At 38.3% G+C, this 217,755-nt stretch overlaps 4 protein-coding genes across 9 annotated transcripts; 2 read left to right on the forward strand and 2 right to left on the reverse strand.

Annotated features, from left to right (window-relative positions):
- Positions 1-23,980: 23,980 nt before the first annotated feature.
- HS2ST1 (heparan sulfate 2-O-sulfotransferase 1) lies at positions 23,981-131,445 on the reverse strand. Of its 2 annotated transcripts, none has more exons than XM_027719925.2 (7): positions 131,361-131,445; positions 43,371-43,609; positions 37,333-37,418; positions 33,617-33,755; positions 31,254-31,351; positions 30,035-30,192; positions 23,981-28,584 (listed from the first exon to the last, which is right to left on the reverse strand). In XM_027719925.2, the coding sequence occupies exons 1-7, from the start codon at positions 131,428-131,430 to the stop codon at positions 28,358-28,360; spliced, it is 1,017 nt and encodes a 338-aa protein (XP_027575726.1). In that variant the 5' UTR covers positions 131,431-131,445; the 3' UTR covers positions 23,981-28,357. The 2 variants fall into 2 exon arrangements, with proteins under 2 accessions (XP_027575726.1, XP_027575725.1); XM_027719924.2 differs by lacking the exon at positions 131,361-131,445 and adding an exon at positions 100,589-100,890.
- SELENOF (selenoprotein F) lies at positions 101,601-123,370 on the forward strand. Its single transcript, XM_027719926.2, has 5 exons — positions 101,601-101,705; positions 102,917-103,084; positions 112,781-112,844; positions 120,561-120,610; positions 122,312-123,370. The coding sequence occupies exons 1-5, from the start codon at positions 101,628-101,630 to the stop codon at positions 122,441-122,443; spliced, it is 492 nt and encodes a 163-aa protein (XP_027575727.1). The 5' UTR covers positions 101,601-101,627; the 3' UTR covers positions 122,444-123,370.
- A 6,532-nt stretch (positions 131,446-137,977) lies between the features above and the next one.
- SH3GLB1 (SH3 domain containing GRB2 like, endophilin B1) lies at positions 137,978-160,718 on the reverse strand. Of its 5 annotated transcripts, none has more exons than XM_027719922.2 (11): positions 160,471-160,718; positions 155,480-155,621; positions 152,757-152,885; positions 150,982-151,115; positions 150,506-150,598; positions 149,076-149,162; positions 147,667-147,690; positions 145,232-145,321; positions 144,693-144,793; positions 139,468-139,699; positions 137,978-138,450 (listed from the first exon to the last, which is right to left on the reverse strand). In XM_027719922.2, exons 1-11 carry the CDS (start codon positions 160,540-160,542, stop codon positions 138,343-138,345), a joined length of 1,212 nt encoding a protein of 403 aa, XP_027575723.1. In that variant the 5' UTR covers positions 160,543-160,718; the 3' UTR covers positions 137,978-138,342. The 5 variants fall into 5 exon arrangements, with proteins under 5 accessions (XP_027575723.1, XP_027575724.1, XP_039235248.1 ...); XM_027719923.2 differs by having other exon boundaries at positions 149,124-149,162; positions 160,471-160,717; XM_039379314.1 differs by lacking the exon at positions 160,471-160,718 and adding an exon at positions 159,992-160,195.
- Positions 160,719-168,127: 7,409 nt separating this feature from the next.
- Positions 168,128-195,354, forward strand: ODF2L (outer dense fiber of sperm tails 2 like). Its single transcript, XM_039379315.1, has 17 exons — positions 168,128-168,657; positions 171,548-171,610; positions 171,841-171,912; positions 173,180-173,296; positions 176,262-176,447; positions 176,954-177,063; positions 177,686-177,726; positions 179,006-179,163; positions 179,811-179,921; positions 181,100-181,204; positions 182,991-183,047; positions 184,523-184,608; positions 184,695-184,857; positions 185,513-185,638; positions 186,114-189,093; positions 193,278-193,411; positions 194,761-195,354. Exons 1-15 carry the CDS (start codon positions 168,550-168,552, stop codon positions 186,240-186,242), a joined length of 1,632 nt encoding a protein of 543 aa, XP_039235249.1. The 5' UTR covers positions 168,128-168,549; the 3' UTR covers positions 186,243-189,093; positions 193,278-193,411; positions 194,761-195,354.
- Positions 195,355-217,755: the final 22,401 nt, after the last annotated feature.

Consider the following 217,755-nt stretch of genomic DNA (forward strand, 5'->3'; position numbering starts at 1 on the left):
TGAAAATGAAGAGATTGTTGCATTATAAATTCATTTCCTCTGTTATTGCCCAGGCCATGCACAGTGCAGCTGTGAAAGCGCCGTAAGAGCCCCAGCAGTGTCCTCAAGCTCAACCTAGTCGGCCGAGTCTTTGTTTTTGCACAAAGAGGAGCTGGCCCTTTCCTACATCGTCAGCTACAAGTACTTCCTAAACAGCAAAGTCGACACTGCATGGCCATACCAAACAAAGAGAAGGTGTTTAATGACGGCGATGACTGTCCACAGGGAAGGTGGGCCAGGAGCCAACAGCTGTTTTCTTGCAGGACTTGAAAGAGGGGTTGAGCCCAGTGCCCACAGCCTCGCACCGAGCAGCTTCTGTAGCAGGTGTCACCTCCTAAGGAAGGGCTCAGTGGCAGCTGCCATCCACACCAGCAATTTTACAAACAAGCAAGTTTCTTATGTGTTCTTCATCACCTCCAGGCATTCATATTCTTTTTAAGTACAGGAACATTAATTAGATTTTGACCACAGACCCTGGATTTGACTTACCCTGACAGGGTTTCCATTAGTGTAATCTGCAGGGGAATTCGCTGTTTTAACATCTGTGTGCCTAAGGCCTATCTCACATTTACTGCTGCTGCCTGAAAAGCCTCCCTTGTACGGCTGTGTGTTTCTTCATGCTCCCAATTTCACAGAAGTCATTTCAGCACCAAACGGTAATTAGCAAAGGGATGGGCCTCGGCTGACATGAATGCAATTTATTGTTTTCCACAAGGCCCTGAACCGAGCAAACAAAGAACACAGTCTTGCTGTCTGGCATTTTATTAACTTGTATTGTGTGACATACCTTACTGAAGGGAGATCTCCCAGTAAATGTAGCAGCAAGTAACCAGTAACATTCGTGCTTTTGAAGAATATTAATTTTGGTTCAATTAGACAGGTTTTGTGGGACCTCAGCCTCTAAAATAGGACAGCCACTTTTATAATTATCTTCTGTAATAACTTTATCACCACCCGACTTTTTACATAAATGCAACCTTTCATCTTTAAAATGCCAACACTTCTTCAATTTTGGCAACCATACAGCATTGCTAATTATTTGCTCATTATGTGTGGTTAACTGATGAATCATTAATAAATGAATGAATGGCTAATATATTTTTATGGTAATTGGAGATATAACTGATTGCAGACTTCCTTTGCTTTTCAAAACTGCCCTGAATGAGCAGTAGCTGCTTAATTGTTTACAGATGATATTTATGCCACTGACAAGCTCTTCCCATTGCCATGGTTTATCAGAGGTGAGCCCTCCCTGTGCCCCATGGTGGGGCAACGCTCTCCCTTCCCCATGGTTGCAGCAGACAGGCAGGCACACACATTTCAGACAGGTTTCCCATCAGCTCCCCACAATGGCTGGGAGCAGGACTACCGACACCACCACATTGACTGTCGGCATTTCCAAGGAATACCATACTGTGACATGGAAATGATACCTTTCTGCAATGTTCTTCTGCAGTCTGGGTGTCTGCAGTGAACACCAGAGATAGGGCAGGGAAATCAGGCTCTGCTGACATTTTGTTTTAACTCCATACCACACATTACAGTAAATGGCTTATACAACCTCTCTCTGCTAGTGCAGAGTTAATGAATTCAGAGATAATTGCAGGGTTGATTTCTTTCTTTCTTTCCTTCTTTCTTTCCTTCCTTCTTTCTAATAATCTATCTTTCCATAAATCATTCTTAGGGTACACAGTTCCAAAACACAGCATTTAAATCTTCTTGACAATTCAAATCAAAAAGAAAAGATAGTAAGATGACCAAACAAGGCTCTTTTAGCTATGCACACACATTCTGAAGATCAAGTTAAAAATGCAAAGGAGATTACCAATTCTTAATTATAATTATTTAACCAGGTGGGTAGTTTCTCTAATGAACATTTCTATGAAAACAGAATAACTAATGACGGTCTTAAAGAAGTCTTTGTCTTCCCATGTACTAATGATCACATTTATAAATATGCAGGAAGGCCCCCCTGTACATTGCTAATGATAAGTAATTAAGCACCAGGCGTCAAAAGCTATAGAAAAGGGTCAGGGTAATGCAAGAGAAAATTAAAAATGCAATAAAATAAGTTGTGGAGCAAAATTGAATTTCTGGCTTCTGCAGGCCTGGCTATAAAGAAATCTTTTCCTCCTTCTGTATAAACCACGGCTGCTGTGGGGTATCCAAACAAAATCTTCTAAGTACTTTCATTAGATTTTACTTGCCTCTGTGCTTGTACTCATATTAAAAACAAGTGAACCACCAGCCATTTAAAACAGACGCTATATTCAGTAAAGCTGCAGTTTCTCTCAGTGTTTACGGGAAATCACTGTGGCTGAGGTTATGGCTATCACCAACCTCCTCAGAAGCATTTCAAAACTTCTGATGAAAGAAAACAGGGACGTGTTAGAAATGAAACCTGTTTTTGTGATTATTTTTTTAGTCCAGAGGTCAACACTCGAAGGGCCTGGATTTGATCCCTGGGAGGGTTACCACCAAAGAGACTCAGACCCAAGAAGCACAGAGGGCTGACTCAAGCCCACACCTTTACTTCAGCTGCTGAACCCACACCACAGACCATCGCAAAGCATTAGAGGCAGTTTCCAAATGAAATTAAATGGATTGTCTTTGGTAGCAAAGACATGTTTGTTTCTCTAAATGAAAAGCCATTAAATTAGGTAATGCTGACACTCTTTCTTGGAGGCTCAGCGCAGGGCTGCAGGAGCACAGAAGTCCCTGTGCTCCTGTTGGCTGCTGCAGTGCTCCTTGCTGGCTTCCCTCTGGCACCCCACATCCACGGACCCTCTCCATGGCTAACCCCCTGTGCCAAAATCCCATTTGCTGCTGCTGTAGTTCAGGGTTCAATAAGACGACAGTGCAGGTCTGAGGGAAATAACGTACTATTATTTTTTTTCACTGAAAGCAGGATTAAACTTGTTTGTAAAATTCATGGTGATGAAATTCGTGGTGAGTAAAGAGTAGAGGGAGGGAGTGACAGAGTAAGTGGGACACAGATAAGCACCATCCCTCTACCGAGCACCTCACAAAATGGTGTTTTAGTAGCTGCTGCAGCCCTGCTGCACCACAGGGCCACAGTCTCCCTCAGCACAGTCCCACATGGGCAGAAACTTCACAAGATTTCTTGGCCTGATCTCAAATTTAACCAACATGTTAGATTAAAACACATGATCTTTGTATTTAGAGCTTGTGGACACCATGGCATTAACTGCAAATAATGCTGTGGCATTTCTTTCAGGTGAAACCAGTGACTCTCCTATACTTCTAGCCTTTCAGGACTTCTTTTTGAAAATGATCTTAATATTCCAAACTGACCTTTCATTGCCTCACACTGGGTATTTCCACCACTGCCTTTAGCCCAGCCACGGCTCTGGCTCTCACACGAAGCACCCAGAGCGCACAAGCCCCAGCCGGGCCAGGCGACGCGCGCTGACAAGCCAGCGCGGTTTCCACTTTTATGGGCCATGCAGCCAGCCTGCCTGTTTGAGCTGTTTCATTTTGTCTGCAGCCGAAAATCAAATAACCTGAAATAAAGCCGTGATGGTGAGCCGCTGCCGTGCAAGCGAGTGCGCTTGGCCCTGAGAGCGGGGTGTGTGCTGCTGAGTCGCAGAGGGCGGTCAAGCCCCGCCTGGGGCTGAGGCCCAAATCCACCCTCCAGAGGTAATGGCTCCTGCAAAATAGCTGGGGGGACACCTCTGAAGGAGACAGTCTCCGTGAATTCACGACTGTTCCCTCGGATTTGTGAGCCCAGGGCCGTGCTCACTCTCTGGGTGCAGTGCGGCCCTACATGGCTCCCCATGTCCCCGCCAGGGACAGCCCACACCACCACAGTGCTGCTGCCACGGCTGGGGTCCGAGGGAGAGGAGACAAGTGTCTGTGTTGCTGCTTGCAACTGCTAAAATACAAGAGGGATAGGAAAAGCAGGTATTGAGTTACAGTTATCTTCAATTTAAAAAAGTTTATCTTTGAAAATGCGTATCTGTTACTGACAAGCTCTGAAAACCACCGCTCCAAGCCTGTCAGTAAAACCAAATGTTAAATGGAAAATATTTGCCAGGATTTAAAATTAGACCTACACATTACTTACAGATGTTTCAATGAAAAACACTTGAAACTCAACCACATAGAGTAATAAACCTCACAATGGTGTATTTTTTTTATCCTCCAAGTTAATTTTTATTATATAAGTAGCCATACGAAGAAGCCATTGCATACTGCTTAAATTAAATGTGGAGGAATGAAATCAGCAGTATCCCTTTACAGCATATGGTCCAGCAAATCAAATTATAAAGCTTTCCACATCTCATTAACTGCAATGAGTACAGTGAGATTTCTAATAAGTCACTTCTTTTTCATGTGAGAGGTGAGCAGTGACTTATTGTAACTATTCTCACAGGATGACCCTTGTGCTGAAATTAAGAACTAATCTAAAATGGGAAAGGTCATTTGGTCAAGTCTGATCATAACATTTCCTCGTTATTGTTTTAGTTGGCATTGAAGCACATGCTTTCCCAGTGCACCAGCTGAAAAATGCCTTTGATAATTTCACTGACAGCGAGTAACCCACACACTGCCATTTAATGAGTTTGGGCTGGATTAGCTGACAATAAAGAATACAGTATAAATGCTTTTATAGAATGAATTTTTCAGCGGGAAAATTTCGTACAGGCGTACATAACTAATTTATTTGCATTTACCACTGAGATATCTGGCAAAAACTTCTAGTCCCCATTTAGACAGCAGGCTCACCAATCTCAGCCTCCCCTTGGAAGGAACCTGCTCCAGGCTCCCCACTCATGGCCCACCTGTAGCCGTAGCTTCGGTTGCAAGGGGGCATGCCAAGGAGAGAACCGCATTCAAACCCTCACTTCCTCCTCCACACAGAAAATCAAATCATCATACAATTGCTCATCATGTGGCTTTGCTTTATGTGGATTCCTGATTTAGTGGCAGATCTGATTCAGGAACTGAAGCATTCCTGGCTCCCCGTCCCAGGCTCAAATCTCTAACCTGAATCCAATCTCTCTTCCGCCATCAGCCTGAAACTGTTTGCTAGAGGATATGTCGACCATAAAAATACAGCACAGTGCACAATGAGAGAAACATCTCAAGACAGTGGAAAAGAGAAAGCTCAGCCAGGCCAGCTGAAACACTTGGGAGGAAAATCAACAGGCTGTTTTTAGCAATTACAAAGTTGTTGGCTGATCTGATGTAGCTGGGCAGGAAATTCCATAGTTTTTGGAAACCATTGACAAAAATGTTCTGGCACTCCCATTCTCCATTTTGTACTTCAAGAAGAGTTAATGCACTGTGCCCAAGAAGTTCAGCATGCAAAGGAAAATGGGAGAAAGCTTTTCAAATAAATATGGAGATGCATTGTCTTCCACAGTAGAAGAAAAATACTGTGACTTACTTGAAACCTCTTGACATAGCACTCTAATGACTGGGCAGTAGTGCGAATGTGATCATTCCTGCCAGGACGTTTCGCTTGATTATTAACCTCATGGAAAATTCTGGAGGACTGTAAACCAATCCTCAAAGGATGGATTTCTTATTTGGTCTAAAAACACTACCTTACTTTTGCGCAGCCACTACTGAGAAGTCTGAAACCTAGCTACTGTTTAGATTAATTTAATTTCCCCTTAATGTTCATTAAATACTAAGTTGTTGGTTTAGGGCATCTCAAGATGAGTTGTTAGAGCTAATTTTTGGAAAAAGTAGTATGTGAGTGCAAAACCCAGTGTGAAGGGGATGTTTATGTCATTTCCTTAGAGCTATTTTAAGCATCTAGCATTGAATCAGTTCAGAAGCCCTGAGGTCCTCAGGCCCATGAGTGGGGACCAGCAGGCACCTGCACCTACCTCAGGCCTCAGGAAGAGGAGGACAAGGGCTCCAAGCACCTCCATCAGATGGCAGTCAGCCCTGGGCTTGCCGTGAGCAGAGGCGAAGCCTGGGATCAGTGGCAGCGAGGAGGAGAGGGAGGATGGGCACCATGAGGCTGTCGAGTCCCACTGCCCCACAGCCACACTGTGGGGCACCAGCTCCACTGTCAGCCTGTGCTTCCCACATCCCCTCTGCAATAGTCATGCCTGCTCTCACCCTGCTTTCCAAAACTTTTGGTGCGTTAGGTGGTGGTTCTTTCAGTTGCATATGAAAATTCAGGGAGTTAAAAACACAAGTTGGAATGGTGACACTCAGACTGCAGAATGCTTAAAATAACAATTTTTTTTGGCAAACATGGACAACTCTCACATCTCACTAGAATTAACTTTTGACCTCCGGACCTCAGAGAGTCAGAGTTTCAAAAAATGCAGCTTTGCACAATGTGCACTGAATTACCGCAGTTCTCATGTGCATACAATTGGGTAATTATGTATGCAAAAGTTTAAATTAAGGCCAGAACAGACAATATACTTTAAAACAATCTGAGTTGTTTTGCTGCAGTGAGTCAAGCTAAATGCAACAAAGGATTTACCAAATAAAAGCTCTGCCTCTTCCTTTGTGCAATGACTACCTTGTCCAAAGTACAGTCCTTCGGCACCCCAGTTATACATCAATGCCTTTAGCATCTGCTGAAGATGCACTGCAGGAGGACAGTGCATGATGGCACAGTTGCAGGGCCTTCAGTGAAAAAGGATCTCATTTAAGAAGGCATTTGCAACTCTCCACTGAATTCACCTGATGCTCTTGACTGTGCTTAGTTACTACATTTATCTAACCACATATTGACATTCTGGGTATATGGGAAAAAACTGGGAAAAGCCAAAGTGATGATACACTTCAGCACAGGACCCAGCAGCTGTTCCAGAGGGACTAATTTCCAAAACATGGGGTGAGCCCTTACTAAACTTGTAATTCCTACTTTGAGAGCTGGTCTGCATGAAGGTTCAGGGTATATGATGCAGACATGAGGTCACCCTGCCAGGCTCATTAGAGCCACAATTAAGCAAAGCTATCACTTTCCAAACACCAAATGTGGGCAATTGCTATCAGCATTTCCATGCATGTTTTACTTTAAATAGTTGCTAGTTGCTCATCCTTCCCGTAGCTGAAAATTACCTACATAGCTAAATGCATACACTTGTTATGTGCCTGCATATATTTATTTTAAAATAGTTTATGCATATATAACACAGAGACACAAAAGTTCTCCAATGCTTGCTCCTGGAGGGGTAATAACACAGAAATATTTAAGATGATTCAACAGTGGATGGCTCAGCAGATGTCTCCAGCATGGTGCAAGACATTAACGTCTGCTGACTCATCATCCGAGTTAATTCGTGCCTGGCTCATGTTCCCGTCATCTCAGCAGCAATTTAGTACTTGGTGAATTTTCTCTCATCAGGAGTAAATGTTATCACAGACTTGTGATTATGTGCTATTTGAAACTGGTAGAGCTAAAGCCATGTGTGATAATAAAAGGTAATTGTTTACCTTTGAAGTTGATATCTGTGGCCTTCGCTGCACTCCGCAGGAAATTGGGCCAGTCCATTACTGCTTGGGCAGGCAGGCTGTGTCTGACACCCCTCTCCAGGGCGTGAAAACGAGGAGGGTGCATGTGCAAAAGTTGAAACAAGCTAGTGGCACTTTTATAGACTTATTTTCCCCTACTGAGCAAAGCTGAACACAATAAAGAATTCAGTAAAGGAGAGGTTCCTCTTCTATTTAATGTAATGACATTGCTGGCCGAAGTGGAGTAAGCGAATTTTCTGCCAGTGGAAGAATGAGCAATGCAATACCATCTGCGTACTCACAAGCACACCTAGGCTCAGATATAAGTGTCACAGACACAAGGGTAGGTAGGGGACTGTGTCAGCATGGGGGTGCCCAGTGGCTTGAGCCCAGCCCTCAGCCTGCAGCACTGCCCTCCTCACAGGGCCCAGCCACACTTGATCTGCGAGCAACACCTGAACACCCAAGGCTGTGGTTTCCTATGTGTACAGCCACCACGTCCTGGGACACAGCACAGCCATCACCACCTCCTTGTCTGGGGCTGGAGGCACATCAGCCAAGGGATATCTCACAGGAGACAGTATTTTGGGTGCTTCAAGGTGAATTTTTCCTTCAGCAGGCAGAAGCTGTGGTGCAATTTCATGTCATCCTTAGGAAGAAGCACTATTAGTGCCCAAACCTGGCTCTCCAGAGACTGGTCTGGCTGCAGGCAGACACAAACTGCATCTACCATGAATTCCCTGATCTAAGGAACAGAGAAAAGTGTAAATCAGAAATACCAGTTGAAGGGATTTAGTGTTTGTAACATATGCTATTAACATGCTGTTAGCTTTCACAACTCATTTTCAGGAGATTATAACTATTCCTAGCCAAAATGGCCAGGGAGATGAAGAGGTCTCAATATCTTTGCCTGCTTTTCCTTATTTCGTCTTATCCTCCCAAACAATCCACATTGGAATTCATAAACAAAGACATATGCACATTTGGAGCATGTTCAGATCAATTATCCCACGTAATTTTTTTTGGAACTGGGAAGAAGGTATATTGCCTAAACGCTAATGCCTATGGATCTTTAATATTAATGTGATGCTCAAGAGATAATTACTTCTCATGAACCGGAATAAGTCTGGCCAAAAAGGTTGAACACATCCAAAATTCAGCTGATTTCAGTGCAGCTAATTCTAGTTGAGTTTTTTTTCTCCGCTGCTGGACACACTGCCAGATGTAATAGAAATAAACCCCATTGAAACTGGCTGAGGATACGTATCATATTCTGATTGGTAACAGATTTGCAGATTATTGGACAGGGGAGGAGAATTTACTAAAAAACAAAAGTCAGTTAAAATACCATCATGGTTCAAGCATAACCCCTCCATGAAGTACGAGTCTTTCTCAAGAGGAATCCTCAGATGGAAACATACCTTCTGCCCTGGCACAGGATCCCAGAAGGAAGCGAGAGGAAACCATTTACTGTAACCCTGCCCGTGGCTGAACACAAGAAAACTCTGGCGCCAGCAGGACTTCTGGAAAAAGAAGAAAAGATTAGGTTTGGACTGAACTAAAACCTAGGAGTTTCAGACCTGTGGTGGTATGCTTAGTGGGTAACCTATAGGGAAGAGCAAGGTTCAAAGCCAGAGTGGATAAAAGCTGCCTCCATCACTTTACAGAGGGAAAAGCACCTTGGTCTCTTGTGTCAAGCCATGGGAAGGGGACAGCCCTCATGCACCTGTCCTGCAAAGCAACACTGAGCCCAGCTGCCACAAGCATAGCAAGTTAATTCTGCAGCCAAGTGAACTGCTCCTCGCCATGGGACTGCCTTCCAGAAAGCTGCCCAAAACAGGGCTGGTGAGTGTGGAAAGCAGCTCTGCTCTGGCTCCTCCATCCTGCTGCAGATGAGTCATATAGAGAGCCGGAAAGGAAATAAATGCAAACACATGGCAGTCAAAATGGCTTTCACAGAAAAGAAAACATTGGGCTGGAGCTGCTGTGCGTGTGCAGCACGGAGCTGGTCCTTGTGGGATGGGCACCTCTCAGCGTGCAGCTTTGTGAAGCCGTTTGCCATGGCACAGGCAGCTACCAATGTTTCCTGACTTGCTAAAGCTGTTTGCCAAGGTCAGGCTAAATATATAATTTCTTCATAGTTGGGTTTTAAATGTTTAATTTCCATGGTTCTGTTTGACATAAAAAAAGCTAGAAGAGGGGAAAAAGGGGTGGTAGAGCAAAGGAAAAAAACAGCAACCCTGGATACAGCAGGTAACCAATCCCCACGATGGTAGCCAGTGCCCCACCAATGCCCCACCATCTCACTACTTCTAGTATTAAATGCAAATATACACTTAAACATACAGATTACACATTCAAATCTGGAAATATCATATATTTATCACATGCCACTTTTATTTCACTTCCTCATAAAAGGACTGTTTAGTGGTTTTTAATTGCACTATCATGTTCTCACCTTTCCATAGCACATCCCTGCAAAGCAAGGCGGTAGGCGGCAGATAAACTGTGGTGTAGCAGATCCCTGCTACAGGACCCCTTTCCTTTGCTTCGGAAGAAGGCTTTCAGCTGGGCTTGGTCTTGCTTCTCCTCAAGAACTACACCTGTTGCTGTTCTTGCTGAGCTTTCTGCTCTGACAGGAGTGTAAAAGCACCTATGGAACATTTCCATTAATTTTTATTTTGGTGGTCTGACAACATGTTTTCAATAAATTAAGGGGAAAAGACAACTACATTTTCAAGAAAATTTCTCAAAATTTTATGAGATAATGGAAAAAAAAAAGTACTCTCCTGGCAAATTTCCTCTACTCCTCCACCCAGAATGATGTGACTTTTTAGAAACCATGTGCCAGTACTGCAGCTTCCTAAAAAGTTTATCTCTAAGCAAGGTCAACATAATGATTTTTACCAGACACCCCTACCAACGCATCTGAACCTTGCCACGTGTTCTTGGGTATTGTTCCTTTTACCATCTGGGAAGACCTTTCCACAAAAAAAGACGATGCCCTGTTTTAATAACACAATGTGTCTCCAAAGTCAAAGAAAACATTCATCATTAAAGATGCTCACATAGCAGGGCCATGACTTTTTAAATGCCTAAGTGACAAAATAATTTAACCCATTAATATTAATACTTCAAAATTGAGAAGAATTCAGTACTTATTGTCAGAAATACTTTTCATATGTATATCATGGATATCAGCTTATTTTATTATCTTATTTTATGATGAATACACACATACATGTCAGGTGTGAAGGCATGAAGAGAACAGCCAGCCACGGTGTATTTTGTTAGCAGGAGGCAAGATGCTCCACTCAGCTTTTGCGTAACTATCTAGCCATGATTTTAAGTATTCAATTCTACTTGTATGACTTCTTAAAATTCCCTGCAATATAATTATACTGATGGGAATGCAGAAAGATAATTGCTTTTAGAGAAAAGTTTCTCTTTTGTTTCACATTCATCTGGCTTCCATAAATAGAACAGGAGACCTTGAACAGCAGCAATGTGCATCCATGTCTCTCTAGCTATTTATTTACAAAGCTAGACCTTGACAAATGTAATTTTTCAATAAAATTAAAAAGTATGCACAATGTTCATTTAGACAAAGAGGCTTGAAAAGGAACATCATCAGGAGTGTGTGTCATCGCTGGAAGTGATCAGCTGATTCCTGAAGAATTGGCAGGTGCTCTTCTTTTGGAAACCAGCAGTGAGGTAGTCCTTAGGAAAGGGAAAAAGTGAGCTAGGAATCAGAGCAGTTCTTTATTCAGACAATAATTATACAAATTAGATCCATGAAAGCCAGAGAATGACTGTGCCTTGAACCCTGTCTGTGTGCATAGAACAATGGAGAAATTAATAATTAAATCTATTACATATGCTCATAACTCAGCACAAAAGATACTTCACTAGCTCAAACAATTCTGCATTTTCATTTGAATAAAGCTTTCACACATTTTTTCTCATTATATATGTATTATATTTTAAATTTAACAGCTTATTTTGTTGCCTTTATGTCTTGAATTAATAAGGCCACACTTTAATGCACTAATGTTGAATAGCATTAGAATGCTTTACAGTCATTACTTGGGGGGGAAAAAAATCCCTAGTTTCCCAGTGGTGAAATCAATTTGCCCATAACTTCCTGTCTCTCATAACCTCTGCTAGCATAGCTTGAAACTTTGTGCTACTTTTCGTACCAAAAGACTTGTTTATATGTTCTGGCTGCGGCTGGGGCAGGATCTGAAGGTAACACTATTCTGTTAAGTTTGCACAAACAGTTCAGGAACAGACTGAAATCTTTTCAGCCAGTTAAAGCAATTAGCAGCCAGATACACCAACCTAATGCTATTTCCTTTGTAAGAAATAATTTAGCCTCAGAAACACAGATGGCTCAGTGAGTTCTGACCCAGAATTATTTTCCTGTGGCCGGGCGGGGGACGCAGACACCCGGGGGGCTGGTGGGGGCGCAGAGGAGGGCGGGGGCTGGAGCACCAGCCGACTTCGCCCCTTCCCAGCTGGGAAAAAGGACCGGCTGCAGCATTTGAATGCCGAGGGTGGAGGGAAGAGGAGATGGGGGAGAGAAACCACTGAGAGACTTCAGATGTAAAAATTACTGAGAGTTCCTCCAAAGTCCTCTTCCTAGATGGAGGCCAACTCTGGGCCCTCACTGCCTGCAGCCCACGCAGGCCCTCCGACGGCTGCCAAGTCAAATAACGCTAATTGCATTACAGATTGCAAGCAGAATTCGCTGTTCTTTTCAACTAAACCCAAGACTTTCTATTTTGTTTGGGGAATTCAAGAGGCATGCGTATTCCTACCGCCAGCCGGGATATGGGGTTAGGAAAGGGGTGGCAATCGCTCACTCAGAGACCAGAAGCAGACCTGTAAACGTGAGAAACCAGAGAGGATAACTGAAGGAGCAGGCCAGAGACTGAGAGCTGTGGATACAGCCGCCTGGGAGGGGCTGGCTGCCCCTCATACATGCTGGGCAGTGCAGCCCCATGGAGGTGGCTCAACCCTGGCCCAGCATCAGGACTGGAGATGCTTCTGTGGCTCACCACAGGTGCCTGCAAACCTCCTGCTCCCCAGCATGGGGCACCCACACCCATGCTCCCTGTCCCACTATGGGAGGCACCAAGGGGGGGGTCATCCTGTGGCAGACGCTGAGCCACAACACCTCCCAGCACACACGGGAGTGATTTTGAGCATCACAGCATAACATTTCCCCCCATTCCCCCATACCTTTTGGAGTAAATCTAAAAATGTTTAAAACTTCTGTAGGAAAACCAGATGCCATATTTAACTTATAAACTTTACATCATCCTATTATTTCCCCCTATAACACAGAAACACACATATGTGTCCTGTCTCTTTTTGCTTAGTTGCACATGTCACATTCAAAATCTCTAACACTACCCAGTCTTGAAGTATTTTGCAATTATTAGGATGGCTCCCGTTGTCTGGCAGCTCCAAGGAGAAATGAACTCCAATTTTTGGAGCGAACAGAAATTCTGACAAACCCTCCCATCAGTCATTTAATATGGGAAGACTCTAGTCCTCTTGAAAACCTCTGCAGGATTGCTCACCCCACTCCATCAGCTGCAATGTAATACGCATTTCGCACTGCAGCATCCCTTTCAGTGGCATTTCAGCTGAACAGAGATGTTAGACTGTCACGCTCATTTAAGCAGAAGGGTTATCACTGTTCCTTCATACAACACTATATAGCTCAAAGGTGCAATAAGAAGCCCAGAAATATGCCAAAAAGGTTTGCGAAAATAAACAACGTCAATTTTCTCCTTTAAGTATCATCATGACAAATTCACCAGGAGGCTGGAGAGATAAAATGCAGCACTTTAAATACCTAAACTAATCAATAGAGAGAGCCGAGCATGCAATCCATTTTCTGAGAAGGACAACCTTTTAAGGTTAATTTTTCATTCATATAAATACAATGCCAGGGTCATTATTTAACTTAAAGCAGCCCCTTCATTAAACTATAATAATTAGGCTCAATTTAGCACTAAAATTAGCCACCAAAAAAGCCACCTTACTGCAAATGAGGGCCAAGCCTGGGAAGGCAAAATGAGGGCCGTCCTGGGGGCGGCGGGAGCTGCCGCCGGTGCCCGCCGGGGCTGAGGGGCGGGAGCGGGGCTGAGGGGCGGCCTGGCCGCTCCTCGTGCGCCATCTCGTGGCGGCTCGGCCGCTCCGCAGGCGGTGCCGCCCCGGCCCCGGGCCCTCACGGCCCCGCCCGCCCCGCCGCGAAGTGCGCTCTGTGCAGGGCTAGAGCCGCTAAAGAAACGACCAACACTGGGCTGTTCGTTTCCTTAACGCTTCGGTCTGCCCTCAGGAGCGAAGGGTAGAGGGAAGGGTAGAAGGTAGCAGGGCAGGACACGGGCGCAGGGCAGGAGCAGGGAGGGTGTCCCTGCCGAGTCCCCCAGCCCCGTGGCTGCCTCTCGCCAGTGGTCCGTACAGTAACAGAATCTTCAAAGTTGGAAGACCTCTAAGATCATCCAACCAGTAGCCTAACACTGCCAGAGCCACCACTCAACCCTATCCTCAAGTGTCACATCTACACGTGCCACATAATGTTTCCAGGGATGGTGATTCCATCACTTCAGAGCCTGACCAAGGCTGAACTCTCCAGCTAATGGTTTATCTGTCCCCAGATCCAGCTCAGAACACCATCCAATTGAAGACGAGGCCCTTTTGTGACACAGTGATAAAAAGCACAAATGATCTTTCTGATTACCAGCCATGTCACTGCAACTGTGCAACTGCCACCTCCTAACAAGGGCAAGGGGACAGTGAGCAGCCCCCACGCAGCCCCAGTGCTGGCAGCACCTGGTGTCCACAGCCTCCGCTTCCCATACCTGCCGAGATCCCACAGCAGCTTGGCATGGGCAGAGGTCCTGCCACTGCCCTGGCCTTGGGCAGCCAGCTCTAATTCCCTGTTTGCAGAGCGGGGTTTGAGCAGGTGAGCCCAGGGCCTTGTCTCACTCAAGACACCATACTACAGGGCCCTCTGGCAGCAGAGGACTTCAGCCATTTGTTGGTCAGATCATTCCATATGTTAGTGCCAAGAAAAAAACTTCCAGTCTGACTTTGGGGAAGCCACTGGATCTTACCATGCCTCAGTTGTCTCCTTTATAAACCAGAGCTGAGTACTTTTTTTAACTGTATAATAGCACTGTAAAAATTCAGTGCTGTTTCCATTCTCTCATCTCTGAATATCCCTCCTTTTGTAACGCATTATCTAATTTCTGTCCCCTAATGGACTCAACTGCTACTCCATCACCCTTCTGTGGTGGTGCATGACACCTTCAAATATTGCTTAGAGAAGAAAACAAAGTGTCTGTGACTAAAGAAAGAAGCTTTTTGCAAACCCTTCCCTCAAACATTGTCCACTCTGTCCTAAGTGACACTGGGGAGCACCACCTTCACCCTCTGCTGAGGTAGAGCACCCAAATCGGTACAGATACAACCACCCCCCCAGTCCTGGGACAGACATTGCTCTGGCAGCCACTGGCCCGCCACTCTGTCGGTGTTCATGCACAGTCAACTTCACAAGAAGGAAAAGGATTAACAGCACTTCTGGTCAAAGCAAAGGAGATAGCACGAGTTCAAAATTACTTTCCCGCGGCCACACAGGAAATCTGCAGGGAGATGGAGGGTATGACCGGAGACTTGTGACCATGGCTCATGCTGGGCACAGCAAGGGGCCACCACATCAGCAGTGGTGGAAGGGCGCATGCACACGCTTCTGAGCTATGGAGTGAGCTTAATGCCTTTCCTTGGCATAACCCATCAGCAACATGGTTGGCACTGGCCTAAAATGTGAATTAAAAGTAAACTCTCTCTCAGCACTTACATTGGATTTCTTTGCTTTGGGCTTTGTTTCTCATAAGCAGAGCATTAATTAAATCTAGAAAATAAATTCTTATGTCTATTTATGTAAAAAATCTCCACCTTTTGAGGGTCTTTTGCCTTCCATAAGAGTCATCTGCAACATCCAGCCACAGAGGGTCTGTCGCCTGTGTGTGCTGAGAGTTGGTGGCAGCCAGGAGCAGTTCCAGGCAGGAACTGACTTCACTGGTTTCCTGAAGGTAAGTGTATTAGCACAGATCCCTGCCTGAGAAGATGGAGAAGTCAGGGCAAACACAGTAGACACATGACACCTACAACAAGGAGGCCAAAGGAGGTAGCAGAGCTGTGGGACTCTGCTGGGTTGGCGAGGATGGGATGGCTCGGAAGCGGGTGCAATGGCAGCGTGCTCCTGGTGAGCACCACAGATGTCACATGCCCTGGACATAAAGATTCTTCTATCCCCATAAAAAGGGAAAAACTTATTTTGAAGGTGAGGGGGAGGGGGGCAAAGAGATGTAGAAACAAACAGGTTCAAATAAAGTTTTATGAGGAGAGCTGGAGTGCACTCAGCCTGTAAAACAGCCCATGGTACTGTCAGGTCACCACTGGGCAAAGGTACCTCACAGTAGTGTATAATCAGGTTTTATGAGAGGGATACCACTGTCAACAAGTGATTGAATAGCTTTTTGCATGATGGACCTTGCCAGGGATCAGCAAAGGAAAGACAGAGATGGCCATTTACCTTGACATGCTTCTTCCACACAAGCCAAACTAATTGCACACGTCAAAAGGAAAAGGCAATGCATGGCTTTCATCCGTTCCTGATAACGATCAGATAGGGCTCTTCCTGTCTTCTCCAGCAGCCTTTCCTCCAGCATAGCATGCAGAGGAGGAAGAAAATACAGCTTTGAAGGTCAGGTAATGGCCTAATTAAAGCAGAATTCCAACTCGAATGCTGTGGCCCTGCCCTTTTAAAGCGCAGCACTGGGTCAGGCTGTCAGTTGTGGTTTAGTGCACTGGTGCTGTTAGCACACCCCTAGCAATATGCTCTTTGGCTTAACATGGGTCATTTGACAAGGGGGTTTCTAAATAATTGCAGCAAGTGCAAAGAGATGTGTTAATTTTAAAGCAGTTATTGCCCTGTGAAGGTTGCCTGCCCCCAGCCCTGCTGGAGATGGGGACGGTGTTCAGAGGTCGTGAGAGCAGGTCTCCCCTACAAAACCCAAAGCACAGAGTGGGTGGTCAGGGAGGGGAGAACAGTACAATGGCCTTTGCAGCAATGTTCAGTCAGAGTTTAAATCTGTTACTTGCCCAGAGTCCTGTGGGTACGGAAAGCCCTGGGAGCATCACTCTCTAAAGCAGATGTGATGTTACAGCCCTCAGCTTGCACAGGCATGTATTTATGGCCCAATAGTATTTGTTTGGAGAGTAGGGGAAGGGAATACTCCTTTAGACAGCATTACTGCATGGGAAGGGCACAGGTTCTCTTAGTTTTTAGTTATACACAGGCTTGAATGTATTGCAAAAAAATGAAGTTTTTTTGGCATAATCTCAGTCCAATATCCTCATGCTTTCATTTTGGATGACTAGTCCTTGTTAGGGCAGAGGAAGATGCTTGCTTTATTTTTCAAAATGAAGTAAAATAACCTTTTTTTACTCTGTTAAATATAATAGAGTTTGGGAAAGAGGGATGTTGGTTTGGGAACACAAGTGCACAAGTTCTAATACAATGCTTTCTGTGTCTCCTCAGTTCTTCCTACCAGCTGCATACGTCACCACAAGGCTATCTGAAGCATTCACTAGACAGGACTCTCAAACACCACTATTCCCAATAGTTACAGATGTCCAAAAGGATCAGATCACTTTCTCTGATCTTTTTCTCCTTGTTTTTCAAAGTGTTTAATATAGTGGACAAACAAAGAAGTAATTGTGGCATTTCTCTTCTCCAATCACACAAAACCTCAGAAGCAAGAATCAGACTTTGGGGGAGAAAAGCAGGCACAATTGCTGCACTGTAATCCCCTAACGCTGCCAGCACAGACAGCTGTTCCTGTTCCAACTCTTTTCCAAATGAGTCAAAGGAGTTAGTTTCAACTTTTAAAAAGTTGTTGTATGTTGCTTTATTTCCCACTTCAGGGGCTAGGATTCATTCTAGAGTCCCAGATAACATCATCTTGTTCCTTGATATGGGCAAAACCAACAAGTTTGAGGGACTCATAACTCATGACCAGTGCTACAAATACAGAGCTCCCCTCATACCAGCGCCTGTTCTTTGATCCCTTACAGTGCCTGAAACATGTACAAAAATTGAATTCCGTATTAAGTCATAAATTATTATTTTATTATACTAAAATGGTAGAAGGTAGTACACATTAGTGGGGAACGTTAGTCATGCCAAGGTAGAAAGTCATATGGGAAGCAGATTAGCAAAGAGATGTAGGAGGAGCCTGTGCAGGGCTCAGGAGGTCTCAGTTGAATTCCTGGCTCCTCCACAATATTCTTGCATAGCTGTAGGCAATTCACCTATACCAACACCCCTGCTATATTTGTAGGCACCATAGTCTTGGCTTAGGAATGTCATGAAAAGCCCAATCTTGCTGTTATCACAGCATGGATCAGTATCAAAACATCTCAGCAGGTAGACCCCACCAGGTCAAGGCCTTGTTTCTCGAAACCATTCCTGTTTGCAGTAGCTGACAGCTAGCAGCAGCATTCTCGCTGGCAGAAATGGGAATCCAGTGAGCCACTCCCTCCCGGGCACAGGGTAACCCTGCCGAAGCACCAGCCAGCCCACACTGTAGCTGGGCGAGGCGTGGGCCCGCACACAGGCAGCAGCAGGGATCAGAAGATGCAGTTTCTCAGGACAGATAAATCCCACCAGTGTTTCAGAGCCTTACTTCTGACACAGGACAACAGTACCAGATTTTCTAATAAAAATACCAGAAAGGATAAAGGAACTTAATACTATCCAGTAATAGTCAGGTATTATGGCAGCCACATGCCAATACTGCTTACCAACACAGGCTTCCGTTTGATCTGCAGCACTATTGGTTTATGTGCCAATAAAAATATTTATGTGTAATAATACTAACATAGCTCTTTCTCTAATTGATCTACAAAGAACAAGTATTTATACTGCTCCCAAAGAGGAAAAGAAAGCTCTTACCAGATGGAGAGACTTTTCTCTACTGGATAGATGATGATGACAACAGGTGCCCAGAGATGAGTAGAAAGGCGAGACGAGCAAGATGCAGCAATTCTCCTCTGGCATCTACATTTGTCTACTTGCTTTGCACGTGCAGGGTGAAACATCTGTCTCTGATGAATAACTGTGGGGAAGTTACTTAAACTTCTCAGTTATACTCTGTGTCATCTGAGAGACTGGAAAATCATCATTCCTAAAACCAGACACCAATATTCCACAACTAACCTTTCTCCTGCCTTTCAATAGGCAAGTCTTTGCCCAGCAGCCAGTTCTGCCCATTAACTGGATATTCTTCACAGAAATTTGAGACATGAACAAATACTGCTAATAAATCTCATTATTTGATGCATTTATAGAAAGCTGATGCATCAGCAGTTGAAGCCTAGAAAAGAATCTGCAGCAGCCAAAGAAACACTCCTATCTGAAGGGATGTTCAGAGAGCAGAATTCTATCAATTTTGAAGTGATGTGGATGAGGATGATTTGCCTCAGCTTTAGGCAGGGGGGAAATTTGGTTTTGTTTTAAATTTATATTGCCTAAACCTTGTTTCTCAAAAATCTGTTGCTGTCCTGTTTTTTGTGGCAGCAACATCACATGAAAACCAAATATTTATTCCTTGAGGGTTCCCTCTGCCCCCACCTGATTTGGGAAGAACAGCAGTATGGGGTTTTTTTTGATTTATATGGAAAGAGGAAACCACCCTGGGCTAAAAACTCTACAGTCAGCAGAAGCAGCACTTTGTCTTCAAAGACTTAGACACAAGGCTCCCAAATGATTAATGTTCCTAACTCACATTTTTCTTGCAGATGTGATTACAGAAGAGAATATGAAAAAGATTTTTAAAAAAGTTGTTAGAAATGTATATACATATTTTCATAAGAAGGAATGAAACAACAGAAAACAATTTTCTGGGTGGTTTTAAAAGAATAAAGTCAATAATTATAAACTCAGATGCCAAAATGTTGACTGATGTAATACCTTGGCACTAAAACTAAACATTCTGCTTTCCTAGAAAGTTATTGATATTTGCTCAACCTGAAAAAAAACCCCAACCCATGAACAATTTATTATGCAATTACATATTAACAAAAATATCTAAATTCAGGCTCCATATTTGACAAATTGACAAATACTGTCAAATAAATATCACAACAATTAGTTTGCATTGCTTTTAGCTATGGAATATCACATACTCTAAGAAACTTCAGAATATCCTGTATGGCTGTGATACCCAGGTCCCCATTTCCTAGTTTTCTGCAGTATCTTTGGAACTAGACAGTAAGATTTCCAGTCATCAATCATTATTTGAATTTGGATAAACAAACTGAGACTGGCATGGGGGACAGTCTACCAATGCAGCTACAGAGCTGCATTCTTTTGGATTTTGAACACCTTTTTTATGCATATGAGAAAGGACAAGAAAGGGTTTAAATCACCACATATAAGCTGAACATAAAATAATAAAACGAATTTGAACAACCATCTATGAACATCTATCATAAACCATGAACATCTTTGATAAACCATGAAGATACCAGGGTTTCTCCCTCCACTCTCAGTCACAAAGTACAAGACTGACTTGGGAAACACTGTTGTCAAAAGAGCAATAAGCTTTAGTATCAGGATCTTTCATTGCAGAAAGCTCTATTAAATTTGTTTCCAAGGTACCTGAACCAAGTACAGCCCCAATTGGACAGCTCAACAGATGCTGAGAGTCTGCTTCAGTACACAAAGAAGTTGGGTTTTGAAAGTGCATTCACACATCTGCCTGGGCATGCTTTACTCCCTCTGACTATGGACAGGGTTTTCAAACTTGTCTTCCAAAGCTGCCTTTGAATCTTTTTTGCCTTGTTTTCTCAGTATGATCAAGTGATGAGAACTATGACTCCATATGAGTAGACACACACACACACATATATGTAAGAGGATATTCCTGGATGGGTGAGTTGGGGAGGAGGGGTATGGGACCAAAGATACACATGAGCTGACTGCAAAGCTTTAGTTAATAAAACTTGTTGATTGCAGCCTGATTCTCATCTTACCAGACACTTTTCCTGCACAAAGAGTTAAAAAAAAAAATTCCCTGCCCCGGCCAAGTTAAATATCCTTAAATATCCCTTACATGGGGTAAATGTATCCAAACTGTTGTATGTACTGTCACCGGCAAGCAAAAGCTAATTCAGCACAATACATGAATGCTGCCTCCGATACACAGGACAGGGACCTCTGTTGCCACCAGGCTCTCAAAGGTGATCCTGAGTAAACACCAAGTTTGGTAAACTCCATACTGGAGCGTGATCTCATGTCCTACAACAATACCTGCAAGATAAGACTTGTCCTTTGGAAGGCTTGTGAAGGAACGAAAACTAGTACGCTATCTCACAGAGCCAGCTGAGAAAAAGGAGAGACTGAACACAGATGTCATACACTCATACACATTTTTCCATACACTTGAGGGAAAAAAATAAAAGGGCATGGACAAAGAATGTTTGCTGGGGTGGGGAGGGCACTGACGTGTTCCTGGTTTGCTCTTTTTAAAGGGAAAATTCACTGTTTGTCTTAAGAAGAAAACCAACCCAAAACCTGGTTGAAAAGTTTTGTGGAAAAACAATGTTTACAGCAATTTTTGCTAAAAGTAAAACTCAGATTTCCAATCATCTCTCCGAAGTAGCCTTTAGTATTAACAGATGTCTGGTTGGAATCTGCCTGAGCCAGTGAACTCATTCTGAATGGACACCAAAAAAGTGTACAATTTTTGTTCCACATAATCTGAGCATAAGATGCTTTCTCCCAGACTTTATGGACTTGACTTCTATCATGCAACTATTATTTTATCTTCAAGAAGCAAAGACCTCAAATGCAGAGCAGACAAGCCTCCCAGTCAATGTAATTTGCTTTTCCAGATCTATAGCTTAGCTATAAGTAGTACAGGAGCAAAGTGCTGGAAGTAGGTACTTGGTCTGGGGTTATAAATAGGAGACATTTCATTTGTTGGTGTACAGGCCTTGCTTATAATAGCAGCACTCTTGGTGGCTGCAACTTTGAGTTCATTAATTCAGTCAAGAGAAGGCACTGAAGATCCAAAGCAGATAATTAGGCCAGAGACAGCCATCATAGCTGTTAATTTAAGCAATTACTGCAATCTATAGTGGTTTATATTTCTGCCTGCACTTTCCTCTGTGCTCTTTACATACCATCTTCACAGATAAAAATACACTCTTTCCTACCACATCGACTGCTTTACATGTTTACCCATATATCCACTCACTGTTACACACTGCTGTGAGGCAGTTGTGACAAAGCCAGCCTGTAACTGCACAAGTCTCTAGCAGTTAAGCATTCCTTTTCCTCTTGCCAATTCTCCAAGTCACGCAACATTTTAAAAGTTATTAAATTCTAAATAAAGGAGATTAAGGATGCCAAATTCTATTCTGTGCTAAAAACGGCAATCAATATTTGTCAAGACAATAATAATGTTTTAGGGCCAGAAGACTGCTATTCTCTAGACTAGCTTTTTTCTTTTTTTGGTAAAGAGACAGTTCATAATATTTTCCAGTAACTGCTGCATCAAACTCAGAGTTCTGGTTGAGTTAGAGCATTTAAATTATCATACCAAATTAGGTATGTTTCTCTTTCAAAATACAACAGAGTTTTTCCTTATTAATACTGAAATTATGTTTGAAAAAACACATGCATATATACAGCAAGGCAGCAAACCGTTCCTTAAAGCATCAGAGGAATGCAATACCTATATACTTGAACTATAACCACAATGCCCATAAATCACCATTTTAACCTATTTTGTTCTGAGATTTTTTTTTTAACAGGAAGATTATTCTCTGTGCAATTATTTTGACAGTCATATTAATTATAAGTTAATATCTGTGTGCAGCAAATCTGAGAGTGGATTCGGGATCAGCCTTGTAAACGTGCAGAGAATGTTTATCACAGTATTTTCCATTTTTATGAGGATGCAGTTGGTTATTATGACAAGGTGAAAGGTCTCAAAGCCTTCATTTTTAGGCCACAGGTGTTCTTTGTAGAGGTTTTTTTTAATAAAGAGTATTATTAGTCCTTTAAATTAGCTCTTATTGAAAGTTACCACATCTGTGTTATGTGGTAATGAAGCCAGGGAGGAGGTCATAGCAGGGGACTTGTGCTTGAAGAAAACATCTGGACATTGCTTTGACATTCACTAGCAACTTCTTTTATTTTATTAAGAAGTAAGGAAATTATACTGAAATCAACTGCAAGATGCAAACAATAAATAAAATGAAAATACAGGATCTGAAAAAAAATAATAATCTAGGTTGGAACTAAAACCTCCTTTTCCTTCTCTCACTCCCTTCCCATGAATTCCAACCAACAAGGTTAATTAGCTGTGCAAATGGCAGCATCAGTTACAAAATGGTTCAAGTATTTAACACATACACTACAGTCACTCTGTCTTTCACGGGAGGAGCTACTGTCATTTTGAATAAAGCTTTTTCTTGTATGGCAACCTTTTTTGCCTGTCATTTTATTTACTACATCATTTCAGAGACAGGTACAGTGACCTTAGGAAGTCCTGTACCTTTATATAGGCATTTTTTTCCTTCACTTCCCCCCAGCTGATATAAGCAGAGAGACTTTGTTTCCTGTGCACAATCACATCTATCGCTTCCACTCATGGTAGTACAGAAAAGTCTATTTTCAACGAAAGGGGGATTGAAAAGCCATCAAAAACATCAAATGGAAGTTGCCAAGTAACTGCATGATAGTTCTTAATCATCAAGGCTGATAACTAAATATTTAGGAACTACCACATTAAGAAACTTGGCTGGGTCAGATGACAGTTCAGCTCTGTGGCACACACAGCTAGGGATGTTTATAGGGCAGTGGTTACAGTAGGCCTCAGAAATCCTAAACAGCAGCATACCCATGCTCACTGTATTTTCTTGTTTTAAGTGCTTGCTTACAAATGCAAATGACATTTCTAGTCCATTCAAGTTCTTATACCACTCTCAGCACAGCAGTAACTGAGGGTCTTCCCATACCAAGGCAATCAGTCGGGACATTTGTTCCCTCAGGCAGGGAAGCATGTATCAATTCACTGCTTTAATGCCAGTTTCCTGTTTTTACAAATCTTGGCTTTAATATTAGGAACTTTCCATTGACACTTTCAGCACAGTGTAGACTCTCTGCAAACTTATTACATATCTGCCTAGAAAGCCTAATGCAAATTCTAAAGGCCTATAAATATATTTGGTTATAGCTGTATGAAATTACTACAGACAAGCTACACTTCAGCTCACCCCTCCCCTCCAAAATCACAATAGCTGCCAACAAAGTTCACAATACTGCATAACAACATCTTCCAGAAAAAAAGCATTCAATGTGAATGTGACATGCAAATATTAAGACAGGACACCAGACTTCTTTTCTTTCCCCTTCCCACTGGGTGTTTTATTTTATAGCATTTGCATTAGGTAATCAACTGAAACACTTCAACAACAGAAAGCTGGCAGCATAGTGAGGAAAAATGGAGATTATTTCTCAAACAGCCGTGACAAAATGGTTTCAAGTTGGAATAGTATTGCACAAACAAATCCGTTTACGGAGGGTGAGTGGGAGCAAGCATCTTCAACATGGATTGTGAGGAAAAAAGGCACTATTTAGCTGTGTATGTGTTTAAAAAGAAAAAAAATCAAGGTGCACAATGCATGTTTTTCAAAATTACATTCAGTACTGCGTTAGAAATGCTCACAAACCTGTCTCTTTTACAGAAGGTATGGAAAGCTGCTGATGTAAGTATCAGACAGTATAAGTGTATGAACATTTATAATTATGCTCCAGAAAAGTCTCAGGAAGAGGGCTCTTTCTATAAATACTGCTGCAAAGGTTACACAGTTACATAGGCTTACAGTAAAGGAAGCACCCATCCAACTAAGCAGCCTTACACTTTTCTTAAGTTTAATCTTTAGTAGTCATAAAACATGCTCTAATTTTGAAGAGCTAAACTGGCAGTGCACTTGAATCAGGCTTTTGCACTGACTGCTTAAGCAGCACAGTTCAGACAGCATCATCCACACACCTTTCTGTCACATACACCTTTAGCAGGTAAGCTTAATGGAAAATTTAACAGAAGTATAACAGAAAATAACTGAATTTTCCCCAATTTAAAATAGAAGTGCTCTGAGACCATCAATAAGCAAAAGTTTGTTCCTGTAATGTAAAAATAGCTAGGTATCTTCAGAAAAACTAAATACCCAGAAAAGGCATTTCAAATGATCAGGATGGGTTGGTTCTTCGTCTCCTGTATTCTGTAACTATAAATTTTCATGCCTGTTTGAAAATTAAGCCATGATCAGCATAATAATAGAGAGCGTGCTTGAAAATCCACCCAGAGCAAACAGGAATGTGCACAGAGGACAACTTGCACCCTAGCCTTGAGTCTGCTTATAGATGCAGTAACTAAATAAGAGTGAAATTCTTGTTGCATGGCTGCAGAGTTATTATGGGAAGGAGCTAAAAACACCGTTTCTCTCCTGTCAACATTGTCCAGTGTATCACAAGTGCTCCAGACATGCTGTTGGGTATGTAGTCACCAGCACAGCTGGACCTTGTGCCACTGGGCTGACAGCAACAATTTCAACAGTTTTGCACAAAATCTGGGCAGTAATTTTGTACAGAAAGTACAGAACAGTGTAACAAAATCTACTCTCATCTACATATATATATATATATATATGAGCATTTCAGCACCTTTCAAATGAACTTGGCCTTGCAAAAAGCCAATCTCGCTCCTCTGCGGAGTACAGCGACTTCCATTAAAGATTCATGTTCAGGAGGCTGCACAGTAGTTTGCTGATCATACAACCTGCAAAACCAAAAATTCATCTATTGCTGCTTTCCACTATGAGTCATTAAGGGAAAATATATAAGATAAATTATACTTACATACTGTAAAATATTTTTAATGGCAACAACTTGGATTCTTTTCATTTCCAAACAGAAGATGAATAGAGCAGATTATTAAAAATCTGTAAAGCTCTTTTTCCTAAACTGCCTTTTAGGAAATCCAAGCTTGATAGTTCTGAATTCAAAGGATTCTAAAAAGTTCACAGTTGACTTTAATGGTTGCACTAGATAAAAAAGTAGAGTCTTGGTTTCTTCTGTGTTCTACACATGATCACATTTTCAGAGTACATCTAGAATGAATACCTCTCCAACTGTTGCTAGCATTTTTAAAAAACACTCCTTGTTTGTCTCAACCTTGTCAGTTCACAGCAAAGAACAGGAAGTGATATCTGATTTTAAAAAAAGTGGTCTCTTACATGAACTATGAAAAATATATTGCCTTTTTAAAAGTAAAAAAAAAAATTGCCTTGTTCTATTATTTTTGTTATTGAAGACTCATAATTAAGAAATTCTAAATCCTGGAAGGAAAAAAAGAAACACAACTTTTAAAATTGCTTACAGAATAGAAGAGGTTTCTGTAGACCCTACTGAAATCAGTAGAAGTTTTACCCATTGTTTTCTTGTCAACACAGAAGCATTTATCAACATACTTATTTCATTACTTGGATGATTTTTTTTATTTTCACTTAGTAAACTCTTCTGCTCTCTTAGAAGTCTCTTCTGAAAATTCTGAAGGATATGCAAGAAGGTAAACTGATCCAAATTATTCTGAGGGAAAACAAGATAGTCAAAATAAAATCTAACACAGAACTATCACCAAGTGGAAATCTTTCCTGGGATTATAAATATTCATTCTATTTCAAGAAAAATTACTGCTCTTAAACAAAAACTTTTAGATCTCCATTAGCTACTTTTTGTGTATGATTCCTCAGTTCCTTTCTTTAGCTAGGAAACATGTCTTCATGTGTGACCCTACACATCCTATATCCAAACACATTGGCATTATTATTGATGTCAACAGACAAGAACTAGAACAGGAAGTCTTATGCATGGTTCATGCTATATAAATGGTAAGCTATGAGAAGGAACTTCCCTGATTATTTGGAAAGAACAAAGAGAGATCTATTTTTAAAATTAGAAGGGAAAAATCTAAGAAAACAAAGAAACTGCAAGATGTACTTGATAGTCCCTCGTTATCCTCTCTGTAATTGGGCTGTTGCTTTTGGCTGCAGACATCCAGTTCACAGACCATTTTCTGTTTCCTTTGTTTTCCTTACAAGAACAAGCTGGTTAAAGAAACTCCACTCTGCAATTTTAAACTAAGCCTTCAGCACCATCCCTTAGGAATTTAAATCTTTACCACCATTCCTTACTTTGTCTCCTCAGTGCCTTCCCCCATCAAACCCTGTGAAAAGCACTTTAAGAAAAGGCAGGTGTAAGATGTGTAAATACTCAGATCTTTAAGAAAATTCAATAGGAAACAATTTCTTGCAGTTCTCCACTGCCATTTGCTATAATGCAGTGGCCCCAAACATCTGTTCTCAAATTTCAATTTACTTCATCTACCAGGTGTTTCACACTGTTAATAATGGCAACTCACAAATTTACAACAGTCACTAAGGCAGTTACATAAATACAATTATGTCAATCAAGTTCACTGCATCTTTCTCAACCAGACTACACGACATTTTTCTTCTTGTTCTCTTACCCTAATAAAAGGATGAAGACTACATTTCTGCAAAGAGAATCCCTGGACAACATTCTAGTATTGAAGTCAGAGAGGTCACTGAAGTGTGTTTCAGCAATGTCCAGCAGTTAACTCAACCAGGAAATAGATGTGATGTTTTTCACTTCACACATAACAGAACTGGTGCAAAATCCCACTTTAAACTAGATACTTTAAACCTTTTGGTCCAAATACATAAAATAAGCAGTATTTACAGCATTTTACTCCTTTTGTAAATGCAATGCTTTAAAACATGTTATAAAGCACCTCAGTAAAAATATTCTACAGATAAAAGTATTGAAGTAGTAGGAAAACCCTAGCCATACCACAGCTCACTAATAGAGTCATAATATGGATTCACCAATACCTCAGTTTACAATTATTACAAAGAATCCATGGAGAAACTTACTGAATTTATGATTTTTATACCACCGTGTAAGGATCAACTAGAACTGCAGACAATACCAAATTTCTTTGTAGTTTTCCCAACCTCAGTCAGTGGTGATGGACATAAAACAAAAAAACCCCACTGCTCTGATTCTTGAACTTTTTACAATATTAATGTGGAAATGACATTTTAACACTAATGAGTAGTTGTAATTTTTTAATAAAACCACATATATAAATATGGGCAATTCCAGCAGCAGCAGCATTTCTCAGCAGAAGATGATTAACCATCCCAATTAATATCATGTGACATGATTCACAAAAACAAAGCACAGATGTCAACCAGTTATTAAGACTACTCATACTGTATACAACCAAAATTTCCATGTTGAAAGCTGGGGAAAATGATTTCCTCTTCACAGAAGTATAAATGAAAATAAATTGCTCTGAAAATTAAAAAGAGCATCAACAGAGGCGTTTTGTGTTTATATTTTCGAATAGAACTGCTGTGTATTAATTGCTCCGAATTACAGTGTAGATTTCTTCAGGTTAAGGATATTGACTCCCACTGAAAGTATTAGTTAGATAAAAGAAATTAAGCTTTTGCTTCTGGATTACCAACACAGCCATATCCAAAGCCCTGGAGGTGATCCACAGCCCACTTTTCTCATATAAAGAAATGTCTTGGAGGTCTACAGGCAATCTAGTTTCCATGGCTGAGGACTAAGATGATGATGTGATCAAAGATTTAGGTCCATAAATCTAACAGTATAGCGTTCTTAGTTTGATTTAGGGTAAATCTTTTCATAGAAAAAGTTTTGAGCCAGAATATACAATTCTCCATCTTTTTCTCGAACTGCATGTGCTCTGACAAACTGAAATTGCTCCAGTGCAAATTCATAGAACTCATTCTCCATTTTCCAGATTTCAGACTGTTGTAGCTTGGCAATAGTTTCTTTAGTGGGAAGTTTTTTCTCAGTTGTTTTCCTAAGATGAGACTTCTTTCCTAAATGCAAAATGAAAGCAATAACTTCACTTTAAAGTTCACATGCTTAAAAAAATGTTTACAGTCCTTTTATTTACAGAGTTTTATACTCTCAGTGTGTTGATAAACTGCATCAGAAGTGACAGGTTTTAATCCAGAATGTATCAACATAACATGCAGGCTTGGAAAACTGCAGCCTCTCTCACTAAACGTTAATGAATTTTACATCTGTTCTTTCAATTTTTCCTCCTTACTCTAATAAACCCAAGGAATAAACATTCATTTAAGGAACAAGATTACTCCACATAATATACCTGGAGCAAGATTGGTCTTTCAAAAGTAATTATTTAGGTGTTAATCTGGTATCAAATGTTAAGAATTTTAGAAACTGCAGAACAAGAACTTCTTTCATAGAGTCACAGAAACATTTAGGTTGGAAAAGAAGTTTAAGGTCATAGAGTTCAGCCACAAACCTAACACTGCCAAGTCTCACTAAACCATGTCCCTGAGTGCCACATCTACACATCTTCTAAACACCTCCAGGGATGTTTATATTCAATTCAGACTACAAAAAAAAAAAAAAAGAAACAAAACAACCACTGCACTGGTGTAAGCCCTCTTTAGCTTTCCATGAAGGAGAAAAAAAATCCTGTTTTCATGTGATTTCAGCTGTCTATTTCTAATCAAAATATATAACCCCTACTAATGGCATTTAAAGCATTATTCTCCCATCTAAATAGGATACTACAGTCTTATCATAAATGATACATAAGCCACATCCCTGTTGCACAGAGTTCCTGAGACAAAGATGACTAATGATGACAAGATTTTCCCTAAAAAAGTGCTAACTGTTGTTTTGTAATAAACTTGTTAATACTACACATCTAGGCTCTATACATCAGACCCTTTTTCCCTCTATTTGTAGACAGAAGCTCTAAGAGGGACCTTTTCTTCATCAGAAGTTGCATGGCCAGCCCCTAGAAACTCAGCTACTGGCTATGTTATGTCTTATTAGGAGCCCTGGAAGATAAACATGTACTTGGGTCTGCATCCCTCAGGCCTTATTGCTCAGCCAGCCAGGCTGCACTGAGCACAGTTAATTTCAGCAGGGCTTCTGAGGAAATGGAAATCTGCCACATCAGCCACTTTACAAAACTGAAGCCACTGCAAGACCTTAAAAAATGTTCTGTTAAATTTTTTTACATGCAGTGTACCTACACAACTGTCTTTATCCCAAACTTAAATATTTACCATTTGCGTAAGGCAGGAAGATACTTGGGCTACCCTAAAAACAAATTACTGAGAATCTTTTAAAAGGAGTTTATGTCATTTGTAGGAGCATCAGCCAGCTGAGAGACAAAAGACTGGCACAGACTCAAAACTATTCATCGAACTCTAAAGAATTCACATTAAAAAGGCAATAAGAGGATGAAAAATCCATGGAATCCATGGATATCAACTATATAAATACCTGTCCGGTACAGTTCTGTGGCACCCCTGAAGAACCGGGGCAAAGCTGCCTCCAATAACATGATAAAGTCTTCAAGCTCTTCAGTAACTCCCACTAGGAAGTATTCATTAATCAGATTGTATTTGGCTTGTTCCAAAGCCCATCTGCTTCCCACATTCCTAAAATGACAGAGAACAATTACAGCAAGTTCTGATGGCAGCCAACAATCCTTGGTCCCTAGATAGAGATTACTTCACAACAGGACATTTGTATAGGAAAGGCAAGACTCATTCCAAGTTATAACCATTCCTAACTTCATTTCCCTTTCCAGTTTCTCTCGCCTGTGTTTTTATCTAAAAATGTGACTCTACTTAAAGAGGAGTCTCCACAAAAATACCCAATGTATGTATATGGTTAATGTCTCTACTAAGGCAATTTTTGGAGGATTTACATTTTCTCAGTGTTAATACTTGGACTCCACTTTCACATTAGAAATGAGAAATATGATAAGAACACACTTTCCCTTTTGCATCTTCTTCCTTTCTCTCCTTCTCTACCTGGCCACAGTGTAGATAGGTCTGACCAACAGGCACTGAAAGGGTAGCTCCCAAGTGGCCATTTACTTTGCTTATGTTTGAAAGAACAGTACCTTTGATGAATAACTGCCCCTGATATCACTCAGAATAGTTCCTTAAATCTATGTTCTTTTTTTTTGGTTGCTAAAGAGTTTTTTTAAGTACGTGCCATTGTTATAAAACATGCTGCATTGACAGATGGACACTATTTGCTTTTGTTTCAGTTTCTACTAAGTAGCATGGACTGCTGGATGCCTGATAAACATTTAAGAAGATAAAATTATCCTGATCTCAATTATTTTATTCTCCCCAGAAACTTCAGGAGCTTGGACTAAAATATCTCCATTTGGAAAGAAAGATACTGTAGTCCGATATTAAAAAAAAAGTCAAGACTCCAAATCTGCAAAAATAATTTTTAAAATTGAAAACATATGTTTTCCCTCATAGCACTGCTGATACGGTATTCCAACATATTGCTTGTTTAAAAAACTGCAACACTGTTTCAGTAATTGCATCTTCAAAAGAAAACGCATTACTGAAGTACCCGCTGCTTCACTCTGTCCAGTCCCTCACACTTTCCCCAACTGTGCTACATATTCAAATTCATTAAAGTTTATATTTCAGCAATGATGTACTTGACTAACAAGCTACATCTATCTCCCTACCAGCATTCAGAGCTGTGGCCACAGAAGAATGGAATTTGAAGCCAAAGTTTCTCTGGAGCACAGTCGGAACCTCCAGCTGCCACACATTCATCAAAGGTCTGGAACAAAGACAAAATTGAGCTGAGCTTTAAAATCTCATATACATATCAAACATCTCAAACTGGCTAGTTGCTAAATGTAGTGGGGACAGAAAAACACAAGATAGGAAAGAAAAAAAAAAGTAGCCTTGCTTTCACAGTATTATTAGGATGACCTGTTTGTCTAAATTAAAATAGTATTTGGACAGTCTTTTATGCTTACAACTAATGAACAGTTGATCTTACCTGATACACATTGATACACCTTTGATATAACCTTAGCAAAGGCTATTTGACAAAACTAGCACAGATAGTCAGTAAGTGTTGAGTATAATTGTTTTCCCTTATAAAATGAGTCACTAAAGATACAGCATGAAATGCCATCGGGAATTGTGTGATACTGGAACAGCTGGATCTTTACAACATAGAACACTGTGCATTTTGTGTTTTAAAGACTGTTCTATTATATTTTAAATATTATGACAAATAACTATCATTTCAGCGGCTAATTTGGTTTTGGCAACGAGAAGAACTAAAAGGAAGGTGTTCGCTGCATAACAGAATATTCCATACAATATTGCTCTCTACATGGATACACAGCTGTAGCAATACAGAGTTTCAACTGCAGTAGCACAGTTACAATAAGAACTCTGTTTGCATTGGAAACAATTTGTAAATTGTTATTGTGTCACCATAAAGTAAGTACTTATGATATTTCTAATCAAGATATAAGGCTTGTATCAAGGATAGATTAAAAAAATATTTAATAATAAGAGATCATATAGACAACTTTTTAGACTGTTTCTTCTGTATAATTACAAGTTTCTGTCCAAAACAGCCATGTAGAAATATGTTTGCATAATTATTTGGGGTTAAGAAAAAGGACAACATCATTTGCTTCTATTTTGTGGTGAAGTTTCTGAGATGATCTGATAAATGTCAAAGCGGGGAATAAATTGTGGTGCCTGGGTTCACAATGAACTTTGAGGTTAGAATACCTTGTATATGTCACACATCACAGATAAAAATGCAGCTTAACTAGGAAAACAAGACACTGGTATGCTTTTCCTAGCATAATTCTCTAGATAAATTCTGCACTGATCCATCATGAGTACTGGGTAACTCCAACGTTACCTTAGAACTACGCTGTTAAATGCACCTCCAAATTAATGAAATGCAGTAGCTGAAGATGGCGCTAAACCCTAAATTAACACAGGAGCAGTTGGTTACCAACTGAAAAGAAAAGAGAAACGGTCTGCTCCCAATATTAAAAATATTTAAAATATTTGGAAGGGGGGCAGCACACAAAATGATTGGTCACATTTATTAGTTGTTATGGTGTTTATAGACTAAGCTCTATTTAGTATGATTTTTGCTTATTTTTTCAATGTCTCTTGGTATTCACACAGTGCAACACTAAACTGTCAACATTACAGAGAAATTGCATCAGCTTAAGAAAATATCATCACTGAAATTGTAAAAAGTATTTGGCCCCATAAAGTACAAAATCTCACAACATTTTACAAAGGATTCCACACTGTTCTAACTATAGGTTGATAAACTATACTCATATAATTAATACCCTACTTTTCTTCCTGATTTAAAAACCCAAAGCAACATGCCCCAACAAATGCCTTACTGAAAACCATGACAGTGGATGTATAGATTCTTTCTGAAGTAAATATATTTTGGAGCCTACATGATGTTGCCATTCTAAAACTGTATTAGTAGTCAATGTTTGAATGTGCTAACCTGATCCTACAGCCACTTAAGGCAGACGGAGGAAGTATAGAAAAGTATGTATCACACTCCATAGTTTTCAGAAAGACTCCTTATAGAATTCCATTGCAATGTTTATGTTTTTAAAAAATAAAATAAATTGGGTTGATAATTCTAAGAAAATAAACAACAAAGCCAAAGCATCAGCAGTTCTACAGCTTTTGTTGAAAAAATGTGTCTCAGTCTTCAACAAGAAGGGATGTAGCCTTCTTACACAGGAGGATAAGCTTAACTTGATACTTACAACTCTGGATACCTAAAACATTTTTTAATTTTATTTAATTTTTTTAACAAATTGCAAGATTAAGTGAATTTATAAGGGTACAAAGAACATACTCAATGTCACGCTCTGCTCCATTATAGATGTGAAGAGGAGAACATAACTTCCAAATCCACCATTATCACCAAGGCTGATACAAGAATGATTCAGCTTTTATCAGGACATATTTTAAATTGTTTTCACACTAACTTTAGTAAGTACAACATGTATAATAAAGTGTACTTTACCTTTTTATCCCCTTGTTTTCGCCTCCGTAGCCCTGGTCTGTAATCATCTCCAAAGCGCAGAAAGTAATAATAAGAAACTAGTCGTTCTATAGGATCTCTTATGACATTTATGTAAATTGGTTTCTTTTTAACACCAAATCTAAAGTAAAAGAGGAAAAAAAAAAAAATCTTTCAAAGGACAAATCAAAGCTTCTCACCTAATACTTAAAAGCCTGCCTCTATTGACACAACTGAAATCTCTACACAAAACAAATGATACTGAGAGGAAGTTTAGTGATCACTTCTTTTCATCCTCATATCCAGTGCATTACATGGATGTGAAAGTCAGTTCAATTTCAGTTTGCCTAAGATTATGATTTTAGAAGTTTTTTCTTATTAAAGAAACAAACAAAACTTACATATTTTCACACAAATAGATACTAAAAATGTTTACACAACCATCCTGCCTCTAGAAATGCCCTAATTAGTTTAGCAGCCCCATATGTGTTTATAACAAGTATGAGGAAGTTTGATACTGAGTTCCTGCCCTTCTGAACTGGGCTTTGCAATGATGCAAGTGGTTTTCCTGGCAGGTCTCCAGTTGTCAGAAACATTAACAGCAGGAAGACAGAGCTCAGAGCCCATCAACCTGGGTTGAAGGTATATGGCTATGCTTATTAAATATAAGCATACAGACAGTATCTGTAACCATATTAATTTCTCTATCTAAAAATATTAAATTTATCCTTAGACATTTACCCTAAGCAAATTTTATCTACTGTAGTACAAACAGGAAGCCTGATGAAATCAGGTGGTAAGCTCATAGGACACATGACAAAGATTTAAAACACCAAAACTGTTTTGTGCAAATGCTACCTTTCAATGATCTATATTCAGGTCAGCTTTTACAAAATATTTCTCAGTTTTACTTTTTCTTCCATTTGAGACATCATTGTGGCAAATAATTATGGTATCCAAACATTAAAGAGTTTATATCACAATGGAAATTGCAGGTGTGTCAAGTACCCTGAAGTAAAGCTAGAAGTTGGAAAAAAAGTTCTGTTCCCATGCAAACTGGGAAAGTGTTCTGCATTGATAGAGGGCCATTCAAGCCTCCTAGCTTAGCTAAAACAGAGAGCACTCATAGTTTCAAGATGCAGTACCACTATTGTTAGAGGGGTACTCTCTAAACTTTACTACCAGATACGGCACATATGAGGAATCTTAAGTTTAAAAGCTGACAAACAGAAACAGAATAAGCAGCAGAAAGGAGAAAGTTAGAAAAAAAACCCAAATAACGGGCATTACTTTGGCAAAAGACCAGCACTAGAGACAGAGAAATTGTTAAAGGCTACAGAAAGAGCAATTGATTCTCCAATGTTGCCAGCAGAGTACCAATGAGTCAGACTGGAGCTTTCAAAGGCGGCATTGCTGACATCTGTCTGCATGCCAGCTCCTGCTTCCCAAAGTCTGCAAAATAGAGTGTGTGAACATTTCAACCATTTTGATGCAAAGTCCAGACTTTGAACTGCACCCTCTTTGAGGTCCACTGAAGTGCGCGAGAATGCCCGTGTGTCTCCTTCCACAGGCTACTGCAAATGCTGAGAAAGCTGTAACAGACCATTTGATGTAGCAGCAGCCTCAATCAATAAATAATATGTATCCATGAGTTAAATAAAGATGTTGAAGTCCTTAGAAATGCTTGTGCTGGACTGGACATTCATATGGATTTGCAGATGAGCTTGCAGAACTAGCTACAGTTACAGTAACATAAGCCACTTACTACTGCAACTTTATTAAGAATGATAATGAATTGGCAATTGCATTTTCAAAGAACCTTTTTTCCAACTACTTACCAAAGAAAATAGGAATAAGAGTGGATGAGAAATTAAAAAAAAAGGGGGGGGAATTTAAACTTTTGTTACTGTAATTTCTACGTGGATGGATTATGTTAACCTGTCCTCAACACTGCAAGTCATCCACGGAACCCAGTACTTTAAGATTCAGCATAATTTAAGAGGTACTTTTGATATTTGACAGAGGACCTAAGTCTGACGTTCATGTATAAGGAGACATTGACTTTTCTGAAATATTTTACACTTCTTAACTACAAGAATGTTCATTACAAGAACATACCTCACAGCCTTAAAGGTGTGGGCCTTGCCAAGCACAACCAGCGTATTCAAGATATTATTTTAATAATGAAAACCCAAAGTATGAGAAAGCAAGCTGTTGTGGGAAAAAAATAAATCACTTAGGTGAAAGGATAACAAACAACAAAGACAAGGATAACACAGTCCTGAAGGGAAGATGCAGATGAAAGAAATCTGTGAAATTGCTTAGATGCTTTCTAGATGTAAAATAATTATTTTAGTTTTAGAAATTCCAGTATCTGAAAATGTTTTCAGCTTTATGAAGTAAGTAACGAATAAAATAACATTCAGCTTTGCTGCTCCAGAAAGCTATTACTCAGTTCAAGCATTTATTAATGTTGAAGCATTAATAAGGCAGAAAGGAAACTAATGAAATTCAATATATTTTATTTGATTGATTGATTTGCAAGTAAGACTTTTTGCCTGTTACTTTTTGTAAACTCCAAGCTTTTACTTGGTGCCATTGGTCATTTTCAGCTACTACTGTAGCTTTTAGCATTTTCTATTCTATAATACACTGTATAGGGAATCTACGAAGGTCTCACTCCCCCATCTCATTCTTTGTAATAAAAAGCTCAAATTAAAAATCAGTGTACATGACAGAATGAATAATTAAAACGAATGACTAAACAAAAGGAATTACTACATACAAAAAAAGAATTTCATTAAATAATTAATATGCACAGAAACATAACACTGAGGACTGACCGTCGGCAAGAGGTAAAAGTAGTGGGTTACTATCGTTTGTGCAGTTGAATATAATGAGATCTGAAAATTCCACTTTCAATTTTAAACCATTTTCCACATGCTCCGAATTCAAGACGAAGCACTGCCTAGTAAGCATCTTAAGCAAAACTGACTTGTCAGTTCAAGGGGAGGTTTCATAAGACTGAGCTACGAAGGATCACTGCTTCAGATCCAGAAGCAAAAATAAGACAAGAAAAGAAACATATGAAAGTGGGAATACAGATACGATCCTGAACCTTTGAAGTCAGTGGGAGGATTTTCACCTCATTTTATTTTAAATTAATTTTAGAAGTAACAGGATTTAACTCCACAAGAATTATTTCAGTGCTTTTTTACAGGAAATCAATTATTATAAGCCAGAAAACTACTTTAAAGTATAACTTTTCAGATTCCGATAAAGTGTAAAGGGATACTATGGTAGAGAAGAACTACATAACTTAAGAGATAGGTGGTATTACCCTTTATTTACCCATAATTACCTATTATGAAACATTTTTGAGAATAGATATGTTAAACTTCCCCAAATGGGAAGACAATTCCAAGACAGAACTGCCAGCTTTCAGAGAAAAGCCATGATTTTCAGCACAACAAGCTTGCAATACAGACACGGAATACTAATCCCAGTATATAAATATTTCTTAAATGAGATTCGGCTACATTTTGTCATGCAAGAAGACAAGAGCAAACGGCGAAAATCAACCCCGAATATCGCCCATCATGGGAATGTCAGTGTGTGGATTTTTACCAAACTGCAGTTCCCAGGCTTTCACCACTAGAGGGCACTGAGAGCCCGGTCGGAGCCTACTCTGCTCCACGGAAACCTCCAAGGGAACGTACTTGGCAAAGTCCAGGTAAGATATATGGCCATGGTAAAATCCTGGCTTCATTTCCTTCCAGGAAGTCACATTCTTCACAAATCGGACCTGTAAAAGTAGACAGCAGAAAGTGTTTCTGCACTGCTGGAACACATTATGCTTTCCCATACAAGGTGTTTCCTGGTTTCTAAGTAAAATCTTATAATGCATTAGAAAAAAAAAGTTATTTTGAATATTACCAAAAAAAAAAAAAGTGCCAGCTGAAAGAGACTTTTCTGCAGCATACAGATGACTGATTTTAGATCATCACAATTTAATGATCAGAAACTAAACAAATGCAGAATAGAGCAATCAGAAGGGCAATTGAAGGAAAGGTATCACAAAAACATCCGCAAGACAAACATTTATATTTTTGTCAGTACATTTTATTTGTAATTTGAAAGGAATGCAGAATTCCTTCAGCAGAAATGCACATACGTCTTTGATAGAATTGTCTGATCCGTATTTAATCCTTCAAATAAAAGTGTACCAGATTTACAAGCATGTCTTTAGAGCTATTTCACTGGGACATAAGAAAAATCTGATGGTTCATTTGCTCCCCAACCCCACAATGCAACGCACAAGCAATCCAGACATTTTATAAATGCATGCGGTGTAAATAAGGTCTATACTTTACTATTTTGAATAGACACCTTAAACCTAACATTCCAGTGAAACTTTCATGTTAAATCATGAAGTAGCCCTTGCGCAAGGGCTGATAAAGCAGTTTTTGGCAAACGTCACAAAAATAGGAATAGCTTTACATTTCAAAGAACAAAGTAAGATACAAGCCCCAAAACAGAGAGTGTGATCAAATTAAGTGGGACATGCAAATCCTGATAGAGCTTGGCTTTATTAGATGAACAGAATATTTTAACATCAAAGCATTTAACTGGAAGTTGTTTCAAAACTAGTGAATTGGATAATAAAGAAAGGATGATAAATTTGTACTGCCTGAGCTGTCTGACAATGATACGCCATTTCTGAGGCTAAGAATTAGAAGATAGTGTTCCCTGCACATCTACAATATCTTTTCTGTTATACAGTGAAATAGATAACCATGGAGATACTGAGGTGAGACGAGAGTCAAAAAAGGAAAGGCTGAGAGCTCAAGACAACACACTAACATTCTGTAAGGTCAAATGGATTGAGAATGTCCTGAAGCACGATATTTATTATTTATAATAACCTACCAATTGCGGATTTTAAGAGGCGAGACTAGCCTGCTGCTGTTTCTTCAAAGGTGCAAAACTCACAGTATAGGATTTAAGAGGTCAATAACCTGTACTTATTTCCGCAAACACTGGCTCTTAGACTCTCAGGTAAAAGAAATGTATGTTACTTTTTAATAACAGGCAACATTAACCTTTCCACTGTTCAAATTTCACAGTCTGCAGCATTGCAAAATTTAAACCATGTATTGCACACGAAAATTGTGGCAAATCTACCTAAAAAGTACTGCACAATGTGATACAGTGGTGTTTCATAAACTGCACTGGCTTTCTGTCTGGTTTTGTGCACAGCACAAACTGATAATATGGGACTTTGAATCCAGTTGAACCAACTTTACTGCTACTGAAACAAACCACACTTTCACTGACTGTACCTTTCAAAGATTAATGACAAGATAGTTTCAGTGGAGAGCCTCAGATATGAATATCTGTTTACCTGGGAAAGAAGTTTCCTAAATGTGTCATCCTCCCTTCCTTCACCCACAAAGTCCAAAATGTCATGGTTGGTTGATACAACTCCACAAGTAAACCTATGGTGTCCAGTGCAGTGTGCATGTCAAAGCACACTTTTCAGTTACGTTTCCATGAACAAGCTTTCTGAAACTTAACACCATCCAGATTTCAGTTTCTAATGGACTACAACTAGACACAAAGAAATGCTAAGTACAAAATTGCAAGGTTTTTGTCTTAGATCCCCATGCCATCATCTGGCATCTGTTCCAGAAACAGTTAAAAAATCCTTTATTGTCTTTGTCTTACAATGTTGTTGTCTGCTAAGGAAATAAATTTTATGAATACAGGATGGATGGTCTAGCCTCTAACACCAGCTAAGAGAAGGCTAGGAAGGTTTTATATGGCAGCTGTGACATTTACATCTGCCTTAAGATGGACCAGCAACACACTGAGCCCCTGAGAACTAAAGCTTTTAACACCTATAACTAGCCTGCAGGCAAGAGATTTTTTTTCCTCCCACAGTTTGCAGCATTCCAAAAATCAGAATTGTTCCAGGTCACAGAGAGCCTAATGAGCCTGGATTCACACATTTTAGGTCAGAGACGAATATTGCTCACTGCTTCATACTGTTAAATATGATCAATTTTACCTTTTCAGGGCTTAGCAGATACTGGAGCTTTCAAGTGACAGAGCAAGCTTCTCCATCTGAACCCAACTGAATAAAATTTGAGGTGACTTTAAAAGTTCAGATAGATGTGAATGGAATTCCTGTGAAGTTGTTTCATGGTGCTTTTATATAATCAGCTATAAAGTTGCTTCACAGCCTTTACTAAGGGGGAAATCGGCTGAGCTTCACTGAATTAAAAAGCCAGATCAAATGCACTCTGTGGGCATAAGATGTCCAGAAAGGTAAGTTAAATACATTCAGTTTCTAGAACGGTAAGAATTTAAAACAAGTCCCAGAGAGTCAAAGGATAAAAAAAACAACCAGCATATTTGGCCTGAGAAAAATCTGTGCGAGCAAACTAAAGTGACATTATAAGCTCTTACCTCTGTCCACTAACTGTAGCTATCATTCCCTCTTCTCTACAGTTGACCACACACACCCCCCTTTTACCATGCCCAAAAGGTGGTCTGTCATTTCCCTGTGGTCTGGTATCATACGGGCTTTTTGGGGGCCAGGAATGCTGGAAACAGGCTAGCAGCATACCTTTGGCTGCATGCCATGAGCAACCACAAGCAAGCTCAAGTCAAGGGCAGTTGAGAATCAGTTCTGTGAGAATCAGTTCTGTGAGATGGTGTAAAGATTCAGCTCACCAGTTCAACCACAGTACAGCCAGGATACCCGCCTGGCACGTACAGCTCTGTCTCAGAAGGAAAAATACAACTGGCACACGTGCAGCACTCGTACTCACTAGACTACTCAACTCTCAAGAGAAAAATTCTTAAATGCTCAGGAGCACATGACAGTACTTCCACCTAACAGAGTTGCTGCAATCTTCAACTTGTTCCACTTCTGACAGCCATTGAAACCTTCATTAACAGAGGAAAGAAGTACCCCTAAAGTCAGTATGAGTGCACTGTCCTCTGAGAGGCCACTGTTTTAGAATACACTTGGAAGCAAGATGATATATTTTCAGGTTGCTCTTCTGAGAAAAATGGAGAGAGAAACTGGGGTAGAAAAAAAGAACAAGAAACAGAAAACAGCAAGCTGAGGGAGTGAAACACTGGGTAATTGTACCATTCGCAACAGCACGGAGAATGTTCTTATACCCACTTTTCTAATAATATATCAATAATACATGCTGCAATGCAGAACAATTATTTCATTTTAAATGTTTTGGGTGGCAATTTCACCATGTAACAAAAATGATAACGTTTGTGTGGCTGGTATGCCATCCTGATGGCCATAACACAGGCATACTTCTATGGACAGAAAGTATCAGTGCTAAAACATGCAAGCAACAAGTAAAATCCAACCAAACAACTACTCTGATTTAATGAAGAAAGCAAGTGCTTCTACAACAGACCACACAGGTCAGAAATGAAACACGGGCAACATGGCACTCAGCTTGCTGCAGAGAAAAGGCCCAACCTGGGGAAAGAGGGGTAGTTCCCAGGATCCTGCTGCCAGAGATGCTGCAAAAGAAAGGAGGGCTGCTGGGGCAAGTTCCATCTGAAACTAAAATGGGTCTTAGGACTCTTACCAGATTATCTTAAATCAGATACAGATTATATTTGGAGTGCATTCTCTGGCAGAGACCTTAAAATCTGTTACAGAATTACAGTAGTTCGGGAAAACTACAGCAGAAGTACTGCATAAAGGAAGGTTCACTATTCTACAAATTTCTGCCAGTCCCAAGGCAATCTTCACCTTGCTTACGGATATTTGCTTTAACAAATAGTATCACTAATAGAACAATTCTGTCTCTGTGATGTGTTCATGTATTTTACTACTGGTGCATATAGACGTAATGCACTCAAACAAGCTATACTGATGAAGGCAGCACGTGAATATGTCATGCAAATCCAAGCCTACACAGAGTAAACCTCATCTGCTAACACTCAGCATGCCTGCCATCTCCAGAATTATGCACTATGACTTACAATGGCAAGTTGCTATCTCAATATATTAAAGATGAATAATTATTTCTTCGTCTTTGAACAACTATGCAATATATGAAGTTTTTCATTGTCAGCATCTCCCAGTTAATGGCCATTGAAGAAGAGTAGTATCAACTGTATAATTAAACTACTTAATTTACTACCTAGTGTGAAATGAAGGTAGGACTGACAGTATTATATACATGCCCAGCACTGGTGGATTGTCATTTTTCAATTGATAATTATTAGAGGGAAGATGAAGAGGAGAGTTTCTCTTAGACAAAACTAAGCCAGTGAAAAACAAACTTTATTTCGATTAAGTCCAAACAGAAGTAGAAAATTAAGGTAAGGTAGCCTGTGTTTAACTTACACCATCAACGACTGGCTCTCCTATCCTTCAGGACAGACCACTACACTTCAAAGAGACACCTTGACAGAAGCAGAATTTGTGGTGGGAAGTACAGCACTATGACCGACCTGAGCATGATTTTTGCAGGCTTATTAAATCATTTGAAAAAAATCACTCTGCTCTTAGTACAGAGGTCTTTTGTATTTGTTCTATGCAGTGGACAGGACTATAGGGATGGCTACCAGATTTACTTTTGGTAATCTCTGCACTCATGTATAACAATATCATCTTCATATTTAAGAAACGATTTCACAACCGCAAATACTCAACAATAACACACCCCCTTTATCACAAAACAGATTCCAGTCCCACCCAAGTACACTATGTCCCTTGCACTGATATTCCTACCCCAATCTTTCTCCTACGTACAGAACTGGAAGTGAAGGGCTGTTAGCATCTGCTTCCCCTTGCCCCAGTCCAGGAGCTGTGCTGAGCCGCTTCTGCCTGTAGACATCCACCTAAAGGAGCTGGAAGGCTCAGTGCTGACATGCTGCAATGCAGAACAGCTCCTGCCTCTGCTGCATATCAGCTTAAGATAATCAGCATACAACTGGCAGTACAGACCCGAGAGTTTGGAAACATTTGTTTTACAGACAGGGATGACGACATAGCAACATTTCAGATCTCTGACCTGGGTTCCCTGCAAGCACACTCATGACAACAAAAAAAATATTAAAAAAAAATAAATCAAAAAACCTACTTCCTCACCCCACCCCAAGAAAAACAGGGCTTTGATCCTTCATCTTTTTTTAATATTCATCATCTGATGCAGTAGTAGCCATGATCCTTTCTAGCCTGGGACTATAGTGATTTTAGTGAAAGCTTTAAGTGGATGCAAAGTGACCCATCCCTTAGACTGCAAGCTACTTACAACCACTTTTTTCTACCTGTTTTTTAACACCTGGGAGACCTGACCAGATCCAGTACTAAAGACACAGCATGGCACAATGCCTGCACTACTCAGAGAGGAAATCACCTAAGACTGCATTCACTGCAGATGGAGATGACAGGCAAGTACTATTACACAGCCAAAACAGTTATAACAACAAAGGTCATTTCTGCCCCAGCTGTGTCCCTTTTTAGCTTTGTTTTTATCCAATAAACAGATACTTACCACCTCCAGTAGCCCTGAGAAAACCTAAACCTACTATTATGAAATAATATTAATTCTTTACAAAGAAAACACGAACACATTAGAATTCATTTATATGGGAAAACATGACATAAAAGCCAATTACAACACATCATCTAAGTCTGCAATAGCAAAGTTTTTTTTGTGCTTTCCCATTGTTTCATAAAGACATCTCGAATATAGCAGCTTACCTGATCTTGCAGAGACATAACAGGATTATTTTTGGTTGTATTAATATGTAGAACATGATATTTGTTCTTTGCACAAAGATCATAGGCAATATTTGTGAAGGATGTGCTGGCAGTCTTGGGTACTCTGTTGTAAATAATCACCACATCATCTTCTTCATCCAGTGTCGCATCCTGTCGGGGACCATCTACCGTATGACGTTGTTCTATTTCTCTGACTTCATGCCTTGCAATAGCTCTTTCTGTTAAGGATGAAAAATACAAAATTTCAATGTAAATATCACCAATTCTGAAGTTCAAACCTTAGAACAAAAATAATCTGGTGAAAAGCAGTAACTCCTCAGCAATGAAGGCAACACTTGCTGTCATGTATTTCTGACACATCTGAAGCAAAACTTAATCTATAAAAATCTATGAAAGACAAAAGGGGAGTTAGTCCAACACAGAACACAAAGACTAGAAAGCAATCTGCTTAGGGAACACATACCATATTCTATGACTCACACTGACGTTACAGAAAGCCATCGTCTCTAAAGAAAAACATCTATAATGCACTATCAAAATGGCAACATCCCCAAAATATCCCAAATCATTTCTACAATAAACCTATTTAAAAATTATAATAGAAGGAATAACTCAAGCAATTTGAAGAATATGAATCTTCTGGAAACAGTAGAAATACTAACACCAGAGATTTAGTCCTTAACTGCACTGTCTTTCAGATGAAACTTTTCTTTTGTTATTTCAATTGATACTCTTTACAAAATGTAAAGCATTACAATAAATGGGGTTGACTAAAATAAAAGCAAGAGGTGCTTATAAAACAGCTAACATTAAGGTGAAGAGTGATCTCCGAGTACTGAAATACTTAAATGCATCAAAAAGAAAGAAACATGGAAAAGCAAGCTATGAACAAGACATTTTGGCAAGGTGAGTACTTTGCAAATAAACCATCTTTCCTTTTATACAAAGGGCAATACTCTGAGTAATTGAACACTGCTTCAAGTGCTAAAAGCTTATTTGGAAAATAAAATTCACAGTATTACATTTTTTTTTTATGCTGCTGAATATCAAATATCTTGTGCTGATTCAAACAGAGCTTTGTTCTGTTCTAGCTAAGTATATACTACAATACGATTTGCAATACAGATGTCAAAGCATCTTTTCTCATTCATTTATGGTGATATTGCCTTTAATAACGTATTCAAAGAAATCTGCATTTGTCAACAGCACAAGCTGAAGTTGATAACACAAGAGTAACCTGTATTTTGTTCTAACGCAGGGTATAGCTCTTTCTGGATGACACACTTTTAACAGCAGCAGCTCTCGGCCTTTACTTCCCTTGCTTCCATAACCCAGCTCCTTCTATTCTTTTTCACCACATCTCTTTAATTATAACATAAAATCACTTTTAGAGCAGAATCATTAAGCTGTGAACACCACTAGCCTGTAATTCCACATAAATTGCCTTCAACCAGAAACTTCCATCTGTCTGAAATGTTTCAAAGCTTAAACTCACTCAGTCTCTCATATGCTCATATCTCACACCCCATAACTAAGTTACATCAGTATAAAAATGTTTGTAGAAAACGCTTATTGAGTATATCTCAATTTTCCACATGACATCTGTTGCTCCCCACTACATCAGTCACAGTTTTTGCTCCTTCCTTCTCATTTACTACCTCTCTCATCACTGCTGGCAAATGTCCTATTTTGGAAAGAGATGAGGCAGGCGACAGACTCAGGTTTCATGTATCTGAAGATGGTTACAACAAAATGGGGCTGGCAACTTTCTGCCAGTAACAGATTAGAGGAAGCATTTGGTAGGGGACATAACCATGTGGCTGCCCAAGGCTACATAGATATTGAATACCATCTAGAGAGGCTCAAATGAAACAAATTTAATTATTATTTTTCACTCCAGAGTAGCAGATCTAAGCTAGATTTGAATCATAGCTGCACAGAACCCCAGGGCTGATGAGGCTGGCTGGCACAGAGGGAAACTTCCCCTTCTACATGGAAGAAGGAAACATTCACAAGAAAGACATGATTTGCAAGAGGATTGATGAGAAGTCTTCCTCTAATGAGGTATTTTAAACCATGATGATTCAAGAATTAGTGTGATAAGTGCACTTTAAAGACCATGCATAAGATATAAAAGCTGTATGATTGGATGCAATTAGCAGAAAGGCTATTGCATCCTACCTCCTTCAACTTCCCATGGCCGGGGGGAAAGCAAGAACTCATGCAAGGAACACAACTTTCACAAGCATGAAGTACACAGACAGTCCTATGATAAAAGAATAAGGAGCCTTTAAATTTCAAACTAAAATCAAAACTAATCTTTATGATGAAGCACTGAAATTACCTTTCTGAAATAACTGCAATAGTTAAAGAACAAAAGCTGAGATGAAGTGAATGGCATAAACTGCTGAAGTGCAAGGGAAGCTAAAGTTACTTGAGAAAAGGATGAAATACCTGAAGTGTCTAACCTGGTCAGCCACCATGAAGGCCTATTTCGTTCTAGTCTATTAATAACAAAATAAAGAAAATTGCAAGTTCTGTACAATTTTTTTTTCCCAGTCACAAATAGTTTGCAGTTTTTCCTGTGAAGTCAGGAAGCTTTTTTGATACTTTCTGAGAAGTCAGTTTAACTCTTAAAATGACAAGTGACTTGATGAATATGGATTTTACTTATTTATTTGCTTATTTATTTATTTATTTGGGAAGAGGGAAGAGGTCCAATCATGGTAACATGCATCTGAGAATAGTCTTTGGGATAATTAGTTAATTAGGAGTTAGAGAACTTGAGGATTTGATAGGCATTTGTTTAACTACTTCATTTGCTCTTCTATAAAATTTAAATAATCTTGGAAGTGAAAGTCCTGTAATGGTTGAAAAATGAACATTGCTTATGTGTCTTTAGAAGTATGATAGAAATGAAATGTATGCTTTAATGATGTTTTACATGTAGAAGACAGGAAGAAAGAAGACACTAAGTATTTATTAAGTATATTTTTTTTACCAAACATCTTCTTAGATGACAGCCCTGCAAACTTAACTTTGCTTACAGAACCTGTCTACATAAGGTTGGACTGGTTTCACTGAAATCAATTAAAAAAATAAATCAGGATAAGTGATTTCTTTCCTATCAGAGATCCTGTGGACAAATGCTCTACAATCTCACTGCTTTCATTGCATTCTATTTAAACTTCATTTTGTAAGAAAAACATCTCTGCAAAATTATTACGAGCTAAATGCTTAAACAGGGTTAAGACCCTCCACACTAAATTTGACACTATATAACTACATCCATTTAAACAGATAAGCAGCATTTAAGCAAGTGATATTTTGAGTATGAGACAGATTTTCATACAGGATAATTTTAAGGCATAAAATATTGTCTCACACTTTTTTATTACTGCTGGTTTCAGTTCACTGTAATAAACAATATAATTACTATACAGTTGGAAAAAACTCTGTTCTGTCATCTGCAGTTGTCCTACAAGCAAACATTCATCAACGGCAAGGACAGTTTGCACACAGGCAGTACCACATAGGATCAGTGTAATAACAGTTGCTACACTGATTATTTACCAGCAGATGAATTACTTGCAGAAAGTCTTTAGCTGGCTGAAGTAGCTGCTTTGTAAACAGCAGAACAAGTTTTCCCACCTATTTGTCTATACGACCTGCTAAATCTTCCTTTATCCCATCTGTAACTTAGCATCTTCCTATGACCTACTTTTCTTGGGCCATCCTCTTGTAGCAATAAACCAGAAAATGTCATGGCTAGCAATAAAGTGGTTTGCCAGTCAGATACTACCGGAAAATAACATGTAATGGGCAAGTTATGTCTTCTCCTTCAACAGAAGCACTAATAGCAACATTCAATCTGTATACCACCACTTCGAGATTGCTGCCCTTTCAAGTCAAAGCAGCTTCTCGACAAGCTCAAAAGTTACTAAAAACACCTGGAAAGAAATGGACAGGCCAAGTTGGACCACTTAGTCCTATTTTGTTAGGATCTCAACTAGTAAAATCACCTGTGAAAATGCATTGGACCCAAACATACCTACAAAAATATTTGAAAACCTAACTGAATAATGTTTACATAATTACAGAAACAAATCTCCCAACTGAACAATATTTAAATAATTATAGAAACAAATGACTGTGATCATAAGATGTTATTAGTCTACATTCCTTGCACATTCAAACAGACGAATGTCTCAGGTAAAACAAGCTTATTAGCATTTACTTCAAATCCAAGTGTTAACTGCATACAAAATATATTCTTCCCAAAGAAAATAGTGTGACATGGATTTTAACAGCTTAAAGATTAACAAAACCAAACATTTCAAATTCCTCACATTTTTCACATAAGCATAAAAATCTCCAGGGATTTCTTAACAAAGAAATCTATCAAAATCAGAAACTCTTCTTTACCACTCTTGATGAAAGATATATTTTGAGGCTCGTTGGCTGTCAAAGCCAAGTTCACTGAGTAACTGGAAGAATACTTCAGAGCATACTGCTCTACTTCCCCAAACTATGCTCTTTGTCTTCTACATCTGTTTTCCTTCTGTATGTATCTAGAGATATTATTTAGGCTCTCTCTTCAACGTGTCTTATGTGCCTGCCATAATTCCTTGTGAAATCTCCCACTCGGATGAGGAAAGACTGAGTTTTTAAGTAAGTTTTATCTCAGCAGCCTTCAAATATTGCCCAACAAAAGAAGATGTGGACTCAAACTTCACTCACACTGACTTGATGTGAAGGAACTGGACAGCTCGTGTTGATAGCACCATCCCTGACCAAATAGTTGCTGTCCATCTACGACACTGGATGCCACTTTAACCTGATAAGCAGGTTTCTTCCAGTTGGGAACAACACTGAAGCCAGCTAACTTGGTGTCTCAGCTTTCTTTCCACTGTGCTCCCAGGCCAATTAGGCAAGCAGCTGGTAGCCTGAGGCAGTGAGCAGCTCTCAAGCTGTTTCCCTGCCCAAAAGCTGCATTAAACACATGACTGGCCTAAATACTGAACCCAGGCAGGACTGAAAACCTAGTCACTACTGACTCCATTCTCCTCTGATGAATGAAAACTGAACAGCAGCTTAAAACTGAACCATAATTATGCAGCAAAGTTAATGTTCTGAATCATTTTCAAATGATATACACCCACCATATACACACAGCCTTCATCCGTCACTGAAATGTGGCCTCCTCTGGGAGCTGTTTAGCAGCACGTGACTTACAAACCAGAGTGCTCCTGTATGTGGATATCAATACTTCAGGGATGGAGAGGAAAAGAGAAAGAATCAATGGTGCTATGACAATTTATGGCCATGGAGGATTTGTGTCACTATACTCCACTAAAACTGAAGGAAAAATATAGACTGAATTAATAAAAAGTTAAATTTGTGCAAGGTAACAGTATTAGTCTTAACATCCTAACTCTGATTTCAAAGACCTTTACAAATAATAACTCTATACTGCTCTAGTTTGAAGTCTTACTAACAGCAGAACTACCACTGGTTCTTTAGCAACTTCACTTAAAGACCAACACATATTTTTGGGCAAATATAAGAAAAGGATTTGTAAGAAATGAACCTGCAATTTCAGTTAATTTTTTTCAGGCATCAGTGAAACCTGATGGTAGCAAGAACACTTAGACAGAGGGTAGATGGTCCTATAGCATTCCCAACCCCTCCTCCAAACTACTCCAAATCACTTCACAGCTTCAAAAATTTTGGTTAAAAGATACTATTCAGGGAACCACACTTCTGGAAATCACTGCTAATGCCATATGCAATAGCCATAATTTATTCTGGTTAAAAGAATAACTTGGACATTTTGCTTTCTTCTTTTCTTAGATATTTATCTGTGTAGCTCAGAACAACTTACCTAAATAAAAATGTCTTAACACTTAAGGGATTTTAGCTATTTGCATTTCTGACAAAAAAGACTGCTGGTTTCATTTGCACATCTAGCTGTCTTTAATCAGTTATGATTAAATATCTGTCAAATGAAATATCTGCTAAAACCTTTAATTTAACATTGTCTTTAAAAAGTCCTCAAATTCCAGGACAGCCTTAGCACATACTTGCTCTGAGCCCAGTTCTGACCCACAGCAAGTGAAGATCCTGTACAAAGCCCACAAAAGGATGAAAATGGAGAAAAAACTTAAAATAATATCAGAAAAGTAATTTTAAGGTTTTCCAGTCAGGTCAAAAAAAACCATGTTTTTCTTCCCCTTCTAAGAATTCAGTTGCCTTAGTTGCAGGAAATTCTAATGACTAATTTTAGAAATTTTATTCCAGCTTGGTTTTTTTCCAGTAATGCATGAAAAGATACAGGTATAAAAGATCTTCTGTAATAAAGCCCAGTAGTTTTGTGACCAATTAAAAGGCACTAACATTGCCAAATCATTTTCTTTAATAGTGGTTAATGCACTTTCAGGACAGAAGAGAACTGTTTTCAAACTCCAAACTTTAAACTTCAACAAATGCTCATTGGAACTAGTTAAAAGGAAAAACAAGCCCGCCCTGCCCCCCCCCCCCCCCCCCCCCGACAATACAGACCACCAAGGAAGCACTGAGATCATTAACTGAAAACTAATGCAGCAGCTGCCTGAAAATTAGAATTAGCGACACTAAAAAACCTGCTACAGTTCCACTAGCATTTGATATTTGTCACTTTATTTCAAGGCAGCACTTTTGCCAGGGTTTTATTTTGAACATGTAAGTAGAAACGTACTGATTAGCGAGTAATATCGTTAAGGGTTTGAATATAAACTAAGACAAAAAGGGTTTACTGAACAGTGAAATCACTATCCCACATAGACCTTCAACCTGTTTTTAAAATTAGAGCCTGCATTTCTCTTATTTCTGCAAAGTTTTTAGTTGATCAACTGCATTTATGAAGAGAGTATTTAATGATTAGGCTCTGACCAAGTATTTGCTTTTTTAATCTTTTTTCTTTCTTTTTTTCTTTTTAGACTACAGTTAACATACAGCCTTACATATTTTTCTCCCAGCATACTATAAAGTCAATCTGTCTTTCAGTTACATAATATATAAGACAGATAAGGGTCTACATCTCAAGTTGTCCCATGAAGGGCAAAACTAAACAAAACAAAACCCCACGGAAAGTCACAGATCAGATGAATTGCATATATAGATCAAAGCTTAGCTACCCCAATAAGCATGGTTACTCCCAGAAATAATACGGTTTATAGCAGAAATTTTAGTATAACAACATCTAATAAAACAGGGGGGAAAAAAAAGGTTTTAATTCCACCAAATATGAAATTTTGAAAAAATTGTAAATGCTTGAAAATAAAAGGTGCATACTTAAATCTTCAGCTCCAACTACATTATCACTACTATGTCTCCTGAATACGCCACCTAATACTAATTATAAAGTTACATAAAAATTTACAAAAGCACTTTAAGCAACGTGGTGTAGTAGTACATTTAAAAATAAGCATATGTTGAACAGCTCCATAAACTCTCCAACTTTGAACTGTTTTGCTTGACCCAAGTGTTGACTTCAAGTTGATGATTTAGCATGAGGGCAAACACAACAGTCACCATTCATCTTTTTTTCCTCCCAATCACTTGCAATTGCATGTTTCTTTAGGACAAGTAAACTGGAATAACAGAAAGCTGTAAAGAGAAGGATGTAATCACACAAGGAAAAGGTTTGTGGCTTTTCAGAACCCCAAAACTGCCAGTAAACTGTTAAGAAGCACTGTGACTATGATAAACAATGAAAAATACTTGCAAATCAGGGATTTGCTTTCTAAATAATAAATCTCAGCTAAGTATACAACAGCAGGGTTTGCCTTTATTTATAGTGCCTTACAATCAGAATGCAGGTCTTCAGTGTTCGCAAGAAAAGTTAAAGGAACTGTTTTACACACAAATACAGTTGTCACAAGCATTCCACTACACAAATGTGCACGTCAGTCCTTCAAGCAAAATCCAATTCAAACAGTGAAAGAAAACAAGATCAATATAGAATGTCTGACTCCATTTAGTAAGGCACTCTGGAAACTGGTTTGTTATTTATATATATGTTATTTATACTATTATATAAGCTCTCTCCAGCCATACAATCACTTACATTTTTTAAAAGGGTACTGGCTAGCAAAACAGCAAAAAGTACCACTAAACTATTTGTTAAAATCATTGAAAGATCTGTATGTATGGCCAATGCTATATTACAGTAAGTCCCCGTCATGTTTAATAAAACTAATTGCTAAAATATACTGTTATTTGCAACATATTACACTTATACCCCCGCTTGTCTTCACACTTCTTGGCTAAACTAATCTAATGTGGAAAACAAGCTATTGCCATCTGGTCTAGTAGCCAAAAAAAGGAAGACAGCAAACAGCACTGCCTTCTGATCAGAACGGCAACCAACGTGGTTAAGGTAGAAGAGCTAAATACTTTACTAGGAATCTTAGGAAGTTAGAGTACCAAGAATAACCTCGTGAGAACTCTGTGTAGTACCAACAGATACAGAGTGGTATTTGCTTAATTAACATTGGCTATGTACACATTTAGCATTTACAGTGGTAAATATGATTTCTAACCCTCATGTAGCTACAGGAGTTTGTGTAAAGTCCTTTGAAAAAAATCAAAACAAGCCTGCATGCTAAATGAATCCCACTGTTGTTAAGTCATAACAGAATTAATTTTAATCACATTTTTGAAATACTGACTAGATAAGCTCCTGATTATATTTTTTGTTTTCTTTAAGAAAACTATTTATCTTGCTCTTAGCTTCATTTAAGAAGCATACCCTGGTTGCTTTAGGTATAAATCAAAGTATGTTTTATTCTTCCCTCAAATATGAGAATTGTTAATCAAGATATTTGCTAGTTCAGGTAGCTTAACTATCAACATACATTAAAAAATACCATTTTATCTTTTGTTCCAATCTAAGGCTTGCAGCCTAAAGATCTCATCTGAGATGGAGATGAAAAGATAGGCATGCATAAAGATAATCTCTAAAAACATACAGACTATTTAAAAATTACATTTCAGGAACATCAAAGCCATTTTAAGTAAATGAAAGTACAACCTGCCCCTCTTTCTTAACTAAATGCTACAACAAACACTAAATTAAATAGTTTGTAAACTACCTCTGGAAAACTCTTCTTGGTATACCCTTCACCTCTTCACACCTTGAGTCCAAGCTATTCTTAGGCAGAACTAGGAAAACAAATATAGGCATTATCAACCTGGTTCCTTTCTAAATAAAAGAATTATCTGCTTTAAAGGGAGCTCTTCCCCTCTCATTTTCAGAGGATTCAAAGGAGCAGTGGTCCAGTGGACTGAAAGAGTCCACAGAGGGAATATTACAATGGAAAGCCTGCAAGTCCTCTCAACACATACCCTCCTCCCACGCTCTACCCTGGAAGTTCAGCTGAGCTTTCATGAGAGAAGCCCAGATGAAATCCTCAGGATGAGTTTGAAATCATGCATCATTGTGACACAACTAGCAGCTAATACAAACCTTCTATCTTCTCCATGCTAAGGGACAATGGCAATCATACTCTCTTCAAATACTTGCATAGCAACAACACTACTATAAATCTCTTTGCAGCAGACATTGATTAGCAAAATCAAAATTATACAAGCAAAAGCTTGATCTAGTTTCATGTCAGTGTGATATGGAGCTCCTTGTGCTCGGTAAAACAAACAGTCCAGGGCTGGTGAGGTGTGCAGTGAGGTGGTTTGGCACAAAAAGATTCCCACTGGTAGGAGAGCCAGCTGCTCATTGAAAGCATCTTGGTGTTAATCCAGATTTACACTGGATTAATCTTTTTAATTAAAAAGAATTCCTTTCTTACATGCACGAGAAGTATTTTGGTCTTTCCACAAACCAGCACTTTTTTCAATAAGGACTATTTGATGAAAATTTGATGAGAATAAACAGGCAAACATTTCCCTCACTGCATCTTAGGTAGCTGCTGTAAAAAGGTAAGAACAATTCCAGCCCCTTGCTCAGAACTTTGTTCCCACAGTAGTAAGGGATACAACAGATCTGTATTCATCAATCTCTAACAATGCTTCCTGACTAAAAGACACCATAATTATTCATTATCAGAAGGTGTATCATCACTGAACTTTCTAAAAGTCAAAATTGTAGAATGGTATGCTGGGTAATGCAATGCCACTGAAATAAAAGTCAAAAAGAATTCCTACAGATTCCCCCCAGTAAGCCCAGAGAAAGAAAGGAATCAAGATTCTCTTTTAGTATTTCAAATTCATTAAAAATTATAAGAAAGTTAATTTTGTTTTACGTACTGTTTTATTAGCAGTTGGTGTAGAACTGCACAGTATATAAAGAGTTGACTGGTTTTGAAAAAAAAAACCAAAACAACAAAAGCAAACCACCCCAAATCAAACATTAGGAACACCCACATATTTGGTCAGATTATCTTTTAGAGACATTAAGACTTTAAATTGTCAGATTTTATTTTATACAAGCCAAGTAATCTGCTTCCAACAATAGTCAATAGCCTAAAATCTAGCATTAACCCATTTCTAATAAGGCTGAAACCAGTAGAGCTCTGTAAAGGAATAATCCTTTTGCTGCCATTCAGAGAAGTGTTTTCAACTGTCAATACTGAGCCAGTGATGATATTTTAACTTGATTTTAAACAGTATATTACATGGTCAGCACAGACATGAGTAGCCATGCTAAAACTATGTTTTGAAGATTTGTGGAAACCTCATAGCCCTCGTTTCCAAAGAAAGAAGGTATGTGATACTGAGAACTCTGTGCCCTCACCAGAGGTGCAGGTATTGGTCTGAACTCAGCTTTCTCCAGGGAAGCTGTACAGCTGTAACACTTCCTTTCTATGACAGTATTAAAACTACTGAATTAATCTAAAACAAATTTTTACTCTCTGTTCTTCACATCTCCATACATGAACCCAAATTCTCTTGAGCTGCATTTGGTTTAAATCTCCAGTGACCACAGATGGTTTCCATATATACAATTTAAATTTCCCTTGCTGTTGCATTAAGTCTCCATCCTCAAATTCCATTAGTCTCAATTACTATTTTTGTGTATACGAATAGTAAGGTTCAAAAGTTCATTTTTATGTTAACAAGCTGTAACCATGTAAGGTTATCTATTTTTTAATATCTGTTGGTAATTCAAATAAAGTATGCATGAAAAAACACATAAGTCTTTCTTTTTGCTATATGAAATGGAAGTTACTACTTTAGAATGTTAAGTCTGAAAGATATTTTAATCCAAGCCATTAATGGGGGGAGGGGCTACAACAACAACTCTATTATAAACTTCTGTGGGAGGACATAACGACTCATACAGCTTTTTATAAGAAATAGCTTATTTATCCTCATTCTATAAGAAATAGCTTATTTATCCTGGATACTTCAAAGCAAAAGATACCACTGGTGAATTCAGTTTCCAGGGAGATGACACATTACCTTCCAGAAACATGTCACACACTGAAGTTCCTCTTCAGAGTGAGTGAGCAGAGGAAACCATGTAAAGGACTTCTTTGTCATGAAACAGACTCTCTGGCAACATTGTTTCATAAGGAATAAAATAAAGTAAAATAAAAGAAACTTTGACTCATGATACTCAGCAAATTTATTTGCAGTGATTAGAGAGGGAACTACCCATGTACCAACATGGGTAGACTTGGAAGACAGCATATTTTGGCAGGAACAATTCAGATAAAGTTTGGGAACAAAGAAGGGAGGAAAGCCAAGAGGCAATAGTCCTTTATAGTATCACATGGTGCAAAGGAAGCTCCATGACAAGTAAACACTGAGAATGTGCATACTCTCACTCTTCATCTCCTCAGTCACTGCTCTAGATCCACTCCACCAATTTTTTTTTTTCTTTTTGAAGTCACGGTTTATCCTTCAAAAGACAGAAACACTTTAGCTCCAACTTTGGTAAGTTGTAAACACATATCTCCCTTGCTCATATTAAAATAACATCTGAAGTCTTATTACTTTTAAATTCCCAGATAAAAGTAACTTCTCTTAGTTTCTGAACAGCCACCTCAAAATATTTTCACACCTCTTCTGACACCTAGTTCATAACATGCTATCTTCTCAGGAAGGCAAGGATATCATGGGCTGACATCAATTTGCAGGATTAAAATTGACTAGGGTAAAAATTCTCACTATGTTTCAAACATCACACTATCAATGAGAAAATGGGTCACTTTTCATCAAAAGAAAATTCTGTATCGAAATCGTTGTAGATTAGGACTTCACATCTCTGAACGCTACTCGCCTATGGCCAACTGAGAAGATAAAGAGAACCCTCAAGCAAGATACAGAGCTGTACTTCAGTAGATACATACTGCTATTTTTTCAGGAAAATTGTGTTAGATTTATAAAAGGTTATTCTGTTCAAGTGGCCTACCCTCTGTCTTACCAAATGTGGATAAATTATCCTCATGATAATTTGGTTAAAATAATAGCCAGTTCTTCCAGAGGCTACAGAAGAGGCCCTCCTTTGTAGTCAATGTTGGAAGCCTGCAAACTCATCAGGTAGTACAAATTTCATCTGATTTTACATGTGGTGTTTAAAAAGTATATGGAACTTCAATAATTTTGTATGCCCCATAAACTATTTTAACCTGTTCTTCAGCTGAGGTATAATTTCTGTAAAATATTAACTTCTAAAAACTGTATTTATAATTGTATATAGTATGGTTTATTTCAAAATATAACATTTCCTGCTGAACAAAAAAGTGCTGAGCTGCCACAGCTCTATTCTGCTTTCGTGCCTTCCAACTGCTCAGAGAGGGGAAAAGGGCTGGTTTAGGTATTGTGGGGTTTTGTTTTCAAATCATGACTTTCAACATCTTTGAAGCAAAGGAGTTTCAGGCTGCTTCTCTCGGAGGAGGAAAAGATGACTGTGCACCAGAGCACAGCGACGTCTCTCCTGCCATCGGAGGGAAGCTGTCACGGGCGCTGTGATGTGACTGGCAATGGGGTAATTGACACAAGTTTAATGGCACTGTCTGGCCCAGCAGAGCCGTGGGAGTCAGACTAGCTGTCTCTGCACATCTGTTGTGGATATAAGCATTTGAGAACAATCCCTGCTTTCAGCCCAGATACTAACTCATCCAGTATATTCATCAAAAAAGCATCTGAATCCAATGGCTTTCATTTTCCAAAACGATAGATCCACGCTCCCTCGTGACTACATACATGACTAGTTAGAACTTCTGAACTTCAGATGGACTACTACCACCTCCTCTGCGAAGGGTCACCTGTGCAAAGCACACAGCCGTGGGGAACAAACCATGGCAAACTAGCTTATCTAGAGAGAGTGTTTTGGAATTGATAGCAACTGAGCTGCAAACCCCACAGAAGTTCACACTCATGACACTAAAACATCTGTAACAAACTGTCTTGGTGAAAGGAAATTCAATATGGATGTGAAATACATTTCGTTTTAGGAAGTGAGAGCCCTTGATAATAATTATTTAGGCTATTATAAAGCTAAATCTCACCAGGGGAGCACAGTTTTCCCTCTCAGAGGCACTTTCAGCCCAATTTGGAAGTCACAAGCAGCATTCTGGCTCATTTGACACACAATATAGTTGTCCTTAAATTAGTTCTAAACTGATAAATAGTAAAATGATTGTCATGTTAATTTTATTACTCAGATTATCATTATATGTGAAAGCAGGAAACTCTCAGGCAGTACAGATATTTAAAGGCAACTTGATTGCAAAGCTTATGAAGAAAAGCAATATTAATTTACCACTTATCATAGAATCATAAAATAGTTTGGTTTGGAAGGGGCCTTAAGGGTCACCTAGTCCAACTCCCCAGCAGTGATTTACAGTCAGTTGTGCAAAAATCAAGACTGACACGTGATGAAGAGCACGAATAACAGAGGTAAGTTTTTTTTATTTGGCTTCTTGTTTTCCCACCATACAGATACACCTGGTTCCCATTACCAAGTCTTTCTTCCCAGCTGGGAAAGATGGAAACCTTCATTGTAAAACATATGCTGACATACATCTTCCAAAAAGCTAGTGTTTTAACAGTTTTACCAATTACTCTAAATACTTGAGGAAATCGCCTGAGTTGTTAAAATTAAAATTATATCTGTTACCACAAATGCTCTTTAATTTAGTCCTCGTTAGCTGGGAACCACACTGGAGAGATCACAGAAGTTTGCTACTAAGAAACATTTCAGCAACAGTTTTCTGTTTTTCTGAATCTAAGGGTGAATTTTATTTTCTTATTTTACCATGGTAGTAAAACTATTCAAAACTTCCTTTTAAAAAACACTGGCAGTAGAAAAATGAGGCACTATCTTAGTTAATTAATGGGAATTTTTGCATCGAGGAAGCTGTCTTGAAAATGAGTTACATGTCTTCAAAATTAAATGAAGTACTCATTTAAAAAATAATTAGTATGTACAACAATCACTTGAAAGCCTATCTCCTGCTATAGGACATTTCTATTGGGCAGCAATCTGGACTGCATTATAAGACACTATTATACATGAACAGATGGAAATCATAAAATGATATTTAGCTACAGATTTCCTGTCAGAAACTTATATAAAAAGAAAAGGAGGAAATATGCTTAACATTTTCCATTAGCCAACATCAAATCACTGAAATAAATAGGCATCCATGTAATGCCTATGACACAGCAATCTATTTTTAATTCATAATTTTTTCAAGTCCCTTACATACAAGATAGGCATAAATAAGACTGTTTTCACCTTTAAGCACACAATGTTGGATCAAAATCAATAAACTACCCAGCAAAGAATACACATGTCTTTCAGTTACAGTTAAAAATCAAGACTTCCCAGGTTTGAATTCTTATTTTTGGCTGAATATCAGTGGAAGCCATTGAAGCTCTACCAAGCTTCACAGATTTGTAAGAAGAACTGATTATAGTATCACGGGCCAAAAATGTATTAAGCTTTCCCATTATAAGCTGTAATGAACTGTCTTGGCTAGAATAGCAAACACATTGCTTATTCCATTCAGATATGAAAGTTACTCGAGTTGCAAAGATCAAGGTGCATAACATCAGAATAGTATGAAAATAAACTGCTCCCTTAGTTTAAGGGCAAAGTAGTATCAGATGTTGCAACCAATATAACTAGTTTGAAACACACAGTATTGTCTTGGATTATACTTAATCAGAACCTTTTTCTTCATTGCTAGGACTTAAAAAGTGAATATTAATGCTATTAAAGCACAATACAGAGATCATTATAGAAAGTTCTAGGAAAAATCCAGTGTCAGATTACAGCTGCTGAACATACCATCCAAAAGGAATGGGGGGTAAGGGAGGTAAGGTACAGATGTCATCTGAGTCATAATAATGAAGGGCCTTACTATTAATTACTCCAAGCTACAACAGTTAGGGCTTCAAGTACAATCAAGACAACATTCTTAATACCCCAATCTATGTGGTGAATTCAGGAGGTCAAAGTACATTAAACACGGGGAGGAAGGAAAGGCATTGGAAAGAAGAAGTAATGTACAAGTTGGCTATCAATTAGAGTATGGTGTATTATTCCACACTCTACTAAAGAGCCAACATTGAATCCAGAATTCCTTATTCATACATACAGACGCATACAGTTGCAAAAAAAGGTCAAAAAGTCTATGTTATTTTGGTGAGAGCTGGGAATAGTCTACATAAAGTAAACCTGGCAGCTCACAGCTATCTTGAACTTACCCTTGGGAAGGGCATCGGAATTCTGCAATATATGTCTGGACACAGTTAATAAGGCTAGTCATTAAGAACTAACAACGTTCTACCTTTATTTTACATTATGCAGCTGAATAAGAACTTGCCTGTTAACCCAAACTGGAGAGAAGGAGTCTCAGGCTTTACTGAAAAGCACTATTAAAACACAACCATAATTCTAGCAAGTGAAGTTAAAATAAAAACAGCCAAAAAACCATTACAAAAAAAGTGGGAAACCATCTTAGGGACTAGAAAAATATATCCCTGTACAGCACAATGAAAGAACACCAGGCACTCTTGATGGTTAACCAGGTGCATCGGAGGTAAAGAAGTAGTGCTAGTTCCACAAAAAAACCCCAAAAACAAAACAAAAGAAAACAGCAGTTTCAGAAGCTTTTCAAGTTTTTTTAGGTAGCTTTTAATAGACTTGAATGAGAACACTCTGAGGCCAGAAAGCAGTGAGAGGCCTGAAGAACTCATCTTCCAACCATTAAGGCTTATGCAATCAACTCCCTCAGCTATTTTTTCTGTGGTTGCTTTATCAAAGAACAAATGCAAATGCTTATTTATAAAGCCTCGGGAATTTGAGGGGGAATGGACATTTGACTTTCTCTATGCAGAAGAATGACAGTCTTCATCTATCTTTTTATATGTAAGGCAGTTGAGATAACATTAGGTCTGTCTTAATGGATTTTGTTTTAGTATCTTCCAACTCAGGGGTAATATAAGGTGACATACAAAAGGCTCGTGAACAGGCTACAAACACCGGGGACATCACTTAAGCTTCCCTTAAACTCCCTCCAACCACAAACTTCTGCTCTACAGAACATACCTATTTCTATAAAAATAATCAAGATATTTCTTTGCCCATTTATTAGAGACTGAAAAAGGAACAAAGCATACAGAGCCACTGATCTATTCAGAGAAAGTAGACTAGCATGCAGTAATATATCCAAGTGAGGAACCAGAGGATCTTCAATACACTTGGTATTTGTGCTGGGGGATACAAATAACAGTAAATAAGTTTTTTGATTGCAGACCTGTAAACTAAAGGGGAGGAATATATCATCCAATGTCTTTATTTTCAAAGCTCTGCCACTGGGAATTTAGTTTACTTTGAGGGGCATTTACTTCTTTGAGGGGAAAAAAGATCTAGTACTCTATTATAGTATAACCTAAACCAAATCCCAAACAAAAAAATAACTCCCTGCCACCAACATCAAAAACTGCTGATCAGTATACAATTATGCCAAGTATTACAATTATGTAATAAAGTCCACAATTGTGAATTTTCTGCTACAATGGCCCTACCTGTGTTCTGTTCACAGCTATCAGTGTCTTCTCAAACACACAAACTCTCACTGGTGTCACTTTAAGGACCAAGACTTCAGTTGTTCAGCTTCCAATGTCAATTCTCCCCAGTATTCCCTAAATCCTATGAAGCTCCTCTGTCTTAAACTCACCTAAATGTTAAGACAACATACGAGTTGCTGTTGCCTAGTTTCCATTTACAACTAAAAATAAAGCAACAGGAATAAAGAAACTAAACACATATGGATAGAAACACTATTATTCTGAACTAAGAAAATCCACACAATCTATTGATGCAGGAGCAGTCCCCAGATAATGTCAGCTGCAAGACAGCTCCCCCAGGTCAAACATACCTACAGAAAATAAACAAAAATTATGGGGGTTTTTTTTCAGTTAAAAGAAGAGTTTTGTTCTACTTTGCATTTCACAAATTCTATCAACCTTAACCAACATTTGCTACCTCAATTTTAATTTAATAATGTTTCACTAGATATTAATCTTTGGCAATATATGGATGCTTCCTGAAAAGATTTCACCTTCATTCTGAAGAAGCTATGAACAATAGACAAACAAAAATCACTTGGAAATGTTTATTCCTAAACTCTTTTATATACATCAAGACCTGGATAATTACTACACTGTGACAAATGAAACTATTTGGTTTTTTTCAGTTGTGTTTGTTTTCTGCTCCATGCTATATTTTTAGAGCTTTATCTCCCAATCCAAGTTAGCCATATGCATTTTTATGCCTACATTTTGCTAAATAAAAAAAAAAAAAAAAACAAAAATTGTTACACAGAATTGATACAGCAAGCATGCTGATGACTAATATACAGACTAGATGCTTGAAACTGCTTCTACTTCAACCGTCATTTCCCTGTTCAACTATTATGTAAAATGAAACCAACCCTCGATTGACAAAAAATACAAAAATGTCAAATTAAAAAAATGTTTCAAGTTCCAGACATGTAATATTCTGCTACTTATATTGGTGGTCTATAATTATGCAACACAGATATAGCATACTTATGAAACTCATGCTAAGGGATCCATTTCTCTATCCTTGAAGTGCAGAGACCCAGTGAAATATCTAATGGTACAAAATCAGAACTTCCTGAGTGGAAAAAATTTGGCCGGTAAAAAAAATTAAGTAGTGCTCATGTGTATTTGAAAGAATGAGTTAAAGACACTAGAATTCTGATTTCAAAGTGAAAATACTCAATTGCTCTTCTGTCTCTCACAAGAAGAGCCCATTGTCAATATCTATTTTGGAAGCAGCTATTACACATCAGCTTGCAATGCTCTTCCCAGCACTGAATGAATGCAAAGGTTCACAACAATGAACTGTTAATTCATATCCTTTTGGAAGGAATCTGGACAACTAAAACATTGCAGTTCCTCCTCAAATCAAAATCTTCACATTACAGACCATTATATTCTCATTATACAATTTCAGCTACTACGTGCCTTCACAGGCCAGTCAAACTCTCTGTAAAATCAAAGGCACTAATTATCTTTACGAGGCTGGTCATTAAACTTGTGCTTTACTACCAGAGTCTCTTTTTCTATCAAAGTATTGTAGTGGAGGTGATAATGTCTCATGCTTTTGTTTAGTTTTCCTAAAATTCCAGATGCCGGTGCAATATTTGTCAGCTCCTTTGACCTCTCAATTATTGTACAGAAGAGCTCAGACAGATACAGCAGAGGCTGGGAAGTACCATTCCATAACAGGAACGAGGAATGGGCTATGTGTCTGCTCTCCTCAGCCCTACCTCCCGGCTTAGCCTCTTACCACAAACCTGTCTCCATCAGTACCTTAAGCCAGTATGGCAACCTACAAACAAGGGACATAACTTTCAATGAAGATACAGCGAAGAGCTGAAGGAAACCCAGGACATTTTCAACAGCTGTATCAAAAGACAATAAAATTCACCTATCAGGGCCAAAGAATGATTCTCAGTTTGATCCTCTTATGATTTTTCTTCATCTGGGAAGCAAAGCTAAGGGTGAAGAGGAGGTTCTGGGAGAAATGCATTTTGTCAAAACTGCCTGGTGCTATGGAAAGGTCGTAGTCACTCAAACTAAGAAAAAAAAGGTTGGGATGGTAAAGCCAGACCACTATTCGTTTTGCATAAAGGCAATCAAAAGAAAAAACGGTATTTTTCTCAGTAACTTCATGGTCTCTAATAAAACAATTCTCAGGAATAGTCACCATATACAAATCAATATTCTAAAGAGAAAGCAAGTCATCGTTGTTGTGCTATTACCAGTATTAGTTCCTCTTTTTTCCTGCTGTTTCTTACAGCTGTACACATAGATATGCTATTTTTCCAAAAGAAAACAAGTTGTGTAAATTTACCTCAGAGCAAAAGGGGCAGTCTGATGGTTTATGGTTTAACATTAATAATGGATGGTATATCTCAGTGAGAAGCTGACAAAAAACAGTGGTTTCTACCTGTATGAACCATGATCAGGGACAGAATTGCTTCATACAGTCTGCATATGATTTTTGTGACAATTAAACAATGGGAGAAGGCTAAGACTACTGCATTAGCTGATACCTCATTCTAGTTACACAGCAATGGCACTGAAATTTCAAAGCAGGCTCAGAAGTACCATTATGAGCACCGTTAGTGCTAAGGGATGAAAGATGCTGTCACAGAATCACTAACACTAGCCCTCATAATCTGATTCTTATGCCAGAAAGTATACAAGTTCCCTGTAGTCTTGCTCTGTTGGCCACTGAAAAATGAGAAAATCACATTTTAGCAGTTTGTGGAGCATGTTTGTGGAGGTGCACGCTACACTTCACTCCTCAAGCAAACAACAGTGCTGAAGAAAGTAAAGCAGCAAAGCAGCAAAGTGTTCCTTTCTTTTTTTTTTCAGTCTCACTTCTTTTTCCTATATTCTCACCCTTTACATTTTCCACCTTTCCATTCTACTTCCCCACCACATGATCTTCTGGCCAAAAGATTCCATTCTCACAATGGGACCCAATACACAGTTCTCTTACCTCAAAATCTCCCCCTGATTGCGGATAGGTGAACATTAACTTCTGAGTAGCCATTTACTAAAACAAGGAAATACATGATGCTTTTGGAATATGAATAAAAACCCAAACAAATCAACCAACCAACCCACCAACCAAAACAAATCAAAACAAACAAACAAACAAAAAAAAAACCACAAAAAATCCAACCCACCACAAAAAAATTACATAGCCAAAACAGGTTGTCTGTGACTGCCATTTTTTTTTCAATTAGAGTGTCACAAATTATTTTCTTATGCTTCCTTTCATCATTACTTTTAATAAAAAATACCATTACAAAGAACAAAGAACAGAAGCAGCAAGCAAATGAGATCCAGCATATCTTGTCTAAAATAACCTCTCTATATATTTCTCTGTTTAGATTTCCACTTTAACATTGGAGAAAGGAAGGAAAAAAAAAAAAAAAGACTATTTCCTTTACATTGCAAGACAAAGTCTTTAAAGATCTTTATAAGCACTTGTTACTTTCTTGTTCCAAAGAAGAAGTGGTACCAAACCAGCAGAAAAGAATTATCTGTCCATGAATAGCTAAAAATGGAAAGTGATCATCTAAATTAAAAAGGTTGAGAAAGAAAAGGGAAGGTTCAAAGAAGATTTATGTTTAGAGAGCTAGCAATAGGAATGAGTTATAAAATAACAATCTATAAAATATCTTAAAAGAACATTTAATATAGCTTGTAGTAGGGATAGTTAATATCAGTTTTCACTGTGACAGCAACTTGTAGTTTAAACTAGTTGCTAGATTTGTGTTAGAAACACAAAACACACTAAAAACTAAAGTCCTGCCCTTTTCCAAATGTTAAGAACAAGTGCTTGATTAACATTATGTAAATGTATTCCTATTTTGATCATGACCAAGCAGAAAATGTTCATTAAGATGCAAACACAATATGCTGAGAAAGTGTCAGTCCACCTCTTTTGCAAATTATTCATTAGGAGTTAGGCACTACATTAACACAATTTTCTATGACAATAAATACACATAGATCTGAAGCTTAATGTGGGATGAAATGATGGGAACACTCACATTTTGAGACCAACTTTAATATACTGCTACATAAAGTTTCATGACTAGTGATGGCCTGATTTACATTTTGTGAAACAGTATATTAGATAGAATTTTTGGCTGCTCCCCAGGAACACCATTAATTTAGCCAAAAGTTTGTAAAAAATTTTGATAAAACCTCCTGTATAACTACATTTTTATACAATAAACAATAAAACTACTACTGCTACAGTTAGAGTTTAGTCTGATGTTTACTCTGCATTGGAAAACAGAAATCAAAATTAGTAAATATGCTTATAAAGATTAAAGACAATGTGCTTTTTTCATAGCTTTAAAGGAACATTAAAAGAAGAGAATGCCAGTTGCAGAACAGGTATTTCAAAGTATCAGAAAAATAAGTACAGGTTCCAGTCTGAAGTTTGTTCTTGGAAAAATCTCCATAGATGTGATCACAGAAGCCATTTACCACATCAAAGGGATCTACAAATATGCTTTTTAAAGCAGCTCCATAAGGATGGCACTAAGTTTTCATGTTTCACCAACAAAGTGGTGATTCCTTCCCTGCTCCTTCCTCCAGCTACCCACCCAATTCCAGAACTGGGAGGAATGTACCAGAGGGAATGTATCTGGCTAGAACCTTACTCCTTGCAAAACAAATTCCCATTTGAGTTTCTGATGGCTCACAGTGCTTGATTAGGCCTTTGACCATCTTCATAGCCCTGCTTTGCACACTTTGTAAAACAAACATCCTTCTTTTATTGAGGCACCCAACTGTGTTACTAAAAATATCTCTCCAAATCTAGTGATTTTTTTCCCCCCTTTTGGAGCGCCACAAAAGGCTGGAATGCCACAAGAGAGCTGTTCTTTCCTCCGTAGAATCTGGTCTTGTTGCTTCTCTTTCACTTCTGTGGACTACACCACAGTGTAATTACCAAATGTAGAAATCAGTGTAACTACTTACTAAATGACTATTGGCCTCAAAGCTTGAATTCCTAGCAAGCAGAGTGTTTTTAATGTTGAAGAGGGATTGTTTCATAGAAGTAGCGAGAAAGAGTAACATTGCTGATATCAAGAAAGTCTCACTCATTTACCTGGAGCTATTGGATTCCAAGTTGGTACACTCCTAAAATGAAGTTATTTTCTGCATGAAAAGTTTTTAAAAGTAGAGAAAAAAAATTCTAAAAAGTACCTAACTAGTATACCGTGGTCCTCAATCTGACAACTGCAATGTTACCATCTTGGGAGTTTTAGTCCCCAGTGGCGCTTTCTCATATCTCCCGAGTTTCTGGAATTACCACAATGGCCACATCTGCCATGAAACCTGCATGCCTCCACGATTCACAGATTTAATGTATTTTTCCATTTTATAAACAAGGAAGCATAGCACAGAGAAGCCATTTGTGCATGCACGCACACATAGCCCCCAGCCCAGAACTTAAAGCTACCCTGAGTAAGTCCTGGGCTCAGACCTAACCGTAGTATCAGTTCGACTTGTCATAGTTCTCTGTAGCCCTGACTGATCCAAAAGACCAGCTGATATTTCAAGAAGGGTATCCTGAAATCTTATTCAAGTTTGTTTCTCAGAAGAAAGACTTCAGCTGCACACCAGAACACACATTTTATTTTCTACTTCTTCACCAGAATGTTCTATCAAATAGCTGGATAGGATTTATTTTGCTGCAGTATCACCTTATGCCCTACTTTGCAACTAATGCAGTTGTCTAATATGCATTAAATTACCTGTTTGGGTACTTGACACTGAAGTAGATGGATTAAAAGGACACACTGTGTAAGGTTTGAATCTTGCATACTGTAGAGAGTCAAGATAGCAAGGAAGCTGATACTCAGTGTAAATAATTCAATTATATTATTGCATGAAGTGCAATACCTTATCAAAATCTGTTAAGTCATAGGTGTCCTTTGAGGATGACAATAGACACACATCTATCAGGGGAAAAAAAAATCAGCCATGAAAAGTTTATCTTTCCTTCCTCATTTCTCTGGTGCATTTCAAAATACACAGAATTATATACTTGGGGGAAAAAAACAAGTGAGCAAGTGTTCAGTCCCTGAAGTATCAGGTCTGACAAGAAAAGACACTTTCCAAACTAATTACAGTTATAGAGAATTGTGCTTAGTTAAACTTAACTGTAGTAATTAGGTCCTTTGAGAAAAAAAGGGTAGCTGAATTTCAAGGAGTGTATTAGCATGGGACCAAGTTGCCAGTACCTGTATAAAGACACAGAAAGATTGTTGCATACCTGTTTGTGAAGGGTACTCTATCAAGTACCAAGTTTATTCAATTAAATTTAAAATTGTATTTATCAGATTTATCTTACCTAGATATCTTGTAGTTTGCCCTGAGAATAAGGCCCAAGACATCAGTGATACAGTACTACACTGCAATTAGGTGTTTATCCATCAATTATGCAAAAAATTGTCCTCATATTTTAATTCCACCAACACGGTTTCCATGTGGACAAATGGAGGATCAGACTTCATCAAATAACCAGTTGGAACTATACACACACCCAATTCATGTACTTCAATGTATTTTTCTGAGCGTCCCTTGAGACTTGCAAGCTCTGCAAGGTCTGGTACCATGTGATGTTTCTTGCTTCATCAGTAATGATTTAGTAAAGAGGGTGAAAGAAATTCTGGCAGATTCATTCAAGATATGCACTACCTCTTTCTCCAATACAAGCACTAATTATATAATGATTTTTTTTTAAGGTATTTTAATTAGGGAGTGTACGATTATTAGAGATGAATAGTCTTGTTTTTGATAGTAAATTTATTTAGCTTGTTAAAAGGAGGAGCTTTATTTCCCTGAAAAAAGTACTTGTTAAATGAAAGTCATGTCAAAATTGCAAAGGAAAATGTCAGCAGTGTTAGCCTCAAAAAAAGATGCAGTGCTACATAAGAACCTGGCTATATTCCTCAGTTTGCTTTGTGGATGGCAGCTAGTTTTGCAGAGGTAGGTTTGCTGGCCTTTGTAAGCATCCATTTTGTTAGACCAAGCTCAATAATGAGCTTTGTTTTTCCACTTTGATATTCAATGTTGAAATTGATCTTAAAAATACTGCAATCACTTCTTTGTGCTTTTGGAGATGAAAACAATTCTCTGCATCTTGCAGTTTCCATGACTGATAATATAATCTGTCCTTTCTATCACATATATATTGTGATTTTTCTTTTCAGTCACCCTCCACAGAATTAAAAGCCAAATTTAGAGCTTTAATAAAAATTTTAAAATGTCTAATACTGACCACAGTTTACTATCAATCAGTAGGTTTTGCTTGCTGGTTAGAATAAGAAACCAACAATCCATAATCTAATCTACCTAATGAATTATACAACATTAACTAGTCAGAGTTTTAAAAAATGAAATCACAGAAGTTTAAGGTTCTGGAAATACATGCTCTCCCTCAAACTATGTATTTTATTATTCAAGATACTCCAATGTCTGGTGATAGGAAGATAGCCCGTTCCTGTTCCCAACTTCCACATTTGCTATAATGCCTTAGGAGCTGTATAACCCTTACAGTTCCCTCAAACAATTACTTGATAATCTAAATCACTGTTTTGAAACTACATGCCCTAAAAGTGGATTTTTCTCCTAATATCATAATATTTAGAGGAATATAGAAGTTTATGACAGGTTTCCCCATTTTCAGGTTTTTCTGCAACCCTGATAGGAAACATTTACAGATAGGAATCAACAGTCCCACAGCAGACCCAATCAGTGAGATCAAGAACTATAATTTATCTACCTGAGAATCACCTTCCATACCTGGCAGTCTGCACATAATTATTCATTTGTTGTTTAAAACAAGTACAACCTTACTGGAATGAATGCCGTCAATCAGCAGGCAGCCTCTGCCTATGCAAATCAGCCCCACTTGACTTCTAAGTATTATAGACAAATTTTTTACATTGATTTTTTTATTAAGGATTTAATGGTATTTATAATGCACAAAACCAACAAATCAACACAACTAATACGGTTGGAAATATCTCTATAAACTGTACTGAATTTCTCTGGCAGCAAAAAGAAGCTGGGCTGATAATGCCAATGTAAAAACCAGGCCTTAATTCACGGCTATTCTCATAAGAAAATATTGTTATGGCTAGTCTACTGTACATTTTGAAGTAACAGAAAATACTCCAAGGAAAACAGCAAACATTTCAGTGCAGCCCTATTGATGCACTAAAGAGCCTGTCAATGTATTTTGGAATTTCATTAAAGTTTATAGTAAAACAAAAGGTCTCTCATCTTATTTTCCACAAAAAAGATAGCCACCTAATTTAACCTTATAATCCAAAACTCTACTAAGAATTTTAGTGTTGCTCCACAGAAAATAGGATCTGAATGTCCCTATTCATCTCTTCTTCCCTCATATTAATGGAAACAAGCGTATTTCTAGTTATATTCTATAATACATTTTTAAAACTTTTTCCCCCCACTTTTTCTGGGGAGATCAATTGTGAGTATGGCAGCAGGAAAATCTGACATTTCAGTCACAGAAAACAATGAGAGAAAGTTGCAATAGCAGTCAAGAGTAACAGGCCACTCATCTGTTGGCAGCAAATATGCAGAGTATCTCTTTTACAGATATGTTCAAACCCAATCACTTGGCACTGACCAAGCAGTTCCTTACCAGGGACTTCCTGTTCACCACCGCAATAAAACAGTATTTATAGCCATAAACTGGAGTTGCTTCTGTCTTCCTTATTTTCCATTATGTTTTGGGTTTTTTTCCCAGAAATAACTTCAGTGATTTCTTTCAAGAGTTGCTCTGTTTCCCTTGTGTCATGTTGTTCCTTACCAATAGATGCATCAGAGATATTTCTATTACAAGATCGGATGGGAGACTTTTTTCAAAATACTTTCTCTGGAGAGACTGAGGGAATCAGTTTGTATGATTTTAAAATCAACAGTCAGTTATGTGATATCTAAAGGAAATGCAAGGAAATAATGTTAAAAATGTAGCAACCTTCCTCCAAGGGAAGGTGAAGTATCCTGAGGTCAAGGACATTCCCATTACCAATATATTAAGAAGATTAAACCAAAAGCATTGTCCTGCAAATGCAGACACTATATGTATCAGGCTATTTCCAGAATTTTTGTATCATCATTCTTGTAACCAAATGTTGAGACCATTCTTTGCTATCATTATTCTATATCAGATGACAACCAAGCAACATTTGACTGAAAGCACAGAGCAAAACCTGACTTTAAGTAAAGTACCCATTAAAACATCCTCAGGATCACTAGTGCCAGTAATGAATAACAAAGTACATTTACAATCCAGATGAACATACAGCACTCAGCAGCACACTTTACAGGCCAATGGGTTTTCTATAGAGCCAGTGCAGAGGAATATTTCTAGAGTACCTTCTCAAATACACTTGTCTAAATCTATATGTTCAACTGCAAAAGTAAGCTGTCAGGCCATAAATAAAGCAGACTATTTGGCAAGCTATTTATTTATTTCCTCAGACACTGTTTATACTGTTGCATTTCCTTTTAAAGTGCTATAGCTGCATAGGTATTTCAGGTTATGTATATAAGTATCAACAGTTAAATTGGCTGTTTTCTGCTAATGGCAGTCACAGTACTCATAGACCTTACAAAGTTTTAAAGCCTGAAAAAAGACTGACACTTGGTTTGAGGGTCTTGGGAGTGGGGGCATGCATGTGGTGGTGAAAGCAAGTGCGCACAAAGAATCCATGAATATCATTTTAAGCAGATGCAATCAGAAGCAGATACAATTCCTATAACTCTTCAATTTTTACTGCTGTAAAAATGAAGACTTATTTATTAATAACTTCATAACTTCAAATATTTTCAGAGGCTTAAAAATAGTACAATTCTAATCCTAAGTAACTGCAAAAGATACTACCAGTCGCATGATGCAAAAAAACAAGATCTAAGGAAATTCTGTTCAAGCTAGAAAAATGTAAGCTGGAAGAAACCTCAACAAGCAAGGAAGCTAAAAAAATTATGAATTCACAGGGATAGCTCAGGTCAATCAAGACATATATAGTAAGATTTAGGTTTTTGTGAAAACCAGAATGGTCTTAATTGAGTAGGCTGGTAGTGTGCCCAGATATATTTCAATATATGCCCCTAAAGTCAGTCTTTGGGTACATGAAATGTCAGATAATCAAATACTAAGCAATTCCAAGAGTAAACTTGTAAATAATGCAAAATACAGAGCATGTTAGTCTAGCAAGCCCAATTACAAGCAGTTTCACTTGAAAATGCTGATTAGAGCAAAATGTCAGGCATAAAGTACGTAAAGGAAAAGTGTGCTATAGTAATCAAGTCTAAAGATGACAAAGATGGATGCCTGCAGTTTTGTTCAAATCCTCAAAGAAAAGCTGCAATCACTTGGCCAGCTGGAGACAAATATATTTTCCTGGGTACGCAGGCTATCAAAAGAACAAGCAGTAAATCTCTTACAGCCCAGACTGCAGTTCACCTTCACAACTGAAGGCCTTATGCCTCCAATTTACCACACCAACTAGTTTCTAAAACCACTGCACCTTCTGTCCAAAACCATCCCCGTCCTTAGTGAAGCTGAAGAGCATGTCAGCTAGCCTTCTGGCTCCCTGTCTTTTTTAGATATTGTGAAGAGAAAGAATGTTCATCGAATAGATGAATAAGAAAGTATTAGAAGAGCATCTCTGCTGACTTCCCACAGAACAGTTACCATGGGAGATGCAGGTATCTGTGATAACGCAGAGAAATGCACGATGAAACAGAGGCTATGGAATAACCAACATCTAATGTTGAAGTGAAAACATAGTAGATCAATTAAGACTCTTTTCTGCAATCTTACAACTTTTATGAGGTCCTCATTCCAGTGACTTACAACATGGCAACTTCAGACAACGGAAAACCAGAATTAAGCGTCATTTCTGTCCCCTTTACCTAGCATTATTTACTCTTCACCAGAGCTCATATACAATGGCATAAAACACCCCTTCCACCATGCTTTCATTAATAGTTTAATTATACATGGTGAGGAGGAGGAACCTGATTTTACAGAGAATACATACTTAAGTTACTTTCAACATGTATTTTTTCATCTTCCTGCTACCCTTACTGTGACACCAACTTCATAACTTCCTGTTCCAGTGTCTAGCAGCAACACTTCAGCAGCCAGTTTCTCTCTATGTCAAAGCATCTATTTTCAGAGAAATAAAGGAGTGAAACAGAAAAAAACACCACCAGGATACAGATATTTAAGCAATATCCACATTCTCCACTGCTCTTTTGGTGCTTACACTTCTATGTACCCTTTTGCTACATGGTTAAACAAGCCTCTGATTCAGTTTACCTTTGTATCCCTCAAAGATTATATGGAATTTGGAACATGCATGGAGGAAAGGAGGGGTGGGGTGTGCCTAAGTCAGCATTGCTGCCAGAAATAATGCATGTCAGAGTATATGCCTAAGACATCTAGAACACTGAGGAATGAATAAATAATATGGCTGGATTCTAGCCTGCTTTTCAGAAAAGCAACATTCTTTTCAAAGCCTCTTCTCCCTCACGGTAATATTAAATATAACTTACTGGATACCTGAAAACAGAATATAACAGTTAAGATGTCTTTAAAAAACTATTAAAAAAAGCCCAACCAAACTAACAAACAAACAAACAAAGAAACAACCCCAACCCCCCAAAAACACAACTGCCCCACCTCCCCCAAAAACATCAAACAAAAAATCATAAACATGATTTTCCAAAAAATTCTTGTGCATTTCTGTGTAATATGACTCAGCTTTCCAAAACCTAATGGCTACTTCATTACATAAGCAACAACCATGTTAATGGAAAAATAAGTAAATTTAATTTCTGTATTTCAAGATATTTGTAGCATTACTTCATAAATTAGAAACTCTAAACCAGTAACACATACCTGAAGGAATTTTGCCAGCTACACCTACTTATCCTAATGGAAAAAAGCTCTGCTCAATGTTCGAGAAAGGGAGGACAGCCCAGTTAGACAGCACATTCACCAACAATATGCCCCAGGAGTTTAATTGTTGGACCTCTGTATCTAAGAGAGATAAAGATCTAATCCTGTACTAGTTGGAGATACTGCTAATGGCTCAGTTTCCAGTTCAACAAGATAATTAAGTATGTGAGTATTTCCACTCACTTGCACAGGACTAGTCATATTTTAAATTATTTGTAATCAGAAATCTTACATTTCTGGGGCTTTCTTTTTCATTTTTTAGGGAGTATTATTTTTTTATTATTATTATTATTCTTGTATGATGGAGATATTCACATATCCTATGCCTCAAACAATGTTCATACTAACATGAAAAAAGTGTGTTAAGATATCTCTAGCTATACACTGTATCAAAGTCAAACAATTTGCTTCCAAAATCAGTATAATTTTGTCCATCACTAGCAAAGCAGAGACTGATGTTCAAAACAAACAAAACCATCAATTTCCTGTCATAAATACTGCTTATGCAAAAAGAAAGGCCAAAATTCATAAACACGGTCTGAAAAGTGCTATGCCTTTGATAAACAGGTCGGTCAGCACCTACTGACTCATTGAAGATAAAAAGGTTTCTAGACTTGAGAAATTATGTAACTTAATTCCTTTCTAATGAAGGAAATAATCAAGTTGTATCTGCCCAATTCTAATTTGCAGCCACTTATTTCCACAGAAATTTTACAGGTTGTTTTCCTCAGGTCCTGGACTCATATTGACCTAAAGCCCCCCACACCTAGAGTTCTTGGCTGCTGACCTCTATCAGCTGTTCCTCACTTCCTTTCCTCTGGAAAAATCATGCTTAAGGATTACATGAGCTCTCCTAAAAGAGGTTCAGGCAAGGTGAGTTAGCTTTTATCAGCCTTTATCACCTGTTTAAACTACCAGCCTAAAGCAGACGAGGAAGCATGTACATAATCTCTTTCTGTCCTAGCAAAAGTGAGGGCAGCAACCTCTAGCTGGGCAGCAGCATCTTCTATAAGCACAGCTAGATGCAGAGAGGGACCCCATCCCAGGCCTGGGGCATCTTCTCCATTAGCTACATAAGCATCCAAGACTGCTTGGTTTTATAGCACAAAAAGTCCTGGCTTGGAGTCTCAGACATATAAAACAGTCAAAGGGCATGAAGAGAAGCAATGTGTGTCCTTGCTTAAAGAAGACTGCATCTTTTCAGTACTCATCCATTCCTTCTGAGCATGGCTATTGATCCTATGTATTTAGCCTTTCTATAAGGGCAGAGCTTACATTCCACTTTTTCTAAGTCAGAGCTATAGAGCTATGACTGTCTGGTTATTTACTCCATGTTCCAGCAGACTTGGTATTCTACTTTCAACAGTAGAGCTCCTCAGCGACACCTACTGACATATACAAAGCCCTGGAATCTTCTTACCCTGTGTGAAAACAGTGAAAATTTAAAATAACAATATAGTTCAAAGTAAATACCATCTGGCTAAGTTATAAGGCACTTCTAAGGACCACATACCTACATATTTCCTATTACTTCCTCTCCTCTGCCTCCACATTACACCTCATTGAAATAGCAAAACCACTTTCATGACAGGGTTCTAGTTCTTTTGGCTAGTTGCCCAGATAAGAACATTATAGTAACTGCAACTAGAATATATGCTCTGTCCTATACAAACACACTATGAAATCCTAAATACAGTACAATGTGTATGAATCAATATTATAGCCAGTGATACTCCATATTTCTTACCACTGAGTCATATCATGTACAACTAAGAAAATTACACTAAGATTTAAACTAGACTTACAGAATCTACCTGACAAATGCCTTTTTGTTATACTAAAACTCCCAATATTTAAGCTATTTTCTTGCATTAAATAGGAAATAGTTTTTCCCACACACACTAAAAGTAACTTTCAGATCTCCTTTTGTCACCTTTCTTTGCTCAAAGACTTGCTACATCCTCTGCTACTGAAAAGAAATGTTATAAATGTTATATAATCAAAGTAATACTAATGGAAAAAAGAGTTTTACATTAAGGAGTTGTTTTTCATATTCTACTAGCTACTCTCACCTGTAGTAATCTCCCACTCCATGCAGTACTCCCTACCTGGAGTACTGGGTTCAGCTCTGGGGACCCCAGCACAGTAAGGACATTGACCTGTTTGAGCAAGTCCAGAGGAGGATCCCCAAGACGATTAGAGGGACAGAGCACCTCTCTTACAAGGAAAGTTGAGACAGTTGAGGTTGCTCAGCCTGTAAAAGAGAAGGCTCCAGTGTAACTTAATTGAAGCCTTCCAGCACTTGAAGGGAGCCTACAAGAAAGACGGAGAAGCGACTTCTTACAAGAGCGTGTAGTGATAGGATGAGGAGAAACAGATTTACACTGAAAGAGGGCAGGTTTAGATCAGACATTAGGAAAAAATTCTTTACTGAGAGGGTGGTGAGGCACTAGAACCGGTTGCCCAGAGATTCCCCATCCCCTCAAGTGTTCAAGGCCAGGCTGGATGGGGCTTTGAATGACCCAGTCTAATTGAACCCACGGCAGAACCCCCCATGGCAGGGTGTTGGAACTAGATGATCTTCAAAGTCCCTTCCAACCAAAACCATTCTGTGTTTCTGTGATCCTATAATTCTACGAAATCAAGACAATAAAGAATCTAGACACTTAAACCTTGAGAAACAGATCTAATCTTCATGAAAATACCCGCACAATCTGAAAAGGCCATTAGGAAAATACATTCTGAAGTGAATTAAGTTAAAAAGATATTTCTTACTATTTCTAAAGTCAAAAAGCCACCCAAAACTAACTGAACACATCACAGTAAGCAAGAAATTCTGTTTCATATTCATCCAAACTCCCATTTACTAAATTGCTTCAAGGGAGAAAATATAATCACAGTGAATTGATTATGCAATTATGATATGATTATGTTGCCTTTTCCCTCTTGGTACAATTTGGTAAATGTATGTTTATGCAAATGTTAAGCAAAACTCCACAGGTAATGCAAGTTACACATTTCTTATATTTTAGTGGGAGTATCACCAAAAAAGCAGGAGTCATGAGTGCACATTTAATGCCTTACTATAGAAGATTATTCCAAATGTACAAGACTGTGAGAAGGGAGGCACTGTCTAGATCATTACCATTACATCGCAATAAATTTGGTTGTTTTAATTTATGTGCATGGTACATATTTTAAAAAGCTGAAATTCACAAGTCTGCTGTAAACTTTATAGTCAGAAATGTAACAACAAAGGAAGACCACAAAAGTCGAAGTGAGAGGATGAGTTGGGTTTGGGGTTTGGTTTTTTCAGTAGTAAGAAACACACAAAATTTGTTTTATTAGTAAGTCTGTCTGGTATGCCGGAAGACTTAAATGTGTATTTTCCTCATCTCTTTGCTTCTAAAATCATAGATTTGTAAAGTCCTAAGATAGAAATATAAAAGATATATGATATCAAGTCAGACACCATAGAACAGTATGAAATACAGTACATTCAAAAATCTGAAAAGCACACTTCGCATTTTCAATTTCTGCTCTCAAAAGAAGGGGGAAGTAATCTGCCGGAGAGTTTTCAGGGTAACTATTTTGCACTATCCTCTTTTTCAAATACCATTTAATAAGTATTTGTTCTTTGCTCACACGCATTTCTTTCCTGCACTAATTAAAACCGCTTTCTAGACTAGTCAAGGAATGCTTAAACACTCTTCAGATGAACTGTGATCATCTTCACCCCTTTCTCCTGTTTTTTCCTTGGACAATCCTTATTTAAACTGATACAACATAATACCAGAGCTACAAAGCCTGTTTTTTACAAAGAGGATCCTATGTCATGGCACAATGTGTTCTTATGTGATCCCAACATTACATAGAGCCATCACTTTCAATGGTTTAACTCATATCATAGCATCACAGAATGCTTTGGGTTGGACGGGACCTCACAATCATTCAGGTACAACCCCCTGCCATGGACAGGGACAGCTTCCATTAGACACATTGCTCAAAGCTCCATCCAACCTGGCTTTGAAGCAGCAGCAGTTTGAGTCTTTGCCCAGAAAGCTGGAAGCTCCATTCAATGTCCTCTACCAGGACAAACTCAGACAGGATAAGGGTATGGCCAAGTAGCACATTATGTAGAAGGTGATCACCATTAAAAAACAACTCATAAAGCATAAAGTTGATCTTGATCGACCCAGATGACTGTTAAAAACCTCACAACCTGTCACTGCATTAAATGTTTCATTACTCAAGCTTAGCTAGAGGAAGCCCCAGGTTAATCTTGCCAAGATCGAATTGCTATTTAAAACTAGCATTAGATCATATAAGTATTCTAAGATATTTCAAAGTCTCTGTCCCATGCAGACATCCAAATTCCAAAATACAACTGGAAAGCTTATACTGATTATACAACGAAGCAGTTAACCTACATCTGTATAAAGGGTTCTATTCACTAAAAAGCCAAAGATTACATCCATTTATTTTTTCGGCCAACTTACATCAACATGTAGCATTCACTATTTAAATCTGTGTTTTATTAATTTATTTTTCAATTATTCACTTAACCTTTACTTACTTTAATGAATCAGGTTATCACCAGACTTCTGCTCAGGACAGAAGCTTGGTGGACTTTACTGGAAGACCTCTTCTAAACAAAAAGTCCCACATCATAAAGAAAATTTCTGTTCCTAGTAGTAAACTATCAAGTACTGCGATCCCACTGTACAATGTGCTCGTAGGCAGAACTACATCAATACCAGCAACTTGCTGTGTAAATATCAGTTCTAAACAAAATTTTAAGTTGCAACTACTTGGCTTACTGACAAGTATGTTTCTACTACAATTTAAGGCTACGGAAGAGAAAGCTTTTGTATTTCATTTATCTTTCAGTTTATAATGTGGAATACAAGTTTAGAATCCAGTTGTCGTGCACTTTTAAACCTCTAATGGGTAAAAATAAAGCTTGATTTTAAATATTTTGGCCAGACTTCACTAACACTGATTAAAAAGATACAGATTCTGAATTGGAAAATGATTCCTCATGTGTTTAGTAACACCCCGAATGAGGATGTGCAAGGTTTAAGAGCTGTTCTCATTTACATTCTCCCCCAGGCAAAAATCACTCTTTAGGAATGTCTGGAAGCAATTGTAATTGAACACTGGAGTTGTTAAACAATTGCATTTCCATAATTTAAAAAAGAAAAAACAATAGGAGGATATGGAAGTCTTAGAGGTACAAAGGGGCAAGGGATACATAAAGAAAACTTTTCTCAAGGGAAAAAATATGTCATGCCAGAGTAGTAGTTTGTATGTAAAGACCTCAGAAAAGGAAAAATGCTGCACATACAGAACCTCAGGTACAGAACGTTCAACACAATACAATAACTCAAGCCCATTTATGCTTTCAGTACTTTAATGTAACACTAACATTTTTGTCAATGGCAATAACTTCTCTCTTAGCAATCCCCCTCACTTGTGAATTAGGCTGGGTAAGATAAGATTTGTCTCTGGCTAATCAATGTTTAACCATTTAATGGAGACATTTCAATTCTATGTTTAAAGATTACTTTCAAAGGATGTTTATCAATTATATATACTTTGCTAAAAGAAAAGATCATAAGCTATTCTCAAAAGACTTTTGATCTATAAAATGGAGCCTGGGAAACCAGTTATGAAAAGTCCATTTTGAAACCCAGCAAAAATGAAAACAAAGAACAGAAAAAATGATGCTCTTCTATACAGGTATCTGCAGAATTGTGACAGGTGACAGAGCCTGCACAATCTAAAACCATACATTGCTCAGAAAATCTACCACTTTGGAGTCATGTGCTTTTATATACTTACAGAAATTAAGCAATTTCACCTGGGCTTGGAGGTAAAGAAAAATTGAAGTGAAAGGTCATATTTTCGAGTGTACTGATTCTAAAAACAGTATTTAAAAATTCAGCTTCGGTGACATTCATGTTCAATCTGTGATACATCTGTAGCACTTAAGGAACCAGAAGAAAAATGTTTAATTTGGGTGGCACTTTTTCCAAGAGTGCCATCTAAAAATTCAATTTCAAAACACGATGCATGAGCAAAGACTTCAATGACAAAAGTTAAAGTATATTTGGTTATTTCAAGTAATAACAAATATTTAACCATAAACTCATTTGTCAGGAAATACAGCTCCATTTCTAAATACATCCCCCAAAGCAATGCCACTTAAAACCTCAAAACTTCTATTGCAATCTTTATCTATGATATATTAAATGAAGAGGGTGCACTCACTGCTAACACAAAGCACTGACTTAAGAAGAACAGGAATAAGTGGCACTGTCCACAAACCTTTTCCAAGTTGTGGAAAGCAGAAAAAAATCTGTTGCTAGGCGTTTGCTAGTATTTTTTATGATTTCCCTGGTTTTTTTATTAATAGAGCTTTATTTACGAATTCATATTGTGTTTGGAAATTCCTGACCAGTGAATCTAGTCAGACACTTTACAAGCCCATGCCCTGACTGAGCAGTCCTTCCCTACCCCCACTCATAATCCTCTCAAATAAGCAGTCAGTGATGAAACTGCCTCAGCGTATCCAAGCATCCAATCCAAAGCCCAATGATCATGTACTGTGCTGTTTCCTCAGCCAAGAGACCCTGCTTTCAGTCTAGCCTTGAGTTCATGTCAAATCTTGAGGAATATCAGTGCAAATAGGTCCATGAGCTGGGGCAAAGCCCCTTCTACCATCTCAGTCAAAGAGCTCTACCTTTGGCAAATTGGAAGGTCAGGTCACTTAAAGCAAGATAGCAAAATCCATCTGGGAATATGATTCAGAGCTCTTTTATGAAGGAGGGGGCACCAGATTTCTAAACACTTAGCTTCTTTCTACTGTGCTAACATTGATTGCCAACCACCACCGGCTCAGCTCTCACATGGATTTATAACAGCACATTTGGAAAGGCTAAGTCGTATCACCAGGGGATTAAATTTTCTTGAATTAGTATTCCAGAAATATGATGATCAAACTAGATTACTGCCATTGAGATACATTAATATAGAGGAGCAAGAGCAGAAAAAAGGAACAGTTCTATAATTATACAGGCTGTCCCAGCAGAAAAGGTTTGAACTATTCAAATCAAAGTAATGCCAACCAGTTACAGTAATGGGGTTATTGAAAGTTCAATTACATTTTTAAGAGTTTTCATGAATTAAAAGTGTTACTTCTTAATGGGGGGAAGGGAAGAGGGCTGTGATACAGTATAGTAGTAGCATTATTATTTCCTCCCTTTTTAAGTAATAGGGGGTTTGTTCACCAAAATTAAAATGTCCAGCTTTAAATTATAAAAGGAGTAATCTAAAGATATTTAGATAAAATTGGAATCTAGCAAAAAAAAATTACTGGAAATATTTGCTTCAGTTGAGTAAAATAAAGCTTCTCTGTTGAGTAGCCTGGATGAAGGAAAATGACATAGACAGATTTGGTTAATCCAATCTTGATTTGTCTCTATCTCTGGATACTCAAAATAGGGTAAATAGTAACTAATCTCATAAAATTTCTGTTCTGGTATCAATCTAAAATCTGAATAAAACTGGAGTTAAGCACAATAAATACACCAATACAACCTTATGATTACACAGAACTGGCCATAGTTCCAATATTGGTTCATTCACTTCACTATCTTGACGGTCTGTGGCCAAGGTTCACTTTTCCTTTTTTGTGAAGACATGAACAATTAACATCACAGAGAAGAAAAACTGAATTTCCACTTGATATGAGCGAAAAATAGAGCTGAAAAGTTGAATAGGCTAATTTTTCCTGTAGTCAAGATCAGAGTCTTTGCACAGAAAGAGTCTGGTTATGGGTATTCAAATAAACAATTCAAATAAGGAAAAGCTGCAGATCAAAGCCCTCATCATCCCCTGCCCCCAAAATTACAGATAGAAATCCTCCCATTGTCCATTTAAATCTTCTCTTTGCCAAGGTGGTATTACTTCTTAGTTTGCTATCTGCAACATGTCAGACATCTCAATTAGATACCATAAAAACACTCTACTCCCTTCAGTGCGTTTTGTAGGCAGTATGTGGGAAGATGTGACACTCTTAAGTTACAAGTGGATACAAACATAAATAGCACCTCCCTGTAGATCTATATGTGGACCCCAAAGCATCCTAGGAGTCAGGTTCTCAGACTCTGAACTTTAGCTGTGCATGACTGCTGTCTTTATGAAAAGAACTCTTTGGCTCAGCTACAGTTGTCATGGAAACAGCAACTTTGATTTTTAGATCTTTAGTATACGTGATATTTCAGCCATATGTTGCATGCATTTAAGTTCTCAACGTATTCCTCCTCTTTAAAACTGAAAGAAGAGAAAAAATGATTTCAATAACGAAGTAAAATACACACCATGTACTTCTCAATGTGGAGAAACATGCTTGCAAGCCAGAATAACCACAAATTTGAGATACTATGGGCATACTTGATCCATGTTTTTTCCTCCATCCCAAACAGTTTCATTTGTGAAAAGACTTCACCTGAAAAATTACAGCTCTATTTTTCTGATAAAGCCAGGAGATGGGCTTAATTTTGCTTATTAACACAGCAAACTGTGCATTACTCCTGCGTTAACAATGTTTGAGAGAGGTTCCAATACCGATCACACAAAGGGTAGTGCTGGGCAGACACAAAGCTCTCCACTACCCCAACTGGTTTGCCTGCCTCTCTCCAAACTGGGACCAGCATGGTCCTTTACACAGCCTTAGGAGTAAATACAGTCTTGGCCTGACAGCACGGCGTAGCTATAGTAAACATCATATACATGTGCTCTTCTAAAAAACACCCCCAATGTCCAGTGACATAAAGGACTGAGCTATGGTCTGGATTCCAGAAAAACAAAACAAACAAAGATTGCAAAATACTGTTTAGCTTTTACAAAACGGTTAAGTAAATAAAGCAGTGCAACTGCTCTTGCACTTGGCATTACAACCATGATTGCTTATGTTTCCGTATTTTCAACTTCAAAAAAAATGAACAGTGCTATTATAAGGTGTTCTACTCCTCCATAATTCAACAAGTCTGCATAGGCAACCAGAGAGACAAAGAGTACCCATTCTTCTATCCCTCAGGGTGCTCAATACAGTCACAACTTCAGTCCAAGCGAAGTGCACTCTAACAATATTTCTTCATAAAATGGGAGAGCACTTTGTAACAAGTTGGCAGTTATTTTCTCAGTTGCATGCAAGTTCTTAATTTCAAAGCCTGGAACATTGATACCTGACCAAAAATTCTAAAATTTTACATCTGAAGCAAGAGTAATTAATTTAGGTGAATACTAATGGTTACGGGTAAGTATGGGTAAGATCCTTTGCGACAGTTGACTGCAGCAAACTCACAGCTTCCTAGATTACACACAAATCCCACCCTCACAACATATCTATTTGAACTTTAAAGAGATGTCCTTGTTTTATTTTGCACATATTCACTAATGAAGCTCAGTTCTCATTTATACTATTTAAATAACCAGACCCAGAGAACTCTGGTCTTTTCAACTCAAATGCTGTTAGGAAGCATTCAGCATACTCCTAAATGATTTTCACCCTACATATCTTCCTCCCACTCCTGGGCATAAGTAAGCAAAGGGATCAATCAATGGTAAAGAAAACGACAAGACAGTAACTTACTCTGCCATGGGAACAACTCTTAAAATTCAAAATAGATCACTTTCTCCTACATAAATATAAATGCAGTGTAAAGCAGCTGCTACAATGAATGACTTGTTTTCAACATAGAGATACTACCACCAGGGTTTCCAATCCCTAATGTGAGACAATACCAGCTATGGAACAGAAATACAAGCCACAAACCATTTTATCTCCAGCTTAAGCACATCACAAACAGAAATCAGAACACTGAGGCAGGAAAGTAACTGTTGCTCTCAAGAAGAAGAAATTACATTTCAAATATTTAAGGTAGTCAGCAGAACCATCACTTGTCAATTATACAATCAAAAAAGCCTAACTACTTTCTCAAGGAAAAAGTCAGGGAAACAGTTTTCCCTAAGGAAATACACAAAAGAACAAAACAACTCCGAAAGATTAAAGTGTGAGCTGTTTTCTGTCCCACTCTATTACTAGTGCAATATTACGAGTAATAAAGAAACATGTTATCTTAACATGTCATTTATTCCACCAGCACACTCAGAATGTAATCTGTCACTCATCATGAAACGTGTTCTCTCATATTTCATACTGTTGTAACACTGAAAACTATGCAATATTTTAAATATATACTAAATCCATACACATTTAAACACTCTCAAAATGCCACTTAGACCTTTAAAATTAGGGTCTGGGGTTTTTCATGATTTGCCTTCTACAAAGAAATTCTTCTAAATCTCTGAGTATCACGTGGATGAACTTGAAAACAGCTCAAAAATAAAAGCAGCACAGTTGCACGAATATGGCTCCATGCCAGTTAAACTATAGTGGTTTGGGACTGAAACTAGAAACTCCATATTACATATATTCACAGTATTTGATATATAGTAGATGCTAGATTTTCCTAACAGTAAAATAAATCACTAAAAACTGCAAGTATCAACTCTTCAAAAGAGTTTGGGGAAGTTTTAACTATACTATCACCTCCATACTATAAAAGCTCTGTATTTTTATTTACAAACTAAGTTGCTACTATCTAGCAAATAAATTTAAAGCAATTATTTGCTGGCATTTTTAGTTTGGAGATAATATGATAAATTCCCTGGTTTCAATTTCACATAGTGCTGCTGTTATCAAGAGTTCTAACTACTATTTGATTTCAGTAAAAATTGGGAAATGTCAGAACATGGCATCTTGTTAACACAACTAGCCACTTCAGCCATATCTGCAGCTGCATACTCAACCACAAAGGGTCAGGAAGGCAAAAGAGGGGAAAAACAATGGACTGCATAGCAGGGAGGAGCCTGCTACTGAAAGACTCCTTGCTGGTTTTGTCCACATTTTAAAGGGGTTGGTGGAAAACCATGAGGGTGCAGAAGTGCCATGAAAAGAGAAGTGGCCTGGTGCATACATTACCTAAGGGCTTTACTGGTTTAGACCAAAGTTCCAATATCCTGTTTCTGACAAAGGCCAAAAGACGTCTGGAGAAGACATAAAAACAAGTCAAGCAAACAGATATGTTCCTGATGTATTTAACATCATCCACGTACTTGCAATTTAGTAGATTAATGAATTTGCAGATCAATGAATTTTCCACCCCTAGTTTGTCTAAGCATTTCAATAATTGTTTCATGCTGTGGCATTGTGTTCTACAGTTTGTTTCAGTATTTCTGAGGCTATCTACCAAGAGTTTATTTTTGATTGTTTCCTACTACTTGTATAATAAGCATTCCTTGCTCACTTTATCCATACTACTTATGATTTTGCAGGCTCCTACTGTATTTCTTGATATGTTTTTCCCAAGTCTGGTGAGCCTTGGTCTACTTAATCATTCCCCATATGGGAGATGCTTTGTTTCTTTGATTATTCTCAGCAGTCATACATCTTTTCCAAGTCTGCTATAACCTCTTCCACAATGAAGGGCAAGAAAGAACAACACAGCAGAATTGCTGCATCCAATAGAAAACAAATATTCTCATGTTGTTCGCCATTTGTTTTTAATGGCTTCCAGTATGCTACATGCATTTTTGACCATTGTTGAGAATTGATCAGAAGTTTCCATAGAGCTGAATTCTGTAACTCCAAGAACTCCTGCCTCAGTGAAGACAGTCAATTCAGAATTTAACATATGTAAACCTGGGATTGTTTTTCCTCCAAATATATTTAGATATGACAAAATTGAGTTTCACCCGCCATCACCCAGTGACCTGGTATTAAGAGATTCTTCCCCTGAATAACTCATTATCATCAAACAATACACAATGATCTCTAAACAGAAAGTACATATCACAAGTTCAAACCATGAATTAATGCTCAGTAAAATATACAAGTTGAGAGCATACAGTTATTGTCAACAAAGAGGTAACACTATTCTCCCTCAAAGTGGTGTGAAACCATACAATAACAATTTCTCAAAGGATGAACACAGGAACAGGGGGGAATATCCAATCCTTTGTCTAGTTCCTATTTCATTTCAGTAAATCTGTGCTAACTTGCCTTTAGAATTTCTACACAGCAATATATCTGCTTCATGTTTTATATTCTCTTGATAATACCACTTTCTGTAAGAATTTATAATGTGTGAGAGTGCATCATCCTGAACCTATTTTGTTCCCAACCATTTGTGAAATTATTAACCAACTGTTTTTCCTGTGCACTGGATAAGAACAACTGCTTTGGACATTCAAAGTTTTCAAAATTTCAAACTGAGTTTTTTATAATGGGTTTTCTGTTTGTTTGTTTGTTTGTTTGACCAGAGGCCCATTTTCCTGGCATAAATTTCACCATAGTAGAGTTTAAAAACACAGTTCATGCAGACATGTATACAGTTAAATTATTTGTTGATTTAATGTTAAATTTATATTGTGAGGTTTCCAAAACAGAAGAATCTGTTCAGAAACTGTAAATTTAACAGGCTCCATTTAAGTTACTTAGGCCTAGTGGGTTCCTATTCTTCCCTAAAGCCAAGCTTGCACAAACTCTTGGCATCTTTCAGTTGTCTATCCTCACCCTGCAGATGGTTATATCTAAAAATACCATAATTGTATTACTGCATATACGGTGCCATAAGTTTGAATGGCCAGGCTAAATTAGCTTAAGATGATAATTGTTACTGAAACTTATTTCCACTGAGAGATTACAAACACACTGCCATGTTACAAAGCAACAGGTTTATGACAGTAAAAGGTAAAAGGATAAGTGAGGCTGTAAAGCATCAAAAATTCTACACTGTCATTCTGACCTTCTGTTCTTCATTTTCAGAACCAGACTTTGAAAAAAATCACCACAAGCCTTTGTGTGTTTTCATATGAAATTCTTCACCCCCTCTTTTTCAGAGAGAGAAAAAGTTCTCTCATTAATGGTAAGTCCTGACTTTATTAAACTTACATTTTTAGATTAACAGTAAGGTTTTGCAAAAACTCTAATGTATTTATCATGGGAAATAATTAATACGCAGCAGCTTTTAGAATTCATCATCTTGCAAAGGGGGTAGGAGAAAAGGAGAAATGGTCTCTTGCTCTGATGAAGACAATAAGTTTTCTCATACTTATCATTAATTGGGAAACCCAGAGTTGCACTAACAAGAAGTGTGTTCATTAGTTGGCCTGTGATAAGTGGAGCACCAGGTCAAAAAGAAACCAGAAAAATCTGAATTAATTCATACAAGGATTACTCAATATCTATTCTCACCCATCACTTCATTCTGGAGCAAGTTAGCTGTATGCTTCCACGAATCATGTCCAGAAAGGCCTGCTATCCATTCACACAGCCATCAGTGGCGTATTCCATCTGCAGTATCTCATAAGGGATTTTTAGCAAAGTCCCTCACGGACTGTTCCACAAATTCTAGTAACAGAAACACTGCAGCAAGTTTTCCATTTAAACAACAGGGCCATATATTGACATTAGAGAAGGAGCACTGTTAAAATATGACCAATTTCAATTCTGTGGTTTCAGATCAATATAGCAAGTCTTGAAGGAAGAAATAAGACTCCTTGAAAGACTACATTTCATACTTGCAGACAGGGGGGGATAAAAAAAATAAGGAAAAAAAATCAATATGAGAGGTTGTTTTCAAGAATGTTATGAAATGTTATCATCTTACAAGCAATTTTACATGCCTTTTTTGTTACCAGCATCATTTACAATATGCTGTTCTCCTTAGCTGATTTTATTTAACTTATCGCGCTGAGTAAGTGGTATTCAAGCTGCTCACAGGAAGAAGCCACAGAAATGTCAAAGTAGGTTAAATTTTTGAAATAGCCAGTGAGCTCCTAAGGCTGTCAGACTACTGCCTATCTAAGGAACAGAATAATAAGCATAACACAGTTGTCTATACACATATTAAACATTGGAAAGTCTTTAATAGCATGATTTTATTCAGAGGTACTGTGCAGAAATTATATCCTGTCCCCAAAACTGTCATCAGTCTTCTCAACATATGCTCTCTCCTCTGAAATGTTAGTTTAATGAGCTTACTTCCAACTAATATAAAAAGTACCTAACTCTATAAAGGTTTTATTTCAATGTGTACTGAACATAGTTTATTAAATAATTAACAATGCATATGGACTAATAACTAAAAATATTTAATTAAAATCCTTTAAGCCCAACTATAAAAATTCTCTCAGCACTAGGATGGCTGCAGGACTCCAAGTCAAGAAATTGCTCCATATTCTGTGTGATGTACAATGGAACAAATGGCATAGAAAGAAGACCTGCTACAAAACTTTTTGTAGTAACTTAAGGGCAACACACATCATGAACAAACTCAAGCTTAAATCTACATCACAAATGCAGCACTTCAGAAACATGCAAGTGAGCTGTGGAAGAAATATCTGGGCAGAAACAGGCTTAAAGAAGCCAAGTTCATATCTGCAAGAGAGGCTGCAGTAGCAGAATAAGCATACTGGCTCATTCAAACCTAATTCATGTAGCTTTAACAGGGTAACAGGGATTAAGCAGTTCTCTGGCACAAGGATACCAATACGGTTTTCTATCCATAGCAATATTTATCAAATTTTTGTGAAGAAATACCAAGTTTAAACTTGAGTATAAATACAAACAGTGGTTTTTTGTACACATACAAGTTTATAATGTCACATACCTGCAAGATATCTGTGAAAAACATGGATCAAACAGATTGTATCATTTCTGTATTAGGGTGGTCCCTATAGATATTTTAAAAATTCCTGTCCATCTGAAATACAAAGACTTTGTCATTCCCCCCTCCCCAAATACACACATAAGCCAATCAGCTACATCCTTGTGACAGGGGTAGAAGAGTTACAGAAGGTTTCCATGCTTGATGGCCTATAGTGACCCATAGCATTAGTACCAACCTTCTGCCATCATGTCATCTCTTGTATTGCTATGAATCATCACAAGGCCCTATAGCCGCAACCTTCCCCCTACTCCAAGTACAGACTCTTTAAAAGACGTGGGAAAATTACTTTGCCCAAAAGACTCTATTTTATATGATTGTGACTCCATGTTACAAGGCTGCCCTTTATAGTCTTGTTCTGTTCAGTCAGTGGTTCACAAATTAACCTGTAAAATGGCAAAAAGCTCAATAAAAAATGTTCTTCATTCTAGCATCACAGCCAAGGCTCAAAAAGCATAAAAAGGAAAATTTCCAAATAACACACAAACACAGAATGCCACGTGCACTTTGTTGATCCCATGGTTGTTAGACCATGCACGGTAAGAGATCTTAAATTTTCATTAGAAAATGCCACTCCAGCAGCTGGCATTAGTAAATGTTCTCCTTGGATGTTCACTTTAAAAAAATGGAAATAACATCCCTCACCCCTCCCCCCAAAAAAACCCACACCAACCAAACTCCAAACTCAACAGCCACTTCTACATCAACACAAAGTTTAGCTCTTTATCAACCAGTCAGGAAAGATAGTGTCACTGCACAGTTTTATTCCAATTATTATAAAATAAAAACCGCTAGTCACAAGACTTCCACCAGAATCAGTAATACATGTATTTACCACACAAAATTCTCAAGTACAAGTTACACTGACATTTTCTGATCAGTTGGCAAAGCTTTCTACTACCTGGGAGTTCTGCCTGTTATGTATTTGTAAGGACTAGTCTTTTTTCTATAGAGAAGCAAATTTAGGTCCCTATTTAATTTTGGAACCTGACACAGCAAAGGTTGAAGGATCAACAAAATTTCTAGAGTTTGTAGAAAAGCAATTCCATCAAGGCCAGAAAACTCATTCAAATCAATTCATGGATATTTGAGAGAATTTTCACATAGGTTTCTCTTGCATAGTAGTAATCTCTAGAGCACCAACTCATGTTTACTTTTACATGCACATACTTAATATATATTAAGTAAAAGAGATGTAGGAACAATCACTGTATTTCACGTTCCTGCTACTATATGAATACTTCACAGATTTTGTTGGTTAAGTGTCAAGTTGTCAGACATTTAGCAGGTTTTTTCATACTTAAAAAGCACATGATGTGTTATTTTTATTTCTATATTGTTTTAAGATGGTATAATGAGAGGAAGCAAGTCTAAAAAAACTTTACCATTTTCCAATATTCATTCTTGAAAACCATAATTTCAATCCCACTTAACATTTAAAACCTTTTCTCATAATTTCCAGCAAAACAACTACTTTGTATGAAAATTTTATAGCACCGGTTTAAGAAATTTATTACATCCCATTACTTAGCGAAAAACGATATGTGCGTTCAACTGCAACTTTGACTCAAGTTTCCACCCCCCAAAGTGTGCACATATTTAAAACTTACACATAATCACCACTAATGCTCCTTAGTCATTCAGTTTCTAAGGGCTTTTTATTATGGATTAGAACAAGAAAAAAAAACATCCCAAACGTCTTTCAATAACTTCATTCCTCCTTCAAGCATTTTTTTCTTTAAACTTGATATGTGAATAATTTATCATCCATTTCTCTTTCCTAATTCTCATATTAAGACGGCCTTGCCATCTGCACTATGCAATCACACTGAAGTAGGCACATAAAAATCAGCAGAAACAATGTTTTGGGTTGCTCCAACAACCACAAACATTTAGAAAGTGCCCCCACAAGTATGTCAGCAAGACAACGTTTTTCAGAGTATGGTTTGGAAAGCATAGACAGGAAAACCAGAAGAGGATACATTTAAATGTTTTGCTGTTTAATTTATCATTTCTTAGTGCTAAACCACCACCTCAGTTTTATGCTGCATTTTCACATCAGAAAGAAGATGAGGGCTTAATGGCATTTTAGAGGGCAAATAAAAAAGCAGTGGGAATCAGAAGCAAGTACATTTTCAGAGTGTTAAACTAGAGTGAAGCCAGCCTTGAAAATAAGCACGTTCCCCAACAGTTGCTGGCTTTTTGTTGGGATCAGACAGACCACATGCGGATAGCTCACAAACGCCACTGATCTTCTCATACACATCCTTCCTACTCATTTACAGTCTTTAGAAGTTTGTCTTTAATATTTTCCTCTATGCTTGACCACCATGCACTTACAAGATAAATTTGCCTTTAGGCCAAATGCGTTTAACATGCCTCAGGAATAAGTAAGAGTCCTGACAAATATCCTCTACCACTTTTTTTCTGCGTTGGATGAAGGGGTGGCTGCCCTTTCCTGTCCAGAAGCAAACATATGCCATCTCTGCAGCTCAAAGCCCAAAGCACTAAACTCAGCTGAAATCAAGAGTGCTTTAACTTCATGCTCCAAGCTCTGATCTGCTGGCAGAGGAGCTGGGTACAGCTCTGGTTGTCACCCTAGCCATCAGTGGAGTGATACTCTCCCACCAGAGTGCCAGACACACTGCTGGGAGAATAACATTTTATGCACCCTCTGCTAACTTCAACAGCTCATCTGCTGGGTCTTATGACTCTCCAGCCCTCTTATGCACCTCTATGACTGATAGCAATTTTACTTCATCAACCACTCCAAAATCTCTCCACAAAATGATGGAATAAAAGGAGCTCCAACTGAATTCTGTGCAGAAGGTTTTACATAACCCTAGCTGCTTTGGCCATGGAATAGTTCCAAAGATAAAATTCAAGACTGTACCAGACATGACAGGTTATGAATGCTACTATGTTTAAGTGTAAGCTTAGGCAGGTATTTCTAGTCATTTAGCCTTTGCTTCTGGCTCAGAATGCAAGTCTGAGAGGTAGTTCAAGGACTATAATAAATATTACTAGCCCACTAGAAAATAAGGCTTTCTGGTACTTCTCATAGCAGAAAACACCTAGACTACTGCTTGCACATTCAACACACAGACTATTGACAAGCCTTAATAGACAAGCGTAAATCAAGCAGCATGTCAGAAATTTTCTAGGGTATTTTTTATAGATTGATCAAAATATGAAGTACAGTCCTGTTGAAGAGAACATTAAACAAAAGAGGTCCTGCAAAAACAGCAGAGAAAGTTTTGTCTTCACTCAAACCAACAACAGTGGCACAATTAGCACAGTAGGATTAACAATGTATAGAGCAAAGGGAAGGACGCCCAGAAGTATTCAAAAATAAAATTTGTTTTGATAAAAGTAGAAGGATAGTAAAAATGCAAAATATTTCAATTCCATCTAAATATTCACACTTCAAAAGGTTGTTTTTTTGACAAGAACAGTCTTCAAAAAGCAAATATACATCTACTATTGAAATGCTATCTTTCTAAGTGAAATGGAGTTCAAAAATATACTCAGTCCAATCCCACTGCACACACTTTGAAGTCATTAAATTGGACAGCAAGATCTAATCATCGTAAAAGAGCAAACTATTTATCAGGTACTTATCGTCAAAAGCTTGCTTTGTTGGCAGCATCACCAAAGTTAAGACAAAATAGTTAATCTGCCTATTTAAACAGACTAAATTATTCTCAGATAAGGAGGAAGGCTTTGTAAGGGTCTTTTGTTTGGTAAAAAAAAAAATTAAAAAAAACCAGGGGCAAAACACCAGACATTTAGTATTCCCAAAGGTGCTAATTTGATTAAGGGAAAACATTTTAGTGCTATGATCATCTCAGTTCACAGGATTATGTATCAAAAAAACTATGCCATGATAGGTATTTTGCCAGGAAAATATCTGTTCACACTTCTAAGAGTGCACACATTGCTGAAGGTTTACTGACAAATGAGATGCTAAAAAATCTCAGCTCCGAAGTTGTCATTGGGAGTGCAGCTGAAATAGGATTCTACCTATGAAATGTTTCATTCAACTCTAGGATACAAAAAAACTGACTTTATTTCAAAAAATACAGATCCTCGCACAAGCTCTTTTGTGTGCCTGGTACAAAACCACATCTTCAGAAAGTGATTATATGCTTGTGCTCAAGAATGCTTTGGTCAATAGACAAGGTGTAGTATTTTTGTCCTTCAGCATGGGAATATGGCTTTGTGAGACACTACTTTTAGCACAGACAACGGAAGGATATGGCTGTACTCAGGTTTTCGTAAAAATGAATCCCCATTTCTTGAAAGAATAAAAACTTCTAAATTAGAACTTCCGAAAAAACATTTTTCCTCAATTTACATCTGTCATTCAAATACTAAAGGAGCCAAAATCTTAGACGGCTTTGTTTTGTCATGAAGACAATTTTTGGTCTATTTAATGTGTCCGAATAAGACTCTATCATTTCCACATTCCACAGTTTTTTGACTTCTACTCTAAATTTGCAAATCCCTCTTAGAATTAGAGAAATCCTTTGCCAGGAAAGAACGATCAAAATCAACTCCAATATAGTCAATTGTTGATTAATGTTTTGTATATTAAAAGCCATTGCAAATGCTACGTTTTGCAGAGACTTCTACTCCTCCACAGAATCATTGTAAAGAAATGCAAAGATTTCAAAGAAAATACAGATATGTTATTTATGCAATCATTCTAGATATGTTCAACAACAATAAATGCAGAAGATAACAGGTATTTAAAATGGAAAGATATGTGGGGAAAATTTAAGATGGAAAAAAACCTAAATTAACTGGATTTTCCTCTCCACTTTGCAGATTGTGAGAGGCACAAGCATAATCTTTGCTCAACTGCTCTCATACCTCCAAGTTTCTTCATGTTCTCAACAGCCTTTTCGCACCTTTTTCAAAGTGAAATGAAATGCCATTGCCTTTAAATCTGTTGTCCAAGATGAAGGTGAGGAATATAGACATATATATTATTTATATTTCATAGGATCATAGGCATCATAAATTTATATACTCCATACTCTCACCTATGTATCTTTAATATATATTTTTTAAAAAAAGAAGAACAAAATAAGATCTTCTGAGAGAAAAGCCACTACAGAAGTAAATGGAGAATACATGCATTTTAATTGAAGGAACCTAAGAACCCATCCCCACACTCTCTACAGTTTTACAGCAATTATGCACAAGGTTTGCATAAACACTTCAAAATCATCAAAAGCTGTTTTATCAAAACAGCACTTAAGTTTTACATATGTTTCAACACAAATTAGTATTCAGAATTAAACAGCAAGTTGATGACAAAAAAGGATGTCAGCTGTCATTTTAAACTCTAGCCAGATATAGAAAATGGACACAAAGAATGAAGACAAAGACTGGGCCAAAGTGACAGATAGCTTCTTTCCAAATACTTTTTTAAATTTAATTACCTTATTAATTCTTTCACTGCCCTAGACTCCTAGCAACTCATGATGAATTTTATCACTACCAGAAAGCTTCAATAATAGTAACTATTACAAAAGTACTGTTATTGGAACCATGATGACATAAGAATATTGCAAAGTAATGACAACAATAATATGTTCATACTGGAAACAATAAAAAGACATGTGGACATAGTTGGGTTTCCTGCAGACACATTTGCAAACAATACCTCTACAGTAAAAATATACTCTTAATTTAAAATAAAAAACTGAACTGTAGCAATGAATTCATTCCTTGATAACATACAGACACTCAATATCAGCCAGTCAACACTCTAGGGTACATCCTGCAATAACACTGATGTCCTGAGAGTCAGCATATTCCTGACGCAAAACCATACAAATCTGTGCAACATGTTTCTACAAGTATCAAGACTTGATATGTTTAGTGAAGTGCCTGGGCATACCAATTATAATCAGCACCAGCAGTTATTTGAATACAGGCAGTTACCGATAGGAATGCCAAATGGAGGGACTTGAGTTCTCCAAAACTTAAAAGGTCAAGTGGCAAGGAGCTGGGGGGTGAATAAAGAACCAGCTGAGTCAATTCCAGGAAGGAAGGAAGGTTTGCTTTTCTCTCCTGAGTGGAGACTTCTCTGAATGCCACCCTTCTCAAGGTGCTGGGCTTTGAACACAACAACTTCACAGGGCCACAGGTTTTTAGGGGAGTGGGCAAATCCAACAGAACTGATGGGCTTGAGCACCACATGAAGCAAAGGGTTTGAAAAAGATACCACCCGTCTCCCATCCAGACAGCGAGTAGGACAGATTGCAGCTAAAAGTCTGTACATATTTATGAAAGGCTGCAGCCAGCTGGCCAAATTTCAGATGTCTCTCTGTACACCGGAGTTCTTTCACTCAGTCTTTTAACTTTTATTTCCGGTTGAAAAAATAATGCAAATACATGTACTAGTTCAGCTATTCTTCTACAGCATGGAACTTTCATTATGCTTGCCAGGCTAGTATTTCAGATACATAAACAGATTTCAAGCAAAGCACTTACCACTATTTTAATACTGCTTTGACAAGGTTTAAATACACTTCAGATAAGTGACAAAAACTACAGATTGCACACAGTTACACAAAAAGGCTGTCTTTTGATCCATTGAAGTGATAATACATGGAGGATTCCATATGCAAAAGCCATCTAATTCCAAAAGAGGAACAAGAATTTGAGGGAAGGCACTCAGAAGACAAGTCTGGCCAGAATAAGTCTAGCAGTGAGTGACTCATGGTTGCCAGTCAGTAGATATGGAAATTACTTGTTCATGAACTGCTTAAATGTCCCTAACTTCAACAGCCAGGGGCAATACAAAGCTATGCAAAGAAAAAAGAATTCAGATGCAAATATGTCAGTTTTCTAAAATAAGGAAGAAAAAAGAATTCCTACAATTTATTTCACTTCCCATATAGGAAGAATCATAGAATGGCTTGGGTTGGAGATCATTTAGTTCCCACCCCCCTGCCGTGGGCAGGGGCACCTTCAACTAGACCAGGTTGCTTGAAGCCCCAACTAGCTTGGCCTTGAATACTTCCAGGGACGGGGCAGCCACAGCTTCCCTGGGAAACAATGATAAACTGCAAAGCAATGATTTAATCTGTTATGCTAACTCCAAAGTTCAGGTAGTTTAACAAGGGCTGTTCTGGGCAGGTTTTTTTTAATATATATGGATTTTATGTGTTTACATACATAAATACACAGAGATACATATATAAAATGCATGACTAGTCAATTTTAACTTGATGGAGTATTTGTGAGTTTCTGGTTTTGTTAGGGTTTTGCTGTTTTTTAGTCTTTTAAACCAGTTCCTTCAGTAACCTCCAGTGAGAGCTAAAAAAAAAAAAAAGACATAGGAACTTCCAATCATCACTCAGAAGCAGAAAGTAGACATAGAAAATACAAAGGGAGTACTGGCATGGCATTATGCCATGATGCCATTCTTTTGGGTGCTTCATCACAGAGTAAACAAAGGCATCAAAAGTATTTTTTTGTCATTTCCAGTAGTACTACCACTTTTCCCTTTAGACTGTTAAGCCAAAACTTGCTAGGTATTTCATTATTGAAGTAATCTCCCTTCCTATGTAGAAAAACAATAATACGGAAGAGCAGGATGTAGAACTCCTTTGAACACTTTCTTCTGAGATTTTCACCCTTGAACTAATTCCATACCTCATAGCTATCATTACCAATTTTGTAATATTGCCTTAATTCACAATAAAGAAGAGCACAGCACTCACATTTCTTTTGCTGTCCACAAAGGCTTTTCTGTCCTAAACAGGTGATTATAAATGTGGCTTTTCTCGAGGATTTCCCTGAAGGGTGATATTGTTGTTCTATGTACTCTTCAACTTAAATTTGTGCCTTACAGAGTAACATACGTAGATATGTACTGGCCCAAACCTCCTTTTTCAATGGAGAATCTAGAAAGATAAGAGTACTCACCTGGTGATTACCCCATCCACCACCGCCCAAGGCTGGAGGGACTGGAGGCTTTATCTGATTTCTCACGTCCTTCTCACCTCTCAGAAATGCCCTCAATATTATCTAACAAAAATATCCCTGTGCCAGATGACTCTTCAGCACAGCATCTGCTATTAGAAGTGAAGGCACAGCTCTCACATCACCAATTCTCAAAGCTATTTTACTAAAACCATGAGGCCTGAAAACTAGATACAAAACCTAAAGTTTCTTGTGTGTAGCCTTTCAGAAGAGGAAAGAAATTTTAAGAAGTTACACCTCTTATTTCCACTGTTAGAACCAGCTGTTGGGATGCCAGTGAAAAGAGATAAGATCAAGTCACAGAGCACATCAGCAAGTCTGAGATGTCTTGGTATGTGCTCGGCAATGTGCACAGTTTTGTACTAGTCAAAATTCAGAGATTACCAACTTCACAGAAAATACAAAAGCAGTAGCTGCAATATTTATTCCCAAAAAAGTTATAAATAAATATAAAACCACAAACAGCAATATAGTAATTTTTTAAAAAATTATACAATTGCTCTATATCACACTTTTCAATGGGAAGTACTTTAAAATTTAAAATAGTCTGGGAGTACTTTAAAATTTATTCTGAAATTCTTTAAAACTTATTCAGAGACATGGTCAAAGGAAATGGTAAAGGGGAACCAAGTGAAAAAGTATGATAGAACCAGCAAGACAAAGTGGAAGAAAGTTCCACTGGCTGGAGATATACTGAGGAAGCAGCATTACAACTCTTATTTCAGGAATCTCAGTATACAATAAAACAGCTTCTGAAAGAATGCCTTGGGCTACTCAGCAGCAAATAATAACTACTGGTCAACAGGGAGATATTTAAAAGAAATGCTGGAAATTATCTGCATAGCTGCGTGTGGCCAGAATTTCCAACAATCACAAACTCTTCTTTACAAATGAAGTTCAATTATAAATAACAATATACTAAGGAACCATGCATGCTATATTATAAGGGACAATTTACGAAGTTTTCTGAAGCATTTTTCCAAGCCCATGCAACTGACAGGCCTACTGACAGGAGATTTTTTTATTTCTAAAGGAAGGAAACATGAGATGCTATCATTTCAACATCCCCAAAAAGCAGAAAATCTTACATTTCTATAATGCATATAATTTAATCATTGGGAAGTTAAAGGTTTAACTTTAAAGCAACAGTGGTTTATTAGGGACTTGCACAGTGCTTTGAAAGACACTACCCCAACAAGGGCCAAAGGCACTAAGAAACTACCTCAAAAATTTTTTAAATCTGGCAATCAGTCATCACTTAATTTTTTTTTTTTTTGTGGGCTTAGGAGAAGAGCCTTAGCCTTTCAAATTATTTATGTATTTTTAAACAATAAAAAACCCTGAAAAAGTAAAATATTAAGAATTTTTTTCAAATGACAATTCTATCTGCTGAATTCAAGGTGCTGAATTAAGCAGACAGGAGCTCTAAGTTTGTTTATCACTTAGCAGGAGAAATACTCCCACATTACAGCTAAGAAGTGTTTCAACATGATCTGAAGCAGGTTCAATCCTTGCTTTCCCTATTACAGCACACTATGTTTCTCAGATATAGACTATTTCCAAAATGCACTATGTAAGCATCACTAAACTGCTATAAAGTAGTATTACTACTTCACTTAAACCCTATCAAAGAGTAATCCTTCCCCATCTACTGTCCTCACCTTTTATGATCAATCGTACAGACTCACATCCGTGAACGAGGCACTGTCTTCTCCCACTTCTCTGGCCAAACTTGAAGTGCTACTAGTATTGTAAATACAACTACTTCAGCAGAACTAGAACACATACAAACTTCTCTCTTGGTTCTCACCACCAATAAATTATACAATTTTGGGGAGGGAAGAGGAGATAGGGATGGGTTACTTCCAGTTGGATCATCTTTTTGATCCAACTCACCACAAATATTAATGGCAGTGCAGGACATGGCATGGTACATGTTTAACACTAGGTCAGTTTACACCAAAGGCAGAGCTGCAGCCACCAGGCTTCCAAAAACCAAAAGGGCCAGTCAGACATTATTTTGGTTCCAGGAATGATAGTGAAACCTCAACATCTGCCTCCCATGGGCAATATTCTCTATTAGGGCTGTCTATTCCTACAGCTAACACATGGGTACCTACACCAGGCTTAAATAAAAACATTAATGTTCTCACTGGCAATGAGGGACAGCTTAGTCTGGAGAGAATGCTAATTTAGCTGCCCTAACATGTAAACTTGAAAATAATACAATGAATTAATAGCTGTATGCACAAACTTCACCAAAAATGTACTTCAATCTGTTATCACTGGGCTCTGCTTGTGATCTCACCACTACAGAGTATTTGTAAGGAGTTGCAAAGAAGTTACAACGAATATTTTGATTTTATTTTTAATTAGAGTTATCTTTCATATGATGATAAAGCCCACAGGTTTACAAATACCTTTTAAAATTATATTAGGATCATCATAATCTCATCACAGAGACAAAGAGCAGCAGCAACATTTGTGATGGTCATTTGCTTTTATCTCCTATACTTCTCAACTTAAAAAAGTTTGCCAGGGTGACTAAGTTTTATCTACATAAATGGAAAAAAAGAGGTTCCCATTCTTTTTTCACACAGAAACATACTCCAATTTCACACTATAGGCAAGATACTAAGTTGTTGAACTGAAATTAAGCTCCTCAGCTGTTCAGTACAGAATCTGGAGTTGCTCATATGTGAAGAAATTGGATAAAGCCCTTTCTATCAGAAAGTATGGCTGAATATTATTAGAACTGCTGATAAGACTGCACAATTATTTTATTTGCTATCAAATCTCAAGTCATTTGGTTTTCCTAGTCAACGTCTAGCTCTTACAAGTACTTTCCAACATGACAGTTTATCATATGATAAGGACAAGAGGACACAATCTTAAGCTCTGCCAGGAGAGGTTCAGGTTGGATAGTAGGAAGAAATTTTTTATGGAGAGAATAATCAGGCATTGGAATGGGCTGCCCAGGGAGGCGGTGGATTCACCATCCCTGAAAGTTTTTAGGATGAGACTGGATGTGGCACTCAGTGCCATGGTTTGGTAACCACGGCAGTGTTGGATCAAGGGTCGGACTTGATGATCTCGGAGGTCTTTTCCAACCCGGCTGATTCTATGATTCTAAGTCAATTCAAACATGTGGCACAGCTCAAAACCCAGTACCCAAATGATGTGGAACAAGACTTCTGCCATAAAGCACCCACTGAAACACAACTGAAAGACCAAAAGAGCTACTTTGTCATTACCATGAAATCATAGTTCTACTGCCTCTTCACAGGCACACACACAGACATACACACCCCTCAATCTTTTAGTGGGCAAGGAAAAAGATTGGAATTCAAGTGCATTAGGCCAACTAATTACTTTGATTTGGAGAAAACCATTCTCCATACTACAGATCAGTAAAAATATTACCAACCATGATGGTAAAAAAACCAGTCGTAATGAAACCTTAACATTTACTACTCATAAAGTACACGCCAAACATGTAAAAAGGGAGACATTCAGAAAGCTAGAAGCTTTTAAAGAAAGTATACTAAAGAAACACTAAAAGAAACAGAACCTGAGTTCAAAGGTGCTGCAGAAAGTGCTTTTTCCCCTCCTTCCACAGGTTTTAGACAATCACTAGTAAGCTTCTCACAAAACAAATCTTTCCATTTTACTTTTAATAAACCATACAATAGTTTTCCCTTGTCCTTAGGAAATAAAATCAGCGAAAAATAGTAATTAGATTCTTGTCCCAAAGCAGTATAAGCTGTAGGAGTATTTTAATCCTTTAAATATGTAGCTTAAACATGCCCATTGCATATATATTAAGGAGGAAGCGGAAGTTTTACCAGTAAAATCCTTTATACTCACAGGCATTATGTTATTCTTTTCATGCCAGGAGGTAGATTTCCCTAAAGTTACACACACTGCCAGCAACAGAGGCACTGAAGCCATGGGTATCAAACCCTTAAAAGCAGACGGATACAGAATTCCACTAAACCTTGAGCGTTATGTTAACACTTGCTTGAATTATCTTCCAATTTCATTCATTTTCTTCTTCAAATGTTTGTTTACAGTTATTAAGACCCTGCAAAAATTATGCCTTGATTATAAATGGTAAAATCTTTCCGTTGAAAAATATGCAGAATAAGGGCATCCCTCAACTCAAGCAGTCAACCACTGCAATTTCCCGGGTCCTAATCTCTAATATCCAGATCAGAGAGAGCAAAGTGGAAAAGAAATGCTGTGAAGTAAAATCCCAATGGCATTCATACAGCTCAACATTAAGTTATGCTGACTCTGGCTCTCTTAAAAGCTCATTGTTAAACTTCCCATGTCACTCAAAGTCCATTTCTAGTTTTAACACCAAAAGGAACATGATGTGCGCTTTTCTTCCTAGAAGCTTAAAGTGTTCATAGTCTAAATATCTTAGTACAGTCAAATAATATGAGAAACCAAATCAACAGTGTCTGCAAACCAGCACCTGCTCTTGTATACACCAGAAGTCTCAGTGCTCTGTTTTTGCAACTGCTAGGCACCATAAACTAGGTACAGAATGGTGTTTTTTCACATTCTTGAGACCCTTAATTATGTAAAATATTTACAAGTCCTGCAGCCTTGTGTACAACAGACAAAGTCGTAAGATGTTACCCGCCAGGCAGATATTACTCTAAAAAGATCTATTTAATGCAGGAAAAGTAAAAGAAATCTTACACAGGAGGTTTCAAGTTCATCACAATTCTGTTTAACTACAGCTCAGTCTAGATCACTAACTACGCTCAGTAAATGCAGAAAACAGCATCTTACATTCAATAAAACAAATTTGCCATTTGTCATTAAGAGCAATGTGTTTAGCTTTCTTTTTTTTTTACCCCGTGCTTTCCATTACAATGTCAAGCGTCAGTAAAACATCTGAAGTAGTAATTAGATGTGAAGAAGACGGTAATTCGCTGCAGCAGCAGAACTAGGCTGTTTCGGCACCACGGCGGCTTCTCCTCTCCCTTCCCGGTGCCTGTCAGGAGGCACTCGCAGGCCGGGCGCTGCTCCCAAGGGCTCTGAACCGCTGCTCTTCTAACAAACCCCATCGACACACGCCACAGAAACATTTACCTTTCCAGCACCGACCCCTGCCAGGTCTCCTGACCTCGCAGAGCACACCCACATGAACTCAGGCCAAGGCTGCTGCAGCCACAGCCGGCTGTGCGGAGCGCCGGGGCCGTGCCGCGGGGGCTCGGCACACACGGACCCGCCGGGGCTTCCCGGGCCCGGCCCGGCTCCCCCCGCGCCTCGTCCCGGCCGCGCCCGCCGCTCACCCAGCTTGCCGCGGGACTCCTCCAGCTTCTGGATCTGGTTCTCCAGGAACAGCACGGCCACCCCGAACACCAGCACCGCCAGCAGCTGCAACTTGGGCGGCAGCATAATCCTGAGCAGCCCCATGAGCAGCAGCAGCAGCGCCGCCCGCCCGGGATCACGACATAACGCGGGACCCGGCCCGTGGGGGCCGGCGGGAGCCGCAGGGACGGCGCGGGCGAGGAGGGACGGAGGGAGCGCGGTCGGGGGCGCGGACAGGGCCCGGCGCCGCCGCTCTCACATCGCCGCGCTCACCCCGCCCGCAGAGCGCCTGCAGAGCGCCCGCCGCCCCCCGCGCCCGGCACCGCCCGCCCGGCCCAGCCCCGCCGCCCTCCCGCCCCTGCGCGCGCTGCTCAGCAACCGAACGCCCGGCCGCGCGCCCGCCCCCCGCCCCGCGCCGCCATCGCCGGTTGGCCCCGCCCCCCGCCACCATTGGCTGGTGCCGTCACCGCTCCGCCTCTCCCGCAACTCGATTGGTCTTGCGCACGCGATGCCCCGCCCCCAACGCCTTGGCCCCGCCTCCCCGGCTCTGAGCCGCCGGAGCGGGGCGATGTCCCGCCTACATGCGTCCCTTCCTGATTGGAGTGCACGCCTTGACGTCCCGCCCACCTGCCCACGCTCATTGGGCACAGGCACCACGGCGCTTAGGAAAATCACAATGGTATTGGTCAGATTGCCTGTCAGTCACCGGGGCCGGGGGCAGAAGTGCCGGATGGCAGCGATTCCCCAGAAAGGAGTAAGGGCCTTATTTGGGCCTGCGTCCGCAGTGCCCGACCAGGGCTGAGGAACGGCAGCTCCTCTAACCTCGCTGCGAAGCCCTGGTGTGAACATATATTTTCCGTAGAATTCCAGGTGATGTTCTGCGTTAGCTGTTCCTGCAGGCGGTGCCGGGGGTTGGGAGCGAGTCTGTGCTCTCCCGCATCAGGCAGTGTCCCGGTCAGCCGCGCTGGGCGGGGTTCTCGCGCGGCCCGGCGGCGCTGCGAAGGCCGCTCCAGCACCGCGATGGCGGCGGCCGAGCCGTGGGCGCGGCGCTGGCCCCGCTGGCCCTGCTGGCCCTTCTGGCTCCTGGGGCTGCAGGCGGTGAGAGCTGCGGCCAGCATGTGCGCGCGAGACCGAGAGCGACTGCGATTCCTGAAAGAGGGCGGGTGCGAGGGTGGGGTGGGGGGCGGAGTGAGACGTGTCCCGGGGCGGGCGGCGGCCGCTCTCTGCCTGTCCCGTTGCTCTCCTGCCTCCGCCACCGCTTCTGCTCTCCTTGTTGGAGGCTGGTTTCTGCTTCACAGTTTGTATCAGTGCTGCTTTTGCTTTAATGTATTAGATTATCTGGTGTGAAAGCAAAGCAATAGTGCAACGTGTATTTGTAGTCAAAGCTTTGAAGGAGAAAATGCCGCTGAAATGAGGCGCATCACTGGTATTGTGATGCTAAGTAACTGGTATTGTGATAACTAAATATTTTTATCTTGTTCTGTTGAGAATTCAGCTTCTGAAGTGTGAGGGTTCTTTTTATTTACACTTACTATTTCAGGATAATATAATAGTTAAGGTCCTAAAAATTGAGGGAAAATAAGGAGTTGCACCAGAGTAGGTTTTGTTTAGATATTAGGAATAATGTCTTCACTGAAAGGGTGGTCAGGCATTGGAATGGGCTGTCCAGGGAAGTGGTGGAATCGCCATCCCTGAAAGTGTTCAAAAGGTGTGTGGATGTGGCACTTGGGTTATGGTTTAGTGGTGGACACGGTGGTGCTGGATTAATGGTTGGACTCAATGATGACCTTAGGGGTCTTTCCCAACCTTTCCCTTTAACATTAATGCAAACATGAAGTTAAAATCCTATTTGTTTTCCTTGTTGAGCAGTTTGGTCTGTGTAGTCACTCCCTGGTTGTGTTTTTCCCATACTTACTTCAGAAGAGTGTTTTCAGTGATATGAAATTTACTGCAATTGTTTTGAAAGAGCAGGCTTTGGAAAGCTGTAGCCATGTGCATTTCAGCTGATTCATTATGTCTGGGTTTTTCTCTTAACTTGTGAATGGGAAAACAGTGGAGTTATCAGAAGTGTATATAAATTAATTTTAGCAGGTCTGATACCTCAAAATGTACGTATTATGACTGTCTGGAATTGACTCTTAGTTCAAGATTTCAAAATAAGGTGGTGTTTTGAACCTATGGGCTGACTGTTAGGCTTTACTGTAAAACAGTCACAAGAGACTTAGTTGTTCTTTCTCATCATTAAAGCATTTAAAGTCTTCTTTTAAAAAAAAAATTAATGCTAAAAATGTCATTGTCTTGACTTTCAGGTAAGTGTATATGGAGCACAGCTGTCATCAGAAGCTTGCAGAGAGCTGGGCTTCTCCAGTAACTTGCTGTGCAGTTCTTGCAATCTTCTTGGACAGTTCAATCTGAATCAGTTGGATCCATTCTGCAGGGAGTGCTGCCAAGAAGAAGCTCAGTTGGAAACTAGAAAGGTAAGTTTTGGACCAAATCCTTTGTGGAATAATTCAACATGTTATGTTTATGAAACTTTGCATTTTAAAAATATATGAGAGTCTGCATTATACTTTCAAGAGGAAAATGCAACATTTTATTCATAGCCCAATGTACATATATAGGATCCAGATTTGCAGACTTGCCATAGTGCTCTAAAATAATGTCCCTGTTTGAACAGGAGAATCTTTGGTTCTTTGGCAGCTCTTCTCTGGTGTGAAGTGACCATATTTAGGAACTATGTCCAGCTTTTCTGAAGGGGAAGATGTATGGAATTTGAAGAGGGCAAAAGAAGAGGATAAGGAGACTGGCGTTACTGATCACGGCCCTTGCTTGGTCATTGACCCATAATATCATGGCCAGGACAGCTTAGCTCAGTCCTGAGGAACAAAAGGCTGGTGCAGCTGCCAGGTCAGCTCCTGAAGTGGCACAAACCTGACAGAAGCAGGACTGCTCAGCTCCATTCTGCAGCAGTGAGAACAGCTAGATATTTTGGGAATGATCTTGCTCAGAGCCCATGCTGTGCTTTAGTCAGTTAAATTAAGGCAAAAGCTTTCTTTTATCTGTAGTAAATAAATATTTGTGTTCCTTAAGGTATGTCATCAAGGAAGAATTTTTAGAGTTCTTGAAAAGAATACATATTTTCTAATATGTGGTAATTTAAGATTATAACATCATTTTTAATATTCTTATGAATGCCGTTTAAGAAGGTGGAAATTTTTTTATACTGTTACTGCTTCTTAGAAATGCGTTTTTCAGATTTGGTGATTGTTTTGTGGTTTTAATTTTTTTTTTTAAGCTTGTAGTCAGTAACTTCTCTTGAAGTCTAGCCAGTGGAAAATTAGTGTTGGGAGAAATGACTGTTAATATTATCTTAACGTATTGTATTGAGAATCATCACAGTTTGGATTGACTTGTGTTTTAACATAGTGCTGTTTGTAACAGTTGCCTGTAATTGACCTTAAGATTTTACTATTACATAAAAATTAACAATGTAATTTATAGTAGCTTCTTAATTTTCATGATATGCATGCAGAATAGAAAAACTGAATGCTGCCTTTAGCTATAGTTTTTCCCATTCCCTCTTTTTTTTTTTCATGTTACCATAGAAATCTTCTTTCTAATGAAAATTTGATAGTAAAGAGTAAATGGATGTCAAAAGTCTTAAAAGGGTTTTTTTCATACCCTCTTGCTTGTAGAACTTTTAATCTTACTCTGAAAACCTGCATCTTGATGTAAGATGTTTGAATTGCTGATTTGCAGCCTTGTACGTTGCTGAGTTCCAGAGCAGTGATGCTCTGGGTTTTGCTAATTCTGTGACTATGTGCTTGAACATCCTCAAAGTACAGGAGCCTTTTTTTCTGAGCCATGATTCCCGTACATGATGGAGCTTGTTCGTTATATGAGCAGGTATTTGCTCCCATGGCGTGGGACAGCATGTTCATAGTCTGTGCTACAACCGGATTTGCAAACTAAAGAATTCCGGGGCCAGCCTCAGGATTTGAATTTAATTCTCTTTGCAAATGTGTGGCAAATATTCGAAACAGGGAAAGCAGGAGTTAATTTATGGCGTGACTTGTGCCTGAGTTCTAAATGAGAATGTAAAGTTTAAGGGGATAGCACATCTGTCTGAGAATTTTTATGTAATTGCTACTTTTCACAAATGATCTGTGAAATATCCTCAGGGCTAAAATACTTTGTGCTGCATGGTATCAGTGCAACCTCAAATGAGATGTTTACAGATTTGAACTGTTTCATAGCCTTGAAAGATGTTTATTAATCCTGGTTTTGTTATTGGTCCAGTGGTTTATGAATTGAGATTGTGGAAAATAGCTGTGAGGTACTCTTGTTACCCAAAATTTGTCTTGCTCCAAACTTCTGCTGACACCTGTCCAGTGAAATATTTTAATTACTTCAGAATTGGACTGTGGGTAAAATGAAGAACATGTTTTGGTTATTTTCTCTTCCTCTAGAGATTTTGTATGCAGTTTCACACTAATTCAGAAGCTAGCTTAAACAGTATTGCTTTAGACAGCTGCAAGTCTTAAGCCTCAGTCTGTCAGATGCAGAATACTGCTGGTGTGTAAAATGTAGAAGGATGAAATGGAGGTGAAGCTAACTGTGCATGAAATTGTAGTAGCAGGAGAGATTGTCCATATTTTGCAGTAGCTGAAAATAGCTGCACTCCATCTGCAGCTTCACTTAGTCTGTGTGATCATTTCAGACATAGCTATAAGCATATTCCATTAATTGTGTATTATAATCTTAGATTTATCTCAACAATATATGCGTGTCAAAATCCAAATTGATTTTAAAAATCAGCTCTGTGATAAAATGTGCAATACATTAAATTTCCCAGTTGCACTGTGCAGGATTGCTACAACCCGCACAAGTTATCAGTATGTCCAAATGGAGCTTTGAAATATAGTTTTGCTCACGGAGATGTGTTGAACTTCAGCATTTTAAATTTCTACTGTCAAGTACTTGTCATGTTGTAGTGTTATGGTGTTTGGTGACTTAGAAAACACAACATCAGGTGTAAGCAAAATTTGAGTAATGAAAATGGTTCAGATGGCAAGTTGTCATGGGTAACTTCACGCGTGTCTATCGTACGCTATTTCGAAATAGTTTATGGTTCTGCTGTGAAACAAGGCAAACAGTGATACAGAAGTCTATATGCATAATTCTGAAGTTCCATGGAGATGGAGACTGCTCTATTCCACAAGTTTAAGCAAAAAGTCTAAAAATCCTGAGATTTTTAGCAAGTTTCTTGCATGTATTCAGGGTTATCAAAATATGCTAAACTGTCAAAGCATGGTTTAATCATTTATTGAAATATCTAGCCTCTGCATTGCTAAGGTAATGAGAAGTTTAGGATTATTTCTCACCAAATTTGTAATAGATGTAACGATATAAGTAACTAAAATATTTCAGAAACTTGAAATGGATTATTGCGCTCTGAGAGGGGAGGAAGTTAATGCAATGCTATAGACACAACCCCACTAGCAGTAGACAAACAGAGTGGATGAGACTTAGAAAATTGTGATATTTAGAGACTTTAAATACTGTGTTTTCTCAACATCTTGAAAAATGCTGAAAAGGGAGAACCACCTGGGGAGAAAATCCTGCAAGTGCATACTATAACACTCTGGAAAATTGAGGGAAAAGTCGAATCACAACAGTGGAACGTTTCCTAGATTTTTGGTGTTGATTTCTGCTTACCATCTGGGTAGAGGTGTCTGCACTGCAGTTACATTGATCAGAAGGTGTGGCAGAGGCATATTTGCACGCCTGTTCCCTGGTGTCACATTGTAACGAGTGCTGTACTTAGTCAGGTACTTGGACATTTCTGCAGGAAGATGGTATCGTGTTTTCACTGCATCAGGCCATTCTTTTCCTTGAAAGTCCTTGGTACTTGAAATTGTGGGAAGTCGTTTTAAGGCATGAATGATTTGGCCTATTTCAGTGCTGCAAAAACACAGAACTTTTGATCTATCGAAAGTGCAGCCTGAACTCTGAACCCCTTTTTCATTATGATGAATATTACTTATGTTCTTATGATGTATTTTGGCCATAATTTAAAACCCTTTCTTTGCATAGAGTTAGCGTTGGATCCCTCTATGAAATGAAATAAATATTTGCTGTAATATTAGTAATAAACATGACCATTGTCATTATGACTATGTGCTACTTCTATGAAAAAAAATCAAATGGAAAGCTTTCTTAAAATTCTACCCTTTTACATGTACAGGCTTCTTAAGTGTGCTGTTATAAATTACAAGCAGAAATAAGGTGACATTCTTGTTGAGACTTACTTTTTAAAACTCAGAATAGTTTACAAAACTCACAGTAATTACTGGAAGTAGAATAACTTGAAGTGCTTTTAATGCTTCAGGCTACTCCTGTGTAACCCAATTTATGTTCATTTTTCAGGGTTTTTTTTTCTTTTCATTTCACTAATTAAAGTGCTACACTCAAATTACTGTTGGCTGCCTGCTTGTTCTGCCAGAGGCTCTTAATATGAATAGTTCCAGTGAAGCAATCTCATCTCCTAGTTTTCAACTCGATGGTTAAAAACAGAGAACTCCTTAGAATGCATTGACATCTCAGTGGGGTAATGTAACTGTAAGTCATATCAATGCTTGTGGAAACAAATTAGAATTTTAGTTTACTTCTAGCTGTTTCACAAAACCCACATCTTTTTCTGTCTTTTGATGTGTTTTGTAAAGTCTTTTGACTGCTTTGTAAAAAAACAAATTGTGCTTTTACATAACTGTACTCCTTATTTATAACATGGTACATAAAAATGGTTCACGTTCGTTGTTTTTTATCAAGTGTGACTTTAAAAATAGTGTAATTCAATGACAGCATATTTTATTTAACACTCGAGTAAATAATCAGAACTCTGTAATTACGTCTAATATGTCATATCATCTCCCTTCAAAGTTTACTTTTAACTAAGAAGTGTCCCATACAGGAATAATTTGATGGGAAGTATTGATAAGGAAATCAGGGGAACTGAGCTGACTGCGTTCCCTCTAATTGAGACAGTCTCTTACTTCTGCTTCAGAATATTATGCACAACCATTCCTTGTACTAAAAATGTGCTGCAGTGGATGTCCTTCTCAAGAAATGTACCATGTACAGTCTTTCCCTTCCTTCTGTACATGATGTTATCAGCAGTGAAAATTAATGTTGACAAACAGTAGTCCTAGATAAGGAAGGTGCAAACAGCTGGTCAGTGCCTACGACAGAAATTTACCATCTTTTTTTGGCTCAGATTCACCAAAGGTTCATCTCTGTCAGATAAACTGAGATAAAATACATTATCTGTCTGTAACAGGGCAAGCCTTACCTGTGGGAGACCTCTATCGAGTCTTATCAGTGAAAAAGAAAATGTTGGGAAAACTATAAATTTGAATTTGCTAAATATGAGTTTAAATTGTTGATGTGCATCTACGCTGGTGAATGGATTAGGTTTAGGTAATTAAGGCTGACCTTCATCTAGATAAAGTACTGGCATTTGACTCTACATTTGTTGAAAAAACTTCAAAAATTAAAGGTTTCAAAATTAATGAAATGTGTGAGGTCAAATGAATAGCTCATGAGATCTGTTCTCTTTTCAACTCTAAGGCCCTTTCTTTTTTAATAAAAGCATATATTCTGGAGAATAAAAGAGATGTTCAGGGATTATACTTCTAGAGGTAAGTAGATGCTTAGATAGAATCAGATGGTATATTCCAAAATTGAAACTTGAACTATTAACTTTCTACTTCTACTTTTTTGCTTGCCTAATTCTGCACATTAGGTCCAAGTGAAAGCCTGTACACAGGAGCCCGTTTTCTGCCATTCTTTTCTATTCCACCTCCACTGAAATTGGGTATTCACACCACCAAGTTCCAGAGGTCTAAAGTTGATGGTTGCTCAGCTTCTGCATTTTCTCTCTCACCCTTGTGCCATATCTCTTGCTCACATGACCTTACACCAAACCATTTCATACAGCAAAGTTAACAAAGACAGTCTGCCAGAAATGGAAGTTGTTCCAGAATTTTTCAGTAGTTATTGGATTTAAACAGCAAAACCACTTAAATAATCCTGCAAGGAGGATATTGTTAAACACAAAAATAAAACACTTAAATGGATGACGTTTCCTGTATTCTGGAGAATGTAACACTAATGCACCACTATGTTTTGTACGTACAGAATAAAAAAGTTGAGTCTACTGCTCAAAGCAGAACTCAAAGTTCTGAGGATCTCCAAGAATGCAGATTCTACAACCTTTCTTAGTAAATTGTTTCAGTGCTTAAACATCCTCGTTGTGACTTTTTTTTCCCCCTCATATTCAGTTGGAATTTCCTTCTCTGCAAATAAATGAGAGCTTAGTTCAGAGGAACTTGCCTGTAATACATACCACTGATCACAGGAATAGCACTGATTCACTTAAGTGGTTTTTGACTGTTAGACTCTGTTTCCAGACTCTTATTTGGAGTCAGGCATCACCCTTCACAGGATAATGAGTTGTCAATGGGAGAAGTTGCTTTGTTGCTAAATTTACTGATGACATCAGTTTGGAATGATGTGTGTGTAGTAATAACTTTACTGGCTTTCTGTATCACAGAGCAGTAATTCATAATGTTCCTGGCAGTGAGGCTTTCTTGACTGTTCTCTGTTAACTCACAGATTCTTACTCATGTTCTGCCTCCAGGAAAAAGAAAGACTAGAGTGATTTTTGAAAACTTTGAACTGTCCATATAAATACCATGCATTGTCTCCCATAGAAGAAAAAATATTTTATAGTTTAGATCTCAGTGTATATTTTTTAAAATAATTTAGTTTTCTACTAAAAGTCACAAATGAACTGGTAGTTAGAGGAGTTTAGGAAAACGCAGAAGAAACTTGCAACAAAATCTCTTTTTGTTATAACTTAATTTCTCAGAAGAAGAAATATTGATCAACATGTTGGTTTGCTTTCTGGGTGGATGGATGGAACTCAGTAAAAATTTGCACACTTTTCAAAAAAAGAGGTCATTCACCCTATTTTCCAACAGTACCGGTTTTTACATACCAAGCAACTTAGGCCATTAAGAATAATAATATCAATATTTTTCTGACATTTTTTGAAATAAAACAATAGTTTGAGTTGATAGGATATAAGGAGGTCTCTTCATCAGATCTGCTTGTAATATAATATGAAATCAAAATTACAGTGAATTTCATAAAAAAATTGTTTGCATTGGAAAGAGACTAGTTGTTGGTCAATATTTAGTGGAAGATTGTTTTGTACCTGAGGCAAGCAAAAATTCCAGAGTTTTAGCTGTAGTCATAAATTGTGCTTTACTGCTTATTCTCAGAGCTTGACTGTACTTTTTAAACAGTTTGATATTAGGAGAGAACAATACACAGATATCAAGGAGAATCCAGATACCATGAGGCAGCTATTGACCATCGTGTGGCTTTATCTTAACAGCCCCTTCCATTTGATTTCTTAAGACATGCTGATACTATGGTTTTTTCAGCTGATTGCAAACAACTGCACAAATCCAGTTTGAGTGACACTTTGTAATCTGTGTTAGGCAGGGTCAGGCTTAGTCATTAGTTAGAAGAAAGCAGTCTGCAAGACATTGGTGTCATAGAAGTAAAATTAGGTATAACTTTTTGTATTTTATGCAACTTTTTTGTCACCTTTGATCTAGCATAATTTTATTATGATCAAGGAGCATTCTGTGTTAAGTACCACTTTTTGCAGTTCAGTTTGATCTGAGTTCCTGTAAACAGTAATGGTTACGTAGCAGGAATGCAATTTTTCTTCTGCAGTGTTCACCATGAGAAACTGTGATAACAACACCATATCTGTGCATAAATGAGACACCATTGGAATTGTCTTACAGAAATTGCTTCAATTCCCTTCCTAAGAGCAGGTGAAATGTTTCCTTTCACCCAAGTTAAAGTTCCTTGGTTTTACTTACTGGAACAATTATTTTTACAATGCCTATTTTTATTTAGCACAATTCTTATGTAAATAGTGGTATTCTGCTGTAATTGCCACTTTCCTTCTTCATTAAAGCAAATATGACCCATAGTGTGGTTTTCCTCTTCTCAGTTGTGCAAAGCCATCTTGATTACATCAGTATGAACTGTAACAAGAGGTTCAGGTGCTTTACTAAAGCTTTTGAATGAAATTGAACTCAAGTTGATGCTTTGGAAAAGGTGAGGGAAGAGTTCAGATATTGTCACAATAGAAAGACAGAAAGCATGCTATGAGAATGTTGAAAAAAAAACTAAGTTCTTTTTATAGATACAGGCATGAATCGGCCTGGAAATCATAACAGCATTTGCTTTGGATGTTAGCATGGACACTAGTAATAGTTTAGAGGGTCTTTATTTCATTCTTTGTAGTACTAAACTTCACTTAAACAAGTGAAGCATTACTTTAAAATGAACCAACTGATGAGTTAAGCATTGTGTAATGGACTGACTCTAGATGTTTATATGCCTCCATACTGAGTGATACATGTCATTCTTAGTAATGCTTGAACACAGTGACTGCCTTCACAAGGAATTTTGGAGAACATCTGCTCTGGACGCAATGAGATGGTAGCAGCAGTAGATATTATTAACAAGTGTGCTTTTTGTAGCGGGCTAAGTGATGCAAATAAACCTGTGCTTCTTGCAAAAGACACCTTTGTTTAGAGTTATAAGTGAAGCCAATTGAATCTTCTTTTATTCTGGTCTAGCCATCAGAGAGCAGCTGTTTGTCCCAGCATGAATCTAAACTTTTCTTGTACCAGCACAGTTGGGTTTCAATTACGGCAGAGTTACAAGCTCAAAATTTGGACATCAATAATTGAGCTGTTTTCTTTGTTAAACTTCTATCAGATATTGGCCAGGAGTTACAAACTGGGAGTAGTGAGTAATTACAAAATGTCGTACATATTTTGGATTCTTACAGTGATTTTGTTCCATAAAAATCCTTGTTTGAAAGGAAGAAAATAAGAATTATGTGGAGTAATGAGAATTCAAAAATGCTCATTTGACCATTGTCCTAAATTTGAGTATGCTTACTTATACACTTGCATAAAATAGTTAATTAACTAGATAGAAGGCTATTTATTCCTTTGTCCACTTCCTTATACTGACTTCTTGATAGAAAAGTGCCGATAACGGTCAGTATGAGAGAACCGGTATAAATGTTCGTTGGATTAGTGAGTGTGCAAACTAATATCTAAATCTTGGATGGCTGATAGAATTGTTATTGAATGTTTTTTAAAGAATAACAAATACAGACAAGGTAAGTGAAGCTTATCACTGTTCTGTATTTCCTCCATGTTTGCAATTGCTTCGTGTTTTAATTCCAGAGGAACTTTAATTATGCAAGCTAATATCTGAGCTGTTTATCACTGCCTTTTTTAATTAAAACCTTTATTTGAGTGGTGAAAAAGCTTTTAAAAAATCTGGTATTTTTGATCTCTTGAGTATTATTTCATAGTACTTCAGGGTTTTAACGGTCAAATCCTAGGATTTTATCTTAAATCGCATGTCTAGTTGAAAATGTATCTGTAGTTGAACAAATTTCTGAGCTGCTGTTCTGAACAGATAATGCAGTGTAACATTTTCTGTTCAGTTTCCCATTTAAGTAATGATCATTGATTAGTTCACACCAAGGGAGAAGTTGTAATTTCCCTCCAAGTGATTAGAGTATTTCTTATGTTCTAATTCACAGTATTTAGGCAAATATTGAGTTGGACCTGAATTCAGAGTATTCATATTCTGAAATGAAGATGTATTTCTGAGACTTTGTTAATATCTTAGGGAAAGAAGAAACAGTTTTCCAGTTCCTAGCCCATAATTCCCATTGTAACATGTCTGATTGCATTTTTTTTTTAAATTAAGCTTTGCTTACAGCAACTGTGTATCTCAAATTATCTTTTTTTTTTCTGGTTTTACATTTTTAGTATAATGAATGAAAATTATCATGGTTCTTGAGTGAACAGTCAGTTGTTGCATAAATCAGAGACAGGTCTGGAATTGTGATTCTGTTTAGTATCTTATTTGTAATGGGCATCAAGGCAATAGCATATTGTCTCCTCAAAGAGAAATAGTTCAACAGATAACACACCATATATAAACTAATAATTTAGATTATTTTTGTCGTTAACAGCTTCTGTTTACTATTACAGCTTTATGCAGGAGCTGTCCTAGAGGTATGTGGATGAAAATTGGGAAGGTTCCCTCAAGTCCAAGGTAAGTAAAGCCACTGCTGTTCTTTCAAATATGAAATACTGTCACAGCTGAATGACAGAATGTACTTTTAAGTACTATTGCAAGTAGTCATAAATTTAGTGTATCAGTAAAGTTACATTGACCTGAGACTCATGGAACTGGTCTCCAATAATTGATAGATGAATTTATATTGTGCACTTGTGGAACTACTTTATTTTCACAGCTGTATAATTGTTTTATCAATGGATAATGACAGTCAACTAAAGGGAATGGAATACAGTAGTGTAAAAGGAAAATCAGTACCATCAGTGCGTGGTGGGAGGAAGCAGCAGGAAAAGAATCTGAGAAATTTCAAACTGGACTTTTCTTATAAATTGGGGAAGAGCTTAGGTGATAGCAGTATTTTGGTTATTTGGGGGGTTTTTCCTGTGATGAAGACCCTAATACTGTACTTTGGACATAGTTGGACGTAAAGACTAATCTAGCTTTAGAATTAAAAATTGCACAAACAGCGTGTTTCCATCTGCCATGGGCAGTATTAATTCCTGCCTGTTTAAAGGTTGGCTGACAAACAAGTAAAAAAAAAAAAAAAAAAAAAACAAAGAAAGGGGTTTAAAACAGTTTACAATTTTATGTAAGTTATGCAGCAGCCTGTCACATGTACCCACACATAGTTCAGTTGAATGACTGCAAGACCAGAGCAAAGTTATTTTCTCTTTTCCACTGTTTAAAATGTCAAAATGAGAATTGTTTAAATGACTTGTCCTTCTTCAGGGGTGTGAGGAGATTACCTTTGTAAGCACAGGAGTCCCTATTATCTCCCTGACCCTTCAAATTTAGCAAACATAAAAACATTCTCAACTGTTGCCCATTCACTCAGCTGCTTTATGGTTGTGAATTTGTAGCAGTTAAGTGCTCCTTTGAGCTATAGGTTTGAAGAAAAAGCTCAATCTGTTAGCCTGACCCCAGCCTGCAATATGTCCTCCATTATCTTCATGTGTAGGTCCTTAAAAGGGAACGTCCCTCACACTATGAAATGTGTTCCAAAGACTTGGAACGGTGCAAAAGGAAAAACTTGAAAATTTTGAATAGGTTTTTTTTTCCTTTCAATCCTTGGTTATCTGAACTTGCTCAAATATTTACAGTCCATTAATCATATAGCTTACTTTTTAAAAGTAAGTGGCTTTACCACAGCTGAATAAATTTCAGTGTTTCTTAAGTAGATATCTAGTTTGACTACCCCTTTTTCTTTGGTACAATAAGAATTAAAAAAGGACTGAGTAGTGCACTTAAATTTCTCTTTTGCCTTTTCATCACCGATTTCTGCAGTTTCTCAATCTAAGTTTTTCTTGACCAAATTTACTGCTAGGGTATTAGAACAGGTCAGAAGGTGGGATATATTTTAAGAGCATACTTAAAAATTTTAAAAAGCGGTAGAATATATTCTTCCAGCTAGTATTTGTCTTCACACTACTATTAGTCTCAGAATACTTTTACTTAGATTTTCTCTTTGATTTTGACTTCTCTCAGAAACAGTATCTAATGTCTCCATCTTAGGACATTAACATTCAAGAAGTGTTTCTTATTTCAACTTTTCACTTGGATGTTTGCTGCAGAAGTTAGGTTGCCTGCTGCTGCTTTTGAAGCATTGTCTTGGTAGGCTTCATTGAACTGTGTAGCCTGTCGTTGACGAGGTCTCATCACAAATAACTGATTTCTTTTCCATAGCTTCTGTGAGGATTTTTTTAAAGTTTGTTTGGGTGTGTTTGGGGTTTTTTCCAGAATATACACAAAATGATGCTGTTAATACACAGCAGGGCTGTGTATGTATTAGAATACATGGATTAGTGTATGTTACTCCTGTAACTGTGAAGTTAAGTACCTTTAAGTACCTGTGTAAATTGTTTTGTCACTTGGCATAGTCCCACAGACTTGATGTGTCTCAGACTACTTCTGGATTATATTTTATTTGACCAAAGAGTGAACAGTGTTATTTTGGTTTTGGTTTTGTTTGGTTTTTTTTTTTAATTATGAGATTCACATTTTAAAATAATTAGGGATTAAAATCAGCTGATTAATAAAGGTTTGTAAAAGTTACACAGTTGGGAAAAACTGTAGGTTGCTCGTGTTTACTAAATGCAATATTCTGTGGTCCTTCTGTATCAAGGCTTTTTTCAGAATTACTGGTTATATAATTTTTAGCTATAAACAGTTGCTGAATACACCTGTGTGCCTGAAATGTGAGAATCATTACATATGGAATATATTTGTAGATACTGGGAGAGCAAAGAAGTGAGAAGTGATGAAAAAATCTGGTCCTCAGCTAGAGGATGAAAAAGTCTAGTCTTCAGCAAGATTATCTCAGTCTTAAACTGGATATTATTCTTTGTAATGTCACAGCAAACTACTAAATGCTTTTGTGAATATGGCCAAGGATGTCTATTAGGGTTTTCAAATATAGCTTCTTGTGATAAGTCTGGTAATAAACCACATTTCTGTACGTCTGTTTTAAGTTCAGTACTGAACTATTTTTCCTGATAAATCTACCTTCAAAATAAATTGCTCTGTTATAAATGCTGTACTCTAATTCCTATATTACATATATTTTGAAGTTGTTCTCTGTAAAACTGTTCTTAAATATTTATTGTTTAAAAGCACTCCATCAAAGTGCTTTTGAAACATTGAAAACCTAAGTGACAAGTTTCACAGATGAAGCAATACCTTATTATACCAAGTAACACAAAATGTGACAGTTTTTGGCTGACACCCATAAAGCTAAGACTCTGGAATAGAATAGTAAATTATCAGGGTCAGTGATTAATCTAGCATATTTGTTTTAAGTTGAGTTTTCAGTGGCAACTGTGTTCTGTTCACAATGAGGTAGGAGATCAGTGTTTAGACTCTTACATTCTTTCTAGTTTGCTTGACAAAAACTGAATTGGGCTGGGTTTTTTCATTGAACATTTCATTTGTATTTCTCTGAATTCTTGTTTTACCAATAAAATAATTCTCACCTCTCCCTGTGTGACTCTAAGTTAAGAAATGGATGTGCTCCCAGCAAATCTGTTATGGAAACAGAGTCCTTAATCCTTAAACTCGTACAGTAGCCAGCTACATTAGACCTTCTGACTTCAGAGTCAGTAAGCACTATTATATTGCCAAAGTTCTGCAAGTGTGAGGGGAATTCTTTTAGCTACTAAAATGTAATTTCTTTTGGGACTGTATTGTATGAGGTAAGATCACTCATTTCCTAGTTATTTTAATCTGTAGTTCATAAATATTGATGAAAGAAAGTCAGAAAATTATATTAACCTTAAATCTTGCATTGATAGAAGCATTAGTAGAACACTTGCTAAGAAATGTGGATATTATAATGGGAGACATGCATCACTTTATCGTAATCTTTTGTAAACAGATGATACACAAATTAAAACAATACTTCTCTTCAGATTCAGAAAAGTCTCTTGCCCAACTGCTTATACAAAGTACCCTGTCTTTGGGGTTTTGTGAAGTTTGTTCTTCAGGCTTGATTGGAGCTCTGTCTTGGATTGGTTTCTGAAAGCATGTGGTGCTTTGTATAAAACCATGAACAGCTGCATTGTAACTTGATTAACAGACTGCAAATAGAAGTTATTGATGTGCCATATGAATTCTTAAGTTTAAATTTTTATCTCAAACTGAGGTCCCTGGAAGGTAAAGAGCTATAGTCATTAAAATGTAAATGAGTGCTTGATGTGTACTGTAGTTCAGTCTTTTTGAAAGGCTCTCATGGTATCTTTAGAAGCAGGCTCATGCCATCTTCAAAACTGCAGAGCATGTATTTGTCCCCAAAACAAATTTTTAAAGAGTCTGAGGAAAGACAATAATGCTTTTGGTCTGCCTGTACTGCCAGTGATTCACATATTCACATTTTGAGCAAATATTGCTAGTTGTCTTAGCAATGCTTAGCTATTGGTGACATTATTAAATGTTGGGATTTCCTGTCTTCATAAAATATGCCTCTATTGCTCTTCCTTTTGTTTTGGTTGCATTTCTTTTTCATAGATTTAACACTCGATAATTGGCAATGTCTCAATAAACCCCTTTTTTAATTCAAGTTCATTTCAGGTACAAAACGGTCAAGTTCTTTGTGCCTTTTCTATGTACAGTTCTGTGACATTATGCACAAACTTGTGTTTCCAGTAAAATTTTTTACTTTCAAACAGCTCGTGGCAATAATTCAGCACCAGATAAGCAGATTACCCTTTGTTTCAATAGCTTATCTGAAGTAATATTACATTTGCTTTCTGTTTATTGAAATTAACTCAGAACAACTCTTCGTTGTGCCTGGGGAGATGTGGTGTCATGCCCATGTTGAGTCAGGCTCCTGCTGTACCTAAGAGGATAGTGCAGGTGTGTGTGTGTGCATATACATAGACTTGCTGTTTGGGCCACGGTTATGCTTAATGTCCTTAATAATCTCCACTTACCACTCCAGGCTTTAGTCCCAACAGAACTAGTTTTCACAGACTTTCTTAAAACAAAGAGGTGTTATATATCAAAACAAAGGGATGTTATAACAATAGCAGTGAGTTCTCCATTCTACTATGTTCATAGGTAGAGGCTGCTTTTAGGTCTTTAGAAGCACTGTTCAGTATTACCTCTGTCTGCAAAACAGTTTGGTGTGGGGCAGGCTTTAAAATGATCATAGAGACCTGATCCTTCTCTGACCTTTTAGTTGTAGTTGATTGTGTGGCAATACACTCTGCTCTGTAGGAACACCTCAGGAGTGCCTTCCAACAGAAGGTGTGTGCTTTGGTATTGCACATGTTTTAAAAGAGCATAAGGTAAAGTGATTTTGCAAAGCTGTCAGTAGAACAGCTCTTGTAGTCTGGTGTTTAATTCACCAGAACACTGTGTCATGGCACCAAGCTCAGAGTTCATCTTGCAGGAGTCAAATTGGAAAATACCTCCCGTGCTCACCCGTGGATGGATTAGAGAAATGCTTGTTTCTCTGTGATGTGTAATTTCTGAAGCTGCTCCAGAGAGAAGAAAATGGGGAAATAACTAGGATTTCAGTATTAGACATCAAAGTACTAAATGATGGTGTAAAGATGACGTGCAAGTACCCTTTAGACATAGGAAGCAACAACGTTGATGTCAGGGCATAGAGGAGAAACTGTTGGGGCAGGGCTGAAGGTGGAGCATATATACCACATCCCATGATGAGCAAGCACTTGTGTGTCCCAGACACACAGTGTGCACTCTAGCTGTATCTGACTTCCTGACCTCACCAATTCATTTCAAAGGCTGTTAATTCAACTCAAGGACTGATTTGGTTGAAAGGAAAAAAAAGTATTTGATGGGATAATCTGTATTTTTAATGCATATCAGTATTTTAGTTTCCCATTTTAGCTTCTAAAATTCAGAATATACAAATTATTTGTACAGTGAGTGTTTTTCATTGTTGCATTGCAAATTCAAGTGACTGATGCAGAAAGTCACTATGATCAGCATTAAAAATAAATATGCCATAACAGAAACTAATTTCGTTCCAGCCGTCTCAAATTTCAGGAAAAAGGTTCTGTAGCGCTTCAGCTTTCAGAAGATTTAGACATTTGACATTGATACAAGTGTGTAATAGCTACTTTTAACATGACAGAATGTAATGCTGCCTATAGAATACTTTCTTCTTCCACCTAATTCTGTTTCCATTTTATGTGAGCTTGTTCAGTCCAACACTGCAGCCAGAGAACAGCCGCTCATGTCCAAATGAGCTTTCATCTGTTGCTCAAGTAACAAATTCTCACACCTGTTACAAGCTTAAAGTGCTGTAACCTGAGGTAACTCCCAAAGGCTATTCTTTAATGCAACTGAGTTCTAGAGTTCAGAGTTGCTTTGGAAACTTTATCCATTTTACTATGCTCTCTTACCATTTTTAAGTTTTGCAATTAAAGTTATTCACTATGCTGAGTGCTTCTTACCACTTCCTATTCATATAAAGCCCTAGAGACTGACTTCAGCTTTAGATTTAAATTGAAGAAAAATGTGGAAAAATTCCTCCAGAAATAATTCAGTGTTCTGTGGACTTAACAAAACATAAGAAGTATCTTTGTCACTTTTTATGCATGTTCCTGTTGATGACAGCCAAGATGACAGGTCACAAGGACATGGGGAACACTGTAGTTGCAAATATGTCTTTGAGTTTAAATCAGACAGTATGTGAGTAAGTACCGGTTATTTAGTGCTATTTGAAATTGTTATACAGTACAAGTTACAATGTGGCATTAGTGTGCAGTCCTGCAGAAAGAACAAGAACAAGTTTTATTTTCTTCAGGGGCCTGGCAGCAACTTGGGCCATTGGTATTTTTTTACCTTGTTTATACTGTGTAGTGGTTGGTGCAGCAGGCAGAGTATATGATTTTGATCTGTACTTGGAGCACAGTGGAAAAGGGAAGAAAATAAGTGCCACTCTGTATAACCATGTTAGAAAGTGTTAAGGTAACTGCAGTAATATAAAGATAGGTATAAAGATGCCAGGAGACATCTCTGCAATTACTGAGGAAAGCACTGCACTTTGTGAGGCAGTATGAAACATTAGTCCTGAGGTTGAACTCATCTCCATGGACCAGTTGGATGCAGTGCCATTTGTGAGAGATTCATTGTGGTCTAACCTTGAAAAAGCAGCTTGAACATGCAGCCAGCATCTTTGTAAGAGTCAATCCATACTGACAGGGTTCATCCTTGGGGAGATGCTACTGACGTACTACAGGAGTGTCCTGAATCCACTTAATGTCAATACAGATACTAAACTCAGCCTTTAGCACAGCCTGACTGCAAAAGGGAGTAATGAGGACTGTATTTTCTAAATAAATTTTAAATACTTCTAGAACTCAGGCATTCATTAGAGTAAAGTATTGGAAAGAGGGGATTATACTCACAATTTATCCTGAAATAATTTATATTGTCTTTTCAAAGTTAAGGTTAAAGCCTGGGCTGTGCTGTAGGGATACAGAGACTGTGCTGCTGTTAATACCCACTGTTTGCTTCAAGTGAGGAGTTGTGCAGCAGCAGCCCCACCTCAGATGGGAACTTCTCCCCATGTAGCTGCCTGACAGGCCATGGAGTCCGTCTTAAAGCTGATTTGCCTTTAGGAGTGTCAAGAGAAGAGGAGATACCAGCTTCTCCTCTTGTTTTCTGGTCTTGTTTTCTTGCTGGTTTTCAACACGTAATCTCAGAGATCTCTGCAAGACAAGATTGTCTGTCTTGTTTGCAAGAATAACACCTCTACCCACAGTTTCCTCTGTGCCCTTTCCCCCGCACTGCTGCAGTGTGTGTGGAGTGTGCTGATGAGATGGGTGTCATACTCAGCCTCCCTCACAAAGCTTATCTGCAGCCAGATTTTGATCGCTCTAACGCTTCTCCTCACATTTGCGTATCACAGCAGCATATGGGCCAGTCTGCTGAAGGCTGTCAGTTGTACGTGCAGATAAACTGACTTACACAGTTGCACTAGAGTTCGAGGAAAATCCAAGCAGATCTGAATCTTGTTCAGATTACCAACAAAAATAGGTGTTCCTCTGGTGTAATAAGTTTAGCATTATTAATTTTGTGAAGATATTAAGGTTTTTAACATTAAAATATCTTCTAAAGCATCATTCTAAAAGAAATAATTTGTTGAATACTAAGTTAATGTAAATCTACTTAATGCAAGTGGAGAAGAGTTTGATTTTCTTTCTTTCTTTTCTCCAACCATAGCTTTTGTCAGGAGTGATAAGCCAAAGCTCTTCAGGGGACTGCAAATCAAGGTGAGTAGTAGCCTAACGTTTTTGCAGGATGTTAGGAAGAATTAAGTTTGGTGGAGATAGTCCTCCTGTGGATTGTTATCTATTTGCTGATCAGGAAATCCTTTATTAGAGGACATATATTTGCACTGCTAGTGCAAATATATCTTCACAATATCTTCACAAGTTTCTGCTAGTTATATTAGTTTGTTTATTGCTAAGTAACCAGTACCAGTTCTTTGGTGGTGGTGGTGTTTTGGTTTATTTTATTGTTGTTTGGTTTTAAGCCAAGAAAAAATTATACTGTAACCCGTAATAGCAGATGGGAAAAGAATGTAAGGAATGCTTACATTCTGTCCTTACTTTGTGGATATCTTGGATTTACTCAAGCTTATTCTGCCATAGTTTCCTTTTCTCCTGTTCTATTCTCCCCTCATTTTCTTATGGAGCAGCCATTTCCACACATTCAGTGATTCCTATATTTTTCTCCTCCTCTCAGAATTTTCTTGCTGTGTTCTATTGTGCTGTTTTTATTTTATAGACTTCAAACATCCAGCTTTATAGAAATGCATATACTGAATGCTGTTTCTTATGACTTGCATATATGCAAAGCTGCATAAGCTGCACTGCCTTAAGTCCCAACAATTCTTTGGTTTCCAGATCTAGTGTAAGACTTCACCTTCCTCTTAAAATCCTATGTGAACTTTGAGTGTACTTCACAGATACACATCTTGATTCTTGCATCTTGTGCTCCCATCTCTATTCCCCAAATGGCACCATCTGGAATCACTTCATAGCTATGCATGGCTGCAATAAGTGATTTGTCTTCTCAGCAGCAGATTCCATCTAAAACAGATTTCCTCTGTCTGTCTCACACATTCATGTCTCCGTGTCCTCCAGTTTCTTTCAAAAGCTTTCTCTCCTTCTGCACGTCTGACTGTTTCTTTTTTTTTTTAAACTTTGTAGATTTATTGAACATCAAAGCAGTCTGGACTACGATTGGTATAGAGCAGTACCAGAAAAAAAATGTTGTGCCAATTAATCTGTATTTATTTTACAAGACTTTTGGAAAACTGATTAGAGGTGCCGCTAGCTTCATTAAGTAAAACCAACTATGTTAGCTCAGTCAAGCAAAGTGAAATACTCCTGGGGAAATCTTTCCATAAACTGAAATGGTCAGAGCTTTTTAATACTGTTAAAAGCCTTTATCTGCGTTACATATTTGTGACTTAGTGAGTTTGCAGCAGCATTAAAGAATTGTGTTACCAGCAAAGTGTAGTAGGCACAGATACAACATGGCAGGAAAGAATGTGATTACATTAGAAATTGATAGAACTTTGACATGTTAAAGTGGCCTGAAATTTCTAAAATGGTAAAAAGGCTATTGATCACATGAGAAAGATCATTCATCTGCTTGATTCAAAAATCCAGCTTTGGTAACTTAAAACAGTTGAAGTAAATACCATCTTTCAAAGCCAGGCTTATGGCATTGCCTCTCTGCACATGCATTAACTGGTGTGGTGCACCAAGGAGAACAAGTAGATGTTTCTGACACACACCCTCACTCCCCTTCATTTGACTTGTTCCTCCACTTTGCTCTCTTTGACATTAAATGCAAGTTCAGAAGTCTGAACTGCTTTAAATCACTAGAGAGCAGGGGAGGTGTTAATATGGAGAATGCATTTCCTGCCCAAGGTAGCTGACTCTTCTTTTTTTTCCCCACAGTATGTGCGTGGTTCTGACCCTGTACTAAAGCTGCTGGATGACAATGGGAACATTGCAGAAGAACTGAGCATCCTCAAGTGGAATACAGATAGTGTGGAAGAATTTCTAAGTGAAAAATTAGAACGTCTATAAATCATTGCTTTCCATCCTCTCTCTTTTTCATATTTTGTCATGGTAATCTTCTCAGATGAATTGTCCTGCAATTGAAAACACATTCCAGCTTCTGTATTTGTTTTAAAATATCTGTTGTGCTGTACTAAACATCTTGTAATTAGAAGGGAAGCTTCAGCACACATATCTGACAAGTTGACAAACAATAGCTTGTCTTAACGTTATTATTTCAACTCTTAATGCATTTGTCACTAACAAAATGCCTCGTTTTAAAGTTAATTATGCAAATATCAGTTTGTTATAATTGGACCTGTTTTTACAAATGCTCTTAAAATCGAAGAGCTTCAAATAATTGAAATGATTGCCATGCTTTTTGTCTGCTGCTTTTTCTAAGGAAGTCAGAACCAAATGCAATCTTCTATCTCCCAAAGAAACTTGGCTACTAATGCCCTCTTCTTTTTTTTTGTATTTGAACTGTCCTTTTATAGAAGCATTGTTTACAGTGAGTATCTAGTTCACAGTTTTTGAAGCTGATGAAGGAACTCATGCTCTGATACTGTGAAACATTTAGTAAGTACACTTTAGTGAAGACTACATAGAAAACCTCTGAGGTATATGGAAGTCAGATGTCAGGTGTGCTTTACATTAAGTGTTTTGCTTCAGAAAACATGAGCTATAAGTTTTGAAAACCTTTCCTTCTAACTTTCAGAAATTTATTGTAAGCCTGTTTATCAAATTAATTTAGAAGCTGTTCTTTTAAAATGTATATTTTTCTTTCTCACTTGAAATTTATGTGAACAGGGAATATAGACAGTACATGTGATAATGAGTCATATCCATTAAGACTTGTCAGGTTTTCCCAGTTAGAATCAATAAATATGGTAATCAAGAATAATGTGGGTTTTTTTCTGAAGCCTAATTAGTAAATAAATTTTCCCTTTAACTACTTATTGCTCACCAGTTTTTGGTTGGCTGGGTGTTATGCTATGACTTGAAGTGGTACTCAGGTTTTGTCTTCATATATAATTTTATATCTCAAGATCTGGGAATATATCTCAAGTAATTTATATCTCTATAATTTCAGATCTTATTCCCAGCTTTGGAGAAGAACTCATCAGCTTCATAGCAGAACAATAAACCTGGGACTTAAGACCACACTAAACTATCAGGAGCAATATTCAAAGGTGATTCTTTAGGCATAGCCTTCAGAGTTTTTATTCCTGAAATACTCTTTTAAACTCGTAGAAGGTTCGTGCAGCTGGGTCACATGATGTCTCACTCTCATGCTATGTCTTTCACTCCTGTCCTTGTGAAACATGCTCCTGGCCTCCCAGATGACTCAGTGTGAGACAGTTACAACAGTGGTCACCACTGTCTTGGAGAAACATAATCTGTACATAAAAAGCACAAATCTTTGCAGCTTGTGCTGACTTATTAGAGTCAAACATGGATTTGTTCCTGGGATATATGAAGTATTAGTCAGCAGAGGAGCTACAACCAAAGCATGTGGCATGATGACCAGTATTTTGGTAGCAAAAACATGCTGCCATCCACTGGTCTTTTAATATACTGACTGTATTCCATACTTCCCATTCCTGTGTTTGCCAGCAAGAGATTTCAGTTTCTGTATGGATGATTAAGTGTGCTGTTTTAGCAGAATATTTTAACCTCATCCTTCTCTTCAGCTTTAGGTCCTCTTTATCATGCAACAGAGAGATTGTTTTCTTCATTTGATATTTACTTAATATTTTTCTCTGTGATTCCTTCCTTCTCCTTAACATGACAGCCAGCGTTTCTGACCTTCAGTCTCCCTTTTCTTTCCATGTCTTCCTACTGCCAGCCCAGTACTTCCCTACACAGACTTTGTCTTCCCACACCAGGTCTTTCACTGCTGCTCTTGCTTGTCTGTTACAGAAGCAAGAAACTCACTCTTGTATACTAGGAGATAACCATGCCAGAGTGGAGGAGGATGACAGGCCAAAGAATTTCTCCTCCAGCATCACTGAGTTTTATGACTGCAGTCACAGTACTGTTTCTGCAACTTCTGACCTTTCCAAGTACTAGTTCTCACACGTTTCCTCCTTTAAGGAGACTGGAAATGAGCTTTTCTCCCAGTTTCTCTCCTAGGTTCCTGATTTGCTGATTCCTATTCCACATACTAATCTGGCCTTGTAATAGAGATACTTATTCTCTCAGTTTAAAAGCATGCACAAGGTACATTCCTGTATTTCCCTATATATAGGAACATGTTTAGAGTCTTCCCTGATTCTGTCCCTGGGATGCTGAGCCCTGATCCTACTCAATCTGTAGCTTCTAGCAAAAGCTTAATTACCTACACTTCCTGACCTGTTGGCTGTGCTCCATGCTGTTCTTGAAGCATTGAATTCATACTGTCCTGGCTTTATTCTTTCTCATTCTGTCCTTCAGATGATACTCAGGGTCTTGGCTCTAGCGACATGCACTAGGAACATTTAACATTCTGGCACAAATGAGTTGGGCTTTGTGCTAAAAGAGGCAATTAGAGTGGGGAATAATTTCTTTTGGAAATTCTTAAGTTTCTATTTATCAGTGTGAGGTTTTTTCTCCAGTCTGCAGCTGTGAAAATTCATAGAGCTCAAAAGGTTATTTTGGCTTGTGGCAATTAACCACACAGAATACAAGGTTGAAAGCTCCAGTTTAAAAAGGAAGTGATTCATTTTTACTTATAGCCATGATAAGCACCCAGTACTTCATGAAAGGCATTCACTCAGACTTATGTAAGAATTATTTAATCTTATATAATGCTCTTGTTGTGCCAAATCTTGAGAGAGTTAATGAAAGGACAAATAAAAGCAGCAGGCATGCATGACTGAGTTGGAACATGAACTGTCCATCTACTACTCCTGTCTTTTTAGAAGGAAAAAAGCAATCTTTTTGCAGAAAAGAGTATCTGTGTTTTTAAGAAAAAAATTGTGTTGGACAATTCATTTTACACACAGATGTGATGTGGAGGAACTTGAAGCATAGTGTACAAGCTACTTGGAAGGGTTTCCTGGGTACTTGCTCAGTCATAGATTCCTGCAATGTGAATCTGAATACCATGATCTTAGCAGGCAAAAATTTGTTTCAGAGCTAAGGGAAACCTTCCAGTAGACATTAAATTCATGGAAAGAAAGTATTCAACTCAGTATTTTGTTTTATTGTTCAGCCTTGAGATAGAACAAGAACAGATTGCCAACTTAATGAAGAGCACACATGAAAAAATTGTGTTCAGAAGCCCAAACACCTATTGAGAGCATCACTTTTTATTGAACTTGAGCTTTCAGAAGCAAAATAAATCTTATGTTCAGCCAGGGAGATTAGACATCTCACCCCCAAAGAAAGAGACAAAAAAATGCTTTATTGTCATTCTAATTTATCAGCATGGAAGGTGGATGGTAAGAGCTGCAGTAGAACTTCCTTACATTGTACCCATAAAGGGTCAAATCTAATGACATAGATTTCAAGAGTGTCGTGCAAGGAACACCATCATTTGCTGGTTCTTGCTGTGTGTAAGGAAGGTTGTTTTGCTAGGGATGCTTTGACCACTTAAAGTAGATGGACTTAGAAATTAGTCAAGTGTGCCTTAAGAAGGGTCCATTAAATGCTAAAATGCAGAGTATTTATCTCAAAAGCAGCTAAAGAAAACTTCTGAATTTGTGTGGTTTTCCTTAAATTATTAACTAACTGTTAAGGCCCAACCCAATTACTTTGAAACGAATTTGCTGTCATGTCTAAGAGGAAGAGCCTAAGAGGCTCTAAGAGGGAGAAAATACCCAAGGAGACACAGAACAGACAGGTCTCTGATATGTTATTGAACACTGTGGTTCAGAATGCCAGCTTCCCTCTCAAATGCACTGTCATAAGCAGAAGGTAGCTGGAAAATATTATCAGTAATTTTTTCCTTATCACTTGTCATGAAGGATGGGCAGAAGGAAATGCATTATGCAATTAGTCACTAGTGAGCTCAGACAGGAGACAAACTACAGAATTGATCAGAGTATTCTTGCATTTATTGATCTAAATTGGAACCATGGCACCAAGTGAGCAAAGACTGTCTCAAAGAGTACCTGATTATCTGTTTAGAAATAGGCCTCATTCATCATCAAGAATCCATCAGCTTTGTTGCTGTCCAAGAAAAAGGGTATCTAACTACTTGTTTCAGCTGCACCTTGTACACTGAAAGCCTCACATACAGCAGCCCTTGTGTCCACCAGTGTGGAAGTTAAAGTGTCTAAACACTGAGAAATGGAAGAGGACTCTCAGCACTTCCCACTACTGAGGCAACCATGATAAAAAGAGTTGACCATGATTTACCCTTGCATCAAGGAAGCACTTCTTTTGAGTCATAGTTCATTTTGTCTGCTGTCATAGTTTAACCCCAGCTGAAAGCTAAGTACCACATGGTTGCCTGCTCACTCCCCATTCTATGGTGGAAAGAGGAGGAGAATTGGAAAAGGTACTGAAAGATGTTCTCTTGGCAATGATCTTTAGAGGTTGGATTTAACTTGGTTAGCTAGGAGCCTTTCTGACTGCCCTTAAGATAAAAGCAAGACTTGTAGGAAAAGCACATCATTTAGTATTTGCTCTTGCATACTTGGTGCCAAACTGTGATTGGAAGGACAATCCTGTTTTGGTATAGACTGATCCCTTTTAACCCAGTATAATCTTCATGTAGTTATATCAGTGGAACAGTGGTTCAAACCATGGACTAATGCATTCCGTACCTTAAATATGGGCAGAGTAAAATTTCCACTGTTTTCTACTGTGGGATGTATGTAATTTCAAGGCAGAACGTCTATCAAACCTATCTCTAGGTTACAGTTCCTGTCTCGGCTAGAAATTCCATGGGCAAACATAGTGGAGGAGGATAAGCAGAGAATAAAATAGTTAAGACAATTTTTTTTGCTCTACCCCTTTCCCTGCATTCAATGGCCTCGTTTCTCAATGTTATTCTACATTTTAGGCCACCTGACCCAGTTTCTGGAAAGCTCGGATCTTTGCTAAGGAGAGGTCTTGAGAAAAGACACATCTTTAACCAGCAGGTTGAGGTGGCTCATGGTGAAACACCTCAGAGCCTCTGTACTCAGTGCAGCCAGGCTCCAACCCTCAGTTTCCAGTCAGACTCTATGACTCCTAATGCTGCCAGCTTGTCTTTTCCCCTCCTGGGTCTGACAGCAGAGCTGTAATAAGGTGACAAACCGCAGCTTCCCTCCACTCCCAGGGGTGCGGAAACACCCGCATCCATTCTCCAGCGTTAGTCAGGCATGCCCCAACCGAAGCAGCCGTGTCTCCAGAGTGGAGTCTTGCTAATACTTTTATTAGATTATCCACATCATTCACAGAATATCTGGTTTTATGACCTGTCACTTCCGAACTCCACCACCCCCCACGCCACACACATGCCTGGGAGCCTGGCCAGGCTTTCCCCATGCAGATGCCCGGCCTTGCTGTGGAGGGGTGCTGGAGGGGCCCCACACACAGCAAGGCCCTAAGGGCAACAGCCCCACCTTCAACCTTGCCAAAAGGTTGCTGAAGGGACTGTGACAAAGAGGATCCACAACCTGATTTTTCAGGTTGTGTGGAGTAGGCAGAGGTGTGTCACCAGCTCTGGGACAGCCTCCCTGTGACCTCCCAGGTTGGCCTGGACCTCTGCCTGCTGCAGCAGCAGCTCCCTCTATAGCTGGCACTGGCTCCCCAGTCCTGTCATGCCAGAGGCCACGGCCCATCAGAACAGCAAATCCAGAGAAACTAAATCAAAGCAGACCTTTTACTACTTGATCCTGGCAGCAAAGATTCAGGTCTCCTGAAGAAAAGCATGGCAGCTGTCACCGGCCCTCAAACAGATTTGCCAGGCCAAGAAATAAGCCTCACAGATCATTTCTGCATCACTAGAACAAAAGGCAGTTCCTTCCATCAGGCAGTGAAACAAACATTAGGGGACATCTGACACCCACCCGAAGAGGCGTGTGTGGGTGTGAAGGGAGAGAGTGACTGTTCTCCAAACCCCATAACAGCCTGTGTGCCCCCCAGGCTTCCCAGAGACATCGTGGCTGCCCCTGCTCCTGCCTCAGCACCAACCACCGCAACAGGGACTGCTCTCCAGTGCAGCTGAGAATGGGGATCAGTGACAGGCTGGCACTGATGCATTTTCCTAAGGGGATCTGAGACAGAATCATGTCAGGAAGTGCATACAAAAGTGGGCTTTTCTTTTTTTTTTTTAATTGAAAAAGGTAAGTCTGAAAGGACATTGAGTTTGCTTGTCCTCAGTTCAGAGTTGTGCACAGCTCCAGCTCTATCCAGCTGCAGCCTCCCCCGCTCACCCTTTTCCTAGTTTACTGACAGATTCTTCACCGTGAAACTCTTTCATTTATTGTCATTTATCATTGTAACAGCTGGGGATTGCTATAAATTATTACCGTGTAAGTGAAACAGCCCTTGGCCTAACATGAGCAATGCTGCTATTCACCATTCATGCAGGTACAAGCACTGGAAGGCCACAAAATTTAATAATACTAGGAGTATTTGTTCCCCCATTTCTCACCTTTTCTGGGACTGGGGCTCTGCTGGGGCTCTGCCCCTCACAGGTTTTGTGAGCCTTAACTGTGTTTAGTTTTAAGTTAAGATACACATAGTCATATCTCACCTCCTTTTTAGCAGATTATTATTCCTTTAAAATGTACTCAAAAGGAATACCACTTACATGCTGTGAATCTGTATTCAGTGAGAAATTATCCCCCAGTTTAATTTTGCATTTTTGGTTACAAGATCAGAAGGACAGCATCACTTCATCATCAATTCATCCCTTGTTAAGCATTAACAGTGTAAACCTGGGATAGAGAAAAGGGTCATATGGACCATGAAGATCACACATGCATGACAGACACCATGTCTGCACCAGAGCAGCATCATTACAGACGTCTCCCACGGGTTATTGTAATAACAGCATTGATGTATATAAACGATGGTACTAAACAGGCTACTGAAACAGCCACTGAAACACTCTGGATGGATTTCTGTGGCAGAGTCAAGAGTTTTCACGTGATCTAAAGTTCACCACCCAGGTAAGAATTGCTGTCATTAGCTGATAAATTGTACATGTAGAAAGGCACATAAATGAGTGGCTGTGCAGTGAAGTATCTGAGCAACAAGTTCCCTATTTCCAACCTCCTCGTGTTCAGGCACTGAGCAATACCCAGAAGTCTCACCTCTATGGACAGAGAGCCTTCCAAGGGTCTTCTGCTGGCGTGGAGCACAGTATGAAGATGCTGGAAACTTAAGTGGGTTTTAAAGTGTGTTACTTGTGGTAATTGTCTTCGAGAAGGGAGGCTTTTTACCTAGGTGTTCAAAGCCAATGCTTGTGAGACAAGCAGAATTTGTGATTTTGCTTAAAGCAGTATCACTTCAAGAATGACTTAAAGACTCAGGTAAAAACCTTCAGCCAAGTTCATAAAACTGTGAGACTTTCTGGAGTTTTCACTGCTTTGGTGTCACTGACCTGTCTACACTAGTACAGCACAGAGGGAGAGGTCTGCAGAGCAAAAGAGCCAGTGCTGAGAATTCAACATTACATGATAGAGCACTCCAGGTGTGCTCCAGGAAACATCTCCCACTTTCATTTCACAATACAGGAATCCAGACCACATATTCTAATCACATACCACAATGACATGAACCAAAGCACGCAAGCAAGGACAACTGGGAGGTTCACATCAAAAGCACACTCCCGTTGTGTACCAAAACACTAATAAAGGCAATCAAACTGTCCCTTCCCAACTCCACAGTCCATGTCTTTCCCTGAGCACAGCCATTTGACAAAGAATTGTGCCTGATCCCTGTAGATATGCATTTAAGGATGGACAAAATTGTTCAGGATCCTATTGTGAGACTTTAAAAATTACATTTAGCACATTTGCTACTGATATTTGCTGCAGAATTGATCAGATGACAACTACAGTAATTGCCATTGAGACAGAATCAGCATTTTGTGGCAGTGTCAGTGGGCTAAAATAATACACTGTTCTCCACTTTTTTTCCCCCAAATGGTTACCACTGCAAGGCAGCTGACATTTAATTCCACCTTACAAATATACATAATCTGACTACTAACCATCCCACTCACATAGGCACATGTAAAAGATCTGCTGGACTCAGACTCATAAGTATGCTGACCCTTGCAAGTGTGGAGAACAGAGATATCAGCACTTTTTTAAAGTAGAGCAAATAAAGGTTAGATTTGAAATAGCAAGATTTTGCATAAGCTGAGAGCAGTTCAGTGGAGCACACAAAGTAATGCCACTGGCTCTAGTCCACTGTGACTATTGCTGAGAAGCAATAGCCTACAGGGGCTGCTGGGCTAGAAAGTGTCTGGCAATGTGTGGTGTAGGAAGAGCTCTCATCTATGCAAGTCTCACACAGCAATCCAAGTCTCCATGAGAATTAAATGAAACTACCTGCACACCTACTGAATATCCATCTGGCACCAAAACCTAAATACCTCTTCAGTCAACCTCTAAAATGCTTTAAAAATATTAAGCTACCAATCTAGCCCACCACACCCTATCCAAGAACTTGCATTCAGACTCTCCTGATCTCTAAGCTTAAACAGTTTCTTGTTTAAGCCAAATTTAGCTGAACAATTTATCCTTAGGCATGTCTTTAAATTTAAAAAAAAAAATAATCATGTGATCTACAGACTTTTTTACAGGACTAACATAATTATTGAAAAGCTTTATGTCCCTCCCTTGTTATCAGAGATTTCTCCAAATCTCAGCATAGTAGTGAACACATGCTACCTAACAACCTCAGCTAGGATTGCAACTGGAACCACAGGGTTTCCGCTGCACACTGACAGCTGGAGTTTGGATTTTGGTTTTCTGTTCATTTACTTCCCACCATCCATAGCCCTAAACCCTCTTACCTTCTTGCTCACCAGTTACCACAGGGTTTGAGCCTGTCTGGGAAGCTGGAGGGAAGAACAATCTGTTCATCTAAGAAAACATCTCCTGCAACACAGTGGAGCAGGGCTGGTGGAGGCAGGACTCGCCCTTTGGTTCCCATCGTTCACAGCCACAAACTGGAGCCACCAGCTGTGTGAGCTCAGTCAAGTGTGACTGCAAAAGCCTTGGGGTAGCCATGGTAACTTGTACATCTTCACCTGATGCACTAGAGTCACTGTGTCCTGCTTCTGAGAGAAATACTCATCTCTAGAAGTATCTTAATATTGAAATCTACAGATCTGAAAAAGCTAGAAAGCTTTGAATTGACAAGAAAAAGAAAATCTTTATTAAGCTGACACAAGTAGTTATTCTATTAGCACAGGGCAAAAATATGTCTGTTCTGATCCAGGTTGGACCCCGTCTACTTCTGTATTCCCTGAGTGGCTGCCAGACCTTCTCACAACTGGTGCTGAACAAAAGCAACAGAGCAAAATAAAAGTTTGGGAAAATTATAAAGTAATATCAGGGTCTCCTTTCAGGACAACAAGTGAGAAATAATTCTATCTAAAGTAATTTTTTTCCTCTTGCTATCAATACAAAATGTGAACAGAGCCCTTGAGAGGCCATCTCTGAGCCAACCTTTAAGGTACAAATCACGAGGAAACAGTAGCCTCAGTCACCATATCACTCAGATGATGTGGATGAATCATCCCCCATTTCTGTGCTGCAGATTCTCACAGGTAAAACAGACAACGACACTCACCTCTGTAAAGGAAGTTTATGATCAGCGATATGGAGGCATTACACTGAAAATAATGAATAGTTGCTCTGCACAGGGAACAGGATTAGAAACCTAGAAATTCTCCTAGAGGCTTAATATTCTCAATGGAGAAACACCAGTGCTTTTCCCATTGGATACCATGTAAGGGTTGATGTGGGAAATGTGAAATTAAGCCTCAGTGATATTTGCTTTTTCTTTTTCCAAAGATACATAAAACATAACTCCCTAAAATGTCCACAAAGGGGATTTCAGCATTTTCAAAAATTATAACACACAAAACCTCCCTGTTTTTGTGAGACTTCCAATGTATACCAACATCACTGTCGAGTATCTAGAATTAAAAGCAATTTAACTCAGATAGTAAAATTGGAAGATTTTTGTTTCAAGTGTTTGTCCTTTTGAATAAGCAATTTCCTATCTCATTATTCCATTTCCAGTACTTTTGCTTCTGCCTATAACTGTGTGAAGACATTTTAAAGCTTTAATTCATTTTCCAATTCCAAATAGCTTTCCTTAATCACTCATGTCAAACACCTATTTCACATTTTTAAAAACAATTCTGTGCTGTCAGTAGGAAAAAATTCAAATTATTAATCGCATGCAAGCTCCCCATGCTAATGTGTTTCCTGTCGTTCGCTTCTGGCAAAACATTCATTCAGTAGTTCAGTGTTTGCATTCATGGTACATTTTCTTGCCACTTCATCAGCTAAGGTACAGAATTCATCAAGTTACCCAACTTGGAGGTGTTTCTCACCACCAGATGCCTCACTGAATGCTCCCTGTCACAGAACAATGATAAGGGCAGCAGCACAGAAGACAAGTGAGCCCGTGTCTGTCAGTTTGACTGATGTCTTTGCATCTCCACCAACACAATTCACATGGCTAAGTGAAACTAACAAGCTTGCAATGTACTGCCTTGTACTTCCATTAATAGCTGTGGGATTAACTGGTTACAGCCCATTATATTAGAACATACCAAGGTAGGAATTCTGCTTAGATGAAAATTAATCAAGACTGGGCTGCAGGTCAAGTTTAGCAAGGATTTTCAGAAATTCATAAATTTTTAAGGTGAATGAAATGGAATAAAAAAAACTAAACCAGTTTCAAGTAGTTCTGAGAGATGAGGATTCGACTCTAGTCTCACAGGACTCAGTAGACTATGACTATAAATATATACCTTGGCAGTCCATGGAAAAGAAGACAGCCTAATTCTGCAGTCCTTGTTTAGACAGCACTTGTAGCCCTAGTGCCAGAAAGGCAATGACTAACTTCCCATCACCTCTTCTACGGTACAAACTTTCACGAGAGTTCTTGTTAGACAAGATTCCAGGACTTAGTTCATTTATGGCTCACGGGGCATTGACAACCCTACTCCCTTTCCCAGATGTATTTATTTCAGACCAGATGACTACCTCACCCTCTAAAAGACCAGCTTTGAATTGGGATAGGAGAAGCCATGAACATAACTACTGATTAGGCATTTAAACATTAAATCCTTTTGCTCTAAGTTTAATGTGGAGTTGCATGGCTAGGTGGAGACCCTCCACAAATTCGGAAAGAGGGATTAAAAGGACAGAATCACACACATCTTCACTACCTTCCACTGGCACTTTCAGTCTCCAGTTCTGGGGAACTGAAAATCTGTTTCCTTTTATGCTCAAGTAGTTTGTACTGAATACAAATGGGAATATTTTTGCCTGTTCCTTCCATGTGGAAGCATAAAAATTACTACTGGGACTCCTGCCAGAAATTTGAGTCAGAGAAGTAATACGATGTCTTTTGAATAAAGAACATTTGTTTCATAAGCCTTTCATATTTGTGGATTGTCATGAGTGCCTTTCTGTGTACAACATTGAAATGGTGAATTCTTGGGCCTTCTAAAATGCAAATAAGAAGAAGCAGTCTGTTGCTGTTCTATGATTTTACAGGACTGCAGTACCTGGCTAAATCCCAGAGCCATGATGTATTTCACAATGACAGTTTTTAAGGTGGGATGAAGCGCAGTTCAGCTATTCCAATCAATACTGATGGTATTATGTGGACACCAGTACTAAAATACTTTACAGTGATTACTTTTAATTTTGAAATCCCAGACAAGGTGTGTGCACGGTACAGACATAGCCAGCACAAGTCCTAACAAGTTTTATATTTGTCCTTATGTTTTCTGAATTGCAATATATTCTTGGTATGTCCTAACATTCAGAAAGCCCTTGTCAGCTTCTTGTAAAATCTGAACCACCCCCATCTTTACTGTACAAAATACAGATGAGGCCAATCCTGACCAGTTTGCTTTCCTAAGTCATCGTGTATAAATCCCTGGCTATGATGTTACATGCAAGAGTAAACTCAGACTACCAGTAGGCTACCAGGCCTGCTCAAGCCTCACCAAAGCTGGCAAGAGTCCTTTAACATACAGCAAAGTCAGCCCGAAGTAGTTTCACTCCAGGTTTGACCTACAGATCTGTACACATATAGGGACTATATCCTGCACTAGAGGAACTTTTTGTACTATACACTATGAGGAAGAAATTCATCATTCACATATATCTCTGATTGGTGCATGTGCCCTCTGTAAAAAAATCCACAACAGGCTGTACTCAGGTTGTCTTCCAATACTGTCGTCTTTAGGAATTAGCAATTCCTGCCTTCTTGAGCTGCTTATTTCCTCCTAAATACCTGAGTTCATTTTTTGGGGGAAGTATTCTGAAAGCCTTGATGGCCAGTTTCATAGCAACAGTCAGCCCTGGGAGTAAGCTAAAAAAAGGAAGACAAACAAAACAAAATATAAATTCAAGGCATATCTATATTCAGTACCACCAGATATACAGAAAATCAGAATTATTTTAAGACAAGTGAGGTAGTGGGATCAAACCACTTCCTAGAAACCCAGACCTTGGGCACCACTAATCTAAAAGCATACCACTAATTTGGTTCTGTTCAATATATTATGTCTTAAGTATACCTTCCAGTGATTACTGGCATTATGCTACAAAGGTTCTATACAGAGTTCTTGCCATATTAAATTTTAAATTTTAGCATGGTATCTTAATATTGGAAGGTATAATGACTTCTGAAGAACAAGCAAAACCATTATGAAGCAACCCACATCCCCAGCAGATTTTGCTGGGGTACCTTTACAGTACCTTGTATTTCATAGCACTGGCTAATTATCAGTACTTGCTGGAGTCAGCATGAATTCTCAAATGCCTGTGCTTGAAAGGGAACATCATTATAAGTCTTTGTGGTGTTGTCAAATCAAAAACCCAGATGGACAGACTGCTGACAGCAGAAACTTGTTGCTGGAACCAAGCAACAATGACCATAATTTCCTGGCAAAAGTAGCTACATATGTTGTACTTCTGATGCTTATTCTGTGGCATGACTAATTGAGACAATAGTAAAAAGCATTCTCATGGGATATTAAAGTGATATCTGGTGTTAAAAGTGGCTCTCTGGATGCACTGGTGCGATTATTAAGGATGGACAAAAAACATTTGTCAAACTCCCAGACTGAACTTCGATGAAGCTGCCTGGTAGAAAGCATTCTTTTCAGAGGAGACTGGAAAGCCTCAATGTAATACACAAAAACCCACATTCTGCACTGATACACTGAAGTTGCCTATAGTATATTGAGCTTTTTAATTCCTAGTTATTTTGAAGCACTATAGAGGCAAATTAACTAATTTTCCATGTATTATCACACCTAGGCTCCTAGAATTCACCTCAGGTCATTCCTGCACAATTTTCCAAAAAGAACTGAGTTGAGATCCAAGAGGCCATTATTCAGTGATGATAATCAAATTAATTGATTTCTTTTAATCTCATTTAATCTCAGATTCTAACAATTTACAATTAATTCCCAGATTAAACTCTAAATGTATTATTGATAGCAGAACTAAACCAGTTTTAATGTTACCCTTTTCCCTGGGACAGATTTCAAAGTGGACTGCCAAGTGGACTGTTCTTCTACTAAGAACAATACAGCAAAATGCAATTACGAAGCTGCTTCCTCTGGCCAAAATTAGGGCTCAATTGTACAGAAAAAAAAAAAAAATCAAGCTACAACTACCATATGTAAGTATTTAATTTGAATCACTCTTATCATTTACTCAGCTAATGTTTTGTTCCAGAACACACCTACACATTTTCAGTGGTTACTTACTGCAAGCCACTTACTGTAAGCATATACATAAGCTCCAATTACTTGCATGGTTTTGTCAAAATATCTTCAGCTTTTACTTTTGGGCATTTCCTAATTTGCTTTTCTTCCCTCAAAACATCACAGCCATCTTTTGGTAGCTTCTGTTGGACATGGACTTGCTGGTCATTGCCTAAGAAACTTGTAAGCAATTCTCTCGAGTTCTATTTTAGCAGAGCACCCACAGACATTAAACTTCATATTTTTCAATCTTCATACTACCGGCTTTAATCTACTGCTACACCATGTGCATTGGAACAAGAAAGACACTCTCCCTACAGTGTTCCTTAAAGGTATGGGATATTCTGACAATTAGAATATAGTAGCTTAACTCTATTCTTTTTTTCTACTTCCATAGTGTTCAATAAATTGCACAATTATGGAGGTACCTGTGCTAGTGACACTGTAAGAATTGATACACCAGCACAGCAATTCCCATACTGTACATGAGAGCCAGAGATGTCAGCTCCAATCCCAGCAGCAGCAGAGCTGTACTAACACACTGCTGTTTGTGGGTTAATTATGCTTGCATTTCAGAAGACTAATTAGTTTGGGCTAAGTTTGGGCTAGTTTATGCTAAGTTCAATATCTTTGCACAGTCACAGACTTCACGGATATACTTCTTCCCTTCTTCCATCTTCCCACACACATTTGTTTGAATTAAGACACTACATACTGACGGTTTACCTATAGCCAAAATTTCCATATGGTAGAGAATTTTCTTCAAGATACAACACTACTCTAGAAAGAAACAGAAGTAACATAAAACTTATAAAAATCTCATGGTTAGCAAAAAGTCCAAATCAGGATTTCTGTTAAGAATCAGTAGGAATTAATTTTCAAGCTTTGCCTGACTAAGAAAGCATTAAAACCAACAGTTATGGCAGAAACTATTTAAAGCTAGTGTTTAGTTTTCTAAAGGCACTCATTTACTCGCACTAATGATGTCTTTTTACAACCTTAAAAATCTGCTGTTTATGAAACACTAAAAGGGTACAATGTTTAGGAAGTTATTTTATTTTCAAATAATACTACCTTCGATAAAGTCATTTTTAGATTCAAAACATATTTTCCTTCCCGCATTGAGAGGACATTCTCTTGCAAAGCAAAACGCATAACACTAATTGAATCCAATTAGAACCTGACAATGAACTGTTGCATAAGAATTGGGGATGCAGAATTTCATTACAACCTATAATCTGAAAAAACTGTATGCTCATCTATAGAACTACTTAAATGTAGGGAGACAGTGTGTATTTGTTCAGCAAAATGCAGCGCTTAATTTAACATAAAGGCTGATTTGCAGTTGAAAGAATCTGCATAATTACTAATCAAACTGAATTAGGCTCTTTTCTGGAAAGCAGTTAAAGGGAAAAAATACAAGGCAAGGTTCAAAACAAGTCAGAATATATGTCACTAGCTTGTGTCAATCCACCTAGGTGCAGTTTAAAATCTCAGCATGCTGGGAACTTGCCTTAAGTTTTCAAAGGTGACTAAATGCACAAGACACTCAGCAGACAACCATGAATGCCTCAGCACATTTGAACTTCAGAGAGAACCATATTGTTTATGTTTCACATTTGGTTTTAGTTATTCAAATAATGTGCATTACACCTGCATCAGTTCACAATAAGTTTATTTTATGTGAAGAAAAGCTTTGCCATTAATGAAAAATTTCAGTAGAAAACAGTACCTCCTGCTTTCAATCTAGATTACTCAAAAGTAAAAGCTTGTATTAGTGAAAACTTCAGTAGAAACAAATCTGTAGGAAACGTTCTTGGCACATGAAGTAAAAGCTTTAAACACATTAAGTTTGAATAGAGTATTGACCATGCAACCATGCTGGCAGAAAAGCCAGTTTTTAATGGCTGGTATTTGTCCCTCAAGACAATAACATGGAAGACACATAAACCTGCTTACATAACGTTAATTGTATATAAATATGGTGTTGCCATAATTGACAGTCTCTATTCAGGCCAACCATTTAGTTTAGCAGTTCTAAATAAGTAATAGGCACTTTGCCTTTCTGATTTCCCCTTTCACCCATCAGCCAGTCTGAATCCATGCCAGGGATACTGTACACTGTTATCACCTAAAAAAAAAAACAAACAGAAACACATTCTTATAAACTTTCTTTGCATGGAAAATAGTTACAGTCTATCTTCATGTGATTTCCAATGTCTTAGAACTGAGATTAACTAAGCTAAGCAATGCATTTAATATAAGCATCCATGGAACATAATCTAATGCTCATAAAAATTATTTCACTGGTCCATGGAAAAGAACAGGCAAAGTAGCATATTTTAAAGTCCCATTTTTCTGATGAAATTCTATTCATTACTACTCCTTTTCTATTATACTTTATCTATAAATCTTGTGTATCACCCTCAACTTTAACAGGCAATCTGAAAGAAAGTTCATTGGATCTCCAAGTGCGTGACAGAAAAACAGATAGTGTTGATGTGCTACCTCTTCACAGAAAATCTGAGGCCACAGCTTCTATCTAAGTCACTGTCTAGGTAAGAAAAAAGTCAAATAGAGATATTTAAGTAATGCACATTTAAAACCCCCAAAAGTCTGAAATTCTGGTTTTTGGATGCTCTTCTTCAGGGCTAAGCTACAGTTACATTACCAGGTGGAACTCTGTTCCAGCACTCTTCTTCACCATCTATCTCCACCTGCTTTGTATAGACTCTCTGACTTAAGAGTGCAATTGAATTGGAACAGGAATAAACACAACACAACCTCCACCATTAAAACAAGAAGTAGTTGGTTGTATTTTCGTATTCTTCCCAAATTACAATATTTAACATTTGAAAATCTAATCATATTGATAACGGTGTTAAAGGTGTGGTGACACGCAGACAGCAGAACAGCATCCTGATTGTCTAGCAAATGCTCTTGCAAGCTAACCTGGTGTAACTAATGTTAACTCTCACTATGGAATATTAGCATATATAGGTACAGGACAATGTTCCAAGAGTGCTGCTGAAGTTTAACTTTAAAAAAATCAACTACACAAATTTTTTGATGTAGCACATCTGAACTGGCTACTCATAAGCATTCCTATTTTACTTTCAAATGATCAAGGTACATAGAAAACTCTTACCTCATCTGCAAGTAGCGATAATTCACTGCTGTTTGCAGCATCATAATCATAGAGAACTCTTGCTTTCCTGCTGCCACTTGACGACTTCAGTTCACTGATGCCTGAAGTAACGACTGAGTTGCTTACTGAAGGCAATGAAGCAGAGGCTGAGGCCAAGACTGAGGGAGTAGAAAGACTCTGCACAGGAGTTGTGGAGGACTGATTGTTGTTAGAGAGGAAAGTAGATGGAAAGCTGTGAGAGAAAACAGAACAAAAAGAGTTCTGAGTGAATCTGTTTTACATAGGGCGCTACATGTGCCTCTGTGCCTAAATTAGCATTCTGATTTTTATCAGCAATAAACATAAGTGGACAGCAGTAATGGAATAGTACTGATATTTGTATAACCTAAATAAAGATATTTGTTCATGATCTGCAGTATAAATCAAACCAGTATAATTTAAAATAAATACTGCAACCTTAAAAAAACTTGATATTTGCCTCTTAAAAAAAAGGGTAAAACCAACAAAGCACTGTTGGTCAAACTTAATTCAGACTGTATTTTAATAAACATTTCTTTTGACAGCTCTGCCAGTAAAAGTAGCCTCCACCCCCTCCTGCTCATTCCTCAATTACATGGTTACACAAAAGATTGTGCTGACGAACCAGGGATCAGGGAAATATAATGCAAGTTAAAAGCACAGCCTCTCTCTGAAAGCAAGAAAAACCACACAACTATTTTTGTAATCTAAATCTGTTCATTGATCCAGCTAACTGCATGCTGTAAAACAAAAATATTCGTTACACTAAAGATGAACTTATATCGAGTTAAGCTCCTCCTTTCTAGGTCAGGCTGCTACTTGCTCAGTGCCAGCTGTAGTACTTGCCAGACCCTTCCATGAAGTCAATTAAACTCATTAACCTGACAGAAAAAAAAGGGGGAAAAATGTGTATAATCTTCTACTTAGTTAATGAGCTGAATCACAAAAAACTGTGATGAGTGCCAGAGTGGATACAAGTGACAGGACAGAATAACATGGCTGAAAAGTGGAAAGAGCAGAAAGGAGAGCGAGCAAAGCAGCAAGGCATTTCAGGGCAGTGGGGTAGGAAGAATGGAACAGCCTAGGAGGTATTGAAGAGCTCTGAGATTGTCTCATGTCACTCTGCCCTACATCCTGGGATGCAGTTCCATGGCAGACTAAACTTATTTATTTAGCAGCTGATACAGCAATTTCTTGTCCCTCTGCTGTCTTTGTTGTAACACTCATCTGATTCTACCTGAAGAGTAGGTCAATGAACGTTTTGAAGTTGGCAGAGCCAATGCAGTGAAAAAAGGTCAGCTACCAGGAGTTAGACTGAGTCATGATGACGTGGAACTGTAGCTGCATTTCTTTCCTTTCTTTTGCCCACTTAATTCCCACATGTAACTTCTCTTATGAGTCCTTCTACACAGATGCTTGGACATGGACATATTACATCCCCCCCTTTTTTTGCCTACACTTTTGATATAATGGAGACCTATCCACATCATGCATATATGAACCTGCCAGAAAGTCTCATCTCATCACTTCCCACCTATGCTCCCCAGTTAGGTGACTTCTGAAGATGCAGTTCAGTAGCAACTTTAATCATATAAATCCAGAGCAGTACATTCCCATAACCACATCTGCAGCATTACTGGTGCTCATATGCTCATAAGAGGAGCTGTTTTAGGGAGCCGATGCAGGTGAAAACTAAACCCATCAACAAACTGACTAATCTTTGGCAAGGCAGCTCAAATCTGTAACAGCTGCAGCAGTCCTGCACACACGGTTACAGATTCACCCTATACTTAACCTGGTAAATGCATACTGCCACCAAACAGGGTGGCCCCACTCCTCTATCCCATTTTAGCACAAATGTTCATTCTCTGTCATTAGAGTCAGATCTGTTGCTTTTGATTCAATTGGATCTAACCAAAAATCAAGAAGATTGCTAACTTTTCATCAGAACATCTTTTCAAACATGTTCGCCTTGCAGTCACGCAGTTATTTGTATGTGAGCAAAGGGAAAGAGCAGCGTATCATGAAGGACAGCACTAGCCCCTTTACAGTCAGGCTGAACTGCATATAAAAATTGGGAAGACTTCAGGAGACCATTCTGAGTTTAGTTAGCAGTTTACTACTGTGCAGAGAAGGAAGTACCACTTCCCTGTCTGGCTTACCTTGACCTCACTTGATCATAAAGACCTGGTTCAACTCACCAAAAGAGACTTCAACTCCACAAATTAATTTTTTTTTTCATTTGCTACATTAATTTTTCAAACTAGTTCACCAGGTTCCCTGACAAACCAAATAAGCAGAACAAAGGGAGGCAAAACTAGACCCCACATTTTTGTAAGTATAACTCAGCTGTACTTCATGATGTATTTATTACTTGATTAGTTGGCATTCAAACAAAGGGATTTAATTTTAAATGACAATCAGCTGTTTCTCAATATAGCTAAATGACTGCTTAATATACTGCTAAACCTGTTCTCTGTTAACACAGTAATTACTTGTAAGTCATTCTGCTCAGTTCAAAGGGTCACTGGTTTGCACAGTCAGTGGAAGAGAAAACCAAAACTTTATAACCACTCTGTCAATCAGTAAAGCATTAAGTCTCACTCTCTTTGCAAAACCATATGTAGGCATGTTACTGGAAAGCTTCAGCTATACAGAGGTTGTCTGGAATTTTTTTTTTTTTTGAATGCTTGAATAACACAAGTTTCACAGCTTGTAGAGTAGGGGACTAGTAATGGATAATCTGAAAAAATAATTATGCCAAAGGTTAGGTTTGTCTGTCAGGGAAGCTGAGAAACTTCAGAGCAAAAGCAGTTATCAGAAAGAAAAAAAGCAGTCAGAGTATCAGAATATTTGAAACAGATTTGTTTAGTTCATTCTGAGGAACTGAAAAAAAAAAAGGAGATTTGATTTAAAGAATCAATGCAGTCCCACAGGAGGGAGAGGCAGTACAGAGGTAAGCAGCTGGTTCCATTTCTAAGAGAAACATCCGTAGAAACATGTCTATTTACATAAAGAGAACTGAGCACAAGTTTTCTCCCCACCTTCCCTATAGCTGGCTCTGGAGACTACCATCAGTGCTCAGCTTTGGATCTTGAATAGTCTCAGTGTGAACTGGGACAGGGTTCATGCCCTGGATCCTGACCCAGGGAAAACATAATATGCATCAACTCTGAAAACCAGGTTTCTGTTTCAAGTAACAAACTATGTCGCTTAGAGGCTGAACACCTTTGGTCCATCAACCACCTCAAAACAAAGTTAAGTCCTTCACAGTTCTCGGCTTTCATATGAGAATATTGCACAATATCATTCTTAGATGTGTGAAAAGAACACGTGTAACTAAGCACTATGTGGCAATCACCAGAGTGCTGGCAAATATAACCAAAATGTAGCTGAGCTGCCTAAGCTGTTTATTTGGTACTGCATCTGCCTACACACAACACAGGAAAGGGAGTACAGTACACAAACCCTGTTCATCTGTTTATTTAATTCAATTGCTACGCACCACATACCTACAAATGGAGAAACTCTCCCAAAGCAAGGAGCACAACTTGAGACCCTGTCCCAGTGCTCTCTGTTACAGTTTAGTGGCACTCCCTTGCACAAGGAAGGAAAGACACACCCAAGATTTAATATCATAACTATTTTAATCCACATAGGTGGAGAAGCTTCATTTGACTGTTTGAGGTATTTAGAATTTTGCAAAGCTTCCATGCTTTTGGTCTTCTAGCAGTCATACTAATTTTATTAAAAATACTAATCAGATCACAGCCACAAAAAGACATTCTTCTGTTTTTCTAAAGGCAGTATTTTCTTCAGATACACTTTTTTATACCTGGTAGCAGCTTACACAAATTTTAAACAAAGACAGCTGTTCTGGGACAAGCTATACTAAAGCAGATTTTAAATAAGAATATGTTCTTTCTTAGAATAAGGATATTATGTTTAAGGCTTTCTGTTTAGTAAATACACTAGGATAAGAGTACGCATTTTAAAAATATCATCTCAAAATAGTTGTGTAAATATATTTCACTTAATTTCTAATTTAAGAGTTGTTTCTTCTTAATACAGTATATCTTTATTTTTAAGCTTTCAATTCTACAACCTGTTTTTGTGTGTTGCCACATTTTATAGTTCAATACTTCTTTCCACGGAATGTAACTTTAAAAATGTAGCTTTTTTTAAGATTAAAGTTTTAAAGACTAAAAGTTTTAAAGACTACAGTTTAGTAGTTTAAAGTCTTTTTCAAGGCTAAAAAAAAAGTCTTTAAACTACACATTCAAACAAACTGAGGAAAGGAAATCAAATGCCACAGGAAGTTGCAACTCAGGAAAAGGATAAGACTCAAGAACACTTTTGTTTTTACTTCCTTGTCGTGGAAAACATAAACAGCGATACCTTAGAGACAGTTATTTAGAACAAACACTACAGTAAACTTCTAAGCACAGACAATCCTTCAATGCATACACTCACCTAAATAACATGATCTGTATAACCCTAAGAAAGGCTGATTTGTGAAGAATTAGAATAGGAAAACTTTATGAAAAGCAAGTATGTAGATCTCCCTACATCCCCACCAATCACACAGAAAGGATTATAAGCACAAACTAACATCAGGTTCTTCTCTTACTTTAAAAATGCTAAACTCATGAAACAGTCAAACTAGACCAATTTGCTCATTCCCCTGTGAGTGCTCTGGATTATGGATATTGTGAACTACATTTCTCCCCAGATACAATATCTGTGCTGGCAACTCACAGTGGAGAACAGGGTTTCACTGAAAATCAGGTAGTGCCCCGTAGCAAATAAAGAGGCAACAGGAATTCATAGGCAGTATAAAAACTTTTCCCACGTTGCACAGCAGTTCAGTAGCATGAAGCATAAGACAACTGAATGATTACAAATAAATCTCTAGAAATTGCTTTTTGTGCCATTAAATGAGGTTACCAAGGACTCACCCTCCTCAATTACAAGATACACAAAATGTCAGTAAATCAACCCTCAAAAGGCATTAGTGCTGTGTGTATGCTTAGGGAAGTACTTGCACTTAGGTAATTACATATCCATTATCTGAGAACAGATATATTTCCTTTCAGTCCAGCATGCCTGTATGTTCACCACTGTTATATCAGTGTAAGTTTTCCTACTATTCATAACTTCAGGGAAAAAAACCATTTTTTTCTAAGTGCTTTATACAGTGCTACTACCTTCCAAGCTGTTTCTGGAGATCCAACATATATTGGTAACATTGTGCATAATAGGTCATCTGAGCTTCAACAAAGTCATTCAGACAGCGGAGATGATGTGCCTATAACACAGCAAAGAATTCAGGTTTTTAGTCTATAAGAGTACTATGCTGCATTAGAAAGAGTAGCCACCTACTGGCACTTAGGGATTAACACCAGATAGACATAGTGACTGGATTCACCAGGTAACCAGGATAAAATTCCACAAAAATTAACATATCTGAGCACATGTTTTTGTCATTTCAACACTCAATTGATCTGACGAATGGGAAGCTGAACATAAAGGATGAAAATGAAAGCTCCTGCATTCTGAAGATAAATGGGAAACTAAAGTTCAATTCAGTGGATGCTAAATTAGAATTCAAAAAAATAAAACACCCCACAGTTTAATGGTTTAATGCAATGAAGTGAAACCTCACAGCCCAAAGTTGCCAAGCAGTTCACTGTAGCTATTTTTAGGAAGTGCCCTGACACTGACTTTCCCCCTTTTGGGTACTCACATGTGTGCTGCTGATTCCTTCCAGCAGAAGTCTGGTTATCTCTGCTTGACGGTCAAATTCACTCTGAGTAATTCGTACTTCCTGCTCAGACTAAAAGGAAGAAAACACATTAGGTATTTGTACAGCGCTCTCTGCTACACCTTCCCATGGCAACAGCCCCATTTTATTCAGAACTGCTCATACAAATGCATTCATCAGAAGCTTAGGTGTTTGAAATCTGCTTTTTCTTTGCAGACCTTCACTAGGCAAAAAGAATAATTGCATTATGGGTTCAAAAATGTTGAGGCCCTGTATACACAACAAGCACCTTTATTATCAGACACCTACTACATATGCAAAAGAAAGGCATTTTTCTGCCAGCAGTATTACCCCATCTCTCCCATAACAGACCAAGTGTTCACTGGCGTAACAGTGTCTGCACCAGGGGTTCTGTCAGCATACCAGTGGCAGCCATAAATAATGTCATTTTTTTCTATACGTTAACAGGTCTCTGATGAAATAATTTAGGGTAAATCTCATTATTTTTGCCAGGCAACTGCACAGCAATCAGCTGTACATAAATCTTTGATATTAAGTTTTATCAGGATATCTAATAATTTAATGTCTTATTCTGGCCACCAAACTACAACTATTTCTGGAGCTTGTAACTGAAGAGTCCTTGAAAATAAATAAATCTGAACTACACCAAATGTTCTAACTTCAATTAGGGTAAAAGTTCTATTAAAATTACTGAATATAAGTCTCATATTTCAACAATTCAAATTTATTCCTTGTTACATATCCTTCTCAGCAATTTTTAAATAACTTGTCAATGTTACAGTAGTTTTAAACAACTTCAACCTAGTACAAGCCGAAGTTACTTTAGAGTACTTCTTTGGGGGCAAAGAAAAAAGGATACTAAACACACAAATACATAATATGTATTCTACTATCTAAGATTCATTGTTCCAAGATAGAATGTCCTCAGCCTGGAATCTGGATTACCATGCTTCAATGTTCATATGCATTTAGTGCCTTGCTTCTAAAAACAAACTCAAGGGCTAAAATCTGCATTAAGTCCAAGATGCAGCATTTACTATTTGCAACAAAACAGAGGAAATATATTTTCATGAAACTTAATGAGGTGATACCAATAAAACACTGGTTTCAAAATAATTTGATGTGCTTCCAAACATTCTGTTCTTGCATTCAGCTAATGTTAATCAATAGGAAAAGTCACATGGAATCTCAGAAAAGAGTACAGAAGGACGATGCAGTTACCCAAGAAATGTTTTTCCATCTGAAGTCACTGCAGCTGGGAAGGCTTACACATTAATTAAACAGTGAGGAAGCAACTAGAGAGAACTGTGTGCTTCTTACTTGAAACTGAGATAGCAGTGTTTGTATCAAGTTACAAACTAATTAGGTTTTCTAAGTTTGTTGAGGAAAGAATCTTAGAATTTTCCTATTAAATCTTTTACAGTTCAATTTCTAAATGCCTCCTTCCCCTTGAACTCACACTCACACTCCCCTGTTTCACCACAACTCGCAAGAAGTTGGAATAGAAAAAGTCTTCATTTATTTTCTCTCACAACTCCCAAGATTTCAAAGCTGCACATCCCTGCTTCTAATGGCAATTCCTTACACCTCCCACAGCTACCCAGCTAGTCCTCCTCTAGAAACCATACTTCAGGGACCCTGCCCTCCTCCTATTGACCTAATTTTAATTACCCCTCCTCTACAAAAATCTCTTCTTCACTGTTAGCACACCCTCTTGCAACTTGCTCCCAATACTGGTTTGTCAGAGCCAGTGGGCCTAAGAACAGGCCTTCCCATGACACCAGAGCAGCTTTGACAAACATGCCATTAGATCCACTGAGTTTGTCCCTGTGCAAAGGATGACAACAGAAGGCTGCAACCCCCATCTCAAGGCTAATGCTAAGCTTATGAATCAGATTTCAGTGCAGGTGGAGTTTTCAGATGTGCCTCCCCCCAGCTTCAGTTGCTGAAGGTCTAGTGACACTGGGGAGAAAGGTGGAGTGTTCCATGTTCTGGGTGAAAGCTGAAGATCAGTGTCTTTGGGACAATTTCCATTACTAGACCTAAACATTTTGAAAATTTTCAAATAAGCTCATTCTTAACAGGTCATTTTTAATAGGATATTATACCAGTAAATTTTGAGGGACAAGTCCTGTAGTTCTTTTTCTGTTGTATCTTGTCACATGAGAATCATATAGTACTGGCACTAAGTGACAGCCAGAAGCAGCTTACTATAAAACAAGCCTCAGGCATTGTTTTGCCACTGCAACCTGAAAGACCCTGGAAGGAACAGTGAATTCTGATGTAATGCACCAGGCTGCCAGCACTAGACTGAAATCAACAATATGTGATATCCTTTATTAAAGTAGACTAGCACAACTTGTGGTTTCAGAATTCTGCAGTTTTTGTTTACTTACTTTTGTCACTTCCTCAGCCCATATCTAGTCAGCATTAAGAGTGGGGGGAAAAAATAAAAACATACAAACTTAGATATTGGTTGTACTTTATTACAGCGTGTAACTATATTTTGGCTTTTAACTACTTTCCTTTCCTCAGAACTTCACAGGGCTTTAAGGAGTGCTATAAATCAGTCGCCCAAAGTCCTTCATATACAATGAAGCTACAATGAGTATGGATAGCACTACATCTGTGAAATAAGTTAGATACTGAAGAGAGCATGACTTGTAGAAGTTACATATCACAAGAATCTATTTAAAACAAGCTATTACAACATAAGACATAACTACTTAGAAAATGACATGAATCAGACAAACTAAATTACTTTAGGATGAATTTAAGTTACCTTTTTGTGTTATAATAATGGAAAACTATGGAAAGCTATTCTCATTTTTACACTGAAACAGATAAATGCTTTCTCTTGCTAATTTCAATACCAGTTTTCTATTTCACAAGCACTTTTATTGAAACCTAAATTTAATTAAAAATGCTACAGAGGTATCTCAAACTGAGTAATAAAGTAGTAGCAAGCTGTACAGTAATATCATAGAACTGCAAAGGATTTACTTTAAAAGTTAATTACTTCAGCTTGCTCTTCCAATTCCCTCTTGCAATGTGGTTTTCCTTTAACCTTCATTTTCTGCAGTTTTAAGATGATGACACAATCAGGAGTTTTGCAGGAAGAAATGTGTATAGAGGTTGCAGAAGCAAATTGTAACAAACAATTTTATTTGCTCTTTTATCTGATCACAACTGAGATATCTGGAACACTAATGGAGATGAGACCCAATATGCTGTGCAGATCCAAGACCCAAACCAGGACAGGTTGGACAGCACAGTCTATGCTGTACATAATTAACACCTTTCTTTTCTGCTTTCACAATTATGGTGCTAAAACCAGCTGCACTAATGAGTCCTCTCAACAAGTTTAGGATACATTGTACTCTAAGTTAAGCCATTAATTTCTGTGACCATTATTCAGTTGCAGCTATTTGTAACACATTGCTTGAAAGGAGTAATTTCTACATAGTTCTGTCTTTCACATAATCCACTTGTACTCACATTAAAAAGAGAGGAAAATTAAATCATTCCTTTCCCTCCAGTGGGTGAAAATAATTTCAGAAGTGAAAAATCACCTTTGTATCTTAAGTTTACTTTCATAGAAATTAGAATATAATATACTGAATATTTCAGATTATCAGAAGTAATCTGATAAAAACAACACCCAATGCTGTACTGACTTAAGTGCATCTAGTGCACTGTACCAATCCATTTTAAAATGGAAAACATCTAAACAAGACCAAAACAAGCTGGATAGCAAGAGGAAACATTTGACAGGGAAATGAATGAACACAGGAGGCCAACAAACCTTTAGCCATTTTACATGCAGCAAGTTGAGCACGTAAGAGACATTTACCATAATGTTATTCTCTTCAGGCTGAGAAGTATTTAGTTGCTTAAATGTATAGATAAAAGACAAAAGCAAGTTACAACACTGTGAATATAGCAGGTGAATAGATTATCGGCACAAAGCACTGCAAATTTAAGCTAACCAAGACTGCATACAGATATATAAAATAGGTTAGATTTCTATTTTAAACACTGATCTAAGCTATTTCAGTTGTACAGTAAGCATGGGAGAAGTAATTTTCAAATATTATGTATTTTTAGAACAGGGAAAAAATAATAACATGTAAATGTAATTTATCACTTTATCCTGTCTAAGAAAATAGTAAAACAAAAGCTGTCATCATAACTCTATACACTTTGCTAACCTATCAGTCCAGACCTGTTTATTAGGTCTTTTCTTTATAAATAAGTGAGCCAGCAAAATATGAACCATTTACATCACATCCATATCCAGGTTAATTCTCATTTCTATATAGCAGCAGATAAAGTAGAGGTGCAATTTTGTTATTTCTCCTGGAATTCTACAAACCGATACTTATTAAACACACATAGTGCTGTCAAAAGGTAATTAGAATTAAAAGCATAGACAAAGTAGTGAAGAGGCTCAGAGTTTCATGCTCTACCAGCACTAAATTATTTGTGCATAAAACTGCAAATTACTTGTTATATGATACTTAGGAGTGGTCAAGTAGTAGCAGCAGCAAACTTTTAGTAAGCTCTGGATGATATGCACTGGTGATAGAACTAAAACTGAAGTATAATATATATATTATTTTAATACAAAGCTCAAGAGGAACAATTTATTTGTGGTCTTTTCATTGCTTTAGAAAGTAAGGTTTAGAGGCATTTTAAGAGTTTAAAAAGCAGTCATTTTTTTTTTCAATTTAATTTCCTTGAGCAAGCATTTTTTGAGGGAATAAGAATGGTTAAGTGATGTGAGTTTAAGAGTCTCACCTCTGTTTGGTGGTGTGAAAGCAATATGTAAAGAGCAAAACCACAAATATATTTCATATAGAAGTTAAGTATAGGTAGGTTCATCAGTTGAAAGTAGTTATACATATGCTCCAACATTTGCAGAGATTCAAGTATTTATATTTACACCCATATTGACAGATTATAGCAAGTCATTTTTGGCAGTATAGATTCATCTAGTATAGAAGTAGTAAGTTCAATCTGATGGAATATTCAAAAGTAGAAGACTTTTAAAGACCTTGATCAGTAATTCACTTTTATTTCCTTGTGTTCCACTGAGGCATTTCTTACAAAAGTAGCTAGAAAAATAACGAAGGTAAGAAGCTAGGACTGGAAACATAACCAAGAAGTCAAGTTAATAAATATAAATCAATACGTTTCAAAGTTATGGACAAGTTTAAAAAAACCTCTACTTACTGCAGCTCGAGCTTCTGCAACTTTTGCCTTCTTCAGTCTGGTTTTTGCAGCATCCAAATCCAGTCTCTTATTTTGTAAGAGTTTACGTTCTTTCTGGAAGTCAGTTAGGTTAGTTTGTGAGAACAGGTACACATACTGACAAGCAAAAGCCTGTCTACTCTGAAATGTTTTTAATGAAGTATCACATACAAAAAGGTTCTTCAGCTGAAGAGAGAGAATTAGATCCTAACTATTCTCACACATTTTATACTAGATATACATACTTTCAATAGAACAATTACCAAATGCGAGTTTTCATAATTATTTTGATTTTACCTGGGCAAAAGCAAAGAAAATACACCAAAGGCACAAATTTTACTCAAGTTTTTCTACATTAGCTTGAGGAAAGCAATAAAACACCATTATCAACTCCTACATTTTGAAGATTGACAGTTACAACTGGTGTGAAATGCTGAAGAATGTACAGTTCAACTTACAGTAATAGTTTTGTAGTCCCCTTCAATAAAGTTTCTTAGGGGAGTGAGAAAGTTTATAGCAGAAGTTTGAATTAGTTCCCTGTCTGCTGTCCCAATTCGCTTTTGTGTTTCTCCACATTTAATGAGTGCATTTCCTGCAAAGGAAAAAAAAATATTTTAATTTCATAGTGATTCAGGCAGGTGGTTAATACAACAGGTTCATACAGTCAGAAAAGTTTAGGCCAGCACTTTGAAAGATAATCCAGTGCCATGACAAGGGCTTTCAAAAGAAAACCAAATCAGGTACAAAAAAAACCACCATAAAAACAAACAAACAAAACCCTAAACAAGCACCCAAACACCAAGCCAAACCATTTTTACTAAGGACAATCACAGATCAAGGCAAGATCTCAATGAGAACAGATACAGCATTGTAGAAGTGACACCATGGCAACTCCATACTGAACACCTATTTCAGAACCGGGTATCATACCTACTTATTTTAATCCAACAACTTCCTTCCCCCAGACAACATTTTTGTTTAAGTCAAGAGTAGCTGGTAGCAAGGAAAAAGCTTATTTAGCTTTGTAAAATTATGTACTTCTCCTTGTCCTCATCTGCTCCACCTTCTAAATAAACATTTGTATAATAAGTGAACAATACTTAGAAGTTTGTTTGCAAGTTAGGTATTGAAACTGAAGATGGTGTATCAAGAGTAATTTCAATAGGATGACATGGCTTAGCTAGAAAGGACACTAAGTTTTCAGAGAACTAAAATACTTTGTCACACTGCATGAAACCCAACAATGTACCTATCTTTATGCTAACAGATTATGTTATTTGCCTGAATTCAAAAAATTCTGCAACTTAAAGGACAGTGTGCCTCTAAGTACAACTCTGATGTTAAAAAGCAAGACTTGAGGCTGATGGTCAGAAGGAAGGCCACAGATACACAAAATCATGTGGAAGTAAGAGGAACAAAGCCTGCCATTATTGATTTTGTACCCATAAGACTTCTACAAAACATTTACTTTTTTTTTAATGGCACTTTCCTTCATTTCAAAAGGAAGATCATTATTTGCAGATAAAGGACTCATTCTTCACAGAAGAAAAGTTTTCCCTCCCACTGTAATTTTGAAGAAAGTAACTGAAGACAGTGAACTATCAAACTTTGCAGACTATTATATATACAGACACCTATGTTTTCCAGTTGCTTAAGTTAAATTAACAGCTACAGTTATCAGGAATTTATTAAGAGTTGTAGAAAACACTAGAATTAGACTGTATAATTAGTGGCAATGTAAAAATATTAGATATAACACCTCCAACCCTCCTGTCATAGATATGTAAGTTTACTGGAGAAGGAAAAAATTTAGATTGTGTTCTACGCTCTTATCATATATTAAGAAAACCAGGAATCCTGCACACTTAAGAGAGGCTTCTTACTCCAGAAGTTAATGTCAGATAACATTTTCACTCCATAGCACAAGTAAAATTGATAAATATTGTCAGATGTGCAAATGTGTTCCTTTAAAAAAGAAATTAAATTCCAGAATCATTTGTTCTGGTAAGAAAGTTATCCATCCACAAAAATGGATACCATTCCAACAGTAGGTTCAATTTTTAGATTTGGATAGAAACATCATCACTGATCTCCCAATGCTCAAAGATACACAGCAAGTCATCTCAAACTGTCACAAATGTCATTGAACTGTTTTATCTAGAGGAAGACAAGAAATATCACTTTATATTGTTTAAAAAAAAATTATATCTGTGCTTTTTCTGCTTCTACTTACCGTAGGCTGTTCCTGGGCCAAATTCATTCCCAGCATCAATCATATACTGGCCTAGTAACTCTGGATTATTCATGCGACTTGGTGCTTTGCGATCCAGCTTCTCATAGACAAATTCTTCTATTCTGGCATCTAAAAAACATTTATTTTAAATAATTACTGCCATTTAAAGCACAAGTTAGAAAGAGAAACAAACAAACTGAAGAAAAAAAGAAACACAAAATAAATGTGAAAATCCAGCCATTAAACTCAACATTAAGTGAACAATGTTAAGCTGAAGATTCTGTTCTTTGAAACCAACTGTGTTCCATGTTTGCCATGCTACGTTCAAGTGTTTCCTAGAGCCATCTGTGAAAGTGAAAAATTATACTTTTCCTCTCCCTTTTCAGCTTTTTTGATCAGAAGTCTTAACTGTGAGAGCATAACAGAATGTTTCTCCTTAAAAAATACAGTCTTTTGTTCCCCCTTCAGAAAAAAAAAATTGCCAAAATTGTTCACTAGAATTAGCAGACTAGAAATTAAGTTCAACAACTACTGCAGGTTCCCTATTAAGATGTTCTGAAAGTTTGATAGCCCTGGAAATTATAGACTCTTCCCCACTTCCCCTGCTCCCTTGAAATACTCTGGAAGAAACTCTCAAAGCTGTAAGGAAGTGTTTCATTCCTATCTTTTCTTAGTTTGAGCAATAAAATTATCAGAAAAACTTGTTGAGACTATATGAACACGAATATCCATCTATCATAATATTAAGCCACTGTGCCCTTCTCAGGTGAAAAAAACCTCACACACATGAACAGGGATCCTGTTAATTACAAAATCAAACTCCTCAGATACAATACCTGATTTCTCTGACCAATTGCTTTGATTTCCCACCCAGCTGGTTTTATTTATACAGTTGGTATGAACTAATTTCAGCCTGCAATAGTGCAGACAACCACAAAGAAGCTTTCCAATGAACAAACCTGCTATTCTGATGCAACCAAAATAATACTTGTTAGACAACTTTCAATAGCACTGGAATAAATAACTACTCTCTCATGAAGGTCACAAAAATTAACCTGACACAGACAAACATGGGTACCAGTGCGTTCATTCTCTGGCACCAAGGGTGAACCAAAAATAATAAAAATTTATTTATTTTCTTTACTCAAACCATGAAATTTATTTTTCCCTAAATCACAAAAGAACCAAAAAGTGATCTAAAATTATTGGAATGTTACATGGGTCTGACTTAAAGGTACAAGTAAAAATGGGATTGAAAGTGATTTTTCGTCCCCTAGACAGGGTCACTCCATTGAACAACCACCAAAAGCAGCTCTGCAGCATGTGATCCTTCTCCCCAGCAGGCCACCAAACAGCTGAAGTTACAGTCACAGACGAAGACCATTGCGTAGCACTGAGTATTTTTAGCCATCAGAAAATGGACTGGTCAGCATAACTGAGATACTACCACATATTAGCCTTCTACTGAAACTTCTTCGCACAGTTCCACTAGCCACCAGTTAGTGCTTCAATATTCTAAGCTTACAATTTTCTGAAAAAGCCCAATAGATATTGCAAGTACTTAATTGAATGAAAAAGATAACTATTTCCTCTGGCCTAGACAAAAGTAAAAATTTGAGTTAGAATATTCCGCAAGTCGTACCTGCATTCTTCCCACAGGATTAGTTGGTTTGGTTTTTAAATACTGTTTTTATGGAACTAAAAGATCCAACAGATTTCCAAAGTAATACTTCAAATATCAACATTACAAAGAATGTATCTACTTGGCCTTAGAGAAGTGCTAGCAGTGTATGATTTACCTTTACTAATAAATCCTAGCTTAGTATGTCACTATAAGAATATTTATGTTTTCAATGCAGAGGTAGTAGCAGCATTATAATTTTATCATGCGATCAAACTTAAAGGAGGTTTAGATTTTTTCAGTACAGTAGTTCACCCAGTGACTAGAGACCAGGTCTTGACTTGAAATCTAGATCTATACACTAAGCAAATTCCTACAGCTCCCAACTCTAGCACAACTGTAGGATGAGTCTAAAACACCTCATCAACATTACTACACATAGCAGCAATTTTAGAAACAAAATTAACACACCACAAAACTACATTTCCTCTACCCATGTTTTTTTCTGTTACTATTACAGTAAGAGATTCAACAGTGAAGAAATCATATTTGACATTTTTTTGTATTGCCTAAGAAGGGTGCATCAATCTAACCATTCTTTAGTAATGGAATTGTTAAAGACAGGTATTTCAGTTCATGTTGCCTGCTTCAGGCTGAATTGTACTGTGCAGAGAGTTTAAAGTAATGAATTAGTAATGTAGTTTCTTGAGCCATCGTATCTACCCCATGAGGAACTTCAGAGTTCTTAGAGCTACCCAAGATATCTGGAATTAGAGTGGGAAATTCAATTAAACAGGAAACAATTAAAAAAACCTGTCAGCCTGAGACTGACCAGAGTATGGAACCAATGCTACAGTTTAGAGAGCTGTCTAAAGTTTTTCCCATTTGAAGGGTTAAGGACATACCACCAATTGGTACAGTGTCTCTGATTCTCACTAGCTCTTCAAAATGTGCTTTCCATAACACCATAACACTTAAAAATTTAAAACTGCTACATTTAGTCATTACATTAGTCATAACTTCAGCAATAGCTATTGCAATAAACACATCGGCAAATCTATTCACTCAAAAGTTGAAAACAAAAACCTGAAGGTCTCCTTACTTGGATTTGGCTGCAATAATACTTCTGTTTGTTTCATTATTTTTTCTGTCCACAATTTAGTGCATTCTGCTTTGCTGAGAAGGTTCTCCAGGTGAGCATCCAGTTCAGTCTTCTCTGCCTGACCAAGCTTTTCTTCCGTGAACTGCAAGTTAGTGAGGTTGAATATACTGTTAGTTCACAGAAATAATTTTCCAGGACAAATTGAAAACAGTCACATTAGTTTGAAGATCATGTTTTAAAAGATCTAACCATTCATTACCCAGTCATCAATAAAAATCTAACAACAAATTTGGAAGTTGTTAAGTTCAACAACACACCTTCACTATCAGGAAAAAAAAAGGGTGGGAGAATGTTAGGTCAAGATGAGGAAGGTAATTTACATTATGAAGAAATCCTCTGCTCAACATGGTACTGAGAGTTCTCATTTTGTCCAATTTTGCCATGTGCTTTGAAACATAAGCCAAAATGAAAGACCAGAGGTAATGAAGAAAATTAAAAGATTACTTCAGTCTTGTATATTTTGTAATTGTTTGGCAACTCTTCCACAGTAAAACCTGAAGACAAAACAGACTCCCACTGCAGCTACCTTGGGTGTATTGAAAAAGATGTCCTGTCTACAGCAAAGAGGACAAAAATAGTGAGTTTAAACTTCAGCATCAAGATTTAAATTAAAATTAGACATTAGAGAAAGCTTCTAAAGACAAGGATTAAAAGCTAAAAGAAACTTCCTTGGGAAGTTGTGAAATAAATATCTCTGGGTGGGAGGTGTTTTGCTTTTTAGAATAGGACAAACCAGTGTTTGATAAACTGTTTAGATATAACTGATCCTGTTATACCTTACAGAAACAGTAAGATGACCTCTGCTGTTCTCGTCCAAGCTGCAATTTCAGTGACAATGAAATACAATCTAACTCTGTTTAGCTAAATAAACACATCAGGCAATTAATTTCACTTCATACAAAATTCATGCCAAGTCTTATTAATCCATGAACAGTTTGGACTTCAATCAGTGTTCTCTGGGAGAGGGGGAAGCTCCACGTTTCACAGCAGGGAACCAAGCAAAACCGGAACTGAGGGTTTAGCCTGCCTCCCTTCAGAGCAGTAGTTCCTCATGATGATGATGATCTCATCACTTGACAGCCTGTTGTTCAAAGTCAGGCATTTTCAGGAGAATCTGGCTTATGATTAAGTCTCTAACAAGCTTACCAATTAAGAACATAACAGGACTGGAAGCATTCTGACTGTCAAACTTCATTCTTAACAAGTTCTTTGGTGGGCAGTAAGAAACAATACAATACAAGTAAATTGCATTGTCTAAGTTCATCTGAATTTCCATCACATGTAGAATAAGCCCAACTTTGACAGTATGCACATCTAAATTCTAGATAAATGCTGTGGCATTTGCAGTTCCACATAAAAGCAAACTGCATTTGTGAGAAATTCAGTTGCAGTATAGAGAAGAATGGAATTTATTCATTAATGTATTACTACTACTGTTTAAAAGGCTTTCAAAAATATGTCAGGAACTGTAGGTTGTTCTCAAAAACTACATATAGATTCATTATAATACAGTAAAAATGGTTTTGGAATTATTTTTTACTAATTACAGAGAAGAATATTTGTATATAAAATGGGCTTTCCTATTAATATTTCCATAAATCTTCTCAGCAGTGTGAAGATTGCTTAGCGAAGACCACAATGTTAGATTTCACATATACACTTCAAGAAAAAGCCTAATTTTGGCAATACCAAGCAGTGTGTTCAATAGTAGTTTGACAGAAGCACTGTTTCCAGCATCAGTGTAATGCAACAATGCTGCCACTCTGATTTCCCATCTCACTTACTCCAAAACCTAAATCTGAACTGATCTTTCTGATTTATGTCCTTTTTCAGATATTACTGTATCTCTTGAGGATAAGAATGAGGAAGGTGGTCCTACAAATCAAGAATTTTTCTTCTGCTTAGAAAAATTGTCCCAAAAAAGGCAAAGACTAATTATTTTCTACTTTGATTGGAGTTCTGAAAGTTTTAATTTTCTTTTTACTAAAGCTTAAAACAGGTCACAAAGAGATACCTAATGTAAGCACTTGCTGGAACAAATCATATCAGTAAGCCATCTAGACCATATACATCCGTCTGTATTAAATTCAAAATATACACACAAGCTGCCTGACAGTGACAGTTCACGCACATGGAAATTGTACTGGTTTGTACACAACTGGGTTATCACAGCCCCATCACCACTTCAAGTCCACATTGCAAAATCACTAGAAGGAGAAATTACATTAAGACAAGCCTCTAACTTTTATCTGAAGTCATGGACAATAAAAGTGCTTCTGCTACCAAAGAGTAAAAGCCCAACTCACTCCCAACTGCTGCACATCATCATCACAGCTGGGCTTTGCGAACGAAGATTTGGGAAGGGCTCTACCCATGTTTGCTACAAGGACGCTGGTGGCTAAAGAGGCCAATGCGACAAGTCCGGTTGCAAAAGGCACAGCAGAAAGACTCCTTGGATGGTATCGGCAAGACACAATTCTTTCTGCATTGTCTTTTCTCCTCTAGAGCGATCCTGCGGGCGTTCTCAAAGGAAACGGCAGCGTTACAGATGGTGTGTCTCCAGACCTCCCAGTTGGAGGCCAGAGTAGACCAGTGATGAAGATCAATATGGCCAAGGCTGAGATGTTGTTTCAGGGAGTCCTTGTATCTGCTGCATAGGCATCCTGTCAATTACCCAGCCTGACAGGAGGAAGAACTCGCATTCCTATTGCAACACTCAATGGCAGTACTTATTTCACCTCAAATACCACTAACTATAACCATTTGCTACTTTGTTCCACAAATCGCAACTACTGCAAAACAGACTGAGAACAACTCCTTCAAGCATCATCAGCCTGCCAGAAGGAAGGGTAGGCTTTGATTGAAAATGGCCATTCAGCTTGATTTTTCTGCAGATTACTAACTAGAATGTGGCAGTCTGAACACAGTATAATCTCATCCACAGAAGGAACAGGCTTCTTGGAACATGAGTATCATTGATTGTGGGTAAAACAGTCCCAACCCCCTTGTAAAAGAGTCCAATACGCCTGTGAAACACTTGCAAGCCATTCCCTTGCAAACACTTGCAAGTCTTCTAAGTTGAAATGGAAATTTTAAGTGATTTTCCTACATGCCACTTTACGCTGCTGAACTGTTTCATAGGGTTTGGTGGGGGGTTGTTTCCAATATCCCAAAGTGACTAGTGTCAGGTCACATCATCCAGCAATGCCTTAATGTAAGAGTTGCACTCAACATACAGAACTGTAATTTTTACTGGAGGATTCAAAATCTGGATCCATATGACATTTTTTAAAATTTACAAAATTATTACCCGTCCATAATATCTATAGGCCTTACATAGTACTTTAAAAAACCAACCAACCAAATAAAAAAAAAACCACAAAACCCCCAAAACAATAGGGGAAGCAACAGCTGCGCACAGAACACGAGTTACTCAGACCATAAGAACACCTTAGGGATTTGTTTCTCCCTCTCAATGGCTTCATTAAATTTCTTGGTTTAGGGGGAAGTGGCAGCTGGTAGAGCAAAATTATTGCTTCCACATATCCACTGAATTTTCATTTAGGTTACACAGAAAACTAATATTCAGATGTAAACCAACAACGCTGACAGAGCATAATGGAGTAAACCCCAGTTCACACCACCTTTAAACCATGACAGACTGCAAAAATCTACATTAAAGTAGTCGGTTGATTTGAACAGAAAAAGTCAAGATAAAATGATGAAATCACAAGGTCCCATCACAAGATCTTACAATGAAGGGTGAAACTCCATCTCCTTTTTTTCCCTTGTCCAACAAGAAAAGGGAAAGTGGAGACTGGAAAGGAAGAGTCGGTCTGGGATACATGTAAACCTGGAAGAAGCCGAGGTAGGGGGGGAAGCATGGAAATACCTCTATCACAAAGAGAAGCTACAATGATTGCTTTAAATTCATTTAAATTTGAACAACGTTTTTTGACGAGTTTGCATTTTCAGAGCTCTGCTGTGCTGCTGATCATTGGTTCTCCTTGAATATTGAGGTTTAGAGCAATACATCAGACGGATCAGACGAGCTAACGTTAATCATGCTCCAAACCTGACTGTGACCCAGCGAGAACTCATGAGATACCAAAGTGGATTACTATACACTGCTTGGATGTCCACCTCCCTACAGGAAATCTGTTCAAGTTTGATTATATAAAGAAAAGGGATTATGGCTCAAGACAAGCGCTGAGGAACAAAAGCCAATTATAGTGCCCTTACCGTGAAGAAAGGGGAAGACCGATCCGGAAACAATGCGCTATCAAACAAGCTAAAAACGATACTAAAGCTCTAACAAAACAAAACGCCCAAGCAGACTCATACCAGGCTTTCGTGTGCAGCATCAGAGCTCGACTTTTACCGATCATGCAGCGGCATGGATACGTTTCTAGCAGACAGTAAAACCCGCAGCTTATTTCAGGCGAGACACACCTTTGTCCTTTGCACGCACAAAGTCCGGCCGTGTCTCCCGGCAGCTGATGCCTGCGCACCCTGTCCTCCCAACCCTGACGCCTTCTCCCCTCTTGCCGGTCTGACCTTGGGCAGTTTCAGCCCCCCGAGGCTGATGTTGTGCGGCCCGCCCGGAGAACCCCGGGCCTGCCCCGCCCGCGGCCGCAGGACCGGCCCGAGGAGGCCGCTCGGAGCCGCCCATCGCCGGCCGGCCCGGCCACAGCTCCGGCCTCGTCCCCTCCGGTGCAGCCGGGCCTGGCGCTGCCCCGAGCCGGGAGCCCGCGGCGGGCCCGGCAGCCAGCCCGGCCCCTCCCGGCCCCGGGGCGGAGCCCAGCGCCCCGCGCCGGGACAAGCGGCGGCGGCCCCGCGGAGACACCCGCGGCCTCGGCCCCGTCTCCGGCTGGGGCCGCCCGGCGGAGCCCCGTCCCGGCGAGGCCCCAGCAGGGCCGGGCGGTCCGTACCTGCACGGCGCGGCTCAGGAAGGTGCCCGCGTCGGCCGCCAGCTTCTTCACATTGAAGTCCATGATGTTCATCTTCGGCGGGGGCGGGGGCGCTGACTCAGCCCGGGCACCCGCGGCGGCGGCGGCCGCTACGGCCCGTCCCTGTGGGCGCCGCCGGGGGCGGTGCCGGGCCCGGCCCGGCCACAGCGGATTGGCGAGGCCGCGGCGTCAGCCCAGGGCCCGGATCGGCCGGGGAGCGACGGCAGCGCCGGCTCCGCCCCGGCCCCCGCTCCGCCTCAGGCCCCACCCCACCCCGGCCCTGCTCCGCCCTGGCCGCTGCTCTGCCCCGGCTCTGACCCCGCCCCGGCCCAGCTCCGTTCCGCCCCGCGCTGCCGTGAGGGGACGATGGGCGGGGCGGGAGGGGGCGGCTGCTGTGTCCGGCTGCGGGGGGATCCCCCTCGTGCCCTGACAGTGTCCTCGGCCCGAGGATTCCCGGGCGTTATCGGCGGCCCCGAGGCTGCGGCTGCTCCGGGGCGAGTCCGGCTGCCCGCCAGCCCCGGGAGAAGGAGGCTCTCTGAGCCGGTCGCGGCCTTTACCGTAAGGACTCACTGGCGGGGCGGGCGGCGCAGGCAGGGTCCCCTCGTGCAGGCGGAGGTGACCACCCGGGCACGTCTGTCCCCGACCCCGGGGCGGGGAAGCCCAGCCGCTCCCGCGGGCTGCGGCCCGGCCTGTCCCAGGGACTGGCACCCCCGAACCCGGCCCGGGGAGGCGAAGTCTCGCCCCCGCTCCCACTTTTTGAGTCCTGGCTTTTGTAAGTGAAACCTTGCCTTCACGAAAAAATAGTTTTCAGATAGACCGTGAAAATGTAAGCTGGGGATGAATTTTTTAGGAAGCCGTCTAGAAAAAAAAAAAAGGTTGTTTATTAAAAGAGCTAGTTTCTATAAACAAATACTGAGATGCAACTATGCGATAGCACCAAAGCATCACAAGGGGAGTATTTGAAAACCTTGAGTAGAGTAGCATAACTTAATAGCAGTAATCAAGCAAATCAGGACAAAACGGTCTCTACTTTTAGTAATTTCCATTATTTTAACATCTCTCATCATGATTTTTGAATGTCCACAAAGAAAAGAAAGTACCTTTGACATGAGCTAGGACTTAGAAAACAGATTTACATTGTCACATCATTGGCAGCAACTTAATATACCCAACTTAAAAATTATCCTGGTCATTCAATAAAGTAATTTACTTCATAATCCAAATAGAAGTAGTGTTTGGCTGAATTTGATAAAGACAGAGGAAATCCTATGGCATTATGACAAGAAGTGAATTCCAGAAAAGGGAAATAACTGTAACAATCAGAGCAATCTTGCTTACATGCCGGTCAAATTCCAGGAATTAAAACCAAAACAAAACCCAGGCTGTGCAAAGTTCCCATTGTACCTTTTATCCTGATAAGAACAGGGCTTGAAAGCTATTGTGTGTATATGTTTCCTTTTATTCAATCATTTTACCTCTTTCAGCTTTTATTGTCTCACTTATACGTGGATATAAGCGTTTGCATATAAAACCTATATGGCAAGTTTGTTTCCATTTCTTAAAATTAGTGTTACTGGTATATACAAGTCACACAAGTCTCTTTCAATGCTCAGTACTAAATGGTCTGATGAGCGCTGATTACAGTCATATAAGAACTGATTATGATTCCTTGTGGTATCAATTTAGCATATGTAAAAAGACAGCAACATCAAAGATTTTAAACTTGGATGTACAGATGCAATTATTTCAGTTCATAGCTTCCATTGGCACTAAGTTTCAGCAGTTCCTGTGGGTGGAGTTCCACAAAAACAGATGCCAAAATACTGAAAGTAGTGGTGCTTGACCATAAGGCAGAACCACCTCAGGTGAGATGCACCCCAATAATGCCTTGTGAGAGTGGTATATTCAGGCTGAAACAGTCAGTCACCAACATGGTCTAGGTCTTCCCAAATCAAACTACTGCTAATTCGTCCCTGAAACTTGCAGCCTGTTGCTGCCCATGACACGTGAGCCTCACATGCCAGGGAGGAAGGTGCTGCTTTCTGTGTTACATTGACTGACATCCTTGACACTCTGCTTTTCCTCCAGAAAATGATTAAATACCTCTTTTTTCTAACCCAACCTGGATGGAAGAGGAAGGAGACTCCCATCCTTTAAGCCCCCATGGGTTAGAGTGCTGTTGCAGGATTTGGAATACCTACTTTTAATTGCTGCTTTCTTGAGGAGCCCCAAACAGAATGGTACTACTCCTTAGGAAAATGCCTTAGTAGCCAGTACTTCCACCATTAGCAGATGGGCTGCTTGGCATATGTGGGGCACTGGATCTGGTTTTTCAGTTCTCACTTTTAAAATCCTTCCTCTTTTCATGAATGCTAAGCAGACAGAATGTGAGAGGGATAAAATTACTCTTCAGACTAATGACTGCTGCACTTATTCAAGAGGAAGATCTGTTCTACTGCATGTTTACATATTTCATATAAAACTCTAGCTTGGATAACTTTTTCCCCATTTTATCCTTTCATGTAAAAATAAATTCAGTTATTGGATCACAACCTAGAACTCTATGCTTCCTGAATTCCGTGGTATTCTACTGCTCTTAAAACACTACTGAATTACTCTCTTTCTTGACATTCTCTTTCTCTGCATGCTGTAGGCCTATTACATACTGTTCAGGACAAACTCTGGAATTTCTTTTTGGCATCCTAGAAGGAACAGACATTCAAGTATTAACAACTGAATCTTGGAGATTGCTGTTGCCATTTTAGGATATTACCAAATGCAGGCTGTCTGCCCTGTCTTTATTGGAAGCTTCAATACCTGGTTCTAGTAGGAAATGCGGTCCCTCTCTACAACTGCTTTCCAGAGCCGAAAACATGACTGTCAGGGATATGAGTTAGGGATAAACTGATATATCTGGCTCAGGTAAGGAAAGCCATACCTAGCACACAGGCTTAGTTACAAGCCAGATACTGACATGGAGAGTGCTGAAGGTATATTCAAAGAATGCCCAATGTGTAGAGATACCCAAACTCACTGTGATAAGCTGCAAGGACTGAGCAGCTGTGCTGCAGGAACACTATCAAATGGTAGCTGCCTTCAGAAGTGCAGGGTAGACAGCAGCGATGGTTACTTGTAAAAGTACCGGAGCCATAAGATTGTCAGGCTGAAAAATTGTCTCAGGCCGAAAAAGAAATTAAAGCATGTCATGTCCCTGATCTCTGACAATTAAGAAGAGACCAATACACCAGCAGGTGTGGTGAACACCATATTTTGCGTACTATCTGATCTTCAGCCTTGCTTATAACATGTCCAAAAAGGCCTTTTACAGCATTGTACTGTTGGATACAAACAGACACTGAAACATTCCTTCCTATGACTAGAAATAGAATTCATATAGAAAACCCCAACCAACCAACCAAAATTATATTAATATAAAGATTTATAGTATAATTAAAATAAAATATTTTTATATAAAGAACAATAGCTTATAACTGAAATGATTCTCGGGTGAATCCCAGTACTGTTTCCTAACTGTATGGGAAGGTGGTGTTTGAACCAAAGGCTTTGGAGTGAAAGATTTGAAAAAGGCAATCCCAGAAATGCCTTCTTAAGCCAGTTTGTATCCTGTGAAAACACTGTAAATGAAACAAACACATTTTGGTAGCCCATCTAATGTCAATAATGTAGCGCCCATGTTGGAATTCATACTTATTTAGTTCTATAATACACTGAGGTTTATGGCTCATATGTCACTATGTGTATGTACACTACTTCTCTTCCCACTCATGAATATGTAACTGCAGCATATATTTGCATAAAACATACGTTTTATTAACATTTATGTATTTATATAATCTTTTAATGCAGTATAACAGTGGGAAGTTAAGAGTTCTGGCAATGTATTACCAGTCACAACTCTGCAGAACTCCACCTAATACTTTGAAGAATATTAGGAATCCTGGAACCAGATTTTCAAGATAAATGTGTGTAAATTTGATTTAACATTTATTAATGTACAGAAAAGACATATAAAAATAAAAGGAGTAGAATACACAATTTTAAATAAACTTATTAAATTTTACCTCTATTTAATAAGCAAAATTTGTTTTACTGGAATAGATAAGGACATTTATTTGTGTGTGAGTCTATAGAATCTTTGCCAACATTAACAACTGTGAGCTTAGCTTGATAATAACCAGGCAAAGATTATTAAAAAAAGAAAATCAGTTGTTCCAGCTGCCTGGCCTGTGTACAATCAGGCTTTCATGAAAAATCTGGGGACTGGTTTGACAGAACCAGAAAGCAGCTGTTCTCAACAGCACACTTCCGCTCAGAAACTACAGCTGAGTGAGAATTAATGCTTCTTTTCACATTAGTACACTCTTTCAATGGTCCTTGTGGCAGCTGTTGCTGTGCTTCCCCTAACACTCAAACTGGAGTTGTACTAGGACTGCCCACAACAACTGACAAAACATTCAGTAGGCGAAAGTCCTGAAATTTCAGGGAACTGGTCTAGGTAAATCATGTGTTGTTTTTATGGTCCTTGTCCTTTCAATATCGTACTTCCTGGAGCAGGAAGATAATACTTTGGTCCTACATCCCAGCTGTCTATCTCAGAAGAAGTTGTCTATCTTATACTTGGAGGAACTGGCCTCTGTGGAAATAGAAATAAACTTTTGGAGTTTCTTCCTTTTACTATGCAATAAGAGATTAATGACTGGAGGTATATTTGCAGCTTTACCACTTTGCTAATAATTACTGTGAGAAAGTAATTTTATACATGGTACTACAATTTCTCCACATGTGGCATAGGAATAATTAAACTTACCTTCTTCGTGGAACATCATGAAGTCTGTGTGGGAAGCTGGAAGCTGAAATTATTTTAAGACTATTGGGAAGACATTGAGGAACATAGCTTATATGGTTTTACATCAACCATCACATCTTTAATATCTAGTTTGAACTGGCATGTGGCAGTTGTGTCAGCCACTGAGATTACAGCCCAGATATACTGTTCATATATACAGTAGCTTTTCAACAGATATACTGTTTATATATACAGTCATGGAAATCCAACAGTCTTACCCTGTCATTTTCCACATGCTTTTCAGGAAGCACGACAGAGCAAAGTTTTTCTGTTTTTTGCAGAGGTGTTTGGGGGAGTGCTGAATCCTACATTACTTGAACTGACTTCTTCAGAGCATTTACTATCAAGAGAGCTCCATAAACTTCAGCTCCTAATTAAAATAAATCTTCCACGTGCTCCTAAAGTAAAAGTCAGCCTTAATTACTAAAATCAACCTCCGACTATTCATATTTGATTGTACTTTCAAAAATGCTTTTATAACAAGGTCAGAGCATCCTAAAAAGAGATGCTTTGACCTATTTTTGGAACATTTGGGAAATCTGGAAATGTTGTTGGAGCCCACTAGATGTCACTGCCACCACACAATAGACTACTGCAGAAATGTTGCCGTCACTGTCTTTGCAGGATACATACTTCTGTGTAAGGCAGCAAGTGTCTAAGAATTGCTGGAGGAAATACGTTGTGGTCAGTATTGCACCAAGCAGTGCATACAGGGATGAGGAAGGAACAGTGTATTAAAAGGGTCACAGCAAATCTGCAGCTTTTGTGATAGCAGGCTATTGCCAAAATTAACCAAGGAACAAAGAAAGACATTGGAGTCTCGAATTTCTGACATGGAAATGAAAGGTTCAGTTATACCTTTAGAGCAGATGAAGTCATGAGCTGTGACAAACACTGAACAGAGTTCTTGGAGTATCTAAAGAAGCTTCTCTCCACCATATCTCTTTTAATAAGACCTGTAATTATGTCATTGTGGAAGTGTGTGTCATATTTACTCTAAAAATTTTCCACTCTGTGGATTATTCCACTGTCATTAAAATGTGGGCTTGAGGACTGAAACTTGTAATTCGTTCTTTGTTTGCCATATACAGGGTGCAATGCTACTTATCATGCTAATTAGCCCTCACCGATGGATAGTTTGTGCTTTATATTTTATAAGCCATCACCAAATTTTTAGAAATTGCAACAATTTATTCTTTTCTTTTAAAAATAAGTCAATCTTATATCAAGTTCTGCCTGAGGTGACTAAACGATACCAAAGCCACAGCTCATAACTGCAGTGCCAAAGCAAAGGCGTGTTGGAGATGGTGAATTCTCAGTTCCGGGCTCTGGGTCCTATAGAGAACAAAGCGTTAGGCCTTTTGCACGAGCAAAGACAAAATGTCCCTTCGAATTCAGGTACAGCTCTAGAATGGATGATGGAGTGATTTCATGTCTGCTGGTATTACAGAGGTTGACATTTAGCATTTTATTTTTATTTTTATCACTGGGCGCACATGACTAGATAATATTCTCCAAAGAGTGTATAGAGTGAATAACTGCGCTCTGAAATTCCATTGCCAGCAATAGAAGAAAATACAAACACACTGGCATGTTTAAAAATTATGCCAAACGATATGTTTTATTTTGATTTTGATTATTTGTCTCAAGCTTTCTTTTAATATAATTTGCTAATGCTGATATTTACTTGGCACATTAAAAAGTAACATTTCTCTCAGTACGACTTTTTCTAAACAAAACTTGCAAATTATAATTACATATGGTCATATGTGTCTACGTACATGTCTCTATGTATGTACATATGCATCTGTACAAGTGATCATATTTATATTACATGATCATTCTGTTTTGCACACTTCATTATCTGAAAGTGATCTTTCCATACGTCTATAGCAGTGTCTCAGATATTCACCGAAGTGCCGCCTCAAGTGTCAATAGTGCTTTCCCCTGTGATGTGATGCAAGAGTAATTGTTTCATTCTTCAGCAGAACGTGTTATTTAAAAATACGTGGCTTTCTTATAATATTTGACAATGTATTGCCAAAAAAACCCAGCTTCATATACAGTCAGGTTACGTGAATAATTGGTGTTTAGCCTCCGACAAAAAAGTGTAAAAATTAATGGAGAAAGAAATGAACTAGAGGCTCCAAAGCTCCCCAGAGGTCTCCACGTTTCTTGTCCATCTGGGTCTGACAGTCACCTGCTGTGTGCGCACGGACACCGCCACCAGCCGGTGACGGCACAGCCGCTTCCCGAGGCACCTGTGAATCCCAACCGCACGCACCGCTTCTCTCGGGGAAGGGGCGATGCCGCCTCCCCAGGCCCGCGGAGATCGCCGTCCCTAAGCGGGAGCGGTGGGTGTTTTCGGGGAGCGTCGGGCAAGGCCGGCTCACGGAGGGACCGGCACGGCAACGGCAACGGCAACGGCAACGGCAACGGCAACGGCAACGGCTGTGGCTGCGGCTGCGGCGCGTTACTGCGGCAACGGCTCCCGGCGGGCGACCGCGGTGAGGGGCGGCGGGCGCAGGTGGGGACGACGGGGACGGGGAGTGACCCGCGGGAGGGGCGCTGAGGGAGCACTGCCCCACAGGAGCCGTGCTGAGGGGCACTGTCCCGCAGGAGCCGTGCTGAGGGGCACTGTCCCACAGGAGCCGTGCTGAGGGGCACTGTCCCGCGGGAGAGGTGCTGAGGGGGCGCTGCTCAGCGGGCGGGGTCCTGAAGGAGGGATCACCCTGGGACACCCCAGGAGCAGGAGCCGCAGGCGGTGGGTACAGGGGCGTTTGACGAGGAGAGAGAGCCCGAGGCTGGGCTCGGGGCGGGGGCCGGCGTTGGGTGTCCTGTGCCCCAGCGCCTCACCTTCTGTGCCGGGATCCGTGCAGGTGGGAACTCGCAGCTGCGAGTTTTACTACCTCCTTGTGCTCAGTTTTCTGCCATGGAGGGATTTGATTTCTGTGTACCAAGTATGTGAATTCAGTGCTGCCTAAGTTATTGCAAATTATGAATAGCAATATGTGCAAGATTTCAGTTGCATTGGCTCTGTTACATCTCTAAAGTGTCTGGGGTTTACTTGGTCTGGTACACTGGTCCCACTGCAGCGGGAACAACCTGGGATGCCAATAACATTTTAGTTACTGATTCACAGAACACCAATATATGTTAACATATACTGTCTTGTTATACAGCAATAAAACAAAATGTCATCATCATCACAATCATCCTCGTCTTTACCTGTACTTGACTGTACTTCTCCTTTAGTGGACTTTGATCCTCAGGAAAAGTTTATTCTTCCTCATGCTACTGAGGCAAGTTCATTCTGTTCCTATTAGGCTTGATATTTTAAATTCTATTTACTTTGTTAAAAATATTCAAAATATTCTTCCTGGCTTTAGATGGGAAGTAGGTGATATTTCAGAAAATGGGTGACAGTGCTGGACACAGCAACAGTATACTGAAACCATGTAAAAAATTGTATTTGTTCTTTTCTGCTTACACAGATAATATATGATAAATGAAGCACGATGTTTAATCTTCCAAGATGCTGTTTTCACAGGAAGTAATTAAATTCAAGAACTTAGTTTTGTTTATATAGCCAAGAAAAAGCTACAGAGTTGCACTGTGTTACACAAGTTGAGGTCTGCTGGGAAATGTAAGCCTGTAATAAAACAAGACGTGTGCGTGCACACACACACGTATATATATAAATTAAAAAAAAATTAGATGTTTGGAGTGTACTTATTTGCCTTAAGACAACAGGTGGAAGCAGAGCAGTCTGCATTCTGATTCTGTGAGAAGTGGTCATTTTAGTTGGGAACTCCCCGAATTCTGTTATTCATTTTCTCAACTATGTGAAGGAGAATATGGAGGTAAGAATATAAACCTTTAGTCTGACAAATTGTTTTGATGGAGATGCACCTGGCACAGGCTGAGCACAGGAGAAATGGTGGGTGGAGAAGGCAATGCAATCCACTTCTGAAAAAATAATGAGTACTCAGTGGAGCACTGAGTACACAGACAACTTCGTGCTTGGTGAGAGCATCAGTCGTGCTGGTGTGTGAGGGGAGAGGTAAAAGAGAGATGTTTGGAGAAGGAGTGAGGGTCCTTAATAAGGAAGGGGGTGGGGAATGGGATGCATTTAGGTGGTAGGCCTGATACATGGCTCGGGACTTGCCATGACATGGGCAGCATCATTTTCCTGAGCAGCCCTGCCTGGTGAAGAGCTTTGCCAAACTGTGAAAAGAGGAAAGCCATTGCCACCTCCAAATTGGAAGGTCTGCTGTGAAAAATAACACTGATGTCTGAGCAGGTCTTGGCCTTCACCTTCATTGGAGGTAAACTGTTTGCCTTTGCCTTGTAGATGAGGTGTGTTCTGTGAGCAAACAGTTTGAGGACTTTTAGGAAGTCCTAAATGATTCTTTGACCTTTAAAATTTCTCCTGAAGGATTCTCCTGAAGAGCTGACTTATTTTATGTTGATATGCTTGAATTAACAAGATCAGTGACCTAACTGTAAGTAAACTAAATGTTATGTAATTATGAGGGCCATTTTAGGGAAAAACATATGTACTACTGGGAGAAACAGGAAAACTCTGTTCACTGATTCAGCCATATAAAAAAGGTTATCATAGAACTACAAAAGCCATCCAAGATAAAAAATATTTTACTGATCAAAGCAAAGAATCTGACAGTCTAGAACATCATCTAGGAAAATATGTAAGGCATAAACATAGAATCAATGCAAATGTATGTTTTTTACACAAGTGTGAAAGAAACATTTAGTCTTGTCATTTTCTTTAATAGATGTATTGGGAAGATTTTTTTTGTTTTTTTTGTTATGTCCTGGGCACCAAGAAAGTTCCTAAGAATTTGGAAGGAATTTGGCAAACTATGTATGTTAAAACAGGAGGTGGATCAGATTGAATTTTTATATTTCTATGGAACTCAGTGGAGTGAAGAATGTAGATTTCTTTTAAAATTAAATGTGATTTGTCATTGCTGACTTTCTTAACTCTCTTTCAGAAGCTAATGAAAATGGATGCTTATTCTGAACATTATTTTTTAATTTTGAAGAAAATATTCTTGATTTTCGGGTTTTCATAGACAGTACTAGTTTTCTTACAGCATGAGGCTTTTTGTTGATCATTCAACAAAAAGAAAGTTCATAAAGAACAAAGTGTGGGGAAGACAATTTCCTAAGAATGGAAAGACGGTATGAGTGACTTAGGTTTCTGGTCACTTCTCAATTCTGGGAAGTCTTCTAAGTACTTCCATTTTTGCTGATAAATTACTATACTGTCACAAAACAGCATTTCTGTTTATATATTATTTTTTTTTTTTTGCTGACAGCAAATCTGACTCACTTTAGTCAGGAAAGGTTAGGACTGCTACTGAATACAATATTTATAAGTTTGCAGTACATGCAGAGGTTGAAATCCGGATGCAGAATTGAGGTCCATGGACTGACTTTACAGATAGGCATGGGATTGAGATTACAGAACATTATGAGGAATTACATGCAGGACAGGATAAAAAGAAGGAGTTGTTGTAAAACTTTTGATTCTGAGGCTTCCAGCTTGAGTCAGTTTTTATCCTCCCATTAGTGCAATTGAAATGGAATTTGCAATCTGAAAGTCATACAAGTCTATTTCTTTTAAATGGGAAATTACACAACACACACACACAGTTGGACAATTTAAAACAGCAAGTTTAGTTGACAATATCACAGGCACATAAATTCTTTTGAATTTCTAGTAAGAGCTAATGTAGATTGATTTTTGTGATCTTCCATCCTATACTTTCTGGTTCAGTCTTCAAATTCTCCTATCTAACTGAGGTTCCTGAAAGGCTTTAGTACTTATTATTACTCCTTGAAACATTGCAAGTTCTACAAATACTTTTACCATTTGACTATATGTGCTTAAATAACACTTATTTATGACATTTAAAGCCCTTTTAGCTAAAATTAAGAAAGAAGTAGGTGTATGGAATAAACATAGTTTGTTTCCTTCAGCTACAAAGTTCTATGCACAAAATAAATTGAATCTTAAAGGCTTAAGCTTGTGAATATTCGAGCTTTTATATTCATGTGTACCAAATTTGAAAATCTAGCAAATTATATGTAACCAATTTAAAACGATTGAAAAAATGCTAAATCAGTTATAATCAGAGGTAATTTTTAATGTTTCCTGTGTTGCAGTTAAACAGTGAAATCATTGACACTTTGATACAGAAGCTAAGTGAAAATGAAACTCAAAATACAGTAAGTAAATTAATTTTTTTTTTTTTATTCTATCCCATACATCTGAAATTGGCTACATCACAGGGTCATACTATTTCCAGTAACAGTGGCAAAGTGGGAATATTTGTGGTTTATCGTCACAAAATGGAATCTTAGTTTTACAGCTGAAATGTTCATCAGTATGCTTTATTGCTGCATTATTGTGTACAGACATTAAAACACTTTCTTTGTTCTTTTTTTTTTCCATGAAGAATCTCAGGAAAAAAATACTTGAAAGAGAGAAACAGATTAAAGAACTTTCATCCATGCTTCAGTGTGAAAAAGTGAGTGGTCAGTTCTGTTGGAATGTTTTCTTCCAACATACTAGATTCTTAATTAAAAATTTAAATTTTGAGAAAAGTAATTATTTCAAAGATCTATGAAAAAGTAAAATACTGAAAGATGTTTCCTACAGAAATATCTTAAGACCATCAAGACTGTATCCAATCCTAGTAAGGATACAGGTTATCCTTAACACTAATGTCCCAAGGTTCAGGGAAGGGCACACATCCAGACTAGTGGGGCTTTTGACCTCTCATATACTGATTTGCAATAGTTCTGTAAAAAAAGCACTTATAGGGAAGTATTATGGAGTAAACTAAACAGATGTTGTTCACAGTTAGGCATGTCCTTGTCTTTATCTTGAAGTGAAGGAGTACATTTTCATAGAAACATCCTTTTGCTTGAAAATAGAAAAGCTGAACAGAAAAACCTATAAAGATACTGAAGACCACAATGCCAGCAGACCTCAGTGTTGGTGGGATCTGTGTAGCATGCCTCGGTCTGACTAGAGATCTATCTAATGTTGAACAATTCAGGGTACCCAGCATCTGAAGGGATAAATGATTTTCTATGCTCCTTCTTATGTTATCTTCAATAAACGGTATTTTCATCAATATCTGATTGAGTCTGAGTCTGCCTTTCTTACTGGTATCTATAATGAATACTTGCATGGGAGCATTCAATGCTTTTTTGGTCTATACTGATAATATGACAATTTTCTACCTGATTACTTCTTATTTAGAATGAGCCAAAGGAATCAAGGTGGAAGAAATTTCATAGAATCATCTGACCCGAGTTCTGATGACAAAAGTTGCCTCTTCCATTATGATATATGTAATGCCCCAAAAATTACAGTTTAAATTAAATGTATCAATACTTTTAATAGCAGATGGTGGTCTTTGGAATTTAATGAAGATCAGGTCTAATTAGTCAGAGTACAGTTGATCAGTGTAGCTTAATTTTAGTCATCCTGCTAGCTAGATTTGTGTTCATGCTTCCAGGCCTTATTCATACTACTTAAAGTCAGATTAAATATGAAGCATCAATTATACATACAGTGTTTCAAGTTTGTGATTTCTGATTAATATTAATACTAATAGTAACAAGCTACTGCTTGTAAATATACTTGTAGAGCATGTTTTATCTTTTCCAGCTTTTGAGGACATTCGAACGTCAGTTAGAAAATATGTCAAAGTAGAAACAATATAGAGAGCATCATACAGCATATCTCCATAGGCCAATAGATTTGTGTTTATTTCTCTTCCTTAGATCAATACACAGAAAGGAAACCACCTGTCAAGATCAGTAAAGGAAGTACAAGCTCACCTGCAGTGTCAGATTCAAAGAAAAGAAGCAGAAAATGATGAATTAAAAGTAAAAATACAGGTCAAAAGATTTTTACTTGTGTTCCAGTTTATTGGAAAAAATAGCAAAACTTTATTGTGTTCAGATTTGAAATCAAATTTTTGGTAAAAGAAAAATTCTGAACAGTAAAAATCATACGTATTTATAATTTGCACAGTCTGCCTGACCACATTATCTGAATTGCAAGGGGTTTTTTTGGTTTTATTGTTTTGTGTTTTTTTTTTCTATTCTTTTCTCAACTTGTGCACATAAGCAGTTCTGGCAAAGCAAAGTTTAACAAATGTAGAAGTGTTTGCACTCACTTAACTGTGCCATCTGGAAGACAGGTATTGATCCTGAGACAGTCTCAATATAGTCAAAAGAAAGAGATAGGCAAGTCCTGTTTCTGTTCTAATATAGGGATGATGAACCACACCCTGTTTTCATTGTCTATGAAGGAATCAATAAATCTCTTAATACTAACTGAAAGTGAAACACTTAAGACTAATGCCTAATCTCTCTTTGTTTAAGGTAGGTTAAATTATTTCCATTTTTTATTCTAGAAAGCAAGAGTTAAATTTGGGCATTTGAATCAGTTGCTAGCTTTAGAAAAAGACAAGGAAGAGATCATGTGTGAGAGGCTAGAGCTGTATGTGGCCTCAAATTTCAGTATTTGAAACCTGTCAAGAACATAGGCATGAATGAGAAAACATTGGCTAAAAATAATGTATTTCTAATTTCCAAACTTCTTTTACTACCATATATCCCCTATTAATTGTGTCCTTTGAAGTTATTAAGCAACCTATATCAACTCAATTTCAAGTCACACATGTCTATTTCTGCATAAATACCGCATTTTCTTCTAAATAAAAATTGCTTTCTTGTTCCATCTAATACAATTATAGAATTTCAATGATATTGACATTAAAGTAAAATTCATATACAGCTGTACTTTCATTCAATCTTTATTTAAAGGTTTTGTTTGCTTTCAGAAACTGCTGAAATCGGTGGCTAGCTTTAATCCTGGTGATGATTTTATCAATATCTAGACAAAGCTTGCAAAAGTTTAGCACTACCCTTAGGAATTTATTTCTCAATTTAAATTTACCGCAGTCCCTGACTAATGCCCAAAGCAGTTATTCTTAGTGTGATTGTGACCCCCTGTGGTTATAACAGGGGATAACATTTGTTTACCTATACCTACAGTTAAAAAAATCCATACATAGACTCAGATTTTCTATTTCTGTATTTATTGAGGGTATTCATCTACCACCCCATCAAGTCACATCTTTTTTTATTAGATGCCCTGTAAGCACTTACAGAGGAAAACTACTTCCTTCATATTTGCGGGTTTTTTTATAATTTTATATTTGAAGTAGTACTTCTACTTTTTGGTGAATGCCAGTACCTGAGACCATCTTTTGCCTGGAAAACCACATAGATTTTGCATTGATTGTGTAAAAGTTTCGAGGCCATTAGCAGGACTATACTCAGAAATACCCTCTTGTGCATAATATGCATATTTTATTGCAACTGGCAAAGTGTATCTTGAATAAGGCTGGCACATTAACACAGTCAGTAGCTAAGTAGTAGCTACTGTTCTTGTAGAACATAATTTAGTATCAGACCTAGACTACAATGAAGGAAACAAATGCAGAAATAATTCTTACAATTAGGATATTTATCACTGATTTAAGAAAATTATTTACACTGGTGGAAGAATACAAAGTGATAAGAATGGGATTTACACTTGCCTTTATTAAAGTCATTGTCCACTGGTAGTTTGGTTATTTTCATGTGGATTTGAGATTCTCCTTGAAGCAGCATCTAGTATGGCTTTTATTGTACATCATCATGTAGTGTTCTAACACCCGTTGGTTTTTTTCATTCATATTTATGTGGTATGTAGATGAAAAATACAAAAGTCACGAAGTTAGAGAGGCCAGCTTCCTGAAATGAATGGGATCAGTACACTGCCTTCATCAGAGTGATATAAAAGTTTAGTTAGTCAGAAATAACAGCAATAGAGAAGATAGTATAATGGCAGTTGTAGAACTCAGCTCTCATCTCGACTGCTTTGTACATGTTTGATAATTAAATGCATTAAAATACATTTAATGTGAATGTATTTTATTTCTTGAGTGCTGCAAAATCGAGCACTCAGGAAATGATATTTAGAAGTTGCCCTTAAAATGTGTGATTTACCACTGTGGTTAAGCTTCATCATAGCCTGTTTTAATTATCTTTAAACAACTGTCTGCTGTGGATAAGGCAGTACTAAATCTATTCTTTTTGCATTTTCTGCTTCACTAAGAAATCATTTCTTCACTAAACAAATCTGTTTTATTGATAGAGTGGGGCCATTTTGTGCATGGAAAAAATTCAGAGATCTTGCAAGAAGGTAGTATATTGTCATCTAATCAGAACATATCATAATACATATATTCAAGAAAAGACCCAGCCTATCCTACCTTCTTGACTTTAAAAAAAACTAAATCCAAGATATTAGCTTTCATATTAAAATTTCATATACAGTCATACAGCCTATCTCCAGACCTGTAATGTGTGTGTCACTGTGGATATCAGTGCATATCAGTGGTAGCATCATTAAGGTGATCTTCTTTACAGAAATCAGTCTCTAGGAATGACAAAACAATGTTACTTTCCCACTCATAAATGGGTTTAACATCCATGTCATGCCTTCTACATCGAAATTCTGCTTTCATTTCCAAGAGCACACAACGATGTTTAGATTATCTTTTGCCTTACTCCTTGCTTCTGCACCTTCTCAACCTCTTCTCCAGATCTTTGTAATGAGTTTCCCAATATGTATTTTCTTTTGTCTACTGCTGTATGTATCTCAACTAGCTAATTGTATCAACCACCACATTTGAGATACAAAGATATTGTGGAAACAGATTATATATGTAACTGCTATTCCTGATTATATCACAAAAATATTTGTGGAGTTTAGAATTTGAAGAGTTGATGTCTAGTTCTGTTGCAGAATCTAGAAAAGAAAATAGCAAAGTGGAAACATCAAGTTGGTGAATACAAGCACCAGAAGTCAGCCTTAAAGGAAACAAGTGAACAAAACAAGATTGCTCTGAAAAAAGCAATGAGGTCCCAGAAACAAAGAGCTCAATTCTTTGAAGAAGCTGCAAAAAATTTAACCTCCAAAATAAGAGAACATGTGAGTGACTCTGCAGTAAGCGATGTTGTGCTGTACTGTTTAAACTGAACAACTGGAAGACTTGCACCTGTGGCAAACAGAAAACGTTGTTTGCTCATGCTGTGCTTGTATCTCTTTTATTTTGTTGCTCATTGGTTAAGAAAAGGGTTGCTATAAGTGACATGCAAACTTAGTATTCACTGCCTTTGTTTTGTTAAAATTTAGCGATTGTCTTAAGTCACGAGGTTGTACACTTCAAACTGTAGTAAGTAAGAGGAGTCTCATCAGCTTTTGGTCAAACCTCTCTTGGTCTTCCTGTTAGTCATTTATGGATAAGTACCAACTAATTCAGAACAATATGGGTAGTTTTGTTTATTTTACTTTGAGAAAAGACAAAATTTACATTGCTTTGTACAAGGGAGATTCAATAAAGGCATCTTATATTAAATAGCTCTCGTGTTCAAAAAAATTTGTAGAATTAAATGGTATTCTTCTGTTACATAATTTATGACTTCTACATTCTCTAGGAAGTCAAATTGTGTGAGATATGGTCCACTGCTGATGTCTGGAAAAACCAGCATGATAGAATGCTTGAAGAAAAGACAATGTTAGAAATTCAAACAGAAGATCTTAAGAAGTAAGTTGGACTGTTGATCTATTTTCTTTTTGTTTCTGTAGTCATGTAGTGTTGATATTTATTAGTGCAGTACTCAGTGTTGACAATGTAAATGAGCTTATTAATATTCTAAAATTCTGAGCAGAATTTAGAAGTTGGAAATAAGAACAAATCTAAGATTTTTAGCCTTCTCTCTGCAGCATTTCCCTTCTTTTAAATCTTTATGTTCCTTACTGGTAAAGGGGAATATTCTTTCCCCTGCATACTTCTGATTAGCCTGAACTTGCTAGTAGCTACTATGCTGCCTCTGCATAACCACTGATTTATTAACTGATTCAACAGCTTGAGTGTTAACCCTTGTGTCTACCACAGTATAGAAGAACATTCTTGGGGTTCTAGTTTCTACTTCAGACTGATTATACTAAAATTATTTCAGCTCCACTAATGTCTCACCTCACCAGAGGATAGAGAAGGTTTCCTCTCAGGCGTCCATTTGAACAGTTTATTCATGTAAGGAAAAGCAGCACAAAATTATTAAACCTTATTCAAACTATGCAGCCAAATCTTAATGTACTCATAGGAAGGATATGCAATTTTCTTCGGCAGATAGTGACAAATCTTTTTTTACCTTTTCTGTTACTAGAAATATGGACTATAATTCAAACAAGCCAAAGGAACTGGGAGGTGCCTTTATTCTACGTCTCAGACAATGTTTATTTTACAAAGAACTTGATTCATTCTCAAATATTTAACAGGAGTGCAGGTGCACAACATCAGTCCAGAAATCTCTCTAGCCCACTGTTGGTCCAGTGTATATAATATGGTATCTATGAAAGAACAAGAAAAGTGATGCATTTATGATACTTCTCTCAAATACTCATTCTGCTTCTGGCTGGTTTTTTGCTGGTTTTATTTCAGCTGAAAGTATAAGTCTTTGCTTGAAATGTACCATTCTAACAAGACTTGTTCTACTAAGCAGTGTATGACTGACTAAACAGCAAAACAAATTTTGTTAACTTTATTAACATGAAAAGAAAAAGCGAGGCTGTAAGATCCCAGCCATGGAATGACAAGCTCAACCAGGAGTTTTACTATTAAAAAGCCTTACTATTCATAAGGCTCCAAAAGAACACCCACTGAACTTTTGCAGAGCCTTCAGTTCTTTAACACCTTGAAATAGCACAAAGAGAAAACATTGCACACGTTTTCTCAGGAGACACTTTTACTGATAAATATGGGTGAAAATACGGATCTTGGCAAAAGTTTAAAAGGGGTAACATACAATCAAAACAAAGCATTCCGCCAAAGCTATGAATTGGCACTTGCTAACCCACACAACCTAGCAAAATCCAACCCAGTGCTTTTAAGTTACCCAAAATATTAAGAAAGCAGTAAAGAAAGAAAAAGAGAGAAAAGAGATTAAGAGAAGAATGAGAGAAAAACAGCTACTGTCAGAGTCCTATGGAAGTGGAGCTTCATATGGTGGAGGTTGGCCCCAGGACAGAGAAACAGAAACCATGTACTGCTGTATTTATGTGTTCTGGCCCCTGTGGCCACCCCCTCCCAGGTGGGACTTCCAGCTCACTGGCCACTCTGGGGCTCCAGGCCAGAGTGAGGGGTGGTGTAGCCAGTCAGAGGCTGGGGTAGGGATTCCAGAGGGTGTGGTGTGGGTGTGCTTCCAGACTGACCTTTTGATTGACAGCTGCTCTGGAGCTGCACATGAGGCAGGGTGTTCTACGTAATTAATTCATTTATAATTGAACTAGGACCATTTCCTAGTAGAAATAGAAACTGTCTTCCTTTGGGGAATTTCTTATTTTAGTAGATACTCCTTTCTTTGAATACTTAAATACATTCTCCCCTTTATATATGTATATAAAAAATAAAAGCAATGAAGGAGAATGTGTTGAAGTTCAAGCTGATTTTCATAGTGAGAGTTTTGGAAACATTGTATATTATACAGAAGTTCTTGCCTGTTTAACAAGTCAGATCACAAGCCTGTTGGAAGAATTGGAAAGAAGGAAGGAATGGAGAAGAAACTCAGAGGAGGAAATTCTCAGAAAGCTAAATTCTGGTAACTCTGAAAATGAAAAGATTTACCTTGAAAATGAAAAATTAAAGGTGAGACCATTAGAAATCATTGTTGAATGGCTCTACATTTCTGATACATAATGAACTAACCACGTTAATTCCCTCTGGACGTTCTGTGTAGAGATCCCTAACCTGTAGAATAAATTTTGTCATCCATTTTTTATAGTAAGTGTAAATGAGACATTGAAAATATTTCAGTGGTAATGTATGGCAAAGCAAGGAACAGGGTTGTCTGATGATCCATCTGCATAACAAGGATGCTATTTATTTTACTGTCAGTAGCTACACAATTGCTTAATTAGAAATTGTACTTTTATTCATGTAAGGAAAAGCAGCACAAAGTTATTAAACCTTATACAAACTATGCAGTCAAATCTTAATGTACTCATATGAAGTATGAGTTTGTAAAACTTTCTTTCAAATTAAAGAACTGAGTTTACCTTAATTATTAATTTCAACTTCTAAAGAGTTGACAGGTTTTGCATTGAATTTATCCTCCAAGGTAAATGTTCTTGTTAACTGACAAATGAACTGTGGACTACTGTTTTTGTTTGACAGGATAAATAATGGTGTCACTCTTTCTAATGCCTGCAGGTCACTTGCTAGTAAAATCATATTGTATACTGTTATTTTAATAACACTATTGAAATTTTTATATTTTCTATGTTTTAATCAAGGCTTCCATTGCTACATTGGAGAAAAGTACTGTTTCTGTTGAACATGAGCTGCTACATCTGCAGGAAAAGGCAAAGCTGCAGGAAAATCTCATTGAACAGCATAAAAATGAGGTGACTAGCATGTTTGAAATCTTCAAGTGTGTTTTTTTAAATTTGTTAGCAGTTTCGAGGAAATAATAAAGGTTTTGTTTGTAATAGACCAGATTTGTTGTCATGGTGATTGTATTATTGTTGTAACATTGAGTATGATAGAAGAGAGTGCTATTACAAACCACATCAAAGAGTAATCCCCACACTGTTACTAGTACACATAATCCTTACTGAACTGTGTGAAGCCCAGTGAAAACTCATTTAAGCCAACAGAGCTAATTGCATACTGCTTAGAGAAGATCTGCTTCCTAAAAAACAGGTTAGCAACCTAGTAAACTGTATATTTTAAAAGTTAAGTTTGAATCTGATGTCTTCAGTGGACATATCCAATGATATTTTACCTCTACTGGGTCATATCTTTATCAGTATACCAGTATTCAATTAAGTTCAAGAAATTCAAATTCATTCAATAAATATATATTATGTGAGCCTTTTTTTTAAAATAGGTAAATCCACATTGAAAATACCAGCAAAACAAATAAACTGAACTTAAAATGGGCTTTTTATCAATTCCTTTTTTTTTTCATTTGGCTTTATTCACGGAGAAATATGTATATATTTCAGATATATTTCAAATATATTTCTGCTATTGTATAGACATCATTTCACTGTTATTCTTCATATATTTCTTTTTTAAAATCATCGACAAGGGAAAAGACATGATACAAAATCTAAGTACAGCCAGTGAACCTTGTCTGTGAAATGCATCATCATAATTAAAGTTGTTGCCAGCTTTAAGATGGGAGATGTAGTTCCATGTAACAGCCAGCCTTAAGCAGCGAGTGAAGTGAAATTCCCCCGCTCAGAGCTGTAGTGACTCCAGGTGGAAGTGTTGATGATACTTGTTATTTGAGGAGAGAAATGTGAGTCATGCTGGCTGCTTCTGTAGCACAGCTGTAGCTCATTCTCCATTGTTGATAACACAATATTGACACGACAGTGCTCTTTACCTGATTACCCTTTTATACTCACTGTGGTGAGTAGGATAATGAAAATAAATAACTTCAACTAATGACAAATATTAAGATACTATTTAGAAATCAAAAGTTTTCCTTTACACTTCATACCAATGATTCTATCTTTTCTGCATTTAAAAGAAAGACCTTGCAAATATATGAGAAAAATATATGTTGTCCTAGGTACAAAAGCTACAAATAGCAGCAGAGGAATTGAAATCTAGGTATGAGAGAGTCTTAAATGAAAACAAAAAAATAACAGAAAACAAATGCTTGGAAGAAGATAAGGTAAGTTTTACAGTAATAAAGCATGTTTCCAAACAATTCTGTAGCACACTGATCTTTCCTACATTATTGTAATCCACTTATTAGAAGTCACAAGGTACTATCTCCTGTTTTTAAACAAGAGAGTTTTACTAACTGCTCTCTGGAGCTGGTGGTTTTTTGGATACCACACAATTGTAAATAGGGGAGAAATGTTTCCTGGAGCAGCGACTAAGGAGTTGGGCTGCTATTTCAGAATTCCAGCATTCTTTTATCACTTTCAAAAATGTGATTTGTTGTTGGTGATTTTGAAACTAGACTTCTCAACAGAACAGCTGTGAAAGTTCTGTATGGAAGCAAACCTAGTGTAAGGCTGCTTTTTTTTTTTAGCTGTTAAAACTGAGAATCAATACAGAGGTGAGTTTTAAGTTTTTCGGCCGATGGAGCTAAATACTGGAACACAGTTACTACATTCTTAAACATCTGAAAAAGATACAAAATTGGTATGAAAATCACTTTCTGCAGTTCCATGACTCATAAAAATACATATTCTTTTAAGCAATAAAGCTGAGACAGGGACAGGCTTTGCCTGCAATGTTCTGTTTCAGAGTACAGAATTAGTCCTCACAGAGAAGCATCTTAGGTGTTCATTTTATTTCATACTAACTTTATTTTTCCATGATGGAAATTTAGAATGCAGAAAAATATTTTCTCATCTCACAAATAATATTTACACACCACTGTATGTGGCTTCAGATGCCATGAGGTGCTGCTTTCTTTTCAAATACTGCAATAGTTGTATGGTCAGAATTTTTTATGTAAGAATTTTTTTAGTGTGTCTGTATGCCATCTCCCAAAATGTATTTCTATAAAAATAAAATCCAGGTTTGGGTATTGCATGGTGAACTGCTAAGACTTGCATAATTTGTGAGTGTTACTGAGACTTTAAGGAAATGTAGTCAGAGATGGGAATTTCTCCAATGGTTAACTTGTATCTTTGTCAGTATTTTATAAAACAGGTGATATTATGCAATTTGTGTAGAATTTCAGCTTTATTACTTACATGGAAATCCATAAAGTACTACAACAATAAATTTATGATTTTACACTTACATTTTTCTCCTGTGATGCTACTATGCAGGTGAGGGACAAAATGGAGGCTGAGTTAAAGGAGTTAGAACATGTTTGTGACTTGCTGAAAGCAGCTGAGGAAAAGCAGCAAACACTTATGTTCTGAAAAAGGATCCATGCACAGAAATGCAAAACCCTTAGGAAGCTGCAGGTTCAGGTGGTTAGAACATGCTGATTTTTAAAGATAAATGAGAAAATTATGTGGAAAAAGTCTCTGGGACTTTTTTTCCTGTTAGCATGTGTGACAGTTGTCAGTTTCCTTTGTCATTTGCTTCATAAATCAAAAGATTCTCTGTAGAAATAACACAATGCAAATAAAACTGTTGCCAACTGTATTCATGTGAATTCATTATGTCACAAGAGTAGTTACTTTCAGAGTGAGCATATTCTTGATCTTTTTGAATGCTTATGTCCTGAGATGCATTGAAGAATTCTTCCCTGGAAATAAACGTGCAAATCTAGTTACTGTTTGTGTATAGTGAAATAATTTAATTCTACCTTTGTTTTTAATAACTAATTCATAAACCATACAATATTTAATCTGATAAATTACATTGTTGATGTAGAGTATTTTAACTATTACATTATTTTAGTTAATTAAATATTTTTAAAACATGCTTTAATAGGATAATTTCTATTTTTGGCTGTATTTAACATAATGCTTGTATTTTCTTCAAAGCCTGAGTATGAATTTTCTTCAGCTTTTTTTTTCTGTGACATCAGTTTCAATGGCAGGGTAAGTTTAGGGTTTTTTCTTATTCTCTTTTGTGTGTGGTTTTTTGTTTGTTTTTTTTTAATGAGCTTTTGAGTTAGACAAGGATACTCTGCTAACACAAATAACAAAGGTTTTTGAATCAGTAGGATGGGAAAGGGGCTTAACCTTCTTCCTGTGTCAGTGGGAAAACTTCAGCTGAAGCACAGTGAGCCTCTGTGTTCCTATAGATTTCATATGTTTATAAAAATCATAGCTCTTGATTTTGTTTTAAATTTCATGTCAAGATGATCTTTATAACATCAACTTTGGTTCTTGTTTGCCTCATTTTAAATAATTCTTCCAGGAATGCTCATAAACTTATAAATCCATAATGGCTTAGTGAACTACTTAGGCAACAATGAATTTTGGGGTGCAAAATTAATACATCATGTAAAATGATGTATGTAATTTCAATCTAACTACATTTTCCTGAAAAAGTGCAAAAGAACCTCTTAAGTATAGTGAAGTAATTGGGCATATAATCACTAGTCTGGTGGAACAGTAATTAAATTTCAGCATTAGGTCTCGGTGATGTCCTTTAAAGATTCTGACTCTTGAGCCTATGACCAGAATTTAGGAAAATTCCTTTTGAAGCAATTGCACCATGTACAGAAACACTCTTCTGAGTTTCAGGGGAACTGGTTTCTGCTACTACCAGTCTGCCAGCTGAACAGCCTGTGATTCACACAAACAAAATCAGGCAGAGTAGCTCAAGTTTTTGGATGGAACTGCTTGAGGCAATCCAGTGAATGATGGTGGCTGTCCCTTTAAATAATGGTGCCAGAAGGCTCTTGGTGTGGCTGTTTATTGTTAATCTGCTGTTGATGGGGGGTAGCAAGAACAATAATCTCATCGCTAATGAGATGTTCTGAGATTTAAATGAAAACATGTAAAAAAACTTTAGCCCTCTGCATGCTGGGCAAGGAAAAATAGTTTGACTTCTTGCTTTCTTCACCTTCTGCTGCTTATATACCTCCTTTCATGAACCTGGTTGTCTTTTTTGTAATCACTTCTTTCCAAAATTCTTTGCCTGTGCTACATTGTTTTTCTGCAATAACCATACATATATATGCAGTATTATTTTTATGTTTTCTGTGACTCTAGTGTGAGGGAGCTTTTTTTTTTGCTGGGAGGTAGACCTGACCACAGCCTAATACATAAGGCTGCATGAACAGCATATGAAGTTTTTCAGGACTTCATTTTGTTACATAGCAGGCTTTCAATCTTAACATGTTCACACAAACTTTTAGTCTGCTACTTTGGCTGTACTTTATTTGTTTTAAATACAAGATAATATTTACTTGAATATAATATGGCATTTATCTGAATGTAGTATAACATTTATCTGAAATTTCAGTTAAATTGTTTGATTGGATTTTAATAGGCAAGCTTACTTTAGTCTAGCAAGATCCTGCATATAGGTCTCTTCAACTAGAAACAAATTATCCTTTTCACAGGATGACAATAATGTAACTTCTATGGGCAGTCTTTCCTTAGAAGAAGAGAACTGTAACATTCAGAGGAAATACGAAGCTCTTAAAAGGTAACCTTTAAAAAATCTGATGGAAATTAATTCCTACACTTTTCTGTTATAGTGAATTATAATGAACTAATCTGTTTTGTGTGAAGGCAATTGGGAAAGATGGAATTTCAGAATGAAGAACTTGCTTGTCAGCTCAGAACACAAGATCAGAGTCTTCAGTGCAGTAAATTGAAGCTTGAAGAGAAAATTGCAGAATATAATGCATTAACCAGACAACTTGAATCTGCTTTGGAAAAAGGGAGAAAAATGGTATTGGTGATTTAATACATCTCTCAATCTTGTTTGCCACTTTCTATTTAAAAACAGCATTAAAAATAAATGTGTTTGAGAAAAAATGATGGGACAAGATAATCTTAATCTTGCCTTTTATTTTCTTTGGAATAGGAACCCCACAAGAACTTTGGTATTGAAATCCTTCTCTTTTTAAAGGAAGAATTTGCATGCTTTCAAAATTAAGTTCAGTTTTGTCATTTGTAGAAAGGATGCAAACAGTAAACCAAATGCAAGAGGAAGTGTGGAAATTTACATTGCAGTGAATTATATTAGTTTAGTCAGGAAATATGTATGAAGTTGTAATTTCAGATGAATCATGTTGAAATAAACTATCTGATTTTTTTCAATACTCTCTGAAGATATTTATTTGGTTTTGAAAGAATTACAAGTTTGGCTTAACTTAAAAATGAGTTTAAAACAGGTTCCTCTCCCAGTAATATTGCATTTTTTTTTCAAATCAAAACATCTTTCAAATAACCAGAATATTTCTCAGGTTTATTTAATTTTTGTGCATGGGAAACAAGTAAAGCATTAGATGAAATAGAGCTATTAATGCCATATAAGAAAATAATTTAATTTGGGCTTTAAGAAAGAGTAAATATATATAATTTCTCTCTCATTACTTTTATAGGTAGCTGAAGAACAGGAAAAAATGTCATACAAAGAACAAGCCTTTCAGACAAAACTGCTAGTTCTTGAAACTGAAGTGAGAGAGGGGAAAGAAGAAAAAAAACAACTCCTCTGCATATTTCACCATGTGAGTAAATAATACTGTTTGTGACTTAAGAAATTACTTACCACATCACCATTTACAGAAATTCCTTTAACTGAAAACCCACTACTAATACAATTCATACACTCTTTTCAGAACAGCAAATTAATTCAACTTGACAACATACTTTGTGACATCTCCCATTGACTTAACAGATGTCCATAATAGTTTTGAGATGCTAGGAATCTTTCATGATAAAAATTCAGAAAGTTAGTTTTTATGTTCCAAGGCCTTTTTGGATTACAAAACTATTCAAACATGTTCAGTTTGCTCCTTACTTAACACAAATAAAAGCTTCAATATTTTTAGGTCTTTTTTATCACCTTTGGTTTTGCAGAGCCTCTTAAAACTTTTACAAGTAAGTAAGGCTACAAAATTAAGTACCAGTTGTTTTAGATTATTATTTTGATTAATTTACATTTTATTTCTAAGTTGCTTTGTATTTCTTCTTTTTTACCAGAATGAAAAGCACCATGAAATATGTTTGAAAGAGCTGGAGAACAGCCTGCAGAAGTCAGAGAACAAGAACCAGAGCATCCAGAATTATGTGCAGTTTTTGAAAGCTGCATACATAACAATGTTTGGCTGAACTCTTTAACCTATTTTAAAGTGAAGAAACTTTTCAAGATTTGGCTCTAAGGAAAAGCTGGAAGAAAAGCTTGTTGCGGTCTTATAGTATTTTGCAGGATTGAGTACTCTAATGTTAGTTCTTCCCTAGGAAAATGTCTGTTGTGGGCAGGGAGAAGCAGGTCAGTCATTACTGTATGTCCTACTGGCTGGTCATATAGGAAGTGGACTTGGTATTACTGATATAAACACCTGTACTATTCATGGCACAGAAGTGAAAAGGCAGACTGCACGACAGCAGTGGCAGGAGTGTAAGCGTGGGGTATGCACACAAAGTTCTACATTGGTCTGTGAATTTACTACCTTATGTTAGGTTCTGTGCTGTAAAATCTTACATGTGTCCTTTTAGTCCATAGTAAATGCAGGTGATCACAGGCTATCTTTCAAATCACGTGGAGGAAAAAACACCCATGGACTAGTTGCACAGTAATCTGCATATTTTAAATGTCCGTAATTATATAGTGTTTATCAGTCATTACACTTCTGTTAATGTAGAAACCTAGTTGCCTGAGAAAATGACATCTAACCTATTAAGACAGGCCAAAATTTGGAGCATTATGTTCCCTTCCTTTCTTTTCCTTGTAGTTTAGCACCAATATGTCATGAACTGCTACACTGCACGGGAGAGTTACCACCACAAGGCTGTCCTGTCCAGCCTTTTTTGCCCTACATTCCATAATGCTCAGGAATATACTGAAGTAATATTTTGCAAATATGAGTAGGAAAGCATTTTAAATGCATATATAGTTTAAGCTCTGAATGTGCTGATATACCCTTTCATGGTGACACAGGTCCAGTAAGATATTTAAGTATTTGTGTTTGAGCTCACGAGCTGCAGTTGAGTAAGACTGAATTGTGCCTCAGGTTAAACACATGTAAATATTCAACTGATATAGGGATAATACAGAAACCAGTTCTGATTTTGGTTTTAATTCTAAATTCTACTTGGTTTTATAGATATATGCCGTGATATGTTTTTGGAAAAGTAGTGCATTCAATTAAATATACGTAATTTACAACATCTAATTAATAATTCATATTTTTTGACAGAAAACATAAGTTAGTTTATGCATGGACAATACCTGTTCTATTTCATTTTTAGTTATTCGTAACGTGTTGAACATTGATGTTTTTTCTTTTCTGTCTTTTGCAAAAGCTTATCCATCCTAACAAATACTAATGTACTAATGATCTGCTTGTGTGCACTTTTTAAAAATAAAATTATAATTTATTATATATGACATGCTAGTAAAAAATATTTCTGTTAAATGTGGAGAGGGGGGTTACCTTAAACACATACAGAAATATTTGTATTCATTTAGTTCTGCTTGTGCTACTTATAAAATATCAAAACATTTTTGAAAATCATCATGTATGAAGGAAAGATTTTAGAAATAAATGGTTCAAACCAGTCTATGACTGGTTTTCAAAAGGTCATAATGAAAAACTGAACACTTTTCATTGCTACACGGTACAGCAATGTACAGTAACTTCATTTCAGACTATCTTTTGCTATTCAGGAAATTAGATAGTTTTTTCATTTTTTGTTTGTGCTGTTTGGTTTTTATGGCTCTCCATTACCCTTTTGTTTGTTTGTTTGTTTGTTTGTTTGGGGTTTTTTTGAATGGTAGAAATAGAGCTGCTAGTCACAAAGATCACTAGATTTTTCTCAGTTTCTTTTTGAACTGGTGTTAGCTGATCATGGTGTTTGTATTTTAAAAATCTTTAGCTCATTTAGAGAAAAAAGCTATTGTGATTTATTTCTTTATTCTTTATTTTATTTCTATGAAACTTCTTTTGTAATAATAAAACCTCTTCTAGTTTTATTATTAAAAAATTACAATTTCAGAGCTTTAATTAGGTTAAATTGTAGGCATGTAGAGTCCCGAAACTGTCAGATCTTTAAGAGCTGACCTGGGCTTTCTACTCCCTGCTGCAGTCTGCAATATGCTTTAGATGTGTTAATGCATGGGAACATAGAATTTAAACCAAGAAGCATAAGTCTTAGGGCTACTTGGGACCCTACCCACTTTAATCCTGTCTGCCAAGTAGCTTATTAGTAGCCTAAGATTGATAGAAGAACTTCTTCTTTTCTGTTTCCTATCTATGACACAAAAACTGCTATAAATTCTACTGTAAGATGGAATCTTTCCAGTAGGAGCACAGATACTCAATAATTTTGTGCTTGACATGTGCCAGCTTAAGGGATATCTTTATAGAAGACACACAGTAATCATTGAGCACCATATGAACAAGTCCTCAGTGGAGTGTGATAGGTTACTAGCACACCATGCCTTTTGAGAAGTTCTTTTGTCTATTTAATGGTGAATGAAATCAACACTTGGGTATCTGGGAGAAGTTTAAGGAAGGACTGTTATCATGCAGCTCAAAATGTCTTCTACTACGATCATGTCCAGTGTCCTGACTCAGAAAAGTGCCAGATTAGACTTTTTGTGATAAAATCACTTTGTTGTTCATTTTTCTACAGAATAAGGGACCTGTTTTACTCTGCTGACAAACTGTTCAGCAGCGTAACATCTGTGTGCAGCCCTTAGTGCGCTGAGAGCTGGCCAGCACAAACAGGGATCAAAGCAGGGCCCCATAGGAAAGGGTTGTGCAGGGTGTGAAGTAGACACAATGATTTCATACAGATTTTTTTTTTTGCTTTTTCAGTGAAAGTTTCCTGTGGATCGCTTTAAGGCTGACATAGCTCAAGCATGGTTCTTCAGGCCAGAAAAGTGAGAGCACTGTGTTGATGTCTGCTGATTGGGAATTCAAGCAGTCAAAACCGTGAAATTATTGCAGTCATGCAGGTCAGTCTGTTACCCATTTGGGTTCAGAATATTTTCTGTTCTACTTCTGGCTGAACAGCAATCCCATAGCAGCTCTCAGTAAATAAAGTGTCCAAAAGTTTGAAGGTAGCGTGTCTTTTTACCTTGCCATCCACATCTATCTATCTGTACCCTTCACTCGGGATTTCTGATATAATGCTGTTGGTTTGCAACCTTGGGATAAGGTTTTTTACAGCTAACAGTCCAAAAGCAAATCACCCTAGTCATAAGTGTTCCCTGTCTTCATCCTCCTCTCCCTGCTCCAGGAAATCTCTTTAAAATGCTGAGTTTATTGAGGACATTAATATTGTTTCCAGGAAGTAGCTGACTTTTTTGTTTGAGTGTTTGACATACCAGATCAAATACTTGATTAACATATTATAATGGCAGATTAATCTACTTCATTTAAAAGCAAAAGGGAAAAAGATGTTTTTATGTGTAGAGACTGCTGCAATCTTACCTTTCTCTTGCAGCAGAATAAACATAGCATTTTGTTGGCTGTAAAACGGTACCTTCCAATTTATCAGCAACATAAATATTTCATTTGCTACCCTGCCTTTAGGTGGTGCTACTAAAAATTGAAACCAGGTCTTTCTGGTTAAGCTTTGCATGCCTTTCATCCAATTCAATCTTTCAAACAAATCTTTGATAACATCTAATTTCTAGAGCAGCTGTTACACATCCAACAACCATCTTCTGATCTCCCATCAGTGTTTCAGGCAGGCTGAGCCCTTGTTCATTATCATCGTGACCACATTCCTATTCTTAGCAAAGATTCTCCTTTGCAGAGCAGCAACCTACTCTGCTGTGGCAGCAGTCCACTTACTAATTTACAACTCCACCCACTAAAATGCCACTGTGAATTATAAACTACTGCAGTAAACCATGTATTTTTAACAGCCTCAATTTTACCATCATGGATGTTTATAAACGTCAAAGATATTTCTGAAGTGCAAAAATGCTAAGTTGGCATTTCAGGTTGTCCTCAGGACATTGCCTGTTCCTCCAAAGTAAGGTTTCCTCTTCTTCTCTCTTATTGAGAAAATCAGTATATTAATATGATGCAAAATCCAAACTGTTTTGTATTAACATTTCATTCTCTTTCTAGGGGAAAAAATCTGGAGAAATCTGAAGAAAGAGCCAAACCTAGGAACTTTCAAGCATTTGTGCAAATCCTTTGCCAGAGTGCAAAAAATAAAAAATCAGGGTTTTTCCATTTCAAATAAATTTTCTATTTTTATTAAGTTGTTTTATTAAGATTGTGGTTTAGAAGAAATTTCACATGGATATTTATGAAGAGATATAATCTTACAATGTCTCTACAGATAAAAATGGAGCTCAAGTTCTCTGAGTGTCCAATTATTGTTCTGACGTTTACTGATGTTATTCCAACCCTTAGTAACCCACTGCAGTTATACTCAGGCTCTGACATATTCTGAAGCACATGTGATGCAGAAATAGACATTTAAATATTTCTTCGTATGCTGGTATTTCACGGGAGATTTCCCCAACCAGGAGCATTCAAAGGTGGCAGTCTTGCTGATTTCTCTTTTGGTGTGCACATATAATAATGGAGGGGAAATGTGGTTGTCTTCTGATGACATGTTTCTAGTAGACCCATCATCCAAACATTTGAAACAAAAAGAAGCTCCACAGAGTGAAATAAATCCCAATAACAGAAACAGAAACTCCATGCTGCTGCATAGCAGAAGATATCCTTTGAATCCTGCTAGGGGCTGCTTATTGATGGCATTCTTGACATGGTTCCAAACTCCCAAACTTAGTGTTTAAGCAACTCACATCTGCTAGGGGTACTGGGAACAGTGGTATCAGCTTCAGTTCCTGCTTTTTGTAAAATGCTGCTTGCTAGGTTTCAGCTCTTCTGGCCTCGATTACCAAACTAAAGTCTGGAAATAGGAAAAGTTTTATACAATTAGTCTTGTTTCTTTCTAGTAATCTAATCATTTCTCAGTATAATTTCTCATTATATCTGGCTTAGAATGGTGAATGTCAAGTTTTTAATTTCTCTTCTGTCTTCTCACTGTTTTTAATGAACTACAATTCTGTGTTAAAATAGGAACTTTGTTCCGTCCGTCCACTTCTGCCCATTTTGGAGCACTTTTCAGCATCTCATAATGAAAAATTGTGTCTCTTTCTGTGAAGGTGTCTTTTGAACAGTCAAACAAAGTAGAAAATTTTCAAGTGCCCAAGCATGATTTCTCACAATCCCTCTAAGCATCCTATCTTATTGTGCTTTTTGGCAAACTCTCTTTACTTGGTTCAATCACACTCCACAGTTTCAAAAGGACACCTTGGTGATGTGCTTGTCCTTTCTTTGAACAACATTGCAACTCTTTAAGTAACTTCTTTCCTTCAAACTTTTTTCCAGGCAGAAACAAACATAGCTTTTTATAATTTTCTAAAACCTATTTTGGAAGTCAGATCATAATTATGTTGGAGATACATTTGCACGCATTAGAGTCTAATGCCTGAGTTTTCTATTCACTGCAGCTGCAACAGTCCAAGTGAAGACGTAATTTAGCCCCAAGACTTGTTACTCATTTCCATTTTGTCTTTGCTTTGCATCTTGGTATTTACTTCAGCTGTGGAAGTTTCAGAAACTCCAGATGATGTACTTCATGAGGATTATACAACTCAACAGTGAAGACTTTGTTTTGAATAACCATTTCATTTTCTTCAAAAATGGCACATTGCAGTGACAGCTGTAATTTGACCAATCAAGTACCAGAAACATGGCAATCATGCCAAAAAGGTGTCAGCGTGAACTCAGTAATTATTCTCTGGTGATAATTTTCCTATTTACCTCTAGCACAAGTAGCCCAAATTTTACAGGAAGATTACAATAGCAACTGCCCCCCCTCAAACTGTTCTCTACCAATCTCCTTACTTATTCAGAAACATTCTAAATTTACTAGTTTTTCCTTTTTTTTTGGCAAAAACTTATGTTTTGAAGTCTTATTAGTCTCACAGTATCATTTACTCAAATAGGGGAAAAGGGTGCTTTATGGTAACTATTACCTCCTGGATAAATATCGGTTTCTGGTAGTGAATCTCATACTTCATTTTGCATGTCAGACTTCACTTCCAAAATATGGAGATGCATCTGAGAACTGTACACTACATGTGGTTAAATTATTTAAAGGTATGTTCAAGGTTGCCAGATTTGATTCCAGATTTTAGTGATTTGACATCCACTTTGATCTAGGATGATATAAATTGAGTACTTCCAACAGGAGATCAAAATGAACACTCGTATACATTGGCAAAGTCGTGTGAAAGAGCACGTGGATTACAGATATCCTTCCAAGATGAATGCCCAACCACTATGTTTTGGATGGATGGCTAGATGTGAAATGGATAGTTTTAGGTGCAATATCTGGCTGCACTGTCAAGTTGCTCCGAGAATGAGATTATTTCTTTTTTGATAGATGAGGCTTCTGGTGGGCCATGCGAGATGCAATCAGACTTTCTGCATTACCTTACCATTTTATGTATTTGATTAGCCATGCAGAAGCTTAAGTTCTTGAATGTAAAAATCTGGAATTAATTATCCTTGCTTAACATTTATCACACTGGAACGGATTAATCGTCCTTTGAACTAGATTGTTTCCATACCAATACATTACTCAAGATCAACTTGGGCTTATCAAAACTTTATTAAATAAAAAGCCATAGGCCAATTAAAGAGGCTTTCTGGGTCACTACCAGTCTCAGATATTTCCTTCAAAGCAATAAAATGCTATCAGTACACTGCTCTGTTTATTCTGCCTCTTCAATGGCTTTTGATGGTGTCCTGGTTGTTCACTGAAGGTGCTCCCAGCCACTGCAGCAGAGAGTGTGTTTCCAGTGCTTAGAGATGGAGGCACACATGGTGACAATTTTCAGTCCAACATTTGTATAAGAAATGTGTGGGCATATAACACATTCCAGGCATGCACACAAGCTTGCAAAAAAAGGGAGTTGTGAGCAAAGTGAGAGTGTGAATGTTCATGGTTGAAGCTATTGTGCCCTCATGTCGAAATATGCTCCTTTTGTCCAGCATGTCTGCTATTCCTGGATAAATGAAATAGGACTCTCATACAGGAATACCTTAGAATGCTTGGTTTCATTCCTCAACTTCCTCTCGCTTTCTTTTTTAAAAATAGTGTTTGTGCACTGTTTCATGGGAAAAGAAACTCCATGGGAACTTCGGTATCTTTATTTTGAGGTTCTACGCAAGTTCTTCCACACATCCTCAGACATGTTGCTGTTCTTAGTTGAGAAGAAACAAAGACAAAAAGTAAGTTTTAATTCACACAATGTGTTATACTAAATGAAGCAACTCCTATTTCTATGCTCAGTCTCTATCTAATTCATTTTTTGATATTATAATAGTACCTTTTAGAGTCAGTGGTCAGAGTTTTTTTAAAACTCCATAGAAATTTTGCCAGTGATATCAGCATGGCCAGGAGTATATCATATACTTTTTTTACTCACTGTATGCAAAGTAAAATCTGAAGCTGGGACTTTGTTTTATTTAGAACTATAGACAATTGTGAATCTATTCAATCTGGCCATAAACAGTGGGGTTGTACCACTTTACCAGGTGACCTTGTTCAGTGATCCTTAGCTTACCCACTTCAAAATGTCTATATTATGGCTCACAGAGCCCATGGGACAAAATAACTTCCATGCATTAAGCCACTTAAATCTGTCCAGCATGAGAAATTTTACCCTACATAATTCAGCGCCTGAATTTGGCAATTTCAATGACATATTGTACCACAAATCATGTCCTAATAATGTGAAATTCATGGTGTAAGGCACCTGGTAACCATCTGACAGTGTCAAGGCATTTGATATTAATTTTAGAGCTCTTACTGTTCCACTGTGTAAAATTTAGTATTACGATCTTCATATTTAATGTGCATATGTGCTGGCAAATACAAAATTTATATTTGGACTGCACACCTGTCTGCGGTTGACTATTGACTATGGTTGTATTTTTGAAATTAGAAACAACAGACTTAGTGTTCCTATGAACGCCTCTCAGAAGAACAGATTGCTGACAGCTGTTTTATTCTCTAGGTACTAAAGCATTAAAAGAAGCTATATTTGGATTCCTTTAAATAAATAATCAGGGGGGTTGTAGTTCTTAACCTTAAACTCCAAATAATAAGTTGAGGTTGACTCTTTGGAACATTTGTTCAAGAGAAAGGATGTTGAATAGCCTTTCAATTATATTGCCCTCATTAGCTGAAACCCTTCTTCTTATAGAGTATATTGATCTTATAAAAGAAAGAAGGTAATGATTGAAATTAGTAAAATCAGGTGAAAGTTTTAGTCATGTGTCAAACCATAAAACTTTATGTAAAGCACCCAGAAAGTCTCAGATTCATGGGCAATACCCTGGAAGAAATTACCTTTTTTTATTCTACTTTATTGTTCCTAAATACTGACCGTACATCAGACTTTGCTAATTTGCTTCTATTTGCTTTGAGACTATCTATGGTTCATATGTTGGACAAAGAAACTCTTGTAAAATTGTGCTTGCAGTGAACAGACTCTAATTTTTGTAAAATTGCATCTAATGCACGTTTCAATGTTAGTAGCTCAGGCATATGTCATCTCCTGTGTTTTTCCTACTAGGGCATCAAATTGGAAAAAAAGGGACTACAGGGATGCAAAAAGAACAGAAAATCCTGCAGAGGACCAAATGCCCACTTGTCAAACAACTGAAGTAGGTCCAGTAAAAGTGCTGGTGAGAAATATGAACACTCGTATTCCTAGTGAACTCTGTTTCACCCTTGAGAAACTGTCCTGTCCCACCAAAGACATATTCTGTGTCCCAGGCACAGCCAGCCATGGTAAACAAAAAACCCCAAGTCTTTCTTCCTGCCTTGAGGATCACGTAGATCTGGAACAATCTGAGCAGCCCTTTGCTTTTATTTGGCACAGGATATTCTGTCCCTTGCATCATCAGTGGTGGTTGGGAAGTTTTCCTCAAGGAAGGACAGTTTGCTTGAATCTGAAAAGCTTCTTTGCCTTCCTCATAGTTTCAAATAGACTTTCAGAGCTGGAGAGCTTGTGAAGCAGAGTAAACCAGACAAAGCGGATGTATCCCTGTGCTGTTTTGTTGACAAGGAGTTCATTGCAGTCAGTAAGGCCAGGAATCAGCCTCAAAAATAAATACTGGATACAAAATCAGCCCTCAAAAATAAATACACCTGGCTAAACCTAGAACCTTGGTTTCTTTCTTCCCGTCCCCAGGAAAACCCAAATTTTGAGGAATTTTTACATTTTTCAATCACAGCCATGTGTTAGGCCCTCAGTGGAAATGTAATGCACATACACAAGATCCAGTTTATACCTTGGCAAATGTTGGTATAACTTTTCTTTTAAAAAAAATATTGTCATTCAATACAACCTTGGGAATGATTTCTATGCTCTCTTCAGCTGTGTGCTTGTGCCAGTACTCTTCAAACTGTCCAAAAGCAGAAATACAGCAGACTAGGAATGAACCTACGTCCCTGTGGCTGCTTGTTTGTAACTCTCATGCCTGAATGTTTTATTTGTCATGGAATTGCTCATTAAAGCTACTGCTTTCTACACAGCTCAAAGGTCTGCCTCATCCATAGTCATTTGCTCCTGAATCCCCAACTCCTTTCTGCAGGCAGCCTTTGCAGAGATGTTTGATTGAAAATACAGTCAATGATGGGCTTTTGTTGCTACCCCCAGCCAGTAGAGGCATATCCTTGGTCCTTTGGCTATCAACTAGGGACAGCTCCATATTAGATGAAACTTGCATCTTTTTAAATGTCTCCAACGTCTTATTTCCTATTTTATTTCTGGCATTCCATAGTAAAATGCTGAATTTTATTTCCATCAGCAGTAATGGTGCTCCAAGAACAGACTAAACATTTTTGTGACTGTGTATGATTACTATACTTGCTAGTTTTATTCATGGATGCACTCTTGCAGGAATTACCATAACCAATAACCATATCTGACTGAATGATCTACATTTAATCAAGTAATGACAACTAATTTCTGTCTAGTGTTAGCTTTGAACTTCCATCAGTCTATAAAACATAATGAAGCATTTGTGATCTCATTCTGATGGGGAGAAACTCCAGATCAAAAGAAACTCTTTTATGTTTCCTTCACTTTACTATTTACAGTTTTATTTCTATAGGCTGTGGCCCACCAGATGAGGATGCTTAATTAACAGTTAGTGAGCTGTTTTAATTTCAGTGAAATCGTGAAACAGCTTACTTCAAAGATGCCAGATGTATTATGTTTACAGCCAAATTAGCACCTTTGATCTATTTTTAGTGAAGATCCTCAAAAAATGTATGTACACTTGCTAGAGACTTAAGAATAGGCTGAGATAAAATTAAAAGGAGTGACAGTTATCAAGTTTGCTTCTGCACTCTGCTTTGAGCCAAGCCCCATTGACTCCATTTTACCGGAGAGTGAAGGTGCTCTTTCTTGCCTACTGACTATGGTCAGTGATACTTGAACAAAGCAATATCATTCCTAACAGCCTCCTATTTCTTTCTGAGTGAGAATGGTGCAGAGGAAGCAGGCTCCGCACATAGACAAGATATATAAACAGCAACAGCAAGTTCAGGAAAAGTGTAAACAGAAACATCAAATGGAACATTGTAAGTCTGGCCATTACAAGCGCCACTTCTTTACTCACTGGATGAAAAACCATCACCAGGTAAAATGTAAGACAGTCAGAGCTATATAGAAATTTTTTCCATTGAGTGGAATTGATCCAGTGATCAACACTCCCCATGGGAGTAGCCTGAAAACCACTTTAGAAAAGTAGCAGAATATTGCCATGTTTATTTGTTCTGAATTGTACACCTAATTTATTCACTGTTGACTTTTCAAAGCTAATTGCTACCCTGTTATTCCCTCCAGTTAATCAAAGGCTCAGCTTCCCTCTTATTCATCTATGATTTTGAAAACATACTACTAGATTACTATCAAAAATTCAACTGGTGTAAAAACTAGAAGTCACTCACTTCCCCCAGTTATTTATGCTGCATGGGTACTGCTTGAAAACACAGTAACTAATAGAAAGGGCCAGCAGAAATACACCCCTGTCAGTGAAGGAAAAGACTTCCCTCCTTCTCAGATAACTTCAGATAACTTCTCACAAAAAGGATTTTGAATTATTTGCTGTATTGCAGGAGTGAAATCTCACTCAGAAATGCAAGAAAAGCAGTTTCTTGGTCAATCTGACATTTATGTCATTCCAGATGTTTTTTTCCCTAGCCCTTTCTGGCTTACTCCCTGATTTTCCACTGTATGTCAAAATATCGACACTGAGTCCCCTCAAGGAGGCCAGAAGGAATCTAAGAGCCCTTCTGCGGTGACTGACAGTTTTAGCCCTTCACCTTAGACTGTTTGTGACAGTTTATGCTCACTAATGTACTACTGCTGCTGCAGCTTCAGTAGGATTAATAACACAAAGCTTGCTGCTTCTTACTAAAAGACTCACTCCAGAGTGTCCCAGGCTATCTGCTAGAAACAATCTCCAAAGGAGGTTTTCTCCCAAGATTTCTCCCAGAAAACCAATTGTTTGCATGCTCCATTCTATCAGATCAGGTTTCAGTAACTCAGGCTCATCAGCTGCAACTTTTCTCTATTGCCAGAGACCAGATAAAAAATTCAAGGGACATGTTACTCGGTTACAGATTGCTACAGGACAATCCCAGCTGTGATGAACAGCTATGATACACAGGAAGGCATAGAGCTAGAAAGTTGCTTGTGCTCCTCATCTAATAAAAATGTTTTGCAGGGAAAACTGTAAATAAGAGAGCATATGGCACAAACTATACCATAAGTGCTAAACAAATCTTAAATTGTAAACATCCTCTTGGGTTAGAGCTATTTAGCAACTTTCTGCTGTCTCTGGCATAAGCTGGTGGCTCCAGTAAATGTTATTTTACTAAGAGAGTTTGTTTTGTTTAGAAGATTTATGTAAGAAAAGTGACTCGGTTACTGTGAGAGGTTCCTTGGCAGTGGCATTTCTTGAATGTCCCCATGTGCAGGAGGAACAGTCTCTGTCCCAAAAGGCTTCAGGGAAATGGGTGCTTATGTGACAGCAGAAGATGCTTCAGCTCCAGCTCTGCTGGAAATAGTTAGCAGGAACTTGTCTTCAAGATGGAACGCATCTGTGAGTCAAATATGACTTTCTATGGACATGGATTCTGTCCTCCTGTGCAGAAGAACCTTTCTCAAATCTTTTAAGCTTTTGCCAATTAACTGCAAATCTTATTTCTAACATATGTGGAGTTCCCAGATGGACTCAGTCAAATAAAGGCACTCTGAGAGTGTTTTTGGAGTACTCTTGATGGATTAAGTGTATCCTATGGGAAGCAGGATCATTACCTGCACTGGGAATTATATCTAAATACATTAAATTTTCAGCAAAATTATAATTAAAATTTCTATGCTCAGGGAACCTTTATCTGTGGAATCTTTTCAGATCATTTGATATTAGCAGCATCTCTCTAATAAACAACATAAACCAGCTCCTGTTGATGTTCTCACTGACTTGAATGATTTAATTTTATGTTTAGAGCACTTTCTTCTTTTTTAAACTATTACCTTTAGTGAATAAAAATTTCATGCATGGCAAAATATCTCTGTATAATGTTCTGAAAATAAAAGACACTTGCTCCCTTGAGAAAAAAAACTTTAGAGCAGAAGGAATCCCTTTAAGAGTTTTGTAGCCTGTAAAAATAGAAAGAAATCCATGAAGTGGAAGAAAAAGTAGTGTGAAAAAAACCTTATTAAAAAATCCCTTAAATCTTTAGATACTTAAAAACATGGTCCTTCAACAGACATTAATAACCGTAAATGTGCTGAGTCCTCTGTTATGGAGTACAAAGAGATAGTAAATAATTAAAAAGAAATGTAAGACTATGAGAAAAAAAATGAAAATTTCACATAGTTCATAGTATTCATTAATAATTACTGACAGAATGGTGTATGACATTACCATGAGAATCTTGTCAAGGCAAGACTGCGATCTATTCTTCACTTTGGTTCAAATGTTCATATCACTTCTGTCTTCTGTAGTTGACTTTTTTAATTTACTGGTGCTTTAGTTCTAGGAGGTTGAATCTCAAAAGCCACAACCTGCAGTGAAATACATCCTGGGGGTATCATACTTAGAACAGATGCTCTCAAGTCCTTGGTGGTGAAATCCTAAGAGGGAGGTCCACCCTTGACCATGTCTGGACACAGAGCTGCTTCCTCAGGGCCCCATGACTGGGAGCCACCAATTGGTACCAACCAGTGCAAAAGCATCCTTAGAAGCAGCTGGAGATGTAAAGGCAGGCTCTGACACAGCTTTTCGCTCTCTGACAGGAGTTCATCCCCTCTTACACACATCTGGTGTGTATTTATGTGCTCTAGAATGTGGAAAAATAAAAGTTAAACATATGGACTTAACCCATTTCACCTAAAGAGGTGAAAAGTAGGTGTTTAGGTATTATCAGGTCTGTAGCTGGCAGTCATATAGACACTGTGTAAATCTCCCTGCAGCGGAGGCAGCTGGCCTCATTCGTGTTCTTTCAATGCACAAGTGCGAAAAGGTCCAGGAAAAAGCCTGGGCACAGCTTCTTACACGCAGTGTGTGTTTCAGGCTTTGCTGGGCGCTGCACAGTGTGCTGTCAGTTCAGGAATCGCCTCAGTAAATTGCGCTTTGAGTAATGTCACCTTTAGTGAGACAAACTTGGGTTGTCAACCAATTGTCCTATTTTAGCCCCAGACCTGGTTTATCTAAGCAATCCCAGGACTGGAAGATGTAGCAGGACATTTTTTTGTTGTCATTCGGTGCATCAAAGTGTACTAAGTTTAGGAAAAGCATTTTTGATTTTTATGGGTCCCAGAAAGCCACCAGTATCATAACATATATCATATTGGAAGATACTGTGATGATGCCCAACACTGGATACAATTCTGAAGCTACTTTGGAAGGTGACACTTACGATGACCCATGCTCACCATTGGTACAGGGCCTATCTGTGCTGTGGACTGACACTGAGCTGCGTCTGCTTACAGCAGTGTATTTATCCATCTGTCTAAATCACTGGTTTATTATCAGTGGTTGATTCTACTCTAAGAGGTGCTTAAAGGCAGACGGTTTTACTTCATAAATCACTTTAGCATAAAGATGGATGTGCTTTATACAGAGGTGGAGTTTGTGCCTTCTTTTCTTTCTTACTCATATTAACAGGAATGTGTATGCAAATTTCCTATCCCCCAGCAGCTATGATAAATTCCTCTTGGGCACTTGGGTTCCTTCCAGCTTGATTTAGAAGTTCAAAAGACCCGTAAATATATCTATTCTCCCCCTTCCAAAAAAACCCAGTTAGGGTAAGGAAAGTTGACTGCTGGGTTAAAAGCTTTAACCCCATGTTAGCAGTTTTTGAAGGTGGTGTGGTTTCAATGACATAGGGCTGTGTTCCTTCATCCATTGTATGGGGGCTGTTGATCAATAAGCCAGAAAAATGTAAATAACAGATACGAAAAAGACAAAACACAGACCAATGATTTAATACATTATGGCCTTCTATATGAGGCTTCAATTGAGATGAATTGTCTCCAATTACAGTGATCAGCCCCAAACAATCACCTGGTGTCCCCATATACTCCCTAGGCCTTCAGCAACCCTCTTTCCTGTTGGGGGGGGGTTAAGAGATGTTCTCCTACAGAACTTCTGCACTTCAGCTGGGTGAGTACTTGTCCTGGGCAGCTGTTTTGAGTGTCTCTCTGAGAAGTAGCATATAAATAAGGCTGTTATAATGTGTTGTGAGTGCCGTGCTTAGTAGGATCAAAATGTTTGAACAAAGTTGATTCATTGTAGAATGATGTTGGGGTTGTTTCTGTCTTTCTGGGGAGAAATGGATGTGCTTAATCCTGCAGTTTCTAGTAGTTGGTTGAATGCAGCTGCTGTTACACATGGATGGGAGCTTTGAGTCTCATTTCATTCCTTCTCCAAGAGCAGCTGGTGAGAGTTAGGCATGTTGCAGAGTATTTCCGCCTTGTCTTATGCCACGTCCACTGTGAAGGGGCAGGTAGAACCACACCATGGCCTTGTGAGGCACATCTTTAACTTTCTTTCACACTGTTGCAATACAACAGGCAGGTAATACTCAATGGCAGGTAATCAGGCTTGCCCTACTGAATCGGTAGCAAGTGAGTTGAAACACTGGCATGTAGGTACATTGAGGTAATTATGCTCACCACTGGCAGTATTTCCATTCAGTGAGCTGGTAATAAAAATATCTCCCACAATCTTGAAAAGATAGGGGAAGCAGTCAGTGAAGAGCTACAAAATAACTAATCCACTGACTCTGCAGTAGCAACATTTCCATGCCTGCCACTGAGAGAATAAAACAAGTTTGAATTTACCTCGTCCTCCTTTAAATTAATTTCTCAGCAAGAAGCTCTATTATAGGAAAGAATTCCCACTGTTTTGGCATGGCTGCTATATTACTTGTTTGTTCTGGAAGTATCATTTTGGCAACAAAAGAAAGGAGGAGTGTGATCTTTGGAGAAAGAGGAACTTAAAGGGAAGGGGAGCGATCTAAAATGTTGTGTTTTGGTGAAAGGAGGTTTTGTCCTAAATGACAATTTGCATCACGAGAAGTTCACTTTTTTTGGTAAGTAATGCATGCCTTCTACTGACTTCCTGTGAAGGTGTCCAAGCATGATATTTGATTCTCCCCCACAATATGGGGATTGTGTAGGAATGACCCGGCATTACCTATCCCAGGCATAGGAAAAAATGTGTTAAAAAGTGGGTTTCCAGCCCTGCTCTGTGCCTCCCACTGTGTCCAGCAGTGATGGTGTCTCAGTGAGGGTGCAGCTGTGACCATGGAGGTTGGGAAAGCACAGGGAGAGGTGCAGAACTGTCAGCATGTGCCAGGGCAGCCCCAGGAGTGGGGAGGTTATGGGAGGCAGGAGGTGCCCTTGCAGTGCAGGGGCAGGCATGAAGCAAGGAAGAGGCAAAGTGATACAGAAGAGAACAAAAGTGCAATTCAACTCTGTGCCTCCACCTGTATTTTCCCAGCCTGCTTTTTTGCATCTAACCAGTTAAAAAATGCTTTGGGAGACAAATATTCCCATGTCCCCTGTGCTGTCAGTGGGTGTGGACAGGCTCTTCCAGAAGTTCTGCTGTACTGAAACCAGGATCCCATGGTGAACGGGAACTGCCTGGTGTGTCACTTAGTGTTCACTACTGGTGTTAAATTTACTCCTGGAACAGAAGCAAAACCAGGATTCGCAGAACATGTGTAGCCTGCACAGAGCTCCTCTTTCATCCAAACTGATTTCCTTCAAACATTGCAAACTGCATGTTTGAGAGCTGCCCGGCAGACGTGTGGGTGTTGAGCAGGACTGTGCTGCAGGTCACAGCCCCACTGCTGCCCCCACAGCTGCACACTGAGGAGTTGCCTCAGTGCTCCTATTGAGCAGTGGCCAACTGGTGGTCTGCAAATGTCTGTCCCGCCATGAAACACCAGGTAATTTGATAGTAATTTGTATTGCAGTGGAAGTGTATAGGCCAGTGATCCCCCTTTCCCCCCACAAACTACTGAACAAACTTGATAACTTGTATTTGAGCCTAGAACCTGTCTGTGATTGCCTCACTGTAAGTCTCTGGGAAGGTGTGAATATGACACTTCAGCAATACCTGAGCCCCTGATCACCCTATCTAAATGCAGAAGGTGTTTCTGTCCTTCAACCCTTGCCAAGGGCACTTGGGTGAAGACATGCTCCAGGCATGGAATATGAGGTTGCTGGGAGAGGGAGAATATGTCACTTGTGTAATGAGGGCATTGCAGGTGCAAGGCCACTACATGATGTGTGGGTAGACATGCCATGCCCCCTCCTTCCTTCTATAAATGGTTTTCTGCTTGATTAGTGGTCTGTCTTACCACTTCTACTTCAACAGCCTAATTTAGAGCAGGGCTACAAATTTGCATTCCTACAGCCAGCTCAATGTCCTTAATTATATGTGTCTTTATATGTCTAAGGAAAATTTCAGGTTTGAAAATGGATGGAGAGAGGAAAGATTTCTATCTTTGTAGCACTATGCATTTTTTCCCATGTCGTATTTCTTGTAAAGACATCTGGGGTTGATTCTTGTTTATGGTAAAGCTGCTTTACATGAATGCAAAGGGGAGTTTGAAGCCTGAATGCTAAAGCAATGTTGGGGGGACTGGCAGAAATAGGAAACCCACCAGAGTGCCAGTGTCTGAGTGTAATGGCCTTGTTCTGAGATATGGTCACTGCAATCATCTCCACTCCCCCGTCTGGGATGCTCAGGTGTACCTCTCATGGAAGTCATGTTTGTAATAGTGAAGGACACATCTCATTTATCCTGGTTTTGAGAGGGATGAAAGGGGACAACCTCCCCCAAACCACAAATCAGTAGAAATTCTTTCCTCTGAAGGAATTGTCCATTCATTGTCCATTGCATTGTTTGTTACAAGCTTCCTATTGTATCTGACCCTTTGAACAGTCCTTGACCATGCAAAAAGTATTATAAGATGTGGTTAATCAAGTCGTATCATGTTCTTCTGGAAATTGTCATGTTTCCTGGATTTCCTTATAGTACCTGCACAAATACTTTTTTCTATAAATAATCCATGCAAAGGTCATCAGCCACAAACTGTTCCTGTTTCCAGAGTATCTGTACTACTTGCCCATTTCAATAAGCTTCTTACAAGAAAGAGTTCATCCTTGTCTAGAATAAAGAGGAAACATGACAAAGCTTAGACAGCTTTCCCCTTGCTTTTAATCCATCAACCACAGTCTTTTCCATTTCCTCTTCTAGAACAAGGCTGGAAAAGTCATCAAGGAGATACATTCATTCATTTCAAAAAGGTTGTTGAATCAGGAAATGAAATGGAAAGTTAATTAATGCTGGTTTTCACTGTGCAACATTCTGGGAGATGGCTCCTCTGCTTTGTCACCAGTTCAGTTCTGTCCAAGTCCCAAGCCAGACATCAATATTTAATATGCTTTATAGATGTCAACTGTTTTTGTTGGATCATTTATTGCCTTTCTGTTATGGACATAACATCCTAGTAAATGATGAAAAGTACCTGCTGGCTGAATGAAAATGCCAGATGTAAAGAATTTTTCTTCATTTACAAATGTATTGTAAAGAATGACAATATTTCCTTAAGTTCTTCTTGTTAATGTCAGTTGTTGGCCAGAAAAGTGTTACTGCGTAAGCCTGTCACATATCTTGTTACTAGATGAGGTGAAAAAAAGCCAAAACCAAAATGAAGACAACTTTCAGGGAATTCAGCAGGTCTGGTTTTTTCTTCTCATTAGTGTAAATCTACATGGAAATTGGTGCAGTTAGTGGAAAACAAATTTAAGTGAGGACAGAATTGATTGAATGTACATGAGAAATGTAATCAGCTGACCTGAGTAGTGACTGTATTCTCAATTACATTTGCCTTGGGCTCTGGTGTCCAAAGGGAATATTGTCCACTGAACCAGCCCTGCACACCTGGGTGCAGCGTCTGATGTGCAGCAGGATTGAGTCCCACCTGGCGTCACTTCTCTCTAGCTGCTGTCCCCTGCAGACCAGAGGGGAGATCCTCACCCCAGGCAACTGCACCGTCATGACTGACCTCCACAGCTGGAAGAAGCCAGGGCTGCTGAAGCCCTGCCCAAGCCTCTTTTCAAGTGCTGCATGTCTGGGGGAGAGCTGCTGAAGGTGAAGCTATGCTGCACAGGAGTCCAGGCTGCCTTGGAGCTGGCAGGCAGACCAAGGAATTTGCCATACCTGCTGCACGTGGGATCTTTTAGCATTCAGCACGAGGAAGGTGTGATGGTAACCTGAAACTATTCTAAGGTTTTCTCCTCTTCCTGTGCTGGTATTTCTCACTTTCCTGGAGGTACATTATTTCCATATGACAATAATACTGACTAATCCCCTAAAATTCATGGCACAGTGGTGTGAATCCTAGTGCAATTATACTGGCAGTGTGTTCACCTGTAATGCAGCTGATTGACCTGTCCCACAGAGCAAGGCATGAACTGGAGTCCTTTGCCCAGCTAACTGTCCTGCTGCCTCTGCCGTGCTCATGTTAGCACAGCTCCCTGCCTTGCCCCTTCAGGCCTCTGCCGTCAGGACTGATGCTGCTGTAGTGCCTGTGTGTTTACTCTATTTCAATGAGATTACAAGCCAGCAGTAAAAATACATGTCAGCACGGCTGCTTGGTACTCACATTGGTCAGATCAAATGAGCTGTGTGTGTTGGGGAAGATAACATGGCCCCTCAGGCAGGACATGTGCCATTGAATTTGAAGAACTGCTGTCCTGGTGTTAGACCCAATCACAGTGGTGACCTCTGTTACCCTGAGGATGGCGTGACAACATGATTCACCTGCAGACTGGCATCGGAAACACACCACCAAATCTGTTTCATCCTTATTAGCCCACGACACAGCAAAGTATGCCAGGCTGATACCTCAAGTTTTCTCATTTCCACTGTTATGTCAACCTGATAAACTTCTGAATCTTTAAAGACTGAGGTATTTTGGTATTTAGTGGAGTTTTCTTCATGCTGTTTTCCATATGCAGCTTTAATGTTCAGTGAAGGGAAGGTCCTGGTTCAGACTCAGCTCAGGCCAGAGGCTGGTGAGGGTGCAGTCCATCTGTCTCTGGATCATCACATAAGGCAGATGTAAAGCAGCCCTGACTGCAAGCTCCTGGAAATAAACTGCCCATGTTTCTTTCTCCTTGAGAAAGCACATCATCAGGTTCAGGGTGAGAAATCCTCCTTCTCAATTAAGAGACTGATGTACTAACATGCCCTAAATACATGTGAGACTGGAACTTCCGTGTTAGACATTTATCTTCTAAATTTAAAAGGGTTTGAAGTTATTTGTATAAATCTATGGAGTCTGTAAACTAACCTGTCAAAGGTTTGGGGCAGGCATACTCTTACACTTTTTCTTCACTTTTGTGCAAAAAAGAAAAGGTCAGAAAGGTTATTCTAATACAGAGTAACACCTAACAGTGGAGTTAACAGTTCTCTAAAGCAGTCACATTTAACCATAACATCTATAAAATCTTGTTTTAGTCCCTGCAAAATCAGAGAAAGAAAAGTATCTTTTCAGTAAATATTCATACTTAGATGATCTCTGAGATGTTCCCAAAGAAGCTGTTTAAGAAGCATTTTCATGCCGTTTTTTCCCCCATGTTTTTTCAAGGTTTTTTTCCAATTCCTGTAACATGCACACAAATATCTCACTAAAATTATCTTGCCCTTATTGACCTGAAAGTTTGTTCAACTTTGGATGATTGTGTAGCTGTTGATAACACTGGCAGCAATTGCTTCAGTCCTGATGGCACAAAGAAAAATAGTTGTCTCCTTGGTTTTACCTGAAAAACACTGACCCCTCACTCCCCTCATGGGCATTTGCTGTTTATTGTAATATTTGACATGAAACTGAGAAAGAATTGAAAAGTGTCCTGGTGAGACACCTCTGCAGAAAACAAGGTAAAATCTATCTCTTTGAAAAGAATATCACAGACTACAATTTTTCCTTAAATATTTGTATATCTAAAAGTAATAGGTAGCTTTTTGCAGGTAGAAATACTATAGAGAAGAGGATGTGTTTTCTCAGCTTGATTTAAACTTCAAGTAAAACAAGATAAAGAATTTCAGGTTCGCTGCTTACAAGGAGCTGGAGCAGCAGCTTTTAGCATTTTACTCTCAATTTAGGATGCAGTATGAAACAAGGGACTCATGAATATATCATGTTTAGGCAAAAATGAAGATTTCTTAACCACTCTTGTTGAAGAGATGACTTGCAAAATATGAGCTATATTTCTGAGTATCATTCCAGAGCATGGCTTGACTTCCTCTACTAAGAGACTAAAACCAATCCCCTGCAACTTATTATTTGTAAGTACTTACTTTACTCCTGTACATATGAAACAGTATCCAAGTTGTCTGTGGAAAATTTCTAAGTCATTTGCCATTCCTCTCTCACTCTGAATTCTTACTGTAGTACATTCGGGACTGCACAATTGCAAGGTAAATTAAAACTGAAAATATTACAAAGGGAAGTGGACCAAAACAAAGCCCTGGTGTGAGATGTCATTACCTGCTGTTGGGGAAGCAACTTAAGACTTTCATACAATCGGTTGTAACATTTCCAGAGCCGAATTATGCTGTCAGCAAACAACATAGAAGTAATTTAACACATCAGAAAATCTTGAAAAAAAGAGAACCCACAACACATAAACACAAGGGCATGATAAAGATATTGTATCATCTGTCATGAGAACATGGCATGTTTCAACCTCTGAATGACACTGTTGGGTTGCATGTATGTTCAATAAAATATTAAAATAATTTTTATTAAATTAATAAAAATTATTTTCCTCTTCTAAGTCCCTATATGTAGTGCTATAGCCTAGTATTTATTTAAGAAGCCTTAAGATAGATGGGTACGCAAGAGTGGGAGAGGGAAAAATTCATTACAGTATGGAACAGATAAAGTCTGCGCTTGTATATCGCCAAGAGATAAAACACTGGATTGGTTCGACAAAGAAACCTTTCCTGATTATGCTGAAATCTTTTATGAGAGGTTCTCAAAGTACTCCAACAAGGCTGTTGCATGAGGACCCATAACATACAAACAAAGCCACATACAAGATGCAGCTCTGTGACTCGCTGTGCAGCTTTGTTTGGCTCCTGTAATTACCTCTGTGTGTGTTCTTCCCCTTACAGGGAACACAGGGAAGCTCAGCTGTCAATGAAAGCAGAACACCAAACAAGATGCCAAACAATCTGGCTTTACACAGCATAAATGGAGGGGGAAAGGGCAGGAAAAGAGACAAGACACAGGGTCCAAGCTCCATGTAGATGTGAAATGCAGAAGAATGGGGTTCCCAGGGGCTTCTGGGACATGATCAGGAGCTGCAGCTGAGTTAAATGGGAAAACTAAATAACTGCCTATCAGTGGACTGTTTCTGGGTTTGCTTTAAAACTGGGCAGCAATATCATCAGAGTGTAGTATGCTGCTGTTTGCAAACCTTTTGGATGTGTGAGCTCAGGCAGACAACAGCAGGCCTATGATGTAGAGTCTGATGTGGTATTAGCAATGTCAATCCAAAAAACAGAACTAAAAAAAGTTATTGTGGCACAGCTAGCATTGTTTGCAAGGGTAACCTCTTCAGATTTTAAGCACTCACGGGACAAAAAAATAGCTCAATGCAATTTGAACTGCCACCATCCACCAAGCTCTTTGAATTTACAGCACTTGGAACTACACAACAGATTGGAAAGGAAGCAATCTTGTGTTAAGAAACTCCATGCTACTATGCTAGAGAGTGTACAGGTGCAAGGTTGCAAAGGGCCAGACTTTGCTATGGTACTTTCATCTGATACTCTCACTGGGCAGAGCGGTTCCTGCAGGAGACAAAGCCACTGAATGACATGAGACAAGTCTTAAAGCCCATGGAGAAAACAATGTTACTGACAGTGCATAACTGAAGTTGGCAAGTCAGGACAGAGACTGATAACTGCCAGACTTACCTCAAGCTCTGAATGTACCTCTGCAAGAAGTGTATTTCTGAGAGTAAGAAGGGATCTCAATGGCCCGAAACCCACTGAGACAATCACCATATATTATGGCAACTATCAGCATTTATGTTTTGCACACATTTGATACTCTGCTCTAAAAATACCCAAGTGGTGCTAAAGGCTGGATGATAACAGGATAACATACCCCCTGACCTGCGTCCACTTCCCTCTGTATCCAGCTCCTCAGTCCGTGGCTAGAAAGTGCTGCATGGTCCCCTTGGTACGATGCATTGAGACCCTTAGCAAAACAAAATGGTTTAATGATATCATTGAGGGTTTTTTTCTGTATTATATTCTGGGAAATACAAAGTGAGAGGGTTAGGTCGTATTTTAGACTACAACAGGTACATCAAGAGAGGTGTGTGCATGGAGTGTGTAAGTTCAGGGTGCTGTTGTTTAATGGACTGCAGTCACATATTGCAGCATGTCTCCCAAACTGGAGACTGAATCCTTAAAGGTTCCCTTGCTACACATTACTTCTCCAGACAAGAGACAGCAATATAATACGGTATTACCAAAGTAGATGATTCATTCTGATATGCTACTTAAAACATGCCAAGGACATTAGCTACAGCTCAGCCAAAAACTCTGCCTGAAATAAACATTGATCTGATGGAGTCCTGCATTAATTTTTAAAACATAACAGCAGGGGGCAAGGAGGGACAGAGTTTTTCATTGTGAACTAGCTGCTTACACAATAGAAATGAGGTATACTTTTGATGCTTACTGTTCTTTTTTCTAAATAATTCTCTCCAGAAGCTCTAATTGCAATGGTAAAGTTCTGAAGAATTCTAAGGCTTTTAAAGCTCTTATGTCAGAATAATTCGGTTTTCAGTACATAGTCTGAAAAATGCATCCTGCCTTGCACATTGTGCATAAGATTGCAGAAATGTATTTTTAGAGTCATGAGCTAAATTATCATCTGGCTTGATGGATATTTCAGCTGCATTACATGCATTTGATCTGAATGTAGCTCATTGCTTACTTTTTCCCCCCTCAGATTATGCAGTGGCACTTTTCTTATATGCTTATAACATGCAATTTATCCCCAACATCTGACTAAATCTTGGATTTTCAGTCATCTGGCATACTTGTAAGTTCTTCACATTTTTTATTACTTTGCTTACAGCTAATTATTCTGGATACAGCACAGTCTATTTATATGCTTTGTAAACACTCCCTCTTCCAAATGTTTTGTGGTATCATTTTGTTCAGTGTCTTTATGGATGACTGTCAAATGAGGGAAGCAGCTGAACTGGAGAGGCATAGGAGAGAAAGGAAAATAAAACCCCTAACATCAACAAGGGAGCAATTGTCAGTATTAGCAACTATTTCCCCTGTAACTATTCTATTAAATTACTTACAAATCTGGAGTAAGATGTTACCTGCTGCTATGCAAAATGAAGATTAGATTATTTTTTTTCCTGTCAGAGTTCTAAGTGAAGTAACTTCAGTGCATAAAATTCCACATTGCAGAACCAGCAGCTCTTGCAGAATCATGGCATCATCAAAGTTGGAAGAGACCTTCATATTGTCTCGTCCAACCATCAGCCTAGCACTGCCATAATGACTCCTAAACCATATCCACATGTGCCACATCCAGACGCTTCTTGAACACTTCTAGAGATGGTGACCCCACTCTTTCAATGCATCCAGGAGAGATGCTGTACACTTCCTGGAGGTCCTAGGGTGGAGTGCCCATCTGGAGGATGTTGAGCACCAGAAGAAGGTTGCAGGCTTGTGAAAAGTAATCCAGGACCCTGTAAGAACTCCAGTGTGCAATGTGAAGTTGCAAACAAAAATTAATGCTGGTTCTTTGACAAGTTCTAGACTTCTCGGCTTTGAAGGAGTTCATTCATTAAACTGTTGCATCTGTGTTTGGGTCAACATGGTGCAGTTACTCATCTGTTGTTCAACTTTTGATTATGTCTAAGCCAAAACTGGATAACTAAATAGCCATAAGGTTTTTACAGCTCTCTGTAATTAGAGTAATCCAGGCACATCTGGCTTAATGAACTTCTTTGAACCAAGCACAAAAAGAAGTCTCATCTTTCAGATGTATTCACATTTTTTCTAGTTTTTTTAATTTCTGAATCACTATTTATGGGAGGATTTTATTCAGTTTCTTACATGACATGAGTGGGGAAGGGTCATCTGAAATAATTCAGGTGAAACACTTGGTCTTTTACTTTCCTGTAACAGGAGTTCTCCATTACATACCTAATAAATTTTAAATAACTGAAGAACAGGATCAAAATTTCATCTCTAAAAATAAGGTGATGAAACAGGCTATTAAAAATACTACGCTCTATTGGTGGTACAGCTGTAAGGGATTTATGAAAATTAATTATATTACTGTTGTAAAAATATCAGCCTTGAAGTTAGTGCCAATGTATTTGAGTCTTCAATTCCACATATTCGTCTGCCTGGTATTTTAAGAAAAAGCAATCAACTTGAAATCTCTTTCTCTATTGAAATTTTTTTTCCTGCTATTATACATGCCTGATGTAAAATTCTTAATTTGGAAATTAAATGTTCATCATACAAAAATACCAAGCTGTACTTGACAATAATTTTGGCTTTCTTAATCCAGAGATTCCGAGAAACCAAACAACAAATAAGCCCCAATTTTTTTTGATTTTTGGGAGCTAAAAAGTTGTGAAGAAATCCTATGATGGCTTACTTATAAAAGAAGTATACTTCTCTTTCTTGTATATGTTCTTCTCTTTTCTTCTCTTACTTGAGAGAAGAAAAAGGTGGGAAATAGTACAAATTCTGTTTTCATTGGTAATGTTAATACCTGTCTGGAAACTCCTGTTTTGTTAAACATCATCAACAATTGTCATCAGTTTTAAATTACTCCATTATTCTGCATGATTTAAGTAGGCTCTGTGTTAAAAGACTCCGGATGTTTAGAAACACCTAGAGAGTGTTAGTGGGAAGTTGGAGGAAACTTTCTGACATAACAGAACAATCATTTATTTTTTTATTGTTGAAAATTGGTCAAATTATTTATGTTTTTGTGATTAAATTTCTCTCTTCCAGAAGATAGAGTTCATAACTATTCATAGTAAATATTATTTCTCTCTCTTTCAAAGTTTGAGCAGGGAAAATTGACTTCTTGTGGCTGTCTCAAACAACTATATTTTGCTTAATTTTGAAGGTCATAAACAGGAGCCTCATGGAATTTTCTGCTTTTATAATTGGGGAGAAAATTCTGATAAGATTTTTAGTGTGAGAACAAGTCCTCTTAACTCTAAGGCAGAGATTTAACATAGTGTTAGCCATTAGGCATAAGTATCTCACCTCTCATCAGGTGAGAAACGGAGGGCCAAAGCTTCTGCAAATTCCCCTTGCTGTTGCCAGAAGCTAATTTTGCAGAAGCAAGCTAAAGCTCTACTTTCAGTTATAGCAGAAGGAACACGTATTTTTGGCTGCAGGGCAGCAGTATAAGAACACATTCAGTCCCAGGGCTGGAGACAGAGATGATCAGGACTTTGCTTTTCTAGGACTAATGAACTGTACAACGAAGCATCTCCCACAGTTGCTGAGAAAAGAAAGGGAATGTCTTCAAAAAAGACTCGCCTGATGTAGAGCTCTCTGTGGCTTGGGAATGAAATAATTCTCAGATGACTGCCCTGGTTCTTCCAGATGTGTGAGCAATTTTTAGTGCTGATGATATTTTGTTAGCAGGCTAAGAGCACTGTATGAGTGTGGATGGTTTCACTGCAAATGGAGTCCAGTTTTATTCTTTTACAGAGAATGGGTTTCAGGAAATACCTGCAGGTTTTATCCTGCAGAAAGATGTCCCATAAGATATCTCAAAGGGTTTTTGACCCATATGTGAAAGGGTGCAACAGAGCACTACCAAGGAGGTTAAGCAAGTGTCCTTGGGTGCTATGAGCTTGTGTTTTTTTCATATAGGCCAAACCCAGATTTTCATTCTTTTGAAAAAATAGTCTTTTGCTTCCTTTTACTGATGGAGACAGAGCAAGTTTTATATAATGACAGAGAATTGGGACCTTTTGGGGAGGGCTCCTGCTATGAGCAGGAGGCTTTGGGGCTGTGTAAGCCTTGATGCAGGGAACCCTGCAAAGGTTTCTGAATGTCCATGGTAGGAAGTTACAGCCACCATGCTGGTGTGGGAATGCTCCTTAAACACGCCTGCTGAGGCTCGTCTTGCTCGTTATGTCTCTCAGCACACATCAGTAGGGATGGCAGGAATCAAACTCTTAGTCATATTTATGGACTTTGGCTACCAGGGTTTTTTCAGTTCAATGAGTATCCCAGAAAATACCTCATGTCTAATACATCTTTGTGCCTGTAGGAGTGGGTGTCTTCACTTCCTGCCTGGATGGCAAACACTCTATCAATGATGGAATAAAGATTAACCAAAAATGAAAGTCATTGAGTTTTCTCTAACTCTTTCTGGTTTTAGTTTCACCAGTTGTTCTTAGGCTCCAGAGCCCCTCTTTGAGATGGAAATTTACTGTGCTTCTCTCTTGGCAGTTTGGATTATTTGGTAATTAGATTCTACTTGCTTTGTGAGCTGTTCTCATGGTTCCTCAGTTGGGCTCATTCTTGCTCTTGTATTTTCTGTTCCCTTACTGCTTTCCTAATAACTGCTACTCAGGCTCCTCTCTTCCTTTAATATTTTCTTGTGTGTTTGGCTAGGCTTCTCTGCATTCTTGGTATGGCATATGATGTGCCATCACTAGAACAAGATGTCACAGCTTTTCAGCAGATGAAAGTGGAGTTACTTCTCCAGAAGGCTCTGCTTCAATCGCCTGTTTCAGCTCTCTCCACATGAGTTTTTATTGTGCTTCATGGTGGGTCTCTGCTATAGCAGTGGCTTTCCAAAATGGATAGTACCTGGATTTGTAAGCAATTACAAGTATCTTGGCTTTAGCAAGCCACCTTTCCCAGTTGAAGCCACTGGAATCTTGTGGTCTGTAGTCTCTACTCTGTCTTGCGGTTCACTGAGACTCTCTTCTATTTCTTGCTCCTGGCTGGATATATTCCCTTGTTTATTTTAACTAAGTACCTTAAGGAATCCCACTAGTCTATATGGTTATTTGTGGCTTGGCATTTTTTTCAGTCCTCACTCTATCATGCCAATTTTTTTTTTTTGCTCTGTGTGCCAGGACCTCTTAAGTTTGGTCCCCTCTACTTACAGCATCTCTCCTTTCCTCCCTCAGCTCCTTCCTCTCACAGGTTTTTGTGTGTTCATGTTGTGAGGTAGAAAATTCCTCTTCGTTCTGAATGCTTCAGAATGTAAACTGATGTTAATTTTCTCTTTAGTTTCCTAGTTGAAAATTAGAAGGGATAGGATTAATCCAAATAGTCATCATCTGTGGTCTTTAAAGGCATTTCCAGACTTTTGGCATATTGAAAACTGCCAGAACGTAACAGGCATACCTAGAGAGAGAAGACAAATGCTGGTCATTACAATTTTTTTCATTTTCTACAATGAATATGCATGTCTAATAGTTTCAGATCTGAAGTCCCCCTTTCTTCAATTTTAGCTGATTATTGTCAAAGACATGCTGTAATCCTTTCCATATCTTGTATTTCTTAATCACATTTGATAGCTTGGTAACTTTCTTTAACCAGAGCAATGTGTTACACTTTTTTTTTGGCTGCCACAGAGAATTTTAAATGATTTTGCTGAACTAGGTTTCAGCAGTTTTGGTACGTAGCCTAACACCATATACTGTGGTGTGCAGAGAAAATCGGTTCTCCAAAGGGAACTCAATAGCAGCATGGACCTTCTGCCAAAAATTCCTAATTCTGGGACAGTACCAGGAAACTTGTGTGGGTCCCATTCTGCTCCTACTGAAGTCAAAGTCAAAGCTCCTCCCAGTTGCAGAGGGATAAGGTTCAGGCTCCAACACTCAGTCCTCACATTCCCATTTCACACATTTTCCTTCAAATTCCTTTTTTTTCCTTTTATTTTTAGGCTCTGGCAATATACTAACCTTTGCTCTCTCTTGTACATTTTCTGGAAGGCAAATTACAGATAGAAACCGTTTTCCTCATCTTTTACACTGTTTAAGAGTAGCTCCTGTTTTGTGCCCCAAAGCACGGCTGGAACTCAGCAGCAGTAATCTGGAGTGACAGATGAGCAAGTCAGATCATGAAAGGAGGAAAAAGCTGCTGGAAAAGGAGCAAACAAACAGAAGAAAAGCTTGTAATCATATCAAAAAGACAAGAAGTGATGTCTCAAAAGAATTAAATTTTTATTTCAGTAATCCCCGAGTTTACTTGGAAAGACAAGAAATCGGGGATAGGCTGTGGACAAGCAGGAGACAGCAGATGTGAAAAGATGGGATCTTGGGACATTTGCCATAGGAAATGAAACTCCAGCATCACTGTGTTGCACTAAGTGCTAATAGGTTTGGAGCTTGACCATGTCTTATGTGTGTGTAAGTATACACACTGCTATATATAGCTCTGGAAATAAACTCAAGTAATCTGATAGCTTTAAACATAGTCAGTTTTCTTATTGGACTGTAAGAACAGTTGGAAAAAGCAAGTGTAAGAATAGAATTGATACTGATTTTTGCCATGAAGCTTAGAAGAGATATGGAATTGATCTTAAACACCAGGTGATGGGTAGCAAGTTGGGGACTGCTAGACTGTTTCCAGCAGTGCCACACAATCACTGCCTGACATCAGGGAAGTAATTTCATTTCCTTTTGCTTTTTCGTTTGCTTTCTTCATCTGCATTAGATGGTGCTAATTTCTTCTGTTAGGAGCTGTTGAAAGGTGCTAATCCGGAAGGAAAGCAACTGAGCTGCCGAGTAACAGTCTCTTCTCAACAAAAACAAGTGCAAGAGTTTCCAGGTGGAGAGACACGGGGAAAGGAAGAAGGAGCATCCCTGGCACATTCCCAACCCATTTGTGTACATTTGAAACACGTGAGCTGTGTGCAGTGAGGAAATGGAAGGGCCCAGGTAACCCTCCTCCTGGCCTGTGCCTCCCTGTGGCCTGACCAGCCCCCTGGGCTCCTTCCATGAGCACAGCCTAAAGGCTGTGTTCAACCCCAGCAAGGGCTGTAATAAGGTCATAAGGAGCAAAGTGCCAATAAGGAGTCAAGAGTCCTATTTCATTAACTTAATTTTGTAGTTTTGAATATAGAAAACTGAGCAACGACTGCTAATTTTTAAACTTAGGTTGTTTTAAGTAACTGCATAATCAGAGTCAGCAAAGCTTTATTTACACTCTTTATGTGCAGCTGGCAAGAATCTCAAATTGTGCCTTCTGCAGTGCAAATGCTGCTGGAAAGGGAGACTTTTGCATGTAATGTCCGCAGCCCATCTCACCACGTGTTGCAGGTTGGCTTCTGTACTTGTCAACGTGCAATGAAACAAGAACAGGGTTTATCCAGGGTCACTCTCAGGGCAAAATTCTCTCCATCATATCCCTAATACTGATGCTAAAGGGTTAAGAAAACAACTATTTTTCTACTGCATACTAGACATCTTATTTAAGAGATTGATAGATTTCAGGGACTAGCACCAAACCCAGTCAGTAATGTACATGTGTTACTTCATCTTAATGCTAATAAACAAAACCCAAATGAAATACAATACTTCCGTTGTTGGAAGCCATTCAAGTGTGATTTAAAACAGAAGGCTGACAAATACTTTATTGCAGTAGTGTCCAATATCTCTCTGGGCAGGTACCATGTTCTCTTCAGTGAAATGCACATTTTTACAATTTGCTGTCTGTTTGTTTAGTGTAAGGTACTTAGACAGGAAAGCAAAATGTTCTCAGCTTTTACTTTTGGCTTTTAAAAAGTGAAGTAAATAGGAAATCCTGCAGCCAATAAGGATTCAAGGTATTGAAAATTAATTTGAATGTGTAATCAAACATCCTGTTGCATTGCCTGAGAATATTTCTTTTCCCTATAACTTTGGTTTCTTATCCCCAGCAAAATTCAGCAGCTTAGGTTTGCTCTTTGTTCCCTCACAGTTTTCCCCTCCATCTTTTTGACAGTTCCCAGCTACCTGGATCACCCAGAAAAGTACTTTTCAGCTGACTGGAGCATCCTCAGTGACAACAATACAAAACTCCTGTCTTTTAGAGCATTTCCTCGTGTCTTCCCAGTTCTTTTATGTTCTGCTCCTTGGGAATATGTTTGGTTTATTTCATGACATTTTTCTCGAACTTACCTACAACTAGAAGGTTTTGCTGCGTGTCTGATGTGAAATCTTTGTTCTTGTAGCACCCAGTAAGAGCCAAGTACCATAACCCTAACTCACATCAGATTTCTGCTGAGGTTCATGGAAGTTTTGCCAAAGTAAGGCTGCAGGATTTGACCACAGGTTTGCTGTACAGTGTGTAGTGCAACCTGTGCTATTGCTTAACTCTACCACGTTTGTTTCTAATGACAGTTTGCATAAAGATGTCTTACAGGATAAAGTTACAATAGGCTGTGTTACAGGGACAAGGTAAGAAAACTGGAAATTAAAGCTAGAAAGACCTTTGTCTCTCTAGGAAGACAGTGAATGGTGTTGTATTTCTTTTGGCATTTTAATGCTACTAAATTACATCTCCTCTTCAAACATCGTTAAGGATGTTTCTGGACCCAACTCCAATTATACGCGAGATACAAACCCTCCAGCGCGCTCAGCTTTCCCTCTTTATATCGTTTCATCCTCTCCCCCACGCCGATCCCCATATTTTAATTTAACTTGCAGCTTCCTGCCGAGTCTCCCCAGCTGGAGCCCATCGGCAGCCGAAGGCTCCTCTCACCCTCCGGGTGCATTAAAAGGCATCACCTGTCCCAGCGCTGCCGCTCGGGCCGCCCGCACCTGGGCCCGGCTGTGCTCGGCTCGGCATTGCCGGCGGCGGGTGCGGGTCCGGCTCCTCTCCCGCATGCGGGTCCGGGTCCCGGTGCGGGTCGGCGCCGGGGGGAGCGGCGCGGGGCAGCGAGCACCATGCAGGGCCGGGGCCCGGCCCGCCCCGGGGGCCGCGTGTGCTGATGT

Source organism: Pipra filicauda, unplaced genomic scaffold (assembly GCF_003945595.2).
Source record: "Pipra filicauda isolate LSUMZ 115617 unplaced genomic scaffold, ASM394559v2 scaffold164_size1636381_pilon, whole genome shotgun sequence".
In the NCBI taxonomy this organism is placed as follows: Eukaryota; Metazoa; Chordata; class Aves; order Passeriformes; family Pipridae; genus Pipra; species Pipra filicauda.

Bases quoted from the DNA above. Each gene is read 5' to 3' on its own strand.
- HS2ST1 (XM_027719924.2), bottom strand. From the start codon at position 100,712: ATGGGGCTGCTCAGGATTATGCTGCCGCCCAAGTTGCAGCTGCTGGCG. The intron at 31,352-33,616 runs GTAAAGTACACT...TCTTTGTTCCAG, and splicing joins GAAAACAAGGGGATAAAAAG to ACCTTTGATGAATGTGTGGC. The intron at 28,585-30,034 runs GTATTTATATAG...TTTTGCATTTAG, and splicing joins CACAGAACTGTACCGGACAG to GAAAGAAGTCTCATCTTAGG.
- SH3GLB1 (XM_027719922.2), bottom strand. From the start codon at position 160,542: ATGAACATCATGGACTTCAATGTGAAGAAGCTGGCGGCCGACGCGGGC. The intron at 152,886-155,479 runs GTAAGGAGACCT...AATGTTTTTTAG, and splicing joins ATTATTGCAGCCAAATCCAA to ATGCCAGAATAGAAGAATTT. The intron at 150,599-150,981 runs GTAAGTTGAACT...ACTGACTTCCAG, and splicing joins GGGACTACAAAACTATTACT to AAAGAACGTAAACTCTTACA.
- ODF2L (XM_039379315.1), top strand. From the start codon at position 168,550: ATGTCATCATCATCACAATCATCCTCGTCTTTACCTGTACTTGACTGT. The intron at 171,611-171,840 runs GTAAGTAAATTA...TTTTCCATGAAG, and splicing joins AAAATGAAACTCAAAATACA to AATCTCAGGAAAAAAATACT. The intron at 176,448-176,953 runs GTGAGTGACTCT...TACATTCTCTAG, and splicing joins CCTCCAAAATAAGAGAACAT to GAAGTCAAATTGTGTGAGAT.